General features: G+C 46.6%; 1 protein-coding gene, 2 long non-coding RNA genes and 1 other non-coding gene across 5 annotated transcripts; 1 reads left to right on the forward strand and 3 right to left on the reverse strand.

Moving 5' to 3' along the window:
* Positions 1–35,141: 35,141 nt before the first annotated feature.
* LOC138849181 (uncharacterized) lies at positions 35,142–111,981 on the reverse strand. Its single transcript, XR_011387601.2, has 2 exons — positions 111,476–111,981; positions 35,142–35,507 (listed from the first exon to the last, which is right to left on the reverse strand). It is a non-coding gene; the product is annotated as an uncharacterized LOC138849181 (long non-coding RNA).
* A 4,800-nt stretch (positions 111,982–116,781) lies between these two features.
* LOC149127454 (uncharacterized) lies at positions 116,782–205,108 on the reverse strand. 2 transcript variants are annotated; one of them, XR_016231211.1, is made up of 3 exons: positions 204,878–205,108; positions 117,802–117,869; positions 116,782–116,971 (listed from the first exon to the last, which is right to left on the reverse strand). It is a non-coding gene; the product is annotated as an uncharacterized LOC149127454 (long non-coding RNA). The 2 variants fall into 2 exon arrangements; XR_016231212.1 differs by lacking the exon at positions 116,782–116,971 and adding an exon at positions 116,984–117,368.
* A 49,909-nt stretch (positions 205,109–255,017) lies between these two features.
* LOC127491896 (U6 spliceosomal RNA) lies at positions 255,018–255,124 on the reverse strand. Its single transcript, XR_007920825.3, has one exon. It is a non-coding gene; the product is annotated as a U6 spliceosomal RNA (small nuclear RNA).
* A 22,429-nt stretch (positions 255,125–277,553) lies between these two features.
* Positions 277,554–281,341, forward strand: CXCR4 (C-X-C motif chemokine receptor 4). The gene is made up of 2 exons (XM_002712124.6): positions 277,554–277,656; positions 279,746–281,341. Exons 1-2 carry the CDS (start codon positions 277,642–277,644, stop codon positions 280,787–280,789), a joined length of 1,059 nt encoding a protein of 352 aa, XP_002712170.1. The 5' UTR covers positions 277,554–277,641; the 3' UTR covers positions 280,790–281,341.
* Positions 281,342–288,358: the final 7,017 nt, after the last annotated feature.

Here is a 288,358-nt window from a genome sequence, read left to right on the forward strand (position 1 = left end):
GTCCTCATCCATTATGCCAAAGGATGAGGAGGTTCTGATCCTGGGGGTTCCAGGGGGTGTTGATCTTTCTGGGAAGGAGGGGTTCCAAGTCTCTGCCTTGGGGGCCATAGCCTGAAACTGCCAAGATAACCTAGGAGCATTTTCTAAGAGTCTTCAGCCACCCTGAGACAATACCCACTGTGAAAGGGGCACTGCCTGGAGAGAGCATGCCCAGAGTGAGAAGACAAACGTGTTTAAAAATAAAACCAAATACTTGAGAAAACCTTAACAAGTGGGTAGACATGTGTCAGCTTGGGAAGCAAAGAGAAGGGGGAGAGTACAAAATGCTGAGCCATCAGAGAAGTCAAAGGATGGGAATAGGTAATGGAGAAAGGCAGTAAAGCCTTAAGTTCTGTTAATCAGAGGAGGAGAAGAAAGGGCTGTGGGAAGCCTACCGCGAGGCAGCTGCAGAAGCCTCAGCAGACAAGGGCATGGGGAAGAGGCGTCAATGTGATGGGGGAGGAAGTGACACGAGAACAGCCTGCTAGCCTTGGAAACCACATGGCAAATGCAAGCACTGCTTTTTCATCTACTGGCCTAGGGAAAGAGCCTCAGTGCTGGGGAGAGGAGGACCCTCTGAGAGGCAGGACCTAAGAGGCATGAGATCAGGTGTCTATAAGCAAACATCATCCTGGGAAGGAGAGTTCCTCGGCCTCTGGCTTGGGAACAAAGGTTGTCCTGTTGGGTTGACAAGGAAGGGACTCAAGGAGCCACAACTAGCTAGCCAATTGGTGCAACAGATGGGGACAGCTGGCCGGTGGCAGCATCCCTTCATTATTCATCAGCCAGCATTTTCCGGACAGCTGCTGAGTACCAGGCCCAGGGACAACTGATACAGATCTCATTCCCATGAGGAGATCAGGGTAAATGGGAACACACGAGTTATCAGGCTGTCACAGAGCCAGCAGAAATGGCCAGGAGATCAAAGAATGCCCTGGGAAACCGCAGCAGTAACAGCCAACTCACCATGGAAGGCTGTGTTCTGGAGGCAGCATCACAGCCGAGACTTGAGCAAGAGGACGTACTGGACAAAGGGGCATGAGGAACACTCCCTGGGCATAGGAACCAAAATGTTCATTTTCAATGGAAGGTCATCAGCAAAGTGCAGAAAGACAGAAGGTGATAGGCAGAGACAAGGTCGGAGCCTGGTTGCGAAGGACCTTGTCACCTGAGCTGAGGGTTCTTCCCAGACTTTGGGATACTAAAGGAAAAGTCTTGAGAATTTAAGGAAAAGGTCTTTGCCTGCCCTCCTAGACTCTTAACAACAGAAACCCACTAATCCACAAAGAAAATAGTGGAATCCGGGACATTCAAATGAGATGTTTAAAGCAGATGGACAAAGTGCTTCTGAAAAACCAAAGCCATTACAGATCAGGCTAAATGTGTGTCACAGTTGGCCTGGTTCTTTCCTTTTGTTGTAGGGATTACACAGAAAGTGCATGAGTGGCCACTACTTCGCCTTAAATGCCATTTTGGTGTCTTATGGGACTCTCCAGTGCCTGCCCCATCAAGTTGGCGCTTCTTTGAGTTTCAGCATCCTCCATTAGCTCACCCACCCTTTCTTCTTTTTCATAACACAGGCTTCCCCATCAGTTTTCTAAACACAAACACATTGATCAATTGCCATAGAAGACAAAGACACTGTACTCAGAGTTGACATGTTATTTGAGAGAATGTCATAGGTGAAGAAAGCCTCAAAGTGTCAGAGGAGTGGAACTGCGTTGGGAATTCACAGGAGACAGGACCAGGAGGAGCCCTGCACCCTGTCCACCCTGCCTCTTGCCTTTGGGGAGTGCTTGAGGACTGTAGCTGACAACGGAAGTGACACCAAAGGAATAAGGAAGAACACTTGATCATGAAGAGAGAGAGCTGCAAAGCAGCACTGGGCTAAGCATGGCATTTGGAGCCGCATATACTACCTGCGTGACATTTACCAGTTTAGAAGATTCCCTTGAGTCTATTTCCTGACTGTAACAAATCTAATGACCACATCTACTTTATAGGGTTATTACAGTAGGTTAAATGAGTACTCAAGGCACTCAACACTGTGCCTAGAAGATAGCTTTCAACTCACAGGCGCTATTAATGTTACTTTTAGTAATATTCTGAAAAAGAGTACAGTATGTTAGTCTGGTCTGCTCCAAGATCCCAGCACCTGGGTTTGCAGCCCCTTGCTCTTTTATCTTCTAGCTGTGTGACCTTCAGCAAGCCACATAAACCTCTCTGTTTCTCCTTTTCTTTATGCAAAAATGGACTAACAGCTTCTACGCCGTTTGTCACTGAAGAAGATTGTTAGGGGCATCATCTTCAAGTGTGAAAGGAGAAGGAAGCAGAAGTCTAGATCAGGGTGAAAAAAGACAAACTCCACACCTTCTCCAGGTGCTAGGAGCTGCTGCCTGCCCTCTGTTCCGCAGTGCTGGCGTATAAACAGTCAAAGGTGGAGAATACAAAGCCCAGAAGTAGATCCCAATACACACAGGACAACTCCCTCCCTAATCAGTGAAGGAAAACAACTGGAGTTGAGATCACCGGGCAGCCATCTGGAACAGTTGGCTGGGCTCTCGTTTTCTCTGATGGAGAGAAGGGAACCGGGCAGATGGGGAAGAGATGGGTCAGAGACTTTTGTCCTCCATGCTTTTGTCATTTTCATGGTTGTAACTACTCAAAAGTATTATCTACTTTTCTAAAAGTTAAAGAGAAAAAAAGGCAATCCAGGCCGGCGCCGTGGCTCAATAGGCTAATCCTCCACCTTGCGGCGCCGGCACACCGGGTTCTAGTCCCGGTAGGGGCGCCGGATTCTGTCCCGGTTGCCCCTCTTCCAGGCCAGCTCTCTGCTATGGCCAGGGAGTGCAGTGGAGGATGGCCCAGGTGCTTGGGCCCTGCACCCCATGGGAGACCAGGAAAAAGCACCTGGATCCTGGCTCCTGCCATCGGATCAGCACGGTGCGCCGGCTGCAGCGGCGGCCATTGGAGGGTGAACCAACGGCAAAGGAAGACCTTTCTCTCTGTCTCTCTCTCACTGTCCACTCTGCCTGTCAAAAAAAAAAAAAAAAAAAAGAAAAAAAAGGCAATCCAGAAGTGATGGGAAAAATGTTTGTCTATGAGAAGAGCCTGGAAAACCATGACGGGATTGGTTTCCTAAGGAAGCATACTTCCATCCTCAGGAGAGGCCTCACGACGCATGAAAGCTGCTCAGAACCTGGAAGAGAAGGGGACTGGAGGCCTCTCTTGCCATCCCTGCCTGTGGCCAAGACTTCTATCCAAACTCGAGTGTTACCTTGAAGGGAAGGGAGTGCATTATTTGTGCCCTTTTTTCCATAGCTACTATGAAGCTTGCTAGGTTATAGATTGGAGCAACTGAAGGCAAAGAAGCCTGGACATTAAGTCTGAGGAGGTACAGAGGACAGGCTCTGGGAGGGCCAGCAAAGCTGTCAGCGCCAAAAAAGCCAGATCAGTAACTGGGCAGATGGAGCAGGCGGTGTCCCAGAGACGTCATTTTAAATATATAAATATTTCTTTGAAAGACAGATACAAAGGAACACAAGCTGCCATCTGCTAGCTCACTTCCCAGATGCTTGCCAAGGCAACGGCTGGGCCAGGCTGAAGCTGTGAGCCAGGAACTCAATCTGAGTCTCCCCCGTGGATGGCAGGAATCCAATCTGCTGTCTCCCGGCCTGCACATTAGCAGGACGCTGGAATCAGGAGGGAAGCCGGGACACAAACTCAGGCACTCCTATGCGGGATGCAGACATCCCAGCTCGCATCCTAACCACTAGGCCAAAAGGAGAAAGGAGAAGATGCACAGCTGTGTTTCCCCAGATTTACTCTTTTGCTAGGACTTGTCTTTGAGGAATCTGGCTTTCAAAGAAGCCACAGGCGGTATGCAATGGCCTCAGAAACTTCCTGTGGGCCCCATTGTCTGAGGCAGTGATTTAAGCCCAATTGTTCAACTGTTAACAGTTCACACTGTCCAAATTTGAAAAACAAGCATGGTCCTTCATTCCTGCAGAGTCCACCCAGGAGAACTGCCTAGTCTAAGGCACACAGAACAGGCGGGTCATGTAAGCCCAATGGTCCCAGCTTTGATTTGGAACCTCAACTGGAACATCCTAAGAGGATTCACCTCAAGTGGAATCCCAAGTGGAATACAGGCTACAGGAATGAATGGAGAGGAGTACAAAATCATTGCAACCATCAACTCCCATTCCTCTGCCTTGCCACACAGGCCTGAAGATGAAAATCTAATTCAACCGCTGCATAATATACTGCTGTGGAATTGTTTTTATTAACTTTTTTCTTTTATAAAAGAATTCTATTTCTTGACCTTCTGGTTCTTACTCTGGAGATTAGACACAGTGACAGATATTTACAGAACTTTAGTCTGTATTTCTGATTTTTCTAAGGAAAACAACCCAAATACCAATTATTCCACCACCCAGGGAAACATCATTACTGTGTTATTCTATGTGTTTCTAGCCATCTTATCAAAGCTTGGTTAATGTAATTCAGATGCTGTCACAGAATTTGCCAATGGACTCAAATTGTTTACAATTTTTATGTAGTTACATAATATTCAATCTTAGGGATGTGCTGAAATTTATTTGATTGATCATATAATGCTGGGTACTATTTCAGAAAGTGTTTTCCTAATATAAATAATACTGCAATAGGTAACATTCATACCCAAAGCTTGAACCCCATATTAGATCATTTCCAGAGAATAAATTATCAAAATTTAAGATTACAAAGTGAGGGGCCTGCACTGTGGCACAGTGGGTTAAGTCACTGCTTGCAATTCTGGCACCCCCAGCTGGCTGGAGTCCTGGTGCTCCACTTCCAAACCAACTCTCTGCAAACACACCTTGGAAAGCAGACAATGGTGGCCCAAAGGTTTGGAGGTTTGGGCCCCTGCCACTCACATGGGAGACCCAGATAGAATTCCTAGCCTCAGCCTAGCCCAACCCTGGCCATTTGGGGAGGGAATAGCAGATGAAAGATATATCTGACTGTATCTGTGTCTGTCTGTCTCTCAGATGGAAGATGTGTCTGACTGCCTCTCTCTTTTCCTCTCTCTACATAACTCTGGCTTTGAAATAAATTAATCTTAAACAAATATTACAAAGTCAAACTGTATGAACATTTTAAAGCAATACATAGCACCAAACCATCTTCAAGAAAAGTCATCCTCATGAAATGCCCACAGCTAACTAGAATTTAACCTATACTCTATCAATCTCAGGACCACTTTCCAAATGAGCTACGGTGTCTGGGACTGGAAAGAAGGCGTGTCCACAGAGTGCAATGTCCACAGAGATCTGTCAGGAGAGGCAGAGCTGGAATCCAGCCAGGGAGGAAGAATGCAGTGGCTCTGTGCTTTTCAGTCACCAACCTCCACCGATCCTTTTTGTGGTACCAACTATCTAAGACCATCTGAGTGGTCCTTCCCTGCTCCAACACCAAGCATGTGTTATCTTTTCCAACACCAATTCTCTGACACCAGCTGGTGGTCCAAAAATCCAACATTAATAATAAATAATTCTAACATTATCCAGAGTTATCACAGACCCATTAAGGGCTTGGTCCTATAAGATCAACCTGCTTCAGGCACTAGTCACAGGTCCAAAGTTGCCACTTGTACTTCTAACTCACCAGCCATTCATGTGGGGGTTCCCACAAGGATCAATAACTCACTAGTCCTACTACTAGAACTCAAGCATGCTCTTACAACTTATTACCCCTGTGTTACAAAGACTGAAACTCAGGAGTGGCCAAATGAAATAGACACATGAATAAAGACACAGGGATTGGCACGGAGGGCCTCCATGCCTCACTAAGTGCACCACTCTCCCAGCAGCTCAGTGTGCTCAACCTGTAACTTCCTCAAACCCTGTCATTTTAAGGGTTTCATGGAGGCTTCATTGTGTAGCCACAATGGGTAAAATCACTGGCCGTGATGATTGAACCCAATCTCCATTCATCCTCCCATCTTGGGAGGTCCAGAAAGAAGGAGGTGAAAAATTCCAACCTCTAATTATAGTGTGATCCCTCTCTGATGACCTGCCCCTCTACTGAAGTTATCTAGGATCCACAGTCACCTCATTAACACACCAGCAACAGTAAGTTGCAATAACCTCAGGAGCTCTGGGCTGAGAACCAGAGACAAAGACCAGATGTTTACTTTGTATGAAACCACACCATTCCTTTCTCATTTCCTGTTTTTAAGGCTAGTATGAAGTCCTGTCGCCTTCTGACTCCAAGGGCTGGGCACCATAACTAGGCTCAAGCTAATCAGTGTGTCAAAACCCTACTCAAGCTGTAGAGATTGGCCCAAAGCTGAACATATGATTCAATCAATTCCATTACGTCCCAATGAGACTTAAAGGTAAGAGATTTCCATGCTTCCCCATGAGAGATGATATGGCAAAAACACCAGGTCTGGGAGTGTTGCAGCCATATTTTGCTAACAAATCATTACAAAACACAAGAACCAAGTGGTGATAAGCAGAAAAGCACCTAGGAGTGTTTGATGAAGCCATGCCCAAACCAGAACGTTCCTGGACTTCTAAGTCACATGAAAATTCCCATTTTGATTTAGCCAATTTGGATCACATTTTCTGGACTGAAATTCAAAAGACTGTTAACTGGCACAAAGTATCTGTAGACGCTAATCATCTTGGAATAAGGGGATCTGGGTCAGAAAAGCTGAACACACAGGTGAAGTCAGAGCCTGGGCTCACTCTAGAGAGGGGCCAACGGGATGGGAGCTGGACAAGCATGTGCACAGACACCTGATACCCTAGAGGTGAGCCAGGCCCAACTCATCAGCATCAGCAGGGGCAGGCTAAGCAAAGGAGGGAGAGCGTTCCGCATATCATCTAACACTTGAAAGCACACGGCCTGGGTTTCACGACCTAGAATCTAGGCAGAAAGGCAGGAGTTCTGTTCCAGAGCCAGAGAGTGGAAGGGTGCTGAACGTGCAGCACTGGGTTAGGATTTGGGCAAGGAGAACCGAACATGAGCCTGGGGCTTCTACACCCTAGGAGTGACACCAACAGTAATTTGATGAAGCAGCTATTGATACTGAGGTCCTATATTCCCTACCCTCATTCCTTCTGAAATCCAAGTTTCTGCAGGAAGACTGAGCCTCTCATTATAGCACTTAAACACCCTCATCTGTGAGCTGGTTGTATTAGACATGTGAGAAGATCAATAAACACTGGGCACAGGAGCCCTCTAAGGCAGGACTGAGAGCTCTTGAGGACACAGCTGCCTTGTGCTTCAGTGCAGTCATTAACCCCACAAGTGGAGGCAGGAAGAGGTGGGGCCCTGCCTCTTTCTGCCAGCAGGGCTTTAGCCTAGAAGCAGAAAGGATCCACAAGCACAGTACTCATAGCAGGAGCCACTAGACCTCGATGGATGCTAAAAGCAGAGCAAACAGCCTCTCCTGAGTACCCATGTAGGTGCAGGGGCATAAACTTCACAGGTGAGTTTGATTCCAGAGGCAGCTTATTACCATGTAAGGTAAGAGCAACATTCTGGCCAGGGCCAAGAGCTCTCAAACTCAAGTGTGCACCACAATCATGCAGAGGACTTGTTCAAACACAGACCTCTGAGCCCCACTCCTACTGTTTGATTCTAGAATGTAAGGACAGTGTCCTGAAAACTGGCTTTTTTTTTTGACAGGCAGAGTGGACAGTGAGAGAGAGATGGAGAGGAAAGTCTTCCTTTGCCATTGGTTCACCCTCCAATGGCCGCTGGGGCCGGCATACTGCGCTGATCCGAAGCCAGGAGCCAGGTGCTTCTCCTGGTCTTCCATGCGGGTGCAGGGCCCAAGGACTTGGGCCATCCTCCACTGCACTCCTGGGCCACAGCAGAGAGCTGGCCTGGAAGAGGGGCAACCGGGACAGAATCCGGTGCCCCAACCAGGACTAGAACCCAGGGTACCAGCGCCGCAGGCGGAGGATTAGCCTATTGAGCCGCAGCGCCGGCTGAAAACTGGCATTTTAATGAGCACCCAGGTACAGCCAATGCTGCTAACCTGGAGATCACAATTTGAGAACATCCATGCCCATGGTTTTCAGCCCTGACTGTATGTTAGTATTCTGATTTATTTATAAAGAGGAGGGGCCCAGGCATTTCACAGGTGCATCTGATATACAGTTAGGGTTAAAAAAATATATGAATTGTTCTAAAGTGCTAAACCAACTCAATGGGGCAAAGAATAGTATTGAGCAAATGGGGCTTGGACAACTGGATATCCACAACCGTTAGGACAGTCATGACTAAAATCAAGTTATTCCAAGTGTTGGTGAGGAGGTGGAAAATTAGGACCCTTGTACTCGCTGCTGAGAATATAAAATGCCACAGCCCCTGTGGAACAGTCTGGCAAGGGATGGTATTTGGCCTTGCGGTGGCTAGGACATTTATGTCCTTCATATGAGTACTTGAGTTTGATTGCCAGTTCTGGCTCCTTCTCCAACTTCCTGCTTGTGTGGATCCTGGAGACCCTGAGAGGGTAGCAGTGTTGGCTGAAGTATAGCTGAATTATTGGAAGCCATCTAGAAGACTTGGATTCAGTTCATGGCTCCCTGAACATTGTGGGCACTGGGGAGACAAAGAGTAGATGGAAGCTCACTTGCTTGCTCTCTATCTGCCCCTCAAAGAAAATTAGCAAATAAAGAAAAAAAAAGTCTAGAAGGTTGTTAAAAGCTAAACACATAGTTACCCTATACCCTAGGAGATCCACTCCTGGATGTATACCCGATATAAATAGAAATATATATATATATATATCCACACTAAAACTTACACATGGATGTTTACACAAGAGTTACAACAAATAGTGCAGGCAACCCCAAAGCCAATCTTTTTTTTTTTTCTTTTTTTTTTTTTTGACAGGCAGAGTGGACAGTGAGAGAGAGAGAGACAGAGAGAAAGGTCTTCCTTTTGCCGTTGGTTCACCCTCCAATGGCCGCCATGGCTGGCGCACTGCAGCCAGTGCACCATGCTGATCTGAAGGCAGGAGCCAGGTAAAGCCAATCTTCTGATGAGTGTATAAGCATATCTAGTACAACCATATGACCACACATTACCTGGTGATAAGAATGGATGCCACTCCATGGATGAACCTTGAAAACACTATGCTAAGTCAAAGACGCCAATCACAAACACCACATATTGTACGACTCCACATACCTGCGATTCAAAGGAAACAGGCCAATCTCCACAGACGGACACTAAATGAGTGGTAGCCTAGGGCTGCTGGCAGCACAGTGCAGTTGATTGCTAGTGAGCACAAGTAAACTGTATGCTGTGTGAATAAAACCATCTTTAAAAACCTTTCTAGGCCTTTGGGAAAAGATAATATTAGTGATGCATGGCTGGAAATAAAACCCTGCCGAATTTTCTTAGGTCACTCACCCCTGCACCCTAAGAAATAGGATAGTAGGCAATTCTGGTGGATTGCACATTTCACAAGCCTCCTCTGAGCACCACTTCCCATCCCGGCTCTTCCTTTATAACCATAATCTGCTCCAAAATTTTACAAGCTGTATCATCACATAGAAGCTAAAGCACTACATTGCGTATTGATCCTTAAAAAGACACTGACAAAGCTGACTGCTCGGGGGCTTTGTTCCCCAAGTGCACTGTGAAGGTTGAGCCACTGTCCCTGGTGAAGTCTCCCACTCCGGTCACACCCAGGACTGAGCTGGCGTGCAGAAGTTCAGCGTTATACTAACGCCAAGCCCTACCTTCCCCCACCCCTTATACGGCACCAGTCAACTCTTCCTTGCCACAGTGAGCTCTCTGAGGCAGCTAACTCCAAAAACAGAAAAGGCTTTTTAGCTCACAGTTTTGGAGATTCAAGTCCAAGACCAGTTGGCCTCTTTGGTTTGGCACCTGGAAAACACGGGCGATGGCAACAGTAGAGGCAGAGCGTGTGCAGAGGCAGGGTCAACCAGGAAGCAGCCAATGTGCTGGCCCGATTCCACTTTTACAGCTGACCCTCTTGCAAGAACTACCTACCAAGGGCACCTGCCCTATCACCAAAGGACTTCCCACCAGGCCCACCTCCCAAATACCACAATTTCCTGAATTTTCTGCTCTCTCATTCCATTAATTTATACCTTGGAGTTCAAGGTGTCGCAAGTTCGGGAGCCAGATTGTGTTCCAAACAGCAGCAGGCGGCTATCCTTGAGCCATATCCGAGAGTCCCTACAGCAAGGCTTCGCTGCCTGGAGCCTGCGAATCACCAGGGTCTTGCCGAAAACTATCCTCTGATTCAGGCAAGGGCCCGAGAGTCTCCTACCAGACACCCAGGGGATTCTGAGCCTGCTAGTCTGGCAATCTTGTTTTGTGTAGCAAAGTCCTAAGTGATTCTGATGAGGGTGGCCTGTGAAACCGCATTCGAAAGCATCACTGCTATAGAGCTGTCGTGGTGCTCAGTATACCCAGCGGTTACGTCTTGGCTCACATACTGCACAGGAGATGTTGGTTCATCCAATAGGATGCCTGTGAAGATCATCCTCCCCTCAAGATTGTCCTCCCCTCAGGCCCCTGGTTTGGCTCAGTGCGTGACAAAGCAGAATCAGCATCACGTGGAAACTGAGTAGCAAAGTCAAGCCTCCATCAGAAACAATTCCAGGGTGAGTGAGCGCTCCAGCTGCTCCAGCCACTCCAGCCGGCTTTGAGGACCCCTGTGTTAAAGTCACAGACAGTGCCTGTGTGGCCTCCCAGGCCTCCTGCACCCAACCCCTGCCCCTCTCCTTCCTGTTTCCCCAGTGTGCCTTGAGGACTCCCTGACTGCTGTTCATTTCACGTGGTGAGGCAAACAAAGCACAAGTTTTGCAGGAAGAAGGTCTACTTTCTGGGTGAGCACGGTGCATCCCCTTGGTGCATAGCTTAAGGAGGGAGGCAGTGATTGCCCCCAGAGGCCTTTGTGAGGCATTGACTTCCCGCTCCTCTGCACCTAGGCCTGGGAACCCAGCACTGTCACAGGGAAGGCAGAGGGCTAGGCTCTGCTGGCTTCCTCTTCTTTTGAGAGGCAAGGTGTTCCGGAGCTCCCCTAGCTTCTGTGTTGGGTTGCAGTTGCTTAGTGGGAAAGGGAGTGCAGGCAAAGGAAAAGCACACGCAGTGTGCAGCAGGAGGCGATGCTGACGACCTGGACTCGGCACCCAGGAAAGTCAGTCACCTCGGCTTGGAGCCTGCACTTTGGGACCTAGGGCCAAGCACACCCACGTCTTGCATTGGCACTGCACTGTGGCCAATGAGTCTTCTCATCACTGTGTCCCCAGCACCCAGCACAGTGCTGGTGTAAGGTAGGAATGGACTGATTATTCCTACAGACTGGCTGCCTGCAGGCTCACCCCTGCAGCCTCTTCATTTAACTCCCTAGGAAACCCAAGTCCCAAAATGCTGGATGACTTCCCAGTGGCAGAGCCCACCTAGAATCCAGGCTCTTGGACCCGCCACCTTCACCCCTACAACTCACACCCCAGCTAAACTCTCTAAGGCCAGCTTTCTGTATTTTTCTGTAAGATTCAAGTTATATCTGGAGAAGTAGTTCAGGTCTGAGTTTTTTTGTTTTCATTAATATTAAATTATAGTGTGGAGAAAGGTCTCTGAGAGACATGTTACAGCACAGTAGGTTCAGCCACTGCTTGCAGCATCCCATATCCGAGTGCTGACTCAAGTCCCAGCTCCTCTGCTTGTGGTCCAGCACCCTGCTAACATGCCTGTACAGGCAGCAGATAATGGCTCAAGTGCTTGGGCCCCTGCCACCCAGGTAGGAGACCTGGATATAGTACCAAGCTCATTGCTTCAGCCTGGCCCAACCCCTTTCATTGAGACCATTTGAGGAGTAAACCAGCAGATGGGAGATCGCTGTCCTCTCCTTTTCTTTCTGTCCCTCTGCCTTTCAAAGAAATAAAAAAATCTTTTAAAAAAGGAAAAAGTCGCTTTTCATCAGCCTGGGTTTGCACTGGCTTTGAGCTGATGGCAGGCCTGGTCCATAGTCCAGGTGTTTGAACTGCAGTCAAGTGTGAAGAGCTCGTCCAACGAGAACATGCACTTGGGGTTTATTTCTGGTAGCAGTTGCTAGTTCGTGAGAAGGGGAGTGGCTGACAAGCCTCACAGCTGGGTTTTGGTTTTGGGGTTTTACACTCGTGAAAAGACTTGTTGGGGGTTTTACACTCGTGAAAAGACTTGTTATTTGCTACAACGTTAAACATGTACGTGAAGGGGGAAAACTTTCCTTAGTGAAAGGAAAAACCTTGAATTGGACTCTAGACAAGTGCTTGGAAATAAAATGATTTGCTAAGATTACCAGAATGCATTATTTATGGTATATGTTACGGAGCTGGGAGAAGGCATATGAAGAAATCCAGAGGACTAGAGGATTATAAAAACAAGGCAGGCTGAGACTTACTTGCTGTTCAGCTGCAGTACCACTGAACAGCAGCCTCGGGATTCCTCTTCATGCAACAGGAGGGCGTTCTCCAGGCCTCTCCGGGCACTCACTTCAGCCCCTCAGATGCAATGACAGCTCGCAGAAGAACCCAGACATCCTGCTGCTCCTGGAAGGGAAGAGCACATCTTCCAATAAGAAGTATCATGGTGATAATGTCATCGGCAATAACTGTTCAACAATGGATGACCTGGCTGTGTTTTCCAATCATTTTTAACTCTAAGAACTTTTATATGCATTGTCAGTTCGCCCTCACAACGCACCTGGGAGGCATCTAGACAGGTGATGTGCCAGTTTTATTTCTTTAGTGAACACCTTTCATGTGCCAGGCATATTACATGGGAATTATATAAAACAAAATAGAAATATCCCCTGCCCAAATGGAGCCAACAGTTTTGCGGGAAGGCAGGCATTAAAGAGTATGAAAAAAAGGTTTGTACTTTGCAGTCATCCTTCAACAGCCATTTATCAAAAGCTTGCTTCATACCACACTCTGGCTTGTAGAAACTTCCTGTCCTTGTATACCGGAACTTCCTGTGGAATCAGGAAGAGACTCCAAACAAGAAAATGGCACTAAAGAGGGGGAGAGGGGTAGAAGATTTTACCAAAAAAGAGATATTTGAACTGAAAGTGAAAAAGCTGCTAGGACTTCTGCTTTTCAGAGAAAATGAGTTTTTCAAGAAGAAGGAGGGAAAAGGATGTGACCCTTAGGTGTGAGGGAAACTTGGGAGTTGGGGCAGCAGCAGGAGGGCTGCAGAGAGGGGCTACAGAAGGTGAGGCTGGCCATAGACAGGGGTCAGCTAGGACAGGGGATAGAACTCTTGTGCTGAGAGTTTATTCATTTTTTGGGCAACAGGGTCCCTTTAAGGGTCTCAGCAGGGCATTCATATAATCAACTTTACATTTATTAAAAAAAAAATTGTTTCCAAAGTAGAGTACGGATTTGAGGAAGAGGCCAAAGGAGTGATACCAGTGAGAAGTTACAATCTACAATAAGATCATTCAAACAAGGAATAAAATAAACTACATGGGGAAAGGGGAGAATTGTTCAATAAACCTCGCTGAGAAAATGGTGTACTACCTATGTCATCTACGCGATTTCATGCAATGCACACAACACCTTAACTGGGAGGATCTTAGTATTCTCATTTTGCAAATGAGATAACTGAAGCACAGAGAGCTTTAGTGATTTCTCCAATGTCACTTATCTACTAGGAAGTCGGAATCTGAGCTCAAAGCCATGCCACCTGTCACTGCACGTTGCACAGAGCGGACACTCAGTTTGTCTTGGCTGGGTGGGCACCTGTTGGTCCTGTATGGAGTAAATGCAATGAATGTAATGTCAGGGGTTCAGAGAAGAAAGTGGTTTAAGTGACCCTTTCCCACCTGGAGGGAGTTTTTACCCTGCAAAGTCCAACAGCATCCCTCGGTCTCCCTGTCCTCTGATGGCCAAAACCTGGTAGACAATGAACTCAACAGCAGTCTCCAAGATGAGCCACCAAAACTTCACGAAGTGAACAAAGCAGGATGCAAGTGGCAAGAAACAGGCCACTGGGAAGAGAGGCTGACGATCCTGGCTGGGACTTCTCTTTCCACCCACTCTGCCTGCTCAGCAGGCCCATACATCACTTTTCCCCCAGACTGTTAATTAGAGAGACACCCGCCACCCTGACATAACATGGTAATTATGAAAACAGAGCGCTGTGCACAACATAACATGGAAATGAAGTGACATGCATCCAATTAATTAAACTTTCACAGCTCTGATCGCTTTTAATTAGGGAAGCTATCCTTTTCACTCTCCTCGCGATCAATAAATGAGCTTTGCAATACATACATATTTTTTAATCAATTAGCAAACAGAAAAAAAAGTAAGAGTTTATTGCCAAGAGAGCCAGGAACTACTCCACAAGCCACACCTGTGTGCAGTGTCCATGTTGACTCAGGGCTAAATTTACAAGCCCCTGCAACATGAAAGGCCGCTGGTAAATGCCCCATTGTTTCCTCTCTCTCCCGTTATTTTTGTTTATGGATTAAGGAAATGCATTGAAGACTCCAGAAATGAGGAACAATATCAGCAGAAGAGCTCAAAAACTATGCTAGTCATGTCGTCAGTGTGGTGTGTGTGACTACAGAACAGCATCCTGTTGGACCCAACACACCGTTCCTGGAGCACTGCCCACAGATCAATGAGGGTCAGCCGAAGGGGGCACTAGCCAAGCCCCTCGGATCAACCAGCTCAGCCCTCCTAATGGATAGGATCACTGGTGCCAGCAGCCAGATCACCTTGCATAGGATCATCTCAACACCACTCACCCTGTAGGCCACAGTGTGCTGTGTTCTTATGCTATCTCTGAGCAGATTTTTAAATCCCAACACTGAGGAAGAGAGAAAGTCCTGAGAATGAAATAAGCAAAAATTTTGGCACTGAGGGTATGAAGAAAGGAGCAGAAGAAGTGCGGTACGGAACAGACAGGGTGATTCAGGAAGCTAAGGCCCAGAACGAACCACACAAGTAGGGGTGTTCGTTTTATGCAATGATCCCTGTTTGCACCTTAAAAATACTATGCTGGGTAGTATCGAAAGCAAAACCAACCCAACAATGAAACTGTGCTGGCCAAGACCGAAACCCTCACAGTTGACCCACAACTAATGGATTGCTGCCCACCCTCACACTGATTCCAGAAATGACTTAAGAAATCTTATCAGCTAGTTTCACTTCAGCTTCATGTCACAGAAACCTGGCCTCAGATCGGCTCAGTGTGGAAATGCATTCTCTCACATCACAGGACATCTGGAAGACCAGACGGGGTAGACTTCAGGGTTGGTTGATTCCATGGCTCAGTGAAGTTTGGGGGATCCAGTTTCTCTCCATCTGGCTTTTCCTCCACTCTCAAAGCCGGCTTCATCTTTACCCTGGTTGCAGGCTGGCTACAGCAGATATCATATCCAGGATGGCGAGGCCCAGAGGAGGCAGAGAGCGTCTTTCCTTACCTGTAAGAGAACAGCTGCCTCTCGCAGAAACCCCCAGCAGGCTTCTCACACTTTCTTGTTGAGTCCCCAGCGCAGGGAAGGAAATGATCTTGGATGCCATTGACTCAGCCCCCTCGGTCAGCTAGAGTGGAAGTTGGAGAATGAATCCTGGTGTGCCCTATGGAAATCTAATTCTTCATAGGATCATGGCAGCCGCTAACAACTACTGATTAATTGGCACCAAAGATAAAGATCTGTTAACCATCCTTGGACTTGGAGAAGAGGTGACAGTTAAGGGATCAGAAAGCATGGCTTAGTCAGGGTGAGGGCATGAGAAAGGTAGAGGAGAAACCATTTTGATTGGAGAAGAGTCTGGGTTATTGAGTTAAGAAGAAACCTATGCCCTCCTCCCCAAAGACCTGGCACAACCTGTCTAAACTTATGAAAAACAAGTTTTCCATGAATGGGACACACAAGATGTGGTTCCATATTATCAGTAAGAAATGCAGTTGGGGCTGGCATTGTGGCACAGCAGGTTAATCTGCCACTTGAGATGCCAACACCCCATATCAGAGCACTGGTTCAAGTCCCATGTGCTCTGCTTTTGATCCATCTCACTGTTACTGTGCCTGAGAAGGCAGCAGAAGGTGGCTCAAGTGCTTGGACCCCTGCCACCAACGTGGGAAACCAGCATGAAGTTCCTGGCTCCTGGCTTTGCCTGGCCCATCCCAGGCTGTTGCAGCCATTTGAAGAGTGAACCAGTAAATGGAAGTGTGCTTTCTCTCTCCACCTCTCTCTCTGTCTCTCCCCATCACCCTCTCTGTAACTGCCTTTCAAATTAATGAGCAAATCTTTTTAAAAAGAAGAAGAAATTTGGTCTGTGTGTGTACCGTCAGAAGAGCCTACATTAACCATCAGCTGAGCAACAGAAAGTTGAAGTAGGAACCGTATATCTAGAATTCAGGACCTCAGAGAGCAACCACAAGCAACATCCCCAAAGAGGACACCTGAGAGATTTGGTATCAAACAGAGAAAGCATTGGCCAATCTCCCTTTCTGACTGAGATCACCACTCTTTTGGAATGGCAGTCTTAAAGACCCTTCTCTTTTGGCTTGAGGTGGGAAGGGAACACCCACCAACCTCCATTCCTAAAGAAATTCTTACTCCCCAATCTCCCCCACACTTGTCCTGCTCTTCCTTATCAGCTGCAGGTGGAGATGAGCTAGATTCCATGAGTTTGTTGTTTTTTGATTGGGTTTTTTTTGGGGGGTGGGGGGTAGGGAGGCAGGTTCTGTATATAGAGTATAGCACTTCTGTTTAGAATGTGAGGATATCTGTCACTCATTGTTTTCGACTTTGCAGCTTTCCATGATGGATGTAGGGGCCTATTTAACATCCCAACAGAATGATAATCATCAAATAATCAAGGAAAACGAGGAAGAAGGAGACAGAGTGGGTGGGCATAGTGCAAATGAGTTAAATCCTCAATTTTCATAGTTAGGGTTAAAATAGTACTTAAAATCATAGATCAAAAAGCAGAAATATAGCCCATTACAAGGAAATGCCCACCAGAATTAAATCGTAAATAGTTCAACGCACTGGAAACAGACTCAGCTTGCCACCACAAGCTCATCTGTACATTGCTTTGCTAAATATTTGAGACAAAACACCTGAAAGAATAAATTATTGTCCACTCTTGTATCCCAGCTGCCTGATAGGTAGTAGGTATGCAATACTTGTTTGTTGAATGAGCCAATGAAGTGTTCCAAATAAGAGCAATCATTTGATACATGCGCAGCTATCTAGGCTGCAAGTTGTTGCTTCGTGCCTTAGTGCTAAGGTTCTAGGCTTTCTCGAATGGCATGGGCTCACCTGTGCCTCCAGATCTCAACTCTCAGTCTGGGTCTAGTCGGGTACAAGTCTAGGAGACCGATTTTGAGTGCTCTGTCAACCTGACATTTCTACATCAGAAGAACATCTCTTCTTGTTGATCCAATCACAGTTTCACAGTGTTCCGCCCAGTGAGTCCCATGCCAGGTATTCAGCTGAATGGCCACATTCTGGGCTCTCAGCATGAGGAATTTGCTCACAAGAAGGTCTTTAGAGCAGAGTCAAAGGGAGCAGTTGTCATCTGAAGCTGTCTCGCAAATTCACTGGTGATCTAACATGTACAGATGATAAAATATCTGGGGCAGATGACCACACTGCCACCCTACTCAGCATAACCTGCTGCAAGTCCCCCACCCGTCCATGGACATTGACCAAGGAGTTTTTTCAGTAAGACTCCTCTGAGGACTTCTAGGACAAGAACTTTGAAGAGGTAGAATGTTCCTCCAAATGATAATGGGAAAATCCCTTAGGACCAGTATACACATGACAGGTCAGGTCCTAAGTCTCCCTCTGAGGATTTCAGCAGTGCTTTAAGTATCATCAAGTGTTCTGACATGCTGATTTTCAGCTTCCATTGGAAGGAAGCTGTCTGAACATTAAAATATAAAAAACTGAAAATTTGGTTATAAAAATTGTTTTGCAATGATACAGTAACTACTGACTTTGGGTTTGCATGTTTTAGTAAATCGCGTACTATGCAAATTACTTAAATTCTCAACGTATTTGAACTGAATTAGTTGTAGAAAATAAATGTGAAAAACACTGGTTCAATTGATCCCTCCTCTGGGGTCACCATCTGTCCACAAGACCTTCTCCTATTTCACTGCCCCAAATGAGTCTCTGGCTCTGAGCTCAACAGGGCCCGTGGTAGATCCTGACAAGCTGCCTTTAAAGAGAAACACATTGAGTGCTCTGCTTCCAGCGAGGTGGGGCCAGACTGTGAGCCTTCTTTGTCACCCAGGAACTGCCCGGGCTTGTCTCTACCCAAGGGAGACTCCAGCAGCCAGGAACAGTCCCACCTGCCCCCACTCCTCCTCTCCAACTCACCAGCCAAGCCTATGTGAGGGCAGCCCACTACCGGCTCCTCTCCATTCTTTGCTGTGGACCAAGAATGATTCTGAAGGATTTGTTAGGTGACAAATAGTCTAGGGACTAAAGCTGAGCACACAGAACCCTCCCACCACATATTTGCACTGCCATCTCTCCGGCACCCATTGTCTCAAATCTGAGCTGCAGTAATCACTGGTCTGCCCCAGTGATTTGCAAAGTGGGGGCTGCCAGACAGCTTCTGATCTGGCTTTGCTGTTACATCGTGACACATGCAAACAATAAGCCTAAAAGGATCCTACAGATAACCGAGATGGTCCCACACAAAAGGGAAAATCAATCGTGCTGCCTTGCCCGTGGAGTCATCTCTAGCTGGACTTGGGTGCCTCAAGTCAGCTTTAGCCAAAGATAAAACCAGGCAGCATCAGGGTGCCATTGTTTGTATGTACTTCCTTTCATTTTTACTGCAGCCAAGATAACACACAGCACCACCAAGAAATTAAGCTGAGGTCAGCTCTAGTCATGGACTCGGAGATCACAGCTCTCTGTCACCCTGGGGACTTCCACCAACAGCTGATGAGACATCTGTGTATTGATCAGTGCAGGGGCCTCCCTCCCGGGGTGAGAGGAAAACAGGTCATTGGAATTGTTTCTATCCAGCCTTCCTCTTTGCATCTGTACTTCCTGAAGGCTCCCAGAGCCACAAAAAGGGGACCCCTGCAATGATTTGGGAGGGGGGGTGCCAAAATTATCTTGCTATTCTGCAGCAATATAGCACAGATTCAACTTCAAAGACAGAGTATCCCTTGCTGGCTGATGCCAGCAACATGGAGGAAGCAAAGAGCAAAAGGAGAGAGAGTTGTGCAAGGCAGAGGGTCCTGGTTCTGGTTTAGTTAGCCATTTGTCACAGTGACTTATATAGGGCCTCTTGCATCATGTTCACTACAATAACGTGTCATTTGTGGAAGACTGCACGGTCCCTGCTTTACTGCCACACAGCCCAGCAAGAAGATCCTCAGAGCTTTCTCTCACCAGACAGAAGACGTCTCTCCAAAATGGGACACTAAAACCAGTTCCTGAAGGTGTTTCTCAGATTCATAAGTTTCCCTCAGGGACAGGAACTTGGATCATAAGCTGCAGTGGGTCTGCCTCACCACCAGAGGGTGCCCTGTGGTCATTTTTCCTTCTTAGAGCGTGGGTGACCACAGCCCTCCAGTTTGAGGCAGGACCCAAATGTCAAGTGCACTACACAAGTGGATGGTTTGTTTTGTTTTGTTTTGTTTTTAAGGAATGCCTCCTGGGATGATGTCAGACTTCCACCATGCATAGTTTTTGTGCTTTGGGCAATGTTCTTTGACCCAAGCTATTGTGAATCCTAACTGAGGAATAATTATCTGAACATTGTACTTTCATTTATGACAGCTGCTCATGTTTGCAAACTGCTTATTTCCAAACAACACACTTTTCAGATCTCCATGATTACCGATCACAAGGAACAAGTGGAGAGAGCGTCTCTCACCAGCTCATCAGCACCCAGAGTTCTGCCAAGACAGGCAGGCTATGGGTTTCCAATTCCAAAGGTCCACTTGCCTCCCACATCCCAAATGCTCTTCTAATCCAATTCTTCCATCTTCTTCTTCCAGTGGGAGGATGATGATGACTAACTCTAGCTCGCAGAGTACTTCCAACTGTGTTAATGAAATGAGTAGGTTTGATCATTTCTATGATCAGTTTACAATGAGGGTGATTATAGTCAGACAGATGATAGCCATGGGCCTGAAGTTTCTGGTGTAAAATTTGACTGGCCCATCACAACAGATGACTGATCTCCTTCTTGTCCCAGCCATCATTTTCTTTGAGTTTTCACCAAAGTCTCCAATATCACAATATCATCAGTTTGGGTGGCATGCTCCATGAACAGTTCTCTATACTTTCACTGCCTTATTTACCTATTTCAGTGCCCCATTTATTCACCTACCTCACCTACAAAGGTGGGGTAGGTAGAGAAGGTATTACTGAACTTTTCCAATTGCTCCAGGCAAAAAAGAGTTGGTCTGTACTGAGCTTCCATGTATTGTACACCCCTTCAATACAGATATTTGCTATGTTATAATGATTCCTTTGCCAAAAACTTCCACCATATGCTTCCCTAAGGCAGGGACCATATCTAGTATTATAGCTTTATATCTTCAAAGCTTTGCTGAGGTCTAGACATGCAGTAAGTGCTTAATAAATGTTTACTTATTTGAATTGCTATACCCTTTTGACAGATAAGGTAATCAAGTCACAGAGAGGTTCTCAATAATACAACATACTGCACCCTCTTCTTGAAGTGAATAATGGAAGGACACAGGATAGTACATATACGGTCCAACAGGAGGGACGAGCAAAGAAAGAGTGTGTGTTGACTCTAGAACAAACTTCCTGTCAAACCAAAAGGAAAGACAGGGAGATCAAAGAGCAGTACATGATCTAGAGTTTTAGCTTTTCACCCAGTGACTGGTGGGAGCCTTTATCTTCTCTGAGTTTTAGTTTTCACTCATTCAGGATGAACAGGGTGGGGTGGAGAGTGAGATTATGACTCAGCTATAATGTGGGATGGTCTTGTCAGCATTCTCGCTGGGGAAAGGCACCATACACACGGGCATAGACATGCTGAACACACACCTGCCACATGGGAGGGACAAAGCAACACGGGAAAATGGGATCAAGGCTGAAAGAGCCGTCCAGACACACCCTGAGGGAAAAGGTCTGAAGGGAAAGAGAACCTGCGGAGTCCAAGAGTCAGTTAAGGAGGCAGCGTGGGAGATGCGAGCCCAGACTGAGCCTGAGGTTGAAACATCTAAGTCAGGAATAACTGACGGGGATGTGTGTCCGTCAAGAGGGTGTGCACGAGTGTGTGTATTCAGAGGACAATAATATCAGGAAGCGGGGCAACCGCTTTTCCCATGGCCCATGTTCTTGTGAAAGGAGGGCTTGTGTTTGAAAAAAAAAAGTTCAATTCAATGTCATTTCCTCTCCCATCTGCATGCGGCTGCACTATATTTCTCCTCCCTGTAGAGCCCCCTATCTAAACTAGGTCTGCCCTCTCATGTGGCTTGGTAGCACTCTCAACTTTGGCTTCACAACAAGTCTTGATTCTAGATGTCTGTAGGCTACCATGTGTCAATTGCTTTATCCCCTGTCACAGTGAAAGCTCTCTGAGAATGAGACAGGTACCTGTTCTTTTCACCAAGAAATTACCCACGCGTGGTGCACACAGTAAGCAGTTAGCGTATGTCTGGAGAACTAAGAAATGGAGAACCAGGAAAACTTGCCAAGAGGTCCCACATAATGGCAGGGCTACCTTCCAGCCCCCAGTTGCTGTGGCTGCTGCTGCAGCTTAACCGAAGTCAAGTGGGGACAGAAGTGACAGGTGCAAACCCAGCCACGGCTGACAATCTGGACCTCAGCCGCTGGAGGCACCGAGGGCGAGAATGTCCTATTTCCGATTGAGAAATAAGACCATGAAGTTTCATCAGCCGGCCCTGCTACACCACATCCCCTCCCCATTTCCTCTCAGTCAAAACGGAAGGCGCATTTCTTTCCAAACAAACTTCTCGGGTGAGTTTGACTCCCTCCCACCCAGGCCTCCCCTGGCACACAAATGTGAACACAAACCTGAGCATCCACTCAGTCTCTGATGAATGATCCTCTCTGCACACACTCAGACCCCTTCCCCTTCCCCCACCCGTGGTCTACTGCAGCTATTTCTGTGTTTGAAGAGCTGAAGCAACTGTCAGAAAGAGTGGGTGATTCACTAAAGGGCAGTGAAAAGCAATCCAGCAAGCAGAGAACTAGATCCTGACACTAGTTTGCCCCAAGTCCGGCATTCTGCTAAATACTTCCCTAAATTATCCCTGTTAATCCTCACACCAACCCTAGGAGACAGGTGTGTTATGGATCCCAATTTACAGAGAGACTGGAGTCACAGAACAGTTACATAACCAGCTCAAAGGCACTCAACTTGAAGTCCGGATTCTAATTCAAGGTCAAATCTGACCCCTTAGCCTAAACTCTTCTGCTACCTACTCATCACATGGTGACTGGGGTCATCTTTTTCTCTTCTGGGTGGTCAATGAATTGTACATTCTTTAAGCAGTTCAACCACATGGCAGATGAACTGGCCTATGGTTCACCAAAGGCATTTCACCCAGAAGGAGTTGTCTTCAGAAAGAATGTGAAGTCAGTCTCCAGCATCCCACCCTCACCATCCTACTTCCATGGGCGCCCCTTCTTGCCCTCCTGCCCGCATCAGAGCCTGGACCCTCTCGCCCCACCACAGAGTCCCCCAACCTGGCCTTCCCTTGAACTCCAACTCTCCTCCTCCCAATCATTCTGCCACTGAACTTGAACTCAGTTAATATTCCAGAGGGATGTACCTGACGAACAGCAACTGGGACTTGGACATCCCTTTAAACTCCAAGTACATCTTATTTCAAATCCGCAGGGACCCGTTCTGTCTGCTGTGCCATACCAGCTTGTGTTTAATTCCCCAATGTGATCTCCTGACACTGCTTCAGACCGGCATGTCTGATGTCCTGGGGAGGAACAGAGCTGTCAAAGCCCAGGGATTCCCTCCACTGGGCGCTCAATGCTCACATTTCAACATACAACAACCTTAGGCATGGCGCAAACACGCACACAGTCTGTAGCTGAGGACTTCACCTCTCGCCCTCTCCCAGCTCCAGCCCTCTGAAACTGGAGGCTTGGGAACAGTTATGCATCACACACCTTGTGTGTGACTTACCTACCTTTTCACATGTGATCCTTAAAACCATTGCCCCGGACTAGGTGGCATTCTACCAAGTTTACAGAAAAGGAGATCCGGAGATAACACATAACTTCCCACAAGGTACAAAGGATTTGGGGGTCAACTTTGGCCCCAAAACTTTGAGATTTGCCACTACCCCCGGGATGCTTCATGCATGGAAGAGTTCACAAAGGAAAAATCCAGCTCTTACCTGCCCACCCAATCCTGGCCACAAACTGATTAGGGGAACCGCTGATAGCCCACAGAGAGTAGGGATTTTGTGTGAAGCGCAAGCAAATATTTCTGTTCTAATGTGTAATTAGAGTTCTCCTCCTAGCTCCAAGAGTATTGACTGCGGAATTGTGGCCACAAATCCAGTGTGATTTGCTGTTCTACTTATTTGTCCTTTTCATTATAATTGTTTAGACCCACTGTACCAACCTAAGCTATAAATGGCCAATGAAACAAGCGGTAGATGAACTAGCATCAGTAAGGCTGGGGCAATGCAGAGCACGACCCAAGTCTTACCGTATGGCCAAATTTTCTGAAAACACGGGTGGTTTTCTCCAAGGCCTCTTAATAATTGCAGGTCTGCTCTGGCTTTAGAATTGCCTCACCTTTGGGGAGAGGGGTGAAATCATAGTATGTTGTTTTAATCTCTTTATAATAGACTAGAGTTCAGATAAACCTGGCTCCTGTGTGCTAGAAGAGGCAGAAAGGGTGAGAAGGAGGTCCCAGAGCCACATAGTTCCCTCTAAAAGTCTTAACTGCACTCACTCTATGAAAATCACATGGGTTCCTGGGCCTGCTACTCTCAAGGGTGCCCAAAGCATGGATTCTCCCAACCTGCAATCAGCATCACTTGGGAAATTGTTAGAAAGGCAAATTCTCCAGCCCTTGTTCAGAACAACGCTTGTTTCTCTAGCCCTTGACACAGCGGCTCACTCACAGCACTCACCCACTAAGTCTTTGTGTTTATCGAGTAAATAACACAGGAAGTGGCAACCAAAGAAGAATGAGGGTTGTACGGAACCCACTGGGTCCTGGATGCCATCCACTTGCCATTTGCCCAGCCCTGGCTTATATTCCCCATAGCAGCAGCTCTCTGACTTAAACATGCATCCAAATCACCTGGCTCTATTTCCAGAGTTTCTGGTCTGCCAGGTCCCACTGTGGACCAAGAATGTGCATTTTAACAAGTTCCCAGGTGACACTCATGCTGCAGGTATAGAAGCCTCACTCAAGAACTTCTGCCTCACAGGTAAGCCTCGCCTGTTTCCACCCCAGCCTCTTTCTGCCCTTCGACAGTACACTTATTTTGTAAAGATTTATTTATTTATTTGAAAGGCACATTACAGAGAGATGGGAGTCAGGGGCAGATCCTTAGAGATCTTCTATCCCCTTGATCACTACCTCAATGGCCAGAGCTGGGCCAGTCTGAAGCCAGGAGCCAGGAGCTTCTTCTGGGTCTGTCATGTGATGGCAGGGACCCAAGGACTTGGGCCATCCTCCGCTGCTTTCCCAAGAGCATTAGCCGGGAGCTGGATTGGAAATGAAGCAACCGGGATGTGAACTGGTGCCCATATCGGATGCCAGCACTGCAGGGAGTGGCTTTATGCTCAATGTCACAATGCCAACCCCAGTATACTATTTTCAAAGGCTTTTCCCCTAAGGTCTCAAATCTGGGCTTAAAAAAGGGCAGACCCCAAAATCACTAAAAACAGAATAAGAATGAATTCCATTCTCTTTAAATCTGCCTTCCTAAGACATCAGTCACTTTCTTCATCCGGGAACTAGAAGCGGACGGAGGGCACAGTTGTTAGGAGTACAAGGCAATGTTTTTGCTCACAGTAGGTGGAGGACGCTGGTTTCTTCCCAGAGATTGCTCTCAAGTCCCTGGTAGACTTGAGAGCTTGCCCAGCCACCAGGTGGCAGCACGCAGTCAGCGTTCACGTGAGATGTGATGCTGGCCCCCAGATCCTTCCTCTCGTGGTTGATACACAGGGTTTCCCTCAGGAAACCTGGCAATGAAGAAATCCTCCATCCAGCAGATGCAGCCCCTAGAACAATGATCTTAAAGAGAGTTGCATGCTTTCCATTCAGTCTCCAAAGGCAGTCACAATTTCCCACACTCAAATTAGGAAACCCAGGGCCAACTGGTCATATGGTACCAAGGAGACAATTGGGCAGAATAATACATCTGTGGAACCCTCAAAAATACATGTGTTGTGTGGCCATCTGAGTCACAAGGCAAATGATGGTGACCTAAAAATAGCTGCATATTGAAAGGTATATTAAAAATTTTAAATCCTTTGCAAATGTTTGGTCTAGTGGTTCAAATGCTGGCTAAGACACCTGCATCCCACATCAGAGTACCTGGGTTCGATACGTGCCTCCAGTTTCTACCCCCAGCTTCCTACCAGTGCAGACCTCAGCAGGCAGCAGTGACAGCTTAAGTGATTGGGCCCCTGCCACCACGTGAGAGACCTGGATTGAGTTCCCAGCTCCTAGCTTTGGCCACTGCTTGGGGCTATTACTTGGATTTAGGGAGTGAACCAGCAGATGGGATCTCTATCCCTCTCCCACCCAAATAATTAAGTAAATAAATAAATCCTAATCCTCAGTACCATGGAAAGTTGTCTCAAAATACGTCTTCCAATGGTTAGCCAAAACACAGTGTGTTATAAACAACGGTCATCACTCCTCCGTGTCAGAAGCAGGGATTCATGGTTTGCGAGCTCTAAGAGTCTGAGCCACAAGTATCTTGGAAACAAAGACACCCCCAGCACATTCAGAATCTACAGCCACAGTGAACATAAAATGGCTCAGGAAATGCAATTCTTCCCTCTCTGCTCAACCGCCCACCACTGTCACCTTGTTCAGAGGCTTGGCCTGAACTGAAACAGGTACAAAGATATTGGTTTTGCCAGTTTGCTTCCCCCTCAAAATGTCTCAGAAACAGCTACTCCTGACTCCTGTCATCCTAATAAAATGTGAGTTCTGCTGGGATTATCTTGGTAATTGCTTCCTTTTGCTTTGACTTTGCAGGCAGAACCCTAAACTTCCGTTCTCTCAATTACCATTCACTAGATCGGTTGTTTGCAAACGTGGCTGATCATCCCCGTCCCCTGCAGAGTCTTGTTTTGTTTTTAATTTTTCAAGTGCAAGTCTCCTGTCACGTTCCAGCCTACTGAATGTGAGGAGAGGGCACGCTGGAAATCAATGCTGGTTCCTAACATACACAGTCATCCCTTTGTATCCATGGGGGACCGGGTCCAGGATGCCCCCCAGATACCAAAATCCTCTCACGCTCAAGTCCTTCCTCTAAAATGCTGTGGTATTTGCATAAGACCTACGCACATCCTCTCGTTATTTTAAACCAACTCTAGATGACTTATAATACTGACAACAGTCTAAATGCCATGTAAATAGTTGTTTGTATTGTTTAGGGAATAATAACAAGAACAAAGTCTGTTCATGTTCAGTACAGATGCAATTTTTCGTTTGTTTGTTTGTTTAAATACTTTCCATTCCAGGTTGGCTGTCTCCAAGAGGCAGAATCTATAGACAGCGAGGAGGGAGGGCTGGCTGGAGGGAGGAACAGTCACCCAGTAAAGGGGGTTCAGGTGAGCTTTCAAAAGGGTTACCCCAGGATCACTGCTTCCCAGACCACAAAGCACTCTCTCCCATGTCCAGGATGGCCTGTGGGGCTAGGAGGAAGGACACGGTATAAGTTGCCAGGACCTGCCTTCCAGAGTGGGGACAGAAAGAGATTTGTTGGGAATCTGAGCAGCCAGGGACTCAAGCTTGGATCCACCCTGTTTTTAGGATGTTCTCCCTTTTTGTGAGCCTCACAGACTCACATGTACTAGACATGATGTGTTCCCCGGCACACAAAGGCCAGCAAACCCATCTTCTCGCTTGCTCACTCCTCCAACCAGCTAGGCCCTCATAGAGGCCTTGTAATCCATCCCAGAATCCTGGCAAAGCACCATGGAAAGGAAATGAGTGAAAACAAAGACATATGAGCGAAGGGTCAAGTTGCCAGAGCTCTTTGAACACGAGAATCAAAGACTCGGGGAGGAGTTCATCGCGTCTGTGAGGGCACCGCGGGCCCTCTGAGCGGGGCCGGAGGCAGCTGGCGGGGACGGCAGAGCCAGCCTCCACCCGCACTCACGCCCACATGGAACATCTGTTCACACCCAGGGAAATGCAGGGAGCTTTTGTTTTCATTAACTGAAGGAGGAAGAAGGCATTTGGCTGGGGTGGGGCTGGGAAAAGCAAGGGAGCTGCAAGACTTGGATTGGCACCCCTTCCCCAACCAACCCTGGATTTCCGTCTCTCATAGCAAGGGTAGTGGTCAGGCTGCAGACTCTTGGCTTTCAGGAGAGGCTTTTGTATAGGGGAGATTCCCCTGGTCTCAGGTGGCACAAAGCTGAGTGGAAGAGCTGCCTCCGTAAGGGTTCAGAGAAGTGGAGCCACCCTAAGTGACTGGGAATAAGGGACCGATGACAGGAGGTAGACCTTACCTACTGGTGGGAGGTCAGAGAACATCCTGAGCAGCCCATTGCCTCCCGGGCCTCGTGTTAAACTTGAGCTTGCTAGGAGTCAGCTACACTGGCATCACGAAGGAAAACTGCATGTGCACAAGAGCAAGAACAAACAGGAACCTACGAGGACCAAGCGGGACCTGCATCTGTCTCTCTTCACCTCCAACCTCCACGTCCTGGCTGATCTGCGTGAGACACTCGCCCCCATCACCACAAAGCAACACATGCATTTGGCCATGGACTTGCAGATGCAGGACATGGGTGGGAGGTGCCCCAGCCAGAGAACAGACCAGTGACACACAGGACATGTTACCGTGGTGCCCACACGGACCAACAGAATGGAAAGATGTGGGTCCCACCTCCCAAGTGCCTTGCAAAATGTCTCTTGTGAGCGATGCTAACCTGAACCTGGAAAGGGAATTCTTTATAAGATAATCCTCGCTCACCTGCCTGACACAAGGCAGATCCATGAGGAGACAGTCTCCCTGCTGCAGCACCTGGAGCTGACAGCGGTGAACACAGCCAGCATCTCACTCACCTTGGCTTGAAGCCTGGACTTCTCCCAGTGGGCTCTTTGAACAGAAAAATCAAGGCAGCCTATGTGGTCAGCGACCTGAGCAGTAGATATCAGGAGAGAGCTGGGAAGCAAACGATGAACTTTGTGAGTGTAGATGGGAAATCCCTCCTGGGGACTCCCCCAAATAACTGGAGGCTACTACAGGCAGGCAGAGGGTCTTCCCACTGAAATTTGCACATAAATGCAGTGGTGATCTCACGTTGTATTCAGAGATGGGGATGCCTGGAGAAGCTGGTGGTACAAGTAAGAGACATGCAGTGAGAATTCATAAACTCAGAGAAGGAAAGGAATCCGAGAGAGTCATTTCCTGCCTCTCCCCTCTTCTCTCCTGTTCATGAGCATCTTATGTTTCGGTCTTGCTAAGCCACTTGCGAGTCCCTGAACTCACCCCACTATCACATGCTTTGGAACTTTCGGATTTGGAGGAGCTTCAGCGTGAAGAGCCCCCCACCCAGAATCTCCAGTCCCCTTAGCTCCCTTTCCTTGGATAATGTAAAGTCAGATCCCAAATCTCAGGCCAGCCATCCCCTCTTCCCTGACCTCTAGGCAGTTTGACTTAAGGGGGCATTTGCCATGTCCTGTCTATTGAAAGCACCCAGTATTTATGTCTTCCAAAGCATCTATCCAACACCCCTTTTTTCAAGTACCCTTACTGATCTACAAGACACTGCTTTTATTTAAACTGGACAATTTGACACATTTTGACATAGGTATACACCCATGAAACCATCACCACAATCAAGATAGTGAGTGAATCCATCACCCTTGAAATTTCTATATGACTGTGATCTCTTTCTCTCACCTCCCCTACTTTTGTCTGCAGGGTTTCACTACCCACTTGGCATCACTCTAGATTAGTTTTCATATTCTAGACTCTTGTTTAATGAAATAATCTACAACTGACTCACTTTTGCCTGCCTTATTTCATATACAGCAACATTAGACATCCATCCATCTCCTGTGTGTATGTGTCAATAGTTCAATCCTGTTGCTGTTGTTTAGTTTTTATTTAATAATTACAGCTTAACTCTGTAATCCAACTGAACTTGGAGGGACATATGGAAACCAAAGAACTACAACAATACAACAAAAAGTTATGGGATATTGTGAGCAGATGGGATGGAGCGATAACCTTCTGAGCTACAGAAGGAATAGTCCGGTGAGTAAGAAAAAACATGAGCCACATGTCTTACGGTTGCCCACAGCCAGTGATGGTGATCGTCTTGCTGGGTTTGTCACTCCTGGGCCCAAAGCACTCCATGACTTCCAGAATTTTCATGCCCACTTCCACCCTGCTAAGGACCCCATGCTTGCCACCACTCGGTCTCAGCAGTGCAGATAAGAAACTGGGAAGCATTTGAGTTGGGTACAGCATTTGTCAGGACCTGTATGCTGCAGGATGTTCTCATCGTCAAATTTCTCCCAATAGGTGAACTTGCCACTGATGCCATTATAATGTGAGAAGCTGTTACCCTGGCACTAAACCACAGAATAAATCTGTTAAAGCTGAAATTCTCCACAACCTAATCCCTTCTTCTTCCACTTTTCAGGGAGCGAAAGTTTTCTGCTGTTTTTGGAACTTCATCTGCAACAGTTCGTAGAAGACTGGGCCCAAGGCCTTGCCATCCACGGCTACATGGAAGAACATAGTGGTGTGGAAGAAGGCTCGTGACAGGTGGCTCTGGAAGTTGGCAATAGAGGCTTGGTAAAACAAAACAAACAAACAAAAACCAAAAAGTATTCAATCGTTTTTTTTTAAATTTTTTTAAAAGATTTATTTATTTGTACTTGAAAGTCAAGAGTTACACAATGGGGTTGTGGGGGGTGGTTCCATCTGCCGGTTCACTCCCCAATTGGCCATAACAGCTGCAGCTGCGCCGATCCGAAGCCAGGAGCAAGGAGCTTTTTCCAGGTCTCCCATGTGGGTGCAGGGGCCCCAAGACTTGGGCCATCTTCTACTACTTTCCCAGGCCATAGCAGTGAGCTGGATCGGAAGTGGAGCAGCTGGGACTTGAACTGGTGCCCATATGGGATGCCGGCACTGTAGGCGGCGGCTTTATCCATTAGGCCACAGCGTGGGCCCCAGTCCTTTATGTTTTTAAACGGTAGTCCCTCATATAGATTAGCTCAATTGGTTACCTATTCACCCGTCAACAGATATTTGAACTGCATCCAGTTAGGGGCTGTTACAAAAAGGCTTCCATGAGCACCCACACACTTGTGTCTTTATGGATCCATTTGTTTCCTTTATATATTTATGGATCTATCTACTTTCTGTATCTTTTTTTTACTTTTTTTTTTTTTTTTTTTTTTTGGACAGGCAGAGTGTACAGTGAGAGAGAGAGAGACAGAGAGAAAGGTCTTCCTTTGCCGTTGGTTCACCCTCCAATGGCCACCGCGGCTGGTGCGCTGCGGCCAGCGTACCACACTGATCCGAAGCCAGGAGCCAGGTGCTTCTCCTGGTCTCCCATGGGGTGCAGGGCCCAAGCACTTGGGCCATGCTCCACTGCACTCCCAGGCCATAGCAGAGAGCTGGCCTGGAAGAGGGGCAACCAGGACAGAATCCGGCGCCCCGACCGGGACTAGAACCCCGTGTGCCAGCACCGCAGGCAGAGGATTAGCCTACTAAGCCGCGGCGCCGGCCTACTCTCTGTATATTTTGGAGTGAAAAGACTGGATATATGGTAGGAGGTATTTAATTTTTTTTAAGAAACTGCCAAACTGTTTTCCAAAGTGGTTGTATCATTTTGTATTCTTACCAGCGGTGAATGAAAGTTCCAGTTTTTCCGTACCCTAGTAAACATTTACAATGGGTTGATCTTTTTAATTTTAGTGATTCTAATAGGTCTGTAGTAGTACTTCATTGCAGTTTTAATTTGCATTTTCCTAACGACTAATGTTGAACATTTCCCTGTGTGTTTGCTTGCTATCTATAAATCTTTAGTGATAAAGCTTTTCATATCTCTTGTATGTTTTTAAATACAGCATTTGTTTTATTGTTATTTAGTATTGAGTGTTCTTTATATGTTTTTGACATGAGTCTTTTGTGAGATTTATGGTCTACAATTATTTTCTCCCAATCTGTGGTTTATCTCTGCATTCTCTTAACAATCTTTTTTGAAGAACAAAACGTTTTCATTTTGATGAAGGCCAATTCATCAATGTTTTCCTTTTCAGATTGTATCACCCTTTCAATTATCTGGTGATTTTCTTCTCATTTCCACTACTCTGTGAGCTCCTCAAGGGCGAAGACCACCTTCATCTTTCTTGGTGTTTCTAGCACAAAGGCAATAGTTGGCACTTAGAAGACACTGAAATAGGAATGCCTATGGACGCATTATTACTCCTGGCTTATTTTGGGAGCCAGAGAGGAGCCTCTACATAAGGCCTGAACCTCATGGCATCTGCTAAGGAATGCTGCTCCTTTTGTGGAGATAGGGGGTTTTCATCACTGTGATCACTTTCGGAGTAGGAATGCCTGCTAAGGCCCCTGTGCATTTCTCTGTAGCTGCGTATTTATCCATAAGGGAACAATGACATAGAAAACTCCTTTCCATGAGGCCCTTCATGGCAATACTGCATGCTTTCTCTTTGATCAGGGAGAGCTCTTTTCATCTTGAATATACAAAGAAAAATCTCATTACTAGGAGTCCCCATAGGCAGAAGTCAAAGGGCGCTACACCAGGGCCCAAGTGAACTTCACCATGGGCCTGCTATTTTTGCCTTGGGAAAGGTGTTTTAAGAAAGGAATAAGACACCCCCTCCCAAGATAAGACCCACAGTCTGGAGGTTCCCCACTGTAGCCCCATTGCAGGCTGAAGTCCCCACCGGTAGCCTCCACAGAGGACCAGGGCAGCAATGATGCTGGCTTCTTCTAGCTGACAGCAATGGTGAGCTTATCTAAATACTGTTGAAATGCAGAATTCGATAGAAAATGAACAGTTCAGATATTTCAGTAGGTGTTTGCCTCATTATTTCCTGAAACTCCCACCTTTCATGATTAAAAGACTAAGAATGAATTCTAGCCCCAGGGATAGGGAAGACTGAGATACCAGCCACCACCAACAACCTTCTTGCTTCCAAAACAAAGAACAGCTGATAAAATGCAACAAAAGTCTTCAAAATATGTAGGTGAGCTCATAAGAAAAAATACGAGTGGAAGCTTCCAGGTGCCAAAGAGAAGCATGAAGTCAGAGTGGTGTTTAGGAGCTTATAATTCTGTGGTTACCAGAAGGTAAATTATAACAGTGGCTTGATATTTTTAAAAAATGTAACAGACAAGATGCTGGACTCAACACAATATAGAGAGTTGAAATTAAGAATTCTCAAATTGGACCTCAGATATATACTCTCTGAAAAAGCAGACTAGAACAAAATCAAACAAGTTGTCATGTCTGTCTTTGAGTTCCAGAAGAGTGAAAAACATCTCCTATGGGAGCTAAGAAAGCCCACCAGACTGCAAGTTCAAATTATGCAACCCCTCAATTGAGATATTAGCATAGAAAAGCATAGAAACTGGTCCTGGGCTAGTAACCAGAGAGGCGCTTGGAAAAAACAAAACTGTTAATGCCACAAGAAATTCATAGAAGGAAAATGTAAGCCAAACTCACAATTAAAATTTTTGAAATCCGCAGGGAGACATCTACTGTAGACAAAAGATGGAACACACTGTAGAGGCAAGCTGAAACTTTTAAGTACTTGAGGGAATAGAATTACAATAAAAAATGGAATTTTAAGAAATAGTAGGTATTATTTAAAATCATCAAATATCTGGTAAATAAAAAGAAGCCTGTGTGAAAGCATGCTAACAAGCAGCCTGTAAGAGTTTGCAAGCCTGCGATTAACAAGCTTGATGTCAGAGAGACATGCAAATCCAGTATCTAAGAATGATAGAGGCGGGCGCCCAGGCTCACTAGGTTAATTCTCCTCCTGTGGTGCCAGCACCCCAGGTTCTAGTCTTGGTCGGGGCATCGGGTTCTGTCCCGGTTGCACCTCTTCCAGTCCAGCTCTCTGCTGTGGCCTGGGAAGGCAGCAGAGGATGGCCCAAGTGCTTGGGCCCTGCACCCGCGTGGGAGACCAGGAGGAAGCACCAGGCTCCTGGCTTCGGATCAGCGCAGCGCACCAGCCGTGGCAGCCATTTGGGGGGTGAACCAACAGAAGGAAGACCTTTTTCTCTGTCTCTCTCTCACACACTGTCTAACTCTGCCTGTCAAAAAACAAACAAACAAACAAACAAAAAAGAATGATAGAATGCATAGGACAGTTTTAGCACTTCAGTCATCATAATGAATGCCAGACAGCAAATATCACCTAACCATGCCCTCTGATTACAATGCCAAGAAAGTGAAAACCTGCAACTGAAAGGGACTCCCTCAAACTCTCATGTGTTTGGAAATAATTTATGGGTCAAGAAAAGAATTTGAATCAAATATGACAATAATTTATATTGAAACAAGATGAAAACATTAAATATCAACCTGTAGACAACACAACTTAGGCAGTACTTAGAGGAAATTTTAGAGAATGCTTGTAAGAAAGTACGATATGCAACCAACTCAAAAAGTATGACAAGAAGAACAAAGTAAATTCTCTCATATACAGGTAGGTAACAGGGGCCAGCACTGTGGCATTGCGGGTAAAGCAGCCACTTGGCAGTGCTAGCATCCCATATGGGCGCAGGTTCAGGTCCCGGCTGCTCCACTTCCGATCCAGCTCTCTGCTGTGGCCTAGGAGGACAGTGGAGGATGGCCCAAGTCCTTGGGCCCCTGCACCCAGGTGGGAGACCCAGAAGAAGCTCTTGACTCCTGGCTCCTGACTTCAGATTGGCGCCGCTCCTGCCATTGCGGCAGGTTGGGGAGTGAACCAGCAGATGGAGGACCTCCCTCTCTCTCTCTCTCTCTCTCCTTCTCTCTGCCTCTCCTTCTCTCTCTGTGTAACTCTGACTTTCAAATAAATAAATGAATATTAAAAGAAAAACTCGATAACAAAGTAATTATCAAGAACAATAGAGAAATTAATAACATACGATAAACAATAGAAAAACAGTAAACTAAAAGTAACTGTTTGAAAAATAATTGATGAACTCCTGACAGAATTGAGTAAAACAGTGACAATTTTAAAAATTCCATGGGTACACATAAACCATCAATGAGGAAATGTAAAAAAGAACCTACTAACAAATGGGGTGGAGATTTTCAGAAATCATACAATAAATAATACTTTAATACAACACTGTGAACACTTGAATTAAATTAACCATTCAATACTATAGAAAAGGTACAACATCCTAGAAAAACGTAATTTATCTAAGTCATCCAGGAAAATGAATACTGCTTGAACAGATCTATCATTAGTAAAGAAACTAATACTGCAAAATGTATTAGGGGAAGGCAGTTAGCCTAATGGCTAAAACAACTCATGTACCATGTTGGAGTACCTGGCTTCAGTTCCCAACTCTGACTTTTTATACCAGCTTCCTGCTAATGGAGATCCTGGGAGGCAGTGGCGATGATTCAAGTAATTGGGTTCCTGCCACCATTTGGGGTAGCACTTTCAGCTCCTGGATCCAGCCTTGGACCAACTCTAGCAGTTGCAGGCATTTGAGGACTGAAGCAACATAGGAGAATTCACTCTGTGTCTCTACCCACAACCCCAATAAATACATTTTAAAAAATTTTAAATACATACAAGCACACAGGCACACAAGCACACAACATACAAAAACACTCACAAAAAAAAAACCAACCAATTTTAAATGGTTCCATGAGAAAATTCTACCAAATGTTGAAGGAGGAGATATTTTCAATCTTTTCTTTTTAAAGAGATTTATTTATTTATTTGAAAGGCAGAGTTACAGAGAGGGAGGGAGGGAGGGAGGGAGGAAGGGAGGAAGGGAGGGAGAGAGAGAGAGAAGTCTTCCATATGCTGGTTCACTCCACAGATGGCTGCAACAGCTGGAGCTGAGCCGATCCGAAGCCAGGAGCCAGAGCTTCCTCCAGGTCTCTCATGCAGGTACAGGGGCCAAAGGACTTGGGCCATCTTCTTCTACTTTTCCAGGCCATAGCAGAGAGCTGGATTGGAAGTGGAGCAGCGGGGACTGGAACCGAATCTCATATGGGATGCCAGCATTGCAGGTGTACTTGCTATACCACAGTGCAGGTCCCTGTTTTCAATCTTAATCAAATTGTTTCAAAGAAGAGAAAAAGAGGAAATGTTCCACATTATTTTTCTGAGAATAGCATTATCATAAAATCATAATAAGGTAGATGAATACTAATATAAAAATAAGTCTGAAAAGCAAAACTTGTAGAAGCCAAAAAGACAGGATAATATTAAGCTCCCATTCATGGGGAAAAATATTTTTCTTTCCAGCTTCATCAAAGTGTAACTGACAAAACTGTATACATTTAAGATATACAGCAAGGTGATTTGATACATATATCAAAATATATATCAAATTATATATATATATATAGATATATATAATGAAATAACCACCACAATCAAGTCAGTTAACAAATCCACCACCACCTCACATAGATATCATCATTCTTGTGTATGGTGAGACCATTTAAGATCCACTCTCAACAATCAGCGATCTAATATGTTCCGAACTGTGGTCACCCCAAAATACAATAGATGCCCAGACCTTATTCATCAGGTAATGGAAGTCTCTACTCTGACAGATGGCTCCCCTTTTGCTTTCCTTCCAGACTCCAGCAACTACCATTCTGTTTCTGGAGTTCATCGTTTCAGATTCCACGTATGAGCATAAGAAAGATTTATAGCATTTGTATTCCTTCACCTGCCTTATTTCAGTTACTGTAATGTCCTCCATGTCTATCTGTTTTGTCACGGAAGGCAGGATGAGGGCAGGTGCAATGGTGCAGCTAGTCAAGCTACTGCTTATGACAATGATATCCCATATCAGAATACCAGTTTGAGTTCCGGATGCTACACTTCCAATCCAGTTCCCTGTTAATGTGCCTGAGAAAGCAGCAAATGATATTGCAAACACTTGGGCCCCTGCCACTCACATGGGAGACTTGCATGAGGTTCCTGGCTCCTGGCATTAGCCTGGCTTAGCCCTGGTCATTGTGGCCATTTAGGGAGTGAAAAAGCAAAGAGTTTCTCTCTCTCTCTCTCTCTCTCTCTCTCTCTCTCCCCATCTTCCTCCTCTCTTCTCTTTCCGTGTGTGGTTCCCTCTCACTCTGTCATTTTTCATATCAAATAAATAAATATACTTTTTTATTAAGAAATGGCAGGATTGCTTTCTTTTTAAGGGTTGGATAATAGTGGATTGTACATACACCAAATTTTATTTATCCATTCAGCCACTGATGAGCACTTGGATTGCTTTCATTTCTTGTGTATTGTGAATAATCAACAAATGAAGATAAGAATGCAGATAGCTGATTTGGGGGCTGAATTCAAGATAGCTGATCTGGGGGCTGGTGTGGCGTTGCCAGTAAAGCCTTCGCCTGAAACATTGGAATCCCATATGGGCACCAGTTTGTGTTCTAGCTGCTCCACTTCTGATCTAGCTCCCATTAATTGCCTTGAAAAAGCAGCTGAAGATGGCCCAAGTGCTTGGGCCCCTGCCACCCGCGTTGGAGAATAAAATGAAGCTCTTGGCTCCGGGCTTTGGCCTGACCCCACACTGGCTGTTGTGGTCATCAGGGGTGTGAAATAATGGATGGAAGATCTCTCTCTCTCTTTCTCTCTCTCCCCCTCCCTCCCTCCTCCTCTTCCCCCTCCTCCCTCTCTATCTCTCCCTCTTTCTGTAACTCTGACTTTCAAATAAATAAATAAATCTTTTTTTAAAAAAATACCTGATTTTGTATGTATACCCAACAGTGAGACTACTGAATTACATGGTTGTCCTATTTTATTTATTTTATTTGTTTATTCAAGAGGCAGAGAAAGAGAGGGAGAGAAGGAGCCAGGAATGGGTTGAACTGAAGTCAGGAATCAGGAATTCAATCATGGTCTCCCTGGCGGGTGTTAGGAACCCAGTTACTTGAGCCATCCCTGCTGCCCCTAGAGTCTGCATTAGCAGCAAGCTGGAGTCAGGAGCTAGAGCCAGGAATCAAATCCAGGGACTCTGAATTGGGGTAGGGGATTCTTAACTGGCATCTTAACCACTAAGCCGAGCACCTGTCCCCAGTAGTTCTGTTTTTCATTTTGAGGACCCTCCACACTGTTTTCCATTATCACTGAATCAACTTACACGGTCACCAACAGTGCGCAAGGGCTGCCTCCTGTCCGCATCCTCACCTACACTTCCTAGCGCTCTCTTTTGGATAACGGCCTTCCTAACAGATGCAAGGTGGTATCTCATTGCAGCTTGGATTTGCACTTCCCCAGTGATTTGTGACATTGAGCACCTTCTCAAATACTGACTGGCTGATGACCACTTGCTGTCTTCTTTGGAAATACATCTATTCAGTTCACATATATGAATTCTAAATGGATTAAAAACCCCAATGTAAAAAAGCAAAATTGTGAAATTAACAAAATCAGATACAGAAAATTATATACTATGCATAGTTTGGGGAAGTAGAAGGAAATTTCAAGTCACAAAAAGACATAAAAGCAGGGAAACGAAAATATAAAGTTAATTTGAAAATAAAAGCATAGTATGATCATCTGTGGATACCTACACTAGTAGCGAAAATAGAGAAACAAACCTGAGAAGAATAAAGAAGAAAAAGATAGGATGACACAGTAAGTGGGTAGTCATCTCCTGTTTCAATGAATGTGACAAAATAATTGCCATTGTTTAAACTGCGTTAGATGCAAGGGTGTCTGTTACATTAGTTCCTCTAATCATCTGTGTTTTTAAAAAGATTCATTTATTTATTTGAAAGGCAGAGCTAGAGAGAGACAGAGAGAGAGTGTGTGTGATCTTTCATCTGCTGGTTCAATCCTCAAATAGCTACAACAGCTGAGGTCTAGGTCTGGCCAAAGCCAGGAGCCTGGGGCTCCATCCAGGTGGCTGGGCACAAGTCTTGGGCTGTCTTCCTCTGCTTTCCCAGTCATGTTAGTAGAAAGCTACATTGGAAGCAGAGTTACCAGTAATTGAAAAGGCGCTCTTATATGGGATGTTGACTGCTGCACCACAATGCCATCTATACTATTAAAAAAAAAAATCTTGGGGCTGGTGCTGTGGCGTAGCAGGTAAAGCTGCCTCTTGCAGTGCTGGCATCCCATATGGACACTGGTTCAAGACCAGGCAGCTCCACTTCCTGTCCAGCTCTCTGCTATGGCCTGGGAAAGCAGTAGTAGATGGCCCACGTCCTTGGGCCCCTGCACCCACATGGAAGACTTGGAGGAAGCTCCTGGCTCCTGGCTCCTGGCTTTGGATTGGCACAGCTCCGGCCATTGCGGCCATCTGGGGAGTGAACCAGTGGATGGAAGACTTCTCTCTCTCTCTGCCTCTCCTCTCTGTGTTTAACTCTCACTTTCAAGTAAATAAATAAATCTTTTTTAAAAAAATCTTAGCGTGTTAACATGCTTTTGACCTAGAAAGACAGAGAGTCCTCTCAGGTATCCTAGCACCCCCAGAGAAAGTCTAGCCATCTCCCCAACACCACATAGCTAACTCGTGACAGAAATGGGGCGAACTCTCGGCTCCTCTCCACCCCAACCGCCTGCTCTTTCTGGAAACTGCACATGTCTGCCTTTCTGGGCAAACGTTCAAGTTATTTCCACTCTAAAGTGTTATATGGATTTACTAAACCAACAAGAAGTCAGGGGAGAAACTTAAATCACTGTCTTTGCAAGCTACTATTTTCTGCTAGTACCGAGAACTTATTCCAACATAAAATCAATGAGGGAGAGGGGAGCGAGGGAGGGGAAATGAAGTACTTTTATTCCGCTAAAGCGTACAACATTACTCCTACACTCCAGGGTCAATGGGGGAAGGGAGACTGTTTCTCTGCTTCCTACTCACCTGGGAAAACAGACACCCAGGCAAAGGCATCCGCCTGCAGCTGCGAGCCAGTCAAGAGGAAAAGGCCGGTCAGAGAGGCCCCCATGCAACCGGTCAGCCGACAAGCAAGGAGCGGGGACCCAGGGCAGAGCAAGCAGACTCGCAGGACTCCGCCCCCTTAACCCCAGATCAGGAGGCAGCAGCTCTGGGCAGAGGTTCTGGGTGCAGAGTGATGGACAGATGGACTCACTCAGCATTCCCTAAGGCAGCGGTAGTCACTACACATCACAGTAGCTTGGCGGGGGGTGGAGGGGGACAACGACACAGATGACCCACCCCCAAAGAATCTGGTGCGATTGGTCTGAAGCAGCCACTGGTATCAGTGACAAGCATCCCATTCACAGTCTCTGCCCCAAAGGACCAAGAGAAACAACTTGGGAGCACTTTAAAAAGAAATGTTTTCTCAGAGCTAACCTAAGTGGAATGAACTCAGATAACGCAGGCTCTAAAGCCAGCCCTGCCACTTGTTATGTGACCTGGAGCAAATGACTTAATTTCACTCAACCTCAACTTCCTCACCTGGACCATGGGGACAATACTGCCACCACACTACAGTGATGGTTGTGATTGGGACGACAACATGCAAAAGAGCGCCCGATGCTTGGCTGTCATCTCAACCCCGGAATAGCTCATCTGTGGTCAAGTACACCTTGTGGTTGTGATTCAGAACCAGAAAGAACCCAGTGCCTTACATGACTCATTCACTTGCACCCACACATGAGGAGAAAAGTGCTTGCCCACAGCACCTGCCTGGTTATCTCTGGACCGAACACTGGTCTTTGGTTTGAATGGCAAGTCCCAAAGCCAGAAATGAAAGAGAGTAATGAGCAAGTAACCAAAAGATTCCCAACTTGAGACTTAAATATTTCCCTGGCTCAGGTGTCTCTCACACACCAATAGCTTCCACAGCCCCTGACATGTAGAAGGTGCTTATTTCAAATGTAGACAAGGGAAGGAATTGATGGACAGAGGGAGGGAGAGAAGTTTGAACACCACATTTCGGGTCCCCCTCACCCTTCCTGCTGAGCCCAGGTGCTCATTTCAGGATCTCCAAGATACAGCTCTGCCCATTCTCTTCAGTAACGACCCCATGGCTGGCATCTTCTCTCAGCCATCCACACAGTCTCTTGCCAGCAGCTGTCTAGGATCCAGCACTGTGGGAAAGGGAAATGAAGATGCCAGCACCCTCTCTAGAACTCTTCCACTGTGGCGTGTCTGTATTCTAATGGGCTGGACCAACTATGGCGTGTCTGTATTCTAATGGCTGGACCAACTATGGCGTGTCTGTATTCTAATGGGCTGGACCAACTATGGCGTGTCTGTATTCTACAGCTGGACCAACTATGGCGTGTCTGTATTCTATGGCTGGAGATCAGACTGTATTTCCAAACCAGAAGAAAGCCATAATCCATTGCTAACTGAAAGAGAACATTTCTTCCACAACTATTCATATCTTTTGGGGGCACCCACCCAACAATCTCAATTTTCAGAAATGAAACATTCAAGATATAGAAAATTGATATCTCATCCACTTTTTTTTTTTTTTTTTTTTTTTTTTGGACAGGAAGAGTGGACAGTGAGAGAGAGAGACAGAAAGAAAGGTCTTCCTTTGCCGTTGGTTCACTCTCCAATGGCCGCCATGGCCAGCGAGCTGCGACCGGCGCACCACGCTGATCCAATGGCAGGAGCCAGGTACTTCTCCTGGTCTCCCATGGGGTGCAGGGCCCAAGGACTTGGGCCATCCTCCACTGCACTCCCGGGCCACAGCAGAGAGCTGGCCTGGAAGAGGGGCAACCAGGACAGAATCCGGCGCCCCGACCAGGACTAGAACCTGGTGTGCCGGCGCCGCAAGGCGGAGGATTAGCCTAGTGAGCCGCGGCGCCGGCCCATCTCACCCACTTTTTAAAAATGTGACTAAATAGGTCTCAAGAAAAATGTCATCTCTTCATTAATCAGTATTATAAAGGAATTCACTTAAAAAGCATCTCACAGGCCCCTACTGTCCCACTGTGCTTCTGCTCAATAAAATGACTATTCTTACATGCTCCTAGACCCAAATTCCAGAGCTTGACAGAATTCTGACTATGAATATTAGCTGAAATGTGCTTCAAACATCATTTTTATTTATGTGCCATTATCACGAGTCACCAAATCTGCTGGGTTTTCATACAGAAGACCCTCAACCCTAACTTGGCAAGATGTCCCTACCAGTACAGAGCACTGGAAATACAAATCTTAAGTGTATAGGATTACAAAACTAAACTTTAAAATCAAAATGCATTAAACTTCACAGTAACCAGACTTTAAAGCACACAATATTCAAATGTATGGCTCTCCAAAAGATATTGTTGGGAGTGGATTGTTGGGAGTAGTTTTAGACAGGTCTAAGGAAAAAGGTCTCATCGATTTTACAATTGTGCTGAGTCCCAACTGGGCAGAAACCACATAGCTGAAGTCTGATGCGAAAAAAGAGGCCCTTTATGCAAACTAAGATGGAAAAGATGAATCGAAGTAGACTTTTCTTTATTTGTATGGTTGTTTGGGGATATCACATTTTCTTCATAAGTGAAAACCGTAGTCCTGCTGTGTGTGGGAGAGGCACCATCAACAAAGTCAGTCCGGTACTTGCCACACTTCCCATGCATACACACTGGGGTGCAGAACATGGTTTGTGGCTGTGAAAGCTGTTTTCTCAGCTAGTCTCTGGTTGCCTTTCTCACTTCACCTCTTACCACTTGTTCACAACCCTTGGGCTTGAATCATATGTGCTAGAGTTACCCATGAGGCTAACTGGACTGCCTCTGAGAATGGTTTTTCAGCTGTGGATGGCTTTGCCAAAATAGGCCACGGTGGTGAAGCCTTGGAATGTTGAATGTGCTGCTTGACCCTCAAGTTGTTCATCCCCATCCCAGACAGGCTACCCCGAAACACCTCCTCTGCCCCTGCATTGCGGGCCAGGCAAGCTCCTTGCCAGCACTGCGAGACCTGGGAGACTCCACTCCTGCTCCCCTTTTCCAGAGTTAGGGGCCCCTTATCTGTGTTCCCTTTGTGCCCTGCACCTGCCTCTGTTGTCAAACATCAATGGAATAATACTGAGATAATATGTTTGCATGTTGAGTTGGTGCCATTTCTGAAGTATCTTCGTATCACCACGTGTAAAACTATGACTAACAGCTAACAGGTAGGTACGTGCAGCACATTTGGGTGACTGCTGAAGCTGTCTGCCATCAAAGAAAAGTTCAGAGAGTAAACTGAGCTCAGCAAGGACTTGGGGAAATCCCATCCAGGCCACCAGCTGGGGAGGAGACCCATCCCCATCCTCATGCACAGAGAGGTGCTGTAGTGAGTGAAGGAAGTCTGGGTCTGTATCAGCATCACTTTACTGGGCTGTGTTGGCCCTTTTCTTCATGGTGAAGAGAAAGGCTGTCTGGTCTGATGGGAGCAAGCGTCATGTTGGTAGACAAAGAGATTTCATGTCCAGACCTCACTGGGCAGCACGTGACGCTGAACAGGTCCCCTCTCCTCCCTAGCTGCCGCTTCACACCCACCAAAATGGCTGCAATAAAAAGACAATCGGGGGCGTTGCTGTGGCATAACAGGCTATGCCGCATCCTGCAACCCCAGCATCCTACGTGGACGTGGTTTAAGTCCCAAGCTCCTCCAGTTCCAATCCAGCTCCCTGCTCATGTGCCTGAGAAAGCAGCAGAAGACAGTGCAAGTGCTTGGGGCCCTGCAGTCCTATGGGAGACCCAGATGAAGCTCTGGCTACTGGCTTTGGCCTGCTCCTGCCCCAGCTGTTGTGGCCATTTGGGGAGTGACTCAGCAGATGGAAAATCTCTATCTCTCATCTCTCTCTCTTTCTCTCCCTTTCTCTCTCTCCCTCACCCTCAGTAACTCTTTCAAATAAATAAATCTTTAAAAAACAACAACAACAACAGACAATAACAGGTGTTGGTGAGGGTATGGACAAATTGGAACCCTTATACCCTGCTGGTGGGAATGTAAAACGATGCAATTGCTTTGAGAAATGGTGGCAGTGCCTCAAAAAGTTCAACTTAAGTCACCACAAGACTCAGAAATTCCACTCAAGGAATCTCACAGACTGGACAACTTATGAAGAAAATAAGTTACTTCTCACAGTTCTAGAGGTTGAGTGGTGTGAGAGCAAGGTGCTGCGTGCAGTGAGGGGCTCGCTGCTGCATCATAAGATGGCCCAAGGGCAAGTGAGCACGCAGGAGACAGCTAGCACACAACGTGCAGAGCGCAGCCTTTCCTCAGGCCCCAACCCTGAGAGAACAGGCTCAGTGCAATCAGAGGCAGCGCCCTCATAACCTGGTCCTTCCATAAAGCTCCCACGTCTCAACACGATTGTAGTGGCAATTAAATTTCAACAAGAGTTTTACAGGGGGCATTCCAAGCATAGCCAGACCGCAAGACAAACTTCCAGACAAAAAGTTATACACATATGCTCATAGCACCATTCCTCCTCACAGCCAACCAGTGGCAACAACCCAACGTCCATTCATAGGTGAACAATACAACAACGCATTGTTGACCCCTTAAAGGAATGCGGTGCTGAGGGATGCTCAACGTGGATGATCCCTGAGAATGCTGTGTTCAGGGATAGAAGGAATGGGGAGTGACTGTTTCCCAGGTACGAGGACTCGTTGGCGAGTGATGAAATGTTTTGCAACCAGAAAGAGGTGATGGTTGCTCTCCATTATGAATGTACTGAATGCCACTAAACTGTACACTTTACAGTGGCTAATGGTATGTCATGCACTTTTAGAGTGGAAGAAAAATGTTATAATTTTGAATTCAGCCTGGATTATATTTGCCTTTACACTAACAGCCATAAAATGTATTTTTAATATGTATCTATCTACATTTTTAAGAGAAAAAGGGGCCCGTGGAAGCTCCCACTCAGAGTTGAGGAGGGATGGTTCCAGGGGGAGGCAGACCCGCTGGTGTCACCGGAGTGGCAAAGGGGAAATGGCAGCTATGGATCTTTGGAAACGCACAGACTTTCAGAAACCGTTGTGAGGGACTCGCGGAGCTGTGGGTCCTGAAATGGCAGGTGCAAGTAAGAGCAATAAAAATACGCTTGTGTTCACATGACTTTATTTAACACCAGCCTGGAGAGGTCTTTAGGAATGTTACTACTTTTTTTTTTTTTTTTCGGGTAGACTCTGCTAGACATTGTACCTGCAGAGCTAACAGCTGAATCTGTAAGATGCAGAAAGCACTGGTTTACTGACAGCACAGCTTGGAAAGGTAAGAACCAAAGAATCACAAACCAAAGTTTATGTGTCTGGCTTTTCTCGCCAGACTGTGTGGCCTTCTGAGAAAGGAGTACTTGGTTCTTAACGAAAAGCATTTCAGCTCTAAGCGAACTCTTCATGCTGTGCTTTCCCCCTGAGCTCGGTCTCCCGATCTCTGATCACAATGGCTCTGGACTTCCAAAGGCAAACATGTGGGCAGCACCTGCCATGGGACTCTATAGATAATCTTGTAGAGATGATAGGCCCTAGATTTCTCTTTGCAAATGATAAAAAGAAGCACAAATAGGATCAGAGAAAGCTGTGGACTGTGGATGGGGGAATTTTCTTTCCTTAGCCTGCAACCATCGCTGATCAATTTCACTTAGGAACTGACAGCTAATCACCTCCTGATCTCATTAGCCATTCTAGGGTTTAAACATATTAGTGTGTCAGAGAAAGTGGGTTTACTGCGAACAGCAGAGGCATAGGGCAATGATCCTCATGCATTTGACTCTTTCTGGAAAGATTCACTTGGACCAGTGAGCTCAAGATTCACAGAATAAAAGTTGGGAGGGGAGTTGTAAATCTGATCTAGAGGGTGCCCCTTCGGAAAACCTGTGAAGCTGGGGGATGGGGGGTTGGGAGGGTGCTTTTAGACCTGATTATTTAACCAAGAGCTTCCTTCCAGGCCAACACCTGGGGCAGCTTGGCTGCAGAGGCTGACCTTTCCAAGTCCATGCCCAATTACCCTGTTAAGCAAACAGAGCCCCAGGCGTCTCACTGGATACCACATTTTATCATCTTCGGCCTGTTTACACTGTTTCCAAGAAAGCTGTCCTATTGAAAAATTGCTGGGCTGTGAGAGAAATCAGTGAAAGGTGCATATTTGTAAACAGAACCTCTAATATTCATTATTTTTCCCAGAAGGGATAAGGCCAGCTCCACTGCCACTGGATAAAAATGGCTTTAACTGTTATGGCTGTCATTCCAATGACAAATGTATTTTTCTTTGCTGCCCAGAGCAAGTCTCTTGACACATTCTGCAAACTGAGGGGGGATTTTAATTGCTAAGCCCCCTCTCCACTGGAAGAAGACATGCATGCTAGCGATGCATGTATTTTAACTTTTTTTGTTGTTGTTTACTTGAAAGGCAGAGTGGCACAGATACACAGAGAGAGAGAGAGACAGAGAGAGAAACAGAGAGGGAAAGAGAGAGAAAAACTCTGTGCTGATTCACTCCCCAAATGGCTGCTACAGCCAGTATCGGGCCAGGACCAGTACAAAGCCAGGGACCTGGAACTCTACCCAGGTCTTTCACATGGGTGTCAGGAGCCCAAGAACTTGGGCCATCGTCTGCGGCATTCCTAGCAGTATTAGCGGGAACACGGGTCAGAAACAGAGCATCTGGGACTCAAACCAGCATCCTGATCTGGGATGCCTGCATCTCACACAACGAGGGCCCCAGGCACATATTGTCATGGTAGGGTCTGTACCAGGAGGAGTTGGTCTAAATCCGTTCGTTGCTCCACAGCCTTTTCTGCAAGGAAAGTTCTCTGGAGGAAAGAGGCAGCAAATAGAAAAGAGGTGATGAAGAGCTGACCTTGGGAATTGTTTCTTACTGGTGCAAGTTCTCAGTGGAGCTGGCAATTTCCAGGATGGACCTAGTGGGATAGAGGCAGGCTAGTCTTTGCAGGCGTGGGTCTAGGCTGGTTATGCAAAGACCTCTGACTCGATCCACCCATGCTTTTCTAATCCAGATCCCAGCAGCCCACAATTCTCTTCCTGCTCCATGACAGTGTTTCAGATCAGGGAATTTGATTGCTGAGAGAAGCCACTAGTCTATTCAGGAAGGGATATCCAGGCTTGGCGTGACACAGGGAGTGTGTCTTTACCTCCTCCTATGCTGGGGCAGACATCACTAATTGATCATGCTGCTTTTTTTTTTTTTTTTAAGTCTAGATGCAGCCTCAGTGATCTTCAGCTCAGCATTCCAGACAGCCACAGGAAGAGTCTGTATACCAGGTCAGACATGCTACCCAGTTTTAATCTTGCCCACTCGTGTCTCATTTTTGTTGCTATTGTTTAAGTTATTGTTCACTTGATTAAAAATTGCACATTACACTGTTCTTTACTTTCTTCTTTTTTCTTCTGTTCTCCACTCTTCATCTTGAAAAAAAAAACTACTTTATTGAGCAAACCCACATGTCCTAAAATTGACCCTTTTTAAATGTGTGTAATTCAGAGGGTTTTAGTAAATCCACAAGCTCGTGCACCCTTCACCGCTAATTTTAGAACATTTTCATTATGCCAAAAAGACACTCCAAACCCATTGGCTGTCACTCTGCCCTTCTTTCTTCTCCCCTGCACCCAGCAACTAGTAATCTATTTTTCTGTCTCTTCAGATTTGCCTATTTTGGACATTTCATATAAATAGAATCATAGGAGTGCACTTCAAAGAGTTTGTGGAAAATGGGATTAAAAGATGTTTATTCTGGTGCAAAAAATGTTGAAATCCATGCATTTTTTTTTATAACACATCCTTCCCATGAACTTCTTGAAAACCTCTAGTATAATATGTGGCCTTTGGTATTTTAAAAGTCCAGGTTGTTTTCCATCTGAGAGCAAAGCATTGCTATGGTGCTGAGTAGAGCCCTGGCCCTGGTCACTGTGTCTGCTGGAGAAATGGATCCTGCAGCCCAGCCCAGCCCAGCCCAGCCCAGCCCAGCCTCTCTGACTCTGCAGGACCCCTGCCCTGCAGCTGCTGACTGTGAATACCTTCCCAGCACCGCAGGAGCTCCCAGAGTCCCCAGAGGGCCAGACCAAGTGTGCAGCGCTGACACACTCCCTGTGTCACGCCAAGCCTGCCCTGGGCCCTTGAGTCCTGGGCATGGCACTCACCCAGTCCTTAGATCCACCAGCCTCAGCCCAGCCCACCCTCTGAGGCGTGTTGCTTTGATCCCAGGCCAGGCTCCTTGGCCTGGTTCCTTTCTCACTGAGCACTGTTTTCCCCAGAGGGTTTCTTACGCAGAGAGGCCGTGCAGCACCAGGGCTGAACCGAGGGTGGGCCAGTGAGTGCTACGCTGTTAGACCTCCTCTGCCTCTGTTATCGACAGGGTACTGCTTTGGAGGCAGCTCAGAGCCGGGTGTGGGCAGCAAGTTCAGGGCTCAGAGAGACCAAACATGTGCCTTGGTCGCTTTTCCTGGCTCCTCCTCCCTGGTCTGTTCCCAGAACACTCCGTCTGTTCCCTGAGCCTGTCCAGCTGGAGGGGTGAGAAAGGAAGACCGTCTGTCAGATTGTGCACAGGGACTTCCAGAAACTGGGGTGGGGAGACAGCCTTTGAGAAGAGGACCACACAACGGGACCTCGGGGAATTCACTTCTTCTGCTTGTGATTAAGTGGCCGCTGGGGGTGGAAGGGAGGGCTGAGAGCCAGGAGGCCCGGGCTGGGAGGCAAGCGAGTCAGCAGGAGGAGGTGCTGGGTTGGGTTGGGGCTGGACGGCCACCACCACCGAGGTCCTGACTCGCCTCTCTCCTTGTCTGGAGCCCCTCAACTCTTCCTTGAACTGCCACCTTGTACGTGATTCAATCTTCCCACAAGCAGCTGTAGGACCTCTCATAGGGGCTTAAAGCATTCCGCAGTTCAATCATTCATTCATTCACACACCTTGACCCAAGCATGGGATGTACTCAGCAGATCTAGATCCTTCCAAGATTGCAGAAATGAGCCAGACATGGCCCTCAGGGAATGTGTGGCCCAGAAGGGACAACAACACAGAGAACAGGTCAATAAACAGGACCTGGTGAGAGCACCAAGGACAGGATGTCCATTCTACCCAGGGCAGGTCTGGGTCTTAACAAGGATTTACAGAGTGTTGATTTTCTCAGGCTGCCATAATAGAATCCCAGGCTGAGCGGTATAAACAGCTGAAATTTATTTTCTCATAGTTCTGGGGGTTACAAGTTCAAGATCAATTTGCTAGCAGGTTGTTTTCTTCTGAGGCCTCTCTCTTTGATATGCAAATGGTGCCTTCTTGCTGGGTCGTCCGTCCTGTGTCCTGTGGACATTCCTCCATGCAAGCACACCCCTGGCATCTCTATGTGTGCCTGAATTTCCTCTTCTTATAAGGATGTCAATCAGACTGGGTGGAAATCCAGCCTACCAGCCTCATGGAAGCTGGGAAGTGCTAGATCAAGGCTGTCAAACTGGTCATCAAGTTTCCACACCTAAATTTTACACCACAACTGATCCTATCTGCAAATACAGTCATGTGTTTGAGGTAATGGGGGGTAGGGATTTGACACGTGAATTTTAGGGGGGCCAATTCATCCTATAGTAGGGAAGTTACCTTTGGACTGTACCTTGAAAGCAGAGCCCGCGCAGCCTCATAGGCAAACAGAGAACTAATCTTCATGCAAACCTAGCACGGCAAACACCCAGAGATATCAACACCTCTCTCCTTTAGGGAGTGGCAAGAGGTTCCAGCAAAGCACTGGAAAGAGGTCCAGAAGGAAGCACGTCAGGGGAAGCCTGCGTATTTTCCTGGTGGTTGTGTGAGGGAAGGTAGGTAGTAGTTAGCACCTCCGGCTCTGAAGTGCCTCGTGTGAGCAGCTATGGTACAGTTTACATAAGAGAACGCTTATTAAACACTTAGTGTTTACAATAAATGTATGTCATGATCACAAGTGCTGCCTCCATTCTCATGTCTCACGTTCTGTACAGGTGGTATTCTTCAGGGACTATAAGTTTTTAAATGTATTCATTTATTTATTTTCATTTTATTTGAAAGGCAGAGAGAGAGCGAGATCTTCCGTCCTCTGGTTTACTTCCCAACTGGGCTAGGTAAACATCAAGAGCCAAGAACCAATCCAAGTCCCCTCTGTGGGTGGCAGAGACGCAAGTACTTGAGCCATCATTGCCTGTGGCCTCCCAGGGTGTACATTAGCAGGAAGCTGGAACATAAGCAGAGTAGCCAGGACTGACAGCCAGTTTTCCAACATAATATGCGGGCATCTCAGGCAGCAACTTAACCACTACATCACAGCACCACTTCTATATTAGTTCTTTAATGTAAAAATAAGTTCTCAAAAGAGTGGTCACATGATAGCAGGCCCTGGACCAGTCAGGGGGTGAGAACGCAAAGACCGTTGAGGTTTGAAGTGGGTTAGTTCTGTGTTCAGTGCTTTGTGGAAGGGGAGAAAACGCTAAGGCGGGCTCCTGCTGGGGCACAGTTCACAGCTCCACTGGGAAGGTTCCTTCATAAGGAAGAGGAGCCCACCCCAGGGGATGCTGGGGGGGGGGTGCGGTGTAATCACAGCCCTCCCTCCTCTAAGCCCCTGAAGGCACAACACTCAGAACTGGAAGCTAAATCAAAGCAGGAGGGACAGAAACGACTTAAAAGACCTCCCAGAGAGTGGCTGGAGGCCCTGGAGGATGTTGTTCCCATGAGCTGTGCTGTGTAGGGCTCTGGGGCTGGTGTTTGGGTTTCCTTGAACCTGTAACCAAAACACTTGACAATCTGGATGCTCCTCTAATCCCTGGGAGGGGAGAGAGCAGAGCTGGGGACCTCAGGCTGGAAGAACACAACTCGGGTCTGGCTCTGCCTTTTCTAAGCTGTGCAACTTCAGGGGCATCTGCAGCCAAAGAACCTTTCGGAGCAGTCATCTCCTTCAACTTTGAAATGAGGAGCAGGACCTACTGCCAGCCTCTACTTGCCCTTGCAGTGATTTTCATAAGATCAGCTGAAGTCACTCAGGTGAATACGCCTGGACACACAAAGTCACATCCTTAGACACCTCCCAGGAGGGTGAGGTCACTGGGCTTCCCGGGTGGATGTAAAAGGCTGTCTCCATAGTTCCCAGGCCAGGTGCACACTGCAAACACCTGGCTGTTGGTAGGAAATAGTCACCCCTGGGCTCTCCAACATGGGCCCTGGGTTTTGGGGGTTTTCAGTGCTCCTCAGGTGGTTCTAATATGCAGCCAGGGTTGCGAAGTTTAGCTTATAAACTCATCTGTCTGAGTTGTTTTATTCCTTCAAGCAAAACACATGCCTTCCATAGAGCAGGGAGTCAAATCCTCCCACATAACCAGTAAGGGCACTTGGTGTCAAAATGATGCTATATAAGGCTCTTCTGGGTTGCTTCTTAAAGAGAAAAGATCAGATCCTGTCAGTCTGAATAAATGCTCTCGGGATACCTTCAGTTTAGTAATATGGGGTAAAGAGAAGGCATTGGTACCAAAAGGAAAAGCATACAGTAATAATACAGTTATTTAACTCTTATTCTTGCCCTCCTACCAACACAATGGGTGATCTTGAGCTTAACTTCTCACAGCAGTAATAACCTCAATAGCTATCTTCTGCTGAGCACAAACTGATGTAGGCAGGAAAGCGGTGAGCAAAGAGGAACTGAGGACTTCCAGCACCTGCGGCACAGCCACACTCCCTTCCAAACAAATCACAGCTGCCAGGGTTTCACCACCTCAAAAATCAAGCCAACCAAAAATACCCAAAACGGCTGCCGACTGTGCACCTGTGATTACATTAAGGCCATTGTCACTATAACAAAATTATCATAATGGGTACACCCACTCCTATCATCCATCTGACGCCTCGAAATTTCCAAAAAGGGGAATGGAAATGGGCGCTACCCAAGCCCTGCTCCGAACGCCACCTTCTTTAAATATTCAATTAAGCCATGGCCCAGGGACCTCTCCTTATCCTATAAAAGGATGATCCCAAACTTTGGTAGCGGCAACACTCTTTATCTTGAGGTTGCCTGCACTGTCTCTGGAGTGTGTCCCTTCCCTTTGCTTTTAAATAAATCTTGCTTCTCTGTTCACCTTTATCTATGCCTCTTCTTTGAAGGTTTTCTTCCAGGGAGACAAGAATCTGGACCAAGCCTAGCTGGGGGCCTCCCCATAACGATACCATGTGCCTGATAGCTTAAATGCACTATACGATGCCTTCAGAAGAGCTGTGAGGTGGTATTCTGGATCAGTGTATTTGTACCCTGTACCCTTCCCTTTAGAAATAGTTCCCTTTGTGTTGAGGAGGTGTCCTTGCCTCATTTCATGAGAGTCTAGTCGAACTGCCAATCAAACTACCCAATACCACCCCTCTGGGGAGAGGAAAACATGCGACTCAATTCTAGGTGCCTTCCCCTGGGAAGCTGACCCCTGGAGACAAGTTAGGGTAGTGGGCAATCTGTTTCCCTAGGTGGAAGGTGACCCAGCCCTGCCAAAGATTTGGGTGTTTAGCTCTTTTCCTCTGTTTAAGGAGCTACCCAGTATCTATCCTGCACACCCAGTTCTTGCTTGAGTTCATCAGTCAGTGTCATGCCTTAACTGATGAAATTAATAAAATACTCATTTTACAGAGAAAGAAGCTGAAGCTCTGAGGAATTAAATGAAAGAAGCAAGGCGCTGTAGCCATCATACAGCAAGAGGGGCTCACAGCCAGCCCCTGCCTGGCTTCGGGGTGCACAAGCCTGTCATTAACCTCACTCACCTTAAATCTTCCTTGGAGCTCAAAAAGAGGAGGAAGAACAGGAGGAGGAGCTGTGTGTGTGTGTGTGTGTGTGAGCACACGCGTGTGTAGGGTGCTTGGAAGGAGCATAAGGAGAAACTTAAAAATTACTATTCATTCTCTCGCTTGTCCCCAGGTAGGTCTAAGGCTCTTGAGTCAAAGGATGAGGCTAATTATCAATTTAACTTTTAATTTTGTCCATTTCTACTGTATGTCCCAAAGGTCTAACCACAACACCATACGTTCTATAAAACACACGGCAGAGAAAGGGGGCATAGAAAAGTCAGTAGCGGTTCAAGTTGGCAAGATGTGAAAGAACATTCCAACAACTCATAATCAAGGCTAGAATTCACTGCCACCCCACTGTGTTTCTACGTAATTTTATTCATTACTAACTGGCCTCTTAAAGTTGTGGATTCTAGGTTATCGTCTTGAAATCACAAAACAGAAGCTAGACTTGTGAGCGAAACGTGACCAAGTCATTTTAGAGCAGTAATCTTCCATCGCTTGCTTCTGTAACAACTCCGTGACTCCTTCCAAGCACACTCTTGAGACTATCAGAGAAAAACTCTGTATCTCTGATTCTGTAAAATGACTTTTGTCCTTCTTGTTCCGGCAATCCAAAGCCAAGGCCAAGTCAAACAGAGTTAATTTAGCAGAACTTACTTTGGAATCCATACATATCCCTTCTTCACTGAGTTTTGACTATACAACTGACAGATTCCATGCAGCCTTCTTGTGCCCAACATCCTCAATGTGTGACCTATAACAAAGGCCCCTAAACAATACCCCAGCCAAGTCACACGCACACTGCTCTCTGCACTCCTGTTCCAGAATCAAGCATCATTTTATTGGCAAACCATTGAGTCTGCTTCAAGAAATTTAGTCTAAGCTATTATCATCAGTACATACAAATACTTAGCCTTAAAGCTGTGCAAGGCATAACATTGAAAAAATAGAAACAATGCAAATTTTTAAAAAATAAAAGATTGCAAATGGTCCCTAACTTATGCTTTGCCTTAGAATTTTTCTACTTCACCCGGCGCCGTGGCTCACTAGGCTAATCCTCCGCCTTGCGGCGCCAGCACACCGGGTTCTAGTCCCGGTCGGGGTGCTGGATTCTGTCCCGGCTGCCCCTCTTCCAGTCCAGTTCTCTGCTGTGGCCAGGGAGTGCAGTGGAGGATGGCCCAAGTGCTTGGGCCCTGCACCCCATGGGAGACCAGGATAAGTACCTGGCTCCTGCCATTGGATCAGCGCAGCGCGCCGGCCGCGGCGGCCATTGGAGGGTGAACCAACGGCAAAGGAAGACCTTTCTCTCTGTCTCTCTCTCTCACTGTCCACTCTGCCTGTCAAAAAAAAAAAAAAAAAAGAATTTTTCTACTTCACAATGGTATGAAACCATACCCACACACTCTTCTGTTTTTCACTTTCAGTATAGTATATATAAATCTCATGAGTTATCCCATACCTTATTGTGCAACAGTCTTCATGCTGGATGGTTTTGCCCAAGGGTAGGTTAGTTTAAGTGTTCTGAGCACAGTTAAGGTAGGCTGGGCCTATAATGGTCCATAGGTTAGGTGTGTTAGATGCAGTTCTGTAATATTATCATCTTAGGACGGGCTTCTTGGGGCATAACACCACTATAAGCTGAGTAGCACATTTAATTGAATACGTCATGAACAACTGTTTTAGAAATCCTGTTAGAGAACAGTAAATGCTCATGAGAAAAATGTTCATGGAAAACATCCAGGCCAGCGCCGCGGCTCACTAGGCTAATCCTCCACTTTGCGGCGCCGGCACACCGGGTTCTAGTACCGGTCGGGGTGCCGGATTCTGTCCCGGTTGCCCCTCTTCCAGGCCAACTCTCTGCTGTGGCCCGGGAGTGCAGTGGAGGATGGCCCAAGTCCTTGGGCCCTGCACCCCATGGGAGACCAGGATGAGTGCCTGGCTCCTGCCATCGCATCAGCGTGGTGCGCCGGCCACGGCGGCCATTGGAGAGTGAACCAACAGCAAAGGAAGACCTTTCTCTCTGTCTCTCTCTCACTGTCCACTCTTCCTGTCAAAAAAAAAAAAAAATCCATGAATTTTTTTACTTTTTTTTACATTTTTATTTATATAAAGGGAACAAATTTTAAGATATTGTTAAATGAAAAAATTAATTATAGAACACTTAGTGTGATTCCATTTTATAAATACAATTATGTATTTATAAATATAATGTTTATATATATGAGGGGCTTCAAAAAATGCATGGGAACTTGGTATAGTAGGTTAAGCCTCCACCTGATCCTCCAGCATCACATATGGGCACTGGTTCTGGTCCCAGCTGCTCCTCTTCTGATCCAGCTCTCCTGCTATGGCCTGGAAAAGCAGTAAAAGATGGCCCAAGTCTTTGGGCCCCTGCATCCATGTGGGAGACCCAAAGGAAGCTCCTGGCTCCCAGCTTCCAGCCATTGCAGCCATTTGGGGAGTGAACCAGCAGATGGAAGGCCTTTCTTTCTGTCTCTCCCTCTCTCTATCTGTTACTCTACCTCTCAGATAAATAAATGGAATCTTTTTAAAAAAATCATAATAATTTTTATTTTCTTACCAGTCTATTTCACTTAAATTTTAAAATGGCAGAACGTTTTAAAAGTAAACTACCCAGAATGGCAAAACTAGTTAAATCTGCAGTTGTTAGCTGGCTGCTGCTACCCACACTACTGGACATCTGGATCCTTAGCTGCACACTCCCCGGGGAGACCATTAGAATGACTCCAGATATCGAGTGCCATGTATAAAGCTGTCAAGGAAGAATCCAAAAATACAAGTAGATTCCAGGGGTTCCAAAGCAGGAGGAAAGACAAAAGCAAGCAAATCACTGTAGGTGAAAAATATTAACAGTTCAAACCTAACATATCACCTGTGATGCCTTACTAACGTGCTTGTTACAGTAACAAGAGAAACCGACCAATGCAAGTAAGAGGGCTTGGTTGAAGAAGTCCAGTTTCAAGACAGGCTGGGAGGTCACTGCCACTTTGGGAGCCTAAGGCAGGTCTAACAGAAATAGGAAAATATAACAATCACCTATTTCCCTCTGGATCCAAATCCATTCTCAACTCCACGGGAAGGCAGCTTGCAGGCAATGCTTTGAGTAACAGGATCCAAGATGGAGCGGGCCCCTGGACCATCATCTCGGTTCTGACCCAACCTCCCAAAGCATCTCACATCGAGAGCTCCTTTTATCGCTGCCTCCCCAGCACCGAGATGCCCAGGATTAAGGAGAACTCCTCACTCAGACATGACACCACCCTCCTTCTGCTAAATGTGATCAGCCAGTAATTAAAATTCTCCATGTCTATTCATTGTACCAGCAGAAGGTTGTATGTTGGCGACTTCCTGGAAGCAGCATTTCCTACAAAAGCAAGCAGCGACAGAACAGCCATCTCTCAAAGCACAGCCTCGGGACCCCGGGGATTTCACTCCCCTCAGCTCTTGTCCCCAAGAAGAGAGCAGAGCTAGTTCTACCCCTTTGCTGCCTCCTAGCAGCCAAACTTCCTCTTTTTTTCCTCTGAAGGCATAAACTGCCTCTCACATCAGTGACCAAAAGCACCACATAGCTTGTTTTCCCAGCCTCCCTTGCATTAGGCTTTGTGATTCCACTTTGGCCAGCGAAGCATACGAAAATGTCTGCTAAGAACTCTTGGGGGATATTTTCTTCCCTCATAAATAGGGCCACATAGAAGAACTTTCTTGCCCACCACTTTACCCTCCTTTGGGGGATGTCATGATAAGACAACTTGGAGCTACAGCAGCCATCTGGAGACCGTGAGGAGAAACACTGTTAGCTCACTGTAGACGGCTTTTTTTATTTCCAAAAACTCTTGCTTGCATGTCCTTCAGTTTACAGCTGAAAATATCTTCTCTGCTGTGATCTGCATGTCTGTGTCTCCCCCAGGATCCACCTGTGGAACCTAACCTTCAGAGTGTTGGTATCGGGAGGTGGGGGCTTCAGGGAACAGTTAGTCATGGAGGCAGAATGCTCATGATTGAGACTAGTGTCCCTCCTCATAAAAGAGGCCCCAGAGAGCTGCCTGGGCGCTGCCATCAATTTGCCCCTCATCAGACATAAAAGTTACTGGTTCAATGATCATGGACATCCAAGATTCCAGAACTGCAAGAAATACATTTCTGTTGTTTATAAGCCACTCAGCTTACAGTACTGTGTGTTGGCATTTGAGACGCCACTCATTCTATCCAGAGAGCCCTAACTGCTCCCTGGACCTCAGAGGGCTCCTTTCCTGCTTCAGATGCCTTTCCTTTATTCACAGTATACAGGGCCGGGGAGGCACAATGCACCAAACCGCCGCCTGCGATGCCAGTGTCATATTCTAGCACCAGTTCAAGTCCTGGCTGCTCCACTTCCAACCCAGCCCCCTGCTAATATGTCATGGAGAGAAGCAGAAGATGGCTCAAGTCCTTGGGCCCCTGCCACCCATGTGGGAGACCCAGATGGGGTTCCTGGCTCCTGGCTTCGGCCTGGCCCAGACCCAGCCTTTGTGGCCATTTGCTGAGTGAACTAGCAGATGGAGGAGCTCACTTTCTCTCTGTCCTCCTCTCTGTCACTCTACCTTTCAAGCAAATAAATAAATCTTTTGTAAAAAAGATATCCAAGGTGTATCAGTTATGTACTGCCTGCAACAAACCACCCCTTGAATTTAGTAGCTTAAAATGGCCATTATTTATTTGTGCACACTTTCTTCGGTCAGCAGTTCAGGGCTGGGTCCCTCAGAGAAAGCCCAGCTCTGCCCATTATGGGGTGCGTGGGCTCCCTTCGCACTTTGCAGGATGTTGGTAAGGTCCTGAACGGCCTTGCACACGTATCTGACAGTAGAGCGCCAAGGAGAGCCACTTGGTTCTCCTCCACGACCTCTCCAGCACAACAGATCAGCTTCTGCACATGGCAGTAGGGTTCCAAGAGCATGGCCTGAGTTCGGAGGTCACGCACCACCTTCATCAAAGCCCAAGCCAGTCATGAAGCCAGCCCAGCTTCAACCAGCATGGAACGAGGCTCCACCTCCTGATGAAGAGTGCGTCAAATAACGTAAGGCCAAGTTTCATTGCCTATTGCAGTCTCCACAGTGTAAAACTTACAACTACACACCCAACTCTTTCACAATTTCTTTAGCTGGACACGTTGGCCTCATGGCTTCATATATGCTAATATGTTTACAAGGATGAAAATCATGGGCTAATTTGGTGGGGAGGAAAGACATATTTTTATTATTTTCCAGCTTGTAGATGAGATAAAGAAACAAAAATTCTTACAAAATGAATTTTCTGGTTTTTTTTTCTCACAAAATATATGTCTCTAGATAAATGATAATTATTATTCTGTTTAATGCCAGGCTACCTTTAGAAAATATTGTAGTGGTTGTCGCACGTCTGGCTGCATCACCAGCCAGAGAATTTGTCAGGGGCCTTTAAAACTCCTGATACCCAACCTCACTCCTGGAGATGGTGGGGCAATTGGTTGGGACGGGAACATCACTTACTTGGTGCATGTCTAGTTTTTCATTCTTCCCCGTATCCCACACAGGAGGTGCTCTCTCTGAATTCCAGACCTAGAAGCAGCAAGGTTTCCTGACTTTTCTGCTGACTTCCAGGCAGAGCATGGGTTTAGAATCTAAATAAGTTCCCGTGTGGTTGTCTGGACTCACCATGACACACTCAGGCCCTGATAAGCCATGCATCTATCTATTATCCCCCTAAATCCTTCTGTGGAGAGGCTGCAGAATGTGAGCAGGTGGGCTGGAAACAATCTAAGTGTTCTCTGGCCTGTCTACACACTCACATTCTTAAAGGCGAGACAGGAGTCAGGCGCCCATGTTTATAAACCAGAAGGCTTTACCTTAAGACCTGAAGGAGGGCTCCTCTGTGTCTTAGTCCATTTGCTGCTGTTTTAAATGACTACCACAGTCTGGGTAATTGATTGACAGGGCATTTATTTGGCTCATGGTTTTGGAAGCTGGAAAAGTCAAGAGCATGGTGCCAGCATCTGCACCCTGAGCCAGCCCAGGTGGCTCAGGGTATCACAGGGCAAGATGGAACAGCCCAGCTCAGTTCTCTCCTCCTCTTCTTCTAAAGCCTCAGTCCCACTGGATTAGGACCCTGCACCCCCTCCCACTTATGGCCTCATTTAACCTGAATGAGCTCCCAAAAGTCTCAGTTCCACTCTCTTACTACCTCACAACAGACATACATTCCCACGTGAGTTTTCGTGGGAATACGCCAACCAATGCATCTTGAAAGTATTAAAGAACTCAAAACACAGCGGAGCTAAGAGGCTCCAGTCTTCAGTGTAAGGTGGTTTTATCATCTGGCTGCCTCACTCACTCACGTTGTCTGTGTCGGCCCCATAAACATCTGAGATTTCACCCTTGTTCTCGTTCCATTTCAAATGTCATTTAATAAGCAAAGATTCCAAGGCCCAGCAACTTGGGTGGGGTGGTGCTGTTGAGTTTTCTGTGCTGTACTTGGTGCCACACACACATTATTTTATTTGATTTTCATATCAATCTTGGAGGAAAGCATGACCAGCCCATTTCGCAGATGATGGAATTGAGTCCCAGATAGGTTGAGGAATTGCCCACAGGCACACATATTTGATACAATGGAGCTGATACTCAAACCTAGCCCTTTGTGAATGTAAAGTCAGGGCTCGGCCAACGCTGCAGCTCACTAGGCTAATCCTCCACCTGCGGCGCCAGCACACCAGGTTCTAGTCCCTGTTGCTCCTCTTCCAGTCCAGCTCTCTGCTGTGGCCCGGGAAGGCAGTGGAGGATGGCCCAAGTGCTTGGGCCCTCCACCCACATGGGAGACCAGGAGGAAGCACCGGGCTCCTGGCTTCAGATCGGCGCAGAGCGCCAGCCGTAGTGGCCATTGTGGGAGTGAACCAACAGAAGGAAGACCTTTCTCTTTCTCTCTCTCTCTCTCTCTCTCTCTCTCACTATCTAACTCTGCCTGACAAAAAATTAAAAAAAAATAAATAAATAAAGTCAGGGCTCTCTATACTCCTCCATGGGAATCTCTACCAGCCATGATGACTGTCCCTTATCCCTTGTCACTTCCATCTTCCCCAATAACCCTTTCGCTTCTGCCTTAGCATGTGCATACATTTCTGGACTCTCTCTCTCTCTCTGTGTCTCTCTCTCTCTCTCTCTCTCTCACACACACACACGCATTAATAGTCCAGCTACCTATTAGTCTCCCAGCCCATATTTTCATATCACACACAATATCACAGTTGTAAAATATCTTGTTCTGCAGTAGGAAGGGGTCCAATTACAACCCATATAATTGGCAAAAGAGCTTCATTTATCACAGTGGTCCTGGGATTGGAGGTTGTCAGAGCAATTCCATTTGCTGGACATTTTCCTGTTTGCCTCAGCTCTGGTTCCATCACAGTGCTTACATCCCAATGGACTCACCAGGACATTTCACAAATTATCGAATACCTGCATTAAGGATTGTTAGCAGCAGCCAAGGAGCAGAAATCATTATGTGAGAATAAAATGCATTGCATAAAATGAAATTTTCGCATGAAGGAGTGGAAAAGAGGTGATTATTTTTTCCCCTCCAAGCCACCCAATGGGCTTTGTGTCGCATGGAGGAAATCTGCACCCTATAAACCTGAAAAAGAATGCGCTGGGCATCCCATGGCCCTGCTCCTTGCAGCAATCCGTCCACACTGTGTGTCTGTTTTCTCTCTGGCTTTGAGGAGACACTTGGTGGTTTCGAAGGGAGCATGTTTTCCCCGTTGGGTTGGAGAGACAAAGAAGAAGGGGCAGTCTTTACCATTTAAGTCAAACAACCCGATTTCTGATGGAGTGTGTATGTTTCCCTCTACCGCAGTAAGGATGGATACAATTCAATGGAAGTATAGCCTTCTGCACTAGATCAGAACACAGGATAATTTTGGAAGGAAGATAGCCAGTCCCGGGGTCCATCCTGTGCCCACCCGTCAGCTGGTTTTGTCTGACCTCACAAAGTTTTGGTGAAAACATGGCTTAGTAACAACATTTTAAAATAGGTGATTTACTGTTTTGTTAATTCATTTTCTAGCTTTTCTCTTTAAAAAGGCAGTGCTGGGCCAGCTTTCCAGGAACAGGAGTGGCTGGAGATGAGAAAGGCCATTCTCCGTCAGTCACCCCTGTCTGACCCACACCCACTGCCTCTCGACTCTCCAGCCAGGGGGCACTGCCCACCCCACTCATTCATATTTTACACATGCAGAGCATCTAAGTCGCCCAGGTATGCCAAGGCCATACATCCAACTCAGTCAATAGATATTTGTTGAGACACAGACTCTGTGCCAGGTAAACCAACGTCCAGTGGGGTTTACATTCCACTGAGAGCCAAACAGTAAACAAAAGCAGGAAAACACAAACTATAAAAAAATGGTAATTTTAAACCATGGAGAAAAATCAAGCAGACAGAGGGTATGAGATTGCCAGAGCGTTACAATCTTAAATAGGATGCTGAGGAAGGGCTAGTGAAGAAGCTAAGTGGCAGGAAAGCACAAGCTGAGAGGAGGAGGAGGAAGAGGAGAGAGAGAGAGAGGAAGAGAGAGAGAGAGGGAGCCAGCCACATGTAAATCTTTGGGGAGAACATTCCTGGTGGGAGAAGTAGGATATGCAAAGGGCATGGCCTGTTACCACCAGGAATGAGCCATGCATCACAGCCAGGCTCCAATCAAAGAGGATGCCATTGGCCATGAACCTCAGGCAGAACCTCCAAGACAGGTTTTTCCACAACACACATCATCTGGGTTTGCATGGAAACACAGAATGCCCCAAGTGAAAATGCAGATTTATGCCAAAGATTAGAAGGAGAATGATTATTATTCACTTTACTCAGGGTTTCACAAAAGGAGTCTTTTATTCTGGAAACTCCCCTGGCACATGTAAAATGGTCTTTGATTTAGAATTGTGATTCTCACCATTTTTCAGAATCTCATTTACTGCACAAAGCAAGAATCCCCTATAGTGCAGATGCCTAGAGTCTGGCTGGGCCACACTCCCTCACTGATTCCCTGGGCCCTCTCTTCCTTGACAAGAGACATCTGCAAGCTGCCCAGCTAAAGTTAGAAGCAGAATCTTCCATCAGGGCCCATTGCTGGCCACTATTACAGGCACTGTGAGAAACCTCTGCCCTGTCCCACCTGCCCCAGCCTGCAGAGCTCCACTCAGAGCAGTGGGAATATTTCATTGTCTTACTACATATGAGAACAAGGAGCTGCTTTCTAAAACCCCCATAACTCTACCACTCAAAGTCGCTCCAGCCACCATGGCTGGCTGCTCATTACTGAAGCTGCAGGGATTTCACTGGGGCTCTGCTTTGTGTCTCCACAATGCTTCTCTCCCATGATGCCATTCCCTTCAAGACTGCTAGAAGCCAAGGCTTGGGTGTGGGCAGGCAGAGAGGGCAAAAAGATGCAAGTGACTTTAGATCAACTGGTTCAAGTCAAGTTGCAAACGTACCTGTGTATAACCAGCTGCCTAGATGCTGAATCTATAGAAGGGGTTGAGCAGAGTGCATAGATCTGCAGGTTCCTCTTTGGAAACCTGGCTTCAGGTAGATGCTGAGGTTACAGAAGAGGGTGTCTGCTTCATGGTGCAAGACAGGAGGAAGGCTGGCGCCGCGGCTCAATAGGCTAATCCTCCGCCTGCGGCGCCAGCACACCGGGTTCTAGTCCCGGTTGGGGTGCCGGATTCTGTCCCGGTTGCCCCTCTTCCAGGCCAGCTCTCTGCTATGGCCCACAAGTGCAGTGGAGGATGGCCCAAGTCCTTGAGCCCTGCACCTGCATGGGAGACCAGGAGAAGCACCTGGCTCCTGGCTTCGGATCAGCGCGATGCACCGGCCGCAGAGCACTGGCCGAGGCGGCCACTGGAGGGTGAACCAACGGCAAAAGGAAGACCTTTCTCTCTGTCTCTCTCTCTCACTGTCCACTCTGCCTGTAAAAAAAAAAAAAAAAAAAAGACAGGAGGAGGACCCATTTCCTTCCCTCCCAGGGCCTGGGCGTGCCCCTCAGGAGCTCAGCCCTATGAGAGGAGCTCAACTCCTGCTGGAGCTGCTGGCACCCCCAGACAGTGAGGTAGCAATGACAGAACAGAGGGTGACGGAAAGAGGTGGGGGTGACAAGTGCAGAGGCAGAAGGAATCCATCAGCCATTGCTCTATATGCTGTATGACAAGTCAGCTGCAGACAGAGGGGCATGGCTTAAAGCAACCTTTGGCTAGTCTTCTTTGTGTATGTGTGGGTTCTATCATCAGCTGGTCCAGGGTGGTATTAGCTGGACTGGGGTTCAAACTGCAGGTTGGGGCCATAACCTCTCAGGGTCTCTCTAATCCACTTGGAGCTGTGAGACAACTACATTACATTCTAGTGGCAAAGGCAGAGGAGCAAGAGAGCAGCTCAACTGTGGAAACACATTCTAAGCCTTTGCTCACATCACATCTGATAACATCCAATAGGTCAAAGCAAGTCGTGTGTCCAAGTGCAGTATCCACAGGCTGAGGTGTTACCCTGTCTCCAGGGAGGAGGAACTGCAAACTCACAAAGAAATGGGTATGGAAATAGGGAGGGGGTGAAGAAGAACAGACAAAAATGCAACCCACCACTCAGATGATTTGTGAGTCAAGAGTTGTAGCAATTCAAGTAGGACCACAAGTGGATAAAGCACCAGAATCACAGAATCCGGGGGAAAGTCACTCCAGGCTCAGGGGAAGCCAAGATACATCCAGTGTGAAATGGCTATGGACCCCCAGTGCTGCTTGTCCTGATTCTTCGGATGCCTGGGGGCTGCAGAGTCTACCACCCTACTGGTTGGTGGAGGCTCAGGAAAACCTCCTGGTCACTCCTCCCCTTCAACTCTTGTCCAACAACTCTCGAACTCTGGGCAGATTTCCTCTGAATTCCCCACCTCTCTCCTGATCCCTTTCTTACCTCTGCATGCCTCTTCATGAATGCTACCTCTCCAGTGAGGTACTTCGCCAAAGCTGATGGAATCACAAGCAACATCTGAAGGGCAGGAAAGGACATGTCTGTGTGGGTTGCACCTTCTTGGGGAAAGCGATTCAGCTATGTGCTGCATGGTCCAACTTTAGCATTGGATAGAAACGTGGCTGAGTCCCGGCCATATACTCTCCATCAGTGTGATAACTGTAGAGTCTCTTAGCCTCATCTATAAACTGGGTAGAATCATTTTTACTTTAATGTTGCTTTAGGAACTGCTCTGACATAAGTAGATGATGGGCAGAAATTTGTTAGCACAATCCTGGATGAAAGAAATGCTACATTTCTTTATTTTCTTGAAATAAAAGTAAGTCTCATCTTGAACTTCCTTCCTGAAGGTTAACAGTAAAACATTACTGGGGTTCCCTCCTAATTTATGCCATAATTTAAAATACTCTCAGATGGCATGAGATAAAAGCATTATAAATTATATATAAACATTATATGAAATTAATAAATATAAATGTGATTCCATGTATGCGTTTAAGCTGAGCTCCAGAGCCTGTCACTTTCTGTGTCATAAAGTCACTGGTTTAGCTGGAGGATTGACTAGGATTTACTAGAAGGCCATACTTGAGAACCACTGCCCGTGCTTCAGTGACCTATGTTACTATAGGCTAAATAGCATCCCAAAAATCAGAAAGGGGTTTCACTCTGTAATGGGTTAAATGATGACCCTCAAAAGTGCATGCCTCAATCCAAATCACTGGAATCTGATTTATGATTGTGAATGTTATCATATTTGGAGAAAAGGCTCTTTGCAGATAATAACTGAGAATATTTCAATAGTAGATTATCCTCAATTACCTAAGTGGACCCTAAATTCAATGACAAGAATCCTTGTAATAGAAAAAGGCAGAGGGAGGATAAACCAGCAGAAGAGAAGGCAATGTTGAAACAGGCAGAGAATAGAGTGATGCAGTCACAAGGCAAGGAATGCCTGGAGCCACCAGAACCTGGTAGAGGCAAGGAAGCACCCTCCTGTCGAGTCTCTGCAGGAACACAGACATGCTGATCCCCTGCATGAACTGAGTATAAGAACCTAGCAAGGCCTCTCGCTTGGACATATAGAGATGGCACTTGATCTACAATGCTCTGCAGGGCTTTTGGTCTGGAAAGTTCTGAGTGCTGATGCCCAACTATAAAAGAACTAGAATCCAGTCCCTGGTATACTATTATGTGTGTATCGAGTGAGTCATGCACACCAAATAGTGGTCAAAACACCTAAAAGGATGGAGAGCTGGAACTTCAGTGAGTATATAAGAAAAAGGAACAGGAAAAGTGCTCCCTGCTTGTTGAATGGCATTAATTCAGAGATGGCCGCGTGGCAACAGTTTATGTAAGTGAGTTTATGTTGGCTACTATTATATTGCAAAGAAAATTAAGACTGACATGTGCCATGGTTTGAATGTGTACCCCTCAAAAGCCAGGTGTCCACATAACGAGCAGTATGGGCAATGGGGTCTTTGGGAGGTGCCTGCATCAGGTGGGCTCTGCACTACGAACAGAGTTATGTGTCCTAATATAAAAGCTTCATAGAGGGAGTTTGCCCCTTTTCGTCCTGTCATGCACCCAAGGAGGGCACAATGTTCCTTCATTCTGCAGGATGGAGCACTTAACGGGCACCACTTGGAAGCAGAGTCCAGAGCCTCACCAGATGGCAAAGCTGCCATCATCTAGATCTTGCAATTCTCAGCCTCCAGAGCTGGAAGAAAGAAATTCCTGTTATTCACAAATACTCCAGTCTGAGATATAAGAACTGAGAATAAGAACCTAGCAAGGCCTTTAGCCTGGACACATAAGGATGGCACATAGCCTTGATCTACAATCCCTGCTGAGTACAAAATGGACTAAGACAGTGTGTGGCCCAGGTAGCTTAGATCAGTTCTACAAAGCCCAAAGGCCTCAAGAGTCATGGAAACACTGGGCCGCCAGTCATCACTCCACGCTGGTCAGCAAGCAGGTGCTCACTGTCAAGGTTTCTGTCTTCCCTGGAATCAGGTGGCTTAGTTTTCTCTTATGAAGTGAAAATACAGTGTCCTTGGCTGCTGCAGCAGCACAGGCACCTGCAGCCTCCCTCCCTGGCTATCCCCAGTCTTTCTCCTCCTAGAGTCCCAGGGAGGAGGATGCAGCTCCCCCATGCTTTCAGCCAGACCCATCGGTTCCCCACCCCAGTCCTGCAGAAGCTGTTGGCTGTCTCAGACCCCACCTGCCTCTCTCAGACCACGCTCCTCTCACCCCTCCTCCTCTGGGACTTTAGCCACAGCCTCCTCCTGGAGATTATGCCAAGAGGCTTCCACAAAAGCTGAGGGCAGAGGGTGTGCCCTGGCGACACAGACCTCCCCAGCAGTGCAGGCTCACCTCCTTGGAACAGGGAGAAGGGGGAAATGTGGAAGAATCCGCATACACTGAAGGAATTGAGTTTTCCTGACACTAAGGTAAAGTGCTAACACAACACTCAGTAAGTCATATTCAGACCTGTCAACACCTATCAGCTCCCACTGGCCAGGGATGGTGCAGATGTGCAGGCAACTACACATCTGTCTGGCTCACATATATATCCTCAAGGCCTAGAGGAATTCCTGGTATGTGGAAGGCATTTATGGTGTAATGAACTAGCAACTTGTGCAGTTTGATACATGGTTGTATGCAGTATCTATGCTGTTTGTGGGTATAATCCAAGCCATTACTGAAGAAAACTACAACCATCTCTGCTCTGATGCCGGAGTGAGATCTTTCCTGTTTATATTCATAGACAAATTTGCATTCTTTCTACTGTCCTATATTTTCCCAAAAGTCAGTGGCGAACATATAACAATCATGCGTGGAAAAATTTGATTAACCTCCTAAAAACATATTTTCTTCTACATCTTCCTTTACCCACTGCTGGTTTTTCCTATTAATTTTCATGACAGAAAGATGCTTAATGCCCCAATACTATGAGCTCCCATTTGACCCTACCAGGTGTGAGGTAATGAAACCCATTTATAGAAAGTGAAAGTGGATCTAAGCAGCTGCTGACAGGCCAAGGTAGTGGCACAGCAGGTTAAGCCACCACCTGCAATGCAGACATCCCATATGGGTACCAGTTGGTGTCCTGGCTGCTCCACTTCTTAAACAACTCTCAGCTAAGGGCCTGGGAAAAGCAGAGGATGGATCAAGTCACTGGGCCCCGGCCACTCACATGGGAGACATGGAAGAAGCTCCTGACTTGTAGCTTCCTTCTGGCCCAGGCCTGGTTACTGAAGCCATTCGGGCAAGGAATGAACCAGCAGATGGAAGATCTCTGTCTCACCCTCTCTAACTCTGCCTTTAAAATGAAAAAGTTTTTAAAAGTAACAGCTACAGACAGTGGTTACCTGCTCTTTGTAATCCCTCCCACAACCCATGGGTGGCAAGAAGGATGGCTTCAGTGAATACTTCAGTTCCTTTATTTGTCTACCCTGAGCTATTAGGTAGGTGGGAGGAATTTTCTTGCCATGTGTTAATAGATGTTTCACAAGCATGTAGAGCAAACACCTTCGTTAGCGAGAAGCACACAACGTGGGCTCCACAGGAAACAGTAAAACTGCAAAACATTTTGGGCATAATCTCATAGAACTTCCCAGAAGATTGTCTCCATCGGACAATCCAACTGCGAGTCCATGCACGTGCCCGTGATGCTGAGCCTCTAAGGAGACTTCTCTCGGGAATGGGGGTTCTCAGAGTGGTCACCATTTAAATGCATTGTGGGGGAGGGGTATTCTGCCAGCTCCCCTCTGCCACCATGGAGGTCCTCAGAGGATATGAGGGTGGGAGCTGTGCTCTTCTAGGAAGAAGAATGCCGTTACTAAGCAGCAAAGAGAGACCTGCCCGCCTCGGCACCCACACGCCAACGCCCAATACCCCCAGCAGCATTGCTCCGTCTCCATCGCCCTTGAGAGAAAACAAAGGGAAGTAACTTAGTCATCAGTTAGGAGAAATACTTAACTCCCTGCAGGAGAAACTTCCTGCTAGCTGATGGTAGCAGCAGCTGAGATGCCGGAAGGCTCAGGGATTAGATGGTACTCAAATCCCCACTCAGGGGAGGAGGAGCTGAGGTGAGGGTTTTCCTTGTGCTGGTGGAGGAAACTGGGCTACAGGTGGGTTACACAAGGTGCAGGGCTGCGCTGGAGACTGGTCTTGATCCTGAAGGCAACTGGAGACCCCTGAGTTCAGAGAAGGCGGAGCCCAAGATGCAGCATAGGCTGTACAGCCAGAAGAGAAATCTGGATGCTTCCAACCACGGAGGAAACGGGCATCTCAATCAGAGAACCAAGTGAGTGCTTGGAGCCAGAGCAGGTGTCAAGGCGGCAAATAAGGGCAGAGCTGGCATGAAGGAGAGCCTCAGTGAATGGGTGCATGAGGGCCATACCTTCAGAACTGGCCCTGGCAGGTAGCTTCTGTGCTCCAGCCAAGGGGTGATGATGACAAGGTTTACCCCTGCTTCAAGGTCAAGGGCAGAAGCAATGCAGGGTTGCCTGGGAGGTGGGAAAGGCCTGGGTCATTCTTTCAAAATTCCATTTCTCAGGATGCCTGTCTATGAAAGATCCTTGAAAAATAACTCCCCCAAGAAACAAACAGGAGGAGAGGCTGTATACTGCGGGCCCATCTGGGCACTCTATAGTACCCTTGGTTTGCCGAAGGCTCAGAAAAGAGCTGTGCTAAAGAAGCCTGTTGGACCAAACATTTCCCGATCTCTGGACAAGGACATCTCTGGCCAAGTCTGTAAAAGAATTCTCCCATAAAACACCAGGACTCCTGCTTTGAATACATTTAGGGGAGAGTGGCTTCCATGAACACCCCCTTCGGGCACCTAGTGACAAAGATCAAAGGCAGCACCTGAAAGCACTGTGTTCTGTTTTCTTGCCTCCTCTCTTCCTCTCTTTCCTCCATCCCTCCCTCTCTCTGTCTACCCTTTCTTGATCTGAGAGCCCCCTTTCATTTCTCTCTTCCCCTCACTCACCTTCGCCAGCAATGCCCTGGGAGCCCCCAACAAATCCTCAGGCCTGGGAGCTGAGTGCCCGCACGGCTGCAGCTGAGCTGGCACTGTTCGTCAGGAGACATCAAGAGATCCCTATCTCAGCAATGTGCAAATGGGCCCAGGCCCTAGCACTGTTCCAACAGTGGCCCAATTAGCTGCCAGCTGCATTTCACCAACCCACAGGTTAATTGGCTCACCTGACAAAGATGGAGTGGACACTGCACCCCATTTAATTGATCCGCTCTAGGTAACAACCCGCTGTGCTTCCCGCCCATTTTCACGTGTCCATTCCAAGAGCCATGAGGAGGGCACAGGCTTGAAGAAGAGGAATGGCTTCTCATTAGCATCCCCCACGAGAGGTCTCCAGTTCCTCCCTGTCCCTTCTCCCACTCCTGGAGCAAACCCTAATGCAGTGTGCACGCCCGTTCTGTGGCCTCACAGATCCATCCACAAATCAACTGGATGTGGTGCATTTTGTCGTCTCCTGGATCCACCCTGCTTTCACTGTTGGGTTTCTGATCTTTTGGGGACAAACTTCCTCCTTCCTTCTGAGAAGCTTTAGCTGATGGGTTTTCATTTCTTTCTTTCTTTTTTTTTTTTTTCAAAGCCCACTTAGATTCTCCCCAAGACTTCTCAAATAATTACCAGCCCACCGGTTCCAACATGCTGTTTCATCATTCTCACACATTGACCGCTGTGCTGGAAATCTATATTCCCTCTCATCCTTAAGAGCCCATATCCCCTGAGTAATGTCTGCCCTGCGATTTTGTTCCAGGTAATATTGATCTCCCTGCTCTCCTCCAAGGCCCCTTGCAGAGTGCCAATAATTTTGTAATAGAAACCTTTTATTAATGGACTCCCACAACTTAATTTTGTTTAGATAAGTTTCAAAAGAAAAAAGAAAATCAGGAGAAAGAGAGTAGCTGTTGACAAACTTTTATTTGTACCAAAAGTCAGGGCTGCTGATGGAGTGCTTTATAGGGCTGGGGGGTGTGGGGCGAGCTGGCGGCTCTTCTAGAAACAAAACTTCAACCAGCTGCCCAGGTGCTCTGAGTCACCCACAGCAAGCAGGATGTCCTGCTAAGTTACAGATGGTTTGATTACACCTGGAGCTGGGTGGCAGCTAGCCCAGCAGTGACTGATGCATCACGGCCTAAGGCAAGCCAGACACCTCTTAGCTGGCTGCCCCATTGATGCCAACGGGTCCCCAGGACATGTTGGGAGTGGCTGTGAATCGCCACGCCCTCTGTTTGACATGAGAAGGAGTGTAATTTTCTCCCAAGATCAGCTCCTCCACCAACAGATTAAATCAGTCTCGTACAGAGGAACTGGTTTTCCCATGCTGACCCACGTGTGTGAAAGGCTGTCGAAAGTTCTTCAGAATGAAGCTAATCAGAGTGAAAGTGATGACAGGACAGATTGCACCCAGCCTCCCACTGACCTGACCACAGGAGAAGCCACCACTGAAACCCTCCGAGGAGGTCAACAAATAGACCCAGGGCAGGTGTCACAGAAGCCACCACATCTGCTCCAGAACTGCCCTCCGCCCAGGCTCAGCAGTGGGGCATTTGTGGCCATAGATGCAGGTTCAGTTCACATTCCATGAAGACAGGAGTCAGTCACACTGACAATGGACTGAGCACAATCACCTTCAATTGGCATTGATCCTGACATAATTAGCCAGCTCTATCAGTTATTTTTTTTTAAGATTTATTTATCCATTTATCTGAAAGGCAGAGTGACACAGAGAGGGAGAGACAGAGAAAGGAATCTTCCATCTACTGGTTCATTCCACAAATGTCTACAATAGCCAGAGCTGGGCCAAGCCGAAGCCAGGAGCCTGGAAGTCCTTCCTAGGCTCCCACACAAGTGGCAGGGGCCCAAACACTTGAGCCATCTTCTGCTGCTTCCCCAAGCACAATAGCAGGGAGCCAGGTCAGAAGTGGAACAGTCGGGACTTGGTGTAACAGGCAGCGGCAGCTTAATGATTAAGCCAAAGATACAAGATATCTGAACCTACAGGTATTCTCCCCAGATGTTTTCCCCTTTGCAATGCTGTTATGCCAGAAAAGGCAATAACACAGAAATTTAAATTGGGCTGTCTAGGAGCGGGCATTGTGGCACTGTGGATAAAGTCACCCCTTGGGACACCCACATCCCATACTGGAGTGCCAGGTTCTAATCCTGGCTCCTCCACTTCTGATTCCACTTCCTGTTTATACACCTGGAGAGCCAGAAATTGATGGCTCAAGTGCTTATGTCCCTACTATCAACATGGGAGACCTGGATGGAGTTCCTAGCTCCAGAATTGGGCCTGGCCAAGCCTGGCTGATTGCACATTTGAGGATGAGCCAGTGGATGGATGGACCATCTCTTCTCTTCAACTCGTCACCTCTCTTCTCTTCTCCCTCTCTCTCTCCTCTCTCATTCTCCCCCTTCCCTTCTCCCTCCTGACCTCTCTCTTTCTATGTCACTCTGCCTTTCACATAAATGTCTTTTTTAAAAAATAAAACAAATTTCACTTCCTGAATGGCTGATTGGATGAGTGAATGGGAGAATGGAAAGAAAGCAGGCCTGAACTCCAGAAAGTATAGAATAAGGGAGTAGAACACATACCACTCACAGTGAGAAAAGAGGAACAGGCAACACAAGACACAGCCACAGAAGACAGTTTCTGGAGGGGCGAGGGCAAGGAGGACCAATATTCCAGCAGAGAATGGCAGAGACATGGAACTCCTAGGGGAATTGGAAAAATCTTAATATTTTCTTTACTATTTTGACCAGATGTCTCTCACAGTTAGAACCTTGGATACTCCTGCAGTCCTCCACCCTCAGCTGGTCTCATGTCATTCAGCAACTCATTCCGACATCGCACTAATCCCCTCACTTCCGCACCTGTGCAATGGAAAGCATAAAGGACCCAGAGGAAGTTTTCTGGTTCAAGATGGATATTGAGTAATCAGGCCCCTAAGAGACTTTTCAAGACCTCACTTTCCTCAAGGGTTGCTGTGGGCCTGCTGGAAGCCTGCATCGTCAGCTGCAGGAAGGCTGCATTTTCTGACCCTGGAAATAGCCTTCAATGCCCCTGGCACGCCATTCCTTGAATCATTTACTCCACTCATCAGAACGCCACTAAAGATCAGGAAAAGGAAATTCTTTCCAGAACCCTACTATTTTGCTATTTGTTGACTGTGAAAGGTTTAGTCAAGAAGATAAGCAGTTGGCCAGCATGGCACTGAGGGTCCAGTGGGAACGTAATTACTGATCCCTGACCCTGGGAGCAGAGACAGCCAAGAGTTGGGGAGCACCACCACCAGGAGTCACTTCCTCCAGGAAATCTCCTGCCTGCTGCTGCGCTCCCTGAGCCTTTCCAATGAACACGCAGTCTGAGTCACACCATTCAGCACTTAATTAACCCCTGTCTCTAGCTGCTCCCTGGATACCAAACTGTCTCCCACATCTTCTATGAGAATATTCCCACAGTGTCTGGAATCTTTACACACAACAGGTCCTTAGTAAACACTGTTACACTAGCATGTCTGTGCAATTTTGGTGGACCCAAAGTTTGGCATAAATCACAATAGAAAACAACCTGGCATGAGTCTCCCAGCTTGGTCCACCAATAATCATTCTCTTCACATTGAACATGAGTTCTTAAATTTTAATTAGGTGCACAGCCAAGCTACTCCTATGGCAATTGAACATGTGGCCATGGGACTGGGTCTTGGCAATGAGATGTGACTAGAAGGATGTGTGTGTGCCACTTCTGGATCATGTTCTGCTAAGGAAAGTGTGAGTGTCTTACTGTTTTCCTCACATGTTGGCTGGGGTGGGATGAGAGCTGGAGCAGCGATGCTGAACAAGGCAGGGAAGCTCTGTGCAGACAATGGCAGAGTTGCCCTGGACCACTTACTTCCGCAACGTTCTATGGAAGACAACTGAACTTTCCTCTTTGTTAACTTACTATGTTGGGATGGGGTTGGGGGGTGGGGGTATCTCGCAGTATTTAGCCTTACCGTGCAGAAAGGTAACCAGTATCCTAACCATTGCAAGTATTAAAATAGTCTATGGTTCAGTAATTCTACTTCAGGGCACAATGGTGAGAAAGTAACAATAATGCCAACTAGCAGCCACAATAATAATAATCACAAAGAAACTTTTGTCCAATTGAGCTATGAATTTTAAGATAAAATTTACCTGCATCCTGGGGCAAGTGTTTGGTGCAGGGGATAAGCTACCATTTGAGACACATCAGAGTGCCTGAGTTCAAGTCCCACCTCTATTCCAAGTCCCAGCTTCCTCTACCCTGGCAGGCAGCAGCGATGGTTCAAATACTCGGGTCATTGTCACCCAGATAAGAGACATGGGTAGAGCACCTGGCTCCCTGCTTTGGCATGACCCAGCACAAGTCGCAGGCAAGTGGGGAGTGAAGCAGTAGATGCCAGGTCTCTCTCTCCATGCCTCTCAAATAAAAATGAATCAATAATTGTTTACAATTGATCATGTCCTGGGGCTGGCGCTGTGGCACAGCGGGTTAAAGCCCCAGCCTGCAGCACCGGCATCCCTTATGGGCACCAGTTCAAGACCTGGCTGCTCCACTTCTGCTCCAGCTCTCTGCTATGGCCTGGGAAAGCAGAAGATGGCCCAAGTCCTTGAGCCCCTGCACCCACATGGGAGACCCAGAAGAATATCCTGGCTCCTGGCTTCAGATCGGCGCAGCTCCACCCATTGCGGCCATCTTTGGAGTGATCCAGCGGATGGAAGACCTTTCTCTCTCTCTGCCTCTCCTTCTCTCTGTGTAACTCTGATTTTCTAATAAATAAATAAATCTTAAAAAAAAAAAAACTGACCATGTTCTAAACGCAGGATGCCAAATTCATGCCACTCAGGCCTCACATGCGCCATCAGACCCTAGCACTTGAGACGTGAATTTAACCTGCATTTCTTTGTCTGAGGACTTTGCCTGAGCACTAGCAGGCTGGACATGGAGGGAAATCAAAGCCTCCCCTTGGCACCCCTCACCCAATGATTCACGGGACTTGGTGTATCTAGAATACCTTAGGAAAGATCTCCCAGCCCCCTTCACTTTAGAGAGAACAATACTGAGAAGGGAAATGACTTGCCCAAGGCAAGAACTGAGCTAAAACTCCAGTCTCTTGACTCTCATTTGCCTTTCTGCCATCATACCACATTGCAGTGTCAGGTGGGGATAAATGAAGCCATCCTGGAGGGCTTGTGGACTGTCCCAGAAAACAGCAGACCCAACAGGAGCTCAGAGGTAGGAGTGGCAGGAACAGTACATTCAGAATCATTAAATTAATTGCTGATTCAGCTGCAGTCTCCTAAAGCTGTTGTTCCCATCCATCCCATTTAGTTAACAGGTTCAGACCCCAGCTTCACTCTAAGACTTCATTCAGGTAAATGGACTCCAGAGAAAATTCTAGAAAGATCTGCCAGTGAAATTCAGCTTTGATTCCCATAAGCCCTCCTCTGGGGATAAAGTCAAAGGTGCAACTGCCCTGGCTGATTATTCAGCTTTAACAGCCCCCAGAGAGGTCCCCACAAGGAAGGCAGCGGTCCCTCCAGGCTAACTTCATGTGGGTTTGTCCTCCTCAGGCCAGTGTCCCGTGTCTGGGCAGCAAGTACAGTGTTTGCCTTCCATCCTTCCTGTCCTTTCTGTTGAGGTTCCTCTTCTTTGTCTCATCTCCATGATTGCAATGTGGGGCTGGGTGAGGAAGCACGTCAGAGAGCAGCTGTCTGGCCCCTCTGGTCCTTAGCTCTGTTGGCACAAACTCGTAGGGGGAAAACAGGTCCTCCTAGGGTGGGAGACAAACCAAACCCAGACATCAAACCTCCACAGGCAGGCCTCTGTCTCACTGCCTGGGCCCTAAGGTATTTCTATTTGGACCTTGGGAAAACCTATTCTGGGAATTTCAGCTCAGTGCTTTCTACTAGGCAAGAAAATAAAGGCAGCAAAGATCTCTCCCCCATTTTCTTAACAGTCAGGTCCAAAGAAGGCATTCCCGACCAGTTAAGTGTATTTAATGAGAAGGTGTCAACTTTAAGGGATCACATTTTGGACTCTCCCCCTCCTCCTTCAGAAGCTGCTTCTCCTTTGGAAGAACAGAGCAGGTCCCCATCATCCAGTTTCATCTTCAGATTTCCCAGTGTCTGGGAATGTACAAGGTGGCAAAGAGTGGAAGAGATGGATGGATAGAGAAAATGTGCTATAAACATGTAATGAACACTGAGTCATAAAAAGACAGTTCTGACACACGCTACCACATGGGTGAACCTTAGAAACATGAAACAATCGGAAACCAGCCACACAAGGTCACCTACTGTATGACTGTATTTATACGACACATCCAGAAGAGTTAAACTCGCAGACAGAAATCAGAGGGGCGGCTGAGAGGAGCTACAGCAGGGAGGAAGGGAGAGTTTGGTGAAAATATTCAGGACCTAGATGGAGACTGCCCAACATCGTGGATGCGCTGTCAATTAATTGTACGCTTCCATTTCAGATCACATGGGTTTACCTCGATCAGAAGGGAAAAGTGACAAATCAGGGAGCCACTTCTCTCCTCCCAGACAAGCTGATCTTCCTGAATGCTTTCAAAATAGTTCACGAAATTTCCAAATTCTCAGAACACACCGCCGTTAAGAAAGGTGAGGCCTAGACAAGCTTCCACAAATACTTGACCAGAAACCCCAGAGAGGTTCAGCACAGCCTCGCTGTCAGGGAACTAGAGGATCGTTGTCTGGACTGTTTCAACTCTTGACCTAGAACTGAAAGTGCCCTGCGAACTGACATTTGGGGAGCGGGTGGTGCCCGGCTTTGAATCACTCTTTCCTTGCCTGGATTCTTTCTGAAGCTCTCGCAGACTGTGGGCCAACCCAGTCTGGAAGTTCAAGTTTTATTCTGGGCGGGAGTCTGATCTGAGAAGGAAGACAGCAGGGACAGAGAGAGGAGGGTTGGGGGAGAACCAGATGGAACCCAACAATATAGATCTTGCCCAAATTGCTCTGACCCTTAGGGAGTATTGTACAGGGGGCACTGGTAAGTTCCCCTTTTCTGGATGCAGCGGGAGGGATTTTAGCCGACTGACTGCTCCATACCCCAGATGCCCCCTGCCCTCATCCCCTCCCCAGGCTCCTGTGCAGCTGCTCTGTGACCCTCCCCTGTGTTCTTCCGTGAGGTGGGCAGTGACGCTCAGACCCCTGGCTGAGGGTCCCTGACCTCCTGACTACGCCGTGTCTTCACTTCTCCCAGAACCGTTATCTCCAGCCTCCCCCCGTGGGTTTGGCCAGCTCAGGGCCATCTGTCTAACAGCTGCAATTGGGATTCCAGGCTTCGCAATGGAGATTTGGCTTTTAATCAGCCACCTCTCTGACCTGACTGGATTTCCCTGCCTCCTGCTGAGGCCAGGACCTGAGTTCTTACAACATGATCTCTGTCTCTGTCTCTGTCTCTGTCTCTTTCTCTTTCCCTTTCTCTTTCTCTCCCCGCCTCCATTCTGTGCCCAGTTCATAGAAGACCTGAAGATCAGCTGCTAAACGATTAAAATTAGTGAAATTCAGAAACTGAGTTCATGTGAGACACTGGAAAAGGCCTCCAGGGTCAACAATGGGAGAGGCCAAAGAGCTGCTGTGTGATGACAGGTGCTAGCCCAGCTTCGTGAGCACACACGAGCAAGGGAGACGCACCAGCCAGCATTCAAAGTTAGATGTGTTACCCCCTGAATCCTTTGGGCACTAGGCTTTTTATTTGTTCCCCTTCATTTTTTTACCCTCTTTTTCCCCTTTGGAATATACAAATGACCTTTTTCTATAAATATTTTCTTTCTCCCTGACTTAAATGTTTAGAAAAAATAAACGGAAAGAAAGTGAAATGGGATATTCTCTGTATATATACTTTAAAAAATAACACACAATCCATAATATATGCATTAATGATGCACTTTTTACTTTCCATTCTGGGGTCAGCTTCACAGATGGGTTCTTGGATGGGTCCTGCAAGGACATCTCATGTGCCCTGCCTCATGTTGCCACAGCCATCACAGAGGCAAAGCCACACTCAGGAATAACTTGACAACACTTTGACTCAGTCTTCCAGGGATCTCTGGCATCTATCCCAGGGGTAGCTGAACCACCACATGGGACACCATGCATCTCTCAAATGTGCACAAGACCACCAGTGTGAGGAATTAATATCCCGCAAAGTAATCTCCGACGAAGGGAAAAAGGGAGACAGTGGATTCGTTGGATAGACACTCCTGAATGTCCTGAGCAGCAGTCCTGGGGCACACACTGCAGAGCTTCTCAGAGGCACCCCACTGGGATCAAGCCCCAGTCTCCCAAGCAGATGATCAGCTGATTGACTTAATGATTTCCCCACTGGATTAACTTCCCCTCATGCCTGTTACAATCGTCCCAGTCCTTGACACCTGCTCTTTAGACTCACTTCCTAAAATCAGCCACCTGGATGCAATCCCCTCTCATGGCACACGCTTTTGGGGAAAAGCCAGGTTAAGGCAGCAGCTATCAGAAATGTGCTTTGAAAGCAAACCCTTAAAATAGGATTTCTGAATGAGATCATCATCCGCAGCTCAGAGTGCGTTAAAATTTTGCTGGGAGTAAATAAACTCAGCTTGCAGCAGCATCACAGCCTTGGAGACCCTCAGCGGTGGTCCATCCTAATGGCACATGGGTGGAAGGGGAAGCATTGCTGATGTGGTAGTGGTAGAGGCCACAGGAATATTAAGGACTGTGGAATTTTCCAGCTTTTGTTCATGGCTTTAGACAACTTGGAAAAGAGAAAAGGGGAGGCTCAAGGTGCTTTCTGTGTCAGGACATCCTGCAAAAGCAAAAACGGCTCCTCAGCAATGGTGAAGCTTGTCACCTACATTCAGACACCAGCCTGCACCAAAAGCCAGACCCAGGACTGAAATGAAGAACCACGAGGAAGACTGAATGCTCAGCCTCAATACTTTCCTATGCCCAGAGTCCTGATAGAGAAAGAGTTGGATCCTGGGACCCAGGATGGGGACATTTGGCTTTTGAGCCTGAGAACTGGGAACACACAGAACGTTCCTCTTAACCTTTAGACTAGCAGGAGACTTCCTTTCCCTTGCTAGAAAAAGGCAGCCTCCCTGGCCTGGAGGCAGGTGCACTGTTTGATGTTGCTTGTCTTCCTCGAGACCACTTTGCCTCCCTTTATTAATTCCAGATGATAAATCAGAGTGAGTTTAAATACAACATAGAAGAGTCTGCTATGGGAAGAAATAACATCTTCAGGGCTGGCGCCATAGCTCAATAGGCTAATTCTCCGCCTGCGGCACCAGCACCCCAGGTTCTAGTCCCGGTCGGGCACCCCAGGTTCTAGTCCCGGTCAGGACGCTGGATTCTGTCCCGGTTGCCCTCCTTCCAGTCCAGCTCTCTGCTGTGGCCCGGGAGTGCAGTGGAGGATGGCCCAAGTGCTTGGGCCCTGCACCCGCATGAGAGACCAGGATAACCACCTGGCTCCTGGCTTTGGATCAGCGCGGTGCGCCGGCCGCAGCGGGCCGGCCGCAGCGGCCATTGGAGGGTGAACCAAAAGTAAAGGAAGACCTTTCTCTCTGTCTCTCTCTCTCTCACTGTCCACTCTGCTGTCAAAAAAATAAAATAAAAAAATTTAAAAAAGAAATAACATCTTCAACCGAAGTAATCTAAGACCTGACTTTGTGGGCTAGCAGATTGAGGCAGCTCATGGGAGTGCATCTTGAAGATCAACTATGAGGGTGGAAAAGAAATAATTCTGCTGACATTGGAGCATTGCTCCATGAATCTGGCTTAACTTCTGGTCCCCTGGCACTAGTCCCAATCCACTGCTAGGATGGTTCCTTGAAGTTTGGACACAACAATGGGACTCAAATGACATAGGGATGCCCCAGACTGTCTGGGCAGTTTTGAGGAAGGATATGCGAGGTTCTGAGAGAGGAAAATGGTGATGTGGATTTGTTAATTAAAACCAGGTATCCTTTCACTAGTCTTGGGTTCTCCCATAGGGCAGAGGGGCCACACCCCTCACGAAGGCACCAAGGAAGCACTGGCAAAGGGGGTGCCAGCTGTCATCATGGATTTTTTTTTTTTTTGACAGGCAGAGTGGACAGTGAGAGAGAGAGAGACAGAGAGAAAGGTCTTCCTTTGCCGTTGGTTCACCCTCCAATGGCCGCCGCGGCCGGCGCGCTGCGCTGATCCAATGGCAGGAGCCAGGTACTTATCCTGGTCTCCCATGGGGTGCAGGGCCCAAGCACTTGGGCCATCCTCCACTGCACTCCCTGGCCACAGCAGAGAGCTGGCCTGGAAGAGGGGCAACCGGGACAGAATCCGGCCCCCCAACCGGGACCAGAACCCAGTGTGCCGGCGCCGCAAGGCGGAGGATTAGCCTAGTGAGCCACGGCGCCAGCCACATCATGGATCTTGTAACGTGTGAGGCCCTTGGATAAGTGGCCTTGAGAGTGTCTGTAAGACAGAGTCAATGGGGACGAGCTCTTGGTGATTCGTAAGCTGATACCTTTAACGAATGTCATAGAATTTATACACTAAAAACCACTCTGAAGACCTTGACTGCTGCTTTCCTCCTGTGGCGTTGACTTGACTGACTTTAGAGATGAACAGAGGGCTCCACGAGGCAGAAGAGAGGTTGATCACCAACAGAGGGAGGAGAAGAAGTCTATTTTGAAGCATTGCCATACCAATTTCAAATAGGGAGCTAGCCAGCAATTTCACAAAGCACTTAAATCAAGTTGAACCAGAACATTAGCTGTGTCTTGTAAGTGAAGGAAATTTTGCGAGACGACTGACCAGAGCACGTGGTTTGGACACCTGCCCCTCTTTAACCCTAGCTGCCTAAAGGAAGCTTGGGATCCCATGTGTCCCCTCTCCTGCCTGAGAATATTTGTGAGCATGTGGATTCTCAGGGCCACCCCTGGAATAAACGTGGAACACCCCAATCACTAGTTCTCAGACACAAATGATCCAGAATGGAATATAGAACATTAAAAACATGTGAGTTCCAGATCCAAACTCTGAAGATTATTTTGATGGACTAGGTTGGTGGGATATGGATCCCCAAGCCTAGTAATGTGAATGGTCAGACAGGTTTGGGAATTGAGCTTCTAGATTTTTGTAAAATCTCAAAGTTAATTAATTTTGTACATTGTTACACACCCATAAACTGTGTAAAAGAAAAAAGGCAACAGATTCAGAATAGGAGAAAAATAGTTTGTATCTCTCTGAGTCTGCATTTCACCAAGTTTACTTTTTCAAGATATATTTATTTGAAAGGCAGAGTGATAGAGAAAGGAGTGGAGGGAGGGAGGGAAGGAGGGAGAAAAAGAGAGAGTAAGAGAGATCTTCCACCTGCTGGTTTACTCCCTAAGTGGCCACAATGGCCAGCTCTAGATCAGGCTGAAGTCAGGAGCCAGGGACTCCATCTGGGTCTCTCACATGACCGGCAGGGGCCCAGTACTTTGGCCTTCCTCCACTGCTTTTCCAGGAGTATTAGTAGGAAGCCGGATTGGAACCACAACAGCCAGAACTCAAATCAGTGCTCCAACTTGGGACACTGGTGTCACGCGTGGCTACACCACAAGGGTGGCCCTTCACCAGATTTACAGCCTGAAGAAAGACAGGCGTACAGGCAGTTTACTACAGGAGGCGAGCAAAAGAAACAAGAGTGAGCAACTAGGAGGAATAAAATGGAGAAATAGGGAAGGCCGGGGCAAAGCTACATCACTGTAAACACCTGGTGTCAATCCCACCAGGAATTCTCTGGAGAGATGTGCAATGTGTACCTTAGGAATGTCTAGTGGAAGGAAGGACTAGAGGGGCATTTATCCACAAGCTTCTGCCACCCTTGATCAACAGTTGCCCCATAGGCTGATAATTCCCTCAAGCTCCCAGGTTTTCGAATGTTTCAGAATCACTGAGCATCTCTGGCTACAGCATGGAAGCCCCAGGGCAGAAAGCAAGAGAAATGAGGCCCAGCTAAGGACAAGTGCTGTCAGCATGCACTTGTACAAGCAGGAGCCACAGCAATGCTGACATTAGCAAGGTGGACCAAGATGAGAGAAAGCAGGGCACAGAAGCCATCTAGTGTAGTCCACTCTTTACACTGCTCCGCCCTGCTCAAATCACACTTGGAATGAAAACCGTCACAGAACCTTCAAGGTGGTACTCAGCTAAAATCCCTGTGCAAGCATTAACGCACAAGCTTTTTGGTACAAACTCTGTTCCTTGCTGATAACACTGATCCTGAGCCCATCACTGATATCTTCCATCTTTCCTGTCACAGGTGTTCGGTTCCCCTCCCCCTCAGGCAGCACCACAGTGGCCCCCGATCTTCATGCTCAAAGAATCCAGACCTCAGTTACTTTACTGTTCTCAGGCTGTGGGCCCTGCACTTTCCCATGAATGGTTAGCTTTGGGCTTTGGAACATTGTGCAGACAGGAAATCCTTTTGGTCTGAGACATATCCCTTCTCTCCCTTCTGTGGCAGCAAATCTAGTTCTTCATGATAACTGGGGCCCATGTGGTTTATCACCATGCGGCGCCTAAATTGAGAAAGTGGTAGTATTAGCTTCAGATTCACCAGTACCCTTACGGTCTATGAGGAAGTTCTTTGCCAGGAGAGAACCAGGGCTTTTATTCCAGCAGAGCTTAAGTTTCCAATGATAAGAAATATGAATTCTACAAACAGGTCACTAGGAGGGTTAGATCTGGGTAATCTAGCTGTTGGCAATGAAAGACAGAAGGCAACAATCACGTAACAGCGTCACTTGCTCGATGCCCTATTACTTTTATTTATTTATTTACTTGAAACACAGAGGGACAGACAGAAAGCTCTCATCTCCTTGCTCACTCCCCAAATGCAGGCAACAGCCTAGTCTGAGCCAGGCTGAAACTGGGAGCCGGGAACTCAGTCTGAGTCTCCCACATGAGTGGCAGGGACCCGAATACTGCAGCCATCACTTGCTGCCTCCTAGACTGTGGGTTAGCAGGAGGTGGGAACTGGGAGCAGAGTCAGGACTCGACTCCAGGCATTCTGGTATGGGATGCAGGTGCCCCGGAGCAGCATCTTAACCACTGTGCCCAACACCCAACCCAAATGTTTAAAAGACTTTATAACTTTAAAGCAATTTATAAACAGGGCTATTGCAAACAGTAGGCATTATGAACAAAATTCTTCTCAAGAATCTATATAAATGTTAAGGGACCAGGTAGAAAATTGTATTGTTCCCACAATGCAAAAATTAAATCACAAAGTCAAAGTAAATGCTTGGGGCTGGCACTGTGGCGTAGCAGGTAAAGCCGCTACGTGCAATGCCAACATCCCATATGGGCGCAGGTTAGAGACCCGGCTGCTCCACTTCCGATCCAGTTCTCTGCATAGCCTGGGAAAGCAGTAGAAGATGGCCCAAGTCCTTGGGCCCCTGCACCTGCATGGGAGACCTGGAAGAAGCTCTGGCCATTGCGGCCATCTGGGAAGTGAACCAGCAGATGGAAGACTTCGCTCTCTCTGTCTTTCCTTCTCTTTATGTAACTCTGACTTTCAAATAAATAAATAAATCCTTTTTTAAAAAAAGTAAATGCTTGGGCCGGCGCCATGGCTCACTTGGTTAATCCTCTGCCTGCGGCACCGGCATCCCATGTGGACGCGGGTTCTAGTCCCGGTTGCTCCTCTTCCAGTCCAGCTCTCTGCTGTGACCCGGGAAGGCAGTGAAGGATGGTCCAAGTGCTTGGGCCCCTACACCCGTGTGGGAGACCAGGAAGAGGCACCTGGTTCCTGGCTTCAGATCGGCACAGCGCCGGCCATAGTGGCCATTTGGGGAATAGACCAACGGATGGAAGACCTTTCTCTCTGTCTCTCTCTCTCTCACTGTCTATAACTCTATCTGTCAAATAAAAAAAAAAAGTAAATGCTTAATTTAATGTCTACAAATATAATATAGATGTTGTGGCATCATTAAATTTAATATTTATAAAAATATAGCATTTTAAAACAATTTGTAGGATAGATTTCTTTTCAAAAGAATTTCCAAATTATATGTGAATCATGGCCATGAAATTGGAGCAAATTACAAATAAATATTACAGGTAATAACAGGTTATAATGTAAAAATCCAATTTCTAAAAATCCTTAAAATTATGTGTTGATGTGTGTTTAATGACAAATGCGAGTGCCTTGTTATATGTGTGATTTAACATTGAATGAGTTCTAGGAATAGTAATTTGGTCCACAAAATTCTTAAGCAGACCTTGCTTATAAACACTGCATTGATCTTACCATTCTCGCCATTCCCACTATAATTAGTTCTAATTTATGTATATGTTGACTTAACATGGAAATACCTTTGAAAATATCTGACTCTTCAATACAAAATCAGCAAATACTTGTTAATATGTATTATTAGAGCTTAAAATTTTAATATTCTTATGTGGAATAGTTGGCTAAAATACTTCAATTACTACTGATGGGGAAATGCATTCTATTAGAAGAAAATTCTACCAATGATACAACTGGCCCAGAAAGTTTCAACACTGGATAATATGGATTAGAAATTCAAGTCTCTGAACTTCAGTTCAACTCTCCACTGTTTAACCCAGGAGGAACAATTGGTCTTGCCTTCTATTACCATAAATTATCATCTTTTTCGGATCATTTCCTAGTTCTCTCAGGAGTGACCGCCAGTTGGGAGGCATATTCATTTACAAAAGGATTATGAAAATGCAATAGTTTAAAATGTAACAGGCCAATCTGCTAAAGATGAATGATGCCTTAAGAGGATAAAATTGTGAAAGGCACACGGTGACAATGCTGTCCCCAAGATCTGCTTACTTTACTTGGGGACAACTTCAACCCCGCTCCTCACTAGTTGAAGGAAACTTCGCTCTATTTTGTTCGACTGTGGAAGTCACAACGCAGATTTCTTGCTCTTCCTTTGGGTGGACTCTGGGCCACCCAGCAAAATTTCCCCTTTGCTTCCATTTCTCGCATGTTACCACAGTCTCTCGCTGGTGAGGCTGAGGCACTGCAGTCACCGTACAAACAAACCGGCAAAAACAGATGCCCACAGATGACAAAGCACATCTTGGTGCATGGACTGTGGCAGGGTGGGGTGGTTTCAGTGCCCTCCTGACGGCTTTGACGCCGATGTGTTTCCTGTCTCTGAATCTGCTATGCAAAATCTGACCTTACATTGGGCTAACCAGTGCCAGCTCAAAGCTTTGTGGCTTTTCTTGAGTAATGTGTATCACTTCTGATAGTTGGGAAGGAAGCCCGGAGGATTTGTGCAAATGAGGTTTATGGGAACCTGACGCACATGTCTCTTGAGGTCCTCCGTGGGCACTCACAGTCTTTTCACTTAACTGTCCTTAAACACCAAGTCAGAAGCATTGCTTCCCTGCTCCCTGTTCCTGTCTTCGAGAGATGATCCAGCCTCACACTGGCCCTCCCCGTCTGTATTGTCTGCCCTCACCTCTGCCCCTGCCACCAGGGGAATCCGCTTATGGAGCCATCTGGTCTCCCTCCAGAAGCGCACCGCCTGTCCTCCTTACCAGCAACTCCGTCTTTGCACAAAGGAAAAGGGGTCTGCATTTTTGTTTTCTTAAGTTAGTGAGGTCAGCAAGGTCTGGTAACTTCTTTGGGAAGTTTCAACTTGATACATGAAAACCTAAGTCAGAGAAAGATTTGTTTTCCACACTTCTCCTCCATCCAGTTTTTAGAACTACACTCTGCTCTCTTTCATTTGGCCAAGAATTGCAAAAATCATTTGGAAAAGTGGCTGAGCCCTGTGGCAACGCCCAGTGGGCAGCCAGCTCTTCTCTGTGTCTGAGAGATCAACAGAGCCTCCAGTGGATTCCCACTCCCATACAACATTTGCAACCCAGAGCTCTGCACACATTTAGAGAAAGCATCTCATAAACCATGGCAAAGTCTGCAAATTCAAAAGCATGACACACCGTGAGCACGGGGTCCGTGTCTGCGTTTCAGAAAGGCGGGTTTGCGAGACGATGGAGACAGGAGGTAGGGCAGACACCTCAGGGTCTCGTGGGTCCAGATCCAGCCTCTGAGAGTGCTGCTGTCAGGGCTGTCTTGGTGAAGCCCAGCCGCCCACACACAGAGCAGATTTGACAAAGGTTCACCAAGCGCCTTGGGGAACTTCTGTGGCCTGCCAACAGTTGTCTGGTAACGTGTGCCTGGGGTTTCTCGTACCTCGCTGGGAGAGTAGCAGTCAGGACTTCCTGGGAATACAGACGGCACCCCGGGTGGCAGGGCTTGGGGGTTTCCAGGGCTGAGCAATGAATAAAGGATGCTCCTGACAAGTCTCCAAAATGGGCTGCATCTCTCAAGGGTTTTTCTTCCGTTGTGTGAACCATGCCTGCCACAGAGCAGCACCTGAGCAGATGCCCATCCTTACTCCAGCGCTCATGATGGGGAGTGGACAGAGAGAGCAACTCTTAACAGAAAGGTTTACCATCTACCTGACTCCGATCCAGAACCTCAACTGCCTCGTCTTTAACTTGGGGCCAGTAACCCCAACACAACTGATTTTGAGAAGCAGAGATATGTAACAGGACTTAAACATGTAAAAAGCTCAAAGTCACTGGAAGATCACCAGGCTTTGTTCTGACACCACCTGGTTGTACAACCCAAGAGACTATGAACAGAATTGCTGAAGTTCCTTCTGAAAATGCATGAGCCTGTGAAAACCTGATCAGAGACCACAAATCACCAAGGCCTTTCTGTCTGGCTAACCTGAGGCCCACCTGAGTTCTGCAGTTTTCTGGCTCCAGCGTAAGCGGTGGTCCCACTCCTCTTTCCCCTCTGCCACTCTGGGAGTCTCTGAAACACTCCAGGAGTTTGCTTTCAAGGCATCCCGGCTCTGAAGAGGAAATGCAACTCTTTGGCAGAGCTCCAGGCAGCTCTGTTCCTGTCTCTTGAGTTTTCATCCATGAACCAGTGAACACTGGGAAGCCCACGACGTGACTGTGCGAGTGAGGGCAGCCGGGACCTGCTTCCTCATCGGCGGGGACAGGCACTCCAAGCTCTCAGAGCATTTCCGTTGGAGTTGACCGTCCTGGCTAAAATCATGCCCCAGATGGGGTCACCTTGACTCCAGAGAGCTAATCTCAGTAGCTTTGCAGGAAAGAGAGTTTGCAGTCTGCAAGGTCAGTAAATAAAAGCGAACCAGAGTCAGATACATGGCCAGCTGAATTTGTTAGCTTTTGTATTACTAAAACAAAATACCAGAGGCAGTTAGCTTATAAAAAGGAAAGGTATATTGTGCCCACAGGTTTGGAGGTTCAAACTCTAAATGGCCCAATGGAAGCTCTGGGAAAGGCCCCACGACTGACGGTAGAGTGCGTGCAGAGGATGAACCCCATGGCGAGCCAGGAGGCAGAGGAGGGAGACTGGGAGCACACTCAGGCTTTTACAAAAACCCTCCATGATCTAAGGACCTCTCACTACGCCACCTCCTCAAGTTTCCCCCAATGCCCAAGGGCACCCCCTTGTGGAACAAATCTTCAACACATGGACCTTTGATGCACACTCAAAGACATGTCCAAACTACAGGATAACTGAACCCCAAAAGTAGGGAAAGGGGTCGTGGTACTCAAGAAGGGAAAGGGAACTGGAACAGTTCAAGGCCATGAAGCTCCCAAATGGCCAAGTTTAGAATTGTCTTGAATCAAACCATCACTCCTGGCCAGGCTGACCCTATATCCTTGAACAATCCTAGGCCTGCCTATATCCATGCCTTTGCTCTTTCAAACATCAGAGAAACAGACAGCAGACTCCCACCTGCTGGTTCCCTCCCCAGATGCTTGCAACATCCAGGGCTGGGAACTCAGTGCAGGACTCCCAAGTGGGTGGCAGGACCCAAACACTTGAGCCACCACCTGCTGACATCCAGGGTGCACATCCAGGGTGCTCTGCAGAAATCCAGAGCAGAGCCAGGACCAGAACCAAGCCACTCTGATAGGGGAAGAAAGTGTTTTGATAGCTAGGCCAGATGTAAACCCCGTTGCCTTTGTTGTGGCTGTTACTTCTCTTCCACTATGGCCTTCAAGTTGGGCGTGCAATAAATATTTCTTGAAGACTATTTGTGGCACAGTACTGTGCTAGGTATTGTGGGTCTAGAAAGAGAAACTTGATCTGATCAATGTTTTCAAGAAATTTGTTCTCTAGAAAACCAAATGGGGCACAGGTCGAAGGAATTTCAAAAGTGAAAATCTAGTGATATCCTGATGGAATAATGACTGGAGTATGAAGAAAGGTGAAGAAAAACTGAAGACTTCCTGGAGGAAGTGGCATTGATGGCAGCCTTGATACAGGGTTTCAAGAGACTGAGGCTGGCACAAAATGATGTGGACACAGCCACAGGCTTGACTGGGACTGCAGTCTTCCGGTGAAAAATCTGAAGGGACAGTAACAAGGAAGGAAACCAACATATTTTTTTTTTTGACAGGCAGAGTGGACAGTAAGAGAGAGACAGAGAGAAAGGTCTTCCTTTGCCGTTGGTTCACCCTCCAATGGCCGCCGCGGCCGGTACGCTGCTGCAGGCACACCGCGCTGATCCAATGGCAGGAGCCAGGTACTTATCCTGGTCTCCCATGGGGTGCAGGGCCCAAGCACTTGGGCCATCCTCCACTGCACTCCCTGGCCACAGCAGAGAGCTGGCCTGGAAGAGGGGCAACCGGGATAGAATCCGGTGCCCCGACCAGGACTAGAACCCGGTGTGCCGGCGCCACCCAGGTGGAGGATTAGCCTAGTGAGCCACGGCGCCGGCCTGGAAACCAACATTTGTTTAGCACCAACTATGTGCAAGTACATGGGCTTTCATATAATCATTACCATTTTCTTATTCTCACTTTGTGAGAAGAAAGAGCAACAAAGAGATTAAGTGCTTTGCTTTAGGTTCCAACAGCTAGTGTGTGGTAGACCTGGGTTTCAGCCAGCCTCTGTACACAGTTTCAGTCCAATTTCTCTGCACAAAGCTACCTTCCGAGATCTGTTACTCAAAACAGCATGTTATGGCCCTATTCTAGGAAGCTGAAGAACTTGGCTTTTTTTCTGGGGAAAGCATTCCACACCTGACTCAAACCCTGCCCTTCCCAGTAGGCTTCTATTGGGTGTATTAGGCCCTGGAATACTCACGGACGTTGTTACAGGGCCTCACAGCCACACAGTGATCTTTGCTGACTCACATGAATCCATCACGAATCCCCAAGTAAGTTATAAGTTTGTAGAGGAGGTAAACTGACCTTGCTCTTCTTCCTTACCCCTGAATAAGTCATGTGGACTCAATGATCTCTTTTTGGAGAACATGTGGAGACCAGCGTGGTGTGTCTGCATGGATATCTACCTTCTTTGAAGCTGATGTTTGGCAGGATACCACGAGGAGATATTCCCCCACTCTGCTAAGAGCAGCCGACTCAGACAGCCACTGTGATACAAGTGGCCACGTATGGTTATGCATCCTGGACCCAGATTATGGGATTTTTATTGGACAGACCTGGGGAGCTGTACCTCCCTCCCTCAGAGTGTCAGGAGAAGCTCCCAGCCTAGACCTCTGGCTCCTATGCGGACAGCCCTGCAGATGGTGCAACAAGCAGACTGGGAATTATCCAGCGATCTCTGAATTAAACGTCTTGATGGATGTGTCAAAGGGAGGAGGCAGGCATACCTGCCCACTGGTGTGGATTTGATGGCTTTGATCATTTCCAAGCCATTTAACACCTCCACTCTTGTAACGGTTGATTTTCCAGGTCACAAATTTCATGGGCATACTCACTACTTACAGGATAACTATTGATTATTTAATTGCAAGGTAAGTACCATAGAGAAGATGAGAAAATCACATGGTAAACAAGTATAGTGTAACTGCCTGCTTATTCTTGAGTCAGCCTGGCTAACAGTCACTTATTTTCAAAGTTAAATTTAGTCTTAGAATAATCCCTTTCGATTTATACAAGAATGATAAAAAAGCGTTGGCTTTTTAATACTTCACTATGTCAACGTATATTAAAAATATCCTTATTTTACTCTCCCTGGACCTTCACATGGCCATTTTATTTAGATGCCATATCCCTCAGGGTAGCAGAAAATAGCCTGAACATCGGATACGAAATGTCAGTCCCATCGTTTTCAAGTGTGATACCTTGGGAAAGATGCTTCAACTCTGTTAGCCTTAGTTTTTCATCTGTCAGATGCATACGAATAACTATTTTGTGGGGATCTTTTGAGAAATAAATAGCACAACTTATGTAACATGCTTGGCACATGGTAATAATGACTGTAAGTCCTCGAGTGGTGCTGAATCCATGCCAGCCACTGACTTAAGCACTCTAGAGTATAGACTAACTCAGTCTTCACAATGACTCCCACAAAGAAGCAACGACCATAACCCTCATTCTGTAGGCAGGAAAGTGAGACATGGATGGGTGAAATAAGTTGCCTATGGTCAAGAGCCAGCAAGTGGCAGAGCTGGAATTCAAAGCCAGGAAAACAGGCTGTGGAATCCATGCCCTTGACCTCTACTCTAGACTTACCCACAGGGCAGACACACACGTTCTTTGCATGTGGAAGGCACTGTGTGATGATGTGGATCCACAGGAATTACAAGAGTGTCGGATGTTAGGTTGAGAGGTGTGGTAGGGAGCCTTCCTGATGACCCCCCCCCCAAAGATCCACACTTCCTGGTATTCATACCCTTACATGATCCTCTCCTCTTGGGTGTAGACCTAGTTTCTACAGTCTAAAAATTAGAATACACAGAACTGATAGGATGTCACTACCAAGATTTGATTGCACAAAGATTGTGGTTTCCCACCGGCACCGTGGCACACTAGGCTAATCCTCCACCTGTGGTGCCGGCATCCCATATGGGCGCTGGTTCTAGTCCCAGTTGCTCCTCTTCCAGTTCAGCTCTCTGCCATGGCCTGGGAAAGCAGTAGAAGATGGCCCAGGTGCTTGGGCCCCTGTACCTGCATGGGCGACCAGGAAGAGGCACCTGGCTGCTGGCTTCAGATCGGCGCAGCTCCAGCTGTTGCAGCCATTTGGGGAGTGAACCAACGGAAGGAAGACCTTTCTCTCTGTCTCTCTCTCTCTCACTGTCTGCAATTCTACCTGTCAAATAAATAAATTAAAAAATCTTAAAAAAAAGAAAAAGATTGTGGTTTCCATCTTGGGTGGCCCAGCTCACTCTCGCATGCTCACTCTGAGGGAGACCAGCTTCTAAACTGTGAGCTGTCCTGTAGAAAGACCCACGTGGCAAGGAGCTGAGGATTCTAGTGGACCAGAGGAAGGCCGGCAAGAACTTGACATTTGCCGATAGCTGTCCCAGCAAACTTAGAAGCACAGCTTCCCTAAATGAAGCCTTGAAAAGACTATAATCATCTTTCCAGATAGCATCAACCACAGCCTGCTGTTTCTAAACCCAATCACTGGGCCGGCGCCGCGGCTCACTAGGCTAATCCTCCTCCTTGTGGCGCCGGCACACCAGGTACTAGTCCCAGTCAGGGCGCCAGATTCTGTCCCAGTTGCCCCTCTTCCAGGCCAGCTCTCTGCTGTGGCCAGGGAGTGCAGTGGAGGATGGCCCAAGTGCTTGGGCCCTGCACCCCATGGGAGACCAGGAGAAGCACCTGGCTCCCGGCTTTGGATCAGCGCAGTGCGCCAGCCGCAGCAGCCATTGGAGGGTGAACTAACGGCAAAGGAAGACCTTTCTCTCTGTCTCTCTCTCTCTCTCACTGTCCATTCTGCCTGCCAAAAAAAAAAAAAAATTAAAAAATTAAACCCAATCACTATACAAGTAAGTGGTTCTTTCCACCACTTTCAGATCCATTACCAGTAGCATCTCCAAAGATAAATTTCACAAAGAGAAAGAGAAAATGAGGAAATTAGTTTTGCCTTGTTTTTGTTTTCTGCCTGGCAGTGTGTGTGTGTCGGGGCTTGGGGGGAGATCTGTCTGTTATCAGAAGAAATAAGACCCAGGTCCCAGCCCTGTCTTAACTGCAGTCTCTCCCTAACTCTGCCCTCAACAGCTGCAGAGCTCTGGGGAAGTCTCTGAAGCCTCTGAGTCTGTGTTGTCTTATCTGTGAGGAGGGTAATCCTCAGCCTGCCTGAGCAGGCAAAGGCTCCAGGCCAGATCCTCCTGCAGCGATATTCTTCTCGTTCTGAAATGTACAGTTCTTTGTGATCGTCTTCAGACTGGTTTTTTTTTTTTTTTGGGAAAATATTTATTTACTTATTTGAAAGGCAGAGCAATAGAGAAGGAGGGAAGAAGAGGCAGAGGCAGAGAGAGACGCATCTTCATCTACTGTTTTACTCCCTACGTGGCTGAGATACGCAGTGCTTAGCCAGGCGGAAGCCAGGAGCCAGGAACTACATCTGCATCTCCCGCATGGGTGCAGGGACCCAAATACTCTAGCCATCTTCTGCTGCTTTCCCAGGTGCATTAGCATAGAGCTGGATCCAAAGCACAGCAGTCAAGCCTGGAACTGGTGCTCAATATTGGAAGCTGGTGTTCCAAGTGGCAGCTTTTCCCGCCATGCCACAATACCGGATCCTCAGACTCGGTTTTTACAGCTCCATCACTGTGGTTCTCAAACTTTTTGGCCTCAGGACTTCTTTACTGCAGATTTTGAGAAACCAAAAGCAGTTTTTTAAAAAATTTTTATTGATTTTATTTGAAAGGCAGAGTTACACAGAGAGAGGAGAGGCAGAGAGAGGGAGGGAGAAGTCTTCCATCTGCTGATTCACTCCCCAGATGGCCACAACAGCCAGAGCCACACCAATCCAAAGCCAGGAGCCTGGAGCTTCCTCCAGGTCTCCCATGCAGGTGCAGGGGCCTGAGGACTTGGGCCATCCTCCACTGCTTTCCCAGGCCACAGCAGAGAACTGGATTGGAAGTGGAGCAGCCGGGACTCGAACCGGCGCCCATATGGGATGCCGGTACTGCAGGCGGCGGCTTTACCCACTATGCCACAGCACCGGCCTCTCAAAATGGCTTTTGTATAAAGTGGGTTTTCTGTGTTTAACAGTCTTTACTGCATCGTAAATGAACATGGAGAAATTAAATAATATATATTTATATTAGTTCACTTAGAATATGAGGTTGATCACATATTAAGATAAAAATGTAATTTTATAAAAGGTCACTACATTTTCAAAAGAAAGAAAAGCACCATTGTTTTACACATTTGCAAATCTCTTTAATATCTGACAATCGAAGATGGTTAATATCTCCCATCTACTTGTCTATTCATTCTGTTGCAATATCAGACCACACAGCCCCTGGAAATTCCTCAGAATACTGGAGAGAGAATGAGAGGGAAAGGGAAACTAATGTCTTAGTATTCATTTGACACTGCACATTCCCGGAAAGGATTTCTGGACCCCTGGATTCCATGGATCACACACTGAAAACTTTAGCTCTACCAGTTCTTACTGGAAGTGTCGAGATTTCTTCTATCCACCCACACCCCACCCCAAAAGAGAAAAAGAAACACATACACAGCCGCAATCTCCTCACTCTAGCTTCCCAAAGCCACTCTCTAAGCAAATTGTAAATCAAAACATGAACCTTGAGCAGCCCCTCCGCAGACACACCACCCCTCAAAGCTGAGTGTCAGCAGCTCAGCCTCCCAAAAGGTGACTCCCTGCTTAACTACTCTGCACCCAGTGAAAGTAACAAATGGCTTCTCAAGGGTCTGCCTCTAGCTTCTCCAACTAGATGAATAGCTGAGGAATTTCAAATGCAGCTGGCCTTTGAAGCTTTGGCTTCAAAAACAAATGCCTGGAGGAAATCAGCAATGAGCAGGACAGTTTCACACAGCAACAGCTAGCAAATCAATCCCCCCCCCCACCACCACCACCACCATCCAAAAACAACAGGGGCCTTCTAAAGCCCCTGTGGTCAGCCAATGGGGAGGCAGCCCAAATGGGGGGAGAGGGAAGCTAATGGACAGCTGTAGACCAGACAGGGTTTTTGAAAAAGAAATCCCTAGATCTGGTCACACTAGGTAAGTGCAATTGGGCTGGGAAGACCTTTAGTGAAGACTCTCAGTTCTCGTTCTGCCACCAGCTTGGTGTTAGCAAAAGCAAGGACTTGCTCGGAAGAGGAGCAAGAGTACAGGATGAGCTCTGAGTTGCCTCCCAGCTTTTTCATGCTATGCTTCTCATCATTACCACATATAGGTCAACGAAGAGGTTTCTGAACTAAAGACATGGCGTGTCTCTTATCCCAGTTAGCTGGAAATACGTCACTCTTTCATGTAGTCCACAATTATCAAGATCATCGTTTGTTGCAGGCGTTGTTCTAACTACAGAGGACACAGCAATGACAGAACATTGACCAAAATCTTTGTCCTTGGAGTTTCATTCTAGAGGGAGAGAGACACAAAAAAAATGGAAGACAGCAGCAAAAAGTCTTACAGAGAAACATAAAGCAGGGAAGGGGGATATGGACTGCAAAGTGGAGAGTTGTTTGCATTTTTAAATGAGTCGATCAGTGTAGGCAAATGCATAGGTCTAAGAATTTGAAATTCCGTATAACATTGCTTGGCTTGGCCATCAGAAAGCCAATCAGCATTCATTCCTTTTAGTTATTCAGTCAGCAAACATTTATTTGGAACATGATTTTACAACTTTTGGAGCTTGGATGGAGATCAGCTTTTGTTCAAGAGAAAGCAGAGCGTAACAAGTTAACCGTGGAGGATTTGAGCCAGATTGCCTGAGTTTGCATCCTGCCTGCTAACTAGAAGTTTCCTGGGCACCTAACTGAATTTGGAGTTCTATTTCCCCATCTTCAAAAGGGGAATAATGATGAAAACCTGTGCTTGTTGTAATTTATGAGCTTTGCTCACACTGGACACTGGACATAAAACCATGTCTCAAATAGTAGCGATCAAAACAGAAATCAGAAGAGACCAGAGAGGACTGTTGGTGACCACATGGGAGACTCCCTTTAGGAAACTCCAGAAACAAATGGAATCCAATGACTTTGGAAGCTTACTTCCTTCTCATTTGCCTAGTAGGGTCTGGGGACGATCAGACCACACTGCAATTTTTCCGTAGATGCTGCTCAGGACTCTGGAGGCAGACAGGAAAATAGGGCTCCAAGGACCTCAATCGTCCAATAGAGCTGGCTACAAAGGGGGGCCTCTCTAAACAGGAGAGTCTAATCTGATCAGAAAAGGAAGTTGCTTTTCTCTGTGCTGAAGGATTGATGTGTCTTTGCTTAACTGAGCCTATCCCCGGCCATCCACGCTGTCTCAGTACAGGAGGCCAATCCCAACTGGGACAACGGCATCCCCACTCCTGCCCCCCGAATGTTGCCACCAAATTATTTTAGCCTGTCCTCCTTCATTTGCATAAGAATCCTGCTCCATCTGTTAGAAGGAGCAATATCTGTTCATGCTAATCTGATTGCTCCTATCACTTGTATTAAAAAACATGGAGGTTACCACAAGCTTTGCTCTGACCTTTGATTTTCCAATATCGCATCTGGGGAAAGCACTTCCTTTTAATCTCTATGGACAATAGGCAAAATTTCACCAAGGGGACTGGGATAGAGGCGGAGATCATAGAGCATGTGTCCATGACCCCAGGTTAGATGATTATAATAACGCTTTTTAGGCTCTTCTAATAAAGAATATGCTGAACAGGCTCCAATGTGCGTGTGCAAAAGTCTAATTGCTGTTAACATGTCACTCCCATCACAGGCAGGCAACAATGTACTGACGGCTTGTCAAATCCAGAATTGATTTTGAAATTGCTTTAATGAGGTTGTGAATAAGTTTGCAGGGGCCTAGCCATCTGAGAGGCCTCTGCGGCATCAGCCAAGATCACCTGCAGTTGCTTTGTTGACTGTTCATGAATGAGGCGGAGGCACACAGAGGGTCGCTGTTTGGTTGCTGAGGATTTGCAAGCTCGAAGCTGGGATTTCAGCCCCTGCCTCCTCCTCTGAAGTCCTTTTCCTTTTGGGCTTGTTTTGGGGCATCTATCTGTGTGTGTGCCTTTCCTTCTAACTGTTGTTTCTATTGATAAATACCTCCAAGGAAAAGGGCTGGGCTGGTTTCTCTCAAAAGCGCAAAGAAAGATTACAAGTTCCTTCTTGTTCCTCACACAACATGGGTAAAAGGTGTCCCAATGTGCCTCCCAGTTTCGAGCTTTGCCCTGCCAATCAAGCCTGTTTAGTGGCTAGACAGAGGCTCTCGGCTATGGAATGATATTGTTTATCTGCAACACTGGCCAAAGTGAAGGATTTGATCAGCTGTCATTCAACCTCCAGAATTACCTTGCTGGCCTTTTGTTTGCCCTGAAGGAAAAGTTGATAAAGGTTTTCCAGGTTGTCCAAGGTTGCACCCAGGGCCATTTTGCATAGCCAGCTAACTGACGTCAAGCCTGGTGGGCGTAGATGGGTTTGTTACATCATCACATTCTAACAGCAACTGTCACCAGGTATTTCCACCTTGCAAGGCAAATAGAGAAGGGACCAAAGTCACCTTCCAAATGCGACCAGATCTGAAGGCTAGTTCCTTTTCCTAATATGGTTTTGGATCAGTGACGAGGCAATGATATTTCTCCAACCAACAGCATGGACTAAGCTTTCCTGCTACCCTGTCTGTCACTTGTTAACAGTACCAGCATTTTAACAATGAAGACAAATCTATGCCCAGCTTGCGGTGAAAATGAAAAACTGCCAATAACACTTCACAATTGTTGCTTCTATTACCTGTCTCCCCAGCTCAGAACTTTATTTCATCCAGAGCCAAGGTAGACAGCCAAATTGCCTTATTTCCAAAGGATAAGAGCGTATTTCACAAAACCACGTGTGTGCGCTATAGTCCGTGGGGCATCGCCTCATTTCTGTTGCCGCTGCGTTTCTGAGTGCCTGACCGACATCCTTATCAGGTATGGAGGACTTCAAGAAATTGGATGCTACAGGGTCCATACATCACTGTTATGATGATGTATTTTTCACGAAATCTGTAAATAAGGCCAGCGAGGAAGGGGTATTTCGGATGACAGATTCTTTAATAGTTTTTGAGAAATGGTCTGTTTCCCAGTTAAAAGTCAATTTTGTTTTTTCTTTCTTTTTTTTTTTTTTACCTTTGCTCATTAAAATGCCTGATCTGGATACCTGGGCAAAGACCAAGTCCACCCCCAGCATGTGGAGAGGAAGGCCATGGTTATTTTCGATAAACCAATAAGGAGGGATGCAAGTTGCCAGCATGCAAGGATACATAATTGGCACCTTTGGGGTTTCTCATGCTCTCTCTTTTCTTATCACCTGAAACATTATCTCCAGCCTGAGGAACAGGTGAGTCGGTCTTCAAAGAGAGTGACAAAAAAGGAAAAAGAAGACACTCAGGGTCACGAATGCTACGATTTAAAGTTCAGTAATGCTGTTTTTATAATCACAATGATATTGAAAAGCAGCCTCAGCTTCTCCCAAGACCTCTGTCTGTCCCAGGCATCAATGACGCTTCGCGTCAATCATTCCAAATAGTGTGTAATTGGCTCTTTCGTCCTGCTGTCTGCTCCCCACTGGTCCCAGGCCACTCAGGGCTGAGCCAAGCAAGGTCCCCAGCATTGACTCACAGGTCTGTCTCACTGTGCTGTAGACCAAGAGTGAGGCAGGGTCACTAGGAGGGAGAGTGAGAGGCAAGGGGCTGGAAGTGAACACAGCTCAGAGAACCAGAGAGGCTGCAGGAAGCTCCCAGACCCGCTTTTGAGCCTTGAGTGCCTTCTTTCATTTTTCTGGGTCCTCCTTTCTAGAGCTGTGAAGTAGAAATAATAGGACCCCATGTCAAAGGCAATGATGGGGCCAGCATTGTGGCACAGTTGGTTAAGCATCTGCCTGCGGTGCTGGGATTCCAGATGGGCACTGGTTCAACTCCCGGCTGCTCCTCTTCCAATCCAGCTCTCTGCATGGCTTAGGAAAGCAGTAGAAGATGGTCCAAGTCCTTGGGCCCCTGCACCCGCATGGGAGACCTGGAGGAAGCTCCAGGCTCCTGGCATCAGATTGGCTCAGCTCCGGCCATTGTGGCCATTTAGGGAGTGAACCTAAATGGAAGACCTCTCTCTGTGTCTTTCCCTCTCTCTGTATGTAACTCTGCCCCTCAAGTCAGTAAATAAATCTTAAAAAAAAAAAAAGGCGGCAATAAAGAAGAATGGAAATACTAAGGTTGCCAAGGCTTGGTTCTGTAGCATCAGTTAATACAGAACTCATGCTGTAGATACATACAGAACCTAACCTTCTCACTGCTGCACATACATGTGTAAATACATATATGTGTATGCATATACATGGGTTGACTTCCAAAAGTTCATGGAAGATGGACTTAAAGGTAAGTTGATCTTGGTGTAAAACTTTTTATTAAGTCTATCCATAGTTTTTTCATAATGTGCATTTCTGTGAACTTTTTGAAAACTCCTTACATATGTATATCTCTGTGTATATAAAATATGTATATAATATATGTGTATACCCACACATAAATATGAAAAAGAAAAATATGGGTTTCTAAAGGGGCAGTAATTTTTAAGCAACTAAAAGGAAAATAAAATATCCTTGTACCTTAAATATGTTATTTTCTTATTATCCTTATTATTAACAAACTAGTACAGACAGCCTCTTCCAGGCCAGTGAGCATCCCTTCAGGCCTAACACGAGAGCAAACATGAATCCTGAGTGACAGAGCCTGGAGTTTCACTTGCTCCCGCCACCTGCTCCGGGAGGTCAACTGTACTCAGTGTGTAATTACCAACCTCATGGCCACCCTTCGAGGCCCCGCTCCCACTGTCTAATTGACGGCCCTGACACCCGTGCTGGGTCAGCCCTCTGGAAACACTTGGGGCACAAACCGCTCCTCTACCCTACAGCTGCTGCTCACTCAGAGCACAACCATGACAGCGCCAGGAACTCAGTGATGGCTTGTGTTTGCTCAGATGTGGGGGAAAAATGATAAACAACAAGATTACAAATCCACTGTAAGTAGAAGGAAAATTATCCAGTCCAGACTTCAGCCTTCACTGCAACAACTGGCCCTCCATCCAGGACACCTGGGCTTCGTTTCTCATCTTTATTTCTTTTTTTTTTCAACTTTTATTTATTAAATATAAATTTCAGAAGTACAACTTTTGCATTATAGCGGCTTTTCTCCCCCATAACCTCCTTCCCACCTGTAACCATCCCATCTCCCACTCCCTCTCCTATCCCTTTCATTTTCAATTATCTTTATATACAGAAGATCAACTTAGTACATACTAAGTAAAGATTTCAACAGCTTGCACCCACACAGACACACAAAGTATAAAGTATTGTTTAAAGACTAGTTTTACCATTAATTCGTATAGTACAACACATTAAGGACAGAGGTCCTACATAGGGAGTAGCTGTACAGTGACTCCCGTTGTTGATTTAACAATTGACACACTTATTTATGATGTCAGTAATCACCCGAGGTTCTTGTCATGAGTTACCAAGGCTATGGAAGTCTCTTGAGTTCACCAACTCCGACCTTATTTAGACAAGACCATGGTCAAAATAGAAGTTCTCTCCTCTCTTCAGAGAAAGGTACCTCCTTCTTTGATCTTATCTTTATTTCAGGTCTCACTTGCTCTCCTCTGAAATATCTCTCTCTCTCTCTCTCTCTCTCTCTCTCTCTCATACACACACACACACACACACACACACAGAGTTGCCTTGACAGATGCTGAAATCGTGTAAGGAGTCCACATGGCAATGGACCATTCATATCTACTATGGCCACAAAGAGAGCTCTGGGATGGACACAATTATAAGTCACCCATCCAAATCCAGGATTCTGCCTACGTGCTGACTTCTCCAAATCCAGAACCAACCTTTTGCCCAGGGGAATTTGGGGACATGGGTCTCTTCTTGCTCATCTCTGAGCTGCTGGAGAAGAACTCTCCTACGCATGCGCCCTTAGAAGCGTGCACCTTCTGTTCTCCCAAGCATCAAGTTCCAATTTCTTCAGGGAACACTGAAATTCCATGATGTACCTGGTTTCCATTCCAGACCCTTCTCTGTTTCAGCTCCTCACTGTGACCCAGCTAACACAAGAACAGAAGTCTCACTTTAAGAATGACAGGACATCACACCAAAAGCTCAGACTACGAAAGCAAAAACAAATAAATGGGACTACATCAAACCGAAAAGCTTCTGCACAGCAAACAATCAAAGTGCAATGCAACCATGGAACAGGGAAAATTATTTGCAAACCCCATCTCTGATAAGGAGTTAACTTCTAAGATTTATAAAGAATGCAAGCAACTCAACAATGGAAAAACAAATAACCTGTTTTTAAAAAGGCGGCAAAAGGGCCTGGCACTGTGGCATAGCAGGTAAAGCCACAGCCTGCAGTGCTGGCATCCCGTACAGCACGGGTTCCAGTTCCGGCTGCTCCACTTGCAATCCAGCTCTCTGCTATGGTCTGGGAAAGCAGTAGAAGATGGCCCAAGTCCTTAGGCCCCTGTACCCACGTGGGAGACCCAGAAGAAGCTCCTGGCTCCTGGCTTCAGATCAGCGCAGCTCCGGCCATTGCAGCCAGTCGGGAAGTGAACCAGCAGATGGAAGGAAGACCTCTCTCTCTGTCTCTCCTTCTCTCTGTGTGTAACTCTTTCAAGTAAATAAATAAATGTTTTTTAAAAAATTGGCAAAAGATATAAAAATGGCCAGCACCTATATGAAAAGGTGCTCAGCTCAGCATCATTAATCATAAAGAAAATGCATATTGAAACTTCTAGAGATACCATCCTCCTACTCATTAGTGTATAAGAGCTAGGTGCTGGTGAGGGTGTGGAGAAACAGGAATCCTCGTATACTGTTGGTAAGACCATAGATTGGTGCATCCATTATGGAAAGCAGTATGGGAATTACTGAAGAAGATAAAAGTGGAACTACCGCGTGGCTCAGCTTTCCTCCTCTGGGTATATACCCAAGGGAGATGAAATCCCCACCTCACAGAGATACGTGCATCCCCACACTCACTGAAGCACTGTTCACAACAGATGAGATGTCCGTGTCCATAGACAAACAATTGCAGAAGGAAATTGGTATTTACGTACAATGAAATCTTTTCCAGTGGTTTAAAAAGGAGCTCTTGCCATTTGCCACAAGATGAACCCAGAGAACATGCTATGGAAAATCAGCCAAAGAAAGAAAAATACAGCATGATCTGGATATGAGCAATTACTGTAGAAGTGCATTTCCCAGTTTTTCATTCTAGGCTCTTGTCCTCACATAAGATAAGAATTCAAAGCAGAGGCGTATGTGTGGTGCAGTAATGAGAACAAGATCGTATTTAAAGTGAGAGAGGGAGTATACACATGGGCGTAAGTGCCGGCAAAGCCACAAGGACTGAAACTTGTCATGAGAGGGCCAGAGGAGAGAACACAAAGGAAGGCCACAAAGGGCCGCCCCATGATCAGTGGTCTTCCGTATGGGGTAGGAGTTGGTACCCTAATTGAATATACAAACGGGGTAGAGTTTGGGTGGGAGTATCTACCTGCCAAACACTATTCCAGAGTAATGGGGATACATAGATGGCTAAGACACATTTAATTATAAAGTATGTGGGGAATACACGAGCTGGGGGGAGGGGGCTCACATGCTATCGGGAGATGTATTTCAAATAGCAGGGGATGCCCTTTGCCGCACTCATCATTTTCATCTCTGAGAGAGTCCTTCTGTCCTTGCATTGCAGGTTTGACTTGTGCAGCATTTTAATTGCAACTAGTAGGTTTTCCTGTGTGTGTGTGTGTTTGAGTGAGAGAGAGAGAGGTATGGATGTGGAGGCATATGCTGCTTGTCTGTCTTGTGCCTGCCCTACTCAAGCCTGAAGTCAGTACAGGAAGGTTGACAGCTATTTGCCCACCAGCCAAAGGGGCTTGGCCAAGATGATTGGCACACCTTTGTGGCCATCTGGAATGCAGTGCAGACAAACAGGTGAACCTTGCATTACTGGACATTCCACCTCCTTGTTAAATGTCCCAAACAACTAGAAAAGCCTGGGTCAGCCCAGGAGTGATCTCTGAGCTCCAGCACAAATCCATGTCAGTTTTCAAGGGGACCTGGGTCAAGTTCAGTAAAGGGTTGGGGTATAAGGGAGCCTTCAATATCCAGGTTGGCTGGGAAATACAGTTAAATATCTCTTGGGAAGCAATGATCAGAGGGCTGCAGTGACCTGGTCTTCCTGTGTGTCACACTCCATGGAGAGGTTGTAACATGATTTCTACATGGCCCACGGGCCTGGAGCAGAACCAGGAAGCATGTTAGATTGGGCATTACGTATTCCATAGAAAAACAAGTAAGTATTTCTTTGCTCTCAATTTTAAAATGTACTCCTTATAAAAAGCTTTCTTTGTAAAGAATCTCTTAATAGTTTGGTATTTGAACAAAGGAAACAAATCTGTATTCTCTTGAGCAAATACCTAAAGCGAGTTCCTTCATTTTTCTATCAGTGCACTTTGGGTAGTGGTGCCTGATATGCAGTGGTCGTCTATAGAATGTTTTCACTTCTATTCCATAGGACAGATTGCTTTTACCTTTGTTTCCTCCATGGTGTTCAGGCACTTGCTCAGTAATCACAGTTTGGGCAGCACTGAAATATACAACTCCTGTTTGTCATTCTCTTAAGAGATAGTTGGACTGGTCTGTTTATGTGTAATTGTTAAATCTTAGCTGCTTATAACCAGGATCGTGTGCCTATGAGTTTCCCATGTATTTTTTGGTTGGATTATGTGAGTTTTTTCCATCATAGGTCAATCTAGTTAGCAGGCAGAAGATTGCTGACTACTACCAGTAATATAATAACTGGGCAATGTGAAGACAATCAGAAGAGCAGGGATTGGTAAATTATTTTTAGAGGGTCAGATAGTATTTTAGGCTTTAAAAATCATATGGTCTTTGTTGTTACCATTCAGCTCTTTGTGATGACACAGCTATGTAGAATATGTAAATGAATGCATATGGCTGTGTTTGAATAAAAATTCATTTACAAAAACAGGCAATGGGTCAGATTTAGCCTGTGGACCATAGTTTGTGACCCCTCAACTACAGCAAGTGATAGAAACAAGCTGTGAAAAATACCTAGCTGCTCCCATTTGCCTTTATTCAGAAGCCTCATTTTCAAGCTGTCTGAATGTGTATGAGAACATCTGCTGTCCAGTTTGGTTTTGTGAGCTCTGGGTCTATAGGTGGAGTGAGAGGCTAGTGAGAGAACGCTTGTAGGAATATTTGATGACCAGAAGCCCTGGGTGGCACCTCACCCACTCATTTAAAAAAAATAATTAAATGTATTTATTTATTTATTTGAGAGGAAGAGAGAGAGAGAGAGAGAGAGAGAGAGAGAAACACACACACACACACACTTCCACCTGCTGATTCATTCCCCAAATAGCTGCAAGAGCCAGGGCTAAGCCATAGCAAAGCCAGGAGTCAAAAGTCCCCTAAATTCTTCCACATGGATGGCTGGGTGGCAGGGACTCAAGTACTTGAGCCATCATCTTCTTTTTCCCAGAGTGTGCATTAGCAGGAAGATGGATATGAAACAGAGTAGCCAGGACTCAAACTAGGCACTCTGATATGAGATACAGGTATCCCAAATGATGAGTTAACAGCTGTACCATACACCCACCCTCCAAAATAGTTTTTAAAGTTTTATTTATTTATTTGAGAGAGAGAGGTCTTCTGACTGCTGATTCACTCCCCAAATGCCTACAACAGCTAGAGCTGAGCCAGGGCGAAACCAGGAGCCAGGAGTTCCATCTAGGTTTCCCACGTGGGGGACAGGAACCCAGGCAGTTGTGCCATCATCTGCTGCCTCCTAGGAGCATTAGCAGGAAACTGGGTTTGGAGTAGAGGAGCTCGGACTTGAACGGACACCCTGATATGGGATGCGGGCATCCAAAGCAGTTAAGCAGGGCTTAATCCTCTGTGCCACAATGTCCACCCCTCCCCCAACATAAATTTTGTGACTACCTAAGGAATACAACATGATGCTATAGATTTGGTCTAGATGGTACAATGGTCACTACAGGGAAGCACATTTAACATATCTATCATATCACATAACTATCCATTTTTGTTTTCTTTTGGTTTTAGTGGTAAGAATAGCTGAAACTGCTCACTTAGCGGGACTTCCAAATACAGTATGTTTTAGCAACCCTAGACCTCATGTTGTGCATGGGATCTCCAGACGTGTTTATCCTAGAAATCTGCTACTGTGTATCCTCTGATCTGCATCTTCCGTTTCCTCCCCTCACCCCTGGTAACCACTGATTTATTTTCTATCTCAGAGCTATTTCTTTTAGGGGAAAATGAGATGAAGCTCCCGCCACCCCCCGCCCCCACTGCGGTTTCTGTTTCTAACCTTTCACCTTAACTCTACCCCCTTACATGCCAATGCACCGCTCCCACTTCTTTACGTGATGCACCTGAGTCTTCCCCATGGTGAAGGAGAAGGCGCGGCAAAGGGCAGGTGTACACAGGGCTCTGCGTGAAGATGCCATAAAACTTGAGGACCTCACGCAAACTATCGATACTCAATAAACATTTTCTCTTATATTCATTCATATATAATCAGTAAATGTCTATTGAACACCTAATGAATTCAATACCATTTATGGGGACTGGCACTGTGGTGTAGCTAGTAAAGCTGCTGCCTGCAACATCATCATCTCATATGGGTGCTGGTTCGTGTCCCATCGTGTTCCATCTGTACCACTTATGACACAGCTCCCTGCTAACAGACAGGGAAAAGCAGTGGAAGATGACCCAAGTGCTTGGACCCCTGCTACCCAGGTGGGAGACCTGGTTGAAGCTCCTGGCTCCTGGCTTCAGCCGGGCTCAGCTCTGGCCATTGTAGCCATCTGGGAAATGAACCAGCAGTTGGAAGATTCTCTCTCTCTCTCTCTCTCCCTCTCTCTCTCTCTCTATATATATATATATAATATTATATATTATATATATAATCTTTCTCTTTCAAATAAATAATTTTTTTAAAAAAAATACCATTTGTGTTCTCAACATGTTCCAACTCTAGGAGAAAAGGATCAAATAAGCAACTGAAATATAAAGTGAATATGTTTCAGTCAAGATTTCTGGAGTTGGGCACTTGACCCTCCCAGGAGTGAGCAGGTATGGGAGTACTTAAGGCTAAGAGCCCTTCCTCTCTCTGGAAATACAGCTGAAAAGCATGGTGATGACATGGGTGACCTTTATAGGGTACAATGAGGAGCGTTTACTTTTTGACCACTGAATCCATGTTTATCAGAATCACCATTCACCGTGGTATGGGTGTGCCCCTCACAAGCAGAGAAATGTAATAAAAGCCCGCTGGAACATCTCATCGTTGCACAAGAGTCTTGCCTTTCTCTGGGCACATAGCAGTTAAAACCACCACTACAAAAAAAAAAATCAATTAGTCAATAAGGCAGAATCAGAAGATCACAGAATGTTAGAGCCTATAAAAGGGCATTTAAAATGTCACTGAGGTCTCTGTGATGGCGGATGATGTGTGACCAGCTTGGTTCTTCTGTTCAACTGATAAAGTGACGGACAGGTCATCTGGGCTTCGCCGGAAGGGAGAGTTGCACAGAAAGACTTGGCATGGGGAAGTCATTTGATAAATGTGTTCGGAATGAATGAAGGCAACACCTCGGGGTGTGTCAAAAAAAGTAGGCCTCCAAATCCAGAAGCTCAAATAACAAAGCCACCCTGACCTCCTCATCAATCATCAATCAATATCCAGCAGTGTTCTGGGAGCAGCGGAGACTGCAGGAGAAATCCTATGCGGTCTCTGCTTTTAAAGAGTGTTCAAACAAGGATCTAAGCAGGCAGCCTGTGGAAGGGGAAAATCAACAGTGTATGGAGAGATGCTCACACCACTGATGAACAGGAAAAATGCAAACTGGCATATTAATGAGATATCACATACAGCCCAATCCCTGAAAAACCCTCTAATTCTGGATGATCACAGCACGAGTTGGCCCAGAGATGGGCACAGGACCCTTTCCATGGCTGGTGTGGAGGAAGACCCATGCAGCATCCCTGTAAGACATCTGGCAGCCCCTAGTCCAACTGATTCTATCTGACACCTGTGCATCACCAACTCCAATTCTGCATATGCATGTATTCCAAAGATACCGTCACACAGGTTCATAAAGGGACTGCGAATGCGCAGCGTTATTTGTCATGGAGCTGGAGTTAAGCAGGGGGCTCCTCCCTGAGGGATCAGACAGATACAATAGGAGAGGAAAGGCTCACCTCCTTGTGCGACACCCAGTGGGAAACGACGGCCTAGATGTCCTGCTAATACCATGCACGGATCTTGAAAGCAAATGACGGTGGAAAAGAATGAGAACATAAAATAATGCCATTTAGGAAAATAAAACCATGTGCTATAAAATGATATGATTTGTCTTCGTAACAAAACGGTGTTCTTTAAACCCATGAGAATAGTTGCCTCTGCAGGTAAGATGACCAAGGATATATAGAGATTTGTGTACCTGGGAGTGGGTATTGCCATGACAGATACCCAAACATGTGGGACCTTGGAAACTAGAGCAGGCAGAGGCCGGGAAGAACCAGAGGAATAGTTGAGAGAAAGCTTACATGTGTTGAGCAGAGTATCGGTAGAATTCTTGACTTAGGGGACCCTGGTGGTGAGGGCTCAAGAGGAAGGGGGGAGTCTTGCGCTGGGAATTGGGGGAAGAAGGACTTGGCAGTGTGCCAGCACAAACTTCAGCCACACTGGCACTGGCGGCTCCATGGGAAATAGAACATCTGCCTAGGGAACCGTGTCAGGAGTGTTTTCCAAAGTGGTCAGGGTGCCACTTGGCCTCTTTTTGGTACTCTTAGTCACATGGAGGAGAAAAGAGACAGACTGAGGGAGGAAAAGACTGTCAGATGACAGAGAGAGAGAGAGAGAGAGAAGAGGAGAGGAGAAGAGAGAGGGGAGGGCAGGAGGGAGGGGAGAGGAGAGGAGAAGAGGGGAGGGGAGGGGAGAGGAGAAGAGGGGAGGGGAGGGGAGGCAAGTTTAAAGATTGTTAATATGAGAAAGAGAGAGAGCCACATTTTGAAAATGTTCAGCTTTTCTAGAGAGCAAACGATGCTACAATGAAGCAATAGTTTCTCAGCAAATCCAGGGCCCTGCCGAACCTAAACACGAAGCAGAGTGTGAACATAAAACCTTCTGCTGTGACCTCAGAAAGGTCACGATTCCTGCCTCCCTGAGTCACTTAAAAGGCCACTTAATGAGATTAAGGAAGTGCCTCACAAATCCTTGCCATCAAATCCCGGGGTCTCCAGGGAAATTAGAGGTGTTGGACCCCAGCCACGTCAGCAGCAGCCCCAGGTGGAAGTGTGCCCAGCTTCTTAATGCCGTTGCAAGAAGAATTCAAAGCCACATCCGAGTCAGATCCAATCGGGCAGGCTCCAGAGAAAGGGGCATCCGCCCCATGGGTCTGAGGCAGGTGGAATATTCAAGAGACAGGGAGGAGGGTCCACTGAGCAAAGCAGGGCTTTTCTGGAATAGGGGTGCCACCTAGTCTCTTTCCCTAAAAGGATCCCTGGGATCCATCGCGGTCATTTCGCAGGCACATGGTAATCGCAACTGCAACGGCTGCGCAGCTAAGAGTGGGCAGCCATTTCTGGGAGAGTCGCCGATGCGGCAGGTTCTGAGTTCAGCTATGGAAAGCCTTGGGACTCTGTGGGACATCTGGTGCTCCCTCATGTCTAGCTGTCTGCCTGAGCTAACAGGAGGAGGCTGTTCTCAAAGAAACCTGTGGGGGTGAGCTTCGCCTCCCACCGCGGACCCCAAGGAGACTGACAGGAGACCTACACATTTTTTAAGATTTATATTTGTTTAAACATTGCGAACGTGGACTGAGAGTGACGGGTTGCACGGAATGTGGAGCAGACTATGGACCCCCTGAATTCTCCTGGCAGGAAGCAGACAGAACAGACAGCTGCTCAGCTGCAAACACACTGTACTTTCTTAAAAATAAATAAATAAGGAATTAATACATAAAGAAATTAAAAGATGACCAAGAGGGCAGAGTCAATCGCACCAAAAGTGGAACCTGAGCTACAAAGGGTTGTTCCTGGGTCTTGAGATCAGATCTCCCGCGTTTGCTTGGCTGGATTTTCACAATTTCTCTAGACCAGTGCTGCGCATGTGCCTCCAGCATTCCCCTTGCTGAATAGGAACCATTCCTGACTCCATTCTGATTCCAGCAGCGACCACCTTCAGAGCCCTGTCCTGTGCATCACGCAGCAGCAGATAAAAGGTTCTTATCTCCTAATACCCGAGAGGGAAAATAAAATTATTGAATGACTATTCTTAATAAGAAGAGTTTTCATCCTGTTCATAATCACCTCACGGAGTGATTCACGTTACAAGCAACCCACTTCCGTTTCATTCAGCTAAGCTCCCAGTCTGTGGTTTTCTTGCTTAATTCTGTGTAAAAGCATTGCTGTGACCGAACATGAGTCTTCCCCAAGATCCGTATGTTGGAATCCTCACCCTCCAGGGGAGGAGATGAGGAGGTGGGGGCTTTGGGCAGTGATTAGGTCATGAGGGTGGAGCGATCAGGAATGGGCTCAGGGTCCTTATGAAAAAAAAAAAAAAGAAAGAAAGAAAGAAAAGAGTGTGCTTGTCCTGGTTCCTCAATTGAGGTCACAGCAAGGAGCTGGCTGTCTACAAGCAAGTGGACCCCCGCCAGGCTCGGAATCCACTGAAGCCTTGACCTTGGACTTCCAAGAACTGTGAAAACTCGGTTTCTGCTGTTTATGTGCACCAGTCCGTGGGTGCTCTATTGGCGTAATCTAAAGGCGGCAGATGTGAGGTGTGCGGACTGTCTACGGAGAGAGAGAAAAAAATGGCGAGTCCCCTGCTTTTCAAGAGCCAGTGTCCCTTGGGGAGGAAGGAGTGTGAAGTAGGACAGCCCAGGGTGATGGAAACCACGATGAAGGCACAGGAGGAGGAGTTCCAACCAGGGGAGGCCCTGAGGGTGCACGCATGGCGCAGGTCACAAGGCCAGTATAGAGCATGCCCAGACATGAACAACTAAAGTCCAGTGTTGCCCTGGTGTCTAGCACAGCAAGACTTAAGGAGCCAATGTCATCAGAGAGGCCCAGTCACCCCTGTCTTCAGCTTCGTCTCCCCTGGGTGGCTCCACTCCCAAGCCGACTGTCACAGCCAAGACTGCACTGAGCTGCCAGGAGCCAATGGGGTGGCCAAAACAACAGCCAAAGGTAACAGTGAAACCACCACTGGCTGCAGCAGTCTAAGCAAGAGGCTGAAGGGGAGAAAGCGCCAGCTCCTCGGTGCTCCAGCTTCCCCCATGGAACTACACCTGCTGAAGGTCAGATGGATCCACACAGATGGGGAAATCTCACCCACCCTTTTGTACATCTAGGGTAGGGGGCCTGGGGGAGGGCTGGGAGTGGGGAAATGCTGGCTACTGGGTCAGAGTGGGACTGAAGTGCCTTCAAGGGTCCCTCTCCTTACCATGAGTAGGTTTCTGCAAAGGTACCTGGGGAAGGCCTTAGCCACAGGCCCTGGGGATACAGAGGCCTCTGAATGGAGGTGCCCAGGCTAGCCTTGCAGGTTATAGGTAACAACATGGCTGGCCAAGGACCTGAGACCTGGACCACAACCCCTGCCACTGGCTGAGCACCACCCCCTCGAGGCCTGCCAGGGGGTCTTTATAATCCCCTATGGTCAGGCCTGAAGGATCATACCCAGGTTCTGGGCCGGGGGCTACCTCCCAACCCATCCTTTATGGTGGTAAGATGGCCACCAGCAGCCGCTCCAGGCTTTGCCCCGTTGCTCCCAGAAACACCAGGAGGGGAGGTTCCGCCTCAGTGCCTGCAGAGATGAGCGGACTCCTATCCACCTGACTTGGGTTTAAACCCATCCCTGAACCAATCACCAAGGCCAAGTGGACGGAATTCATGGACTGGCCTGGAGGTGTATCCACCCCTGGATCTGTATTAGGGACAGGACCGTCCCAAACCACTTACACAGAGAGAAAGGAAAGTACCAAAGAGTTTAAAAGCAAGTGGACAGTGATGGAATTCTACACACCGGAAACAGGAGGGAAAGGGGATGACCTGTTCATAGATTGGGAGTCTCAGCCCAAGTCCCCCAAAAACACATGAATGAAACAGTGCCATTCTCATACACCTAACGCTAACCTAGGGTTTCTTTGGTACACTGGTGATTCAACCCAAGACCACTGATGAGCTGACGGGGATGGATTCCCATCTGCACAACAGGATCTGGAAGAGCCAGCAGGGACTCTAGGAAAGATGGCCTCAGGCTTGACCCTGCACATTCTGAATGAAGAATCTAGGCCCTGGGGTGGAGCTTGGCCCAGCAGTTATGACGCCACTTAGGACACCTGAGTCCCACATCCAAGTGCCCAGGTTCAACTCCTGGCTTTGGCTCCTGACTCCAGCTCCCTGTGAATGCAGACCCTGGGAGGTACAAATGATGGCTCAAGCCATTGAGTTCCTGCCACCCACATGGGTCACATGCTCTGAGTTCCCAGCTACTGGCTTCAGCCCCAGCCCCAGCCCAGCCCCAGCTGTGGTGGGCATTTGGGGAGAGAACCCGAGGACGGGAGCACTCTCAATTTCTCTCTCTCTCTCTCTGTCTACCTCTCTAACTATGCCTTTCAAATAAAACAAACAAAAATTTTAAAAGGCTACCAAGAAAGCATGAAAAAGGAAAGGAAAATAGGAAAGTATGGTATGAGAGGGTATGATGCTGCAATTTGGGATGGGAAGCCAGAAAATTCACTAAACAAGGGTCATTCTATGCTGAAATTACACACAAGATTTTGAATGTCCCTTCCTAGGGAAGTGGATACACAACTTGTGGGAGATTCACAAAGAGATTCTGCGCCAGTTCAGGGCTAAGAGCCGCTGTGGATCTGTTAGCCAAAACTGGATGGAAGTTCAGAACATGTTTGGATTCTGAGTGTCTATAACACTTGGACCTTAAACATGGTTCTCAACCTTGGTTCATATGGGAGCTACCTGGGGAGCTTTAGGAACGACTGATGTCTTGGTCTCATCCCCCAGAAAGTCAGATTTAATTGGTCTGGGAACTGAGAGAGTGAAAGCTGCCCAGGAGATCCCAGCTGCATGGAAGAAGAGAGAACACTGCTTAAGGGCTTTGGGTGAGCCTGTGCTTGTGGCGGGAAGGCTGCAGACTCCAGAGGACGAATGAGCAGTCCAAAGTCCGATGGCTAGGGAATAATCCACAACTCAAGACCAGCCTCTCAACTCCCCATTCGATGTCCTGGCCTCTATCTAAGCACAGGACCAAGGCCAGCAGGATTTGATAAGGAATGAGCTTCTGCAGTAGGAAGAGTGGTCCCCAGTGAGCCCCTCTGGGAGCGTGGCTCAGAATCCAGGGAGCAGCAAGATGGAGGTGCTGCCCACCTGGGTGCCCAGGGGAAGGGGAGGCAGCTCACAGGAAAGCAGGTCAAGAGCTGACACATAGGTGCCAGCCCACCGGCCAGGACAACACCCCACTGGCCAGATCCTGAACAAAATAGCAACAGCAAACCCTCTGAGATAAACGGCATTAAGGGCTTTGTGGCCTCAGGGAACCCAACTGCCTCTTCATTCCTTGATACCAACCCAGATGTGCTAGGGGAGGGGGTAGCTACAGTACCCTGGGAAGAAGCCACTCTCCAAAAAGGCATGCTTCTACCTGCTAGGTAAAATCTTAAAACAAAGCTCTCATTATCCCAGCCATAATTAATAATGACTTCAAAAGCAAATGCCCCTAGGAGACACAAAACCTTGGAGGAAAAGCCCAAGCCCTTGGTTTTCAATGTTTCTTTTAAAGAGAACATTTCAACAAAAGATACTTTATGTGTGCATTTATACAGATGTCATATTATTTATACCTGCTATGTATAATCTGTATATTCTTGTTATGTTATCTATAGGACACGTAAGACACACAATAGTTACGATATATCAACTACTGCTGTAAACCAATTATAGGAAACTTGCTGTGGACAAAGCAGGGGCAGGGACTGGAAATCACCTAAGGGAGCGGCAGTGGGAGAACAGAAGGTTCCTTTCTGTTCCCCCTCCTTGCACCAAGCTGGATTGCCCCGAGCCACCTCAGGCGGACCCTGGGACTATCTGAGAGCTGCAGAAAGTAAGTCATTAATTCACTGGACGGACGGTGTGCCTGGCGCTGTGCTAGGTGTTAGGACCACACAAGGAGGGCTGACAATGCTTTTCCTCCCCCATCTCCTGAGGGTCGTTTTCAGGAAAGGGAGAATTAAGCAAAATGTGATAGGAACTGGACAGGGGAAGAAGTGGCGGGGCACGACTGACTATGGGCAGGGGCCGGGGGCAGGGGGGAGGGAGCTGATGTAACTGCTTCGTCCTGGGTAGGGTGGAGGAGACCCCTGAAGTCCAGGGCAGCTTCACTCCAGAGAGAAGATTTTTATAAGATAAATAAGGACAAGGGAGCGAAGTTGGGCTGCTGGCCGATGGATGGGGCAGAGGCAGAGAGAAGAAGAGGCTGGGCATCTGTGGTGCCAGAGTCCAGGGCATCTAGGACGAGGCTGGCCGTGTCACAGGCACGCCCAGGCGGGGGTGCCAGGTTCCTCCAGTGGAACCTCAAAAAGGAGCCAGGCCCCGTCCAGATCCACAAAACCAAGGGACAGGCCAGAGGCCATCACTGGGACGTGGGTGTGAAAAGAACCACCTTGGAAGTGAAAATATCAAAATGGTTTTTGGGAAATCAGATTCTCTGGGCTGAGTCTCAGCGCTGAGTGCTGCTTTTGCCTAAGTCACGCAAATAAAGGAGCGCACTCACCTAAAGCTCTGAGGGACAGCGCCGCCTGCCCTCCCAGAGGGCGAGGAGGGGGCGGGGCAGGCACAGGGGGACTGGGGCAGGTGTCCTGCAGGCCGGTGCCCAGAAGACTGCGGTCACAGGACTTCCCGCTCAAGGCGAAGCTCCCACTGTGGGAAAGACGGCAATGCCCTGCGTGGGAAAGATGGCGACACCCTGCATCCCAGCAGTGTTCCCTTTCGGACAGCAAGAAAACAAAGAGCAGGCCATTCTGGGGGTTTTGCTTGCCTTTCACGCTCTCTTGTCTACTCTCTCCAAAACCGCTTTCCTCCTCACCTACCCCCTTCTTTGCTGGGCCTGGTGAAAGCATGACAAAGAAAAATGCCCGCACGGACCTTGTTCTCCCGATTCAATCAAGGCTCTCGAAGCTTCTGTCTTGCTCTTCACAGCAGTTCGCACCGATACAGGTTCCCCCCAAGATCGATGGGGCCCCTCGGCCCTGTGGACAGCAGCATCCTGGCGTGGTTTTCCAGATGGAAGAACTGCGGCCGTGGCTGTGCACCCAGCAGAGCCTGCAAGCTCCTGGGGCCACCGCCTCGGCCACAGGTCCGGGCCACCCTTCTCTCAGACACCCACCTCCATTGCCACCAGCACCGCTGCCAGGGGATTTTTCAACCAGGCTACAGGCTGATGGGGCCCGCCCAGCTCACGAGAGAGGAAACCGAGGCTGGGGGACTTCCCAGTGGCCCAGCCCAAGGCTGTGAGAGCAGATGAGAGCTGGCGGGAGAATTCCCCTGCTGGGTTCCGGGCTGCTCCATCATGTCTCCCCTTTACCAGGGGGCAGTGGACTCCCGGGGCACAGGAAGCCGCATTTATAAACAGCCTGGAGAAGTCCAAAGCGTGGGCTAGGGCCCCCCAGAGAAGCCAACAGGCGCTCCTTTCCCCCATCACCTCCCCCTGCGGCTGGCACACAACTGGAAATCACAGCTTCAATGCAAGCAGGTGCCAAGCTTGCATTTCACACTCAGGAGCAAGTACCAGGCACCTAGACCTACCTGGTGCCATCTGGAGTCACCTGCAAACTGTGGTCAATGACACTGGGGCTCCAACCTGCACGAAGGGGAGAAATGCTAAGCAACTAAGGGGTTAGGAAGCTGGGCCTCTGATCATCTTTATTTGTAAGAAAAGCTCTTTGAATGTATCAATTGGTGATAATAACTGTTAAGTTTTGGTGAGTACTGTGCTTTGATGAGATCTCTTTCATTTAACCTCACTGAAGCCCAGAAAGTAGGCACGGAGAGGTTGAGTACCTTGCCCATGGCATCCAGCCAGTAAGCAGTAGAGCTGGGATTTGAACTCAGCACCAAAGCCCATGCTACAAATTCCTCTTTAGGCCACTGAGCAAAGCTGGGCTTCAAGGCAGAAGTCATAAGATGATGCCCCATTTCCTCACTCAAAGATGTTTTCCAGCATGGACAAGAGAAAAATGCTACTTATCCAGGATGATGTTCCAGAAGGAGCAGGCTGTGCACTCCCAGAGGCCAGGGCCAGATCTGATTCTCCTGTGCATCCTAGCACCTGCCTGGAGCAAAGCAGATGCTCACAAAGCACCTGCTGACTCCTGGCTCAGCCACAGGCAGACAACGAAGGCCAACACAGCTATGGACATCCATGGGTTCTAGTTCCCCGTCTGTAAAATAAGGATGACAAGGCAGCCCCCCACCCCCATGTATGATTAGAGGCCGTATGGGTAGCCTGGCACCCAGGAGGTGCTCAGCTAACAACAGCGGTCGGGGCCAGCATTGTGGCACAGCTGTTCTGCTTCCCAACCCGGCTCCCTACAATTGCACCAGGGAGCCTGGGAAAACAGGGGAAGATGGCCCAAGTATTCGGGCCCCTACCGCCCATATGGGAGACCCAGATGGAGTTCTAGGCTACTGGCTTCAGCCTGGTCCAGCTCTGGCCATTGCAGCCATTTAGGGAGTGAACCAGGGGCAGAAGATCTATCTCTCTCTCTCTCAACTCTGCCTTTCAAATAAGTTAAATAATTCCTTAAAAAAAAGGGTGGGGGGGGAGCAATAGCTGTCAAAACTGTTCTTCAAAACCAAGAGTGGGATGAGGATAGACAGCCTTGTACTAGTTCCTGTCTAAAAACAGGATGGGGCAAAAAAGGAGATGACTCAAAGTATTGTCCTGGCTGTTTTTCCAGGAGCCACCTTTTGTTTTAGAACTGCAGGGGCTCTGAGCTTTTCAGCATCCCAAGAGAGGAGAATCCGGGGACTACTTCCTTTACGCTACACTTCGATGGGTGTTTCCCTCAGTTCTCCCCCAAAGGAGAAGTTGTGCAGCTGGCGACACTCTCCAGCAGGGCCTGTGGTCCCAGGAAGCCTGGCCCCAGCCCTAGGAGATGCAGCATGATTGGTCTAACCTATCATGATGGTTCATGCACGCTGTCAGAGACTCATTTAGGCACTGGCATAGGACAGGATTATGGCTAATGAAAAATCAGCAAAAGTCCCGTAAAAGCCTCTGGAAAGATTTTTCATTCTGGGCCAAAGGGATGCATCAATACAAACCTCCTTGTTTCTCCCCCTTGGGTATTACTATGATGGTGTGACACTTGGAGCTGTGGCAGTCATTTTGCACAAATAAGGAAAGTTGATGCAGAGACAAAGCCAACAGACTGAGAACGGCAGCAAAGAGAAGACGTAACTTGGTCCTTACTGACAAGATGGAGCCACTGCATTAACCAACCCTGCAGCACCTCTGAATTTCTTATCACATGAAATAATTAACATTGCTTACTATTCAAGCCAGTTGACCTACTGACTTCCATACTAGCACCCTGAAGTACTCTGACAAACTTGCCATCTTAGAAAGAGACTCTCTAGAAAGAAGAAATCATTAAAACGCCCTGGAAGAGGACAAAATATCCTGTGTTTTTAAGAACCCTGTGGCTTATGGTCCAACACTTCTGCAGGCCCAGGGTGAAGCCAATCACAAACACCTTAGTCCAAAAGGGAAACGTGCTTTCCTAAGGAGCAGAACAGGCCTCTGATTCCAGCGCAATCTTGGCTTCTTGATTAACAATCTCAGAAACCCAAGGAGCCACAGATCTTAGGACCCTGTATCCAGGCCGGAGCTATGGCCTGACTCGGGGAGGGTGCTGATGTCCTCCCAGCCAAGGGCCACCATGCTCCATCCTTGGTGAGCAGATCACAAAGGCTGCTATAGGATTTGGTCAGAGAAATGCAGAACTAAGAGAGTGGTCCAAGCAAACACTCACACAGCCATGAGCTGCCAAGGGTTCCACAGAGCACAAAATAGCTCCAGCTTGTCTGCTGCTTGAGTTTCACCACCAGGAGCAAGGAAAAGACAGGAAGCCAGAGGAGTGCATGAGATGGCCACTCAGTGTACCTGCTGTTCCCTGTGTGTGTCACAGGACCCGAAAGTTCTGGGTGCTGGCAGGAGATGAAGGGGGGGTCACCACTCCTGCCCTCAGGGCACTCTTGGAGAAGGGGGTTGGGTGGGTGATGTGGGAGGAGACACAGGACAACAGCCCTAGCTCCCATGAGAAGACCCCTGCCACAGTCAGGCAATACATGCCAAGGGCCAAAAAGTTTGCGCAGGAGCCGTGGGCATCGAGGAAACAGGGCAGCCATGGCCATGGGATTGGTTACAGGGTCTAAGGGACCATGCGGCTCTCAGTCCCTGTCTGCTTGTTCCCAGAGGGCCCCTCAGACCTCAGGCTCACTGCTGGCTCCTCACCATCGGATCTCTGAAACGTCATTGTGGACAGCAAAGAAATCCAGTGCATTGTCACAGGCACATTACCCAGGGCAGGGATGACTTGGGCTGAGTCCAGCCCGCACCCATGGGCTCAGGGTGGCTCTGACATTTCCACAGGGTTGTTCAAGCCACAAAGAAGAAGACTAAGCCAGAGGACTCTGAGGCCTTCAAGGTCTAAAATACTCTCAATCTGGTCCATTAGAGAAAATGCTCACCAGCGCTTCAACTGGGGGTCCACAGTGGCCAGACACCTAACCTGGATTTGTTGGAGTCTCCTTGAGGTCCTCTTGGGAAAATCTGGATGCCCTTGGCCACTCAGAGCCAGCCATGTGGCTCCTGTCTTGGTTGGCCCAGGTGTTCCAGTGTGGGAATGGCTGGGTGGTGGGCTGAGGGGTTCTCCTGTGTCTTAGAACATGCTAGGCTGTTCCCGCCTGCCCAGGCTCCCTGCTCTGGTAATGACTCACACAGGACAAACCCAGCGTGCTCCCTGCATCCTCCCCCCTCAGGGCCAGGCCTGCAAGGATGCTATGTGGATTTAGCATAGCACACAGCCCACTGGGCACATGCATCCTGTTCCAGGTAGGCTGAGCGGGTGGGGAGAAGGTAGGGGACCAGATGCCTGGAGGACTCGGGCACCCGCCAGCTCCTCATGCCTAGGAGATCACTGGCTGGGATCCTGCCCCTCTCCAGCCCTGCACTGCCCCAGTGCACCAGCACTACCTGCACTGGCAGGAAGCCCTGCCAGATCTCCATGCAGAGGCCAAACATCTATTCTAGGGCCCCTTATCACCACGGAACAGAAGCTGCAAAGACAGCCAACCCTCTTACGTATTCCAAATGTGACTCTGACCATGTGGGCTTCTGCTGCAGTCTTCCAGCTGGCCCACAGCCCAAGCAGCAACAGACAGAGGCAGCTATTCTATCAGCTCAGAGAAAACACTTTCATAATCAATGAAACTCATTATATTGGAGTACCAGGCCCTGCCAATGCACAATTGAAATCACCACTTCAAAGCAATTTGTTATATAATTACCAGGTCTTCCATGATTATGACACTCCCTGAAGAAGCAGAAGGAATTTGGGAGAAGAGAGGCAAAGGGACACCCAGTGGCCCTGGACACGTGGCCACAGGTGTTCTGTGATGAGAGCAGCAGGGGATGGCTCTGTTGGAGGCGCCGCTGGCTCCTCTGCTGTTCTGGCTTGAGGGAGACATTATTAACCTAAGTGCACACAGAGAAATGTTTTCATTTTTGGCAAAATGTTAGCCTTTGAAGAACGTCTCTTCCAAATAGTAACGAGAATGCATTTTGTACTGGAAAAACGACACACTTCCTAAAGAGAAATAAGTGTGCTTTCCTGAAGTGAGTGGTGTCTGATGCGAACTTTGCCAAAGAGAATGCTTTCTGCTTAAAAGGCAGAGTGACGGAAAGACAGAAAAGCAGAGAATCTTCGATCTACCGGTTTCCTCCCCAGATGCCACAACAGTCAAAGCAGGGCCAGGCTGAAGCCCTTCATCCGGGTTTCCCATGTGGGCGGCAGAGCCCCCACACTCTTAGGCTATCATCTGTTGTCTCCCAGGATGTGTTCACAGGAGCTGGATCAGAAGCTTAGCAGCCAGTACTCAAGCCAGGACGGTGATATGGGGTGCGGGCATTGTAAGTGGCCATTGAAGCCTTGCCCCTGAACCATTTGTATTTGTTAGGAGAGAAACCCCAATGGCCATGGAGTTGGGCAGGTAACGTAAGTGAGGGAAGTGGACAGGTCCAAGTCAGCAGGAGATTGTGGCACCCGCAACGAGCTGAAGAGCGCTTCTCTCTAAAGGCGGAAGCCACTGCTCAACCCTTGTGCAAGAATGCTGCCAGGTCATGTAATTTTTTTTGAAGAATTATTTTATTTATTTGAAAGATAGAATTACAGAGAGAGGTAGAGCCAGAGAGAGAGAGAGAGGTCTTCCATTCCGCTGGTTCACTCCCCAAATGACCGCAATGGGCCAGAGCTGAGCTGATCCAAACCCAGGAGCTTCTTCCCGGTCTCCCACACAGGTGCAGGGGCCGAAACACTTGGGCCATCTTCTACTGCTTTCCCAGGCCATAGCAGAGAGCTGGATCAGAAGAGGAGCAGCCGGGACTCGAACTGGCACCCATATGGGATACCTGCGCTGTAGGCTGGGGCTTTAACCCACTGCACCACAGTGCCGGCCCCAGGTCATCTAATTTTTTTAACTAAAGTTAGAAATGCAGATTATATGTTTGATATCCCATATTTGCATACGGATTCATTTTTTAGAATTGCAAAGGCCGAACAAAACCCATCAGCAGAGCATGTGTCCACAGTCTCTTGTCTGTATAAACCCTGATGCTGATCTCCTTTGGATGGTAGGAACCAGAGCCAGTCCTGTCTCAAGCTGGCTTCCCTCGAAGCAGATGCTGAGACAGGCTGCGAGGCGAGGATGGTCACTAGGCAGGCACACCTGTGCCAAGAAGGGGGTTGAAGCAGGTCTGGCAGAAGGACAAGGCAAAAGGTGAGGCAGGCTGGGCAGCGCTTCTGCCAAGTTGGCAGAAAAGCCCAGGCCAAGTATCACCTATTAGGCTGTCCCCAGGGTGGCCAAAGTGGTTGGACTTCTGCAACCCCCCTTGAACAGTCATCTGGCACAGTAGTCCTGGAGGTATTTGACCTTGGCCAGGGCAGCTCTCAGCAGCGGAGACTGCCAAGTGCTGGAGGCTGTTTGTGGATCTTTCTAAAAGGAAGACCTTGGCATATGGACAGTGGCTCCTATACCCACTGCCGTTACACATAAACACGGACACATGGACACGGCGTAACGGGATTGATCAAGCGCATCACGGGGGCCTAGGATGCCTTCTGAAAGCAGTCTGAAGGAAGGAAACAAACTGACGGCCACAAAGTCTGGGAGTTAACCCCAGGACTCACACTTGCTTTCCTGCTTGATTGTTCTCCGTTCTCGAAAATACAGAGAGTGACCTTTCTCTTCAGTAGCTCTGTGGTACAGAAAAGAAAATACTGTGAAAGTTCTTGAGAAAGTTACAAACACGTCACAAACGTCTGTGAGCGGTCTTTGTTGTAGTTTCAGTTTTTAAATTGCTTTATTGATTGACACAAACTATAGATAATTCACACAGACCTCTCTGAGTTTAGGATGAAAAGTATGCACCTGTGAAACTGTCACCGCCCGAAGCACATCCATCATTTCCCAAAGCATGCCCCTCCCTCTACCAGACTCTGCCACTGTGGACTGGGTTGCGGGGTATGTGGGGAGCAACTGGGAGCAACTCGGACTAGACTAAGTTACTGGAATTAAGACTTATTCTATGCATCTGCTCTCCCACAATATGGCGCTGAGAAGGGAGAAGCAGCTTCTACACAGCTGCCTCCAGTTCAACCAATAAACAGCAGGACCTGCTCCTGATTGGAGGAGAGCAGCGTACTCGGCGTGTGGGCAGCCAAGTTGGGATTGGTGGAGGAGGACTATAAAGGAGGAGAGAGAAAACATGCACCAGGACCATCTAAGGGGAACACCTGTGCAGCCCCCGGGAGAGCCGGCCGGCGGTGTGCCGCTCCCCCGCGGAAGTGGGGAATGTGGCAGGGGGAACCGCCCTTCCACGGAGGTGGAAGGGTCGGTAGCCCACCCGGGAAGAACCAGCAGCAAACCCGGGGAGGGCCAAGCAGACAGAAGAACAGCGCAGGGTCCTGTGTCGTTCCTCCACGAAGACGGGGAGCGACATAATGGTGCCGTGACTCGGATATGAAGCCTAGGCAGGGTTTAGTGTTGTTCCTCCATGAAGAGGGGGAGCGACAGGGGTATTTGTTTTCCGGAAAGAACATTTAACACAAGATCTCTCTAACCAAATTTTGAGCATACGATGCAGTACCATCAGCTGTAGGCACTCTGCTGTACAGCATTCATGGCATACGCAGGACATCCCTACCTGGCATAACTGAAAAGCTGTACCCTTCAAACGTCACCAGCCCCAGCTGACAGCCAACACTCTACTGTGAGTGTGACCGGTGTGCATTCCCGTATAAAGAAGCCACACAGTACGTGTCCCTCTGTCTCTGGCTTATCTCGCTGAACACAGCACCCTCCAGGTCCATCCATGGTATTGCAAGTGGACTGCTTCCCTTCTAAGGCTGAAGAATACTGTATCACATGCATGAGAACATGCCACAACTCCAGGGCATGTCCAGGTCTCAGCCGGTATAAATAATGCCGCAATGGACATGGGAGTGGAGATACTGCTTCTAGATCCTGATTTCAATTCCTTTAGCAATCTCTCTCTTTCTTAAAAATAATAATAGCCATCCTATGATGTGATGTGGGCTCTCACTGAGGTTTTGATGTGTATTTCTCTGTTGATTAGGGATACTGCACATGTTGTCATATATATGTTGGGCTTTTGTATGTCTTGGAAAAATCTCTCTTCAGACCTTTTGATTGAGTTATTTGGGGTTTTTTGTTGTTCAGTTGTGTGAGTTCCTTGTATGATTTGGATGCTAATCCGTTATCAGATCTATTTGCTCCCATTCTGTTAGTAACTTTTTTTGCTGTGCACAGTCTATTTGTTTTCTGTCGGATGTAGTATCGCTTATTTAGCTTTGCTTTCCTTGCCTGTGATTTAGTGTCACACCCAAAAAACTACTGCTAACACCAACAGCATGGAGCTTTTCCCTATGCTTTCAGCTAGGTATTTTATAGTTTAGGGTTCTATGTTTAAGTCTTTAATCCAATTTTTATAAATATTTGCTTATTTATTTGAAAGGCAAAGCAACAGAAAGAAAGAAGGAGAGAGAGAGAGGAAGCATTGGAGGGGAACGGAAGAGGGAGAGAGACAGGAAAGGATCTTCCCTTGGCTGCTTCACTCCCCAAATGCCCACAACAGCCTGGTTTGGCCCAGGCCACAGCCAGGAGCCAGGAAATTGACCCTGGTCTCCGCATGGGTGGCAAGAGACCAAACACCTGGGTCGTCTTCGGTTGCCTTCCCAAGCATGTTAGCAGGAAGCTGAATCAGAAGCAAAAGAGCTAACACTCAAACCCATGCTCCAATGTGGGATGCTGGCATTAACCCACTATGGCACAATGCCAGGCCCCTTTAATCCATTTTGAGTTGGTTCTTGTGTTTGGTGTAAGACAGGAGCCCAATTTTCATTCCTTTGCATGTGGATATCCAGTTATCCCAACTCCGTTCATTGAAGAGCTATCCTTTTCCCAGTGTGTATTTCTGGCATTCTTATTAAGAATTAATTGGCCCAGGGTCAGCGCTGAGGTGTAGTAGGTAAAGCCTCTGTCTGCAACACTAGCATCCCATGTGGATACGCGTTCAAGTCACAGCAGCTCCACTTCCAATCCAGCTCCATACTAATGCTCCTGGGAAAAGCAGCAGCAGATGGCCCAAGTGCTTGGTCCCCTGCTATCCATGTGGGAAACCTGGAGGGAGCTCCTGGCTTTGACATGGCCCAGTACTAATCATTGTAGTGCTCTGGAGAGTGAACCAACAGATGGAAGACTTCTCTCTCTATATATATATATGTGTGTGTGTGTGTGTGTGTGTGCATGTTTTGGCATGATTAATTCTTCTGCTCTGTGTGCACAGGATATAGTTCCATTTCTTTGTGTCTAATTTCTTTCATCAATGCTTCACAGTTTTTGGTGTACAGATAGATCTTTTTATTTTTTTTTTTTTTTTTTTTTTTTTTTTTGACAGGCAGAGTGGACAGTGAGAGAGAGAGACAGAGAGAAAGGTCTTCCTTTGCCATTGGTTCACCCTCCAATGGCCGCTGTGGCCGGCGCACCACGCTGATCCGATGGCAGGAGCCAGGTACTTGTCCTGGTCTCCCATGGGGTGCAGGGCCCAAGGACTTGGGCCATCCTCCACTGCACTCCCTGGCCACAGCAGAGAGCTGGCCTGGAAGAGGGGCAACCGGGACAGAATCCGGCGCCCCGACCGGGACTAGAACCCGGTGTGCCGGCGCCGCTAGGCGGAGGATTAGCCTAGTGAGCCACGGCGCCGGCAATCTTTTTATTTTTTTGACAGGCAGAGTTAGTGAGAGAGAGACAGAGAAAAAGGTCTTCCTTCTTTTCTGTTAGTTCACCCCCTAAATGGCTGCTATGGCCAGCGCTGCGCCGATCCAAAGCCAGGAGCCAGGTGCCTCCTCCTGGTCTCCCACGCGGGCGCAGGGCCCAAGGACCTGGGCCATCCTCCACTGCCTTCCCAGGCCACAGCAGAGAGCTGGACTGGAAGAGGAGCAATTGGGACAGAACCCGGGGCCCCAGCTGGGACTAGAACCCGGGGTGCCGGCGCTGCAGGCAGAGGATTAGCCAGTAAGCCACGGTGCTGGCCCAGATAGATCTTTTACCTCCTTGGTTAACTTTATGTCTAAGTATTTTATCTTTGTGCTACTATTCTAAGTGGGACTATTTTCTAAATTTCTTTTTTTTTACATAGTTCATCATCAGCACAAAGAACCCCAGCTGATGTTTGTATATTGGTTTTGCATCCTACAACCTCACTGAACTCATTTATTCGTTCCCACAGTGTTGCCACACAGTCTTCTGGTTTTTCTAGACTGACTTTGGGTGTGATTTGCCCCCCACAGAGTCAGTGTGCTGGAGGTTTTGTCCTCAGTGTAGATGTGTTAAGGTGGTGGGCCCTTTAAGAGGGGGGGAGGCTAGGAGAAGGTGACCAGGTCATTTGGGAAGCTGCCCTCAGAAGGAAGGACTAATGTTGGTCCCATGGAATGAGAGTTCTCAGGAAAGCAAGCTGTTATGATGAGTGGGCTTAGGGTGGACATTCAGCCTCGTGGTCAAGATGCCATTTAAGATAGGCGTAGCCAATAGGCTAATCCTCCGCCTAGCGGCGCCGGCACACCAGGTTCTAGTCCCGGTCAGGGCGCCGGATTCTGTCCCGGTTGCCCCTCTTCCAGGCCAGCTCTCTGCTATGGCCTGGGAGTGCAGTGGAGGATGGCCCAAGTACTTGGGCCCTGCACCCCATGGGAGACCAGGAGAAGCACCTGGCTCCTGCCATCGGATCAGCGCGGTGCGCCCGCCGCAGCGCGCTGGCCGCGGCGGCCATTGGAGGGTGAACCAATGGCAAAGGAAGACCTTTCTCTCTGTCTCTCTCTCTCACTGTCCACTCTACCTGTCAAAAAATAAATTAGAAAAAAATAAACCTCTAAAAAAAATTTAAAAAGGCACAGCCCACATCAAAGCACCTGGATTTGATACCTGGCTCCAGGCCCTGACTCCAGCATCCTGCCAATACTCACCTAGGAGGCAGTGGTAATGGCTCAAGAAAATTGAGTTCCTGCCACCCACAGGGAGACCTGGATTGAGATCCTGATACCAGGCTCAGCCCAGCCCATGTAAACATGTAGGGAGTAAGCCAGTATATTGAAACTCTCTCTCTCTGTCTCTCAAAAACTTGCGCAGAGTTACAGAGAAAGGACAGACAGAAAGAAATATTTTTCATCCACTGGTTTAATCCCCAAATGGCCACAACAGTCAGGGCTGGGTCAGGCTGAAGCCAGGAACCAAGAGCTTCATTCTAGGTGTCCAGGGGTTTCAGGGACCCAAGTTCTTGGGCTACCCTCTGCTGATTTCCCAGGTGTATTTGGAGGGGAGCTGGATGGGAAGAGGAGCAGCCAGGACTCAAACTGGCACACATATGGGATGCCAGAGTCACAGGTGGTGGCTTTACCCACTACATCACAATGCTGACACCTAAAATATTTTTTTAAGTTAAAAGAGGGGTAGGTGTTGTGGTGTAGCGAGTTAAGCTGCCGCCTGCAGCGCCGACATCCCATATGAGCACCAGTTCATGTCCCAGCTGCTCTACTTTTTTTTTTTAAAGATCTATTTATTATTTGAAAGTCAGAGCCACACAGAGAGAGAAAACCAGTACCCATATGGTTCTGAACCTCTAGAACCATGAGGGAAATAAACCTCTTTTCTTTATGAAGTACTTAGCCTCGGGTATTTTGTTACATCGAAAGGAAATGGACTACGGCAGGTCCCATGGTCTGCAATTGGCAGCCAGAGACAAGGCAGAGCAAGGTGGGGCCAAATAAGACTGTGGTCATCTCCCAGTAGAGACACCAGTAAGAATGGCTGTTTGTGCTTCAAGTCACCGTCCCGAGAGCCAAGGAAGCCAGGTAACAGACCACAGTGCCTGACTTCAGTATAATAAAAATAGACAAAAGACCTTGAAGAAGGAAGGAAGGAAAGAGTCACTACATCACTCCCTCCCTCAGCCTCATGGAGACAGATGTCCCTTGCTTAGGGACCAAGAGGAAATAAAGGCCAGATTTTAGGCTTGAAACCCAATACCAGGTCTGCTATGGTGAAATCAAGAGTCAGACAGGGCCCCACTGCCTCTGCCCCCAGGCCAGTACCTGTCCACCCAGGCTTGGGGTGGGGGTGGGGGGTGGAGAGGGCGGCTCCCTTGACCTCTGGCAGACAACAGAGAAGATTGTAGCCAATGAGGTGTAAGGCGAGGAAGTGACCTCTGCCTCCAAGCTCAGAGCTGAGCTGCCAGGTGAGACCCAGAACTAGATAAAGCCCAAGGCCTCTTATCTGTGGTACTCACAGGTACAGCCTCTAGATCCACCCCAGGTACAGCCTCTAGATCCACCCCAGCATCAGACAAAGACCCGCACCCTGGTGGGAGGGATGGGTGTTTCAGCCTGCATCGCCCCAACCCCTCCCAGGCTTCAGGATCTGCAAGACAGGACAGGGCCCTGCTGCTGTGAGACTCAGGTGCAATCCAGGTTGCTGGTGGAGTAGGCAATCCAGCGACTGCCTTCACCACCCCTCCCCCAACTGTGGGCAGGCAGCAAAGACCCAGGCTCCAGTTGTGGTGACAAGGGGCACCAAAGTGAGCACACGTCATGGATCTTGTAAAACCATCACTGAGCAATTATTGCCAGTCACTGTCCCCAGGCTGGTGCCTGCAGGTGGAGCCCCCGGACCTGCCCCACTCTCAAGAAGAGACCTATAGCCCTAGTCAATTGGACTTAAACTCTAGCCTGCAACTCCTGTGGTTGGTTGCAGGCCTCAGGCTGCAAGTCTACCCCAGCAGCAGACAGCCCATAGCAAAGTGGGCCTATTCCATGCTGCTCTGGTCTTGAGGGGCTGTAGGCTCTGAGATCTAGCATTGCAGCCTAGGTGGCCACAGGACTACTCGATCTGCTCCTCCCCCAACACTAGGCAGCATAGTGTGTAGAGAGTAGTTGTATGCTTCGAGAAGGAAAAGGTAGATGGGTGCCAAGACACTGCATAGAAGTCTGGGGCTAGCACCATGGGGACTCTCATGTATCTGCTGAACTTTAGGCCAGCACTACCACAACCACAACCACATTCCCATCAATGCAGGTACCCAAGCAACCCCTCCAGGAATCCAGGGTAGTGCTCCCACAACCCCAGCCCTAGGGGACTGAGGACTGGTGCACCCAAGACCTCATAGTCTGCCCCATTGGCTGCTAATGAGACCTACACAGTCTTGCTGGATGTGAGAGGAGTACCCCACACCTTCACTGTCACTTCTGACAATCACTATGGAAGCAGATACAGGGAGAGACTTTACTATAGCATCCAATTGGACATAAAGCCAAATGGCCTAGCAAACAGACTCCAAAAACACATCTTCAGGAACAAGCCTTTTACCATGCAAACTACTCGTTAGAAGTAATGGAAGCGAGTAACCCACCTGATGTTTAAATACTGGTGTAGGGATATAGGAATGCCCTCAAAGAGACACTATACTGCTTACATAACACATGACAAAGTAGAAGAGATGGATAAAATGTCTAGTAAAGAATTCAAGGAGCCAGCGCTGTGGTGTAGTAGTTAAAGCCATCACCTGAAGTGCCGGCATCCCACATGGGCACTGATTCATGTCCTGGCTCCTCGACTTCCAATCCAGCTCTCTGCTATGGCCTGGAAAAGCAGCAGAGGATGGCAAGACCCAGAGGAGGCTCCTGGCTTCTGGCTTTGGATCAGCACAGCCATTGTGGCCATCCTGGGAGTGAACCAGCAGATGGAAGACTCTCTCTCTCTCTCTCTCTCTCTCCCCCTCTCTCTGCCTCTCTATAACTCTTTCAAATAAATTAATAAATCTTTCTTAAAAATTTCAAAAAAATGATTATATATATTCATATACATTCGATTATATATATTTACTCAACGTGACTCGAATACAGACAGGTGAACGAAATCAGATAAGCAATGCTTGATATGAATGAGAAATTCAGCAAAGAGAGAGCTTGAAAAACATAAGTCATGGAAATAAAGAACTCAACAAGTAAAATTTTAAAATACAGCTAAGGGGTGGACCTTGTGGCCCAGAAGTATATAAATCATTGCCTGGGACCCCCATATCCTGTGTTGGAGTGCAAGTTCTCACCCTGATAATTCTGCTTCCAATCCAGCTTCCTGCTAGTGTACCTTGGAGACAGCAAATGATGGCTCAGATGCCTTCATTTTCATCCTGCCATGCATGTGGGAGACCTGGATGGAGTTCCTGCCTCCCGGCTTCTCCCTGGCCCAGCCCTGGCTATTGCAGCCATTAGAAGAGTGAATTAACAGATGAAAGATTCTCTCTTTCTCTTTCCCTTTCACATAAATAAATAAATCTCTTAAGAAGTGGAAATACCTGGGGCTGGCACTGTGGTGAAGTGGGTAGGCCACTGCCTGTAGCACTGATAACCCATATGGATGCTGGTTCAATTCCTGGCCACTCCACCTCCAATCCAGATCCCCCACTAATGTACCTGGGAAGGCAGAGGAAGATGGCCCAAGCACTTGGGCCTCTGCTCCAATATGGGAGACCTGGAAGAAGCTCCTGGCTCCTGGCTTCAGCTTGGCCCAGCCCTGGGTGTTGCAGCCATTTGGGGAGTAAACCAGAAAATGGAATACATGTCTTGCATGCGCGCGCTCTCGCTCTCTGCCACTTCTTCTCTGTAACTCTGCCTTTCAAATAAATAAATAAATCTTTAAAAAAAAAATACAGTTGAAAGCCTCAATAACAGACTAGATCAAGGAGCAACAAAAAAAAAATGAAGGCAGATTTTAGGTATTTAGAACACAATTAAATGAACAAATACTTAAATTGTGAGAATTCCTGCTGTCAAAGAGGAGTAGAGGCCAAGAAAACCTATTCAGTTACTTAATAGCTAAAAACTTCCCTAATCTGGAGAAAGAAATGGATATCCACATACAAGAGTTCAATAGTACCCCCAGACATCACCAGAAAACATCCTCATTGCAGTACATTATTCTCAAGTTCTTGAAAGTACAACAGTATGATAGAATCATATAATTTGCAAGAGAAAAATGACAGGTCACTTAGCAGGGAACCCCTTTTGGTTTAACAGACTATGATTCAACAGAAATCATATAGGCCAGAATGGAATGGATTAATACATTCCAAGTTCTAAAAGAAAATAATTGCCAACCAAGAATCCTTTAGTAAGCAAAGTTATCTTTCATACTCAAAGGGGGAAATAAAGACTTTCCAAGACAAGCAAAAACAAGGAATTCATCAACCAGAGATTAGGCTTACCAAAGATGCTTTAGGGAGTCCTACATACAGAATCGAAAGGAAGATAGCAACTGTCATGAAAGAATGATAGAAACAGAACAAAGGATATTCAAAATAAACAAAAGAAATTTTTATGAACTTATAGGACTGGGTCATGACTTTTTAATAATAAACTTGAATGTAAATGGACTAAATTCACCAATTAAAAGATAATGATTGACTGAATGGATTAAAAAATAAGAACTGGGGCTGGCTCTGTGGCATAGCAGGTGAGGCTGTGGCCTGCAGTGCCAGCATCCCATATGGGCACCAGTTTGAGTCCCAGCTGCTCCACTTCCAATCCAGCTCTCTGCTATGGCCTGGAAAAACAGTGGAAGATGGCCCAAGTCCTTGGGCCCCTGCACCCACATGGGAGACCCGGAAGAGGCTCCTGGCTCCTGGCTTCGGATTGGCACAGCTCTGGCCATTGTGGCCAACTGGGGAGTGAACTAGCAGTCGGAGGATCTCTCTCTCTCTCTCTGCCTCTCCCTCTCTCTCTAACTCTGACTTTCAAATAAATAAATAAATCTTTAAAAAAAATTAAGAGCCAACAATATGCTCCCTAAAAGAAATTCACTTCCTCAGTGAAGACCCAGACAGACTGAAAGTTAAAAGATAGAAAAAGATAATCCATGCAAACAGAAATCAAAAGCAGGCAAGAGCAGCTATACTAATATCAGACAAAACAGAATTTAAAACAAAAACTATAAAATTAAGCAAAGACACTGTCTATGTAATGATCAAGAAAGCAATTCAATCAGGACAATTATAAATGTATATGCCACTGAACCAAACTTTACGAAATAAAGGGAAAATGGTGGGGGACTTCAACACTCCATCTTCATCACATCAAACAAATAAGCAAAGAAACATTAACATAAACCTGTACGATAAACCAAATGGACCTAAGAGACATTTACAGAACATTCCATCCAAGAGTGACAGAATCTACATTTTCACATCAGCATGTGAAACAGTCTCTAAGCTAGACAGATATTAGGCCACAAAACATGTCTCAACAAATTAAAAAAAAATCAAAATCACATGATGTATTTTTGGCCACAATGGAAAAAAAATAATAAACTCTAGTAGGCATATAAACCATGGAGAATGAACAATATGTTCCTGATTGAACAATGGGTCATTGAAGAAATCAAAAGAGAAATTTAAAAATTCATTGAAACAAATTAAAATAGAAACACAGCATAGCAAACTTAAGGGACACAGTGAAAGCAATAGTACTAAGAGGCAAGTTTATAGCAATAACTACTTACATATGAAAACTAAAAAGACATTAAGTAAACAACAATGTATCTCAAAGACGGGGTGGGGGGGGACAAATCAAACCCAAAGTTAGCAGAAAGGAAGAAAAGATTAGAGCAGAAACAGAAACTATTCTAATAAAGGAAATAGAAACTAAAGAATTACAGATTAGTTAAAGTAAGAGTTGATTTTTTGAAAAGATAAAACTGATCAAACTTTAGCTAAACTAAAAAAGAAAAAAGCGATGACTTAAAAAATATAATCAGATATGAAAAAGAAGCTACTACTGTGGTGGAATGAGAAGGCCATGCCAAGGTGGCCGCTGGCAAGCGAGCATCAGTTACTCAGGAATGGCTTTGAAACCCACCTAGCAACGGAGCCTGCCTGGCAACAGGCTGTGATTTGTTGGGGCATAGACCGTCCCTTGACCAGATTGGCTGCTCTTGGCTATATAAGATGTTGTACCAACTGAAATAAATGAGTCTGCGGGCTGCTCACCTCAAGCCTGCTTTCACCCGGCTCCCGGGATCTGTGTGGTGACTCCCCGCCTCTTGCCCCCACCACGCTCCTCCTCTCAGAAAGGAATCCACTGCAACATTGTTGAGAAATCAACTGCAACATATTACAATTAGCACCACTGAAATACTAAGGGCCATTAGGGACTATTATGAACAACTATATGTTAATTAATTGGAAAATATAGGGGAAAATGAGTAAATTTCTGATTATATGCAGCTCACCAAAACTGAACCCTGGAGACATAAAAAACCAGAACAGACCAATAGAGAGTAATGCAACTGAATTAGTAATCAAAATCTCACAACAAAGAAAAACCTGGGCCAGATGCCTTCACTACCACTGCAGAAAACTGAGAGAGTGACCCCTTCCAAACTTATCTACAAGGCTAGGATTACCAAAACCAGATAAGAACACAATAAAAAAAGAAAATTATAGCCCTGATGAACATAGATGTGGAAAGTTTCAACAAAACACTAGCAAATTGAAACCGACAGCATATCAAAGTAGGATTTATCCTACATATCAATAAACTTAATATATCCCATCAACAAAATGAAGAATAAATATCATATGATCATGTCAATGTGAGATTTATTACAGAAAAAAATCCAATAAAATTAAACATCCATTCATGTTAAAAAAAAACACTGAAAAAATTAGGTATATAAGGGACATACAACATAATGAAGTCTAAATATGACAAATGCACAGATAACAGCATATTGATAGGGAAAAGCTGAAAACATTTCCACTAAGATCTGGAACGAGATAATGATCTTATAAAATAGAGTATTGGACATCTTAGAGCCATTAATCAAGAGAAAGAAACAAAAAACATACAAACAGGAAAGAAGGAAGTCAAACTCTGTTTTCAAATGATATGAATATGAATGAAATGGCACTCCACCAAGACACTATTAGAACAGACGAACAAATTCAGTAAAGTTGCAGGATACAAAATCAACATACAAAAATCAGTAACATTTTTTATAAAGATTTTATGTATCTATTTGAAAGTCAGAGTGATGGGGCAGGGTGGGAGGGGTGCAGACAGAGAGAGAGAGAATGACAGACAGAAAAATAAAGATCTTCCATCCAATGGTTCCCTCCCCAAATGGCTGCAACAGCCGTTGCTTGGCCATGCCAAAGCCAGGAGCCCAGAGCTTTCTCTTGTTCTCCCACGCAGGTGCAGGGGCCCAAGCACTTGGGCCATCTTCCACTGCTTCTCCAGGAGTGTTAGCAGGGAATTGGACCAGAAGTGGAGCAGCCAGGACTTACACCACGGAATGCCAGTGTCGCAGATGACGGTATAACCTGCTGCACCACAGCACTGCCCCAATCAGTAGCAGTTTAAAAAACTAATAACAAACTCATTGAAAAGGAAATTATAAGAGCAATTCTATTAACAATAGCTACAAAAAATTTAAATGACTTGGAAAAATTTTACCCTAGGATGTGAAGAATGTCTATAATGAAAATTACAAAACACTGAAGAAATTGAGTAAGACATCAAAAAATGGAAAGAGCTCCTGTGCTGATAGATTTGAATAATTAATATTATTAAAACATCTCTGTAACTCCCACCAAATTACATTTTCAACATAATCTGCATCGAAATACCAATGACATTCTATATGGAACTAGAAAAAAAAACTAAAATTCATATGGAAACATAAAAGACCCTGAATAGGCAAATCTGAATTGGATAAAAAGAACAAAGCTAGAGGCATCACAATATCTCATTTTTTTTTTTTTTTTGACAGGCAGAGTGGACAGTGAGAGAGAGAGACAGAGAGAGAAAGGTCTTCCTTTGCCGCTGGTTCACCCTCCAATGGCCGCCGCTGCAGCCGGCGCACCGCGCTGATCCTGGCAGGAGCCAGGAGCCAGGTGCTTTTCCTGGTCTCCCATGGGGTGCAGGGCCCAAGCACCTGGGCCATCCTCCACTGCACTCCCTGGCCATAGCAGAGAGCTGGCCTGGAAGAGGGGCAACCGGGACAGAATCCGGCGCCCCAACCGGGACTAGAACCTGGTGTGCCGGCGCCGCAAGGTGGAGGATTAGCCTATTGAGCCACGGCGCCGGCTACAATATCTCATTTCAAGACATACTACATAACCACTGCAACCAAAGCAGCATGGTACTGGTATAAAACAGACACATAGACCAATGGAAAACAACAGAATCTTAGAAATTATTCCATGTATTTACAGCCAACTGGTTCTAGACAAAGTTGCTAAAAACATTCACTAGAAAGCTATACTCCGGCCAGTGCCGCAGCTCACTAGGCTAATCCTCTGCCTTGCGGCGCCGGCACACCAGGTTCTAGTCCCGGTCAGGGCGCAGGATTCTGCCCCAGTTGCCCCTCTTCCAGGCCAGCTCTCTGCTGTGGCCCGGGAGTGCAGTGGAGGATGGCCCAAGTACTTGGGCCCTGCACCCCATGGGAGACCAGGATAAGTACCCGGCTCCTGCCATCGATCAGCGTGCTGCGCCGGCCGCAGCGCGCCGGCCGCGGCGGCCATAGGAGGGTGAACCAACGGCAAAGGGAGACTTTTCTCTCTGTCTCTCTCTCTCACTGTCCACTCTGCCTGTCAAAAAAATCAAAATAAATAAAAACAATTAAAAAAGAAAGCTATACTCGTCAATAAATTGTTCTGGGCCAGGGCTGGCATTGTGGTGTAGTGGGCTAAGCTACCACCTGCAGTGCTGGCATCCCATATGGGTGCTGGTTTGCATCCTGACTGCACCACTCTGATCCAGCTCCCTGCTAATGCACCTGGGAAGGCAGTGGAAGATGGCCCAAGTGCTTGGGCCTTTGCACCTATGTGGGAGACCTGCAAGAAACTCCTAGCTCCTGGCTTTGGCCTGGCCCAGCCCCAGCCATCTCGGCCATTTGGGGAGTGAACCAGTAGATGGAAGACCTCTCTCTACCACTACCTGCCCCCTCCTCCTCCCTCTTTCTCCCCCCACCCCATAACTCTGTCTTTCAAATAAATAAATTAAATCTTTAAAAAATAAGTTGTTCTGGGAAAACTGGATATCCATACACAGAAGATTCAAACTAAACCTCCCCCCTCATCTTTAAAAATAAAAATAAAACCTCAAAATTGATCAAAGATTTAAATGCAAAACCTGAAACTTTGACGCTTCTAGAAGAAAACATAGGGAAAACCCTTCAAGACATCGGTATGAGCAATGATTTTTTTTAATAAGATCTCAAAAGCACAGGCAACAAAAGCAAAACTAGACGAATGGGACTGTATCAAACTAAGAAGCTTCTGCACCATGAAAAAAATAATCAACAGAATAATGAGACAACTGATAGAATGGAAGAAAATATTTGCAAACTAAATGCATGTGACAAAGGATTAATATACAGAATATATATATATAAGGAATTCAAAGAATTCAACAATGATAAAGCAAATAATCCAGTTAAGAAACAAGTAAAGAATCTGACTAGACATAGAGAAAATACAAACAGCCAGTAAATACATTTTAAAAAATGCTCCATATCTCTAGCCATCAGGGAAATACACACATGAAAACCACAATGAGATATCATATCACCCCAGTTAGCACATCAATTACCAAAACAACAAAATATAACAAATATTAGAGAGGATGTGGAGAAAAGAAAACTCTTATACTCTGTTATTAAGAATGCAAATTAGTACAACCATTATGGAGAACTCAAAAAACTAAACATAAGTTTACCATATGACCCAACTATATCAATTCTGAATATATAGATAGGTAGCTATCTCCAGCATTGTATATATGTATCTCTAGATACATATGTGTGTGTGTGTGTGTGTGTGTGTGTGTGTATCCAGACTAACCAAAAAGGAGTGAAGTAAACCTATGAAAGGGATGCCTGTCCTCCGTGTTCATTGAAGAAGTATTTACAATAACCAAGATATGGAAGCAACCTAAATGTTCATCAGTGAATGAATTAGTAAAGAAAACATGGTATATATCCACAATGGAATGCTATTCAGTCACAAAATAATGAAATCCTGACATTTATAGCAAAATGGATGGAACTGGAAATAAGCCGGACACAAAAATAAAAATAATATACATTTTCTCTCATATATGGAAATTTAAAGAAAACAAAAAGAGTAGATCTGGACTTCCAATAATGTCTAGCAGAGGATGGGAAGAGGGGTAGGAGGAAGTTGGATAACAGCTATCAAAACCCAGAAGTAACAAATTCTCCCATTCCACAGCAGAGTGGGACAACTATAGTTCATAATAACATATTATATACTTTATAGAAACCTGGAAAAGAGGAGCTGGTAGGCTCCAGGCACAAAGAAAAGATAAGGAAATGGGGCTGGGGTCATGGTGCAGCAGGTTAATCTCCCGTCTGCAATGCTGGGGTCCCACATCAGCACTGGTTTGAGTTCCAGCTGCTCCACTTCTGATCCAGCTCCCTATAATGTGCCCGGAAAAGCAGCAACAGACGACCCAAGTACTTGGGCCCCTGCACCCATGTTGGAGACCCATGTGGGAGACCCAGAGGAGGCTCCTGGCTTGGACATGGACCAGCTCTGCCTGTTGTGGTCATTTGGGGACTGAACTCTCTCCCTCTCTCTCTTTCTCTCTTTGTAACTCTGCCTTTCAAATAAATAAATAAATAATCATTTTTTCAAAAAATGATAAGGAATGGAAAGGCTAGTTACCCAGTGCACATGTGTTAACATATTACACTGTACCCCATTAAAATATGTAAGTATGGCATGTTAATAAAAATGTTTTTTAAAAATGTTTTTAAAATTATAATGGAACTGGGTTCTTGTCACTAACCACATTGTATGTTTAGATGTACAAAACTTGCCTTTATATTACAATTACCTGCAATATTTATAAGAGTAACGTGTTGTACAGGTTTGTTTGCACCAGGTAGCCAAGCTGTATAGTAGGCTATACAATCTATGATGTTAACACAAGGAGAAAATCATGTAACTCTGCATTTCTCAGAATGTATCCCTGTCACTACGCAACACATGACTATATAAAAGCATATCACCTCAGAGACTACTGAACTTCCTTTCCCACTTGAATGCCTTTTATCTCATTTATTTATTTATCTATTCATTCACTCATTTAGCCTAAATAGGCTAGCATTTCCATTACTGTACTGAATAGCAGTAGCAAGAGTGGATACCCTGGTCTCATTTCCCTGGCCTTAGGGGAAAACTTTTTCAGCTTTTCCTCCTTTGCATATGATGTTAGTTATGGGTTTGTCTTGTGTGGCCTTTACGATGTTGAGGCACAGTCATTCTATAGCCCATTTGCTGGGGATTTTTACAATGGAAGAATTTTGAATTTTGTCAAATTCTTTTTCTGCATTTGTTAATTTAACCATGATTTTTTATTTTTCATTCTATTAATGTGTATATCACATTTGATTTGCATATGTTGAATCATTCTTGCATCTCAGAGATAAATCTCACTTGATAATGGTGTGCAAACATTTTACTGTGCTAACTGTTCATTTCCCTCTCTAAATTAAGGGAATTTTGTATCACGATTTCTTTAAATATGAGTTCTGTGTCTTTCTTTTTCTCAGCTCCTTCTGGGACAACCATCAAGCAAATACTGGCTAACTTAATGATGTATCGTAAGTTTCCTTCACTCTTTTATACTTTTCTGTCTTACTCCACTGACAATATAATTTCAAATGATCTGTCTTAAAGTTTATTGACTCTTACTTTGGCTTCACTGAGTCTACTGTTGAATTTTTTAATTCAGACACTGTATTGTGCTCCAGAATTACCTTGTTTTGTTGTTGTTTGCTTTGTTTTTAAAAATTTATTTTATTTGAAAGGCAGAGTTACAGAGAAAGGGAGACACATGTACACAGAGAAGAAAGAGGGATAAAGGAAGGGAGGGAGGGAGGGAGAAGAAGGATGGAGGGAAGAAGGTGGGGGGGAGAGAAAGCCACTTGTTCTCTCACCAGATGGCCACAATGGCCAGGGCTGGGTGGGCAGGGATGGAGTCAGGAGCCTAGAACTCCATCCACATGGGTGGCAAGCACTCAGGCTCTCTCCTGCTGCTTTCCCAGGTGCACTATCAGGGAGTGAGATCAGAAGTGGAGCAACCAGGATTCAAACCGGCACTCATACAGGATGCTGGAGTTAAAGGCGGTGACTTAACCCACTGTGCCACATTGGCTGGCTGGGGTGGTCCTCAGGTGAGTTGTCCTGTGGTGCATGCACTCGGGCCTCTTGGTTGAATTGGCAGGACCCATGGATGACAGTTGGGAACCACATCCTGGTTGCTGAGTACTCCTTCCTCTCTCTAGACAATTCAGTCATGTTGACACCCTCAGTGAAGTGTTCCAGGTAGAATGAAACAGAAGTGGGTCTCCTGCAAGCATATTCAATGCTGTAGAAACCTGGTACTCACTTCACTCTCACGGTCCCCTATAAGAAATCAAGGGCAAAAGTAGCCTCTCTCCTCACTGAGGTGTGCACCTTGAAATAGGTGATGCAGGGGGTCCGCGCCATGGCTCATTTGGTTAATTCTCCGTCTGCAGCGCCGGCATCCCATATGGGCACCGGTTCTAGTCCCGGTTGCTCCTCTTCCAGTCCAGCTCTCTGCTGTGGCCCAGGAAGGCAGTGGAGGATGGCCCAAGTGCTTGGGCCCTGCACCCGCATGGGAGACCAGGAGGAGGCACCTGGCTCCTGGCTTCGGATAGGCGCGGCACACCGGCTGTAGTGGCCATTTAGGGGGTGAACCAATGGAAGCAAGACCTTTCTCTCCATCTCTCTCTCTCTTACTGTCTAACTCTGCCTGTCAAATAGAAAGAAAGAAAGAAAGAAAGAAAGAAAGAAAGAAAGAAAGAAAGAAAGAAAGAAAGAAAGAAGGAAGGAAGGAAGTGACACAGGTAAAGATAAACTATACTTCTTACCCTTTTCACTGTGCCAATTCTCAGATTTTTTTTCCTCCAGCAGTAAGCTGAATCCTCAGCTAGACTCCAGGGCTTCCACGAAGATATTCTCATCCATAGGTGGTTGCTCAACTCAGCATCTCTATGGAGGGATGAAACTAGTTCCATCTTGTTGATATCACTCCAAGAATGGATACACTTAAGCCACCCCAGGCCGATGACTGCCACACATGTCCTGTGCTATGGCACAGTGGGTAAAGCTGCCACCTGCAGTGCTGACATCCCGTACGGGTACGGTTTGAGTCCTGGCTGCACCGCTTCCTATCCAACTCCCTGCTAATGCACCTGGAAAAGCAGCATAAAATGGCCCAAGTCCTTGAGCCCCTGCACCCTTGTGGGAGACCTGGAAGAGGCTCCTGGCTCCTAGCTAAAATTGGTGCAGCTCTGGCCGTTGCAGCCATCTGGGAAGTGAATCAGTGGGTAGAAGACCTAACTCTCTGCCTCTGCCTCTACCTCTCTGTAATTCTGCCTTTCAAATAAATAAATAAATCTTTTTTAAAAAATTACCAAAGCCTAGGACTCTATGCTCTGAGTCAACCAGACCTCTGGGTTCCAATCCAGTGTCCTTATGGATAAACATGACAGGACTGTATTAGTCCACTTATATGACAATGGCATCACTTAGACTACTGTCATAAGGAGATAAAAGGGGCTTTACATAGCTAAAGATCACACCTTGGATCTCCTGGGCATTAACTTAGAAATGCACAGAATCGGGATGTCCTCTGCAACTTAAAACACCCCCTTTTCACTCTGAGAGTGTATAAGACACCAAACACAGTTAAACTGAAAATAGAGTTAGCAGTTCACATGTCCTGTGTCATGCCTTTGGAAACTCATGGCTCTAGAACCTTCATGCCATTTCCCATATAACTCAGCAAAAACTAAGCCTTACTGAGAACTTGTCATATAACCACTTGACTACAAAGATATCAAGAAATGTAAGAGCTGACCTCAGCAGTCAGAGCCTCTGGTTTCATGGGGATGGCAAGACACAAATCCCCAAAAAAATGATGTTGAGAATCAAATGAACCAGGAGCATTATTCCTGAAGTCTCTTCCTACTCTAAACATCTAGGAGCTAACAAGTTACTGTCCCACTTGTTTTGTTTCTCAATAAATTTTAAAAATTTAATAATACTTGGTTGCTCTATTTTTTCCTCTATATCAATCATCTAATGCTACATTTTTTTAAACAGCAAAATTTTGTGGCTTAAAATAATCTTTAAATTTTTTCTTATCTCTTCATGATTTTCTGAATTAGCACTCAGATAAGACTCTTGGGGAGTTCCTCCTCCATCTCACTGAGCCACGCATATACCTGAAGCCTTCCATAGACTTGATGAGGACTGGGCAACCTAATGTGTCTCAAGACAGCCTCACTCCTGCGTCCGTCCGCACACTGCCACTGGCTGACTACTCCTGGGTAGGGAAGTGGGGAGGCCTCAGATGGGTGGGCTCATCTCTGCTCTCTGGCTTCACATTCTCCAGCCAGCTAGATCAGGCTTCAGGCTGCTTCACACGACAGAAGACAGCATTGGGAACTAAAGGCTTGTCAAGATTTAGGCTCCAAAGCGGTACAACTTCCACTGCATTCTATGGATAAAAGCAACTCACAAGGTCATATAGATTCAAGGATAAGGTAATGGACTTTACTTCTTCATGCGCGGAATTACAAAGATCAATGAAATTAAACTTAAGTCATTTGTAGCTTAGCCTGACTTTCTCTGCTCACTTATCTCTCATAGCTCATTGGTCCCTGATGTTCATGTTTATTTCTTTGAAAATCTGTCCGCAGTGAAAACAAGATGTTCTAACTACAATCACAGAATGTGTTTAAGCACAGTGAGGAAATTTTTGGAAAACTGCCTTCTACTTTCCCACACATACAATGTAAATATAGTCTACTTCCTCACAGTTACTGCATTTGACCCAGTATCTTCACAACGTCTACCAAAATATTTCAAACAAAACAATCAGACATTTCCTTTGCAATCCTGGAACCAACATCTGAAAAGCTTTGACGACAATGTTCCAAGCCACTGTTGGCAATTGACAAAGGTAAGTTAAGAATGATGCATTAAAGAGAGGCCAGCTGGTCTTCATAGTTTCTGAACAATCCTAAATGCATTTCAGGTCTCAAGGCCGAGTAATTTTTCACAGTTATGCTAGAACATCATATTACAAGCAAGTTGTCTGTATCCCTGCCACGGGGACTGTCTGATTATTGACCGTGTTCCTTAGGACTTTATCATTTTACAGCCTCCCAAATATTTTCAGGCAATAATCCAAGTAGCAAGACACAGATCAAGTTGCTCAGCAGTCCAAAGATCTGAAACAACTCATAAATCAAAATTGACAAGTAATTAGCTGACTCACTTATATGGGGAAAATCTTGCCACCGAATCTTACAGCCCAGAGGCTCACAGACACTTGATGCCCCTTGATAAGACAGCATGTCGCCTGTGAATAGCAAGGGCTGTCACGTTGCCACCTTGGCTGGTTCACACTGAACGAACCTTATCAAGAGTCAGACCCTTACAGCAACACTTCGCCCCAAACACCTGTAGCTCCCATAGCCCCTTGAGAAGGTACTCAGAAGGACAAAAAAAAAAAAAAAAAAAAAAAAAAAAAAACCTCAGATCAAGTTCAGCTGAAATTCATCCGAAATTTACCACTTCCTCAAAATTTACTCAGGTTGTCGCTTAAGCAACTTCTCTTTCTAGTGTTTGGAATGTATTCATTCCATTATTTGAGGAACATTTCTTCTAGGGGTTAAAATGAAGAAATAAATAAGTAAACAAAAACAGCTTCCACGTTTAAGCAAGGAAAGGAATAAGGCCAAAGAAGTAAGGCCAGTGAACTCAGTGTTTTCCCATATTCTTGTTTCAAGGATTGGGAAAATTGAGGCCTTAGTTTGTAAGCAGCAGAATCATGATTGAAGTTCATGGAAGGACAGAAGGAAGAAGTAGCGCTGGGAGGGAAGATGAAACTCTAGGGAGACAAGGCAGGTAGGGCACTTTCTCAGCAGCCAAGGGCTTTGTAAATACTGCTCATTGTAACAGTGATGAGGATGAAAGGGACAGGACGGCCAAGTAAAGACTGCCCCGTTTTGGAAAGTGGGAGACCCCTGCAAGCCATCCAGAGAGGCTGCGAGTGCATGAGAGATGCAGGGGTTGGAGGGAGAATGTGGGTGGGAAGGAAGTGAGGAAAGCACTGCAGATTCTGCTTTCAGAAAGTTTCCCAAGGAAGGAATAAAGGAAACAGAAGACAGTGATAGCCAGGCGATAGCGAGATCAAAAGAGGGAATGCCCTCCTGACAGCCAGGAGGAGGGGCGAGCGTGCAGACTGAGGACCATTCCCAGCACAGCTGTGGGAACGCGTAGGGACAGCTGTCATCGCTGCTGCACCAAATGAGAACGCATGCTCCTCTTTTCTCATCCAACCACGTTCTATTAATTCTTCCTGTTCAGTGTCTCTTGCACCCATCATCCCTTTTCCGCCATGACCCCTGAGAGCAGGCCTCTCCTGGACCTTTGGTTTTCCAAGTCTTCCACCCCTTCCTTCAACTTGAATCTGAGCCAGATTAACCTGCCATAAAGCCTAGTTTGCAAACTTGAAAAGCACTCTATTGGTTCAAGTCCCTCAGAGGGACAGAAAAAAAAAAAAAGAAAAAAAAAGAAAGAAAAGAAAAATCCAGTAATTTCAGTAATTTGAAAGTGCTATCAGGAGGGGCCAGCACTGTGGCTTAGTAGGCTAAGCCTCTGCCTGCCTTGCCAGCATCCCAGATGGGCACCGGTTCGCGTCCCAGCTGCTCCTCTTCTGATCCAGCTCTCCTCTTATGGCCTGGGAAAGCAGTGGAAATGGCCCAGGTACTTGGGCCCCTTCACCCACGTGGGAGACCTGGAAGAAGCTCCTGGCTCTTGCTTTGGATCGGCGCAGCTCCAGCCATTGCAGACATTTAGGGAGTGAACCCACTGATGGATGACCTTTCTCTCTGTCTCTCCCTCTCTCTCTCTGTAGCTCTGCCTCTCAAATAAATAAATTAATCTTTTCAAAAAAGAAGAAGTAGTTCTACCAGGAGTCTTCATTCTTCATTTCTTTAAAATATTTATTTATTTGAAAGGAAGAGTTACAGAGACAAAGATATCTTCCATCCACTGATTCACTCCCCCAAACAGCCAGGGCAGAGATAGGCCAAATCCAGGAGCCAGCAACTCCATTCTGGTCCCCAAGATGGGTGGCAGGAGCCCAAGCACTTGGGCCATCTTCCACTGCTTTCCCAGGTGCGTTGGCAGGAAGCTGGATTGGAAGGCTGAGCAGCCAGGACTCAAACCCACATCCCTATTAGGGATACTGGCATCGTAGGAGGTAGCTTAACTCACTGTTCCACTTAGCTGGTCCTGTCTCCCTTCTTAGAAACCAACATTTTCTTAGACTCTTCCTATATGACTCGACAAGTCCCCGAACTGTCTGTCCCCAGGACTGGCTGCACACGAGATTTACCAAGGAGCTTTACAAGTACTGTGGCCCTGGTACATCCCAGATAGTCTGATCTTCTGGTCTGCAGTGAGCTTCAGGCATGGCATAGTTTAAAGCTCCCTTGTGGATTCTTCCCTGTGACTTTTCATTGCTCTATGGAAATTTCAGAAACCCTATTCTGAACGTGCTCGAAATGCCTTCCCATGCTTGAAATGCCTTCCCCCTTCCTTTCTCTGAATCTCAATGCCACATTTCCCAAAGGCCCAATTCAGCCTGACTTTTTAGGGAGGGTTTCCCAGATCACCCCACCAATATTGATCTTCCTGGCCGGTGCCGCAGCTCAATAGGCTAATCCTCCGTCTGTGGCGCCGGCACACCGGGTTCTAGTCCTGGTCGGGGTGCCGGATTCTGTCCTGGTTGCCCCTCTTCCAGGCCAGCTCTCTGCTGTGGCCCGGGAGTGCAGTGGAGGATGGCCCAGGTGCTTGGGCCCAGGAGAAGCACCTGGCTCCTGACTTCGGATCAGCGTGGTGCACCGGCTGCAGCGCGCCGGCCACAGCGGCCACTGGGGGGTGAACCAACAGAAAAAGGAAGACCTTTCTCTCTGTCTCTCTCTCACTGTCCACTCTGCCTCTCAAAAAAAAAAAAAAAAAAAAAATATCTTCCTCACATTCAAGGCCTGATAGCTCTTATAGATGGCACCATGAAATCCAGCCCTTCATTCAACAAATAAGTGCCTTCGGAGAGTTTATCATCATAGCAAGGCATGGCTTGGGGCACGTTGGTGGTGCACACAGAGCAGAGAGGGCTGTACATGGAGTGCAGCCTTGGCATGGAGGCTCCAGCATGGTCTGGAAGACCCCAGAGGTTCAAGCGGCAGGTCATAAGTCTGGATCTGCAGCCTGTGGGAAGATCATGAAAGATCTTGTACAGCTGTGACAGATTAGATCCTGTGGTCCTCAAACCCTTGTCAGCCCAGAAACTCTTTATGGGCTCAAGTTCTACAGAATGGGAAGTGGGGTCCCTTCCTAACTGCACTACCCTTCAAGAATCCCTTTGGCTGTGCCACTCAACAATGAGGGCTGCTATACAATTTAAAAACCACTCCCGTAGACTGTCACAAGTCCTCAAAGGTAAAGGCATGGGTTGCTCTGTAATCACTCCCTGTGGACAAATCTCAACTCCCCAGTGCACTTGCAAACACAGAAAGGCAAGAAACGCCTCTGCTCTATGTTTGCATCCCCCAGAGCACCTTGTCATTCTGAAGCTGGTATGTAATGAAGAATCAGTTAATGGACACACTCGAGCAGAGGAGGTGAACTCCAGGCAGGACATGTGGAAGAATTTTCTAAGGGCTATTAATATTTCAAGATGAATTTAAGCATCTAAGTTGTCCACAAGGAATAAAAGTGAGGTGACTTTCAAGAACTTGGAAATGCAGTTGCCCTGGGAAAGTGACTTAGGTGAAATTCATGCACAATGGATGAGTTTAGCTGATTTGCTAAATGAAAGAAAAAAATAACCTAAACAAGTTTCTGCAAGCATGTGCCCAAAGAGTTTGGGAATGCCTACAATTCCTTTCAAAGTGACAGGACTGAAGCCCAGGGTGACAGGGTTTAGCAAGTGGAAAAAGTTTAACAAATGGAAAAGAAATCAGCCATTTCATGTACTGCCTGGAGACTTTCTGCACCAACAGAAAGTGGCTGAACACACAGAGGAGGGAACACCACATGGTCCGAGGTTGCTCTGCTCACCTTTGACTTCCAGGGCAGACAGAGAGACCATTAGATGGACAGAAGCCGCATCATTAGTGGGTGTACCCGGAGAGAGGCAGGGAGGGCTCCTCAAGTCCAACTAGCACCTGTTTCTTTCAAGGTTTTCAAGCACAGCAACTGATTCTGTACTATTTCATGGAAAAAGTTGGGGATGGCGGGAACATCATGGAAAACCCAGAGGATCAACCCAGGCTGCAAATCAGGCTTAGAACAGAAGGGAACCTGCAGGTCTTGGTCTCAGAAGCTACTACGCAGCCTCATCTGAGTGCTCTTTCCAGTAGAAATAAACTCTCATCCACCTCCACTCAGAGTCCTGGCAGCGAGTGCAATGGATTCACTGAAGTTTCCTGCCTACCACTCAGCACAAGGACCCAATAGGCAGAGGCCTTCATTGTAATGCATGAGGGCAGATACTGGGTCAACCAGTGCCAAAGCCTGAAGCCATGGGAGAGAGACAGATCCCTGAATGGGAACCAAGGTACTGCTGGGAAGAGGTAGTAGCCACTGGGCTGTCAATACCCACAGCCAGGCTGAGGACGTGCCCTCCATGGCTGTTGCCCTGCCTGTGACTTCATGCTCCTCCCCCCCTGCACCCCCCTCACCTTTCCATTTGCAAACCACCTTCCTTGTGCTTGGGTAGGAGGTTCTTCCCAAGGGCAGATGTAAACTCCTCTTTCGAGGGAGAAAACTCCCTTGCTGTCAATCAACAACACTGTCCATCACTTAGGACCGTGTCATCTCAGGGCAGTTCTCCCAAGTCAGGTCTTAGAACAGGCAGAGCTGAGGGCCAGGCCTGGACAGATGTAATAATGAAAGCAACTCTGATCCTGTGTATCCAGATGCCATGAGCTCCACCTAGCAGTGTGCCTCTCCAAGGCCACGGTCACGCAATGCTGAGTCTCACGTGGCCAGTTTGGACCCAAACTTCTGGCGGGAAGTTGACTTTCTCTGCTGGTATTCTCAGTGTCTCAACTTTCATCCATATGAAATCAAAGTCTGTACACTGCTTCCTCATTACATAATTCTGGGCACATTCTCCAATCCTTTCTGGACCATCTGCTGCTGCTTGAGTTACTTGTGCATTGTCTGACAGTAATTGACTGTCTGCTACATCACTATCTGCAAGTTGGAGGAAATCAGTGCTGCATATAAGATATTCAGGCATGAATTAACAGACCAATGGCCACAGGCCAGCCTGGGGAGACTTCAGAGCTGGCACCAGGACTTCTTCATTTTTTTATTTTGAGATTTATTTATTTATTTGAAAGTCAGTGTTACAGAGAGAGACAAGAAGAGGCAGAGACAGAGAGAGAGAGGTCTTCCATCTGCTGGTTCATTCTCCAGTTGGCCGCAATGGCTGGAGCTGTGCCGATCCGAAGCCAGGAGCCAGGAGCTTCCTCCAGGTCTCCCACGCGGGTGCAGGGGCCCAAGGACTTGGGCCCTCTTGTACTACTTTCCCAGACCATAGCAGAGAGCTGGATTGGTACCTGGGACTCAAACCAGCGCCCATATGGAATGCCAGTGCTGCAGGTGGTGGCTTTACCCACTACAGCATAGAGCCGGCCCCAGCACACCAAGACTTCTATGATAATTACCCTTTGGACCATAATTAGAGATGGAAGGACTTTTAACAAACACTTTGTTTGGTTTCCCTATTTTTTAGATGAGGAAACTGAAGCCCAGAGAGGGGGAAGTGACTTGCTCAAAGTGACACAGTTCAAAAGTGGAAGAACTAAGACAAACCCTGATCTCATTTGTCCTTTCCATGACATCAAACACTGTCTTGAAAAACGAGAAATTTCAACAACTTTCCAAGCCTTCTAAAATTAAAGTGGGTGTTCTTGGTATCTTTCAGTTGGGAGCAATTATGAAAGCAACCCTACCCATAGTATCCAAACACTTTGTATGCCCACCTGCCTCTGTGCGCTACTCATCTGCAAAGCTAATAATCCCATAGCTCAGGAGCTGTGCTACCCTGGGAATTCAAATTCCTGGATATCAACTGAAAAGAAATGAGATGAGAAAGACCTTTCTTAGAAACAATTGTTGAAAACATTTCTAAATGTGTGACTCTGTGTGTGTGTGTGTGTGTGTGTGTGTGTGTTTAATTTTCTACTTTGGTAAATATCTCCAGTGCCAAGTTCAGCCCTGAAGTCAGGGCACCCTCAAATCACATTTTTGCTGCATCACCTTGGGCAAGTTCCTTAACTTATTTAAAGGTCAATTTCCTCTTCTATGAACTAAATAACATACCTCAGCAAGTCATTCTGAAATTTTAATTAGAGAATCCACAGAAAACATTTAGCGTAGCACCTGGCCAATAGCAAAATCCTCAAGTATCCTTAAGTTATTATGAACATAATGAAATCTTCAGCATATATTCTTTCTCATAGCACCTTACAAACACCTTGCTAATGCTTTAAGGCATAGCACTGGTTCTCACACTTGGAAAAACCCAGGGAGTTTTTTAAAGTGCAGAGGCCTGAGATTGTGCATCAGTTGCTCTAAGGTGCACCTTGAAGTTTCTCATTTCATAAAGCTCTCATATAGGCGGTCCTATACGTGGCAAAAGTTGAGAATCACTCATCTATAGAACTGAACCTGCAACCAGAGAACAGGTAAGCCAAGGACCACCCAAGCAGCCAGACTTGCAGCTACTTCAACCTCACCACATCTCGTAGCCACACTGACGTCATATCGAGGAGGAACCCAGAACTGTAACCCCCTGTACCAGTGACTTCAAGCCTTCTCATTCCAAAACATTTAGAAAGAGAAATTAGAATAAAGCTGAATGCATTCCAAACCTTTCCCTCGCAGCAGAAATTTTTTCTCCCAAATCTTTTACCATTTTCTCCTAAAACAGGAGGATAAGAGACAATGGCCCTGGAAGTTAGGGGAGTCACTATTTCATTTACAATATGAAACAATGGGTTCTCATTTGTTCCTATAAAATTATTTCTATCTGTTAGAGTTTGAGTTTTCTGTATTTTAACAAGACATAATTGATCAGCATAGCCCTGACTGTTAATGAACAACTTTATACATTACCCCTCTTAGTAGTTTTTTTTTTGTCTGTTCTACTTAATATGACTGGTTTAATTCTGTAATTAATACACAATTATTCTTAAGTGTTGAAATTTAACTGAAATGTGATCCCTGTTAAACATAAGAGTGGGAATAAGAGAGGGAAGAGATGTACAATTTGGGACATGCTCAAGCTGACTTGCCCCAAATGGTAGAGTTAGAAACATACCAGGGGACTCCAATTCAATCCCATCAAGGTGGCATGTTCCAATGCCATCTCACTAGTCCAAGTGATCAATTTCAGTTCACAATTGATCATAATGAAAGGACTAAGAGTCAAAGGGATCACATAAACAAGTCTAGTACCTGCTAATACTAACCGATAGAATAAATAAAGGGGAGAGTGATCCAACATGGGAAGTGAGATACACAGCAGACTCATAGAATGGCAGATGTCCCAAACAGCACTCTGGCCTCAGAATCAGCCCTAAAGGCATTCGGATCTGGCTGAAAAGCCCATGAGAGTATTTCAGGCATGGAAAGCCAAGACACTCTGGCAAAAAAAAAAAAAAAAAAACAACAACACACACAACCTAAATGAAAGATCTCTGTGAGTGAGATCCCAGTGGAAAGAACAGGTCTTCAAAGAAGGAGGTACCTTTCTCTGAAGGGAGGAGAGAACCTCCACTTTGACTATGACCTTGTCTAAACAAGATAAGAGTCGGAGAACTCAAAAGGCTTCCATAGCCTTGGAAGCTCATGACTGGAGCATAGGGAGATTACTGATGCCATAAACAGGAGTGTCAATTTGTAAAGTCAACAACAAGAGTCACTGTGCACTTACTCCTCATGTAGGATCTCTGTCCTTAATGTGCTGTACATTGAGATTTAATTCCATAACAAGTACTCAAACAGTATATTTCACTTTGTGTTTCTATGGGGGTGCAAACTGTTGAAATCTTTACTTAATGTATACTAAACTGATCTTCTGTTAAAAAAAAAAAAAAGAAAGAAAGAAAGAAAGAAAGAAAGAAAGAAAGAAAGAAAGAAAGAAAGAAAGAAATTATCAATTCCCAACTTGACTCTCACTGGGATTAAACATGACAATAGGTCTGATCTGATTTCATCATTATTTAAAAACTCATCTATTATTTTTCACTTTATATTTCTGTGTGGGAGCAAACTGTTGAAATCTTTACTTAATGTATGCTAAACTGATCTTCTGTATATAAAGAGAATCGAAAATGAATCCTGATGTGAATGGAAGGGGAGAGGGAGTGGGAAAGGGGAGGGTTGCGGGTGGAAGGGACGTTATGGGGGGGAAGCCATTGTAATCCATAAGCTGTACTTTGGAGATTTATATTCATTAAATAAAAGTTAAAAAAAAAAAAAAAGACATAAGAGAGTCAGAGGAATTTTTTTGGGTGTTGAACTTTCTTTTCCAGGTTGGCTGGGGGTGGGGGTGGGAACCAGGCATGTGACTTCCTTTCCAACTGATTTCACTAAAGACCTCAAAGAGGAGGGGCCCTGGAGGGGCCCCATGAGTCCCTGGCTAGGATCCACGCATCTGCCTGTCTGCCCTTAAAGATCCCAGGGTTCTACTGCCAGGCGAGGCACATGTCCCAGGTTTGGGGAAGTGAGGCCTGGGAAAGCTGCAAGACCAAGGCAAAATTTGCCCCACATGGACGGAATTTTGTTCTGAGAGCCCAGCTTCCTCTTCGCGGAGTGCTAGTGCTGGCAAGTCCCTTCACGCGCCACCCTTTCCAAAGAGCAACGCCTGAGGGGTGGCTCCAGCCCCTTAGCTTCCTCTTTCTTCCCTGTTCCCCTGCAGAGCTGGTCCCAGGGCCCCTGATTCCCAGCAGCTTCAAGAACCACTGGGATGAAAATCTTGAGGTTGGGAGAGAAGAACAGGGACTGATGGCCTGAAGCCAAGCAAGCCAACAGGAGGCTTGATTTCACCTCGAAGTAGGCAATAATCTGGGGAGAGCCTCAGTGGTTAGAGATACACATATAAATCAGGGCAGTTGTTCACACAGGGCCATAGGCAAGTGATGAAGACATTCTAGAACCAGGAAAAGGTTGACCAGATGTTCTCAAGTACTCTGTCCCCCATTGGAAAGTGTTTAAGAATCTTCAAGTTAGTGCCATTTATTCGAACGCTCGAACGCTAGGTATGAAAAAATAGTTTTTTAACTGTTTTTGATTCAATATTGCAAATAACAAATATTTCAATCACACTGACTTGCAGAGAAAATAATATACTAGATCTCTATAAGCCTATCACAATGATTAAACATATTTTGCCATACTGGCTTTGGTTGGCTTGCTTGATCTCTCTCTCTCCCTGCTTCTCTCTCTACTCCCCACATTTCAAAGAAATAAAAATGTCCAGATACAAAGAAAGCTCCATTTCTTCATCCTTTGCCCCTCTTTCCTCAAAGGTAACCATTAACCTAAAGATGACCCATATCACTGCCACGTCTGTTTCTTAATAAATACGAGAATATTCATGAAATCACATTGCTGGATCATGAGCAGTCGCATTACAGTCGCAATGCTATCTTAGGAGTTCAGCTGTTATCCAAGCCCTCCCAACTATCTGAAGAGTTCAGCCGTTAGCCCATGCTATATGAGCCCCTAGTCTGTACAAGAACAGGCTCTCTACTGTGTGCTCTCTGTTCTCGCCAGCAGTGGCTCCCTCTTAGATTTGTCTCTGAATAAACCTGTTCTGGCTGTGAGTCCGTGCTGTCTCTTCTTTGTCTTTTTCTATCTCCCCTTTGTCTTGATCTTCTACTCTTACACATATTATTTACATTTTGATGTAAATTACCTCTAGGTATGTATACATGCATATAAAACATGACCCTTTTGACAACTTGCATTCTCACTGGACATTATTTTTAAATTTATATATGTCAGAGCCAACGTTACGGCATACCAGGTAAAGCTGCTGCCCGTGACATGGGCATCCCTTATGGGTGCCAGTTCATGTCCTGGCTGTTCCAGTTCTGGTCCATCTCTCTGTTAGTGTGCCTGGGAAAGTAATGGAGGATGACCCAAGTGCTTGGCCCTTGCACCCTGGTAGGAGAACTGGAAGAAGCTCCTGGCTTCTGACTTCAGCCTGGCCCAGCCCCAGCTGTTGCAGCCATGTAGGGAGTGAATCATCTAACAGAAGTTCTCTCTCTCTTTCTCTGTCTCTTCCTCTCTGTCTTTCTTTCAAATAAATGAGTAAATATTTAATCAGTAAGTAAATTTATATATGCCAATAAAAAAAGTATCCAGTACATTTATATTACTGACTGCACAGAGTAGTACTACATTCCAGTACCACATTCCACGAACCACAACTTGTAGGCTGTGTACTACTCTCTACTCTTCTTTGTGTATGCATAAATATGTATGTGCATGCAGGTATATAAATGTATGTGCATGTATATGCATGTGTACTTGTGTGTTTATCCATCTGTACATGTACACACAAGCACAGATCTGCCCACCTATATTATGGTTTCTCCAGGGTCTGTACCCAGGCTCAGACTTGCTGTTTCAAAGCAGGAATACATCTTTGACTTCAATAGACAGTGTCTAATTATTCTCTAAGGTGGCTGTGCCAATTTACACTCCCATCAGAGTTCCCTTATGCCCACATCTCACCAGCCCTGTTGTCATCAGACTTAATTAATTTTACTAATCTGGTAGATGTAAATGCTATTCCATTGTTTCAATTTGCATTTCTCTTATCATGGGGAACCAGTCATAGTTTTCAAGGCCAAGAAAAGAATCTAACCCTTCCCCCCCACGATACACACACACTCCACAGAGGCAGGGGGAACCATGGGGACTGTTGCTTAGCCCAGATGGTGAGGATCCAGAGACCCAGTGCTGGACAAGGATTTCATACTTTGAAGTCAGGAAGATCAGAGTCAAAACAGAGGGCTGAATTACAAAAGGACAGGCCAAGAGGCTGCCAAAGAAAAGCAACTAAGACCAGGTATAGGAGTAGCCTGGACAGGGTCAGAATTCTGAAATCAGAAGTGGACAAAAGCAGAAAATACATTGGAGTCAATGGCAAAGGATCTAGGCTGTTTCTTAAAAACAAAGGCAGTTTTTTGCAGCTGGCAGCTAAGGCAAGAACAGGACTGGGGTTCAGGCAGCTGAGCAGAATGGCAAAGGACAGAACAGTGCCCTGGTCTCAGAAGCTCATCTGTGCCGTCATCCACTTGGGTGCCATCAGTCTCCAGTGTGAACCGAGTGCTCCAGGTAACTGCGCATGTCCTTCCTGACGAAACCCCTCAGCTCCACAGGCCATAGAATGTGGGCCACACTTGGGTCTCAGGGTTTGGGGTTTTCGTTTCTTTAGAGTAAACAACAACCAAAGCATTGCAATGGATGAGTGACTTATTTTTGGCTAATTGTTTTTCCTTCTGGTGGCTTCTTTTCAAAACATGTTTTGGAAACATTTAACGGTCCTTCCCATAGTACTGCCTCTCAGAGAAGTTAAACAAAGCCAGATTGATGGAGTCACTTCAAGGCATGTGTGCAGAAATATGCCTCCTATATTAAAGACACTGCAGCTCTCTGGGAATCACGCATTTCCTTGGGAGGCACTGGAGGCTGTGGGAACACTGCATCTTTCCCTGCCCTTTTACCAGGCAAAGCTCTGAGCAGCAATCATCTATCAGTGTGTGTGACAGATACGGTTCTCTTTAATGGGGACAGGAAACCACTCTAACCTCAATGGGTCCTCAATGTCAAAGTCAACTTTCCCTTCAGCTTACTTTGCCTCAGTTGTGGCCAAATGCTACGGACAGCAGCCAAGGGAGTCTCCAGAGAGACAAGCCTAGAAGTATGTCATGGCTGCAAAATGGCATCTTGAGGGGCCAAAAAACCAGGCCCCTAGATCTCCTTTCTCTTATCTGACATCATGCTAGTGTGATAGAATGAAACTCTTAGTCCAAAATGGACAGGATTTTCAAAGAACAAAGAAAACCCTAAAACATGGACAAGTATCTGGAATTATTCTGCATACTCAAGCATTAATGAGGGTCAATTTCTTACTAGGTTGATCTTTTAAGGTTAAAAATGACCAAGATGTACTACATTTCTGATGGGCTATGTGTGACGCCATTGGTCATTTCTAATTCCTCCTGGATTTGGAAGCTATCATAGAATACATTCATCTTTGGGCTGGAATTGTGGCATAGCAGGTTAAAGCTTCTGCATGCAATACCACCATCCCATACAGACAGCAGTTTGAGTCCTGGCTGCTCCACTTCTGATACAGCTCCCTGTTAACGTACCTGGGAAAGCAGTAGAAGATGGCCCAAATACTTAGATCCCTGCCACACATGTGGGGAACCCGGATGGAGTTCCATGTTCTTAGCTTTAGCCTGACCCAGCCCCAGCTGCAGCCCCCATTGCTGCAGCTATCTGAGGGAGTGAACCACTGGATGGAAGTTCTGTCTTTTTCTATCTCTTGTTCTCTTTCTGTAACTCTGCCTTTCAAATAAGTAAATAAATCTTTCATCTCTGAAGTAGGCTTTAGAGCCCATTTATTCATTATTTTGCCACACATGCAATGACATGTTTACATAAGACCAGATATTCCCAAATGCCACAGAACCATTCCATTCAAGATTCTTGCTTGAGCACCTGCTACAAATTGATTCTAAGTGGCTATGAGTAATCCAGGGTTATAAATTATGCAGCACACAAGCCTTCACAGATGGCTCAAATGAAGACACTTGAATAAATAGGCTCTGGTAGAGGTGAGCCAGGTTGAGGGAGCATATCAAGGATGGTGAGGCACACGGGGACCAGTTACAATAGGAAGCCATTCCACATCCATGGCTAAAGGAGTGCAGGATGGCAACAGTGCTACTGCAGCCCAGTTGAAGCTGGAAACTCAAAGAAGACAGCTGTCCAGTGGGAGTTATAGTGATGAACACAGCTATGGCCAGAGACCTGGGGAACAGAAATACTCCAGCTTCTCTCTCCACTCTTCCATCCCCTACTGGGTCCTCTCACTTGTCAAACCCAGTTTGAAACCAGCTGTCAGTCAAGTGTGGTGATACTCTCCTGCAGAGTCAGCCCTCTCTAGGCAGAGCAGTGAGAGGGGAATGAACCGGGGCTAGAGAACACGGGGGGCACTGAACGACTAGTGCATTGGCTCTCTTCCTCCACTCTGTTGAGCTTTTAGATTAAAATAGCCGCATCTCTCAGTCACAAGGCACATGCAGCAAACTCCACACAAATCCTCTCTTGATCTTTTTGTCAAACAACTCATAAATCCTCCTGATCCAAGGTCAGTGTCCACATTTCTTCAGGGGAAAAAATAGTGCAATGCAGAGTCCTTTAACTCAGGAGTCCACCAAACTGGAGCCACCTGCATAACTTTTTGAATGTCATAGCCAGTCACGTGGCTGGGCACCCACACCAGGCTCACGGATCCAAGTTGGGCAGCAGAGAGGGGAGAAGTCCTCTCACTTTTTTGGAGAAACAGCCTCATGCAGGCCCCAGTGGTGGGAATGAGGGCCAGCACAGTACCAGGTGCTGTTCTACAGGCTGTGTGCGTGTTCTACAGTCCCCCTATTTGCTGAGGCAGAGGGTGAAAGGAGAGGGGCTGGGGTGATGAGTGTCCTGCTCCCCTGCTGTTTTCAAAGTTTGCATGCCTCTACCTATGCCCCCAACTTCTGTCAGTGGGCCCCCTCCCACTCTATAGCTCTATGTGGGTTTGCGAAAATACTTGCTGTGCTTGCGTCTGAGGCCTGGGATGAGGTCAGTCTCCCCTGGGCACTTCCCTAGCCCTTATTGGTCCCCTAACCCTGCCTCCATCTCTATAGATTGTCTTTTCATTAATTCTCCCCTCCAGTATCCCTTTGAGCACTCCATCTGCCTTCCCATGGGTTTCTGGCTGTTACCTTATAAGTGAATTCAGTTAATGATGCTGCAGCTCCTGACAGAGAGAGCCACCTTCACAAGTGCACCATGGGAATTGATGCTGGTGAAAAGGGGTCAGCCTCTTCCAAGGGCACAGTGATCTGATTTCAACAAAGCCACAGTTCAGCTTCATCTTCACTTGCCCACTAGTTGCTACAGAGCAAGATACCATCCTGGGCCTCAATATCTTAGTCTGGTAAATGGGACTAAAAATATTTTTTACCAAGTTATTAAAAGGCAACAAATATTAAATATGTGGCACAGAGTATATATTTCATGAAACTAAATTCTCTCCCCCTTTAAGGATTCTATTGTTTCTCTTGGACTTTGATCTCTATCTCGTTGAGTTAGATTTTCAGAATCCTCTAGTTGCCTTCCTTAACATGAGCTGAGTTCACTTTACCCATCAATCTGGACCCCATAAGTCTCAAGGGCTCTATTATATGAGGGTGGGAGAATGACTTTCTTGATGAGACCTGAGATTCTGCACACAGGCAGATTTCCCTGCACCATGGTGCTACATGCACACACACACACACACACACACACACACACGGGTGCACATACACTCAAGTGCACACAAGGAAACCCAATCCAGGACAAACTCATTCCCATTTATGACTCATGCTTCCATTGAGATAATATTAATTGGTCCCTGGAGAGCACTACAGGAGATAAAATGGCAGGGATGACAAATGGGAGATCGGAGTGAAAACCTTTTTTTGAAATAACAGTTGTTAAGGGCCCAGGATGTTGCTGCCTGGCTTGGTTACAATTCAGTATTTCTAAGGCGATCTTGGGTTGGGGCTCTGTTCTTCGTGGTAAACTCAGAGCATTTCCAGTTCATTCAGTCATGACTGTGGGGTGAGCAAGCCTGTGCTTCCTCTCCTGGTGCTTATCTCTGAAATGATAAGGCCTACAAAATTCCAATTTTGAGTTCTCTAACGAGCCATTAGCAGCCTGCATACTATAGGCACAGAGTTCAGGGAGTGGTTCCTGAATTTTCATGCACATCAGAATCAGAGGCTCCATCTAATGGTGTCAAATCACATTTACATTTTTCAGATATTACCTAGATAATTGAGATGAATATGAAAGAATCATGCAAGTGAGGTTCAGGGACTTCAAGGAGGGCTTGCCCCATGCCCTCAGGCGACCTGCAGAATGAGAGTAGATAGATCATCCCTGCTGATTTAATTCTTGCAGAGGAGTCAGTAGACTCTTCCCAAAGACAAAATTTCTAGTGGGTGAGTGATGACGTATGGTGCTTGGTAAAGGAGGAAAGTCATGTAAGCAAGAAAATGGGCCTCAGTTTGAGGAGTAAATGGGAGCAATTCTGGGTAAGGTGGAAAATGAGCCCAAGAGAAGCACAGATGTGAGAGCTGGAAAGTTCTAGACTGTACTTGTTCCCATTCAGCCTTCAGAGAGTTGCCTTTCTGGCATAGCACCAGGACCTACCCTTACAGTCAGCTGGGTTCACTGGGCCCCTGAAATGTGGCCGGGTCATACTGAGACGTGACACGGGTGTAAAACACATACCAGGTTTTGAAAGCATTGCCGAAATATGTGCGTGTTCCTCATTTTTTCTAATCGTTACAAGTAGAAACGTTATTTTGATACCCCACATAAATAAATTACCTCCTTTTTTTCAATGGGACCAACAGTAAATTTTAAATTACATATATGGTTCACTTTTTTTTTTTAAAGTATTTTTCATTTTTATGTGGAAGACAAAAAGAAAGAGATCGTCCATCTACTGATTCTCTCTGAATGTCCACAACAGACAGGGCTGGGCTAGGCCAAAGCCAGGAGCTCAGAAATCAGTCAGGGTTTCCCACATGAGTGGCAGGGCCCCAAGTACCTGAGCCCTATCTGCTACCCAGCAGAATGCTCACTAGCAGGAAGCTAGATCAGAAACAGACAAGCCAGGACTTGACCCAGGCACTCTGATATGGTCTACAGATGGCCCCAGTGACTTCTCAGCTGTGCAAAACATCCACCCAGTTCATAGCTTTGTGTACCACCTTTTTTTAAGATTTATTTATTTGAAAGACAGAGTAACAGAAGGAGGCTGGGGGGGGGGGGTAACAGATAGAATAAGCTCTTCCATCTACCTGTTTGCTACCTAAATGGCTAAAACAGCAGCGACTAAACCAGGCTGAAGCCAGGAGCCAGGAATTCCATCCAGATCTCCCACATGAGTGGCAGGAACCCAAGTACTTGGTTCATCATCCACTACCTCCCAGGATCATTAGCAGGAAGCTGGATTGGAAGAGGAGTAATTTGGACTCAAACAGCACTCTGGTATAGGACGCAGACAACCTAAACAGCAGCTTAACTCTTTGCACCAGAATGCCCATCCTCCCATTGTATTTTGAGGAGGAAGTGCTAATCTGTATAGATTATTAGTATTAATATTTTCCTGAATATCTTTCCTTCATTTTTCACTCACTCTTTTTACTTAAATAAACTTAGCTAGATCCCAGGCAATAATAGCTGTGAAATCACAAGTCTGATGTACCAATTACATTTTTCCTAGTAAGCATGAAAATAAACATGCAAAATAGCTTCCCCATGCTCTAGCTAAATTCATCATGTGTTTTGCTAGTGGTAACCAAAACTGGTTTGAGAAACACGAATCTAGTGTAAACCCTTAGACACCACGAGGAGAGAAAATGACCCCTCCAGGGTCACCGTCATCTTTGGGTAGGGTGGAGCTGGGGTAACCTGCGGTGCCGGCTGTGAAAGCAGCCCCCACACAAACAAGCTCTCACGTCACTCGCAGGCATGCACCGGAGATTGCGTGACTCTCAGCACAGAGGGAGTGGCGTCTGGTCACGCTCTCTGGGTTTGCACTCTACCCTGACATTTCACAAGGCGGGTCCCTTTCTTAAAGGGCCAGCAGGAAGTGCACTTGTACCTTTGAGTAATTGCAGGGACAGGCCTTGCACATGGATAACCCAACCACCCCTGCTGACTGCCTGGCTGCCACCAGCCCTGCTTTCAGTGGGCAGCTGCCACGGCCTGAAATCCAAGGCCCCTCGACATCAGAGCAGGGCTCTAGCTACCCCTCCCCCAACTGCCATGCCTGATCTCAGGGGGCGATTTTGGTTTTCTCCTTTGGAATAACAGTCCTCCTGAGGGGCACCTGCAAGCCTCTTGCCTTGGCCAGAAGTAAGGACCCTCCAGGGAAGAGAAGGGCTGGGCCAAAAGCCCTTGTCCCGAACTTTCAGTTCTCACCTTAGCCCAGCAGATTCTTAATAAAGACAGGTAAAAAGACCTGTCCCACAGGTGACAGGTCCACTGCTTCTCTCTGCAATCTCTCCTCTGGCTAACAATGCTTCCTCCTGAGAGGGAGGGAGAAGGTTTGAATGCAACCCAGCAGCCAGGTTTCACCACAGGTACAAGGTGAGGAAGCGCTGACTTCCCACTGGGGAGCCTTCTAGCACATTATGATCCAGGGAGACTCAGCTCCTGCCATCACTCACAGGACAGGAGGAAGTCCCCAGGAGCCACTGTTGTGCCCTCAACAGAGAACCTGGATCCCAGAGTCCCCCACACAGGACCTCACCGACTCATCTTTCAGTGGGCACTGGAACGTTGAGAGTTCAAAGACACAACATAAAATGCTACCAGGGGCCGGCGCTGTGGCGCAGTGGGTTAACGCCCTGGCCTGCAGTGCCAGCATTCCATATGGGCGTAGGTTCGAGGCCTGGCTGCTCTACTTCCAATCCAGCTCTCTGCTATGGCCTGGGAAAGCAGTAGAAGATGGCCCAAGTCTCTGGGCCCTTGCACCTGCGTGGGAGACCCAGATGAAGCTCCTGACTCCTGGCTTTGGATCGGCGCAGCTCCAGCTATTGTGGCCGATTGGGGAGTGAACCATCGGATGGAAGACTCTTTCTTTCTCTCTCTCTCTCTCTCTCTGCCTCTCCTCCCTCTCTGTGTAACTCTGGCTTTCAAATAAATAAATAAATCTTTAAAAAAAAATGCTACCAAATTGAAGAAAAGCCAGCAGGGAACCTAAGAGGGTTTGTGCCTTGGTTCCATAAAAAAAGCTAACAGTGGATGGCTGCGAAGCAATGACAATGACACCGCCGGGCCCTGTGCTTAGCAGCGCGGCAACACACATCGTCTCTACCACAACCCAAGGGAACAGATTCAGAGAGAAGAGGTGACGTGCCCAGGGTCACACAGCTGCTAGGCGGCAGAGCCAATCAGCGCCTGCTGCCGGCATGGCCGCCCCCTCCCAACTTTGCTGTCAGAGATGAGAGACAGGGAGAGGCAACCGAGCTGGCGAAGGGGGAAAACAGATCCAAGGCAGCTGCCCGGATGTCCCTCAGGATGAGCACGGTGGCCGACAGTCCAGCGGCTTCCTCTCATTGGTCCCTCTTATCACCACAGTCCCACATGCCACAGAGCCCCTTCAAGGTCGTCCACCACACGCCTGTCCCCTGGGGGTCTGTGACAGGCTTTCAGGGCCTGTGCGGTTGACAGCTTCAATTTGACAAGATCTGTGCTGAAAACAGAGCCCCATGACTGCCTCCCAGAGAAACGCCCGCAGCCGCCCCAGGGGACCGCCGTGATGGATGGGCCTCTCCGTGCGGGGCTCAGCGGGCCAGCTGGGGAGGCCCCCAGGTCTACAGGGTGTCCCTCAGCCGCCTGGAGGTCAACCACTGCTGTAATGACGAGCCTGTGCCAGCCGCTGCTCTCTCTCACGGGCTCCAAAGCTCAGCCCAGCCCAGTGGAAGCCCACACTTCCCAGCGGACCAGACACAGCCCTGGCCGGACAGGCACCTGCATTCTAGCCGGACTCAGCCTCTAGCCCCCATTTCTCTTCACAGATCACCGGCTGCAGGTGGCCTACTGGACCACAAAGCCAAAAGGGCCTTTTTTTTTTTTTTAAGATTTATTTATTGAACTGAAAGGCAGAGCAACAGAGAGAGAGAGAGGGAGAGACAGAGAGAGCGAGCCAGCAAGCTTCTATCTGCCGGTTCACTCCCCACCCCCAATTCCCCACAACAGCCAGGTCAGGGCCAGGCCTAAGGCTGGAAGCAGGACCAACATCCGGGTCTCCCACATGGGTGGCAGGGACCCAAAGACCTGGGCCATCATGAGCTGCCCCCCACCCAGGTATACCAGCAAGGAGTTGCCTCAGAAGCCCGATAGCCAGGTCTTGAACCAGCACTCTGGCATGGGACGCAGTAATCCCAAGCAGTGGCTTAACTGGTTGTTCCACAGCAGCTACCCCAGCACCTCTCTTCTTGGTATGGTGATCCCTGCCTGCACACATAGTATCTAGAAAGGCCGTGCATCTAAGGGGACTCTGGGAAGGCATGAACCAATGAATGAATGAACCCAACAAATACTTACTGGGCACCTAGTAGCTGCCGCATCCTACTGTAGGCACCAGGGATGGAACAGCAAGAAAACAGACAGGGTCCCTGGCCTCGGGGAGCTGACCATCTGGTACCAATTTTATATACAGGGCTCCTGGGAGGAAGAAATCCTGCAGGATTTTAGAGGCCATTGAGCCCAACCACAGATGATAGGACAGCACTCCCTGCCCGCTCCCCTCTGTCTTGGTCTCTACACCTGCTCGGAACATTTGCTGGACAGTGAATTCCCTCACTGCAGGGCAGGCTCCCCTGAACCAGCTATGTCACAGAGTCACGGTACAAGCATCTAAACCATGAAGACTCCTACAAGCCTGCTCCTGGAGATTCTGTTTCCACGGGTGTCACATGCGATCCAGGCATCTGTAAGAACTTCAAGGTTTCTCATGCAAATCCAGGCCAACAAGATCTCTGCACTTGGGGCTGGCACTGTGGCAGGGTAGGCTAAGCTTCCACCTGTGGCACCGGTATCCAGAGGCACCTGTTCATGTCCTGACTGCTCCTCTTCCGATCCAGCTCTCTGCTATGGCCTAGAAAAGCAGTAGAAGAGGCCCAAGTCCTTGGGACCCTGCACTCATGTGGGAGAACCAGAAGAAGCTCCTGGTTTCTGGCTATGGGTCAGCCCAGCTCCAGCTTTTATAGCTATTTGGGGAGTGAATCAGTGGATTGAAGACTTCTCTGTCTCTCCCTCTCTCTGTCTATAACTCTACCTCTCAAATAAACAAATAAAAAAATCTTTAAAAAAAAATCTCTGCACATAACTGCAAGGTCTTTATTCAGCCAGCTGTCTATAAGGTCGAGATCAGGGTAGGAATAAATGAATCAATGAGCAGATGGATGAATGCATGAGCACCAAAGTCAAGTTTGAAGCTATGCATGGCTGTGCTTAGCCATAGAAACACAGAGGACTGGGGACTCTGTGTGGCTTAGGGTTGCTAGGGTCTTGGTATCACATGACAGGTACATAGGATGAGGACAGGATATGGGATCCCAGGCCAAGCACTGGGCCCAGCTCATCTTGCTAGTGAGAGGTAGATAAGCTCCATGCATGGTGTACTGATGACTGAAGGCCACAGACCTCTTGGGATATGCCAGGCAGGCAGGCAGGCAGGTAATACAGAGATGGAGGGAGGCAGACAGCAAACCCCACAGTCACCACCTCACATCTGTCAGTTACTAATTTTGGACACAATCGTCCCCACTGTGAGCCAGGTACCACAGAAGCAGGGACTCACTCACTCAGCCCTTGGCCTCAAGGATGCTGGAGAGACAAGGATGGAAAGAGATGTGGCCAAAGAGGTCAGGACAGGAATCCTGGGACCACCCTGGCTGAGGACAGAGTCACAAACCCAGAGAAGAAATCTTGGAAACATCAGAGCAGGAGACAGCGTGAGGACCCAACACAGAGGTAAAAGATGCAGGGTGCAAGTGTGGACCAATGTGGAAAGACCCTGGCACCGGGCTCTCTGCCACTGACTAGCTGTGTGATCTCAGATGAGTTGCATAACCTCTCTGAGCCTCAGTTCCCTATTCCATATGGTGGAAATTATAGTTCCTACTTACCACTTTATCATGCTGACAAAATGTGAAATCAGGCTGTAAGTACTCAATAAAATATAGTAATGACCACCACTAATGAAGCGCTTCCATATGATTCTCACCTGTACAATGCAATCTGAAATCACTGTTCTTGGCCCCAGCTTTCACACTAAGAAGCACACTCAGAGAAGTGACACAAAGAAACAATGAAGCCAGAACACGAACCCACATCTGTCTCATTTCTGAGGCTTCACTGTAATACTAACCTACATCCGAATATTTTTAAAGGAAAGAAGTGTGAAAACCATATTATCTGTGATTAGCATAACAATCAGAAGTGGTAGGGGCTGGGGTTGTGGCACAGCAGGTGAAGCTGCCACTTGCAATGCCAACACCCTATCTAGAAGTATCAAGTCCCAGCTGCTCTGCTTTTGATCCAGCTCCCTGCTAATGCACCTGCAAAGGTAGAGGTGATAGCCCAAGTCCTTGAGCCCCTGCCACCCATGTAGGAGACAGTGGTAGAATTCCTGGCTCCTGGTTTTGGCTTTGCCCAGCCCCGGCCATTGTAGTCATTTGGAGAGTGAACTAGCAAATAGAAATGTGCTTTCTCTCTCTGTCACTCTACTTTCAAATATATAAAACTCGGTGGGAAAAAAGAAGTAGTCATTGGAATTTCCCCTACCATTAAGAAAATTGAATGTGTTTATCTATTATGATCTAATTATGATGCTAATAAGAGCGAGGTACTGTATGAAGCACTCCCACAAAACCACACAAGTCATCCATTTAACAGATAAATCAGGAGGGGCCTAGCCCAAGATTTTTCAGTGAGTAACAATGCTCAAGGTTTGAACCCATAGCTCCTGCTCCTTATGCCCTTAACCACTGTGCTGTGCTGCAGATTCCCACCAGAGCAACCATGAGCAGGATGTGCAGAAGCCAAGACTTTTGGGATACCTGATGTAGTTTATTTCCCAGGTGACATCCTCAGCAGCACTGGACCCAGGCCTGGTGGGCGCAAGGAACAAGAAGGAGAGAGGGACCCAGTAGGGTCTGGCTCAGCTACCTTCTCAGAAGAAACCCAAGGCCCCTGGTTGCAAAGCAGAGCTTTGGCGACAGGGTGTGGATGAGGCCTTCCTTGAGGAAGCAGGGAGTAGGGGAATCCCAGAGCTCTCCTGCTTCACCCCAGGTGTCCACACCCCTTTCCAAGGGCATCGGTAACTTTGGGATGGTCCAGTCCGCTCTGGATGCTTCCCCAGCCCCTCCAGCCACTTCCCTGTCTGCTGTCTGCCTGGTTGAAAGGCTGGATTTTGTTTATCTGCTTGTTTTGCCTGCTTTCTTTCATCGACTAAAAATGAGACACAGGGCCCTGAAGCCAGCCCAGATCTGGAAGGCCATGGCATTGGACGGGTCGCTTCCCTCTCCCCACCTGGACCCTTCTATAGCTCAGCCACGATGCCTGACTCTCAGCCTCAGCATGCGGCTTCAGAGAAGCAATGAGACCTTTGAAAGTCTTGCACAGAAACAAGGGTTTTTTTTGCTTTGGGATTTTGTGGGTTTCTTGTTTCAAGTCATGACACAGAGCCATACTGGCCTTGCTCTCCACGAGTGACGTACGTGTTTGGTTTTGCTGAGGAAGATAAAGGGCTGAGTGCAGCATGGTGTTCAGTGTGCACATCACACACACACACATACACACACACAGTCTGCACAATGGGACTGGTGAAATTCTAACACAGCCCTTCCCCCAACCGCCATCCGGATGAAGGGGGAATTCAGAGACGGGGGATTTTCCACTCTTTGTGCCAGTGTTGGCACAGACACTGGAGGCCAGGACAGTTTCACAGTCCCAGTGGTACCTCTGCTCGAGATGAAAGCAGAATGAGATTTAGCTCCTGCTTCCCAGGTGCATTAGCAGGGAGCTGGATTGAAAGCAGAGCAGCCTGGACTGGAAGAGGTACTCGGATATGGGATGCCCCCAGGGGCCCTGCTTCTCATGTCCCCAGACAGTAGAGGCCCTTCCCAGGAAGTGCAGCCCCAGGCTTGGAGCAGCCAGGAGAACACAGCCTCCTTAGCTGCTCCTCTTGTTCAGCACAGATCCCAAGTTCAATGTCAGATCCCAAGTGTTCAGAAAGCTGCGGCTGCCATCAAATAGGACAGATCTCTCTCTCCTCACTTTTATAAAATACCTTGCTTCCATCCCTCTACTTTGGCTACAAACAAAAGAAGGGAAGCCTGGTAGAGCTCGGGCCAGGAGGTCTGTAACTGAGCTCAGAAGCACCCCACTCCTCTGGGTAAATACCTTCCCCTCCAGTCTGGCCACTCGGTGGGAAGTGACGATTTACACACCAAAATGTTCCTCTTTCTCTAGTGAGAACAAGCAAGTCTGCATGTAGCAGCTTTTCAGCTGGCCTGACGAAAGGCATGTCATTGGAGCTGGCCCCTTGGAAGTGGAGAGAGAAAGAGGGAGCAGTGAGCCCCAGGACTGGGCAAGGAGGCGAATGAGGCTGCAGGAGGGATGCTGAGCCAGGCATGGGCCAGGCCCTGGGGATCAGGAGCTCTCATTCAGAGAGAGAAAACCACTATCCCATGGCTGGTGACGGTGGTGGTCACACGTCCATGGCCCAAGGGGAGAAAGTCCCAATGTCTGAAAAACAAAAACACATCAACAGGGAAGTGTCTGGGGCTGAGCACCCCAGCAGACACCTGCTTTCCTTACGTAAACCTCAATTAGGATACCAAAACAAATGACTAAAGGCGGCATCACTGATCAAGAAGCGGGCTCCGGGTTTCTACAGTCGGATGACTACAGTCAGGGGCTTAAAAAACAGGAAGTGCCAGATGTAACAGCAAATGACCCAGACGGTGAAGCGCAAGGCAGAAAACTAAATTGGAAGACAGGAAGTCACAATCACACCACAAACAATACAGATATTTGTCTGAGATATGCTTGGCCTGGTGCCCTGTCATGGCCGGAAAACAGAGGTGCAAAGCCAAGAAGGAGAAAATTACAGAAGCAAGGGCACCAGAGATGGCCAACCTGGTCATCCCCCTCAAAAAAAATTAAAAAATAAATAAATAAAACCTCTTCTCTGCAACGCAGTAAAATCCCAGAGGATAAACTGCTACAGTGAAAAAGTGCAGCTTGCAGACCTAAGGTCAAATGCTCCATTACTAAGCCCTGGCACTTAGCTCCTGAAACAAAAGCCCTGCTATCCTCCACAGCTCATCCTTGACCAAGGTGAGAGGACTGGACATATACATTGTTTCTGGCTAATAATTCCTCCTCCAGGTGACAGCACATTCACCTGCCTCTACTCTCAGACTCCTTTCAACTGACTTGGGTGCACCCAGGATGCTAACAGCACTGCCCTCCCTGGCCACACTGACGGATTCCAGAATTACTCTGAAGCGAGACCTGAGAATCTGCTATAACTATTCAGAAATATAAGCTCTTTATTCACAGGAATCACTCATTTGCAGGATAAATCATAGCACTGCCATAAGCCAGCACATGGATAGAACCTACTAGGGAATGACAACCATCACAAAGAAAAGCACTAATAATATGGAGAAAACATGGCATTTTGTTTTTTCCTTTTTAAAGATTTTATGCATTTATTTGAGAGGTAGAGTTATAGACAGTGAGAGGGAGAGACCGAGAGAAAGTTCTTTCATTCGCTGTTTCACTCCCCAAGTAGCCACAACGGCCAGAGCTGAACCAGCCGGAGCTGAGCTGATCTGAAGCCAAGAGCCAGGAGCTTCTTCCAGGTCTCCCACATGGGTGCAGGGGTGCAAGAGCTTGGTCATCTTCAACTGCTTTCCCAGGCCACAGCAGAGAGCTGGATCGGGAGAGGAGCAGCCAGGACTAGAACTGGCGCTCGTGTGGGTTTCCAGCACCACAGGCAGAGTTATTAACCCACTGCCCCATAGCGCTGGCCTGCATTTTGTATTTAAGATGTAATTATAAACTCCTGGATCCAACCTGGCCTGAAGCGAGTTGTGCTCCTGAACTTTCCAGCTTTGAGGCCAATTATGTCCTCTTTAGCTGGTCTCCTTTAGGAATGTGTCCCTTGCAGCCAAAGAGTATTGATACAGCAAGCAAGGATCTAGTGTGTAGTGTTCATGAGTTATCTAGAGGAATGCTCTCTTCTCCTCTTAGTTGGTGCCGACAGCAGCCAACAGCAATATTAGTTATGAAACCTTAGCAAAACTTCCTTGTGCTTATGAATGTCTTCCTCTGAAAGAAGGGGGTTCAACCAGGAGCCCTCGCGAGCTACAAGTGTTATTTCACAACTTTGTAATTGTCTGAAATGCTGCCTGTCCGACCAGCAGCCCCTGGGGTATGCATACTGGACTTCCCACAGCAGCAAATCATCTCTCTATTTTTCCTACATAGTGCAGAGGGCTGCTGCTGGCCGGGGGACTTCTTAAGTGTTCCACAATACAAATAGGCAAAACAGAAGCTATCTGGAAAACCTTGGTTCGGGAAAGCTCCTCAACTAAACATTCACTCTGCCTCTCTCCTCTAAGTCTGGGTGGCCAAAGCCACAGCTATGAGAGATGGGAAAGTACTGCCCTGCCTCCAGCCCAAGGCTTCTGTGCCCCCTGACATGACACAGACAATATGCAAAAGCTCACAAATGTCATTGTATAACTTTTTAGTAATTTTCTTTATAATTCAAGATTATTTAGGCTGTGAGTGACAAAATGTACCAGCTCAAAAGAAAAAAAAAATCTGTATCTGACTTTAGGCACAGTTGGACCCAGGCACCCAAATGTCTTCAGGAATCTCTCTCTCCTCTCTCCTTCTTTCCCCTCCTTTCCTCCTCCCCTCCTCCTCCCCCACTTTTATTCCTGGGCAGGTTCTTCTTGTTTGCTTAGATATCTACCAGCAGTTCCAAATTTATATCCAAGCTAGCAGCCCCAAGGAAAAGAAGCCACCTGTTAGCCAATAGTGACATCAAAAACCCCAGAGCTAATGCTATCAGGCAAGCTGGACTCATATGGGTCCACCTCTGAAACAAGCACTGTGATGCCACCTGGCCAGGCCTGGGCCACACACATGTGAACTGGACTTCAGGGCACAAGACTGGCTTCACTGGCCCACACGGGCTAAGACTGAGGGAGAGCTGCTGGCCCAAAGGCACATGAGAATGTTGCTGCTAGGGGAAAGGGAAATGGATGAGTGGCAGGAAGCAAGCAAACAAACAACTGGGCCAAATGCAAAGACCCTAGAGAGCAGCACGTTTTCTTCTAGAAAGGGAGGGAGTCATCCTTTCCTTCCTTTCCTCAAATTGGTTGAAAAGCACCACAGAGGGGTCCGAAGAAGACACAGATGTTCAGCTCTGTGGGCTGGGGTTGGAGGGTGAGCAGAGGCACTCAGCACATCTGGGGCAGTGCCCCTTGCTTTGCAGGGCGATGGAAAGGATTGGTCATCACGTATGGGAAGGACCTGGGACCTTGGAGGCGCCTACTAACATGAAGGCTGTGCCCTGAGCTGTGTTTGATGCCCTCCCCCTTCTCCCACGACTCCCAGGCTGCTGAGTACTGGCACAATCATCTATCTGGTTAGCAGCACAGGACCAGAGCCTGCCACTGCAGTGGTTACTGGCATCGCCAAGCGTCCAGCAAAAGCATCAGGATTGAATGACTTTTCCTTCTCCCGTGTCCACTTCAATTCCACGGATATTCCAGCTGGAGCACAACAAATATCTACTGACCAAAGACAATAGTGGGATCCAGCGTCCGTGTGCACCTGACTAACCGTGAGTCACATCCCGCAGGGAACCTTCTCAGTTCAGCATTGTTATCCATTTAAAAGAGTCACGTACATCCTGCTCACATGAATGGCAGGTGGCAGCCGAGTTTGGGGATGCTGTCCTTTGACTCGGGATATAATTCTCTGCTAAGAATAGTGCTGCCTCCCCAAGGTAGGTCATCTTAGCTGGGGATAATTTAAACTACAACATGCCAGGGAATGACTAACGTTCTCCTAAGTGTGAGGTAGAAGATTCACTTTGTCAATCTCACCTTAGCGATTCTAGTCATTCCTAATCTCCAAGGACTGGATCTTATGTTTGACTGAGTAGAAAAATCACCCTGGCCCCTTCAAATTTCACACCACCTCTGCATGAGGCAGACCTCCCAGGCTACCACCACTGTTCCCTCATGGGTCCCCACTCTCCTCCCGCAACCCAGAGAAGCTTGACAGATAGCTGGGGTGCATAAGTACGGAAGAGATGTTGTAACTAAATGTCAGAGTGTTTATATCTATGTGTGTCTTCTGCACTATAAGATAAACAGGCTAATCTTCCTCACTGAGCTTAGAGGGATAACGAACAAAAATGATAGCTGAACCACCTGCCAACACAAACATTTCACAAAAGCTAAGTGACAGCAAATAGAGCCAAATTGTGAGATGGGAAAGGGACTTTCCAACAAAGACCTCCCTAAAGCATCTTGAGTTCACCCCATTAGTGGAATAGTTACCAGTGGGCCTTAATATTTGGCTTTTCAAAGTTACCACCATTTTTACCATACCGATAAAATAAATATTAACATCAATTTGCATGCCGGAGCTGTTTATTAGGCTCATGCAATACAATAGTTACACTAAATACTTTATGTGGATTATCTCCTTCATCCTCAGAATGATTCTTTAAGAAGGGACTATCATTATCCCCATTTTGCAAATGGGAAAATGGGGTCTCAAGCAGGTGGCACAACCTGGAGCCAGGAATCCAACACAGCCAGCATCACCGCAGGCCATCTCTTAACCCCAGTCATGCAATGCATGACACTTCAGGCAATGATATACAATGGTGGTTATCAGAACAACCTAGGTGTGTAGTAGGCTAGACCATCTAGGTTTGTGAAACTGCACTCTAACACATCTCTCAGAACACATCCCCATCCTGAGGCAATGGGTGGCTATCCATCCATCCTAAACCCAAAGGGTGGGAAGAATCTGTGGCCCATGGCAGATATATTCCAACACCTCCCTTCCCCATTTTCTCCTGGACCCTCCCACCTCTCCATTTTTATTCCCAATCTCCAAAATTTAGGTAGATTGCACATTTTTCTTCTTTACCCATCCATCACTCACTTCCCTGCCACCCATGAACGAAATTCACAAAGTAAACCTAGCCTACTACTGTATGTTTCTACAAACTGTTTTCATGCCCAGAAGGCCTGCCTCCTCTTCCCCACTGCTGCATCAAATTCCCTGTCAACATACCCCCTTCTCTCCCGCCTAGAAACTCACAGCCCACTGGGTCTCCTTTAGCATTCACTTGAAGCTTAAATACAGCTTTGTGATGCTGGTTAGCTCTGAACGCACACCAATTATTAGCCTGACTAGAGGACATGAATCACATACATCCTGGCTCCTCTGAGTCATTTTCACACCTAGCATGGGGCCTGGTCATATCACTCAGATCATCCTCAAATGATGGCACAGTAAAGATAACTGGATGCCTTCTAGCTACTGGATCATGTTGTATATGAAACATTCCATGTAATTGTTGGTTTGCTGTGGATTATCATAAAACAGCTCAAATCATTCCCTGAAAAGAGCAACCACAGTAGACCCAATACCGGCTCGGATCCCTCCGGGCCACCTCTCACAGCACTGTGCCCTGGGTCTGTGAGAGAGCCAAGGAGCAGCCAGATGTTCCGTGCTGAGATGGCAGATGCTGCAACAGTTTTCAGGGTAGAAATGCGTACAATGCACTTCTGAGATTCTCGCTGAGCTTGAGTGCTCACCATACACACACACACACACACACACACACACACACACGGTGTGGAGGGGTTTCTCTGATCCTCTAATATTACTCACATTAAAATACAATGGAGAGGCCGGCAACGCAGCTCAATAGGCTAATCCTCCTCCTGCAGCGCTGGCACACTGGGTTCTAGTCCCGGTCGGGGCGCCGGATTCTGTCCCGGTTGCCCCTCTTCCAGTCCAGCTCTCTGCTGTGGCCAGGGAGGGCAGTGGAGGATGGCCCAGGTGCTTGGGCCCTGCACCTGCATGGGAGACCAGGAGAAGCACCTGGCTGTTGGCTTCGGATCAGTGCGGTGCGCCGGCCGCAGCACGCCGGCCGCAACAGCCATTAGGGGGTGAACCAATGGAAAAGGAAGACCTTTCTCTCTGTCTCTCTCTCTCATGGTCTACTCTGCCTGTCCAAAAAAAAAAAAAAAAAATACAATGGAAAGAGCCGGTGCTGTGGTGTAGGGAGTAAAGCTGCTGCCTGCAGTACCAGAATCCCATTTGGGCACCGGTTCGAGTCTGAGCTGCTCCACTTCTGATCCAACTGCCTGCTAATCTGGGAAAGAAGCAGAAGATGGTCAAAGTCTTGGGCCCCTGTACCTTATGGGAGACCTAGAAGAAGCTCTTGTCTCCTGGCTTTGGATCAGCCCAGCTCCAGCAGTTGCAACCATTTGGGGAATGAACCAGCATATAGAAGACCTCTCTCTGACTCTGCCCTCCTGTAACTCTGCCTTTCAAGTAAATAAATAAATCTTAAAACAAAAAAAAAAAGAAACCAAAAAAAAAAAAAAAAAAAAGAACCCAATCTACTAAAAAAAAACTACAATGGAAGGATCAGGTGTTTGGCATGGAGGTTAGGAAGCCAATTGGAATGCCCACATCCCATATCAGAATGCCTAGATTTTTTCTGTTGCATATCCTGGGAGGCAACAGGTACCAAGGTCCCTGCTACCCACATGGGAAAAGAGCCAGACTGAGTGCTATAGGCTCCAAGTTTCAACCTGGTCTAGCCTCAGCTACTGCAGGCATTGGAATGGAAAGTATGAAAAAGTATAAAGAATACATTTTTATTATCACCTATTGTCTTAGTACACTTTGTGCTACCTGGTCCCAGGTAACCTATAAAGAGTAGAAGTTTATCTAGGTCATAGCTCTGGAGGCAGGGAAGTCTAAGAACCTAGCATAGACATCTGCTTAACATCTGATAAGAGTCTTCTTCCTGCACCGTAACTGGCAGAGGGTACCAGAGATGAGACACAGCAAGTGTGCTAGCTCAGGTCGTCCTTCTTCCTCTTCTAAAAGCCACCAGTGCCACGCTAGGAACCCCACCCTCAGAACCTCGTCTAATCACTTCCCAAAGGCGTCACTACAAATCCACTAGCAGATGATCTCGGGGATTATTTCCAACACATGAACTTGTAGGATACACATTTAAACTACAGTATCCTAGGGGCCAGAGTTGTGGCACAGTGGATTAAGCCAAGGCCTGAAACACTGGCATCCCATATGGGTACCTGTTCATGTCCTGGCTGCTCCGCTTCTGATTCAACTCCTGGCTAAAGCACCTGGGAAAGTAGCTGAAGATGGGCCAAGTGCTTGGAATCCTGCACCTACATGGGAGACCCAGAAGAAATTCCTGGCTTTGGTCTGGCCATTGTGGCCTTCTGGGGAGTGATGCAGCAGATGGAACATGTCTCTCTCTCTCTCTCTCTTCCCCTCTCTCTCTTTTACTCTGCTTTTCAAATAAATAAATTCTAAAAGAAGAAGAAGAGAAAGAAAGCAAGCAAGAAAGAAAACAAAACAAAATGTTCATTGTCTCCTCTTGATTGGTGTATGTCCTTCTAGTTTGTTTTTTTTTTTTTTTTAATTGTATATCTGCCTTGCACAGATCTGCCTGGCAGTAGAGATCAACAAATGTAAAAGAACCATCCTGGTACCTAAGCTCTTGCAGCCTAGAAAGAAACACATACAAGATTGCGGTATGAAGGCTGAGGCCTTGGAACATTGTACAGAGGGAGAAGTAAGGACAAAAACAGAACTCCAAAAGGACCAAGCACCAGCTCCCTCCAGCAAGTGACTGACATCCTGCTGTGGGCTACTGTGGTGAAGATCAGAGGAGACCCAGAGGCAGGCAGGGACATGTTCACTAAGGGCTGCAATACGTACTGCACCCATGTTCTGCAGCCACAAGATCCTATTGAAGATTTCAAATAAATAAACCACAAATCAAAAACATAAACAGCCACCCTTCATTTCCATGGGTTCCACATCCATGGCTTCATCCAACCTTGGATCAGGAATATTTGGGACAAGACTGACATTTGACACAGCAATTAGACAATACATGGTGAGAGTTGATAGGGAGATTATGTGTGTATTAAACATGTACAGACTTTTTTTTTCCTTGTCAGTATTCTCTGAACAATACAGCCTAACATCTATTTACATAGCATTTACAATGTACTACGTATTATGAGTAATCTAGAGATGGCTCAAAGTATATGGAAGATGTGTGTGAGTTCTATGCAAATGCTACACCATTTACACAAATACAAAGGGCTTGGGCATCTGCAGATTTTGATATCTGCATGGAGTGCTGAAACCAATCCACCTTGCCAATATCAAGGGACCATTACATGTGTGTGTGTACCTATATATGCATGTTTCACACACACACACACACACACACACACACACACAAATATAACCCAGACCAGACTATGTTGGATATGTGCAAAATGAACTGCCCTTATTGCAATTGTAGGAATTTCAGGACCATCCTGGAAAATCTAGGGCACAAGGTTCAGTCACCATAATTATGCCACATATTTTTTTCTCAGTCCAGCAGGGATTTCTTAAAATAGCCTTGTACTCCAGCAGGATTCAGGAACTACTGAGGGTGCCTCCATCTGGAATCACAGAATGGCTAGACACAGCTCTGGTTCATTTTACTTTCCAGCAACAATAGGATGCAAAACTATACAATGCTCTTAGGGAGACTGAACTTCATTTCTCCCCAACGGTCCTTTTAACCTAGAAAGCAAAAAGACCCAGTCCACCAGCACCTAGAATGATATCTTGCTAGTTTGCATTTCCTTCCTCAAAACTACTTTTCATAGATTGAGCTATGGAGGAGGAAGAGGACAACCAAAATTAATTTTTAAGTCAATAAAATAACAATATAAGGCACAGGTCGAAAATGTTCAGCCCCAGAACTCTGCGTGCTGTGTGTCCTTGGCTCAGTCCATCCCGACAAAAGGGATGGAGAGAGCCTGGCTCTGTTCCGCCTGATTAATTCAACATTGTTCAGTAAAGGTCAGTCCCAATGGTTAGAGCAACAAATAGAGGACAATCACAAAAGCCCTCTACGGGCAGTTAAAAATGAATTTGTCTGCCAGGCTCAGAGCCTCTACCAAACAACATCAAAGGAGCTTGGATTTTAGGGTTAAAAAAAATGAACATTTTCCTACCTGCTAACTCTGAAAGCCCAACCAACACTCTCAGAGTCCAAGAGAATAAATCATCAAAGCAAAGAAATAATAATAGTAATAATGACAAATGGTGCGCTTCCCAAAATCCCACCGTGCGCCAGGCACTAACATAAAGCCACGCACTAATCAGAAGGCTGATCACATCCTTATCAAAATTGTATGTCACCTTGCAGATCACAGGAAAAATATAGAAGCTAGCATAAAAATCACCCAACGAATGTTATCGAAAATGACTAAAGGGCCTCCCTTGGTGGTGGGAAAAAAAGCTTTCTAGAACATCACCGTCTTCGGACAAGTTACTTATAGGGGTGAATCCAAATGCACTCTCCTTTTCTCTTTGCGAAAATAAGGTTTTAAGGAATCCTGTAAGGCCCTGTGGTGGGCAGCACCAGAGGATGAGCTTCTGGAAGCAGGAATGCTCAACATGAAGGAAGCTCTGTCCATCATCGGGGCAGGGAAGTGGGGCGTCTGGCCGGTCCCACGGCTGAACTCGGCATCCTGCCAACTCCTCAAGCTCCCAGCCTCGCTTCACTGCACCTGCTATTTTTCTACACATCGCTGGCTCCCAACTTTTCTCCCCAGCCCGCTTGTATCTCATTCACCTTCTTTATCACTTTCTGGGTCTGTTTACTTTGCTTCCCAGCCTTCATTAATTTCAGCAAATATATATTAAGTGCCTACTCTTGCAAGACACTGCCTCACTTTATCTCTCTCTCTGTGACACTCCAATACTCATTTTCCTCCTGGAGCAGAGCCTCCCTCCAGATTTGCAATAATTCTGTGTACATAGGAGGAGGCAAGGCATGTTCTCATGAAATATTTCAGATTTCCCCCAACTCCCGCCAAAAGAGAGAGAGAGAGAGAGAGAGAATATCATAGCAAAATACCTGTGTACCTACTGCCCACCTACAGGATAGAACATTAATATGAGGAGCCTTTAAATACTCATGGGAAAATGCATGAAAAACTCTGCATGCATTTCAATTTTTTTGCACCCAAATAAACTTACCTTTTAAATCCATTTTCCTAAGCTTTTTAAAGGATCCTCCTACAACTGACACCTTGTGTGTGTCCCTCTCCCTGGTGACAACCACTTCCCCATCTCCTCAAATACAATCTCTGAACTAAACTGTGTTTTATTATTCCCATGCATTTCAAAACATTTTCACTAACTTTGTATGTAACCAATCACTATTGGATGTACAATCTATAGTATTGTTTTACATTTTCTTAAACTTCATATGCATCTGGTTTTGCACTATGTATTCTCCTTTTGGCCCACATTGTATAAATGAAAATGATTCACAGTAATACTTGTAGCTCTAGATTATTCCATTACCATTACTGACTTTTATTCCGTTGCGTGAGTTCACCCCAATTTGTTTATCCAGTCTCCTCTTGATGGACATGTAAGTTAATTCCCATGTTTTTGTTATTTTTGTTTGCAGCTGTGAGCATCCTTGCACACATTCACAACATCCTCTCTAGCTTCACTGGCACACTGAACACCAGAGGAACTAACTGTTAGGCCTTAAGTTGCCAACAAGACTCCTTCGGACGCGGCTCTACTTCCCTCTGCTTCAACTCTGGCCCTCTTCCATCTCATTCAGGACTTAAAAGGACTCGGCCGGGATGCTTTGATCAGCGAAGCCTGAGAGACAGACTCCAATAGAGGCCACGCCCAGTTCCCTGGTCATCAGTGCTGCCTCTCATCAACACACTATGGAGCATCCACACGCTGTGCACCCAGTGCAGGACCAAGTCACTGCTGTTGGGTTGTACACAACACTTCTGACCCAGTGTTTATTCCCATACACAGAAGAGTTGGTGACCTCCTGAGAAATTAATTTGGATTTCCATTACACTTTAAATCACGGAACAAGAATGAACTTCTCAGCCTGGGTGGTCTGCTCCCTAGTTTATTTTTCCAAATCCCCACAGTTGGGCTGACAACACCATTATCCACTTGTGGTCTGAGTCTGGGATGTCAGGTCCCAGATTTACTCAGCCCAATGGGTTTGCTTTATTAGCTTTATCATCTCTCTTGTCTGTGCTTCCTGGTGTTATTAAATAATCCTCTAGATACGCTTTTAGGATTTGCTCCAAAGACACCTGAGAGAAAGTATCTTGTGAGAAGAAACCTGGTAAGAATCAACGGGAAGTACTTGCTATCAGAGTTGGGACCTCCACTCCAGCATCAGCTAAGCCAGGACAAAAGTTTCCAACTAAAGCTACAGTCTTCTTTATTGAGACATTAAGATCTTCCTTGTACTTCTCTTTTTTCCTTATTTGTCCCAATACTGAGAGTTTTCAAAATAACTCTGTAAAATGCACATGGAGAATCTGAGTGCAACATGACAGAAATAGAATATTTGAGAAACAGGGAAATTAAAAGGGAATATTCAACCAACAATTAAGCATAATACATTGTGATTAGCCATAATCATTGGCACTGTGGGCACAAAAGACAACATTCTTCACAAAAACTGCTATAAATCCAGACAACATAAGAAATTTCAAATACCAGAGACCAGAGAAGACATACAACTGAAATAAATACATATTCCCAAAGGCCTTGTACAGCTTAAAATCAGTGTTAGGCAGAAAGGCAACACCTTCTAAAATAGAGAATTTATCACCCAAATTATCACCCAAAAGCAAATCTGTGTCACTGAATATGTGTTTGTATTCCTTGATTTACATGGGCATGCCTATACACACTCACAAAGCTTAGACCCACACAGGTGTATGCTTACAACCGACAACTATACTGAATTTCTGAAAATTAAATAACATTAAAAACACTTCAGAGATACTTTATCTTTGCTACTAGATGAATTGTGGGGCAACTGTATCCTATTTAATGAACACCTACTAAAGTCACATGTGGTGCCAGCTACTTTCATGAGGATTTCACACATGCGCATCCAAGACAACACACTTCACATGTATTATCTCACTATTCCTCTCAGAGGATTCGTCTTTTATTTTTATTGGAGAAGCAGAGAGATAAAGAGATGGTAGGATGGAGCAACAAAGAGTTCCCATCTTCTAGTTCACTACCCAAGTATCTTCAGTGGCCTGCACATCCAGGGTTGGAGCCAGGAGATGGGGATATAACCCAGGTCTCCCATGTAGTTGGCAGGAACCCAATTATTTGAGCCATCACCAATGCCTCTCAGGGTCTGCAATGGCAGGAAGCTAGAGTCAGGAGCCAGAACCAGGAATCAAACCCGGCACTCCAATGTAGGACATGGGCATCTTACCACTAGGCTAAATTCCCACTCTTTCAAAAGGATATTATCCTCATTCTTATGATGTGGTAACTGGTACTTAAATAAGTAAACAACCTTCTGAAGTGTCAGTGATTGAAGAGCGGACTATAAGCCCGAGACTGTCTGTAAGACTCCAAAATCTAAAAACTTAAACACTCCCCTAACAGATTCCATAAAAAGGACAGCGATGGTGCTGTGCTCACAACCTTTGCGTCCTCATGACACCTTGAACAAGGGAGCGTAGGAGGATGAGATGAATGGGTGAATGGATGGACAGATGGGCACCAGACGAACAAATGGATACATGGAGACTGAAGAGCTTCCAATTTCAATAGGAGATGAAGAATTTCTCTTTCCATGATAAGCAACTATATAAACAAGTATCCTCAGGATACAGAGAGCCTCTATTATTATCTAGAAAAAAAAAATACACGGGTAACCAAAACTGCATATCTGTTTCATGAAATTCATTTTTCCCGTCTGAGATTCCTTTAACCTTTGTATCTAAATCCACAGAACAAGAGGAAGTACTTGGAATTGGGGATTTCCTGAATCGTGCCTTTTTGTCCCGAGCTCAGTGGATGAACATGTGAAAATAGCAAGACCACAGCTTACTCCCTACATGGCCCGATGGTTTCATACCGAACTTTTCATCACAGCCAGCAGCCTCCCTTACACAGGAGGGGCCTGATCATGGCAACCTGCAGGAAGAAAACAGAGGATGCATCCACACATGCACACACACACACACACACACACACGCACATCTGTCTTCTACCAACCTTCACATCCCCAGCAGACCCACAAAATCCTCTTCTTAGGGGAGATCAGCATCTCCTCAGATGGCCAAACTTTGAACATGGAACTAGGAAACCCGAGGAAGGAATAACAAACCTATCAACAAGCCATATGAAGCACAGCAGCCAGGACTGACACCAAAACTGGGAGAGCACACACTCCACACATCCCAGACTCAACATACCTGGGAATGCCAACACGGTATTTGCACACATTATTCAACCAACCATTGACTTGCTGGGAATGCAGGTAGTGTTGATTCCATTATACAGATGAGGAAAGTAAGGTTTCCAAGAGGCAGAGTCACATATGGGACGAAGCCAGGAACCAAACTTTGGTCCATCTGATTTCCGAGCTGGCATTTTTTTTAAAACACACTGAAATCCCAGTGGTCCCTTTCTGCTCCTGTTCCATCTGTCACTCAGCTGCACAGAACAGCTCTCCTGGTGCACAGTAATGTGAGACTTAATTAAGTAACAGTGGTAAAAGTCCTTACAAATTGTTTATAGCTGTACTCTGTTTTCCTCGGTGCAGAGTGATTGGGTGCTTCCTGCATCTGATGAACATTTGGCTTTGGAATTTAACCAAACCTGGTAAAGATACACAGACATGATTTATGGGAGAATGGACACTGTGTTACAGGCAGAAAAATGACCTGTGTGATCACTCTTATTATACACAAGATATGATAGCCCTAAAGACTTGGGTCCAAAAGGCCTCCCTTTCCAATGCAAAGTGTTGAACATATGCATGCATGTTCCAGGGAAATCAGTCTATAGCTCCCTCCTATTTCTCAAAGGGGGCTGTGACCCCTCCCCAAAGATGGGAATACCATCCAAGGAGCCTCACTGAATAGCCAATTCTCTCAGAGTCAAACAAGGTAGATGTGGGGAAGGCTTGATGTCAATACCTGTCTGACATTCAAGGCTAAATACAAAGTCTTTTCTAAGCCTTCTGTACTTGGCTTTCCAGGACAGGAAATGCTATCAACAGCCTAAACAAGCCTCTCTAGAGGCAAGCTGAATTCAGAATTCTCCCAAACCTCTGTCCCACCCACCTGCAATGCATCACCATAAGATATATTAGTAGAAGAGTTGGTCTCTGGACTCTGTTTATTACAAGGAACACACCTCACAGCTGATTTCAAATTTTCATGGACAGCCACCATGAAGGCAGGCAACCAACTGGCCTTAGCTGTTAGCCAAAAAGCACAGAATTTCATGCATGAGAAGTCAGAGAGGAAGTCACAGCCAGATTGACATTCAGAATCTAAACCGCTGAGAAAGTCCAAAGGCCTCCAGCCCTTGTGTCCTGGCAGGTCCTGTTGCACTGAAAAAGAGAAGGATAGCCTTGCAAGGTCAAGCAAATGTTTTCAGGACATGGTGGGGTTCCCAGCCACATGCTGGGTGTCACAACAGAAACCTAGGAAGTGTGGGCATCAGGCAGAATTGAAGTGAGGCAGAGGGAAACCAACAGGAAACAATGAGATAACAACCCCCACTGAAACCTAGAAACTGAGAATCAGCATGTGCACACACACACACATACCCAGTGTCCTTGGGACACAACCTCACTGGCCTGAGGGGCACAGAGCTGTCCCTCCCCTGCATCTGTCTGAACCCCCTACCTGAATTGTGGGCAAAGGCCATGCTCCCCCCACAGCTAAGCTTTAAACTACAGCAGAGAAAGTCGAGACTTTAAGAACCAGTCTGAATAACAGGAAGACTGATGGAGTGTACAAGGTGGACAGGCTGCCTCAGAAGGCATCAACCAGGGCCAGTCTCATGTTTAATCCTAATGGGAATGCTAAGGAGGGGAGTACATGGCTCCCGTGGAACACCATTAATAGGACAGCCCATGTTGTAGAATGTATTGCTCTTACCATAGGCACATATATTGCCCCTTATATTTCTTTAAAATAGTCACTAAAAATATAAAAACTCTGGGGCAGGCATTTGGCTTAGCCATTAAGATCGTACTTGGGACACGCACATCCCACATCAGAGTGCCTGCGTTTGGGTCCCAGTCCTACCCCTGACTCTAGCTTCCTGCTAATGCACACCTTGGAAGGCAGCAGATAATGTCTCACACAGCTGGGTCTTTGCCACCCACATGAAAGATCTACATGGAGCTCTCAGCTCCCAGCTTCGGCCTGACCTAGTGTCAGCCGCTGCAGGCATTTGAAGAGTGAACAAGTAGAGGGAGTTCTGTCTCTCCATATAGCTCTCTCTGCCTCTCCAATAAATAAGTAAAAATTAAAAATAAATAAGTGAAAACTCTATGAGGTAGGCAGCACGGGTCCTGTTGTCATCACATTCTACTCTTCACTAGAGGCCACATAGTTAATTAGTGGAGGACTAGAACCCAGGCCTTCTAACTCTATTTCTTTTAGCTCACCTCACCAGGGGTATCTATAACAGCTGCCTGAATTCCAACTTGTGGTACATTGTTCCTGGTGATAAAAGTGACAGTCCAGGCCCAGTGAGGTGAGAGCCTCCTGTCAGGTGCCAGTCGTGATGGCTGCCCCATGTACTACTGCAAACACTGATGATGACAGCCCCTAAGCCCTGGATACTTCCTGTAGGTTCTGGGAGCCAAGAAGTACTAAGAAATGCTCCCCAGCCTCCTGAGTTCTCACAGAACAGAGAAGTCTGGGAAGTAAGAGAATGAATCATATGCATGAGATTAACTCGGCATGATGTGATCAGCAAGTAAGTGCTCCGAGAATAGGGGTTACAAGAGGGTGTGATGGTAGGATTCTGAGCTGCTGGACAACCAGCACTCACTGGGTAATTCCTAGCAATGACCCTCAGCCAGCCATGCCCAAATACACTAACCTCTGTTCTGCTGCAGCATCACCTTTAGAGAAGCAGTCTCTCCCATAGCCCAAGAGGGTTTGGTTCAGGGAAGGAGCTGTGCTTTCCATCCTTCCCTCCAACGGTGGTGAGAGAAGCAGTAAAGCTCACTACAAAACAGTTCTTGCTATTGTTGTTGTTCTTGTGAAGTAATCCTTCAGCTCTCTGCATGCCTGCTTATCACTGTTTTTTCTGCAGGGCCTCATCAGGCCTCAGAGGGAAATCCACTCAGGAGAAGCCCTCATCCCAGAGAGCTCCACCCAGGGAGCTCCTCTGTGTAAAATACTTGGCAAGCAGAAGGCAGCTGTAGGATCCACACCAGCTGCTCTCTTGGGTCAAAAGGTCAAGCCCTCCAAAAAGCTAAGCTCATATATATGACCCTGGGGTGTCTCAATAAGCTTTTGAGACCATTTTGGGTATTCAGGTAACATTTGTAAAAAGCATTGGAAATGTGGTCTCTCTACTACTGTGAAGCAAAGTAAAATTCAACATGGCTGACTAATGGCTATAGGTGAGTCCAGCAAGTGACCTGGAAAATATAGCAGGAAAAGGGAAACATTCCCTGAGGTGCAAAAAGTTGACATATGAGTTCCACACAGATCTCCCAACACACGGAGGGAGTCCAGGTTTGGAAGTTATGCATATAGCAGAAGGGACCTGCAGCCCCAGCCATCTGGAAGAGGGGTAGGAAGAAAGAAGCATAGGAGCATTGCAGGTCTCTCCCAAAGTTCTTCACATGATACCAACACACAAGCTGTCAAAGTTACAAAAGCAAGCAGACATTTTCAAGAGTCTGTTTCCTTAAACTAAGCTCAGTGTCCTGCTTTAAAGGGAGTGGGGGAGCAATGCTTCCATAATATTCTAATAAGATTATTTTCACTAGAAATGAACTTTCATTGCAATGTGAGTGGGCCCTTTGATGTGCCCTGTTTTCATGTTATCTTTATAAAGATAAACAGAAAAGTAGGAACAGTGACTTCAGGGGACAGCCCCAGGGGTCTCTGAGGAAGGCCCAAAGCAACAATTCTTCATTTCTCTCTTCTTTTTTTTTTTTTTTTTTCAGCAGCAGGAAATCCGAAATCAGTGAGCCTGTGGCAAAGGAAGCCAACCAATAGCTCAGAATGGAAAAAGCCCATCTGGGGAAACATACAACAGGTCTAGCAGAAGGGAAGTAATAAGGGCTCCTTCATGCTGTGTCTCTACTGGCTAAAAGTACTCAACTTTGGAATCAATATGTATAAAATAGCCCATTAGATCAAATGAAAATGAGGGTCAGCAGAGGGAAGAGTTTGCCGGAACTCCAGTACCTTTGATTAATCATCTCCTGCAAGGACAAGGTGAGAGAAAACACAGTGGCATCATCAGGCATCAATCACTGCCTTTCTTTCCTCTCCTTTCTGGCTTCTTCTTCTTTCAAAATATCACAGCTGGGTTTCTAAATCCTCTCAGCAAACTCTCTGTGTTAAACTCCTCCTCTTTTTTTCAATGCCTTCAGGGATGTAGCCAAGGCTAAGGAATATGTTCAATTTTGTGGAGAGCAGGCAATCAATAGGTGGTTGCTGGATAATGGAACTAGAGTGGGGGTAATCCTTCCCTTCTCCAGGAACTGTCAGAGTTCCCTATCAAGGTGCTGAACAGAAGACAGTCCAAGACAGCCCAAAGAGTGATCTGCATACTGAAGTGATAATTGTTCTCAGAAAGTGGACAAAGCTGGGAACAATGGGGTACATTAAAAACACTTAACTAGAAAAACTAATCTCTTTCTCAAGGAAGTATGGTATGAGACAGGAGGCATGTAGCTGGCTCCTCTGATTTGGGGTTGGGGAACAGAGCATCTGTATGTGGGCATATTTTGGAGTGGAAGACATAATTGACATCAGAATCTCAAAAGTGTCCTAGACTCTTGCCCCTTCCCCACAAAAAGTCTGTCTAGAAAACTAGGACAAGTGTGAAACAACACACAATGGAAGAATTCCAATACTGGGTGTCCAGGAGGTCTGTAGCCTGACTTCAAGCACAGTGTATGGAGATTCTTGGCTCAGTGGCTGCCATTTCTCTCCTTTATTTCCCCACCTCCATTCCAATGTCTGAGTCAGGAAGTCTTCATTGGTAAATCCTTTGTATGTTTAGTTTGAAAAATGTGTCCAGATTTTCAAAGACCCAATCTAAGAATTTCTCTCACCTAAAACCACCTTTTCCCTCCTCAACAGACATTCCTCAATCCCCTGAGAGGGAGACTTGAGAGTCCCCAAGTCTGCAGCTGCTTATTGCTTCAATTGGTGACTTATTGTGGAAAGAGCAAGTTTAAACTTTTAACATCTGAATAATCCTGATTGTGGTCATTCAAATAATGAAATGCTAAAATTCTTTCTCACCATTTATTCACTTAAGCATTGAACAAGCATTTACTGATCCAAGCCCCAGGGATATTCCATGAGAGACATCATTCTTTCCCTCAGGAAGGAGTCTGCCTTCCCCACCCACAGGGGAGATTTCTGAAGCTGGTTACAGGGTCTAAAAAACCCAGCAGATGATTGTCTAAGGCAATTGTACTACTCTGTGAAACTTACTGGCCAATTTTCTCACAAGGGTTCCAGTGAGGCCACCTGAGAGGCTTAAGTGTGAAGACAAAGCTGAAAGATACTTGCCCATTCTAAAGCACTTTATAGATGTTCTAGAACAATAGCCTTCTTCTAGCCACCTCTTGCCACTTACAGATTTGTTTCTCATCATGGTATGAAAAGCCATGAAACTGTCAGTACGACTGTGTAGACTGTGAAGTTTAGAGGGCACTGGAAAGCCTAGCATTTGTACCCCCTCGGTACCACCGCGACACTCAGGAAAGGAACTATTTTCAGACAAGGACCAGGACACAGAATGTGGGAGCAATCTCAAGCAAGTAGCCCAGAGGAATGTGAGTGGTTGAAATATAGACACGGTCAGAGGTGCTGGAAGCCTCAGAGATGAATGGATATTGCCCTGAAGGTCAAGAAAAGAAGAAAATAGATGCTGTAAGCAGACCTCATGCCCCACATTAATCTTGAACAAGAATTGAGAACTAATAACAACTGCTAATACACAGTCATGCACATGACAAAGTTTCAGTCAACAACAGCCCACATACACAAGGTCGATCCCGTAAGCTTATGATGGAGCTGAAAACTTCCTACCACCTGGTGACATTGTAGCTGTTGATAAAAGCATAATGCAGTGCTTTATTCATGTTTGTGTTTGTGGCAATGCTGGCCTTAAAAAATCTGCTGTGCTGCCAGTATAAAAATATAGCTTGTGCAATCATATACAGGACACAATATTTGAAAATGATAATAACTATCGACTATGTTACTGGTTCATGTGTTTACTAAACTATATTTTCATTCATTGTTTTAGAGTATGCTCCTTCTTCTTACAGAAAAGTGTGCTATAAATAGTGTGCTCTGTTAGGCCCACAGCAGCCTATATCTCTACTGCACACACTGAGTGACTGATCTGTACTACCTAAGGTTGTGCAAGTGTACTCTGTGATGTTTACATAATGATGGAGTCAACTAAATGCATTTCCCAGAACACAACCCTGTTGTTAAGCAACAAACAATTCTTTATGAATGTTTGCCATGTGCCCGATACCATACTAAGTAATTTCCATGTTGCAATTTACTTATAAGAACCTATAACGTGCAGCTAATAGTAATATTGGTCATATATTGGAGGACTTATGCACAGGAACTGTTCTAAGAATTATACCTGTACTAACTAATTTCTTTCCATTGAGTTCTTACAAAGTGTAAGCCATGGTAAATCTGAGCAAAGCAATTCTCTCTGTCCTCAGTTTCCACGTGTATACAAGGGAGGTAAAAATAATAGTGTTAGTGTGTTGAGTATTTATGCACAGAACAGTTCTACTAACCAATTTCTTATCATTAAGCTGATCTGCTTAAATGTGCACAGTGAATTTAAGTAGTGGAGCCCAGCTGCCTGATCTCAAAGTACAACAAAAACATTTTCTAGGACCCTTCTATATTAAAATTGTTATCTTTCTGTAATTCAATTCAACAAACATTGCTTTGAGTAAAAGATTCCAACTTCCAAGGGCAAGCACTGTGACGCAGCAGGTTAAGCTGCTACAGCACCCACATCCTGCATCAGAGAACCTACTGGGGTTCTGACTGCTCCCAGTTTTGACCCAGCTCCCTACCACCCATGTGGGAAACCTGGATGGAGTTCCAAGCTCTTGGCTTCCACGTGGCCCAGCCTCAGCCATTGCATTGCAGCCATCTGGGCAGTGAACCAGCAGATAGAAGATCTCTTTCTCCTTTCTCTCTGTGTCTCTTCCTGTCTCATTAACCTTAAAAAAAAAAAAAAAAAAAAAAAAAAAAAAAAAAAAAAAAAAAAAAAACTCCAAATTCCAGGAGAAAAGGGATCTAGGCTATATCATTGCTATATCCTCAAACAATTAATTGATTGCTGCAGACATTTAGGAGCACAAGAGGTAAGACAGGATGCAGTAGATGCTCACACATTAATGGAAAAAGATGTTTAAAGAACCCAATACATGCCAGGTTGAGATGTGGACTACAATAGAAGGATGTGCTAGGGGAGGGTGGGATGAGAAACTACAGATCAGGGAGAGGCAGTTGGAGCGGGGTGCCCTTCACAGCATGTCAGTGTTAGGGCTCTGAAGCATAACCCAGGCAGGGAGGGGACCAGTGCCCTCTCGGCATAATAAGGCCAGGGTTATTAGTCTGTCAGAAATAGGGTTAAGGGTATGTTAATGGGAAGAATATGAATTTCTCCTGTTGACCAGATGGGGGTCTTTGGAAAGAAATTGATCCCAAGGGTCATAAACTGTATGAAGAGGCTTCAAAACATTCGTGGGAAAATTTGCATTATCTTTTAATTCATTTTCTATGAATTTTCTGAAATTGCCTCATATTTGAGTCCTGGTCCTTTGAGAGAAAGCCAGTCCAGCCTGGAGTTAAAGCCCCACTGGGTGTCCCCTCTCCCCAGTCCCACCCCTAGAAATCCTCTGGGCCAGATCTCACCTTGTACAGTACCAGGAAGTGAGGTGCCTAGACCAGGGATACAACATCCTCTGTCACTTTCCACCCTTCAACCTCCAACTTGGCCAAAGACGACTTTGGAAAAAACACACTAAGCCCTTCAAAAAGAACTCCTTTAACCCTCAACTAATCTAGGGCTGTGACTGGCTAGTGCTAATTGTGTTGACTGTCTTGATTATGTTCAGAATCATATAACAGCTATTCAGAAAAACAGCCTTTTTCCAAAATTTGTTGTTTTATTTTGTTTTGTAGGTTGAAATGGCCACATGCAAGTTGTAGCTTTTGAAATACATGTGGAAGTTCTTGGCAATGTTTCAAGGAAACTTTCTAAAGGGAAGGAGAAGGCATTATCAGCTGACAAGGAGATTTTTGCTCTTCAATCTTCCTTTATCTTCTTTCCTAAAATTCAAACATTGTGACTAGAAGTGTGGCAGCCCTTTTGCAACCATGAGGGAAATGCCAAGAAACTCACAGAACTCTCATCTTAAAATCCTGGAGCCACCAAATCAATAGCACCAACTGAATATCTAAGGCTTTCTACTTCCATGCAAAAAATAAATTCCTATTGTGTTTAAGACACTGTTGTTTGTATTTTCAGCTATTTGCTGACAGACTCAAAAACCAGAACAGTCACAGACTACTAGACAGACAGCGAAGTATCAGTGCAAACAGCGTGGCAATCGATCCAGGCCAGACCCCAAAGATTTTCAGACGCTGAGGGACCTGAATGAGTGAGCCTTCTCTGAAAAGGGGGGATGTCTTATTGTTGATGCTCCCAAAACTGAAGCTGAGCAAGAACTTGGGTAGGAATGGGAGGTGATCCTAGGAAGCCAGAGAGAGATGGTGAGACGGGAGAAGGGAAAGATAGTTAAAGAGTGTGCTACTGAGTGGGGCCCCACTCTGAGCCATGCCTTGGGAAACTTCAGAAGAAACCATGTAAAACCTTACTACTGAAAGTGTGGTACAGGGGCCGGCACTGTGGCGTAGCGGGTGGGGCTGCCGCCTGCAGTGCTGGCATCCCGTATGGGCACCAGTTTGAGTCCCAGCTGTTCCACTTCAGATCCAGCTCTCTGCTGTGGTCTGGGAAAGCAGTAGAAGATGGCCCAAGTCCTCGGGCCCCTGCACCCACATGGGAGACCTGGAGGAAGCTCCTGGTTCCTGGCTTCTGATTGGCACAGCTCTGGCCATTGCGGCCAACTGGAGAATGAACCAGCAGATGGAAGACCTTTCTCTCTCTGCCTCTCCTTCTCTCTCTCTCTCTGTGGCTCTGATTTTCAAATAAATGAATAAATTTTTAAAAATTGAATGAAAGTGCGACCCATGCACCAGCAGTGTGGTTATTACTTGGGAGCATCTGAGAAAAGCAGCCTCTAGTGCCCACCCCACAAGCCTCTGAACCGTAATCTGTGTTTTAATGAGATCTGCAGGTGCTTCTTGTGCACGCTCAAGGCGTGATGTCCTGGTGAGGAATGCATCCCAATGCAGGCCCTTGGAAAGACAGGAGGCTCTTCTTCCCTGGGTCTAAGAAGCATTGCTGCCTGGCATTTCCAGTCTGTTCACAGACTTCCACAGCGTGGCAGAAAACCCCGAGGAAGAAAAGCTACAAGAGGGCTTGAGATGGGAAACCCTGTAAGGAGAAAGGGAACCCCCGGCCTGCAGGGAGAGTCATGGAGCACCAGTGGCATCTGCCACAGCAGGCAGTTACAACCACTGGGTCACACGGAGACACTGAATGAGCGACTGTTCATACTGTTCACACTAGGAGGGCTGCCCAATAGTCGATTGTCGCTATTATGAGAGCTATGGCATCGAAAACCATTTGGGAAGCCATAGTATAACTCATATGATAATAGCTAACCCAGTTCCTGTACCTCCACTTCCCTGAGATAAGGAGAAGGGCAGCCTCTGACCTCAGGGAATGCACAACCTTGAGAGGGAGATAAGGCTTGAGGAACATGAAGCAATACAAGATGGGTGCCACACATTATGTAACAGTACCCTCACATGAGTAGCAGCAAGTGTCTCCATGTGAGGCTACTATGCCCTGGGCACCCTGCTATGGGCTATACAATTGCTGAGAGGTGGGGAGGGCAGGCATTTGGTGTACCAGTTAAGAAGCCACTTAGGATGCTTGAATACCATCCTCAGAACACCTAAGTTCAAGTCCCACTCTCCTCCCGATTCCAACTTCCTGTTCATGTGCACCCTGGGAGGCAGCAGGTGGTGGCTCAAATGGTTGGATCCCTGCCACTCACGTGGGAGACCCTGACTGAGTTACCAGCCTTTGGTTTTGGCCTGGCTGTTGCAGTTATTTGAGGAGGGAAAAGGCAGATACATCTCTGCCTGTCTGCCTTTGAAATAAATAAATAAATTTTAAACAAAATATGTGTGTATTTTAACTCACTTGACTTTTACAAGAACTCAATCCAGTACTTCTGTTATTGGCCCTAATTTACAGATGAGGAACTGAGGCATGAAGGGGTTACATACTGCGCCCATAGGCCTCACGTGGTGCCACTAATAAAGCTGCATATTGTCTGGCACTCTTCTTCCCATGGCAAGTTCACCACTGTGATTTCAGACAGTTCTCTTTTTCCACTCCTAACTCTCCGTCGGGGTACGTGGGTTTAAGCTGTGTCGCTGGTGTGGGAACAAGAGCTCATTGGGAATTCACTGCACAGCAGAATAGTGGCAAGGATTTAATCTAGGCTTCAGAGAAACCAAAGCCAGCTGAGCTCCTATCCACCAAGACATCAGGGATGTGGCTGGACGGTGTCCAGGCTATAGGCAGGAATGCTGAGTCCTGAGATGAACTTGGCCACTAGCCACAGAGCCTGAATAAGCTATCCAGCCATTGGGACCTCATTGTTCTCAGCTGTAACACAAAGCAGGCAGGATGAGTTCAGGTTCCTTTAAGGTCTAAAGTCTAAATCCCTATGGCTGGAAAACCCACTTAAGCCCTCTAGTCATCTCTCAACTGTTTTCCTAGGAAAACAGCTATCACGCAAATCCTGAAAGCAACTAAATGTTCTCAATCTTATTTGCAATTGCATTCTTTCACCAAAGCTTTAAATAATGGTTGTTTCAGAAGCAGCAAAATCAGAAAAATAATGATGTGTGTAAATTTTCTCTTGATACCACATCCCATCTCATTACCAGGTGTCCTGTACTTTTTAAACTCTTTTCTAATTTTATAAAGCATCTGCAGTTAGGCTACCGTGGCCTTCCATTAAAGTCTCCACAAGTCTAATTGATTTACTCTCTGTGACCCAGTGTGGCCCCCACTACCCTGCTCGTTCCACTGGCCACGTCACTCTATCATTAATGCCACCATGTGGACTCACCCCCACCACTTCTTGTCATGTGTGCTAGGAACCTTTCTTGATGCCACGGTGCTACCTTTCTACAAATGCAAAGTTTAAAGTAGGTCAAAGAGCAGAGCCTATTTCCTGAAAAGTTCTCCTACAGGCAATACCAGTCGGACAACTTTGGCACAAGGAGAAAAACGCCATGCCACAGGCTCTGGGACAAGCATTTAGGAAGGTGCCCCATCTAGTCGCCCTCTCTTCCTTCATGTACAGGATTCCTCCACCTTCGCGTGAGGGTCCTGTGAAGTGAAAAGCCCAGAAGACTGTGCTGTGCATGGCCCGTTGTCAGCTTCGCCAGAAGCTCTGACTCAAGGACCATGGGCTAGTTTCATAATCTTCCCCTTCCACTCTCCTTTCTATTTTTACTTCAAAGCAAACAAGTCATGGGCAGGGTTCCCAAAGCAATTCAACAAAGAGGGATGTCCTGGAAGCATCCATCACTCTGAAGGATACAGTGTCCACTGGAGGTAAAGCACCCAAGAGACACAAATAGCACCTAGTTCCTGTTTCCCCAGCTGCCTGAGATAAGGAGAAGCACAGTTCGTGACCTTAAGGGACGGACAACCTTGTTACAGAGATAAGTCGCGGGGACATGAAGCCCTACCAGACTGGTACACATGTTACGTAACAGCATGCTCACATGAGTATTAGCAAGTGTCCACGGGTGGAATTCCCCCTGCTTCCTTCCCCTCTTCCTTGCCCTCAGAGTCTTCTCTTGAACCATAGTTAGGTGCATCAACTGAAAAGACTGCTCCTCTCTGAACCACATAGCATAGACGAGGACCCTGACTTCTCTGAGCAGCCTGAGAAGCAATTGAGGGCGGCTGGTGCAGTTAGGGTTGAGTGCTTCACAGCATCGCAGTAAGGACAGCATTCAAAGTCAAGGACTTCACTCTCAGTATTTGTTGACTTTAATGAAGGGAAGAAAAAGGAAGAAAGCCCTCCCCACACTGAAGATTCTTTAGATCAAGCATCAAACAGTTCCTAGGGCAAAACTGGCATACTTTTGAAACAGTTGTCACTCTTCTTCCTTGCCATGCCCATAGCAGACATCACTAATCAAGAGCAGCACTCTTCCCTGCTGAGCACTGCATCCTTAACACGGTTCTCAGCACAACACTCCAGGCAGTCACTCCCTGTCAATCAGAGTTGCTGCCTTGTGACAGGAAGTCTCCTCCTATCGCCGTTAGTGAAAAGGGAAAGAAGATGTGTGGTGCTGCTCTCTGGGTCCCGTCCCCTTCCCACAAACACAGCATGCTTGTTTACACCTCTTAGTAATCACATGTCAGGACTTTGGACTTGAACATCCTCCCTTCTGCTCTTGCAAAGAAGACTCATCCCCAAGGTCTGGCTCCAATTTCCTTCCTCCCAAGAAACCTCTATGATGCACTGACTCCCTCTGCCCAAGCCGCCTCCCCCACTGCCCAGGTTTCAGTACCACACAGGGCAACACTGTGTCCTATGCCCTCCAGTTGACTTTCTATATTACTCTTTCTTCCTCTGCTAGGCGGGAAGCCTCTAATGGTTTTCAAACTCTGAAAACTGCTCAGAAGTAACCCAACACAAAAGGACAGGAGACGCACAGCAGAGTGCCTGGTAAAGAGGAAGTTGGTTCGTTTGTTTGTTTATCATTATGGTGAGAGAATTATTTGGTGGGGTGGGGGGTGAATTTTACTTTTGGTTTCTGGAAGCAGAGGTTGCTATGTCCTTGACTGGTCCCCCAGCCTTTATCTGGGGGAGTACATAGTCTTTGCAGTTCCGTCAGTGGAAGACAAATCCCTGCTCATTGTCCCTGGAGGGATTTGTGAGGTATTCTTCTGTCCATGCGTGTGTCACAGAGAGATATGGCAATCTCCCCAGCCAGGCTGTGCACTTTAAAATGGAAGAAAAATAGCTTTTCCTAGAAACATGCTAGCACTACCATGGACTGCATGTTGGCACCCTCCTAAAAATCTTCACCTGCTCATTTGATAGCATTAGGAGTTGGGTGTCTTTGGGAGGTCATTAGATCCTGAGAGGGGAACCTGCATGAATGGAACTAGTGCCCCTATACAAGAGACCCCAGGCACCTCCCTCACCCTACCATGGTTTCTGTAAGGTTTGTCCCCACCAAAGCTCATGTTTGGTCCTCTATGCAACAGTGTTGCAAGACAGTGGGACCATTGAGAGATAAGGAGGGCCTGGGGGTTCTACTCTCACCAAAGGATCAGTGTAGCTCCTACAAGGTGGAGTTGAGTCTTATGGTTCTAGATTATTTACTATGACAGTGGGTTGCCAGAAAGTGGGCCAGCCCCCTCCAACTCTGTTCCACACCTGCTCCTCTGCACATGACCCCTTCCCTTCCACTTTTCCATGGTGAGTCAGTACAGCAGGAGCCCCTCACAGGAAGAGGAACAGCCGCGGGTACCATGCTCTTGGACCTCCAGAACTATGAGCAAAATAAGCCTCTTTTCATGATAAATCATCCAGACCCAGCTGCTGTGTTAAAGCAACAGAAAATGGACTAAGACACACCCCTTCCGCCATCCGTGGATGCAGCAAGCTGGCCTGCCCTCACCAGACACCAAAGTTGCTTACACTTGATTTTGGACTTCCCGATCTCCAGAGCTGTGAGAAAGAAATGTTTGTGAAGTCACCTTTCTGATATAGCTACACAAGTGGACTAAGACACTGCCCCAGCGGAGTTTGGGGTGTCCGGCATGGACCACTAGTTGAAGTCATGGACTCCTCTCTCAGACTGCAGGAATGGAGGGGGGAGTTTGTCTGGGCTGGGAGCGAATCAGGAAGGGCTGCTTCTTCCCAGGAATTTGGTACGAAAGCAGCAGGCATGGCAAGGAGCTGAGGAGCCAGGACTGAGCCAGACAGCCTGGGTTTCAGCAGTGACATCATGATACTCCGATGGCAAGGGACAGTGGGTGCCTGGGCAGACTGACTAGAGTTCCTGACCACAGTAACCAGGCTGACATCCTGGGGCAGGGTAGCTACAACGCTGGAGATCCCAAAAACAACTTGGGAGAACCACAGTAAAGACTTTCCAAACCCATGCAATGCAGGGAGTGAGCTCAGGGTCAGAGTCATGAGAATCAACTATTAAGAGGCAGACCTCCTGCTGGTCAGCTGTTTTATTTTTTTTTTTTAAGATTTATTTATTGTATTTAAAAGTCAGAGTTACAGAGAGAGAGAGAGAGAGAGAGAGAGAGAGGTCTTCCATTCGATGGTTCACTCCCCAATTGACTGACAGCTGGAGCTGGGCCGATCCGAAGCCAGGAGCCAGGAGCTTCTTCTGGGTCTCCCACATAGGTGCAGGAGCCCAAGCACAAGGGCCATCTTCTACTGCTTTACCAGGTCATAGAGAGCTGGATTGGAAGGGAGCAGCCGAGTCTCTAAGCGGTGCTCATATGGGATGCTGGCACTTCAGGCCAGGGCGTTAACCCACTGCGCCACAGCACCAGCCCCATGGTCAGCTATTTCAAAGCAACATGGAGCCAGTGCTGTGGTGCAGTAGGTTAATCCTCTGCCTGTGATTCTAGTCCTGCTGCTCCTCTTCCAATCCAGCTCTGCTATGGCCTGGGAAAGCAGTGGAAGATGGCCCAAGTCCTTGGGCCCCTGCACCCACGTGGGAGACCCAGAGAGAGCTCCTGGCTCCTGACTTTGGATCAGCCCAGCTCCAGCCATTGCAACCAATTGGGGAGTGAACCAGTGGATGGAAGACCTCTTTCTCTGTCTCTCCCTCCCACTGTCTGTAACTCTACCTCTCAAATAAATGAAATCTTTAAAAAAATAAAAGATGCAACATGGGTCTGGGGTTCTACCTATCTGGAACCTCTCTCTTCTTACAGCTCCCACTTTTTTAAAGGGCTCCAATTAAAACCCATAAATTCTAATTCAACACCCTTATTTCTCACCTAAAAGAGCAAGAGCACAGAAAAGTAAAGCAATCATTCAAAAGCACATCCAAGTCAAAGACCACACCAGGAGCAGCACCCTGTCTCCTGACTCCCTGTCCAAAGCCCCCTCCAGTTCAGCAAAGCACCTGTGGATTCCGCTCAGCAGAAAGTCTTCACTCAGTACCTACCACCTGCCTAACCACGAGCTGTGTTGGGTGGAACGTGGACATGTGAAGGACTTAGGTTCTACCCTCTCCCCTCCACCCAAAAACCGTACAGGCAGGTTAGGGAGCTAAGGCAGGGAGACCCTGACTTTACTCCTCTTTCTTCCACACTGTGGTGACAATGGAAGTCAATCTGCTTAGAGTTATGCAATTGCTATGACCTAAATCTTTGTGCTCCCCAAATCCCTGTGTTAAAACCTAATCACCAATGGGATGGCTTTAGGAGGTGGAGCTATTGGGAGGTAATTAGGCTGAGTGATGGGATTAGTGCCCTTATGATAAAAGACTCAGAGTGCTGCCTTGCTCCCAGCACTGTGTGAGGACACAGTAAGAAGAAACCTTCCATGAACCCTCACCAGGCACCATATGCTAGTACCTTGATTTGGATTTCCCAATATCCAGAACTGTGAGAGACACTATCTATTATTTATAAGCCACCAATCTACAGTCCATAGTAACCTGAATAGACAAAGCACTAGGATGTCTCTACCCCCATGAAAGAGTAATATGAGTGGGCTGTTCATGAACTGGCCAAGCTCAAGAGATTTCTAGCATACCTTCCCTAAGTACAGTTGTCTTTTGTATGGAATATTTTTACACTTAAAAAAATGTGTTGTTTATCCCAAATCCAAATTCAACTGCTCATTCTGTTCGTGTGTGTGTGTGTGTGTTTTATTTTTACTAAATCTGGCAATTCTACCCCCAAGTCCAGATGTTGGGTGAACTTGAAACCACTTGCTTTAAGTTCAACAGCATCCTAAAGCAAAGGATGCAGAGGAAAAAGTACATAGACTAGTCAGCAGGGGCTGAGCAAAGCCAGGGATTGATGTCCATTTAATCAATCAGTGAAGGGCCAAGATACTAATTGTTGGTGAAAGTAGGAATCTCCTGAAACCCACTGCAGCTCTACTGGCAGGAACCTGGGCTCCTTCGAGTGCCGTGGCAGCCTCAGCACTGCACTTGAACCAGAGTCTTCTTGCTAGCCTTTTGTCAGCTCTCCCAATACAGAGGCCTCTCTTCCTTAGCAGCTTCCTGAGCTCAGTCTCAGTTTCTAGAGCACCCCGCTCCCCTTCTTCTTCTTTACACACCCCACACCCCATTTCCTTTCTAACACTGAGGAAATTCTGCAAGGGCACTCCCTCCCTCTGCCTCCTCCTCAACCCCTCTTCTCTTGTTCCTTCAGAACAAGCATGATGACACATGTGATGCTGCTTTGGTTCGGATACTGGTTTGGATGTCCCCCAAAGGCCTCCCTGGTACAGTCTGTCTCCGGGATGGTGCTATCAGGAAGTAACAGAATCTTTAGAAGACAGGGCCTAGCGGGAGTTCCTTAGGCCATTGGGGGGCGTATCCTTGTAGAAAATTGTGGGATCCTAGTCTCTCTCCCTCTCTGCTTCCTGGCTTGCCACATGATCCTTCCTCTACATGTGCTTTGCCATCCATCATGGGGTCTTCTCTAGAGCCTGCATCAGGCCTCCAAAACTATGAGCTAAGTCCACCTCTCTTTCTTTCCTAAGTAGATTGTCTCAGACATTTCATTGCAGAAACTCAAAGCCCACTAATATAGACAAAGAGCTCAAGTCAGAGAAAAACTAGTCCCTCTTCTCTGAGAAGCAGGAAGGACAGAGCCCTGGCACCCACCCTAGAGGTTAGGCAACATCTGTATGCCAGCAAGGAAAGAGAAGAAATCCAGAGCATTTCACTTCTTGATTAGCTTGGATATCAGCTCCTACCATTAGGCCAAAATTACAGAGCTAAAACAAGACAAGGTTCTTATTAAAAATCAAGAGGCAGATGGGCAGTCCAGAGCAAGCAGGCAACTCTACCTTATGCCCATCCAAGACTGAAGCCCTTTGTCCTCTTCTGGGATCCCACTGGTGTGTGCCACTGTATTCTAGCCAGTCAGAAAGGCAAGAGGGAAGAAATAAAAAGCAAGAAATTTCCTTGGAAGGAACACATGTATACTTCTCTGCACAGGACATCTAGTCACATTCCATCATCAGCCACACTGAGCTGCACAAGACGCTGGAAAACAAACACTGTACTGGGTGACCAGGTGTCTTCTGCAACTGTGTGTACAGGAGGAAGGAATCAGTGAGGTGAACTGTCTTATTAGAATTAAGAAGGGCAGTTACCATTCTCTGCCTAAGGTCCTCATAGCAGAGCAATCTGAACATTCAGATTCCATTACAGTACATTCAATACAAAGATGAGTAATACAAAGATGAGTAATAGAAAGGATATACTATGAGGTCAGCATTGTGGCATAGCCATCTTAAATGCCAGCATCCCATATGGGTGCAGGTTCGAGACCCAGCTGCTCCACTTCCAATCCAGCTCTCTGCTAATGCTCCTGGGAAAGCAGAAGATGGCCCATATACTGGGCCCCTCCCATTCACATGGGAGATCAGAAGAAAATCCTATCTCCTAACTTCAGCCTGGCCCAACCCCGGCCATTGTGGGCCATCTGGGGAGTGAACCAAAAGGTGGAATCAATCAATCTCTCTCTCTCTCTCTCTCTCTCCCCTCTCTCCCTCTCTCTGGCTATAACTCTGTCTTTCAGATAAATAAATCTTTAAAGAGAGAGAAAGAAGAAAAGAAGTAAATACTATAAAGGCTCCAAGGAGGCAGAACTGGTTGGAAGACTTACGGTAGGGATAAAACTTTACCCCATGCGCAGCCAACACTCACTGGACTTTCATTTCATTGAAAGGTGACTTTTAACTAGTCACCATTCCTACTGGGGACACCCATTCATTGTGATAAATTGTTAGGAAAAAAAACTGGGTCCTTGGTAAAGCTGCAGCACATACTCAAGACATTCTTATCTCAAGTTACTTCACCAACAATACATTAACCCTCAGTCCTCTCTTTCTGGTTTAACAGGTGTGTACTAAGAAGTGAAGCAACTAAAACATCGTGAGATAAGAATTAAGTTCAATTTCCTCTCGTGGCCCTCCACTGCTCCTGAACAAAGTCATTTCCTGATGTATCGCAAATCAGCATTAATCATCCCCACCCCATTAAATCTATTTGCTTTCAACTTGTGTTCCTAATCTAGTTGAGCATGGACAAAACATTGGATTTGCTTCCCATGAATTTTACTTCTATTTTAATAACTACCTCCTTTGCCTATTTTCTCTGGGTTGCCTTTCATGTTCTCCCTCATCCTTCCGTTTCCTCACGATCTGGGATACAGAGAGCACACAGAAGCTAGACGATCCCCTCCCTTCATATTGGCCCACTCCCACCTCCTCCCCCAGCTCAATCCTATGCCCCACTGGTTCAAGGTCAAGAGAGTAAGAACTACAGGAAGGTATTTTGCAGGCAGAGGCAGTAGACCATGGCCAAGTTCCCTCATCCTCTCTCTCAATCCCCTTCTAACAACGTTTTGAAGCAGGTGCAAAAAGTCATCCCAAACACATCTTTTTTTCTGAAGCACAAGGTCAAAAGGACAAGAATCAAAGGCTGTACAATCCTAGTCATTCTCCTAGTTCATTCTCTCTTGCTGCCAGGGCAGGAGAGTCCAGGGGGAAATTAGCTTCAGAATTATAGCGTGAGCACCTTGGCCTTCTCGGAAATGAATGCTTCAGAAATGCCCAGTAGGCAGATCATTAAAACCTCCTTAAGTATTGTTACAGGAAGACCACTGAGAGCCACAAATCTTAGTACAGAGGTACAGTATGTATCCAGTTAGCATTTCCATAGCAAGCCAATGGCTGGTGAAGGATTTAGCAAGGTGGCCCAGCCAGCCTCCCCACTTTACAAAGGGTGTCATAGGGTGGACCACTGTAGGGTGGACTGACCCTGAGCAGGTCACACCTCTTGTCTGAACCTCAGCTTCCTCATCTGTGAAGTGACCGGAGCCTACAAATGAGTTGCAAGGAGATCATTTCAAGAACACAGTTCCCTCTATCTACCCCAAGTGGCCTGCATGCCACTCTGGAATGGAATCTAAATGTGGCCTTGAGAAAACTGGCTGACAGTCTCCAAACTCAAAAAGAATAATTGGTGACAGGAAGGTCACTTAACCTACATATTGATTTAGGCAATGGAAGCAGGCATCTCTTGGGTGTCTACCCAGCTCACAGCAATTCCCTCTTCTTCCCATGAGAGCTCACTTGAGTAGGCTTCCAGTGGCCAGAACGGTAACCACACCCCTTCTGGTGATTGGGCCAGCTACAGACCCATGAAGAACCAATCAGATTGCCTTCCCCCTAGGAGTTAGGAATGAGAGTCTGCAAATCGATTTTCATTTAAGATCAGAATTGGGAGGTATTTGTGGATGCCTTGGATTAAAACAGAAATATGTGCTTACCTACCATCTAGTCTTTCTTGTCTTTGAACTTTAAAACGGCAGGTGTTAAGTTCTGACAGAGCATAAATTGTCTATTTGTCTCTCCCCAACAAAACTTCCACCTTGTCTCCTCCGATACAATACAAAAGGCAGAGGTGGAAGTGCTAAAATGCCAACTGCGTTATCCACCATTTGGTGCCAGAATAGATTTCTGAGAGATTTGCCTGGCATGGTTTAGGGACTTAGGCATCAGGCTGAAAAAATTGGAAGAAACTTCCTGAATTAGCAATTGAGCACTGAAAAAACCTGTACCAACCCATTAGCCCTTCTTGCTCTGACTTCCGTGGCATTTGAATATAGAGATCCTGCCACTTAGGAGCTAAGAGCACTCATTTCTAGAGCCTTCATGTGGACTCTGGAGGACAGGGCTGAGCAGTGGGGAGTTGTGGAAGGACCTGTAGTAGGGCCTCTTGGCTGCAGGGCTGTCATGGTCAGCCTCATGGGCCAAGTAAGAGAATGTTGATCTGCTGATGAGATGAGAGTGCCCCAGGCTTGTTCATCAGCCAGAGATGTTTTCTTTCACTGGCAACCACACACACAGATTTGATAGTTAAAACCTGCTCACAGGAGCAGAGGGTCAGAAGAGACACTGACAAAGCTTGTGGCTCACAAGCCACTCCGTCCTTTAGATAATACCCGGACACCTGCGTCATAGTCAGCCCAGCTTCCCCTTTCTGTGCTTCAAGCAGCCCGTTTGTTTCTTCGCCCTGTCCCAAGTTCATTGTCGTTAGTCTCCCTCCATGGCTTGGGGAGAGAGCTATTGGTAGCAGTAAAGAGACAGTCTGGAGGGTGGGGTGACTCAAACGAAACCAGGGGAGCCCACTGATGAACTGGGTGCCCTTGGCCTAGCCCTGTAACCTTGCTGACTTTCATTTAACTCCTCTATTTAAAAAAGGGAGGATCGGGTCATCTCCAAGATCCTGTTACCACATGGTGTCTTTTCCTTGTCCCTTCCTCCCACAGTGGCTTCTATGTCCTGACCAATTCTTAGAATTTTTCCAGGAAAAGGTGTCTGCTATTCCAAAGCCTTCCTCAGACACTGCCTGCCCAAGAGAGAACAAGCTCTGATTGGGATTCACCCCGCACCTCTTTCCTCTATCACAAGAAATGCTCATTTGAATTGATGAGTCGAGGACTGCCAGCCTGGGCTGCTCTGGCAATAGACAGTTGAGTTTATTGGAAGTGAACACCAGGCTTTCAATTCACATCAGTCTGGCTCCTCGGATTTGCATGATTGCACATTCAGAGACAGGCACCTGCACTCGGAGCATCCTTGGCCGCCCGCACGCTCTGCTGAGCCAACCCCAGCTGTTTCAAGCCGCCTGTTTAAACAAGGCCTGCTGGGAGTTGAGCATGGCTGCTGAGGTGAGACAGAATGTTAGTGGTTAGCTTGCTGGAGCACGAGAGTCCCTGCTGTTGGCCAGGCTTGTCTGGGCTACTATCAGGCCAGCTGTGAGGGGTGTGCACCCCAGCAGGCCTCCTCCCTTGTGGCTTGGGGCTCCTGCTAAGGCCTGGAGGGCCGGGACTTGGGACACTCATGTTCCGTGCCAGAAAGATGTCCCTGAGGCTCAGACTTCCCTGAAGGGAGGGAGCCACTTATGGAAGCCCCTCCAGGAAGGTTTCACGGCAGAGAGCTATCCACCGTTCACTTCAGGGTGCAGGTCCCAGCTGTACAATTACTGCCGGGTACCTCCAAGCTTGTCTGAGCCGGTTTCCTCAGCTGCATATGGGAATAGTGACACCATGCCTACCTCATTGGATTATTGAGGACTCAATGAATTAATACATGTTAAATACTTAAAACAGGGCCTGGCACATCGAAAGAGCTCAGTAAATCTTAGCCATTTTTACTGTCATTAATTTGGCCCAGGGAGGTCAAATGTGGAAAGTACCTGGGAAAGACAACTTAATTTCATTGCTGAAAAGCAATAATCTTATGTAAATACCAAAATGTTCCTTGTAAGCACAATTGAATTATTTAACTGTGGCACTGGGTGCTATAAAATGCAAATATCTCATGACATTTTAGTTTTAGGACTACATGTGCTGTGTAGAAGCAGGGTGCAAGAATGAGAGGGAGGTTTCTCGGATTAACATGATCTGGGAGATGCCCCTTAGGCAATCTAGCCCCTCTCCCCAGCGGCACCTTGCCCTCAGCTCTGAGCAAGAAAAATTGAAGAACAGAGAAGTTAAATAATGGGTTGCCAACCTGTGATTTAAAACCACATCCACCTAGACAAAAAAGCCTTTGCTGTTTTTTCCTCTCAATCCAGCCAAGCCCTGGGCCAAGTAGGCAACTCCAAAGGAGACATAGACATGGCCCAAACCCCATGTAACTTCCCCTCGACAGGAGCTATCTAGAAGACAGCTGAGAAAATGTCCCAGCAATTGAGACAGAGAGAGAGAAGGATTCTAACTGTAGTAGAAGATCGAAACGAGATCTTGGACTGAGCCTTCGGCCTAGCAATTAAGATGCAAAGTGAAGACTCCTGTGTCAAATATCATAGCGCCAGGGTTTGATTCCCACGCAGGTTCCCAATTCCCCTGGCAGTGCAGGCCCTGGGAGGCAGAAGGTTATAGTCCAAGTGGTTTGGTCCCTGTCATCTACATGGGAGACCCAGATTGATTTTCTAGCTCCTGGCTCTGGCCTGGCAGACCCCCAGCTGTTGCAGGCATTTGGAGACTGAATCAATGGATGGAAGAGCTCCCTCTCCCCACCACTACCTGCCAACCTCCAAAATAAAATAGAATAAATAGAGCCTGGTTCAAGTCTCTCTGGCTTCCAGTCTCTACATTCAGTCTCTCCCTCTCACCTGCACTCCTACCATGATACTATATGCCATGTCATGTTGTAGCCAGAGGCCCTCACCAGAGCTGAGCAGATGCTGGTACCATGCTCCTGAATCTCCAGAATAGTGAGCTAAATGAACCTGTATTCCTTATACATTACCCAGCCTCAGATACTTTGCTACAGAGACAGAAAATGGACTAGGACAATCACTTAGATTTCAAAATCAAGACAGAGTCAATGGAATGTGAGGATAGAAAAATCTTTTCCCAAAAATTGGAAATTTTTTTTTTAGAGGAAAGGTTTATTGTTGGGTGGGGAAAGCCCGAAGGGCCAGGGGGAGAGGGCAAGAGAGTAAAGGGGGATGTGAGAGAGAGAGAGAGAGAGAGAGAACGAGCACGTGTGCAGGAAGCAGGTCCTGTTAGAGCTTTGCCAGGGAGCAGGGAAGTAGGAGCAGAGAATCCCATTAGGGTGGGGGATGGAGCTGACACTTGTGGTTGGGCCATCTGGTCACCTGGCTTCTAGCAATGGCAGTGGGGGCTACAGCCTAGGATGGTGTCCGGGATGTAAACCATGCCATTTTAATAACATTCCCCCTCATCCAAAGTGGAGCAGCCAGGACTCGAACCAGTGCCCAAATGGTAAAGCCGGCACTGTAGGTGGTGTCTTTACCTACTACGCCACAGCACCAACCCCTGCTCCACTTCTGATCCAGCTCTCTGCTTTGGCCTGGGAAAGCAGTAGAAGATGGCCCAAGTCCTTGGGCCCCTGCACCTGCATGAGAGACCTAGAAGAAGCTACTGGCTCCTGGCTCCTGGCTTCCAATCAGCACAGCTCCAGCCATTGTAGCCATCTGGGGTGTGAACCAGTGGATGGAAGACCACTCTCTCACTCTCCCTCTCTCTTTCTCTCTCTAAATCTCTCTCACTCTGTTTCTCTGTAACTCTAACTTTCAAATAAATAAATAAATCTTTAAACAAAAAGCAGGTGGGGGGAGGCAGTTATCAACCACAGAGAAAACACTACATTTCATAAAAAAAAAAAAAAAAAAAGAAAGAAACAACAGGAATTTTAACTGTAGCACACTATTTGGCCTGGCTATGAACAATTTTTATATGGTCAGAGCAATGCAAATATTATATTGATCTAGTTGAAATAGTAATAGAAATATCAAAAGAATGTGAGGGAAATTAGGAGACATTAAGATAGTAAACTCTCTAAATCTACATCTTTAGAAGCAATAGATAAAATATGATACAGAACACATGTGTAGCTTAAGCATGTTATATAGCAATAAGGAGACAGACACCTGGAGGATAAAGTAAAAAAATACAAATGTTTGCCTCTGGGGAGCGACAGATAATTGGGAAGTGGGCAGGGATACGGCAGGCAACTGCCATTTCTTGTTCTAGTCCTCACAGTCAGGTCTTACTCTTCAACCCTGTGCCCAGTTACTTTGAACAAACCAGGAAAAGAGGTACCAATGATCTCAGCCGCAGGCCCTGTGAGCACCTGTGAGAAAGAGCAAGACAGAGTGAGCCAGGGGAAGGTAGAGAGCCTGTGCTCCCTCTGTTAGGGACTTGGGAGGGGAAGATAGCAGAATAACCAGAGAGGAAAGAAGACGTGGAAACACAGGCTCGATGATCGTCTTGGGGTCGGTCAGCCGAGACCTTCCAACATCGAGTCAGCTTCTCTCTGAGCAGTTCCCAGACAAGGCTGCGAGCTGTAAAACCCACAGTTCAGTGGACAAAAAGTGCACCTGCCAATAATGTAAAACACATGATGTGAAAGTATCCCATAAAAAGGGATGGCTTACATTAAAATAATATATCCATATATAGAATTCTGAGCAGATATTTAAAAGGATGGTTAGAAGGCTATTAATGAATATGGAAAGGTATTTACAGCCTACCCAGTTTACGGAGAGTAAAAAGAAGACCAAAAAAGGAGAAAATACAACAGAATATACAGCTCCCCTTTTTGTTGGGTATTTTATTTGTTTGAGAGGCAAAGAAAGAGTTCCCATCCCCTGCAAAAGCTGGAGCTGGGAATCAAGGGGCACTCCAATGTAAGACAAGATGCATTATTTTTTTTAAGATTTATTTATTTATTTATTTGAAAGGTAGACTTGGAGGCAGAGAGAGAAGTCGTCCATCTATTTTTTAAAAGACTTATTATTTATTTGAAAGTCAGAGTTACACAGAGAGAAGAGCCAGGCAGGGAGGGAGAGAGAGAGAGAGAGAGAGAGAGAGAAAGGATTTCCATCCAGTGGTTCACTCCCCAGATGGCTGCAATGGCTGTAGCTGGGCCAATCTGAAGCCAGGAGCCTCTTCCAGGTCTCCCATGTAGGTGCAGGGGCCCAAGGACTTGGGCCATCTCCTACTGCTTTCCCAGGCCATAGAGAAGAGCTGGAGCAGAAGTTGGATGTGGAGCAGAGGAGACTCAAACCAGCACTACAGTTTCAAAGTTTATGGCCATGCACTTAAATTATAAAAGATTGGCCCATAAAATGATTACAATTTTCATTTTCACTCAAGTTGGCCAACCTCCCCCCTAAAGAGCTTTAGGAGGTATCTACTACCAAATTTTTAGCAATACTCCAAATGTGGCCATATATATTTTTTTTGAAACTCATTGTTACAAAGAGGGAGGGGGCAGGGATGGGAGGGAGAGAGGGAGGGAGGCAGGAGGAGAGAGAGGGAGAGAGGAAGAAAGGGACGGAGGGAGGGATGTGAAGAGGGAAGGGAGAGAGGGAGGGAGGGGAAGAGGGTACGGAGAGAGGGAGGAATTGAGGGAGGGAGGTGAAAAGGGAAGGGAGAGAGGGAGGGAGGAGGGGAAGAGGGTACGGAGAGAGGGAGGAATTGAGGGAGGAGAAGAGAGAGGGAGGAGGGAGAAGGGAGGGAGAGAGAGAGGGATGGAGGGAGAGAGGGAAAGAAAGTGATCTACCATCTGGTGGTTTATTCTGCAGATACCACCATGACCAGGGCTGGGGCAGGCTGAAGCCAGGAGCCAAGAACTTCATCCAGGTCTCCCACATGGATTGCAGGGGCCATCTTCCCCTGCTTTCCCAGGTGCATTAGCGAGGAGCTGGATTGGACGTGGAGCAGCCAGGACACAGACCAGCACCCATATTGGATGCTGGTCATCTCCTTCTAAAGCTATCAGGAAAGACATCTACTTGCAACCTGTTGTCTGTTTCTTATCCTAATGAACAAAGACCCCTTGCACTTGCCTCTGCTACAGAGAAGAATCAGACTAGCAAAGGAAACACTATGTGTCCAGGAGACTAACTGAAGGAAAACTTCAGAAAAGAAGGGGCAGAACTGTCAACAACACAGAATCCAAAAGCCAGCAGAGAGAAAGGAACAAAGCACACACTGCAGCTCCTACCTACCCAGGCAGGGTTGGGGGAGGGGTGGAGTTTGCTGGGGGAGGACTTAGCGCCAGGAAAAAGCGAAAAGAATTTTCTATGACCCCCACTATCTCCACAGACTGTCAGAAAACTCCACAGTCCTCCCTGACTTTAAATCTAGGCTCAAAAGCTAACAGGAGTTAGAATAATTCCTTGGCTCCCGGAAACCACATTACTTCTCTCTGCTCCAAAGACCCAGACCCAAGCCACTGCTGAATTCTATTCTGTCTTAGGGGAAAGGAAGCAGCCTGCTGGCTACTAGAAGCTCCCAGACCCAGAGCCAGGGCTTTTCAGGCCAGAGAACAGGCCCTCTGCATCCCCCAGCCTTGGGATTTCTGGGCACAAGCCCCAGGGCCACACTTACTCTCACTTCATGATCTAGGGAAGTTCCCCTTTGATTCTTGAGGCTTGGTGTCAACAGCAGCAGAAACACAAACCCAAAGGACCAGACCTGAGGAAGTCCCCTTCTGCATCTCTCAGCAAGGCTGCTCTAGGTAGCCAGGGCACAAGCCTCAGCATCACTCTTGTATGCTCTGTGGCAAGCAGGGGCAGCCCCTTCTGTGTCCTGCAGCTCTGGGACTACGTCTGCTGTGGCCCCAAATCCTGGAGTAACTCACACTCACCTGTGAAAGCTGGGGCCTGATCTGTAGTCCCCCACTTCAGAATCCTGCCGCCAATCAACAATCCCCAGTATAACTGGCATCCACCCTGTTAGACTCGGGTAAGGACTCCAATGCCTCCTGCAGCTCAGGGACTGACTGTTGGTCCTAAAAGTCCCAGGGTCATCTGCATTCCCCCATGGGCCCGGAGAAAGGCCCTCTCTGTATTCCTCTACTCCTGGCTGTCACAGGCTAGTACACAGTCGCCAGCATAACCTGTGATCTACCTGTGGAAGGTGGGTGAGGGATCCTGAGTCCTGGGACTGCTGGAACTGCATTCTGCAGGGTCACCTGAGCTCTCCCCTGGGACCTAGGGAGCACCCCATCTGTGTTCCATCGCTCCAGACCTGTGCCTACGAGTGCACGATCCCCAGAGCAACCTGTGCATGAGAATCAAGACCTAGGTAGGGTCCCCACTGCATTCGGCAGCTGAGACTGGAACTATGGGCTCTGTAAGTCCTGGGACCTCTTGTTTGCCCTGTGGGACCTAGGAAGGCTCTATCCCCATTCCACCGCTGCAGGCACACAGTTGCCACTGATCATCTCCAGAACAACCCACACTTTTCCTGAGGGGCCTGGAGAAGGTGCCCTTCCCGCCCTGTCGCTCCAGGATGGTGCATTATATTCCACAGAGTCACTGAAGCTTCCCGTGCACGACCTAACAAAGAATCTACCTGCACTCTACTGCTGCAGGCCCATAACTGCCAGGACGTAATCTGCAACAGGGGAAAAGGGCAAGGTCTCCTTTTTATCCCTCAGTGCTGGGACTAGGACTTCAGGTGCTATACGCCCCAACAATACCCATGCCCATCCAGCATGGCCTGACCAAGCCCCAGCTGTTGCAGCCATCTAGGGAGAAAACCAGAAGATGGAAGATTGCTCCCTGCCCCTTTCTCCTCCACCACCTGGTTGTAGCTCTGACTTTCAAATAAATAAATTCATCTTTTAAAAAAGAGAGAGAATAATCCAGGACTTGATAGTTTTGCATCTGAAGGCTACAAAACATTTAAACAAGAACTAACTCCAATACATTTCAAATACTTTAATATATTTCAAAATACTGAAAAGAAAGAACTCTGCCAAACTCTTTTTACATGGTCAGCATTACTTTGATACCAAAACCAAAGACACAACAAAAAAGAAAACTGCAGAACAATACCCTTGATTAACATAGATGCAAAAGCTCTTAATAAAATTCTAGCAAACCAAATCCACCTCTACATCAAAAAGCTCACACATCACAGTTAAGTGGGATATATGCAAGGGATTCAAGGAAGAGTCAACATGCACAAATCAGTCATCATCATAAAATCACACCAACAGAGTGAAGAACGAAACTCATGTGATGATAATCTCAACAGATACTCAGAAAGCACTGATTCAACATCCCTTTATAATAAAAACTCTCAACTTCTCAACAGAAGGAACATACTTCAAAATTATAAAAGCTGTACATGACAAACCCACAGTCAATATCGTTCTGAATATTCTCTTCAGATCCAGAACAAGAGAAGGATGTCTACTTTCACCACTCTTATTCCACATAGTATTGGAAGTATTAGAATGATTAGAAAAGAAAGAGAAATAAGAGGCACCAAATTTGGAAAGGAGGAAGTCAAAATACCCATGGCTGCAGGTGACATGATTTTGTAGATGGAAAAACCTAAACATTCCACCAAAAAGCTTTTAAAACTGATAAACCAATTCAGTAAAGTCACAGTTCACATTTTGATACACAGTAACATTTTATACACCAATAATGATCTTGCTGAAAGAAAAACCAAGAAAGAAATCCCATTTACAATAGTTACAAACAATTTAAATATTTAGGAATAAATTTAAAAGCTAAAAGACCTACATAGTGGAAATTACTAAAAACTGATGAAAGATGTCATCAAGGAAACAAAAAAAAGATACTCCCTGTGTGTGGAAGGATTCATATCATTAAAATGTCCATATTATCTAAAGCAATCTACAGATTCAATGCAATGCCTATCAAAATACTAATGACTTTCTTCACAGAATTAGGAAAAAAATTCTAAAATTCATATGGAGGGGCCAGTGTTGTGGTCCAGCAGGCTAAGCTACTGCCCGCAACACTGGCATCTGTCACTCCCCCATTCGCGGAGGAACGACACTGGACCCTGCGCTGTTCTCTTTGCCTGGCTCTTCCCGGGTTAGCTGCCGTTCCCTCACTCGCGGAGGAACAACACCGTCCTGGGTTAGCTGCCGGCCCCCCGCTTCTGCGGAGGGCCAGCACCCCCCGCCGCTTTCCCCGCTTCTGCAGAGGAGTGGCACACCTCCGGCCAGCTCTCTCAGGGGCTCCTCAGATGTTGCTCAGGTGCTCCTGGTGCATGTTGTCTCTCTCCTCCTTTATAGTCCTCTTCCACCAATCCCAATTCTGCTGCCCACACGCCGAGTACGCTGCTCTCCTCCAATCAGGAGCAGGATCAGCTCCTGCAGTTTATCAGTCAAACTGATGAGGCAGCTGCGTAGAAGTTGTTTACTCCTCCCCAGCACCATAGTGTGGGAGATCAGATGCATAGAATTAGTCTTAGTTCCAGTAATTTAGTCTAGTCTCAGTTGCTCCCCACAGCATCTCTTATGGCCTGCTCCACTTCTGATTCCACTCCCTGCTAATGTGCCTGGAAGGCAGCAGAAGATCACCCAAGTGCTTGGGCTCCTACCAACCTTATGGGAGACACAGATGGAGGTCTAGTCTCCTTGCTTTGGCCTGGCCCAGCCCCAGCTGTTGTGGCTATCTGGGTTATGAACCAATGGATGCAAGATCTCTCTCTATTTCTCCCTTTCTCTCTGTTACTCTGCCTTTCAAACAGATGAAGAAATCTAAAATAAAAAAAAATGTGGAACCACAAGACAGAGAATAGCCAAAATGACCTTGAGTAAAAAACAAAATGAGCAAACAAAGAAATTAAGATAGAAGCATCACAATTCCTGACTTCAAAACATACTACAAAGCTAAAGCAATTAAAACAGCATGGTACTGGCATAAAAGCCAACACATAGATCAATGAAACAGAAAAGAGAGCTCCAAAATTTATCTATGTTCATACAGCCAACTGATTTGACAAAGACATGAAGAATATACATTTTAAATTACTGGTGCCTGCAAAACTAGACATGCATATTTATAAGAACAAAGTTAGATTCCTATCTCTTTCAATATACATAAATCAATTCAAGATAGATCAAATACCTAAATCTAAGACTCGAAACTATGAAATTTCTAAAGGAAAACACAAGGTAAACCCTTTAAGACATTGTAAAATTTAGGCAATAATTGCAGAAAATCTGAAAAGTGCAGGCAACAGAAGCAAAACTATACAGATGAGGTTATATCAAACCCAGAAGCTTCTGCACAGCAAAGGAAACAACAGAGCGAAGAGATGTCCAACAGAATGGGAGAAAATATCCAGAAGATTCTTATCCAACAAAGGATTAATACCAGAATGTATCAGGAACTCAAAAAACTCAGCAAACAAAAAAACACCAATCCAGATAAGAAATGGAGAAAGCATCTGATTAGACACTGACACTTCTCAAAAGAAGAAACACAAATGGGCTAACAAACATATATGGAAAAATGCTCTGTATCTCCAGCCATCAGGGAAATGCAAATCAAAACCACAATGAGATATTACCCCACCCCTTTTAGAATGCCTGTTATCAAAAAGATAGAAGGTAAGAAATGCTAGTGAGGATAGAAAGAATAGGGAACTCTAAAACACTATTGGTGGGAATACAAATTAGTATAACCACTATAGAAAGTAGTGAAGTGATTTCTTTAAAAACTACAGCTAGAATTACCATGTGATCCAGCAATCCAACCACTGGGTGTATGTAAAGACATGAACTCATTGTATAAAGAGACACCTGATCCACCACATTTATTCCAGCACTGTTCACAATAGTCCACTTATGGAATCAACCAAGGTGTTATGTGTTTAATCTGAAGGGTGGATTAAACATATTTTCAAATAATTTTAATGACACAGCAAAATGATTATGATAGGATGGTGGTTGAAAAAAATAAAAAAACAGCCTGCCCATTTCATAATCTCAAACATTTCAATAAAATACACAGCATGGCAAATGAGAAATACATTAAAACCTCAATGATGATTATTTTGGAATGGTAGAATTATGGGGTGATTTCAATTCAATTCCAGAATTGAAATCTCTGATTGTGACAACTGAGAGATTAAGACACATTTCCAAGTTCATACAAACTAGCAAGTGCTAATGTTGCTATAAATATATTCATTCACAGGTGTGCACATGAACTGACTTTCTAGAAAACAAATCAAAAAATGCATAAAATTGTAGCATTTGCTGTTTCTGCAGTATGAATACTCCCATGTGGCCAATTTCCTGCTACAGCCAACCTCAGAGATGTGGACTGGGGCAGGACAGGAGTGGATGAGCATCGAGGACAAAGGATATATGGAGGAAGCAGGAATGAGTAGTTCACTTAACACATTATCCAGTACCCCAACCTCACCCTAGCTGCCGGCTTCTGCTTTCACTTTCAGAATTCGGCCAATGTGAAAGTCACTCTTACCTGTAGCATGGATGAAGAACACTGTTCAGTCCCTCCAAAAAGTGCGAAGGTCTTAAAGCCCAGCCAAAGGGGTCAATAGCTATGATCATCAGCAGCAAACAAGAGCAAGCAGTTAGCAAAGAGTCGATCAAGCTTGAAGACCAGCTGCCTCTAATTTACAACTCTGAATCCCAAAGCAGAGAGTGGAATGAGTAATGGCTTAAGCTTGGGCCTTTAGGGAGCATTTGAATCACATGGGTGGCTTGGTAAATGCAGATCACTGGGCCCCATTCCCATGGTTTCTGATTGCCAGGAGGCCAGGGATGGGGCTGGAGAACGTCTCTTTGTAACGAGTCCCTAGATGATGATGCCTGTGCAGAGACCACACTTTGAGAACCACTGGCCTGGATGCTTAAAGCAAGCAACAAGAAAGAAAGGTGATTTCAGTAGACCAGCGGATGGAGTGCAAATACAGGTTAGAGGAAGGAAGACAGATTCTGTTCCTCTAAACACAATTAATACAATGATTTTCAGTTAACATCTTAATAATTTACAGACTTCTAAGATATTTGCTAATTTTTTTTTATTTGAAAGAGTTACAGAGAGAGGTAGAGACAGAGAGAGAGGTCTTCCATCCACTGGTTCACTTCCCTATTGGCCACAATGGCCGGAGCTGTGCCGATCCAAAGCCAGGAGCCAGGAGCTTCTTCCCAGTCTCCCACGTGGGTGCAGGGGCCCAAGGACCTGGGCCATCTTCTACTGCTATCCCAGGCCACAGTAGAGAGCTGGATCAGAAGAGAAGCAGCCGGGACTAGAACTGGCGCCCATATGGGATGCCAGTGCTTCAGGCCAGGGCTTTAACCCTCTGTGCCACAGCACCGGCCCACTATTTGCTCTTTTTTAACAGATTGAATATAGTTGGGAACCACTATCATTTCCCAATAGTTTAGCTGTAAAGGAAACCAGCACACACAGCCAGTGGTGCCAAATCCATTGGCCTTTTGGGCAATATGTGGGCCAGGTTGGTTTGGCTTCTGTGTGCCTCTCTGATCCTTTCCCACCCTCCTCCACCCAGCCCTGCCCTGACAGGTGCCCTCACCTACACTGTCCTACCAGTCACGAGAGAGAAGAAATAGTACTTGGCACCCTTTTGTAGTCTGGAATCACTGAACCTCTTCCCAGAATGATGTTTTTCAACACTTGTGTAGGGCCCAAAGGCAACTGCCTCTCTGCTCTCTTAAGATATAATTCCTTTATATTTGTATTTACCTATTTTTCATTTTATTTGAAAAGCAAAGAGACAGAGAAAAAGGCAGAGACTCTATCCACTGTTTCCCTTTCCAAATGCCTGTAACATTCAAAGACAGCCTAGGCTGCAGACAAGAAAGAGTGTCAGGGATGAACATAGCTGAGCTCTCATCTGATACCTCCCAGGCAACACTTAAGCAGAAAGATGGATCAGAAGTGGAAAAGCTGGCGCTCCAACCAGGCACTCTGGATATGGGAATCCGGTGTCCCCAGCAGTCTTCACCACTACACCACACACATGCCCCTGTAGGTCTGGTATTTGACTCCGCTGAAATAAAATGACAATATAAAAACTTAACAAGAGAAAGCATTTAAAAAAAAAAAAAAGCTCTTATGTGCATGTGCACAAAAGCCACACAATGTAAGATTCAAAGAAAGGTCAGTTGGTTCAAGCTGAAACAGCATTTTGAGCAACTGAAATAAGCAAGGATTTAGGGTTCCTTGGGGAGGAAGTGGAATGATTTTTTGGGGAGCCAAGTAGAACCGAAGAATAGACAACTGACTGGAACAAAGTTCAACCCTAGTCTTCTTTCCTGTGAATTAATCTCACCTGTTTGAGGGATTGTAAGGATGATGGTCAAGACAAGTGCATTTCTTCTGAAGAAACTCTCCTTGGTCAGGCAAGGGACCACCAGAGAAAGCCCCTCTCTGCACAGGCTGCTCCCCAGGAGCTCTCAGGATGAAGTCCAAAGAAGCATATTTGGGAGGGTTTCATTTTCTGGAGCCCTAACACTTGAAATAAAATACCCAGGATTGGGGTGGGCATTTGGGGTAAGGGTGAAGTTGCTGGCATCCCACATCAAAATGCCTAATTTAAATCCCAGCTCTGATCCACTTACTCTTCATATTCTTTTAAAATATATGGCTGCATGATTCCATACATTTTTTTCCATTTTAAAACTTGGAGTGAGTTACACTTATTCAGTAATTATCCCAGATTCCACTACATGAAACATGAAACACACTTACATTCATGTCTCAACAGGACTTACAAACTTCACAGATCCAGCCTACTTTCTGAATAATATAATACATCATTGATATTAAAAAAAAAAAAAAAAAGCATTTTGATCCCTAATCCCATCCTTTTCAGAAATCCGGAATTCACAGACATCTTGCCTATAGGGTGCTGTGCCAGATCCACTCCAGGGCTAACGATATACCATTTTTTACTCCTTAGAACACATCTCATTCCATTCCTTAATGGGTCTTAATTCATGTCCTAAGTTTCCTCCACCCCCAGAAAAAACCATTATACCAACACACTTTATTCTGTTCTAGAAAACCAAAAGCCAATAGCAAAGGTAAGAAAAAAAAGCACAGCATTTATTCTTTTCCCAGACTTCATGACTGCACAAGAACATGCTGAGGTAACTGCAAGTTAAACTTCTACTTTTTAATGATCGTGGGCATCTCTGCAGAACATGCAATGCAATAGCATTCACTTTTCTTTTTTTCATTGCATTCCCAAGCTCCTACCCTTTCAAACATGTATGTAAATGAGGGGGCCCAAAGAGCTATTAATGCAAATTTCTTTAAATAAGATTCCTGCAAACCAAAAGGCTGTTGGTGGTTTCAGAAAATATCTTGCAAGATATGCTGTGTCCATAGTGAACTGTCGCCGCATGACCCTGGGAAAATTAACTTGTGTGGTGGGAGAAACAAAGAGCCTGGCCAGAACAAGACACCTCAGTCTCTGAGCACAAAATCCCGCAGCTACGCTGGCGGGAGCAAAGACTTGAAAGGGGACATGAGACAAGTGGTGACTCCTGTTCACGCACTTGAGGATTATTCTTCAGCAGAAAGATGTCTGTAAATACCATGCTTTAAAACTTGTGGATAAATGCATGAAAGGGTCTTCGGTGGAAGCATGAAATCCTGCCACATATTCTTGGAACGCGAGGCCACTCTAATAATATTACTAGAAGGGTCTGAAACCAAAAGTCCCACCGGCCTCCCCGCACAGGACTCTCCCCTGCCACCAGGAGGCAGGAGGCAGGAGGCAGGAAGCTGGTGCCTACAGCTTTTTGTGCTGGGTATAGGGATGGGATTTTGTCACAACTGGGATTCTGTCGGGAATTTGCTTCTCTCTTAAGACACAGAGCACTTTCTCCTCACGGTATTCCTAGACCAAGAAAGGGATCATCTGTAACCAAGACCTGGCGAGTCTAGAAGAAGGGAAACCAACGCAGCAACGAAGCCTGCAGGCTTCCATGGCTCCGCCTCTCTTCCTGCTTCTCGTTTGTGAAAGGAAGGTAGTAGTGCCCTCTTAGCAGGATGCTATGAGTAACTCACCACACAGACCACGCCTGTGAAGGGCAGGCAATTCAGCAGGCATTCAGGAATGGATGTCCTTTTTTAAATAAAAGATTTATTTATTTATTTGAGAGGCAGAATTACAGACAGAGAGAGGGAGAAACCGAGAGACAGGTCTTCCATACGCTAGTTCACTCCCTAAATGGCCGCAATAGCTAGAGCTGGGCCGATCCAAAGCCGCAAGCTTCTTGCGGGTCTCCCATGAGAGTGCAGGGGCTCAAGCACTTGGGCCATCTTCCACTGCTTTCCCAGGCCATCAGCAGAGAGCTGGATCAGAAGTAGAGCAGCCAGAACTCGAACCGGTGCCCATATGGGATGCTGGCACCGCAGACAGAGGCTCAACCTTCTGCGCCACAGTGCTGGTCCCAGAATAGATGTCTTTTAACCCATCCCAGAACACCTAAAAACCTAACCGTAGGGGACAAAGGGCAAGCTTCCCCTTCACCCTCTGAAGCCTCACTGGAAAGAACTAACAAGAGAGAGACCAACAGGAGAAAAGGCACATAATTTTACACATAATGGGCATGGGGGAAATCATAGTAGCATGATTACCCCAGAATCCAATGTGGTTCAGACATTCATATGTGCTTCTTTAGGGGGTGAGAGGCAAAGGGGGGAGTGCCTGTCTAGAGACCAGACAGTGGAATGTAAGTGACTCTTAGGAAGCTGAGTGGGCCCAGAAGACTGTAGCTGTGGACAAGCCATAGGAAGGTAAGAGGTAGAACTACACTGCGAACAAAGACTGTCATATGTATTAGTCCATCTTCTGTTGCTGTAATGAAATACCTGAGGCTGGGTAATATGTAAAGAAAGGAGTTTTATTTACTGCATGGTGTTAGAGGCTGGAAGTCCAAGATCAGGAGGCCTCATCTGATCAACATTGGGGAGGGGCTTCTGGCGACATCCTAATGTGGTAGACGGCATCACAGTGGGAACAGATCCAAATGGATCCAAACAGATCATGCAGTGAGACAGGAAGCCAGAGGGATTCAACAGCTAGGCATGCTCTTTGTAAAACACCCACCATCACCGTCTCAGGAACTAACCAGGATTCTCCAGTAACTACAGTGATTCCTTCTGAGATTGGCACCCCCAGTGACCTACCCGCCTTCCACTGGGCCTCCCCTCTTAATGATCCCGCCACCTCAACCCCGCCACACTGGGGACCAAGCTTCCAGCACATGAACCTCTGGGGGACACACACTCAAATCAAATTGGAACCATACCATCTCACCATCCAAATAAAGTCCCCCTGGGTCATTTCTTGACGTGGCTCTAAGGAAAGTAGATGAACTGTGACAACTTTCAGTTTCTTCTTTCTTCAGGGGTTAGCCTTTTGGTTTTTGCTCTTCCCTGGTGGTTAATCTTCCCTGAATATTTAATAGGACTACTAGGGAGAAGAGCTTATTACAATCACAGCTCCTTTGTTTTATGTTTATTTGTTTATATGGAAGGCAGAGAGAGAGAGAGAGAGAGTGCGCGCACCCATCTGCTGGTTAACTCCTCAAATGCCTGCAACAGCCAGGGCTGGGCCAGGCCAAAGCCAGGAGCCAGGAACTCCATTCATTTGGGTGGCTGGGACCCAAGTACTCCAGTCATCAACTGCTGCCTCCCAGAGCGCACATTAGCAGGAAGCTGGATTGGAAGCAGAAGCAGAGGCATGGCTCGAATCCAGGCACTTCAATACAGGAAGCAGGCAGACCAAATCGTGACTTAATCTGCTATGCCACAGTGCCCACCTCCAACTGCATTTCTTTTCAAAAAATGCTTTCTTAGTTAGACAATGGAAACCAGAGAAAATGCTTCCCTGCTTACTAGGGTTGGAATATATTTTTATTCCACCAAAACTCATGTTGAAGCTTAACCCTTCAACACAGTAATGTTGGCAGGTAGGATCTAGGGAGTAGTGTTTGGGTGATAGGACCAGAGCCCTCATGAATAAATAATGTTCTTCTACATGGAATGAAGCAGTTAACACATATGTTCAGCCTTTTTCTCTCTTCTACATGTATCATCTTCCTTTCTGCTCCACAGGCATGGAGGGGCACCAGGCCCTCACCAGAAGCCAAGCAGATGCTGCCAGCCAATCTTGAAATTCCAGCCTTCAGAACTGTGAGCTCAATTCACCTCTTTTCTTTATAAACTACCCTATCTCACATGTTCTGTTACAGGAGCAGAAAACAGGCTAAGAGGAGAGAAAGAGGGTCAAGAGATGGGGGCTGAGGGTTGGATACAGATACATTGACTCTTGGACTGTTTGATTCAGCATGTCAAAGAACCACATTGCAGTGTGTCACTTCCTGAGCCCCAACACACTTTTATGGACATTATTGATTTTATCAACATGCATTGATCGGCATGGAAAATAACGAACCTTGCCCATTAGGAACACTTAGTCATTTTTCCAGGGACTTGCATTTCTACACTTTTTGAAGTAGTACAAAAGGAGCACAAATGCTCCTAGAAATCCTCCCTGTCACCTGGAACCAGGAACAATGGGCAGCCTGCAACCCCCTCTCTGCTGTGCTTTAAGGGGCCTTGGACAATGCACCCCTTACTGCAACACTGTGGTTTTGCAGATGAGAAGCTGGGACCAGCAACATCCACCCAAGAGAGCCCGTCCAGAACTCAGCATCCCTGGCTCCCGGCCCAGAGTTCATCTTGAGTGCTACAGGACTCTCACATCATAAAGTGACTCTATGCTCCTCCTTCCTCCCCACTAAGTACATCCATCCGAGTTGCTGATAGTTGCAGATGCAACATAAATGTTGGAGTTTTCTATGAATTTACAACTTGTTGAGGGCATCAGAACTCCTCAGTGCTAGAAGTAGAAACTAGAGAGTCATATTTTTGAGGGAGAAATTTTTCCCTGAGAACTGTGAGAACACATTGATTATTAAGGTCCCAGTCATTCTATTTACCTCTCTCAACAGATTGCACTGCTGCATTAATTTTAATACCTTTGGAAGGCTGAAATGGAGCCCTAGAGACCCCACTCCCAACAGCCCATTAAGAAGAGCAACTCTGGGGCCAGCATTGTGATGCCTGATCTTGGAGGTCAGCAGCTCATATCGGAGGACCAGTTCAAGTTCCAGCTGCTTCCAGTCCAACTCCCAGCTGATGAGCCTGGGAGAACAGCAGAGGATGGCCCAGGTACTTGGGCCCTTTCAACAAAATGGGAGACCCAAATGGAGTTCCTGGCTCCTGGCTTCAGCCTGGCCCAGACTTGGCTGTAGAGGCCATTTAGGGAGTAAACTGGTGGATGGAATATCCATAGCTCTCTTAAGCTCGCAAGCTTTCTTTCTCTCTTTCTCCCTCCCTCCCTCCCTCTCTCCTTCCCTCCCTCCCTCCCTCTTACTCTTTTAAATAATAAAAAAATTTAAAAAGAAAAAGAAAAGCAACTCTAAGAAATCAAGGTACTGAATACAGTCCACCTTAACTGTATATGAAGTTCAAGTTCACAAGCAACTCAACCAACAACCCAAACCCATCACACATCTGCCAGCCTCTCAATTTGCATAACAGATCCATACAAGTGCTTAGGGGCCCACCACATATAGCACACTATATATACACAAACCCTACATACATATATATGCATCATAATTGACCCCAACATGTGCTTGTTCATACACATGCATACATGAATACTGTACACACACATACACACACACACACACACACCTCCCCTCCCCCTCTCCCTGTCTTATTGCTAATCCTCCAGGTCTTTGGCTCTATGACCCTGAACTTCAACCCAAGGCTTACTTCTAGCCCTGTACCTTTGAATGTGAGCTGACTCCAACATTGTCCAACTCAATCTGCCTTACTTCTCATGAGCTCTGCAAACTTTATCTGTGATAGCCATGTTCAAACTCTGAAGGATCTGAATTCTGACACCTTCCATTTGACCCAAGATCCAACCCAACCCAACTCCATTCACAAGTGCAGAATTGAGCACTAGGCCTCCTCTTCCATCATCATCTTACTCCAAAGTTGGAGGGTAGTGAGGGACTGACCAGAGAACATCTGAGCATAAAACTTGCCCGCTTGAGCTGACTGCTCAGTCCAGGCAGTCTAGAATTCTACAGCTACAGAGTGACATTAGGTGATCTCTTCACAGGACTGCAGGGTCACCATTCTTGTTCACAAAACAGCCACAGGTAATTGACCCATCCATGACTGTCTTCAGCTGATTTCAGACACTGCTCTTTATTTTTCCAACTCTCTCTTGGCACATTTCAGAGAAAGTAGGGCAGCCATCAACAGCAGCCCAAAGCAGTCTGCCAGAATCTCTCCCAGCCTCCTCAGAACTACCAATGGGCAGAGAATGGCTGAAATGACGTGACTGCGAAGACACCCACTGCCTGTCCATGCCTTAGTTGTATCCTCATTTCCCACTCTAGGGTCTAATTCGGGCGAATGTATACAATCAAGGTCTCCTAGAACACAACCAACTGAAGTTCATCTAGTTTCCCTCAACTGTTTTCACACACTTTTGTCCTGTGAATCCAGACAAGAAGGTGAAGCCAGTGGGAGTGATCTTGGATCCCACACAGAGAACATTCATTTCCAAGAACGTCTCTGCTCCACACTCTCAAACCCACTCCCAGAAGAAAAGAGAGACGGAAGCCCAAGTTCTACAAAACAGCCATGGGCATTTCACATGCACACAAGTGACTCACTCACCCTCCCCCACAAACTCACAGTCATCTTAACAGCCCATGACCTCATTTTAATTGAAATCCATCCATAGTTGTAAAGAGTAAAAATGGACTTGAGAAGACAGTCCGATTCCATTTCCCTTTCTCACTCCTCTCCAGCCACTGAGGAGCAAAAGGCATGACCCATGAGGTACAGTGGGTCATGTGACTCTGAGCACCCAAGACAAATGGATCCCACCCTAGACTGCTCTGACTTCAAAAAGGGAAGTGTGGGAACCAGGAGAGACTCAGCCTGAGCTGCTACTTGGCCAGGAATAAATGAAGGCCCACTTTATTATACAAGCTTTAAAATGATGACAGTAGGTTATTTGTATTGACTGGTATGTAGAATTATACCTGCAGCTCTACATATGCAGGGGAGGGAGATGGGCTATGAGGCTAGATGTAGAACCCAAATCACACAAGACAGATAGATAAGAGAAAAACACCCAAGTGTTACTAATTCTCCATGTACGTGGAGATCTTCACAACAGATCAAAGTGTAGAGAAATGACCAAAGCAAGACGTTTGTATCCCTTTTAGACAAAGAAGGATACATTGGTGAAGAGATGACAGGACAGAGGGATCCGTGGGGAGGGGCAGTAAAGTCTAGGGAAGCCACCAGAAGATATATGGGGAGATGTGAAGCTAGTGGGAGATAAGGGGACTTCAGTGAGTTTATTTATTCAGGTCTGTGATAGCCCCAATTACCAGTATCTGGTGACAGAGGCTATTTTTTCCGTGCTGGTACAGAGCAGGCACCCCACCCAAAGGAATCTTTATGAGCTTCTCTGTGTAGTTAAAGAGCAAGTCAGACAGCCCCTTCTGGAACCACAGTTTCTCTTATATTTTCAGCTAGAAATAATCAATGTACCAATTCAACATATTTGGGGGGTCATGCATCCTTGCCTCTTTCACATATGTAGACATGTGGATGAATTTTAATTGCCTACCTGTGTTCTGCCTTATTACAAAAGCAATTTGAGGTGGTTGAAAACTATATACAATATGAAAATATATTTTTAAAAAGAAATGTGAAACAACTCAGATGTCCAATCAACTAAGGAACTGATCGACAAAATGCGGAAATGGAATATTATTCAGCCATAAGAGTATTGATACATGCTACAACATGGCTGAAACTTAAAAGTATTATGCTAAGTGACAGAAGCTAGACACAAATAATATATGATTATGTTTATAGAAAATGTCTATAACAGGCAAATCCACAGAAAGAAGAAGTAGGTTAATGATTTTCAGGCCTGTGGGGGAATGGGGAGGGGCTTTGGGGGGGTGGTGACACTGCTCCAGGGATCTCCAGAGAAGAATCGTCATGATGTCATAGTCTGAGTTCTCCCAACAGCCTCCAGCAGGTGCAACAGCGAGTTGCACCAGCAGCTCTTAGAGCAGGCTGAGGGCCAGTGCCAAAGCATAACTCAACAAAGACACACCCGTTACCAAACACCCACACCTTGTGGCTTAGGTCCTTTGGATTGTCTTTAGGTTTGGTGTTTTTCCAAACAGTCTTCCTACATTTATCTTCCCTGTATTTGTTAATATGTGCCTTGTTGTGTGTATCTTTTAAGCCACTTTGAATGCCATGTTAATAGCACTCAGAGTGCTTGTTAAATGCAGATTCCAGAACCTTATGCTTAAACTACTGCAGATGCAAAATCTTTGCAGGTGGGGTCCATCAATGCAATTTAATAAACTCTCCAGTTGATTTTTATGCACACTAAAGTTTACTTCTGGAAACCATGAAGAAAACCACACTACACAAATGGCCAGGTAGTATCACTGTGTGTCTCCCTCCCTCTCACCCATCTCTCGAGCCATCCAAGATTTTCTAATCCTGTTTAGAGACAGGGTCATTTTAGAGAAAAGCGGTCAGCCCTTTTCAGAACCTAATTTGACTCTCATTTGAGGCAGGGGATTCTCAGTGAGCTCAGGCACACTTAGGCATTAGGACTCCTTCTGGGGACCTTCACCAAGCAAGGAGACCACACTACACTCACAGTGCAGGCCTCTCTACTCACAGGACCAACTGGTTCTCTTCAGAGTCCAGCTTCTCTCTACTCAGCTCTGAGCTAAGGCTCAGTCCCTGTTCACCACCCAGTGCTGGGCAGCTCCAACCACAGGTCCCCAGGGCAGCGCCAACCCAACAGACTTAAACAACCAATATTCTCTTTAAAGACAGAATGGATCGAACCCCTAAACCTCTGTAGATAGGCATTCCTCCTGTTTCTTCATTTAGTATGTCCTAGTGCTTCTTAAAAACAGGGACAAAGGTTTGTATGCACACAATACCATACTTTAGGAGACTAAAGGGATCTACTAAGGGTGATTTTTTTTTTTGACAGGCAGAGTGGACAGTGAGAGAGAGAGACAGAGAGAGACAGAGAGCAAGGTCTTCCTTTGCCGTTGGTTCACCCTCCAATGGCCGCCAAGGCCGGCGCGCTGTGGCTGGCGCACCGCGCTGATCCGAAGGCAGGAGCCAGGTGCTTCTCCTGGTCTCCCATGGGGTGCAGGGCCCAAGCACTTGGGCCATCCTCCACTGCACTCCTGGGCCATAGCAGAGAGCTGGCCTGGAAGAGGGGCAACCGGGACAGAATCCGGCGCCCCGACCTGGACTAGAACCTGGTGTGCCAGCGCCGCAAGGCGGAGGATTAGCCTATTGAGCCACGGCGCCGGCCGAAGGGTGATTTTGACTATTGATTTCTGCTGCCATTGAACTTTAGAAAGCAGTGCACAGTTGCTGTGACTCCTCTGTACACACTTGTTTGCAGCACTGAGCATTTATAAACCTGTTTCCCCCTTTTCTAAGTTCTAAATACAAAGAAAAGGTCTTTTTTTGCCCCCTGGAAAGAACCTCTTCCTAATCTTTGCTCATTTTTCTATGTAGTCAGTCTTTTATTGATTTATAAGTGCTCTTCACATATGATGCATATTGACCCAGTGATTGGCATATATGGTAGATTTTCTACTCCACTGGAGAGGTTTAATATTGTTTGCTGCATCTTTCGCTATACCAGAGTTATTGCTGCTATTGTTAATAGCATCAAATCTGTCCATCTTTTTGTTCTTGTGTCACAACTTTCTAGAAAAGTGCCTGGCACATAGAAAGTTCTCAGTAGAGACCTATGGACCAAACTAAATGGATAAGCAGATCTGTGTCGGGAGACTTCTAAATATCACTGGGGAAGTGCTTGGGTTTGAAGCAGGAGAAGGTGGGGAGGGGTGGTCGAGAAGGACCTGCTAGCACAATACCTGTGCCTAGTTTGGTATTTTCTTCTTATGAGCTCACAGGCAGCTACTGCCTGTCCTCTCTTCTCACACAGCTCCAGCACCCAGGAAACGTGCAGACTAGAAAGAGGCCCACTCACTGGCACCATTCGAGTCTTTTCTTTCTAGACCACTTGCCCATGGCTCCCTCAAGTACCAAAAGACAAAAATAAAATTCTCAGGTAGGAATGGAACACAAGCATGTCTTCCCTGCCTCCCCATATCTTGGCAATCTAAAAAATTTACAGGTGTACCACATAAACAATATGCTGGCACCTAAATCCTAAACCTACAGGTCCTAATTTTGACCTCTGACCTCATCTCAACAGTCCTGTCCCTGCAACTCAACTGGGAAGTTACAAAGGGAAATAAACCCCCCCCCACCCGACACACCCCCAACATGCTTAGTTTCCAGGAACTGCTCCAAGAAAGTAGAGCTGAGAATAGGGCTTCTGAATTTCATGGCACACTCTCAAACCCCGGCTCTGCCACTCCAAAGTGACCAGACTCGGATGTGCCTGTTCCTTCATCTACAAAATCCTTATGGTCTAGGGTTGTTGAGAGAATTAACCCAATAAACACACACCTAGTGTTTGACAGTCTGGCTAGGAAGAAACCCCAAGATTCTCAGATGTTCTGAATACACCCTTGATACTGTGTGTCTCATCTAAAGGGAAAACTCTGGTGGTGGCCCAGGAGGTCTGGCCCTGGAGGTCCCATCCACTGCAGTCTTGTACTCTAAGGAGAGCTGTGACAATTAAACAGTCCTACACCCCCAGGCCTAACTTAGCCAGCATCCTTACTTGAAGAGGCCATCGTCATAGACACTACTTCCTATGGCTAATTTCAGCCAAATGAGGGTGAAAAATTAATTGGTGTTGGGATTCAACCCAGGCTCAAGCAGGAAGGCTGGCCAGAACCAGGGCCACCGGGGGTTGTGGGCAGGCGCTCTGGCTCCATAACAGCTCCTCGGTGCTCAGGACAAGGCACTGCTGGAATCCCCTGGTCTGCAGTCAAATGCTCGAATATCCAGGTGCAGCTCACTGCAGGCCTGGGCACAGGTTCTTCGTTTCCCCAGGGGCTCTCCGCCCCCAGGCTGTGGGGACAGAAAAATCCAGACCAGATTTTACCAGCTCCTTTGCCTCCCCAGGATCAGAAGAGGACAGTTTTCTCTCAGTTTTATCCATTTTTCACTTAAAAGTTGATATTCAACTTAACAGTAGTAAAACCTCACAGAAAAATAAGCCACCCAAATCCTATTCAATAGAGTAAATATTGGGATAAGATAGACATCTGAGCTGCCTTTAAAAGACCATTGTATTCCAGCAAACTGCCATTTCCTTACCATGAGGAGAGCTCTGAAATCAGAAGGCAGGAAGCTCTGAAGAGAGGCCCCAGCTGTGGGGAGAGAAGGCCTTGTTAGCCAGGCCTGACAGTGCCAGGTTCCAACCAAGGACTTCAGCCGATGCTTTGCTCATCATTTGGCAGTCCCAAAGAGCTGGCGTGTCTGGCCCATTTCTTGAGGGCCTCACTCTTGCTTCCTTTTCACCTTCTCAGGCCACCTCACACACCCCAAATCTGAGGGAAGAGTAGGGTCAGAGGAGCCGACGCCATCTTGATGAGTCCTCTCTGTCTTGCCTTGCTTAGGTTAGTGGTTCTATTGCGCCCGAGGCCGAGGCCCTTGGCTAAGCTTGGTCCAGGTTTTTGTCTCTGAGCAAGAACAAGGAGACATAGATAAAGGTGAGCAGGAAAGCCAGACATATTTAAAGGCAAAGGGAAAATACACACTCAGAAGGGAGTACAGGCAACCCTCCCGGGAGACTGATGCAATGAACAAAATTCAGGATTGTCCTTTACATAAAATAGGGGGTGGTGTCTGGGGCTGTGCTAGGAAAAATATTCAAATAGGGGTAGAGTTTGAGCAGGGCTGAGTACCGCCCATTTCCGTGCCCCGCCTTTTCAAAGTCTAGTAAGTGTCATGGTGTCTGGTGCATGATGGGAGTGGGGTTCTTAACCAGAATCAAAGGCAGACAACAGGTAAGAAGGATGGAAAAACCAGAGCTACAGCCATGAAGCTCCAGGTTGAGAGTTCCCCAAAGGGGCATCACTACAGACGCTGATCAAACCTTTCCTCCAGACTGAGGAAGGGTCTGGAAAGGCTTGAACATTATAAAAGCCTTTGGGGGGCCCGCGCTGTGGTGTAGCAGGTAAAGCTGCTGCCTGCAGTGCAGGCATCCCATATGGGCATTGCTTTGAGTCCCAGCTGCTCTACTTCCAATCCAGCTCTCTGCTATGGCCTAGGAAAGCAGCAGAAGATGGCCCAAGTCCTTGGGCCCTGCACCTAATGTGAGACCTGGAAGAAGCTCTTGGCTCCTGGCTTTGGATCAGAGCAGCCCCGGCCGTTTCGGCCATCTAGGGAGTGAACCAGCAGATGGAAAACCTCTCTCCCTTTCTCTCTGCCTCTCCTTCTCCCTCTCTGTAACTCTGATTTTCTTTCTTTTTTTTTTTTTTTTTAAGATTTATCTTATTTATTTGAAAGAGTTACAGAGAGAGGTAGAGACATAGAGAGAGGTCTTCCATCTGCTGGTTCACTCCCCAATTGGTTGCAATGGCCAGAGCTGCGCCCATCCGAAGCCAGGAGCCAGGAGTCTCTTCCATGTCTCCCATGCGGGTGCAGGGGCCCAAGGACTTGGACCATCTTCTACTGCTTTCCCAGGCCATAGCAGAGAGCTGGATAGGAAGAGGAGCAGCCGGGACTAGAACCAGTGCCCATATGGGATGCCAGCGCTTCAGGCCAGGGCTTTAACCTGCTGTGCCACAGTGCCAGCCCCAACTCTGACTTTCGGATAAATAATCTGTTAAAAAAAAAAAGTCTTTGGGAGCAGACATCGGTGTAACTGTTAAACTGCAGTGTTGATGCCCACATACCACAGCTGGACTCGAGTCCTGGCTCCACTCTCCATTCCAGATTCTTGCTAATGCACACCCTGAGAGGCAGCCAGTAATGGCTCAAGTAGTTGATTCCCTGTTATCCATGTGGGAGACCCAGACTGAGTTCCCAGCCTCTGGATCACGCCTGGCCCAGCCTTGACTATTGCAGGCATTTGGATAGTGAACCAGCAAATGGAAACTCACTGTCTCCCTGCCTAATAAAAGGGGGGGGGGGGGTCTTTTATCTCAAAAAGTCACTGAGAATTCCAGAAATTTCCCTGGGATGCTAAGGGGGGAGGGGGCATCTGTTGAGAAAGAGAGAGGGCTTCTCATTGATTCGCAATAACACGAAGGTGTTTCTCAGAACTGCCCGGGGTTCCAAAGCCCTAGCACATCCCACAGGGGCCTCTGGGAACTGAGGGCTTCCCTGGGAATGTAAACACAAGGACGTAGAGTGGGATGTCACAGGTCCATGTTTTTGTTTGGGGTTTTGGGTAGTGGGATTTGTTTATTCTCCTTGCTTTTTTTTTAAGTCTCTCCTGAAGTTTGTGTTTCTAGATGACTATCTCTTGAGTAGCCAAGCAAATGGACAAACACATTAGGACAAAAACAAACATTTACACAGGCAGGGAAGTCCTTTCTCCCAAGTCCCCTAATTCACAGCACTGCATCCAGTTCAGGATTAAAACAAGCTGGCTTTTGTGTCTGAGGAGAGTGGATTCTTTCCAGAATTCCCATACTCTGGGGAGCAGGAACAAACTTGGATGACAGGATTCTTTTTTCTCTTTCCACCAATGAAAATCCACTTCCAATGAGCGATGCACATTTTTACTGTCCGCTGCCTCATCGTGCTCCAGCCAGTGAATCCTAACAATTAGCCTTCCCTTTTCCATTAGACCATGTCCTTGGATTCCAGAAAGCCAGTATGGGAGCCAAGCATATATATAACTCTAAAAAAACTCATTTAGCTGGGCCCTAGCCAGTCATTACCAGGGGAGAGTAATTACCCCCCTCCTTTCAAACACGTACAGCCCATGTAGCTCTATAGTCACAAAAACTCAGGCTAAAAGGCCCCTTAGGGAGCATCTAGTGTGCAGTGTTTTTCAAGCTGAACCATAGGGGGTCAGGAAGTCTATATAATGGGTTATATCTGGGACTTGAAAGAAACAGACAACACAATTTTACATAGCAAGGGTACGCACTGTTTGATGAAACTTCTGTTTCAGTCACGTAAGTGCTTCTGAGAGTCACAGGGTAAAATTGTGGGCACTCTCTACTGTGGGTTCTGGTCTAAAAGTTTGAAAACTGCTGACCACTCCATGGCTTCACAGACGGGCAGAGTGAGGCCCCAAGAGGGGCAATGACTTCCCTGGGGTTCTGTTGCAGATCAGAAAGGGGAACCCAGGCCTTCCCACCTTCTTCCCCAGCTGCTGCCTCCCTTGTCCTCTCCTACCAGTTAACACGTGGATCAGGACCCATCCCGCCCTGCCTGCCCTTGTGCATGTTCAGCTGTTAGCTACCTTCAGAAGTAGACCCCAGAGAAGCCCAGCACCACAAATCTCTTCATCATCCCAAACACTGAGCGCCGTGGGAAGCACCAGCAGGTGTTGCATGCTCACCTGCTGACACACTGCGGTGAGCAGAGGTGGGTTCTGGAAGGAACATGAGTGCCACAGAAAGAGCCACCATGTCTGTGAGCTCCCAAACACTAACAGCAATGGCAGTGACCACAGTGATTCTAACGATGACCGGCTCGTGATGTCCCTCCACGCACTGGCCTGGGCCATTGCTGCCTTCAGTCCTCACAAGAAGCTGGGGGGAAGAGGGGGTGCTACTGGTCCAGGGGGGTTTTGTAGAAAGGTCACAAAACCAACCAGGATTCAACCTCAAACAGTTGTGCTTCAGACTCCATTCTCTAACGCACTCCACTCAGCTCCTCCCCAGAAAGCCTGCACAGAATGTTAGCTGTTCCAACAAATAGGCAGTTAATGAATTTGTTGAAAGAGTGAATAATTGAGTAGAGGAAGAAAGGATCTACTCCGGCCCACGGAGAGGTTGAAGCCTGAATCAGACAGCAGTCAGGGCAGAGCAGGCCCAGCCTGGAAGAACAAGCTAGTACAAGACAAACATTCTTCAAGGTGGGGGTGGGGGACAGACGCTCCTAGAACACAGATGACCAGAGACACCCTCACCCTTCCTTCCACCCTCTGATTGTTACTCACGGTGCCTGCCACAGCTAACAGACCCAGAGGCTGCAGCCACATCCTCAGTCTAGTGGTCTGCAGAATGGGTCTGCACCCCAAGGAAGAATCCTCAGGAAGGCTATTCCACACAGCAGTGCCATTCCAAAATTCCTATTTTAAATAGGAAAGAAAGAAAAGACAACATGAGGTTGAGCTGCGGAAGAGAAAATTAACTTGGCTTTTCATCAGCGTGGACTCCTGGGGTTGCCAAAGGCAGAATGTCAAGTTTAAACATACAGCAAAACCCAAGAAGGAAAAGAAAAGCCCCGCTCGGCGAGACAGCCTTTTCTTCCTATTCTTCTCTGTCAAGGAGGCAAAGCTGGTTGGGTTATTCTTTTTTGGTCCCCTTGAGAAATTCTCAATATGATTGGCAAGAAATCAGGAATAACAAGATAAAGTGGTGATGTAAATGCCAGCGGAAACAGTGGATCCTTTGTGACGACCTTGTCTAAGAAGTCTCCAAGTGGGAAGGCAAGCTGGGATCCGGACTCTAATGGGAGCCCTCGTGGAAGATTTACAGAGGCCTTCCTATCCGAAGTGCTTACAGCCTCTCCCTGCAGGTATTTACAATCCTTCTCAACTTTTGGCTGACTCCAGGCAGCTCTCTGCTTTCATTCACAGTCACTCCTTAAAGGAGAAGTCCAGGACAGCTCTTTGGGTTGCATATTGAATGAAAACAAAGGATAAATCACCAAAGAAACACTGCAGGGCCTGGAATGCACGCATCCTCAAAGGGGGGGGGGGGGGGTCGGAATCATTACTCTTCACAAATACAAAACAATGGCAAGACATTGACAAGGACCTAGAAAGCTAAGAAAACCAGTTCAGGCAAAGCCGCCTTTGAAACCACAATACCTCTCTTGAAAACCTCCAAAGCCTGGCAATTCCTTGTCCTGTCTTGCTTCCAATTTAGAATCTCTTTAACAATCACAAGAGACACAATCCTTCCTTGTGTCTGATTTATCCTCTTCAACTGCAGTTGAACTGGAGCTATCTTGAGTCTGTGCTCAGAAAGAAAGAGAAACACTGTTTACTCACATCACATAAGATCCCAAGGTCCTGGGATCCATGCCTGGAAGCAATCCCCCATTCTTGTTTTGTGTTGTGAATGTTCTTCTCTACATACTAATATATCCCCAGAAGTACTGTTTCAGCTATCGCTGAGGTCCATGGACACACTAGGAAAATTCACCATGCTGATCTAGTCACTCAAAGCATCCCCAGCATGCTGGCCCGTAATCTCCCTTAAGAAGCACGGTCGCCGGCGCCATGGCTCAATAGGCTAATCCTCCGCCTTGCGGCGCTGGCACACCGGGTTCTAGTCCCGGTCAGGGCGCCAGATTCTGTCCTGGTTGCCACTCTTCCAGGCCAGCTCTCTGCTGTGGCCCGGGAGGGCAGTGGAGGATGGCCCAAGACCTTGGGACCTGCACCCACATGGGAGACCAGGAGAAGCACCTGGCTACTGGCTTCAGATCAGCGCAATGTGCCGGCCACGGCCGGCGGCCATTGGAGGGTGAACCAACAGCAAAAAAGAAGACCTTTCTCTCTGTCTCTCTCTCTCTCTCACTGTCCACTTTGCCTGTCAAAAAAAAAAAAAAAAAAAAGAAGAAGAAGAAGAAGAAGAAGAAGCGTAGTCCTGGATGAGGTCTCCCCACTAGAATACTTTCAGCTGCAAGTAACAGAGAATCCAGTACAAAGCAGGGAGGAGAATGTATTATTGCACACATTTTCCCAAGGCGGATGGTACAATACTGTTCCTCAAAATACGGTGCCTCAAAAAACGGCATTAAGGACCTGGCTCTTGGTAGCCTCCCATTCAGCCAGTGTCAGCGCGCTGGCTGATCTCAGATTTGTCCTCACACAGGCACAAGATGTGGTGTAGGCAGTGAACTTAAGCACAGTCAGTGGCTGCTTCCTTCCCCAAGCCATACTTTAATAGGGAAGGAACCAGAACCCTGCGGGAAGCTTTCCCCTGAGCCCCAGTTGCCAGAATTGAACCCCATCCCATGCCTTAGTTGCAAGAGAGGCTAGAGAGCTGAAATCCCATACTTTCAGTTTGTGTAGTAGAAGGGGAACTCTGCCAGCAAGAAGCAGTAGTGAGGTGGGGGCATCATAGCCCCTAATGGGCAGGCTACCAAAAGATCCTTCACAAAGTCCCCAGTCCCATGGGCTCAGTCCTTTATGACACAGGAGTGCGAGATACAACCAGTTTAATGAGCAAGATTCTCTAGGGAGTTCAGCAAGGACCCTAGAAACATAGGTTTCTTTACTTTTGTGAGATCCCTTCACCTTTCAGTCCCTTTTTTTTTAAATTAATTCCATTGTGTATATTTGAAGCTAACAGCATGTTGTTATAGGATACCTACAAACAATAAAATTGTTACTACAGTCAAGCAAATTAACATATCTACTCTCTGACATAGTTACTTTTTTTGTCACAAGAGCTGTTAAACTGTGAGCAAAAATCCCTAATGGAATATAACTTTATTCACTGCATCTCTAGATTTGGTCAGCGTACACATCTGCTACTTAGTATCCTTTGACCTTACATAACCTCATTTCCTATTACTTCTTTCTAAAAAGATTTATTGATTGATTGATTTGAAAGGCAGAGTGGCAGACAGAGACAGGAAGAGAGAAAGAGAGAGAGATTTTCTATCCGCTGGTTCATTCCCCAAGTGGCCGCAGTAGCCAGGTCTGGGCCAGGATGAAGCCAGGAGCTAGGCATCGCTTCCTGGTTTCCCACATGGGTAGCAGGGTCCAAGTACTTGCTTTCCTAGGTGCGCTGGCAGCAACCAGGATCAAAAGCAGATAAGATGGGACTTGAACTTACACTCTGATATGGGATGGTAGTGTCACAAGTGGTAGCTTAACCCTCTGCACCACAATGCCTCACTCCCCTTTTTCAGTCCTTTCTGACATATTTCTTCTGCTTCCTTAAGTCTCTTCTGTACTTGGTGCTCCTGGAACAACTAGGTTCCTCTCTCCTGCTATGCCACCAGGCCCCAGCTTGCTCCAAATCAAGACCACAATCTCAAATGCCTTGAAGCATCTCTATAAACATAAAAATATGTCTAAGCCGGCGCCACGGCTCACTAGGCTAATCTTCCGCCTTGTGGCGCTGGCACACCGGGTTCTAGTCCCGGTCGGGGCGCCGGATTCTGTCCCAGTTGCCCCTCTTCCAGGCCAGCTCTCTGCTGTGGCCTGGGAAGGCAGTGGAGGATGGCCCAAGTCCTTGGGCCCTGCACCCCATGGCAGACCAGGAGAAGCACCTGGCTCCTGCCTTCGGATCAGCGCGGTGCGCAGGCCACAGCGCGCCAGCCGCGGCGGCCATTGGAGGGTGAACCAACGGCAAAGGAAGACCTTTCTCTCTGTCTCTCTCTCTCACTGTCCACTCTGCCTGTCAAAAAAAAAAAAAAAAAAAAGTCTCTATCACGAAGAAACCAAAAGACAACTCAAGGATAAATAACAAATGACATTTATCCTCACTGTTGGCGACAACTGGAAAAGGTAGAAAATCGTATGACTTTTTAGTGGGGACAGTGCACTTGCTATACAGGAACACAGGCATAAGTTTACCAGTAATCCTATTCTATAGAAATCATAAGTCAAGACTCTTTCTTGTTTTGTATAAAATATTTAAATATTGACTCAAGTTTTTAAAAAGCATATTGTGCAAGCCAAACACAATATCCCTGCCCAAGATCTTGCCCTCCATGCCCCCATCAAAGCCTGTCCTCTGCCCACCGGACTTGCCCAGTCTGGCAAGGCCATATCTTCAAAGCATGGCCTCTCCTGATGCCTGATCCTCACTGAGACCTAGTTCTGCAGCCTTGGACAGCTTCTCTGGCAGCCCAGGGATCCTCAGGGCTTCAGCATGCTTTTTGATAATGCACTGGATTCCTTGACCCTGTAGGCCCTGGGTCACAGGGCATTTTTTCATATAAGTATTTCTGGACTATTTCTCTGCTAATTGCCCAGCTGAGACCCCTCCTCCCAACACCATCCTTCCACTCTCCCACCACAGTGTCAGCCCCTCATACTCACCAAGCCCTCTCTAGATTTCATATCATGAGCAGCATGCTCTCAGTACTCCTGTAACCTTCTACTGGGTCTAAAGGTCAGGCCTTGGATCCCATCAACTGGTCCTATGTTCTCTGGTCCTGATCCTGAGCTGCGGACAGTGTTGGACATCACTGGACACCATGGACTTAGTTCACCATTAGTCTATGCCCTCTTACTTCCATGAGCCCATGCAGCCTCTTGCTACTACCATCCATGGTGGCCCCTCAAAACATTGGTCCCTCTCCAAGTCCTGCCACTCAGAGTCCCCCAATGTTAGCAGTGATGATAAAGACAAGAATGACGCGTGAAGAGTCATCTACTGAGGGCCTGCATGTGTTGGGCACTTGGTGGTATTGTATTTAATTGGCTCTTCAAATTAAAGGTTATCATCCCCATTTATAGATGTGGAAACTGAAAACCTCTGGAAGTACATCAACTGCTGAAGATCACTTGTCTGAGACAAGGAACACAAAGCCTCACCTCTCACCCTGTAACAAGCTGAACCCGTGCAGCCAGCCTCCTCTTCTCCTGGGCTCTGCCTCCTCCATTCTCTCTCTTTCCTCTGGGATCCCAAAGGAAAATGGTTCCTCCTGTCTGGGACCAAGAGCCATACTATGCCTGCCCTGACCCCTTCTGTGTTCCAAACCCCCATCTTCTCATGGTCTTGGTTCGTCAGTGTCTCCCTCTCTCCTCAACACCTCCCTGAGTCCCTTTCATTTGACTGCTTCACCTTCCCCCACACCTAAGAAAGGGGACCCCTGAGACAGAAAATGCTTACTCTTCTTTCTTATCACCAGTCTAGGTGAACCCTAAACTAATTCGAGCTAAGGCATTAACGGATGATATCCTTTTTAAAATCTATACTTGTTTATCAATGGTAGTCTTTAGAGCTGTCCCACAGAAAGGTCAGGTTTAGGAGAAGGAAAGTTCAAGGATGTGAATTTGAGTGGAGGGAGGATCCACTGCTTGGACAGGGTCTTAGCACGACTCACAGAATGGAGGGGACACCTCCCTGCTGCATCATACACAAAGAACTGCCAGCGCCGTGGCTCACTAGGCTAATCCTCTGCCTGCAGCACTGGCACCCTGGGTTCTAGTCCCGGTTGGGGCACCGGATTCTGTCTCAGTTGCTCCTTTTCCAGTCCAGCTCTCTGCTGTGGCCTGGGAAGGCAGTGGAGGATGGCCCAAGTGCTTGGGCCCTGCACCCACATGGGAGACCAGGGGAAGCACCTGGCTCCTGGCTTCGGATCAGCACGGTGCGCCGGCCGCAGCAGCCATTTGGGGGGTGAACCAACGGAAGACCTTTCTCTCTGTCTATCTCTCTCTCTCTCTAACTCTGCATGTCATATATTCCTATATATATATATATATATACACACACACAAAAGACTAACCTCAGGTTCTTCGCAGACACACTGCACAACTGATCCTCGCAACAACCTATTTGAGGTAGGTATAATGGACCCTGCTTTTCAGCATAGGAAACTATGATTCAGAAAGCTTAAAAAAAAACTTGCCCAGAGTCCCACAGCTACATAATGAAATAAGCTGGGATTTAAACCCAGGCTGCCTGATTCTATAGCCCCCGATTAATGTCACAAAGCAAAACAATTTCCTTGAGAAGGTCAAACTGTTACGACTGCAAGTGGTAAGCCAGACCCACAAACTAGAGCACTGAAACCAACACACCCCCTCACTTCTTGGGGAGGGTGGCCCCAGGGATTTGGTGGAGTCCCCTAAGCTAATGTCCCATAAGTCCCCCAGCTCTGCCCAGAGATGTAAATCACCTACTAGCAAAAACCTCTCGGACCATAGAAAACTCACCCTGAGAAAATACTGCAGTTACAAGTATGCTTCTTGGGCTGTAGTCCACATTGCAACGGACAACCTCTGGCTGTCCCACCCACAGCTCCCTTGCAAACAGTCACCCTAACTAAGACGGGACTGCAACTACAGGTGTACCCCTCAGGTTACAGGCCATGTTGAAACATTGGTCAGCCCCTGCCTGCCCTGTTGCTGGCCTATTCCCACCACATTTCTGAATTCTCCAGGTAACTCCCAGGGTCCTCCCTCCCTAACTCCCCTCTGAGGACAAATGGCCACCATTGATGGGCATGGCTGGCACTTTCACTGTCCTCTTGACTAATGCCCTCTCCTTTCCAGTCACAACCGCTTCCAGGTGACAGCTGGAGGGCAGGGTCCCACAATCCCATCTGAGAGGCCTTACATGTTGTGCCATGTGAAGGGTGTGTTCTGAGGTATTATTTGGACACATTTTTTTTTTAAGATTTTTGAGAGACAGACAGAAATTGACATAGAACAACCCCCAACACTGGTTGGAGGAGTTGCTATAGACTCTCCAAAGCTGGGTCCATTCCCACACACACAAAGTCAACCACTGACACCAGAGGAGTGTGAGAAAGGCAGTGTTGGTTGCAGAGTGCAGAGCAAAGAGCCAGGCAGCTGGCCCTTAATTCCCGGACTCCAGGAGGGGAAGCAGGGAAGGTTCTTATAGGCTGAAGTTGGGCCTCATGGGTGTGTGCTCAGCTCCCGTCCAAGTTCCTGGTTGGTGTGTGGTGTTTATGGCCTTTCCTGATTCATCAATGGTGCTGAATTCTTTATGATGGAAATGTGGGCTTCAGTCAGTCTGGGAGCTAAGTGCTAACTCGGGCCTGGAATTTCTAGAAAAGAAACCCCTCAGGGCCAGCACTGTGGCTCAGCAGGTTAAAGCCGGTTCGAGTCCCAGTTGCTCCTCTTCCAATTCAGCTCTCTGCTATGGCCTGGGAAAGCAGAAGATGGCCCAAGTGCTTGGGCCCCTGCACTCTTGTGGGATACCCGGAGAAAGCTCCTGGCTCCTGGCTTCGAGTTGGCACAGCTCCAGCCGTTGTGGTCCTCTGGGGAGTGAACCAGTGGATGGAAGACTTCTCTGTCTCTACCTCTCTCTCTAACTCTTTCAAATTAATAAAATAAATCTTTAAAAAAATAAAAAGAAGGGGCTGGCGTGGTGGCGCACTGTGTTAATCCTTTGCTTGCGGCGCCGGCATCCCATATGGGTGCCGGGTTCTAGTCCCAGCTGCTCCTCTTCCAAATCCAGCTCTCTGCTGTGGTCCAGGAGGGCAGTGGAGGATGGCCCAACTGCTTGGACCTCTGCACCTCCATGGGAGACCAGGAAGAAGCACCTGACTCCTGGCTTCGGATTGGCGCAGCTCCGGCTGCAGCGGCCATTTGGGGAGTGAACCAACAGAAGGAAGACCTTTCTCTATGTGTGTGTCTCTCTCTCACTGTCCATAACTCTACCTGTCAAATAAATAAATAAAAACCTTTAAAAAATAAAGAAAAAGAAAAAAGAAACCCCTCCAGACAAAACCAAACATCACCATCTATAGAAGAAAGAAATGACCTCATGAGCCCAGTGAGAGGGAATGTTCCATGCCCTCAGTTTATTGAGTTAACTTTAGTGAAAGATGGATTCGCAATCAAAGGACAGGTCAAAGACACAGGTGTAAGCAGAGGTAGGGAGGCTGTGAGGCTGGGACCTGGTGGTACCCAGAGCTAAGCCAGGCTGAGATAGGGAGCCAGGAACTCAATCCGGCTCAAATCCTTGAGCCATCACCTGCTGCCTCTGAGCGCTTGCCCATCAGCAGGAAGCTAGATCAGATGGGAAGCAGGGAATAGAACCCAAGCACTCCTATATGAGATGCAGGCATCCACACTGCTGTGCCAAACACCTGGCACATTTTAACATGGGCCTCACTACTTAAAATCTGACCTGGCTGGCAGCTGACAACCCCCCCACCCCGCCCCCAGGCTCATGTAGCCCAGAGTGTGCATAAGATTACTAGGGCCTGGTCTGGATTATTCCAAGGGACCTTTCTGAATATGTGTGTAGCAATTCAGCAGAACCTGTTTTCACACAGCCTCGACAATGCAGACAGTCAAGAACATGCTTAATGTCAGGACACTGTGTTTTTATGCTAAAAGCAGAAGCAGATCGGACAGGTTGTCAGAGCTACCACGTCCCCATTGCCAGTCCTCGCAGATAAAATCTTCAGATAGCGCTGAGGTAAGAAACACAGGACGAAATCACTGAAATAATTGTTATTGGGAAGCCCCGGGGCTATGAAAAGGAGAAGAAAGCAAAGAGCCTGAACTGCACCAGCAAACTTCCCCGCCTGCGAGCTGAGCTCGGGCTCCAGCCTTTGTGTGCAGCTCATTGTTAAACAGAGCGGCTCCCCAGCAAAGGCTTCCCCGCCGGAATTCCAGCTCCTGTTGAAAGGGTTATCAGCAGCTATTGTTTTGCTGTTTCTCAGTGTGCAGCATTTAGGGGCGGAAACAGTCCTCTCCTTTATGGCTCCAATTCATTAAAAAGTGTTGGCCTCTTTCCCCAGGCTCCGGAATAATTCGCCATTTATGAAGCGTCCTCGCTTCAAACTGTCTCGGCAGAGCCCAAGGTCTGCATTTGAAGTTCATGACCCCCTTTCCCTCTGCCTCACCTTCCCGACTCACCCTCTCACTGTTTGCTGGGCTATAGGGCAGGAAAAGCCCCCGGTGAACCACGCTGCGGACCGGGCAGGCTGCCCTATCTTCCTCCACCCAGCAGGCAGGGGCTAACTGTTAGAATAAATAACCACAGCCCTTCGCTCTGCTCCCAGGGCTGGCTCCTCTTCATTCCCTTATTAAGGAAACAATGAAGCGAACACGCCAGGATATTCTGGTGAGGACAGTGATCTCCAGCCATAAATTACTTCCTCGCTTAGTGACTTTTATGGGTCAGGGAAACCACATGGCCCATGCAGCTGACTGCAGGTCCAGTCCGGCAAATTGGTACATCTCACCCTGATCCGATTCAAAGACAGCGGGGCGCTCCCCGTGCACGCCCTCACACCCCTAAATGCATCCAATCCCCTCTTTTTCAGCCTTCTGGCTGCCCTATTTTTTCCAAGCCCCCTTGCTCTGGTGCCCCCTTTTTCAGCCTACGGGGTGTCTTATCTGGGTTTCCCCTGCAGGAGTCTCTCCCCGCGCAGCCTGCTGCGGGGAGTGCTCCATTGGGCAAGGTACTGCCCACTGATGGACTTGTCCACGTCTTTATCTTGCCCTTTCTTCATCTCAGTGACAAGAGTTAGGAAATAGGCATTGCCTCTTGTGCAAATTTTCCAGATTAGGCAAGGAGAGCTTGACTTGGGTCCACTTGCTCCTTGCTGTCACCACGGTATTATGGGGCCCCGGGGTGGCACAACATTGATGAGGACATTGCTTCCTAGCCTGCTGCCACCCTGAAGCCGTGCTTCTCCAACTGGGGGCCCAGATCCCAGGGGGCAGCAGAGAGAGGTGGGCAAGACGACTGCTCCAGAGCGAGTCAGCTGCCTCCTCCTGGAGTGTCAAGAAGAGAGAAGAGAGCTGGAAGTAATTTAACTGCTGGGTAATTTAAAACATCTTCATGTGAAAATAGGCCTGACTGAATCTACCACAGGCTCCGATGCAAAAAACTCTGTAAGTTAACACAAATTACTTTCTCATTTGCAAGAGGTCACCTGCGGTTGTTCCCTTCCCCCTACTCCCACCTACAAGATAACTTTTTCTTCTCTGTTCCCAAAAGTAAGTTGGTGAAAAGTATTTGGGTTAGGTGGTGATCCTGCGCACTGTTTACAAAAATAATAGTGGTTATTACTGCTTCTTTTGAAAGTACTTTTCTCAAACAAGGTTATTATCACACTTTTGTGGGTGGATTAATAACTAAACAATCATCCATTTTCCATTTTACAGAGAAGTAAGATGAGACACGGAGAGGTAAAATGTCCACAATGTCTTTACTTGGCAAGTGCAATAAGCAGGATATAAACCAGTTCTATCTGACCCTAAAACTACTCCTCATTAAAAAAAAAAAAAAAAAGCCAAATTAAGAAATATGACAAAGGGACCTTTTAATATCCAAAAAGTTCAGTGTTAAAGACTACAGTGTAGGCTGCCACTGTGGTGCAGCAGGTTAAGCCACCACTTGGGACCCCTGCTGTATATTGAGTGCTGGTTCAAGTCCCAGCTGGCTGGCTCTGCTGCTTCAATGCAACTTCCTGCTAAAGCAAGTGGGAAAGCAGTGGATAACGGCCCAAGTACTCGGGCCCCTTCCACTCCTGGGACAGATCAGGATGGGGTTCCTGGCATATAGTAGCAATATTTACATGAACTATTTGAATGTTATAGTCACACAATGGCTAATTTAATATTAAAAAGGCCAATATGAGATAGGCCACCCATATTGTCTGTCTTGCTCATAATTTGATCCCTAGTATCTATCAAAGTTTTGGCACATAAATGTACATTAGTTGAATAAGCTAATCTTACATTCACATAACATTCATTTTACTATTAATATTTTCAACATGTAGTATAAACCTGTAAAATATTATATATATACACATTCATCAGGATGCTCCTGGGTGAGAAATGCAAAAATTGAGCTTAAACTAGCTTTAGATAAAAGAAAAAGGCAGAAGAAATTAGCACATGGAACTAAAAAGTTCAGAAATGATCTTCAGGTTTATCCCACATCAGGGACGCAACCAATTACATCAAGACCATTCAAAGGACCTTGTAAATTCAATTTTCCATTCTTAATCTCTTTTTTGGAGTGGTAAGATGCCCTAAGTTATAATATCCTTACAGACAATAGAGAGGAAAACATACCCCTTTCTGTGTAGTTCCAGCACAAGTCCAAGGAAAAAACTCCTCAGATTATACCAGCTTGAGTCATGTGTCCACTGTGGCTGGATGAATGGGTGCTCTGATTAAAGGGAGCTGGTTATATGCCATCCTCCAGTAGGGAGAGGGAAGTTGGTCACTTTTTTCCCCCAGCTACATGGAATGGGTTCCCTCTTTAAAGAAAAAAAAAAAAAAGCAGCGTTAGTTATTTGACGAAGCAGGGAAGGGAAACCCTGTTGGGCCAAGACTCTGGCTGGCCCAGATCCGTGGCAAGAGGAGTTCCAGCTTTCGCTTGTGGGCTCTGGGTCACAGGGATAAGACCCCTGGGCCTGCAGACTCCTTCCCATTAGTCTTTCCCTCCTTCAGCCTGTTCCTGGAGATTCCTGAAGATACAACCTTACAGCAAGCCCCTTCAAATCCCCTCCCATTCCCAGGCCAGCTCCCACAGACTCCTAAACAGGACTCCTTCTTGGGTGTGCAATGCTGGTATGGCATGCAATTGTGTAGGCAGAGAGCAAGCCATCCTTCCAGCCTGAGACCGGGCCCTACCATCGTGGGCTCATCTGTCTTACTCGCATGCGCACCCCACACATCCTAGTCTCTCCTGGATGCACATTGGTTCCTATTCTGATGTCATTTTTCAGCCCTTTCTAATAAGCCTGCCCCCGTTACATGCTTACTGCACATCTCAGCCTGCAAGACCATCAATCCTGGCCCTGCAAATAGGGATGAGAGATGGCCTCGATTCTCACTCATCATCACAAAGTCAGTAATGCGTGCCGAGAAGTCAGGTCCATTTATGAAAGGCTATGATCTGTAACCAGCTAAATGACACATTTCCAAGTGCTCCTGCAGGGCGGCCAGAGAGGGGGCAGAGCCACTGGAGGACAGTTGAACACAGGTCCTTCTCCCCGCTGTGCATTCTGACAGCCACAATAACACTCAGTACCTCGATTGCACAACTTTGAACTGGAACAAAGCAGCATTAAATTTTATATTCCGTGATGCAGGAACCTTTAAAATTACTTCCAAGTCTCTGATGTAATCTCTGATAAAGAACCTAGTAAACTGATTATCTGAATTTACAATCGTGGTCCCAGGAGCTCAGAAGGATGGTGCAAAACATCCGACTCAGAGGCTGCAGACTCGTGGCCTCCCCCATCAAGTATGATATAGGCATGTTCTGTTGGGTTCTGGCTGTGCTCACAAATGAGGAAATTCCACCTTTAAAAAATCCAAGGGCAGGCATGTGGTGCAGCAACTGATACGCTGCTTGTGATACTCACATCTCATATCAAGTGCCAGGGTTCAAGTCCCTGCTCTGCTTCTGATCCAACTTCCTGCTAAAGTGCACCTTAGAAGCAGTGCTGATGGATAAAGTACTTGGGTCCCTGCCACCTAGGAGACTCAAATTGAGCTCCAGACTCCTGGCTTCACCCTGGTGCGCTCTCTCTCTCTCTCTCTCTCTCTCTCTCTCATTCTGCCTTTCAAATAAGTAAAAACAAATAAATAATAATACTAACAAAAACTGCAGCATTCTCACTTATCTTGAAAAGCAGAACAGCTGACAAACTAGTCCCACATTCAGAGTCCAGTGTGGTAGCCATCAGCTGAGGCTGAGGCTGAGGCGTCTCCCTTGCAGGCGGGTTTAAACTCACCAGTTTACCACAGCCCTCACCATTCTCTATTGTCTTCTCTTTACAACATCCCCTAACATCCCTTAATTACTTGCATTTGTAACTGTCTTTTCTGTCCAGAGGAATTGAATGAGGCCCAGGGGAGGAGAATGATTTCAGGCTAAAAGTCTACCTGTTGGCTGTTTGGGTTTTTTGTGTGTTTTGTTGTTGTTGTTGTTGTTGTTGTTTTAGGGGGGGTGTGGGGAGCAGCTCGGACTGGACTGTTACTGGAATTAAGACTTATTCTATGCATCTGCTCTCCCACAATATGGCGCTGGGAGAGAAGTAAACAGCTTCCGCACAGCTGCCTCCAGTTCAACCAATAAACTGTAGGACTTGCTCCTGATTGGAGGAGAGCGGCATGCTCAGCGTGTGGGCAGCCGAGTTGGGATTGGCGGAGGAGGACTATAAAGGAGGAGAGAGACGGCATGCATCGGGAACATCTATGGGGAACATCTAGCTGAAGGAACACCCGTGCAGCCCCTGAGAGACCCGGCCGGCGGTGTGCCGCTCCCCTGCGGAAGTGGGGAATGCGGCCAGGGGGAACTGCCCTTCCACGGAGGTGGAAGGGATAGTAGCCAACCCGGGAAGAACCAGCAGCAAACCCGGGGAGGGCCGAGCAGACGAAAGAACAGCGCAGGGTCCTGTGTTGCTCCTCCACGAAGAGGGGGAGCGACATAATGGTGCCGTGACTCGGATATGAAGCCTAGGCAGGGTCCTGTGTCGTTCCTCCACGAAGAGGGGGAGCGACAGGGGGGTACTATGCTGACTTTTCCTTTTTTTTTTTTTTAATTACCATAGCATAAACGTGACAGTTTTGGAAGGAATGCATCGTCCTATGAATTTTAACATGTATCTGAAGGGTCTCCAAAAAGTTCATGGGAAATGCATGTTATCAAAAAGCTATGCAAGGATTAGGTGCTTCAAATGGGGGTAGGGGGCATCTAAATAAACATCTCTTAATAATGTCATTTTCCACAAACTTTTTGAAATCCTCTCATGTAGATTCAGGACACGGGACAATTCCATCATCTGAAAACCTTTCTTGACCACCACCATTATGGTCACTGCCTCCCACCCTCTGTAACCTCAACAATCACTGATTTGTTCCCCATCGTCACAGTTCTGTCTCTCACGCTTGTCATAAAAACAGAACCGTACATCATGTCAACTTCTACTCTGCATAATGTCATGTGAGTCACTGCAGGTGCTGAGTGGGCCAGTTCACTCCTGTTTAGTACAAAGCATTGCTCCGCCACGTATCAGAGCATGTTCACACTCCGTTATCCTTGATCTGAGGTTTGGAGGGAGAATTTTGTTTTCTCAATTTAAAAAATTCATGTATTTATTTGAAAGGCAGAGAGATCTCCTTTTCACTGGTTCACTCCACAAATACCCACAACCGCAGGGGCTAGGCCAGACTAAAGTCAAGAGCTAAGAACTCAACTCAGGTCCCTCACATGTGTGGCAAGGACCCAAGCACTTGGGCCATCACCTGTTGCTTCTCAGGGTGCACATTAACAGGAAGCAGAATCCGAAGCAGAACCAGGGGACCAGCACTGTGATGCAGCAGGTTAAGCTTCCTATGATGATAGCATCCCATATCAGAGTGCCAGTTTGAGGCCTGGCTGCTGATCCAGCTCCCTGCTAATGTGCTTAGGAAGGGAGCTGAGGATGGCCCATACTTGAATGAATCCCTGCCACCCACATGGGAGACCCAAAGTTCCAGGCTCCTGGCTTTGGCCTAGCCCAGCCCTGGCCATTGCAGCCATCTGGGGAGTGAATTGGAGAGAACAGAAGATCTCTTTCTCTGCCTCTCCCACTCTGTCACTCTGCCTTTCAAACAAACAGATTTTTTTTCTTGAAAAGTGAAAACTTTATTTCTTTTAATTTTTTAAGATTTACTTTATTTACTTGAAAGTCAGAATTACAGAAATTGAGAGGAAGAGACAGAGAGAGAGGTCTTCCATCTGCTGGTTCACTCCCCAAATGGCTGAAATGGCCAGGACTGTGACAGAAGCCAGGAGTTTCTTCCAGGGCTCTCATGTGAGTGCAGGGGCCCAAATACTTGGGTCATCTTCCACTGCTTTCTCAGGTACATTAGCAGGGAGCTGGATCAGAAATGGAACAGCCGGGACTGGAACTGGCACCCATATGAGATGCCGGCTTCACAGGCAGTGGCTTTACTGACTACACCATAATACCAGCCCCCAGATAAATCTTTTTTTTTGTAAAAAAAAAAAAAAAAAAAAAAAAGAAGAAGAAGCAGCAGCAGCAGAACCAAGATCCAAACACAGGGTCTTCGATAAGGGATGTGTATATCCCAAGCAGAATTTTTTTTTGACAGGTGGAGTTAGACAGTGAGTGAGAGAGAGAAAGACAGAGAGAAAGGTCTTCCTTACGTTGGCTGCTACCGGCTGGCGCGCTGCGCCAATCTGAAGCCAGGAGCCAGGTGCTTCCTCCTGGTCTCCCAAGCAGGTGCAGGGCCCAAGGACTTGGGCCATTCTCCACTGCCTTCCCGGGCCACAGCAGAGAGCTGGACTGGAAGAGGAGCAACCAGGACAGAATCTGGTGCCCCAACCTGGACGAGCAGAAATTTAACCTCTGAGCCAAATGCCCATTCCCAAGGTAATTTCTGAGAGGTAGAACAGTAGAGCAGTGGAACTGGCTCAAACTAACCATGAAAGCCAATGACTAACTTTTCAGAAATTGTGCCGGCTGCTTATTAAAATATATCTGTTAAAAAGTTAAATCAGGGATGGAAGTTTGGTGCAACAATTAAGATGCTGCTTGGGAGGCCCTCATGCTGTGTGAGAGTACGTGGGTTCAAGTCCTGGTTCCACTTGCCAGTGAACTTCCTATTAATGTACACTCTGGGGAGCAACAAGTGACGTCCCAAGTACTTGGGTTCCTGCCATCTATGTGAGAGAACCAGATGGAGTTCCTGGATCCCGGCTTCAGCCAGGCCCAGCCCTGGTTGTTGCAAGCACTTGGAAAGTAAAACAGATGAAAGATTGCTCTCTTGCTCTCTCTCTCTCTCTCAGAGAGCCAGCTGTCCAACACTGACTACCACACCAGGGTGCAGGAAGTTAGAGAGCTCTGATTCCCCTGGCAGAAGAGGCTCTCCCGTACTCATTCTCCCCATACCAATCCCAGCATGACCTACGAATTCAGCACGAAGGAAAGTGTGTCCTCTTGTTGGAGGGGTCTTAATTCATTTTCTGTTTCTAGAACAGAATACCCAAGGCCAGACAATTTAGGAGGAAAAAAACTCTATATTTATTTGGCTCACTGTTCTGGAAGCTGAGAAATGCGAGCGAATGGGGCCAGCATCTGGAGAAAGATTTTGTGTTGCACGATCCCATGGTGGAAGGCAGAAGGGCAAGAGGAGGCAAAAGCAGGCGCACAAGAGAGGCTCCAGCTTGCTATCCCAACGTCACCTCTGGTGGCTAACCCATGTTGCAAGAATAATTAAACCCTTGCAACCCAGTCAGCTCTTAACTGGCCCACCTGCCAACCATGCAGTACTGAAGACAACGTGGCCCACGCACAACCCTGGGGCACACATTTCAAGCACAGAAGAGGGACAGTGTGGGGAGCAGACATGGTAAAAACCCAACAGACTACCCTCAGCCTGAAAGCTACCAGAAGCAGTGTGGTGCAGCAGGAAGTGCCCTGAGCTGGAACACAGATGTATTGCCGGGGTATGGCTCTGGCTCTTCCACAGGGGGTCTTTCCACACGGGGACATACACCATGGTGCTGTTTCCTACCCTGCCGCTTTCCCTCAGAGCATGGGCCGCACCTGGGAAGTCTTTTTCTCCCAAACCCTACCTCTCCTGGAACCCCTGCCGGCTCGGCACCTTCTCAGTTAAAGGAAGGCACTGGGTGGAATCAGTCTTCCCATGGTGGCCCACAGGTCCCAGGTCCCCAGGCACACCCTGGAGATCATGTGGTAGAGGCAGCCAGGATGTGGGGCCAGGCTGGGCAGGGGAACTCTGGACCCTGACACCTCCCACTTTAACCAAAGCCACTTCACTTTAATGTTTTGCTTTCATGTTTTATGGATGAGGAAACAAGATAAGATTTCCTTTGGGGAAAAAAAAAAAGGTTGCTGCTGCAGAGATGAAAACTTTAGTGATTAACCCTGAGGAATCCTTCCTGTGGACAGAGCAAATCTCCCGGCTTCCACTGTTGCCTCCCCTTCACGCTGTTTCCCTTGCTCCCTCTCCCAGCCCCAGAAGTCAAGGTGAAAATGCAAGCAAGATCCTGTCACTCTTCTCTACAAAACGCTCCAGCAGCTTCTTGTAAGTAGAATAAAGTCTGAAGTCTTTAACATGGGCCCAGCCCCCAGTCTCTCTCTGACCTCATCTTCTCTCCTGCACTCCTGTAAGATAGCTGACCCCTCTGCTGTTCCTCATCGGCTCAAACACAGTCCCAGCCCAGGAACTTGCACGTATTTCTGGAATGCTCTTTCTCTGAGCATCCACACGGCTTGCTCCCTCAAGGATCTGGCCAAATGTCCCCATCTGCAAAGCCTCCTCAAACCCTCCTATGAAACTGGTAGCTTTCAGGAAAGCCATTGGGCCCAGCGGTTAAGCTGCCACTTGGGATGCTTGGGTCCCATTGCAGAATGCTGGGTCTGAGTCCTGGCTCCACTTCTGACTCCAACTTCCTCATGCTTACCTTGAGAGGCAGTAAATACTGGTTCAAGGACTCAGGTCCTTGCTTCCCGCATGGGAGACCCAGACTGAGTTCCAGGCTCCTGGCTTTGTCCTGGCCCAGTCCCAGCTGTTGCAGGCATTTGTGGAGTGAACCCACAGATGGAAGATCCCTCTGTGCGTATCTCAGTCCCTGTCTCTGTAGGAAATTAGGAAAAGGTTAAAAAGTGTAATAAGTACCTGGCTCCTGCCATCGGATCAGCGTGGTGCGCCAGCCACGGCGGCCATTGGAGGGTGAACCAACGGCAAACGAAGACCTTTCTCTCTGTCTCTCTCTTGCACTGTCCACTCTGCCTGTCAAAAAATAAAAAAATAAATAAAATAAATAAAAATAATATATGATCATAAGCCCATATAAATGACTAATATCTTCTATAGTTCTTCCTACTATTTTCCTTTCCCTTTCTCTTGGTCTTATTCTTTTCCATTTCATCATGCACAGAGTTCAAACAATCAGCTGGATCTACAAAGGTTATTATGAGAAGCAGCAATTTCTTACCCCTCCTATTTCCCCTACGCAGGGTCAATCATATTTAATTTTACTGATTTTTTTCTTCCTCTTCTTGCTATTACTTCCAAATCCCAAAGGGTGGAAGAAGGGGAGAGATGAATGGACGAGAATTCCTAGGCATTACCTACTGGTTTCCTGATATGACAGGTGAGGATTTTGACTCTCTTTTCCCTCCACACCACCACACATGCACATACTTCCCATTGCTCTGTCTTCCTAATGCACATAGTATTTGTCAATAATCCAAAGTTCAATGTCACATAATTATGAGCTGTGCAAACTCAATGAGCTGTGTAATATTCCATTATTATTCTTCCTTTCCAATTGTTTCTGTTTTGCCACAAATTAAAAATTTTATTGTTTCCTATTTGCTTAGATTTCTGTTTTCTTATCAATAATGAAACTCAGTTTTCATCAGTTGCCCAAACCTTCTCAACAGGTTTTCAGACCGACCCGATGCCCTGTCATTGTATTTCTTAGCTACTCTTCCACCTATGCCTATTTTTTAAAGATTTAGTTATTTGAGAGGCAGAGTTATAGGCAGAGAGAGGGGTCTTCCACCTGCTAATTCACTCCCCAATTGGCCACAATGGCCAGAGCTGGGCTAATCTGAAGCCAGGAGCCAGGAGCTCCAGGTCTCCCACATGGGTGCAGGGGCCCAAGCACTTGGGTCATCTTCTACTTCTTTCCAAGGCCATAGCAGAGAGCTGGGTCAGAAGAGGGGCAGCTGGGACTAGAACCAGTGCCCATATGGGATGCTGGCACCACCGCCAGAGGATTAACCTACTGTGCCACAGCACCAGTCCCCATGCACTACAGCACTGGGCCCCACCTATGCCCCCCCGCTTTTTTTAAAGATTTATTTATTTGAGAGGCAGAGTTACAGACAGAGAAAGGAAGAGACAGAGAGATCTTTCACCTACTGGTCCACTCCTTAAATGGCCACAATGGCCAGAGATGGGCCAATCAGAAGCCAGGAGCCAGGAGTTTCTTCTGGGTCTCCCACATGGGTACAGGAACCCAAGCACTTGGGCCATCTTCTACTGTTTTCCCAGACTGTTAGCAGGGAGCTGGATCAGAAATGGAGCAGCCAGGACTTGAACGGGTGCCCATATGGAATGCCAGCAATGCAGGCAGAGGCTTAGCCTACTATGCAACAGCACCAGCCCCTACCTATGCCTTTTGACACAGTTAAAAATAGAATGGTACCCCTGTGTATCTGGACACTGCTCACACCCCAGACTCTCTCTTCACCATCGTTCTAAAGATTCTCTGTTTCCTGACTCCAACATCTTTGTTTTTCTTTTTCTTTTTAAAGATTATTTATTTATTTAACAGGTAGAGTTACAGACAGTGAGAGAGAGACAGAGAGAAAGGTTTTCCTTCCATTGGTTCACTCCCCAAATGGCCTCAAGGGCAGGAGCTGCACCGATCCAAAGCCAGGAGCCAGGTGCTTCTTCCCGGTCTCCCAAGTGGGTGCAGGCTGCGTGGGGGCCGGTGGTGTGACACAGAGGGTTAAGCTGCTGCTTATGATAGTCCGAGTCCCCAGTGCTCTGCTTCCAGTCCAGCTTCCTATTCATGTGCCTGGAGGGCAGCAGAAGATGGCTCAACTACTGCCACCCACGTGGGAAACCCAAATGGAGTTCCAGGACCCTGGCTTCGGCTTGACCCACCACCCGCATCACACCCCGCCCCTGCCTTGCTTTGCCATATGAATAAATAAGTCTGTTCCGAAAAGGAAAGGCTGCATGGAAGACATTTGTTTGGAGACATAAATGTTCTTTTATGCTCAGAGCTCATAATTTGTCTAGAAGCATCGTAAGTCTGAACTCATTTTACTTCAGAATTGTGAAGGCATTACCCCATTGTCTTCCAGTTCCCAGAGTGACTATGGAGAACTGAAGCCATTCTAATTAGTGATCCTTTGTAAGTGGCATAGTTTTGTTCTCTGCAAGGCTTTGAGCTCTTTCTTTGGCTCGATGTGCTGAAAGCTCACGATGCTGGGAACGTGGGACTATTTTCACCCATTGTGCAATCGTGACGGGCCATGGTGGCCTTCTGGAAACACATATTTTTCAATTCTGGGAATTTTTCTTGAATTCTTTCTTGGACAATGTCTTTCTCTTTTGTCTTTTCTCTCCTTTCTGAAATCCCTGTTAGGTCTCCCGGGATTGCTCCTCTCATTTTCTCTCCAATGTATTTGTCTCTTTGTCTTTTTTATCCTACTTTGGGTGAGATTTGTTCAACTTTTGGATTCTTCTACTGAATTTTTCAAGTTGACTGCCCTATTTTAATTTCCAAAAGCTCCTTTTGTTCTCTGAATATTACTTTTTTAAACATCCCATTCTTTATTTCATGGTTGTAATATATTCTGGTATCTCTTTGAGAAGTCAGTGGTCACAATCTTCTCTTCCTATCCCTCACAAATTGTCTTCTCCTTACATAATCTCTTGCTTCCTTGTTGCCCTTTTTCTGTTTATTTGGTTTTTGTTTGGTCTTTCCTGTCAGAAGCTCTCTGCAGATGTCTAGTAAGTGCTCAGCCACCTGCTCCTCTAAGGAATGGGGAAGTAAAATACTGGCTGGTAGCCCCAAACACACAGGTGGGGCTGTCTGACCAAGGTTCCACTCTATGGTGTAATCACACTGCACTCTCTGATTGGCAAACCCCAACATCAATATCTTTGAGTTGCTCTCTCTTGAGATGATCAGACTCTCCAGAATAAACGTCTCCAGTCGCCTACCGGAGGCTCTAGGCGTGGCCGCCATTTTTCTTGAGGAAAATGGCCTCAGCATCCAGTAGGTAGGCACTACGCTTGATGCCATCTCTAGAGAAGAAAGTTTTAGGGGTCTGCAGTAGTGCACAAGCAGAAGGAAAGATCTGAGAGCCCACTCCTTCAACTAATTCTCTTTAGCTCATCTTCTATTCTCTACACACACTCCATTCCAGATTCACTTGACACCACCAATCCCCGCATTTTAGAAGAAAGCTGGTGCAGACCAAAGCGGTCCTCAGCTTTCTCCTCTGACTACTTTGGATGCAGTTGCCTCGAGTTTGCTTCTCAGCTCCCACCTGTGTTACCGTCTTTTCTTCCCTTTTCCTTGACCAGCAGTCACACTTTTCACAAGTACCTTTACTGGCATTCGTGAGGTTTCAGTTTTCAGAAGGAACAAAGTAGGTGCGTGTTTTCCATCTGACATCTGCACGCAGCTGTCCATATTCTACTTGTTTGCTTATTGTTCATCTGGCTTCATTAGAATATGAGCTCCTGGAGAGCAGAGACTGGTTGCGTTTGGGTCATCTTTATCAGTTTAGCTCCTAGAAGGGTGTCCCTGGCACACAGCAGGTGCTCAATAATTGTTGACAAATAAATGGCTGCATTTAAGAAGGAAGGAAATCTTCTCCAGCTCTATTTGTAGTCTGTAACTGTTTCCATCTTCCTTTACCAAATTCTTTCCTACTTTGAGCAAAGACCTTCCATGTCATTGTTTTCCAGAGACTTTTTCTTTTCCCTTTCCTGCTCCTGTCTTTCCCCACTCTTCCTGCTCCCTACTACCTGGCATTGTCTCCAGTCTTATTTTCCATGAGAGAGATTGATTTTTCACTCAGGAAAGTACACCTGCTACATTGGTAGGCACTAGGGGGAACACCAAGAGAGGTGACTTGTTACCTAGATTCTCTGGAAAAATAAAACTTAACTCTCTTCCAAAGTCAAAATTCCTGTTAAGACTCTAATTCAAGCTGTGGTGGAGGGAGGGCATCAAATTATTGGAATGCCAGGAACAAGTGGGCTAATAAAAAAGAGATCAGAGATCCCTCTGCTGGAGGGATTATTATACAGGAAAGAGAACTAAGTATCTAGACAAAGAAAAACCAAATTAATACTCACAGTGTTCACACTCATCCTTATCCTTCCAAGCCCTTTTCTTTGGCTTCTCTTAGTGAAAACAAGGGCTAAATTTGAAAAGAAGAAAATAGTTCAAGTTTTACTGCGATTAGAGAATATTTATTGAAGTTTCTAGTGTGTTCTAGTACTGGCTGAACAAATCATATTTGCTCTTATGGATGTAGAGCCTAGTGGGAGATTCAGACCATAAAACCATAAATAAACAAAATAAATATTTGTAAATGGTAGCAGGTGCTATGAGGGATGTGAGGAGAATTTAGAAATAAAGATAGCAGAGGGGCGATCCTTAGATGGAGTGGGCAATGAAGTGTCTGCAGAGAAAGTGAGACAGATTTTTTGGGGTCGCATTCCACATGTGCATTTCCCACTTCTCCTACCCAAGCACACTTCCTCCTTTGGGCATTAAACCCCCTCACGTAGGCAGCCATGTTGTTTGGTGCTGTGTGCAGTCTCATCCTCAGGAGCCGGGCAGGTGTGTGTGATGGGATTAAGCAAATCTAATACTTCCCCCTTGCATTTGTCCCACCCCCAAAGAGACTGGTTTAAATATGGGCTTGTGGGCTGGTGCAGTGGCTCACTAGGCTAATCCTCCGCCTGAGGCGCCAGCACCCCAGGTTCTAGTCCTGGTCGGGGCGCGCAATTCTGTCCCAGTTGCTCCTCTTCCAGTCCAGCTCTCTGCTGTGACCTGGGAGGGCAGTGGAGGATGGCCCAGGTCCTTGGGCCCTGCACCTGCTTGGGAGACCAGGAGGAAGCACCTGGCTCCTGGCTTCGGATTGACACAGCACACCAGCCGTAGCGGCCACTTGGGGGGGTAAACCAAAGGAAAAAGGAAGACCTTTCTCTCTCTCTCTCTGTCTAACTCTGCCTGCCAAAAATAAATAAATAAATATTTAAAAATAAATAAATTTGGGCTTGTGATACAACATAGGCAACACAAGAGAGTGAGTCCCCAGGCTTAAGCAGGAGCTACCAAAAGAATGCCTCCTTCTCCCTCTAGTTGTGGTGAAGGGGCATCACCCTGGAAGAGTGCCAGTGATTTTGTTACCATGAGAAAGGAGCCACAGAAGTTCAGCAAACGAAGAAATGGGGGTCTTTGGAGACATGGATCAAGGTTCTCTTGAGGCCAGCATGGTTTCTGGGCTTGATAGGTACACAAGCCAGTAGATTCTCTTCCTTATTTACAGTATTTCTAGTGGGAGTTTCTCATTTGCAATCAAAGCAGAATAATCAGGGGCTGGCATTGTAGGGCAATGGGTTAAGCCACTGCTTGAAACATCAGCATCCCATATTGAAAGGCCAATTCAAGACCTGGATGCTCTGCCTCAGATCCAACTTTCCACCGATGCACATGAGAAGGCAGCAGAAGATGGCCCAAGTGCTTGAGCCCCTTACTACAACTGCGGGAGAGTTGGACGGAGTTCCTGGTGCCTAGCTTCAGCCTGGCCCAAACTTGATTATTGCAGCATTTGAGGAGTGAACTAGAGGGCGGTAGATTCTCTCTCTCTCTCTTTCTTTCTCTCTCTCCCTTTCAAATAAATAAACATATATATCTTTTTTTAAAGATTGATTTATTGGAAAGTCAGAATTACACAGAAAGAAGGAGAGGAAGAGAGAGAGAGAGAGAGACTGAGAGAGGTCCTCCATCCTCTGGTTCACTCCCCAGATGGCCACAATGGCCGCAGCTGCGCCGATCCAAAGCCAGGAGCCAGGAGCTTCTTCTGGGTCTCCCATGTGGATGCAGGGGCCCAAGGAATTGGACCATCTTCCACTGCTTTCCCAGGCCATAGCAGAGAGCTGGATTGGAAGTGGAGCAGCCGGGACTCGAACCAGCACCCATATGGGATGCCGGCACTGCAGGCGGTGGCTTTATGCGCTATGCCACAGCGCCGGTCCTAATAAAAACCAAGTTATTGGTTGTTCTCTTGTGCACGGGGAGGCAGCCTGTCAGTTTCCCCCACCCATCAATAAACGTTTTCCTTTACTCAGGCTAAAAAAAAAAAAAAAAAAAAAAAAAGTTATTCTAACTGCTACAGAAACGACATTCAAGCTAAAGAGTGAAAAAGAACTAAGAAGGAGAGAAGAGGAAGTGGGAGTATTCTAGGTACAGGAAGCAGCCCTGTGAAAGCTCTGGGGGCAGGGGAATGGTATGTCAGGAAACAAAGCGGGGCCCCGGGGTGGGAGCCATAGGAAGAAAGGCTGTGCTGTGGCCACATTGGCATGTAGGGGCCGGATCGTGCCTGCAGGACGTGGGAGGACACAGAAACGTCTGGGTTTTACTCTAAGAAAATAGGAAGCCCCACTCAGATTTGTGTCTTATAATGATGTGATTGCCAAGTGGAAAGGGATCAGATAGAGGCCAGAAGGGAGAGGAGCTATGGAAAGGGGCTCCCTGGATGTCCAATCAAGAGAAGACAGCTGCCTGAGCTGGGGTCTTGGTCGCTGGGATGGAACATGACCAGAACTAGACAGTACTGTAGTCATTTCTTTCAAAGATTTATTTATTGTATTTGAAAGGCAAAGTTAGAGAGAGAAAGAGAGAGAGATCATTTATCTGCTGGTTCACTCCTCACATGGCTCCAAAAATTGGGGCTGGGCCAGGCCAGTGCCAGGAGCAGGAACTCCATCCAGGTCTCCCATGCATGTACAGGGGCCCAAGGACTTGGACCACCTCCCACTGCTTTCTCAGGTATATTAGCAGTGATCAGGAATTGAAGTGGAGCAGCCAGGACTTGAACTGGCACCTCTATGTGATGCTGGCATTGTGGGCAGTGGCTTCACCTGCTGCACCACAATACCAACACCCCTACATTGATTTGTTTTTTTCATTCATTAAGGCTCAGATACAAAAAGTCTGTATGTACCATTGTGTTAAAACTGAGGGACTACAGGCCAGCACTCTGGCATAGTGGGCTAAGCCTCTACCTGCAGTGCCAGCATCCCAGATGGGCACTGGTTCATGTCCTGGTTGCTCCTCTTCCGATCCAGCTCTCTGCTATGGCCTGGGAAAGCATTAGAAGATGGTCCAAGTCCTTGGGCCCCTGCACCCATGTAGGAGACTCAGAAGAAGCTCCTGGCTCCTCCTAGCTTCGGATCAGCCCAGCTTGGGCCATGGTGGCCATTTGGGGAGTGAACCAGCAGATGGAAGATATTTCTCTCTGTCTCTCCCTTTCTCTGTCTGTAACTCTACCACTCAAATAAATAAATCTAAAAAAAAAAAAAAAACAAACTGAGGGACTAAAGATGAATGTACATTTTCTCTATCCATGAAGAGATTTCAGGTTAGAGGAAAATGGTCAGGCAAACCATTACAACACACTGAAAAGTGCTGTGACAGAGATACCCACAGATGCAGTGAGGACTGTGAAGAATGAACCAATAAGATGGCCTGAGACAGGCAGGGACAGCTTCTCAGAAGCAGAGGTTCGGGTCAGTAGGAGTTTGTCAGGTCAGCAAGTGATTGCCTCCATGGAAAGACAAGGAAACAAGTAGTCAGATATTTCCAGGGCTCCAACTGCAAGGCGGGATCATGACAGCACAGCATTACTCACCAAATATTCCTTGCAATTCCCAGCCCCCTTGCACTTGGGCAATCAACTCTGGTGCAGAGAGCTTGTATTCTACCTTTCAGTTCTCCCTTCCTTCCTCACAGCAAGGCAGAAACCTGGGGAAATAGGAAAACCACAAGGTCAAGGCAGCCTGGCTCCTTGACTCAGTACAAGAGAACTGCTCCTCTGGAAAGATGCCCACTCTGCAGTAGACTTCATATAATAAATGAGAAATAAATCTTTGTTGCATGCCTTCCTAGAAGAGTGGACTTCAACCTGTAGGGATTTAAGGGTCATCAAAGAATACAGACACCTCCTTCTCATATCTCAGGGCTCCATTTTTCCCCCAGTGGAGACCTTAACCTTGGCATAGAGGATCAGCCGTGTTTGGGCATCTAGCCCTCTTTGGAATTCAGCTGCTCTCAGAATGAAATCCTGACACTGACCTTCAGCTTTCCCCCCTGCTGAAGGAAATGACAGCCTCTTCATGCATGACCAAGGAGACTCTGGGTTTCACACTTAGATTTTAACCAAAGGTTAATTCCAAGAAGATGTCCATTATCTTTTTCCAGAGTAGAGTTACAGTCACCAAAGTCCATTGTCCTTAAAGTTACTGCTTATTTTCATCTTATTTCACAAAAGCCTAACAACTCATGAGCTGCCTCATTCCTTTCCAGGTGTGTACCATCCCAGTCACACTGGGAAAGGTTTAATAACTGCACTGCCACACTGAGCCAGGGGCTACATTTTCCCCTGTAACCAGTGATGGGATCCTCACAAATGCAAGACTAATCATGATCTAGATCCACAATTCCACCTAAGGGATGGTCATTTCCCATCTTTTGCTGGTAGCAGCTATCACAGGTGGGGTTCCACAGGAAGCAGATTAGAGACAGATATTAAGATGCCAGATATTTATTAGGAATAAATCTTGAATCCACAGCTACAGAAAGCAAAGAAGGAAAGCAGGACCTATCAGAGGAAGAATTTGAGCTGTGATCCAGTCTGAAACCAAGCCAAGGTCCTGGAACTGCAGCAACACTCCAGAGCGGCCCCAAGGTGAGAGGAGGGGCTGGGCCTTTCCACCTCTCTATCCACAACAAGCAGCCGGCCCCTAGAAGAAGTGTGATCTTGGGTGAGGCATTTGTCTTAAGCCAGGCGTTTCCAGAGAGAGCTGACAGTTGAGCGCTGTATTGCAGAAGTAGTCCATCCAGCAACTTGATGGCAGGGCAAAATTAGTCTGATTTTCAGAGGGGGACCTGGCTGGGGCAGTGGACATCACAGCACCCACATCTCCAAAGGAAATGGTGAAACCTGGGAACATTATGAAATGGCAGTCACTGATAGTGACATATTTTGGCTGTTCACAAGGAAGGAGATTTTGTAACAAGAGATGAGATAAAAAAATTTCTTCATGACCAAATCCATGATTTCAAGCGGCTTTTTATAGGGGCATATCTCATTGGTATATTTATACCTTGAATGGGCTCAAGTTGCATGGGCACATGAAGAATAGGATGAGAAATGGTTTTATTATTACTATTTATTATGAGGGAGAGTGATAGAGATATAGAGACATCTCCCATCCACTGGTTCACCCCTCAAATGCTTACAATAGCTGAAACTGTCCAGTCTGGAACCAGGAGTAGTGGATCTTAATCCAGGTTTCCTATGTGGATGGCAGGGACCCAAGTACCTGGGCCATTACCTACTGCCTCCCAGGGTGTGCACTAGCAGGAAGCTGGAACTGGAGCCCAGGCACTTAAATATGTGATGTGGGCATCCTAAGCCGTGTCTTAACTGCTGGGGCAAACACCCGCCATGGGTTTCTTTTTTAAAGACTCAACTATGGTGTAAACAGCTCAAACGAAACCAAAACAAAAATCCTTTCTAGCATTTAATGGCTTCTCTCACTTATTGCAAGACAAAACCTATTATGTAGTATTCTATATATCTAAAAACACACTCAAATGTGGCAATAAAACACATAAATACTTGCAGAGCCAAGCAGAATCCCAGAATAGACTAGGAATCCATTTTCAATTATCATCTGATGTGCAACATCCAACTGTCCCCATCTGAGTGTGATAAGCTCCTCCACTGGGCATTGGACAAAGCAGTAGGTGCTGTCGGCGGGGAGAGCTCTCGCTGTTATCTCTGGATCTCTGTGCGCTGAACCATCCAGATCCAAACCTGGTGAGACATGAGTTTCTAATTCAGTATAAATAGGAAAAGAAATAAGAAGATAAAAAAGATGAGAAACATGAAGAATAAGTGAAGAAATTGACCTCATATCTGCTAGGTCCTTGACCCGTGACTCAAGTGGGTGACACAAGCAGATTCTAGACATCTTAATGAGAGAGTGCCAGCAACATCATCCATCTCATTGCAATGAGGCAATTACCACTTCATTCTGGACACTGTTGGTTTATTTTATCCTGCAATGCATACAATTTTGTAATCAATGTGTTAACTATGCCTAAATTGGTGGAGAGGGCTCTTAACATCACACACACAGACACACCCCACTTACAAAGACATGCATACCTCTCTACACATCAACTCTAGCAAACATGATTTTACCTCTATTTTACATATGTATATGTGTATGTTTGCATATATATATATACATATATAGAGAGAGAGGAGACTAAGAGATTTCCCCATAGGATTTATATTTTCAATTGAAGAAAATATCAGTCTTATTTCTAAATTAAACTTAAAGACTGTAACACTAAATCAGAGCCTGTTGAGCTACAAATTTATCTGGTTATTCTGTCCATTTCTATCACATTACCCTTTATTATTGTCTCCACAACTCTTTATTGTAACTATTGGGTAAATTTGTTTATTTGTGTATTGCTTGCCTCCCCCATTACATTGTAAACTCTCCCAATACAGGGTCCTCATCTCTGCACTCTGTCACACCACCACCTAGAACAAGGCCCAGCAAAAGGAATTTCTCAAGTGTCCAGTAAGTGAATGAATGGAGCCTTTACTTATCCATTCACCCACCCATCAATTTATCTTAACGTACCTGTGTCCAATGTATGAGAAAGCCATCATACTGGTTAGTTTTGTATCTACTTGGTGATTGAATATGGCACATTCAATCACAATATACTATGTGTGTGTATATACATAGATATATAGATATATAGATATGAGGGGACTTCAGAAGGTTTGTGGAAGACGGAATTAAAAGACAAAATTTCTTTTGGTGGAAACAAGCTTGAATTCCATGCAGTTTTTCTCATAATATGCATTTCCCATGAACATTTTGAAAACCCTTCATATCATATGAAATGCTACTCTGGGTAAGTAGTCCTAAAGTGGAAGTTCATAGACTCAACAGAGTGTCATGGGAGGAGTCCCTGTTCTTCACCACCCAATCCTTCCAGGTGGTAATGATAGCACAGCAGCCAGCAGAAGAGAGGAAAAGGCCCTGGAGAAGGCCAGCCAGGACTTTGCTCGCTCAGTCCTATTATGCTTTGTCCTGTCTTCATATTTTAATCACCTCCTCTCCAGTACCTTGCTAACCCAACCTAAATCACCCCTTTTTGTACACCACAGTACATCCCTGATGCTCAATAATAACTTCTTTGTTCTGCCCTCCCCTCGCACAGGGCAGCTCCATTCATTAACTAACCTTCTGTAGGCATTTCCCCCACCTCTTCATGTTCCCCCACACACATTTTCTAAAAAGCCAGCTGTGCAATTCAGGCCTTCCCTACAGATTATTGACCAGCTTGGCTTTGCCTTTATGAGCACATAACTGAAGCTGACATGGCCCTTACCAGAATTAATAGCTCTTGGAACAAATTGCCTTTGCAGCATTTCACAAACACCTTCATAACACGTCTGAGGACAAGGCAGATTTTAATTAGTGTCACTAATAGCTAAGTAATCAGAGGTGAAATGGCTGGACCAATAGGAGCAAGGTGTGGAAGGTGAACTTGGCGTTGTGCAGGTTCAAGGCGGTGGGAGTTTCATTTCTGCCAGTCTTTGAGGGTGATGGTAGGGGTTTTCTGTTAGCACTGACCAATTAGCTTACTGCTGGTGAACTGGCTTTGTATGCATGCAATATCATTTTGAAACCCTCAGCGTTTCCTTCCCCCTAGCCTCTCTCTTCAGTTTCTCCTCTTGTTTCATTTTGGTTGCTTGAGTTTATAAGCAAAGCAGCTGCCTGAGTGGGGAAGAGCTGCTCCATTGATGATCGTGGTTTATAGTTTGCTGAATGTAAGCCTGCCTAATCCTTTCGTATCATTGGATTACCATCCCCAAGCAAATTTTCCCAGCTTTCATCACGAGAATGGGCTCCCTGCCAAGAAAGCACTCACCCCAGCTCAGTCCACCTGGCTCTTCCCTGCAGTCCTCCCCATCCCAGGCCATTAAAAGGGCTTTCAGGCTGAATATTTGCACAAGCATTTCTCCAAGTCAAAGACAAAGTCTTTGTTCCATAGGTTCCCCAACGTCTATGCAAAATTCTTTTCTGAATTATCATCAGAAAGAGAGAAACACAGCCTTGGATGACCATTTCATCAGTTTTCCCTTAACCGCATCTAATTATAAAAATTAGTTTTTATTATTTAATTTTAAATAATACTCAAGGTCAGATCCGAGGATTTAGAGAAAACTATACAGTTTTTAGCATTAATGCCACTCTACAGGTGGCTGCATCTGGAAATCAGGTTTAAAAAGCCATTCTGGAATTCCTGAACACTTCATAAACTCCACATCAATTAAAGTTTTAACCGATTAAAAAAATGTTCATGGCTATTTGCTGTCTAATTCCCTCCACAAGCCTACAGAAGGGACCTTCTTGGATTTCAAAGGGAAAGGGTTCTTTGTGACAGCAAAACAGAACAAGGGGTTTGATTCACACACACACACACACCTCCGTCAATCACGTCTAATATTCTGAGCAAGTATAAACTCTCTCCCAGGGCCGGGACAATAGCACCTTGCCACTTGATCACTGATTGCGATTCTGCCTCAGCTAAATGTTAACAACGGTAAGGCAGCAATTGCGGCAGGGTGCTTGCTCAAAGAGCCCCTTTCATACTCAGGCACCCAGACTCAAGGGATTTAAGGGCCTAAGGGTTGAGGGCACTGTGCAAGCAAATGCCCAGAATTCCACTTGAAGCACCGAATCTGTTAGAGTACTCTGAAAATCAAAGATTCTTCTGCATAGTTCCCACCTTTACACAAAGCTTTCAAGAACGTACACTTAAAAGCAAAACGCGGAGTAGATCGCCATAGCTACTGTAGCCTCTCCTTATCCGGAGAGAACACATCCCAAGATCACCAGGGTGTGCCTGGAACCACAGATAGTAGTGAACCGTGTATGTACTGTGTTTTTACTATATATGCACATTTATAATGAAGCTTAATTTATAAATTAAGCCCAGTAGGAGGTTAGCAACAACAGTGGTAAAATAGAACAATCGTAACAGATAGTCTAATAAAAAATATGAGCATGTGGTCTTTACTCTTTCAAAATACAATTTTGGTTTTGCTTTTAAGTGTGTGGGTTTCACCCTGTTGAGGACAGCTGGTATTATTGAATGCCCTAGATTATTGTCACATAATACCAGAGTTAATCCGTCCTTGGAGATTTTATGCCCCCTTGCTTCCTTTATACCTTTTTTTTTTTTTTAGATTTATCTATTTATTTTCATTTGAAAGACAGAGTTACAGAGAGAGAGGTAGAGACAGAAAGAAAGGTTTTCCATCTGCTGGTTCACTCCCCAGATGGCCGCAACAGCTGGAGCTGCACGCATCCAAAGCCAGGAGCCAGGAGCTTCTTCCAGGTCTCCCATGTGGGGGCTGGGGCCCAAGGACGTGGGCCATCTTCTACTGCTCTCCCAGGCCATAGCAGAGAGCTGAATTAGAAGAGGAGCAGCCGGGTGTCAAACAGGCGCCCGTATGGGATGCCAGCACTGCAGGCTGGAGCTTCAACCCTGTTACGCCACAGAGCCGGCCCCAGCACTTTTTTTTTTTTAAGATGTTTTGTTTATTTATTTGAGAGGTAAAGTTACAGACAGTGAGAGGGAGAGACAGAGAGAGGTCTTCCATCCCAAATAGCCACAATGGCCAGAGCTGGGACGAACTGAAGTCAGGAGCCAGTAGCTTCTTCCGGGTCTCCTACACAGATGCAGGGGCCCAAATGCTGGGACCGTCTTTTACTGTTTTCCCAGGCCATAGCAGACAGTGGGATCGGAAGAGGAGCAGCCAGGACTAGAACTGGAGTTCACAAGGGATGACAGCACTGCAAGTGGAGGATTAACCTACTACACCACGGTGCCGCCCCCTCCTTTGCACTCTTATGAATGTAGGTTGTTTAGGGCATCTTCATCCAGAAAAGTCTGGTTTCATCACAACTGAAGGCTTGTCTGGGATGGTGCCCTTGCTCCTTAGAGCTCTTCAACTGTACTGGAAGTGTGGCAGCAGCTTCTCCATCGGCAGATTCAGCCTCTCTGGGAGTTTTTATATTTTTCAACCCAAACTGATTCCTGAATCCAAGAAACCATCCCTTGTATAGATTAAATGGGTGGGGGTCCCTGATGTCAAGGGATGCCTTTGTTCAGGCTCAATGCTTTCATACACAGAGCACATGGCCTTCAATGAGAACATGTATTCTGTTCATGTCTTCCACTTATAAACTTAACGTCTTTTCCATCTTCATGAAGCACTTATCTCACACTATATCCATAATTTTTACAGTTTGAGAGATGACAGCAAAACTAGTACTGATATCTTTTTCTTTTTTCACAATTTCACAGTAGCATTGCCATTACTGTAGCTCTTAGTGACTTCAGCTTATGCTTTTTTTCTTTACTAATGAAGTTGAGAACATTCACTTTTTCACTTTAAAGAAGCAGTTTATGACTTCTCTCCAGTTTATCCAAATTGCCAGCATCACTATTCTTGTGCTTTGGGGCCATTATTAAATAAGATAAGGGTTCTTAGAATGCAAGCACTCTGATAACTCCACAGATGAGCTGTGACTAAGTGACCAACAGGTGGATAGGGCAGACAGCATGGATACACAGGACAAAAGGATGATTCTCGTCCCAGGTGAGATAGAGTTGGACAGCATGAGATTTCATTATACTACCCAGAACCAGGCACAATTTAAAACACATAAGTTGTGTATTTCTGGAATTTTCCATTTAATATTTTTTGGCCACAGTTGACTTTGGGTAACTAAAACCAGGAAAAGCAAAACCACAGATAAGGAGGAACTACTGTATGTTATTGATTGACTCAAACCCGGCATATCAAAAGTGTCAAGAAAGAACACAATTTGGTGGCTCACAGCCTCCTTCATTCACAGTCTCCAGCCTTTCCATGGCTTTCTAGAGTTTCCAGAGACAATGGAGGTGGCAGGCTTCCCCAGCCTCCCCTTTTACCCCTCCCCCTCTGAACTGCCCCTCCCTCCCCTTCCCCCAGGCTTCCAGAAGTCAGTAGGCAGGAAGGTCTTGCAACTCATTCTCAAAAAGATAGTGCTTCCAAAAAGGAAAAAAAGCCAAAAAGACAATGCCTCTGGTTTAAATAAAGCAACCCAGAGGAGGCAGAAGCTTGAGGAAAGTTAGGAAATGCCTTGTTCTTTGGTGGTTGACACTATATCTTCTTAGTATAAGTTCCTTCAAGACAAGGGACCATATATTTTATGTAAAGTCAAGGGTGACACCTAACAAATGCAATGTGCTGATAAGCTCAACTGGAACTCAACTTCCATTCATAGAAATAGCTTTGGCTTGCTATGAGCTCACACTCCCAAGTTTCATTTTGCATTTCTGGGCTCATCACACATTCAGATTCAATGCTGAAAGTCAAAGTGAAACCCCCTGTGAAGAAAACCACACTGATTTTACCTGCTTTAATGTCAATATTTTGAGAAACCCTGACAATAAATCAAATGAGTTCACTCCACATTTGCCTTTTGAAGTATATAAAATACCTCCCCCAAAGTGTCAGGAAATTTCCCTGGATTCAAAACTGTTCCCCCAAGGCAAGGACTTTAAATGAGGTGAAAAGCTGTCAGACTGATCTAAAAATGTTTTTAAAAAACCCTGCCTGAATGCCCTTTTTATCCTTTTGTTACTAATAATTTTTAAAATATTTAATAATTTTTAATGTTTTCCCATTTTCACTTTAAATGTAGATATTATATACAAACACATATATACCATCATTTCTTGAAAGCAGGGATATCAAAATCACAAAAATGTGGGGTTCATGTCAATTATCATAATGTCATTATACAGAACACTTCAGGAATTTGAGTGTCCTCCTTGTACCAGGGCTGTGCTCATCTTTTCTGTATTGCTCCAATGTTAGTAAACATGTTGCTGAAATGAACCTGCCTGGATGGCTTATCTCACTCGCATATTCAATGGTTGAGAGCAGAAAGAGCGAGGGACTTGGAAATTTAAACCTAGAGCAGGTGCTTTGTGAAAACTTCAACACACTGAGTTCCTCGGAACAAAGACCAAAAGTAACTATGCAAATATCTCTGTTAATATGCCTACAAAAAAAAAATATGCCTACAATAACACTGTCAACAGAAGACAGAAGTAGAGAAACAAACCAAAGAATGAGAACCTATGAGGAAAGAAGAAGAAAGCTGGAGAGGAAAAAAGATACAAAGATGGATTTCTTTTTTATCCATTTCTAGAACAGGTGGAATTCTCACCTGTTATTGAAATATGCCTGATTTGGAATTTTCATTCGATTTGAATGTTTGAATCAGATTTGGGGCTGATTTGGTCTGGCCAGTTTATCTGTAGCCCGAATTTGCCGGGTCCATTTCCCTGGGGCTGTGTTCATCATACCTGAAAGGCATCCTTTGGTGCTTTTCTGTCTGTCACCCTGAAAGAATAGGACGGGGCCACCCCAGGTTTCGAAGAAAAGAGTAGAACTAGGAGAAAGCCACCGAGCAAGGAAGGTACACATAGCAGAGCAGGAGTGACCAAGTAAATGACTAGGGTCTCAGTCACAGAGCTGAGTCAGGTGTCAACAGGTTGGTCAGGAAGGCTGAGAGCAAAAACAAGATGGAGTTGTGGGGAACACGGGGACAGTTGCTAGGAGATGGTCTAAACTACCCACTGTCATCTGCTGGAATGGGGAGGAAGGGGACAGAGCACCCTATTCGTGCTGGTGAGTTGTTCACTGCTAACTACGTAATGCAACCCATCTAACCCCCAAACTCAACACCTGGCAATCTTAAGGCCTGAAAGTCCTCATCTTTGAATACTTTGCATCCTCCTTTTTCATTTTTTTTTCAAATGATTTATTTAATTAATTATTTGAAAGGCAGAGTGACAGAGAGAGAGATATCTTCCATCTGCTGGTTCACTCCTCAGATGCCCGCAACAGCTAAAGCTGAAGTCATCAGCCCAGAACCCCATCTGTGTATCCTATATGGGTTGAACTTGGGCAATTCATTCGTTGCCTTCCCAGGCACATTAGCAGGAAGCTGTATCGAAAGTGGGGTAGGTGAGACTCAAACCACTATTAGATATGGGATGCGAGTATACCAAGCAGTGGCTTATCATGCTATGCCACAACACCAACTCCTAGCTTCTTTTTAAAAAGAAAATGATAGCCCTGGGCTTTAGTTTCTCTCTTCACTGATAAAATTCAAAAGGTCCCAACTGGGTATTCCATGGAGGTGCGGATGAAAAGTAACGAGTGGTTCCTTTCTCCCACTCTGCTGTGTTGCTGGGTTACTAATCTAGCCCTCACTGGTGATGATTTTCCTGTGGACAGTGGCTTCTCTCTCTCTCTGCTCAGGGCCTAGCCAAGTGGCTGGCATTAGATAAACAGCTGAGTGCCCAATTCAATGAAGAAGTGGAAGAATGGTTGTACCATTTGACACTTGCAATGTGAAAGGTCTCCAGATAGGCTTGAAGCATTTGTCCCCTGAGTCAATTAGACACCATCAGTCTCCAGGAAGCCCCACGAGTGCCATTCTTATGGTCAATTTGTCTTCCGCAGAATGAAAGTAGCTGTTGCTTTTCTGGAAACATAGGAGGAAGCATCTGATGGGCTGCCCTTCTTACTGCCTTTTTGCCTACATAACAAACTCATCTCTCTTTTTTTTTTCTCAAAACATATAGTGTATCTGTTTCCAAGCTGCAAAGAAACCGTTGAAAATTAAACCACAGAACAGCATTTTAATGAGAACATGATTACCTAACACCCCACTGTGGTTTCAGATGGCGTTGTGCCAACCTTCCAAACTGCTACCAGAGCTCAGTTAAGAAAAAAAAAAAAAAAGTAGAAGTGGGGGCGGGGGGAGTGATTAGCATCCCCTTAGCAAAGGTAGCTTTCTTGGATGACTTCCAAAAAGATCTCTCTAGAAGGGCCAGGTTATTATTGGCACCTACAGTTGAAGAAAAATTTCTTCCTGTTTTCAAATTTTGAGAGAGAAAAAAAGCAGGGTGTGGGGGGGGATACCCTTGAACTAGTACATGATGTCCTGAGCTAGGTGTTTGCAGCACCAGAGTTCTGCTGTGAGTGACATACCCAACACGGCTGATCTCATCAGCTCGCCTGCTGCGCACTCCCTTGCTATTTTTGTAGCCTGAGTAGCAGGACCGCAGGTGCTGGTACTACAAGGTGGAAGCTCCACTGGCACTCAGAACACAGCCCCAGAGCGCTCTGTTCCTGTTCTGTTTGAAATGACCTGCGCCTGGTACTGAGCAGAGAGAAAGAGACAGAGGCACTGAGCCCACCTGGGTGATTTCCCAGGAACACCCTTTCCCTGGTCTCCAACCAGCCCAGCACTCCTGCTCTAGAGACTGTGGTTTCATTTCCACTTTGGGTTTCCTGAATTAACCCCTGAAGTGCCGTCTGCAGCTGCCTTCTGTCAGTTCAGTGACAGCCAGGTGGCCCTGCAAGGCTGCAGGAAAAAGTGAACCACAGGGCTGGACGCAACCACTTGACCCATCACCTGCTGCCTCCCAGGGTACACATTAGCAAGAAACTGTGGAATCAGGAGAAGCACCAGGACTCAAACCTGGGCACTCCGGTATGGGATGTAGGGGTCCCAAGTGGCATCTGTAACTGCTAGGCTGAATTCTTGTCCCCTGCATAATCTTTTAATTCTATTTTCCATTAACTTCTTGAACTCCCTCATGGGAGCTGATACAGGAAGATGCGGACTAGCATAAGTGCGATGAGAAGCAAAATGCTCTCTCTCTTCACTCCCTTCACCTGGTTGATTCCCACTGACTCATTTGTCAGAGTGTTGAGGTTGCCTCTTGGGAAGTCTACCAAGTTGGGCGCTGCTGGACCGTGAGTGTCTCTGCGCTTGTCTGGGTTCCCATGAGCTGCGTGAGGCAGGTTCCCGGTCAGCCTGGTGCACAGCTGTTTCGCCCTGCCTTTGTGCCTAGGACGTGGTTGGTGCTCAGCAAATGTTGGTGGAATAAAGGAGCTGAACATCTATCAGGAAGGTGTAGCTGGGATGTGGGGTGAGAGGAGGGCTCTAAAATGGAAAGGATTTGTAGTAGAAGACAGCTCAGAAACGGCTGGATAGCACCTCCTCATTGGAAACCACGGCAGTCTGTGCTGGTGGGAGGTCAGCGAGGTGACCCTCATGGGTGTCACAGCGGCCTTTGATGAAGAGGAGCAGGAAGGTCCTTTTGGGCCAGTTAGGTGAGGCCAGGTTCTGGAAGGTCAGTTATGCTAAAAAGATGATGACAACCCAAAAGAAGATGTGCCAAAAAAAAAAAAGAATTAGAAGAGAACATCCACACCACTAGAAGCCACTCGACAAATTACTAGGCTCAGTTTTAAAGTCCGATCTGGGAAGTATTTTCCTGCACTGGAAAAGCAAGCTGCCAATCTTCCTTCCAGTAGCTGCCCCACCCCCACCCCGCCACCCCCACTTGACTCTGAAATGTTGACTGTCTTTCTCAACACCTGAAAACCCAGGCTGAGTTTCACCTTAGGAAAATGCAAACTAGTCAGCTGCACTGCAGAAAAAGCTGCTTGCAATCACAGATTTCTCTGAAGCACTGTGGTAATAAAGAGAATTGGAAAATGACCACTGACTCATTTCAGCTGATCAGGCAGGGTGACTGATGAACGTGGCAAGTGGGTGACCAAAGAAACCACTTCTCTTTGAGGACTCTTCTTACCTGAATCCCTTCACCAAAAGAAAAAAAAAAAAAAGAAAGAAAAAGGTCATCTAGGGGCCAACGCGGGTAAAGCCGCTGCCTGCAGTGCCGGCATCCCTTATGTGCTCAAGATTTGGCTGCTCCACTTCCAATCCAGCTCTCTGCTATGGCCTGGGAAAGCAGTAGAAGATGGCCCAAGTCCATGGGCCCCTGCACCCGCATGGGAGACCAGGAAGAAGGTCCTGACTCTTGGCTTCAGATCAGCCAGCTCCAGCCATTGTGGCCATTTTGGGAATGAACTAGTGGATGGAAGACCTTTGTTTTTCTGCCTCTGTCTCTGCCTCTCTGTGACTCTGCCTTCTAAATAAATTTTTAAAATCTAAAAAAATAAAAATTTGGTCATATTTAACTTGGGGGTACTTGGCAGGCATTTATTAAAAGGAAAGGAGCTCTGAGAAGAACTATAATTGTCAACAGCACAGAGGGCTTGGTTTCTACTGCTTCTGGCTCATCCACAGGGTTCTTACAAGTGAAGGGCAAAGTATGGTAAGAAGAGGGACTGAAGGAGGAACATAAAGTTATAAAGGATGGGACTACAGGTATAATATAAATATAATATATATGAAAATATATAAATATCAATTTATATTTAATTATATTAATTAATTTATGTTAAATTATATTAAATAAATATAAATATAATATATATGAAAATATAATATAAATATAAATTTTTGTCCTTTCATAGCAATCTTCTGTCTCAATTAATATACATATATAATAAAATATAAATATAAATAAAATATGCTGACACCCCCATACAAGAGGTGGAAAGTGCAGCTTGCACACAGCTAACTGTTGCATAAAACACAGCAAGCATTGAATGTCAATTCAAACCATGTTAGCAAGATATTGATTTAAAATAATGCAGCTGGCATTGTGGTACAGTGGGCTACGCTACTGCTTACAATCCCAGCATCCCACATGAGCACCAATTTGAGTTCTGGTTGTTCCACTTCCAATACAGCTCCTTGCTAATGTGCCTGGGAAGCAGCAAAAGATGGACAAGCACTTGGGCCCCTACCATCCACATGGGAGAGCTGAGTGAAGTTCCAAGCTCCTGGCTTCAGCTGGCCCAGCCTTGGCTCTTGTGGCCATTTGGGGAGTGAACCAGTGGATAAAAAATCCTCTCCCCGCCCCCCCCAACACTGTATGTGTGTGTGTGTGTGTGTGTGTGTCTTTCTCTCACCTTTCAAATAAATAATAAATTTTTTAAAAATAAAAATAAAGAAATACCAGGAAAAAGAGGGGCTGGCATAGAGAAGAGATTCCAGTTGTCAGTTAGCTATCAGGTAGTCCTGAACTCTCGTTGGAGCCCTCTACTCCAACCCAGGGCACACTGGGTAGAACAGTGTGACTCATTGCTATATAGGACTCCGGTACCAGCTCATAATAGTCCCCAGGGAAGACCACCTGGGATGACAGGTGTAAGAGACCTCACCAGGCTGCCCTGCAGGCCCAGATGGCATGGTGCAGGGCAGCAAGGCCACTTAAATAAGAATATACCACATGATGGGCGCTTCTGTAAGAGCCATCCCTTGAGAGAGTCCATCTGGAAGTGGATTTGAACTTCTAAGTGGAACCTCATACAGTCCAAGTTCCAGTGATCACAAAGATCCCTGTGATGTGCACTCTTCAGAGACCAGGCAAGAGACATGGGGGTAGGGCTGTCACATGGTGAACAGCCCTGTTGACATCCGTAGCAGCGCAGCTGTGAGAAATGGGTAGCTGTTATCTTCTAGTTCACCATCAGCCTCTGGGGGGCCCCAGGGAGGAACATACTTGCTATGGGACACTTGCTCAAAGCCCCTTGGCTAGTAGGCCCATGTTCCTAGGAAGGATGGAGGAACTGAGGGTGGCACAAGCTCTTAAGCAGCACTGCCCTGCTTCTAGCAACGTCTATCTCCTGCCACTGGGTTCCCGCCTATTTCATGTTTGCAATCTCAGTTGTGGGTTCAAGGTCATAACTGTCTGTCCCTCCTCAAGAGGGACACACCCACCGTTCCCTGGTTTCATTTGTACACTGGGGTTCCAACTGTCACTCTTCAGCCAGAACATTGGTTTCACTTCCCTGGGCCTTAAATCGCTGGTTTTTGAAATAGAGATCTATCTACCCGGGTGGATGTGAGAAATAAAAAAGGGGGCGTAAACAAAGCCCACAGGAGGCGCACCACGAAGCGGTTCACGCATTAGTGAGCACCTCACAAACAAAATCATTGTAATGAAGTATTTTTGTCCTTTCATAACAGTCTTCTGTCTCAATTCTGGTTGACATCAGAATCATCTAGAGCATTTTTTAAAAACGCAAATACTCAGTGCCCCATCCCAGTCTGGCCAAAGCAGAAACGCCAAGGTTGAATACTAATGATCTGAATCTGACCTAGTATAAGTAGCCTGTTGTGTGAGGATTAAAGTCAAGCAAATGCTCATCCCTCCAGGAGTTTCCATGAGGGATTCCTGTCCAGGGAAAGGTAGGTTTAGGGAAATTAAAAGTTCTCTCCCAAATACAGCCCTCTTATTTGCTTGGTTCTTGGTTTGTAGCTCCCTACTGCAAGATGAGTAGTGATCCATGTACAAAGACATATTTCTTCCATCATCCCATTCCATGCTGGTCCTCTCTCAAGCCCGTCTCTCTGACAGCCCAGAGGGCTATGTCCGGTCACTAATTGAAAACTGTACTCTCTCCGGGGCACTCTTTCCTCAGCCAAACATGAAGATCACTTTTAATAACCACAAAGTTTCATGAACCACCAGATGGAAGCTGGTCAAGCTGGTAGTATCTATCGACACTCTTAAAACATACACAAAAAAACAAAGACAAACTCTTAACAAATTCAAGACATTTCAAATAGATTCAGTATTTTATTCATCACAACAACACCCTGATGCTTCTGACAAACTGTAGCACATTGTTTATTTGGTGTGCTTTAAGATTTGGCATTTGGGAATATATGTACCCTTTGCAATAACTTCCTTGGGACTCCTCTCTTCACAGATTGTACCACCCTGTCAGTGTCCAAGGTCAGTGGACCACTCAATTGCCCTAACTTGCTGCTATACGGTAAATATCACCCCTGAAATACAAATTGTGGAAAAGCAGTGCTAAAGATGAGCCACTGGTGAGTAATCAGTGGGCTGGAAATGTGTTGTGAGACCATGAAGGAAAGAGAAAATGGATCTGAAAGCAACCTTTTCCCATAACAAGTTATATCTAAGGTTGGCCAAGAGAAACTTGTACTTTGAGAACCTAAATCAGATGCTCAAAAGTAGACCAGCAATTGTTACAATAGAGTAAAGGTTTAGAGGAAATAGGTTCCTATTTTCTTTAATATGATTGTGACACAGAGCTGGTGCTGTGGTATAGTGAGTTAAGCTGCTGTCTACAGTGCCAACATCCCCTCCAACATCCCCTAAGTGTGCCGGTTCCAGTCCCAGCTGCTCCACTGTCAATCTTGCTCCCTGCTAATGCATCTGGGAAAGCAGTAAATGATGGACTAAGTAGTTAGATCCCTGCACCCAGCTGGGGGACCCAGAGGAAGCTCCTGGCTCCTGGCTCCTGGCTTCAGCCTGGCCCAACTCTGGCAGTTGCAGCCATTTGGGGAGTGAACCAGTGGATGGAAGATTCTCTCTCTCTCTCTCTCTCTTTGTCTGTCTGTCTCTCTCTCTTTCTGTAACTCTGCCTTTCAAATAAATAAATAAATCTTTTAAAAAATATTATGGCACAATTTATAAGCAAAGCCACAGTGTAGAGCAAGTTATTTTCAATGTTCAGGTAAAAATTATTCTTGAAGTTAAGGAGCTCTGAAATTATTTCAAATGTCTAGAGTATGACATTCCAATAATGTGCCCAATTAGGAGATGAGGGGTGTGGTGGCCGTATGGCCTCCCTGTGAAGCTCAGCTCCTTTTCCATCTCTGACATAGATCTTCCCCTGGGGCACACTGGTTTGAAATCACTTCCTGTCTGAATTCAAACCTGGTCAATTTTGGAGGTCTAAGAATAGTGGCTGCCATCAACCTGTTCCATCAAATAAGTAAATGTGAAAGCTGCAGATGACTGAATATGGATTGTTATTATATCACAGATGTTGGCTAGAATTTTTAAGTTCCATAGGACATTTGCTTCCATCTTTTTTTTTTTTTTCAAAGATTTATTTTATTCATTTGAAAGACAGAGTTACGGAGAGAGGTAGAGACAGAGAGAGAGGTCTTCCATCCGCTAGTTCACTCCCCAGACAGCTGCCACAGCCGGAGCTGTGCTGATCCAAAGCCAGGAGCCAGGAGCTTCTTCCAGGTCTCCCACGTGGGTGTAGGGGCCCAAGCACTTGGGCCATCTTCTACTGCTTTCCCAGGCCATAGCAAAGAGCTGGATCGGAAGAGGAGCAGCTGGGACTCGAACAGGCGCCCATATGGGATGCCGGCGCTTCAGGCCAGGGCTTTAACCTGCTGCGCCACAGCACCGGCCCCTTGCTTCTTTCCTTCTGCCTTTTCTCTGAAGCTCTTAGCCTCGACCCAGCACCAACTGATATTGAATAACCACATATCGATTTGCTTTGATCTAACAAAACGCCCTACCCAACAAAACCAGCACTGGATCTGACCTTGCCCAGATAGAGACCTCAAGAGTTTAAGGTAAGGGTCTTGAAATCTATGATTATTTTTTGTCTACCAACTTTGCCACCTTTGATGATTATCATTCAGATGTGCAAGGAGATGAAGTCACCTCAATGACATCAGTCACAGGATGTCACCGTACTGCACATAATGCCCACATTTGTTGGTTGAGAAACCAACTCTAAAAAATAAAAGGGTAAGCCCTCAGAAAAATAAAATGGTGTCTTCAGATTCTCTCTAAATGGCATCTTCTTGCCTCTAAAACAGGCTCTCCCCTTGATCTCCACTTATCATACCCTAATGAATATTTGTCCCCTGACCTCCTCCTTCTTCCTCAACCTCTTATCAGTGAATTGCCGCATGTTGGTTCTCCAAGATCTCTTCTATTCCTTGGCCTCCTTCCAGTTCCCACCACTATCTGGCTGGCCCAGACCTTTGCAATCTCCTACCTGAACTAGCAAGGTTTCTACTTGGTCTCTTCACCTCAGCTTTCTCCTTCCAATGCATTCAAAAATCCAATTAATTATTCTAAAGCTAAGCTCCAACCACAAAAATTCAAAATCTTCAGTTTTCCTATTGCTTGATGGAATAATATCCACACCTTTTAGACTTGCCTATAAGATCATTTGTGCTGTGGCCTCTGTGTTCCTCCCCAGACAGGATTCCAGTCAAACTGCCTGATCCATATTGGTCCAAACTTCTATTGTGTTTTATCACTTCATCCTCCTTGCTGCCTACGTCTTCATGGGTCAAAACCCCACTGATTCTTCACATACATCTCCTATGTGAAAAGCCCCCTCTTGACCTGATGAACCTTGCTTGTACTCCACCTACACAGCCCATCTTGCTCCGGCTTATATCACATCACTTGTGTTCCCACCTGATCTCCCAAACCGGACTTAGCTTCAGCCTAAAAACTAGGGGCCAGTGCTGTGGCAACTAAAATCTAGGGGCTGATTCTGTGGCATAGTGAGTAAATCCGCTGCCTACAATGCAGTCATCCTGTATGGGCACTGGTTTGAGTCCTGGCTGCTCCACTTCCAATCCAGCTCCCTGCTAATGTGCTTGGGAAAGCAGCAGAAGATGGCCCAAGTGCTTGGGCCTCTGCATCTACATGGGTGACTAGGATGAAGTTCCTGCCTCCTGGCTTTAGCCTAGCCCAGTCCTGGCTATTGTGGCCATTTAAGAAGTAAACAAGCAGATGGAAGTTTGCTCTCTCTCTCTCTCTCTCTCTCTAATAACGAAGCAATTTTTTTTTAACACCAAATGCTATTCATTTAGTATCTGGAAACAGTGCTTGGCAGAGCTCTGGGTGTTTAGCTACTCATTCAGTTAATGGAATGAAGAAGGAAGGAAAGAAAAAAAAGAAGGAAAGAAGGAAGGGAGGGAAAGGGGGAAGAAGAGAGGGAGAGAAGGAAGGAAGGGGGTGGAAGGGAGGGAATGAATAAGCCTTAGAAATAGAAGAGAAGGAAATCAGAATAGGCTAGAGAGAGCAAGGAGACAAGTCCCTGAAGGAGAAGGCAGGTTGTAAAGATAAATGAAAATGAAATGCTAGGGGACACATCCAAGGTAGTGTGAGAGTTATGTGAAAATCTCCCTCACACAAGAGAAGCTAAACCTCACCATCCACCTAGATTTTCACCTATGGCAAACTCTACCACCTATTGCCACCCCCACTTCAGGCCAAAAATTGGGCCTGAATGGGTAGAATGGGTAGAATCTCATCTTCATCTAAAGTAGATTTCATTAAGACATCTGATCTTTGTAATAATTAACTTTTAACTTTTTAATTATTCTGGATGGTTTTCATATCAATAGCAACTCTGCATAATAAACAGTTACTGGAACTTCCTGATAGATGCCTTACACCTCAAAATCTGGTAAGCTCCTCTTTGTCACACTGCTGTCTCCCCTGCTGCTTGTTCACATTTCCACAGCCTGGGGGAAGCCACTGACTCCAGCTCCCAGAGCAGAGCCTGCTGCTGTACACTACCAAGTCTTTGCCTTAATGGTTCTCTGGGCAAAAGTCCTTCTCCACCCCTCAACATTTTCACCCCCACATCCAGGTTTTCTTGGGGGAGATTCAGCGTAGCGTCACCGGAAGGGCTGTCTAGGGGCCTCCTCAGGAGTCTGAGAGTCTCTATCATGAGATACACATGCCTGGTTTACTGTGGCTGCCTCGGTTTCCATGCAATTCTGGAAGATGAGCCCAGACCAGGGAGATTACAGGACCTACACCACTGCCTCTGGCTAGTGGAGAAACTCAGACACGTGCATGTACACATCTGCTCCCAGGGCTTCTCACCCCAGCAACTCAGAGCAGGGAGGGCTTGCATAGTAAAACCCACTTCCCTCACTCTCAAAAGATGTTTATATGTAAAGCAAAGTGGGGCGACAGAAGGGGGAGAGAAACACAGACTTTCTGCTGACTTATTTTTGCCAATTTCAGGTTCTTCTAGATGCGCCACACTCCCCTACTTCCAGCTATTTCTTACCCAGAGTTCATTCAACACATCTCATTCTGTTGCAAGAAGCAGGGGAGCCACAAAGGCATGGAGTGGGACATTGCAGACAACAGGTCTGGAGATCAGAGCATTCTAAGTGGTTCTTTCCGACTCAAGGGGGTGGGGGTGGGGAGAAACGGATTTTAAAGAAGGAAATGAAGTGTATAGTTTGAAAAAAATATACCTAATTAAGTATGTTTCATATTTGGGAAACAGCCTATTGTTTTCACAATACAAATTATAGGAAGTAAAGTTCTCTAGAATTCTCTTGAGTGCTGGAGAATGAACAGAAGAAATGTCTCTGTACACCTGGGCTTTCAAGAACCAAGCTAAGGTGGGCACATGGCCTAGTGGTGAGGATGCCACACCTCTCCTAGCAGAGGGTCTGGCTTTGATACCGCACTCTGCTCCTGACTCCAGCTTCCTGCCAATGCTCCCTGGGAGGTGGCAGGGATGGGTTTAATATTTGGGTTCTTGCCCCACATATGGGAGACCTGGAATGAGTTCCCATTTCTCAGCTTTGGCCCTGGCCATTGTGGGCACTGCAAGTGAACCAGCAAATGGGATTTCTCTTTGTCTATCTCCATCTCTCTCTACATCTCGAAAAAATAAGCACTAAATAAATACATAAAAGAAGCTAAAAACTCTCCAAGAACTTATTCCCAGGAGAGTCAAGGGTGGAGGAAGTGCTTGCCAGAGTCAGGGGTTCCCAGTTTCTAGACTGATCTGGGGACCTTCATTACATGAACCCTAGACAGAGAACAATAGAGAAATCCATGGTAGTGCCTCAGTGGACTTTCCTCTTTCTGATTGGAGGTTATGGCAGAGGGACAGGCAAATACCAAAGAGAGAGCTGCTGGGATTTCAAAACTCAGAAACCCGGGGCAGTGCTGTGGTGTAGTGGGCTAAGCCTCCACCTGCGGTGCTGGCATCCCATATGGGCACCAGTTTGAGTCTTGTCTACTCCACTTCTGGTCCAGCTCTCTGCTATGGCCTGGGAAAGCAGTGGAAGATGGCCCACATCCTTGGGTCCCTGCACCCATATGGGAAACCAGGAAGAAGCTCCTGGCTCCTAGGTTCTGATTGGTCCAGATTTGACCGTTGTGGCCATTTGGGAAGTGAATCAGTGGATGGAAGACCTTTCTCTCTGTCTCTCCCTCTCTCTGTCTGTAACTCTACCTATCAAATAAATAAATAAATAAAATCTCAAAAAAAAATCAAACCTCAGAAACCCTAAAGAGGTTGGGTTTTGGGAGTGGCTGGTTACAATCTCACGTAAGTATGAGCGTGCGTGTGCATGAGCGCACGCTGTCATGTGCATACGTGGGTGAGAGCAGTGGGGCAGGGCTTTGGTTGAAAGAGAGTGGGTGGTTTTTTTTTTTAGGCTGACCAGTTGCCAAATTTGACAAAACCTTAGCACACATCATGTGGGTGAAAGGCAACAGGAAAAAAAAAATCCCCTTCAGAAAAGCAACCAGCTGCCACAGTGGGAAACTTGATGTGAAAATTGACCTGGTTGAGAGCAGAAGTCCTACTCAGCCTCAAGGTACCTAGCCTACACCAGTTTAGGGAAGTGCTGGACAATGGAGCAGAGTGCCCTGTCATTTATCAGCAGAGATAAAGCTCTCAGCAACCTGGGTGTGCAAATGGAGACCTGCTTGCGGAAAGGATTGATCCAAGTTGTCTCTCATTGTTCCTAGTGTCTCTGTGGAGGTCTTTCTGTTGCCTCTGACCCCAAAGAAGCAATAAATCATCTACATGTGAGCTGAAGGGAGGGTGGGGAGACCCAGACCCTCCATGCTCTTTTTCTCTGGGGGCTGCCCTACCTCAGTTCTCAAACTCAAGTACAGCTATGGAGGTTGAATTAATCCACAGAAAACACAGCTCTGGGGATCATGCCACAGCTGGTTAACCACAGATAAATGAGAAGGGGGAGAAAATGGAAGAAGCCTGAAACACCAGGGGTGGCATTATGGTGCAACAGGATAAGCCACACCTGTGATGCCAGCATAGCATTTTGGAGCACGGGTTGGATAATGGTCCAAGTGCTTGGCCCCTGCCACACATATGGTACACCTGGATGGAGTTCCTGGCTCTGGCCTGGCCCAGTCCCAGCCTTTGCAGCCGTTTAGGGAGTGAGCCAGCAGATGGAGAATCTATTTCATTCATTCATTCATTCTCTCGCTCTCTGCCTTTCAAATAAATAAAATAAACCTTTAAAAACAAAAAAATAAAACCTGAAACACATCGCCTTGTAGTTTTAAATGGCTCCAAAAACAGTTCTTGCTCCAACCCAGAGCCGTTCTCAACTTACAGAGATTCCAGGAAATGTCCCAGACATTTGGTAGAAGGTGGGCAGGGAGGGTCGCCCGATGATGACGCAGTTTCTCAAGGCCTCCATCAGCATGGGCTAAAAAGAAATCCATTTAGACAATGTTTTAAGTATTCATTTTAACCTGGTTTCACCTAATGCAAAGATGGGGTTAATCTCATTCTTTATCAGTGAATTCCAAAGCTGCTGCTTTCCCACACTTCCTCTCCAAGGCAAGTACATTTGAAAGTCTCAGGAGACCTTAAAAAGTCTCGCACTAAACCTTTTGAGTCACTTAATCCCCAGATCTTCCATGTTTGGAGATGATTTCTTTTATGAAAAGAAAACCCAACCTGGCCCTATTCCTTTCCCCAACTTGCTAATGGAACAAAGAGGCCTCTCATTAGACTCACCCCTGAGCATGCAGAAATAAGTGGCTTGGAAAGAGCAGGTTTTACTTTAGCCTTGGGATGGTTGGCTGCTGCCTTCCTTGGCTTCCTCTCTTGGCATCTCATCTAAACTCTCCCTGAGTTAGACCCAGTAGGTAGAAACCAGGAGAGACAGGTCCCTAAGACAAAGGAAGGGCTCTGTGATGTTGGGGTTTGCCCAGCCATGGGATGCGCTTCCTTTCCAAGGAACGGGCTGCCCATTCCTGGGAGTGTTTAGAGATGGGACCACCTGTGTGGGGCTGTAGAAGGAGCTCCTTCCACTGGCTGGAAAGTAGGACTAAATGGTTTCAAAGACCCCTTCCAATCTCCTGAATCCGAGACTCACTAACTACAGGAGGGGCTTTCAAGGCACACATGAGAAACTCTTTATTACTTCTCCTTCCTTCCCTCATCACACATGTCTCTCTTCTGGTCCATAATTAGAAGTAAGAACGTTTCACACTTTATTTAAGGCTCCATTTCCCTTTAGCTCACTTCTGTGGGTAATGGTGGAGAAAGCCATTTGCCTGGTTAATCAAAGCCTTCTACTGGCAAAAAAGATATTTTGGCAGTTGCAATAAGAACCTATACTAATAATAGGTTATGTTTATTGAACATTGACTATGTGTCCCTTATGACAATAAAGAATTTACACACATATCATATTTAACCTTCCCAACAGTCAAAAAAGTGAAATATTACTGCTGTCCGGATATTATAACAAAGGAAAGAGATTTAGAGAAATGCTTGCCTAGTATCCAGACTGGAAAACCATGTGCTCTCAGAAAAGAAGCCTTGATTTATCACATTTGTTGATTTCCACACTTTATTTTTTATTTATTTATTTGACAGATAGAGTTAGACAGTGAGAAAGACAGAAAGGTCTTCCTTCCGTGCGTTCACCCCCCAAATGGCCGGCACGGCCGTGCTGCGCCGATCCAAAGCCAGAGCCAGGTGCTTCCTCCTGGTCTCCCATGCCAGTGCAGGGGCCCAAGCACTTGGGCCATTCTCCACTGCCTTCCCGGGGCCACAGCAGAGAGCTGGACTGGAAGAGGAGCAACCAGGACTAGAACCCGGCGCCCATATGGGATGCCAGCGCCGCAGGCGGAGGATTAACCAAGTGAGCCACGGGGCCGGCCCCCGATTTCCACATTTTAAATAGTCATACCAATTTTAAGCTACCAACATGATGTTTCTAAATTTGGAATTGGAAGAACTGTGCAGAGTGGGCACTCAGAAGACTGTATGGGCCAATTCCAATGCCCCAGGCTCTGCACCACTAAGCTAGTCCAGCTTATAATCCTCCTTTCTAACTAATCACTCCTCCTAACTAAAGAGAAGAAGGAACAGCATCCCTCTTGTTGAAGGAGGATGACCTACAATAACTGAAAGAGAAGTCCTGTCAAGATAGCTAAGAAAGCAGAGGGCTGGGGATGGGAAAGGAGTTGAGGAATATGAGTCACATAGAGCTTGTTAATTCTTCTCAAGGTCCCAAATAGTGGCCTCAGTGTAGTCAGGAGCCACAAGGTAGGATCAACTCAGAGCTAATTGTGGTCTTAAAGAGATGGGTAAATCCCAATGCAGAGACCACACCAAGAGGAGTTTTTAAAAAATAAAAAGAGAATAAAGAAAGAAAGAAAAGAAGAGCAGAGCGATTGATTTATTTGAAAGAGCAGCAGGGAAAGAGAAGAATCTTCTATCCACTGGTTTACTCCCTAAATGGTTACAACAGCTAGGTCTGGGCCGGGCAAAAGCCAGGAGCCAGGAACTCTATCCTAGTATCCCACTTGGGACATCTTCTGCTGCTTTCCCAGGTGCATTAGCAGAAAACTGGATCAGAGGCAAAGTACCTGGGACTCAAAACAGAGCCAGAATCAATGGGAACCAGTATCACAAATGGCAGCTTAACCTGCTGCACCACAATGTCAGCCCCATTCTAGGCCAGCTGTAGCTATGTCCATTGCTGCCTGTGTATGTTTATTCTAACCCCCCAAAATCTCCCAGTCTCTAATCTCAACCTTTCTTTCTTTAAAAAAAATCTATTGATTTGAGAGGCAAACAGACAGAGCTCTTATCTCTTGGTTCATTCCCCCAAATGCCTACAACAGTTGGGTTTGGGCCAGGCTGAAGCCAACAGCCCAGAACTCAATTCCAACTACTTGAGCCATTACCTGCTGCTTCCCAGGGTGTGTGTTAGCAGGAAGCTGGAGTCCGGGGCAGAGCCACATACCAAACCCAGACACTTCCATATGGTGTGTGGGCATCTCAAGAGGCATCTTACCTGCTAGACCAAAAGGCCTCCCCATCCTTTCTTCTGATGCCTAGAGCCAACTCCTTAGGCCAATGTAAACCAGAAGCTTGCACAGTTGTGTGCATATGTGTGTGTGTTGAACCAACAGTTTTAAGTTGAAACATTTCAAATTTAAAAATCAGGACATTCAGGTTCTCAAAAAATGTGAAGATATGACCCAAATTCCTACATAGGGCAATGACAGGTAGTGGCTGATGCTTTTGTTTTTAAGGGAGGGTGCTAGAGATGGAGCAGTGGTGGCAGGGGTTGGGGGAGATCTTCCATCTGCTGGTTTATTCCCCCAAATGGCACCTAAGGCTTGTCTCCAACAGGGGTGATGGGACCCAAATACTTGGGCCATCTTCTTCTGTCTTCCCAGGTAGATTAGCAGGGAGATGGATCAGAAGCATACTCTGCTAAGGTTCAAACTGGCATTCCAATCTCAGATGACCAGTTTAACCCACTATGCCACAACATAGGTCCCATGGCTGGTGCTTTTTGACAGGGCATGTACCCTCTAGTTCTGCACAGTCCCTACCACTCTCTACTGTCTCGCTCATTTCAATATGTAAGGACTTTCACTTGTATCTTAGACCTACAAGGCATAATCAAGCCTTTAGATTTAGAAACTCAAACAAAGCATTACATGACTCTCCCTACACACACAAACAATTCCAACCCTATCCTTCTGATATGGGATAAATAGGTAGGAAGTTAATTTAGGATTGTTGAGTGAGAAATCACAAGTCCCCATGTGTAAGTCCATCCTCCTACCTGTCAGTCAAAATGCCCCCTTTCCTGGGATGCCTCTGCTTCATCCCAGACCTAAGAAGAAGATGCCATGAAGATATGGATATTGAGCTCCACATGGAAGTTGTGGAGGTGCCAAATAATTCCCATGAGGATTCACGCCTAGAGGGGTACCAGCCAGACCTCATAAAGGAGGCTAACAACTGGGAGAGGGGTCTCTCCTACTCCAGAAACTAAGGCTGGAGGAGCTCCCAGATGTTCTGTCTCCCTTTTCCTTTCACAGGCAAATCTTCAGGCCCACTGCCCACTCATGATCCATATTTCTCTGTGTAGGATGACCCATGCTCATGTGTGTGTGTATGTGTGTTCACTTCGTCACCTTTTAAATAAGCTAATTCCTTTGTGCATCTTATCTGTGTCAGCACTTAGAATACATATCTTTGTGCATGACAAGTCTGGAGTAAAAATACAAATAGGCCCTTGCCCACATCACTTCTGCTCACATTATGCCCTTGGTAGTGTTAAAGGGCATCTGTCTGAGTGATCAGATCACCACATTTCTGGGAGCACCGTGGCTCTGCCATGGGATATACAGTTCTCTTTAAACACTGACTGCCCATAGGGCCCTAGGCAGCTCCTCTTGTTATATAGCTGCTTGAGGTCACCACCAATAAGCTACCAGTTTAAGGAAAACAATGGCAAGTCTCCATGGAGAACAGTGTGTGTTCACTCAGTGATTTCTTCAAGTCGTGCCCTCCTTCCCAGGTTGACACCATAATTTCTGAGGCAACAGCACACTGAGTCTGTTTGTTGCTGTTCTTCACACCCACAAAGCCACACAGCACCTGCCGCAGAAGCACAGCAAACTTTAACCATCCAACCTCCTGGCAGCGGAATTAGCCAAGCAATGATCACCACATTGTTAATGAAGTGGCTGCTTTGCTATAATGATGGACCAGGGTCACTCTGATTTGCCTCGATTTGTTTCCCAGTCTAACTTTTTCTCTTTGTACAACATTTTGTACAAAGTTGTTTTTTGACTACTATGAAGCTTTATAGAAAAATCACTAACATTCTCATTTTTGTGAAAGAAGACCTTTTGGAGATTCAAGATCTGACTTAAATTTAGGGTTAAACAGATTCCCGGAAGGCCAGTAATAATTTTCCTAAATTGGTATCGAGCTGCAAGACCAAAAGGCTTAGGTTTACTCTCCAAAGTCAATTTTTATCAGCAGGTGTTGGACACAGAGGACTCAGTGAAGGAGGAGTGGGCTGGGTGCGGGGAGGCCGGGGAGGCCAAGCACTGCCTTTCCCACCCAACACCAGCTCGGAAATAGTTGACATCTGATAGCATTGTCTCTTGGAGATTTGTAACCCTCTGCTAGAATTACATGCCCCTTGGGAAATAGCCTCCTTTTCTTTTTAATCGCTTGGGAAAACATTAACTTTGTCCCTTTGAGTATTCTCTCCTACCATCAAGGAAGCCTGCACTTTTTTGCTTCCTTTCAAAAAGAAATGTGGTCAGTTTTTTTAAGGGACAAGGGAGGGGTGAGTGATGTACATTCTGAAGTTCATTACTGCCACCTCCTCCTGTCCCCACCATCAGGAAGAGCTCTGTTCCTAAGCTTTCTCCCCTGACTTGGAGCCTGGTTGGGGACATGGTAGAGCTTGCTGTCATACACAGGCACACATACTCAGCAGTAGAGTGAGCAGCAGGAGGTGGCAGGATGCTTGCCACTGTGTGCCTGGATTTGTATGCCTCCTCTTCAAATTGTGGCCAAGGCTCGTTATTCTCTGGGTTAAAGCCAACCTGGTAACTTGGGGACCCTGCCAATGTCTTGACAACTCCTAAGCCCAGCTCTGTTGCTACAGCCATACAGAAAAGCCATTAATTCTTTGAATAAAGGCTCAATGAGTGCTTAGGGAGCCCACAATTTGGTCAGAAGTGGGCTAGCTGGATAGAGGACATCTGGACACTGACTTTAAGAGAGCTAAAATGTTTGGGGAAGAGGTCATGAGTGTGTGTTCTAACATTTAAAAGTTGAATAACGTCACAAGGGATGCCCCTCTAGAAGTACAAAAGTAAATGCCAAATGACCCTTCAGAGAGAACTTGCCGAGCATGGACTGCAGAGGCCAGAGAAAGGGAGACGTGGTGATGTGATGGGGTGAGCCTGTGCTCTGGAGCCTGACAGACCCAGTGCACATGCTCCATGTGATCGAAGACGCTTCTGCACTCTCACCAGACCTCGCTTTCTTACCCTGGATTAGCGGTGACAGAACCTGCACACACCTTGCAGAGTTGTTAAGGGGATTATCGAGGGTCAGCAAGCACTCAATACATCAGCTTTGTTTTCAGATTTTTTTTTTAATTTGTGAGACAGATAGAGAGTAACTTCCCAAATGCTCCCCAAATGTAGGAACCAGGAATTCAAACAAGGTCTTCCACGTCGGTGGCAGGGGCCCAACTCCTGGACCCACCATTTCAGGGTTCACATTAGCAGGAAGCTGGAATCAGCACAGAGCCGGTACTCAAACTCAGGCACTCCCAATACGGGAGGTGGTGTCCCAAGCAGCTGAATCTTAACGGCTACACCAAATGCCCACCCCTATTCATTTTATAAAGTACATCATACAGCAGTTGAGAGTAAGAAATTAGGTAGGATTAGCTCAGGGAAAAATAAACAGAGCTCGTTCCTTGAAACATAAAAAAAGAGGACTGTTAGGGAAAAGGTCATCAAATCTAGTAGAAATATCTAAGTGGATACTTCAGGAAGTGAAAGAATATGAGAAGAAGGACATTTTAGCTCCTTTTTCTTTTGTCATAAAACTTATTGGTGCTGGTGCTCTGTCATACTAGGTTAAGCCTCTGCCTGCAGCACCAGTATCCCAGATGGGCACTGGTTCAAGTCCCAGCTGCTTCACTTCCAAACCAACTCTCTGCTAATGTGCCTGGGAAGGCGGTGGAGAATAGCCCAAGTGCTTAGGCCCCTGTACCTGCGTGGGAGACCCAGAGGAGGTTCCTCCGGGCTTCTGGCTTCAGTTTGGCCCAGCTCCAACCATTGCTGACATTTGGGGAGTGAACCAGCAGAGGGAGGACCTCTCTCTCTCGCTGTCACTCCATCTCTTTCTCTGTAACTCTGCCTTTCAAATAAATCTTTAAAAAAAAAAAAAAAAAGGAACTCATTGACATTTTTCCTGAATGTGAAAATGCTTCATGTCTATTACAGAGAATTTGGAAAGCATAGAAAAGTGCAAGGAAGAAAATAAAAAGCCAATATAATTCCACACCCAGTGGAAACTGCTAAAGAAATTGTGGCTTTCCTCCCAATCTTGTCCTACTGCATATTTCAACCTCAGATACACACAATTTTGAATCCTACTTTTTACACTTAATGTTTCCTAAGTATTTTCCCATATCAATAAAAATTCTCCACAAGCACCATTTGCAGTGTCCACACAAAATTCCACATATGGATGCATAGAAACACTTTCAACTCTTCCAGTAAACAGTGGACATTTAGGGCTACACAGCTATTTCACCATCATAAATAATGCTTCCACAAGTATCTTTGTAGCACAAGCCCTGTTTCCTTAGGGTAAGTTTTTAAAGGTAAACTGCTGTTCCAAGCTCCCTACTGAATACAAAATGTGTAACAGGGAGACTGTCCCAACCCCCATTCCCACCAGTGACAAGTGAGAGACAGCTGGTCTTTTCAAATCTGGAAAACAAATATTATCTTTAAAAAAATGTTTTTGGCTAATTTGATAGACAACAAACAGCATTTCATTGTTCTTTTAATTACTGGTTTCCTTCCAGCAGATATACCTAAAAGGATCTACAAGGAGTCTTCAGATAAACAAAGGAGCTTTCTTTTGTCTGCCAACAATCAACAAATATTTATTATGCAACTAATTTTCTTCCAAATGTCTCTTGTGGAGCAGGTTTAAGGGAGTCCGCCCTCTTCACAATGGTTTTAGCCATTGTGAAGAGAGGAGTTTTGAAGTCCAAATGCAACTAATACTCAGGATAAAACCGACTTGTGAACAGCAAATCATGGCAACCGGGCTGAAATTCGAGTCCATGTATGCAAATATGAAAATCCTGGGGTTGTAGTAATGATTTGGTAAAATAACAGCACTCTTCAAAGTTTCTGGAAAATTCTACATAATGCGATTCCACGAGTAGTCTCATCTAGACAGGAGTGTATGTCCTAATGCGGCGGTCTCTGAGCTTACTACTTTCAGCTTTCCCGTTGGGGTGCAAGTGCTGACTCTACCGACAAATAGGAAAGAGGAAAACCACGCTGCTCTCAGCCTGCGCGCTAGCTCTGGAACACCCCAGGCTGCAAGCTTTTATCTTTCGATAAGGAAGGAGGTAGTGTTTATGGTCCAGTCTGGGCAATCCCTCTCCTAGGGACCCACCCCGGGTGGAGGGAGTCTGTTGTCTGGATCGGCGCAACCGTGGCTCGCGCCGCCCGACGCTCCCACCTCGGTCTCAGTTGTCACTCCTGCGGCCTCCCGCCTGCGGTCGCGTACTTTCTCGGCTCCGCCCCACCCAGGCACGGCGCCGGCGGCAAGTGACGCGGGGCTGGAAGGCACTGTCTGGGCGCCCACCGCAAACCCCATCCCGTCTGCGATTGCTTTAACCGTCCAGTCCTCATCCCTTGCCCCGTCCAGCTCTACAGCCCAAATTGTCATCTGTGCCCACGCTTGTCCCCAGCGCAGAAGACGCCAGAACTGCGGGTCTGGGGCCGGAGCGGGGGAGGAGGGGAACGGTTCAAGCCGACTTTTGCTGTTTAAACCGTTTCTGCTGTTTCCTGGGGGTGCGGGCGTCTGGCCCGCGGCTGGATCTGCAGAGCCTGCAACAGTGCGCGGCTCGCAGGCCGACCTCGATAGGTATCAGTTGACCAAATGGACCTCTGTCATGAAAACTCACAGAGCGGTATGGGGATAACGAGTGATTCTGTACAAGTTCAAAATGCCATAGACTCCACATTTCTTTTCTAATAAAGCACCCTTTCATAATTTTTAAAGCACCATTCATGCAACTGGGAGCCACCACTGGATATTCCTGCAGGAATACGCATCTTCTTCCCCATCACAGTCTCCGTAATTATGACAACCCCTAGCTTCCCCGGTGTTATTATTGCGAACGTGCACGGAGAGCTGTGCTCCGACGGAGGGAACTTGCCTCACCTTCTGAGCGGATTCTTAACTGCTCAAAAAGCGGAGAGTGGAGTCAGGTGCTTGGCCCCACTTCCAACATTGCCGCCTACTGGTTGGGTCACTCCCTCAAGTCTCCTCCCCGCCCTGCGCATCGGGGGTCTCCAAGTGTTAGTTAGCATTTCCAGGTGTGAAAATCCATCCACGTGAGCAAGGATGGATGCGCCACGCCCGGACGCGTCCCAGCCAAAGCTTCCCGCCTCGCTCCAGGGACATCGTGCTTTCCCCAAATTCGAGAATGCCTCCGCGATGGCCCACCGGGCGCAGGGACCAGGACGCGATCAACCCCCTAAGAGCCTTCAGTCGGCGGCTTCCGAAGGGGGCACGCTGCCCCCGAGCCCTTGTGTGTTCCTCCTGGTGGCCCGCGCTTCTCCCCCACCCTGCCTTTCCCCTCCCCTCCCGGCCCCGCCCGCCTGCCCACCCGCTCTGCGCATGCGCTGCTCTGGGAGCGTGTTTTTATAAAAGTCCAGCTTCGGTCAGAAACTTCAGTTGTTGGCTGCGGCAGCAGGTAGCAAAGTGTCCTCGAGGACTTGGGTGCTCCGGTAGCCACCGCGGCTGGAGAGCGAGCAGTCACCATGGAAGGGATCAGTGTAAGTCCAGTTTCAACCTGTTTTGTCCTAAACGTGCCCACGCTTGAACTTAGAGCGCAGCCACTTTCTGAGCGGGCAGAAGAGACTAGAACGTTGGAAGTGCCAGTGCACGGGCAGTTTTCGTGATTATAGCCAGGTGGGGGTAGGACTTGGGATCTTCTTTGTAAGCAGAGAAAAGCTTGGAAACGGAGCGTTGGGTGGCTGCGTGTGTCCCACTCAACCCCTTGAGTCTTGGGGCGCCCGCCGGTTTTCGAGCTGTTTGCAAACATAACAACATTCGGTGCACAAGTGCACCGAAGTAGCGCGCGCGGCGCCAGCGCTCAGACCCTCGGTCTCTTCTTGAGAGCAAGGTTTTCTCGGAGCAAGTTAGGTTATCAGAATTTGGAGGTGGAGGGGATCGCGCCTGGGCTAAATAACCCAGATGAGACTGCCTTCTTGGTTAACTTCTGGCAAAGGATCGGGTGGACCGTTCTTGCCGTTGGGCACTTGCTTGCTAAACTCTTGGCCACCCGCGGAACTGTGCCAGTGCCAGTGCCCGGGCTCGGTGGGCAGAGGGCGGGAAAGAAAGGCGGCCCTTCCGCGCCAATTGCCTGAGCGGTCTGAGTGGTGGCAGCAGCTGGGAGGCGGCCGGTTTTGTAGCCTGAGCGCCTTGGGACCGAGGCGCAGACGTAGCGGGCGTCGGAGGCGCGTAGCCCTTCCCTGGCTGCGAATGGGCCCCGAGGTTTAGGGATCGGCAGAGCCCAGAGGGTTGTGTGGGAGACACCGTGCAGCCGCTAACGGCGAAGGCGAAGCGTTGCGCGGCTGGGACTTAGCGCGGGAGGGTGTTGGGTCCGCACCTGGGCTGCCCGGCCGCCGCGGCGAAGACAAGCAGGTGCAAGTGGAGAGACCGTTTGGCTCTCGCCGAGCCCAATTGCGGTGTTTAACCGTCGGTGGTTTCCTGAAGCCTTTTGAAACCGGCTCTCTACGGACGCTTTTCGTTTCCTTTCGCGGCGCGCAATTCAAAGGCGCTCGCCGCGGAGCCGCCCAGTCTCTCCAGCACCCTGCGGAACAAGCCCGGCGCGCAGCCGGGCAGAGCCCCTGGGACCAATGCCCACCAGCAGTGGGCATGGTAGGCGGCCGCGGCCTCCCAGCGCTGGGGCGACCAGGTCCCCGGCGTGCCCGCCGCCAGGAGGCTTCCAGCTGCCCACCTCAGAGCCCATTTACACTGGATCCGTGGCGGGGTTGGGAAGCCAGGCGGGAGAGTGAGGAAATGAAACTTGGGGCAGGACCACGGGGTGCGGACCCCGTGACTTTCCCCACCCAGGAAAATGCCGCGCTCCCTAACCTCCCGAACCCGCCAAATGATAAACAGGAGCCTGGCAAAAGACCCACGCCTGCGATGAGTGCCCTCTTGGGTTAGGGGGTGCCGTTGGCTGGTCTAACGCGAGCCTTCAGTACCCCAAGCTCCAAAGGGCCTTCGCTTTAAGCCCGCGTTCTCTTATCCCACTGTGAGTTGCTGGAAGCATTGGGTTGGGTTTGGACAGGCGTGGGAAAAACGTTTTGTGCCTTTGGAGAGAGTCTTTGGGACACCCCAGGGCCTCTCCCTCCTCTCTTTCTTGTTCTAGCGAATCTTACAAAAAGTTAGTCCCAGCTCCTACCCCCACCCAACGTTAGATTCCACCCCTACACCACCCAGACACCCATGCCGCCTGGGAGTGGCCTCTTTGTGTTTGTAGGTTTTTTTTTCCTCCCCCTCCTAAGGTTGTATTCCTCCCTCTAGTGGGCGGGGCAGAAGAGTTAGCCAAGATGTGACTTTGAAACCCTCAGAATCTCAGTGCCCTTTTGTTCTTAACAAAAAATCTTGTAATTGGTTCCAGTAAAGAGGGATATAATGAAGTGACTCTGGGGAAAGATGGGAAAGAGGGGCTGCAGGATTCTACGATAATTCTCTTGTACCCTTGCCCCAGGACTTCAGAATTGCCTGCAGAAAGCTAGCCTGCCGTGAGTGTTATGCATTCTTGTTTAAGACGTAAACGTTCTCTACAGCTCGAGCATGGTGAACAATTGCTGAACATGGAAATGAACGTGCCTTCCTTTGCCTCTCTTGCAGATTTACACTTCAGACAACTACACGGAGGAATTGGGCTCAGGGGACTATGACTCCATAAAGGAGCCCTGCTTCCGGGAGGAAAACGCCCATTTCAACCGCATCTTCCTGCCCACCATCTACTCCATCATCTTCTTGACTGGCATAGTGGGCAATGGGCTGGTCATCTTGGTCATGGGTTACCAGAAGAAGCAGAGAAGCATGACAGACAAGTACAGGCTGCACCTGTCGGTGGCCGATCTCCTGTTTGTCATCACGCTTCCCTTCTGGGCAGTGGATGCTGTGGCGAATTGGTACTTCGGGAAGTTCCTGTGCAAAGCTGTCCATGTCATCTACACAGTCAACCTCTATAGCAGTGTCCTCATCCTGGCCTTCATCAGTCTGGATCGGTACCTGGCCATCGTCCATGCCACTAACAGTCAGAAGCCAAGGAAGCTATTGGCTGAGAAGGTGGTCTACGTCGGTGTCTGGATTCCTGCTCTCCTGCTGACTATTCCCGATTTCATCTTTGCCAATGTCAGAGAGGCAGAGGGGAGGTACATCTGTGACCGCTTCTACCCCAGTGACCTGTGGGTGGTTGTGTTCCAGTTTCAGCACATCATGGTTGGCCTTATCCTGCCGGGTATCGTCATCCTGTCCTGCTATTGCATAATCATCTCCAAGCTGTCACACTCCAAGGGCCACCAGAAGCGCAAGGCCCTCAAGACCACTGTCATCCTCATCCTGGCCTTCTTCGCCTGCTGGCTGCCCTACTACATTGGGATCAGCATCGACTCATTCATCCTCCTGGAAATCATCAAGCAAGGATGTGAGTTTGAGAACACTGTGCACAAATGGATTTCTATCACCGAGGCCCTAGCCTTTTTCCACTGTTGTCTCAATCCCATCTTGTATGCCTTCCTCGGGGCCAAATTTAAAACCTCTGCTCAGCACGCACTCACCTCTGTGAGCAGAGGGTCCAGCCTCAAGATTCTCTCCAAAGGAAAGCGGGGTGGACATTCTTCTGTTTCAACCGAGTCTGAATCTTCAAGTTTTCACTCCAGCTAACGCTGATGGGAAAGACTTTTTTTTATACATATATATATATATAAAGAACTTTTTTTAAGTTACACATTTTTCAAATATAAAAGACTGACCAACACTGTACAGTTTTTATTGCCTGTTGGACTTTTGTCTTGTGTTTCTTTAGTTTTTGTGAGGTTTAATTGACTTATTTATATAAATATTTTGTTTCATGTTGATGAGCGTCTAGGCAGGACCTGTGGCCAAGTTCTTAGTTGCTGTGTGTCTGGTTGTAGGACCGTAGAAGAGGAACTGAACATTCCAGAGTGTGTAGTGAATCACGTAAAGCTAGAAATGACCCTCAGCTGTTTGTGCATAAATAATCTCTCCATTCCTGTGGAACATCTTTTTTTTTTCTTCTTTCTATTCTTAAGTTGTTTGGTTACACTATGTGATTTCTCTGTAGAAGATGGCACTTATAACCAAAGCCTGAAGTGGTCTAGAAATGCTGGTTTTTCAGTTTTCAGGAGTGGGTTGATTTCAGCACATGCAATGTACAGACTTGTATTAAGTTGTTAATAAAAGGATGTGATAAAATTGCCTAGTGTTATGCTCTGATTTCTGTCGACATTCCTTTGGTTGGCAGCAGACACACATAATAATAGACAATGCTTATGAAGTGACAAAAGCATTTGGTAAATAGCAGAGCTGATAGTTAAGACTATGTGACATGACTAAAGCTTTAACTGCTTCCACCTCAGGTGGAAGTTCAGGGATGCCCACCCAGCACCATTTTCTATGAAAGAACTTCCAGAAGAACAAGTAGACATAGGAAGAAAACGCATGCAACTGTGTTTGGATCTTACTGCTGCTGTCTCCTTGGTGTGTGATCTGCATGGGTGTCATGGCTGGCACTGTATGCTTTTCTCATCTAAATCCTCCGTAGATACCATCACTCCCCTTTCACAGATGAGGGCACCGAGTGCGCTTCAGAGAACTTCTGTAACTTGCACTTTCAACAGGCAGGTACAAGAGTGGATTCCATTTATCATTCCACCTTTTGCTCTTAACCCTTACCCACTGTTGTCCCCCAGAACACCTGGTCATGAATCAACTGAAGTGTTAAAAAAAAAAAAACAAGCCAAAAGTGAATGTTTTCTTCATAAAATTAACCATGCCCAAAATACCCTTCTGTGATATCTTTTATGCAAATCTCAACACTTGTTCTCAAGTCTATTGCAGCACTCAGCACCACCTTGGGGGTTCAGCTGAACAGCTAGAAGCATTGGTGTGTCTTAGAATCTGGAAGAGAAGGCCCCTGAAGCAAGCTCCCAGTTGCCCTTGTTTTGCACAAGACTCCAGTCTTAGGTAACATCACCAGAGCTATTTACACTACCATTGTGCAAGCCCTGAGCTCTTGAGTAAATTTCAGCTCTGGTCTCCATTTGAAGATAATTTCTTAACTATAGTGAATCCTACCTGCCACACTTTGGAACACAAGCAAGACACTCCAAGCATGTGCTCAGATAACAAGTAGGATATAATTAAGGCAATATTTGGTCTCCTTTTAGTAATTGTTTCTGGCACAGAAAATCCGTTTTGGAGGAAAAATTGCAATGCCTTATCTTTCTGAAGCAAATCACATTTGTTCAAGGCAAATTATAGATCTTGTGAAGGGAAATAACTTAATTACGTAAAATAGAATCCAATTTGGCTGTACATTTTTGCTGCAGTCTATGGATCTGGGGTAATTCAGAGTGGTGTCCCTATTCCACTTGAGAACACAATTAGATTTGAGATAGGGAATTATCTGGAGGTTTCTTGGTTTTCCCTGGAAAGCCTGATTGGATCACCCTTCGCCTAAGCATAGTTTTACATAGACTTTTCAAAGGCTTAGTCCTAAAGCCATGACCATTGTGGCAGACTTCACTTGAACCTTCTCCATAAATATTTATTCTCAGGGAGACAATAGAAGAAATCCTCGGAAGGAATTCCTTTTTCTTTCTCTTCTTGGCTTGAAACCCCCTTACCCCAGATTCCTCTCCTTTGCCTTGGAGTCACAACAAAAGGGCCGGAGCTGAAACAAAATTCCCAGTGTCACAAGTCTTAATGGATATTTCATTCTCCCTAGGAACAAAGGTGGGATCACTCTTTTTCAAAAAGGAGAAGAAAGCGTGGGCACTCCCCACCCCCATCACTCTCTGTCCCAAGCCTGCCATGTTCAGAGTGGCTCCAAAGGCTTGCCTGTGTTGTGGTTTGTCTGACAATGCTGGCCAGCCCTCACATGAAGCAGCTGATTGTTCCCTCTCCTCATCCCTTATGAATGGGACCCTGGAAGGTCAGTAATGTAGATCAGTTGTATAATGGCAGCTAAAATATTTAAATTGTATGCATGCTGCACATAATGGCATAAAAATGACATTTCACTTATTAATAGCATTAAGCCTCTAACTGGGAAAGAATGGGGATGTTTTTTCTCTTGCAAAGCTTTTGCTTTTCTAAAATGCCACTTGACAATTTACCTCCCTCTACAGTGGGCTTCCCAGCCCCCTTTGGTGATTATGCTTATATTAAAATAATGATTCTGGTATACCCTTTTAGGAGGTCACCCTACAGACTTTAATAATTGAACCAAGTATAACTTTCTCTTAGCTTATTGTCAGATATTAAATAAAGGTTTCATGAGCAATTAAGTTACTGTTCCCATGTAACAGTCCATTTAAGTGGGGAAGAGGCCCTGGGGATGAAACCATCCAGGCATCCCCCAACACTTGGAAACAGAGAAGCATGGCTTCACGGGGATTTACTTGCCCAGCAGGCTTTGAAGAGGTCTCTTACCTGGCTGTCCAGGTGGCTCAGGCAGTCAGTGACAATGGAGATCTCTGCAAAGAGCCAGACACAAGATCTGGCTAGAAGCACAGACTCTCAGGGATGTTGGAACCTCAAGGGCCAATAAAAGATGTAGCTGAGGGGCCAGCGCTGTGGCGTAGCCAGTAAAGCCACTGCCTGCAATGCCGGCATATCATATGGGTGCCAGTTTGAGTCCCAGCTGCTCCACTTCCCACCCAGCTCTCTGCTATGGCCTGGGAAAGCAGTAGAAGATGGCCCAAGTCCTTGGGCCCCTGCCCCCACTTGGGAGACCCAAAAGAAACTCCTGGCTCCTGGTTTGTATTGTCCCAACTCCTGCCATTGCGGCCAGTTGGGGAGTGAACCAGCAGATGGAGGACCCCTCTCTCTCTCTCTCTCTCTCTGCCTTGCCTCTGCCTCTCTATAGCTCTGCCTTTCAAATAAATAAATAAATCTTTAAAAAATATATAGCTGAAATTCTGTAAGAACATTGTTCTGCAGCCTTGCCCCCTAGAAAACACTTGGTAAGATCTGGAAACAGTCTAGGTGACCACATTGGGTGGAGGGCGAGGAGGACAGGGAACTGTAGGTGAGGTGTTGCTGGCCATCCAGTGGGGAGGGGCCAGGGGCATTGCTAAACATCCTACAAGGCACAGGACACCAACATCAGTACAAAGAACAGGACCAAAATGTCAGTAGTGCTGCAAGTCAAGAACTCCTTTATTAAAGTAATGAAAATTATCAAAATAAGCATGCGTCCAACTTGTATAATGCTATGAAATAGCACGAATCCATGATGAGCTTGGTCTTCACATGCACTATGATCTGGATATTGGTGTGCTCCCAAAATTCTTATGTGATGACATTAGGAGATGGGGGCCTTTGTGGTGATTAGGTCACCAGGGCAAGGATCTCATGATTGGGATTAGTGCCCTTATAAAACAGACTGCAGAAACCTAGCCTGCCCTTTGCACATTGTGAAGACACATCATCTGTGAACCAGAAAGTGGGCCTCCACCAGATACCAAATCTGCCAGTGCCTGGATCAACTTCTCAGCCTCCAGCGCGGTTGAGAAATGAGTGTCAGCTGCTCTCCGTGGCAGTTTGTGATCGCAGCCCCAGACAACTCAGCCAGTATCACCGGACAGTGCTCCAAGGTCTCCCTTCAGCCTCCCTGGCTCTGTCCCACTTCAACACACCCTCCCCACCCACCTTGCTCCCTTCAAACAGTTATATTTCACCCTTAGTTCAATCTGACTTTCTCATCAAGAACACAGCTTTCTGTCAGTCTATCTTCTCTCACTGGATTATCAGCTTCTCCAAGGCAGGAATGCTGCCATTTTTCCTCTGGGTTGCTGCAGGCCCTGCTGGGAAAATAAATGGCAAAGGGTAACAGCTGAGGGTTCTCTAATTCCCATCAAGTGTCTCCAAAACCCACGGTGTTTACTCACTTAATCCTCACTGCTGCCCATGACTCAATTTGGAACACTTCCCATTTTCCTCCTTTTATTGAAAATATAAACAAGTGATGAGGTACCAGCCCATTGTTCCATTGTCTGCAACTGACTCTGATTAATTTAAATCAATCCTAGTAAGTCCGACAATTAAAATCTTCAAAAGCCTTCTGAAAATCCTTTCAACTAGAAATGTGAACTGGTTGCAGTACAAGTTGAGGAATCCACAATGTCAAGAAACCTCAGAAGGGGAAGGAATTTTTCAAACTCAAACAAACAAAGGTGCTCAACCAAACTATACCAGGTGCTGGCTGTTTATCTGGCAGAGCTGGTCCATGATTAACTTCATTTACATATTCCAGTTCAACTAACCAGAACTCAACTCATCAACACTTTTAATTAAAGGGAATTACTTCCTCATATTTGTCTCTGTCAGAAAGAAAAATGTATTGAGAGCTCATTAGATTCCAGGCACTCTTATAGATAGGATACAAGAGCTCCACCAATTAAATATTGCTATCTCTGGAGCCAAGGTATAACCTAGCAGTTAACAGGCCCACATCCCACGTCAGAGCACCTGTGCTTCCCTCCTGACTCTGGCTCCTGGCTCCAGCTTTCAGCTAACGCAGACGCTGAGAGGCAGATCCAGAGAGGCTGCAGTGGTGGCTCAGGGAGTGGAGTCACTACCACCCAGATCCAAGACCTGGATCATGCTCCCAGTCCCCAGCTTCAACCCTAGCCCACCTATAAGTGCTGTGAACACTTGCAGAGTGAACGAATGGACGGGAGCTCTCTTCTGTCTCTCTGCCTCTCTAATTCATTTGCTCATTAAAAAGAATATAGATATCTACTTTCAAGCAGGGGCACAAAGAAATTAAACAACAAAGAAGGGGATGATGTTCTTTTCACTACACATATTATCAACGGAATTAAACAAAACAGAACCATCAAGTTCTGAGGCATGTTCTCAAGTTCTCAATATAGTCAGTCCAGACTTGTCTGTCCTTTCTAAGCTGAGTCATACATAACTGTTACTTTGAGAGTAACACACCAGGGTACTTTTTAAATGTAATCTTCATCATAACCCTATACAATAGTGGCTATTACTTGCTTAATTTATAGATGGGGAAACTGAGGCATAGGATATAGCTGAAAATGAACCAGCATTACTTGTTTCATGAGTAATTAAGCTTTGATTTGAGCCCAGGCAGTCTGATAGCAGAGTTGCCTTCTTGCGCACTATAGGAGCTTTATTATTTGCTATCATGTTAGCCAATATTCAATATAATGAAAGATCCTTAAGGCTGTTCAACACTTTTCAGGGTTAAATACTAGACACTAACCTGATTGTACTTTCTAAAGCAAGGGTGGGGAACCTTTTCTCTGCCAAGGGCCATTTGGACATTTATAGCATCATTCATGGGCCATACAAAATTAGCAACTTAAAAATTAGCCTGCTAAAGAACTATAGGATTTTGAGGCCTGCCTTGCAGTTGCTTAGACAGGACCAGACCACATGATGTTGCTGGCCTTATACAGCCTGTGGGCCAGACGTTCCCCACCCTACTTTTAAGCAACAAAGCAGCACTGACATTTTAGAAATATTTGAACTATCAGTGGTTGAAATATTCACAAAAATGGGTTTTAAGCCAACCTGATCCACTGTGCCTGGCACACAGTAAGAGCTCAATAGTGCTTTGTTGAACGAGCACACAAGTGATGACCCATAAATGTCTATTCTGTAGAGCACACCATCCTCTGGGCACCAGGAGGGCTGTGTGTCAGGCTTGACTTCCTCCAGTCACAGTCCTCCCTTCCCACATAGCCGCTCATGTATTGAACAGCACCCAGGTCACACAAATGTGAAAGCTGCTCACAACAGTAGAAGACGGAATCCTTTGGTGTTCCAGACGTGCTGGAGAGGTAGCTAAGACTCTTGCCCTTTCCAACTTGCCACATTTTAGGAAATCAAAATTCCCACCCACTCACGCTATTTTCCTATTACAGTCAGGCCACCATATCTGCGGATCATGCCCCCATGGAATCAACCAACTTCTGCTTTAAAACATTTTTTAAAAGTTTTCATTTGTATCTGAGTATGTCCAGACTTTTTCCTTATCATTAGTCCCCAAACCATACAAGTAGAGTGTGACCATTTACATAACATTTATGTTGTGTTAGATATTACAATCTAGAGATGATTTAAAGTCTATGGGAGAATTCTGTAGGTTATATACAAATACTATACCATTTTATATACAAGACTTAAGCATGCTCAGATTTTGGTGTCCTGGGAGGAGAGCCCTAGAACCAGAGAGCAACCCCTCAGATAGCAAGGGTTGACTGCTACTTACTCTCCATTTAAGGGAGAGCCAACTCCAGCCCATCTCCCAAGGTAGCCGGGAGCTCGCTAAGCTTCATCTGTCTTGTTGCTTCCTCGGCCCCAGAGAAGCTGTTTACAGCAGGAGGATTAGAGCAGAAAGCCTGTCAAAACCTGGGCTCTGGGAGAGAGCTCTGAAGGCAGTTTTTCAGCCTTCTATCCACATGAGACAATTTGTCAGGCTCCTGGGACTGAAGAAGGAAATTGAGACCTTCATGTTGGGCCACATCCCACTTCCTTTGGCTAAACCTATTCAGTCTTTATCAGTCCAAGCGAGCGTTTCCATGCTAAGTTCCCAGAATGGTCTGTGCACGTAAACTCACACAAATACAGGCTTTTTACAAGGTAAGAGCGGCTATTGGTGTGGACCATCATTATTCTTTAAAACTTTTGAAAAATGTTGCTTCTCAACAAGTTTAACACCTTAAGTGCCAATTCCTAACATAGTTGACTGACATTTGACTGGATGAAAAAGTAATCGGGTTCCATAAGGCTGTATTAATGTTGTCTGAAATTAAGCACAATTAGCTCAGCTGTCTAGAACTTGATGTTTCCAAAGCCAGAATTAAGGGTGTGAATCCCACTGGGGCCATTTTAGAGGGATTTAAAGAGGAATACCAAGCTCTATGATGGCAAAGACTATGTCTGTTTATAGTTTGAGGGGATCTTTAAAAAGTTTATGAAAAAATCATACAATGAAAAAATCTAGGCATAGATTTCAAAATCCTCTTCACCAAAATAATCTAGTCCTTTACTTTTGCTTTTCCATAAGTTCTTTGATGTACCTTCCTATTTCCAGGGTCTAAAATAGGGGTCCTGAGCCTTCTTTGCAAATGCTCAGGTAGTAAATTTTTAAAATTTTGTGTGCCACGTATTTCCTAACCCAGTTACTGAGCTATGCCATTGTAGCAAGAATATTGTAGCAATAACACT

This window comes from Oryctolagus cuniculus, chromosome 3, assembly GCF_051225735.1.
Source record: "Oryctolagus cuniculus isolate XC-2025 breed Fujian yellow rabbit chromosome 3, ASM5122573v1, whole genome shotgun sequence".
Classification (NCBI taxonomy): domain Eukaryota; kingdom Metazoa; phylum Chordata; class Mammalia; order Lagomorpha; family Leporidae; genus Oryctolagus; species Oryctolagus cuniculus.